General features: G+C 38.2%; 1 protein-coding gene and 1 pseudogene across 2 annotated transcripts; one reads left to right on the top strand and one right to left on the bottom strand.

Annotated features, from left to right (window-relative positions):
- Positions 1-71148: 71148 nt before the first annotated feature.
- Positions 71149-186794, top strand: Rfx7 (regulatory factor X7). 2 transcript variants are annotated; one of them, XM_063249268.1, is made up of 9 exons: positions 71149-71291; positions 117738-117771; positions 150169-150251; positions 151399-151521; positions 173581-173697; positions 174930-175014; positions 175793-176000; positions 179242-179537; positions 180764-186794. In XM_063249268.1, exons 1-9 carry the CDS (start codon positions 71149-71151, stop codon positions 184034-184036), a joined length of 4362 nt encoding a protein of 1453 aa, XP_063105338.1. In that variant the 3' UTR covers positions 184037-186794. The 2 variants fall into 2 exon arrangements, with proteins under 2 accessions (XP_063105338.1, XP_063105346.1); XM_063249276.1 differs by lacking the exons at positions 71149-71291; positions 117738-117771 and adding an exon at positions 125651-125670.
- Positions 162607-163307, bottom strand: LOC106028076 (synaptonemal complex protein 3-like; annotated as a pseudogene).
- Positions 186795-288358: the final 101564 nt, after the last annotated feature.

The raw sequence follows: 288358 nt of genomic DNA, 5'->3' as shown, positions 1-288358 counted from the left end.
TTGCTGCTTAGAATTGCCTTTGCGATTCTAGGTCTCTTCTGGTTCCAGATGAAATTTAGGAGTGATCTCTCTAGATCTATAAGGTATGTTGATGGTATTTCTATTGGGATTGCATTGAATCTGTATAACAGTTTTGGGAGAATGGCCATCTTCACAATGTTTGTTCTTCCTATCCATGAGCAAGGGATGTCTTTCCATTTTCTGAGATCATCTTCAATTTCTTTTTCAGGGTATTATAGTTTTCACTGTATAAGTCTTTCACTTCTTTCGTAAGAGTAATTCCTAAATATTTCATTTTTTTGCTTGCTAATGTGAATAGTCCAGTTTCTCTTATTTCCCTCTCTATGATTTTGTTGTTTGTGTATAGGAATGCTTTTGATTTCTGAGTATTGATTTTGTATCTAGCCACATTACTGAATTTATTTATTGTATCTAAGAGTCTTTCAATGGAGTTTAGGGGGTCTTCTATGTAGAGTATCATGTCATCTGCAAACAATGATAACTTAACTTCTTCTTTTCCTATCTTTACCCCTTTTATTTCTCTTTCTTGCATAATTGCTCTGGCTAGTACCTCCAGTAATATATTAAATAGGAGTGGTGATAAAGGACGTCCTTGTCTTGTGCCCGATTTTAAAGTAAAGGCTTTCAATTTTTGGCCATTTAGTATGATGCTGGCTGTTGGTTTGTCATAAATGGCCTTTATTATATTGAGGTAAAGACCATCTATTCCAATTTTCTGTAAAGTTTTTATCATGAACAAATGTTGGACCTTATCAAAGGCTTTTTCTGCATCTATAGAAATGGTCATGTGATTCTTATTTTTGGCTTTATTGATATGGTGGATTACATTTATTGATTTGCATGTGTTGAACCATCCTTGCATTCCTGGGATGAATCCAACTTGGTCATGGTGTATAATTTTCTTGATGATTGGCTGGATCCTATTTGCCAATATTTTATTGAGGATTTTTGCATCTGTGTTCACTAGGGAGATCGGTCTATAGTTCTCTTTTTTAGTTGGGTCTTTCTCAGGTTTTGGTACTAGAGTAATATTTGCTTCCAGGAATGACTTAGGAAGGATTGCTTCCCTTTCAATTTCATTGAATAGTTTGAGGAGTGTCGGCATCAGGTCTTCTTTGTATTTCTTGTAGAATTCTGCAGTGAATCCATCTGGGCCTGGGCTCTTCTTGGTGGGTAAGGACTTAAGTACATTTTCAATTTCAGTAACAGAGATTGGGTTATTCAACAGTTTTACATCCTCTTGATCTAGCTTTGGCACTTCATATGCTTCTAAGAATCTGTCTATTTCTTCTGTGTTATCAAACTTTTGAGAGTAGAGGTTTTCGAAATAGGTGTTGACGATCTTCTGTATTTCTATTGGGTCTGTAGTGATTTCTCCTTTTTCATTTCTTATTGCATGAATTTGAGCTTTTTCTTTCCTTTTTAAAATAAGGTTGGCTAGGGGCTTATCGATTTTATTTATTCTTTCAAAGAACCAACTCTTTGATTCGTTGATTCTTTGGATTATTTTCTTAGTCTCTATTGCATTGATTTCTGCTCTGATTTTTATAATTTCCTCTCTTCTTTTGGCTTTGGGCTTGACTTGCTCTTCTTTTTCTAGCTGTTTGAGGTGTAGAATCAAGTTATTTATTTGTATTCGTTCTGTTTTCCTGATGTGGGAACTCAGTGCAATAAATTTTCCTCTGAGGACGGCTTTCATTGCATCCCACAAATTCCAGTACGTTGAATCTGCATTTTCATTTTCTTTTAGGTATTGTTTAATTTCTTCTTTAATTTCTTCTGTGACCCACTGATTACTCAAGAGTGTGTTATTCAGTTTCCATGTGTTTGTGGGATTTTTGCAGTATCTTTTATCATTAATTTCTAATTTCAGAGCGCTAATATCCGATAACATGCAAGGGATGATTTCAACTCTTTTGCACTTGTTTAAATATGTTCTGTGAGCTAATATATGGTCTATTTTAGAGAATGATCCATGTACTGCTGAGAAGAATGTGTATTCTGTTGTTGGGTGGAACATTCTGTATATGTCTATCAAACCCATTTGTTCGCAGGTTTGATTCAGTTCTGTTATTTCTTTGCTCATTTTCTGTCTGGTTGATCTGTCCCTTGGTGTCAATGGCATATTAAGGTCTCCTGTTACAATTGTGTTACTGATAATTTGAGTTTTCATTTCTGTTAATAGTTGTTTTATATAACTGGGTGCTCTGGAGTTTGGTGCATATATATTTAAAATAGTTAGCTCTTCCTCTTGGAGTTTTCCCCTTACGAGTATGTAGTGACCTTCTTTGTCCTTTATGGTCATTGTTGGTTTAAAGTTCACGTTGTCTGCAAACAGAATGGCTACTCCTGCCTTTTTTTTGGATTCCTGCTGCATGAAGTATTGTTTTCCATCCTTTGAGTTTCAGTCTGTGAGTATCCTTCTGGGTTTCCTGTAAACACCATATGGTTGGATTTTGTTTCTTGATCCATTCTGCTAGTCTGTTTCTTTTGATTGGTGCATTGAGACCATTTACATTAATGGTTATTACTGTTAACTGCTGGTTTATTGTTGACATGTTATCTCTCTGCTGTTGCATCTTTATGTTTCTTTTCTGTTTAATTATCTGCTTTGCTTAGTGGTTTTTTCCTTTGTGTATCTAAACTGTCTTTCAGTAGTTTTTGCAGGGTTGGTTTGGTGTTCATGAAGTTCTTCAGCTGTTCTTTGTCATGGAAATATCGTATTTCACCATCAATTTTGAATGATAGTTTTTCAGGATACATCAGCCTAGGTTGGAAATCATTTTGCTTTAGGATCTGGAATACTTCACACCATGCTCTTCTTGACTTTATTGTTTGTGCTGAGAAGTCTGCTGTGATTCTGATAGGTTTTCCTTTATAGGTGATCTGTCTTTTCTCTCTGACAGTTTTTAATAGTCTATTCTTGTGTTGGATTTCTGGGATGTGATTATTATATTTCTGGGTATAGTTTTATTTTGGTTATGACTATTTGGAGTTCTAAATACTTCACTGATCCTGATGTCGGTTTCTGATCTCATGTTTGGGAAATTTTCAACTATTACTTCTCTAAATATCCTCTTGACATCCTTTATGTTGTCTCCTTCTTTTTCATTAATCCCTATCATTCTTATGTTATTCTTCTTTGCATTGTCTTGCAGTTGTTGAATTGTTGTTTCCTGATTCCTTGTTATTTTTAAAAGATCTTTCCTTTCCTGTTCACTAGCTGCAATCCTGTCTTCAAGGTCTGAAATTCTATCTTCACTTTCATTGAGGCAGTTTTTACAACTTTCAGTGGATTTTTTTATTTCCTGTAAATCTCTGTGCATCTACATTATGTATTTTGTTTGTTTCTTATATTGCTCGTCTAGGGATTCTATCTTTTTGTTTAGTTCCTCCAATTTTTTAACTGTGTTTTCTTTATATATATTCAGAATCCCTTTCATTTCTTTTATCATTTCTTCTTTTACCTGGGAGATTATTTCGAGTTTGAATTTCTTTAAAGCTTCCTGGAGTTGATTGTTAATTTCAGTAGCTATCTTGTCTGATATATGAGGTGAATGGCATATATTTTCTTCTATATACATTGCTCTTAGGGTTTCTTGAGATGGCTTGGAGGTTTGAGGTTGTAATTTGGTCTTTTGTTTTGTCATTTTCCTATATTTCTGTGTTTCAAGTGTTATTTGAAAGCTTTCTCAAGGTCTGTTGGAAATCCCCTCTATGTTTGCAGCTCCTGAGACTCTGGCACCCCGTTACCCCAAGCCACTGGGCCTGCAGAAACAATGGCCCTCTTCTGCCTGTTTAGAACTCCATAGTTCCTGATAAGCTTGGCTTCAGGGACACTGTGCGCCCACCTGCTTGTTGGAAGCTCCACAGCTCTCCAAGCGCAGCCAGGATGGGGAGGCGGATTTAGACGCCTCAAACTCACCTGTCTACTTCACTGCACTCGGAAGCCTGGAGGGACCCGAGCAGTCTGGGCTTTAAGCAGAGTGCACTGAGCACTCACCACAGGCTGCGGGGCCTGTGGAACCTGCGATGCTCCCCTGCCCGCTGAGACATCCCCAGTCCTCCAGACACACGGGGAGATGGATGCAGGCACCCCAGATCCGCCCAGCCCCTCCTCTGCACATCGATGGCAAGGTGCGGGAGTCCCAAACAGGCTGTGCTCCGAGGATAGCGTGCGCCCGCCCACCTGTTGGAAGCTCCACAGTTATCCAAGTGCAGCCGGGATGGGGAGGCGGATGTAGAGACCTCAAATCCACTTCTCCACTTCACTGCACCTACTCTCATGGTTCTTATTACCTTTTTGAAGAGAATAAAAACAAATGTGACTAAGCAAAACAGAGTCAGTTAGAACAGAATGGTGGGCATAGCACATGATGCAAAAATAGAATACCAGGTGATCAAAAGTGGTTATCATTGTGCCTCTTGCTATTTTTAAATTGAGTTGTCTATATCATCAGGTATAATAGAGTTGATCAAAACAGTATAGAATAAAACCTACACTGAGGACCTTACAGGACTTCAAAAAAAGGTTAATAGTCAATACATATTGTGCATCATAGTATATCTTATTGCCTTCAAAGTAATTGCCTATACCCTCAAACTTGATACTATCAAACAAAATAGAATATAGAATAATCAGACAGAACAAGATGGGGAGAACAATACTGGGGTTCAAGTCCAGTTAATAGGACAACAAAAAAAGTTACTATAATATGTTACTATATAAAAGTTTCTATAAAAAAGTTACTATAATATGTCCCGTTATTTTTAATTTAGTTTTCCCTTAATTAAAAAATGAGAGAAAATATATTAATTTTTAAAAACGGGGGAGATTGAGAAAGGAGAGGACATTGTAATAGAACAACGCAGGGCAGAACCGAGTAATTCAAGCATCATTATGTTTCACCATCAGATAATCTAACATAATAGTAGTAGCCATAGTGCCTCTTTCCTTAAATTATTTGAGTGTAACTTCGCATGGTATAATATCAAGCATATCTAGACAATGTGAAGCCTTTCAAGAGAATGCAAGAATTACAGGGTATTTAGAACCTGCTAATAGAAAATGAACAATGGTTTCTATATTATCTCTTTGCCTATAAAGAATTTTGTTTATACTATAGCATATAGTGAAATATAGTAAGATACAACATGTTAAAACCAGTGGAAACAGATGTACTACAGCTTGATGGGACTTCAAAACAAGACGATATTGAATCAGCACTAGCATTTATATTGTGTTGCTTTCTTCAAAATAGCTATTCGTGCTATCATAGATACTAAAATCAAAAACCATCCCTGCATGCCTGGGATGAATAGCACTTGGTCATGGTGTATAATCTTCTTGATGATTTGCTGCATCCTATTTGCCAATATTTTATTGAGAATATTTGCATCTGTGTTCATTATGGAGATTGGTCTGTAGTTCTCTTTTTTAATTGGGTCTTTCTCAGGTTTTGGTACTAGAGTAATATTTGCATCCAGGAATGACTTAGGAAGCATTGCTTCCTTTTCAATTTCATTGAAGAGTTTGAGGAGTGTCAGCATTAAGTCTTCTTTGTATTTCTTGTAAAATTCTGCAGTAAATTCATCTGGGCCTGAGCTCTTCTTTGTAGGTAAGAATTTAATTGCATTTTCAATTTCATCAATAGAAATTGAGTTATTCGGCAGTTTTATATCTTCTTGACCTAGCTTTGGTATTTCATATGTTTCTAGGAATCTATTTCTTCTATGTTATGAAACCTATGAGAGTAGAGATTTTCAAAATAGGTGTTGATGATTTGCTCTGTTTCTATAGAGTCTGTGGTGATTTCACCTTTTTCATTCCTTATTGCATGAATTTGAGCTTTTTCTTCCCTTTTTTAATAGGGTTGGTTAGGGACTTATCAATTTTATTTATTCTTTCAAAGAACCAACTTTTTGATCCATTAATTCTGTGGATTGTTTTCTTAGTCTTTATTGCATTAAATTCTACTCTGATTTTTATAATTTTCTCCCTTCTTTTGGCTTTGGGCCTGACTTGCTCTTCTTTTTCTAGAGGTTTGAGGTGTAGCATCAAGTTATTTATTTGTATTTGTTCTGTTTTCCTGATGTGGGAACTCAATGCAATAAATTTTCCTCTGAGGACGGCTTTCATTGCATCCCACAAATTCTGGTAAGTTGTATTTGTATTTTCATTTGATTGTAGATATTGTTTAATTTCTTCTTCAATTTCCCATGTGACAAACTGATTACTCAAGTGTGTTATTCAGTTTACGTGTGTTTGTGAGACTTTTGCAGTATCCTTTATCATTAATTTCTAATTTCATGGCACTATGATCTGATAACATGCAAGGGATCATTTCAACTCTTTTGCATTTATTTAAATATGTTTTGTGAGCTAATATGTGGTCTATTTTAGAGAATGACTCATGTACTTCTCAGAAGAATGTGTATTCTGATGTTATTGGATGGGACACTCTGTAGATGTCTATCAAGCCCACTGGTTCACAATTGTAATTCAGTTCTGTTATTTCTTTCCCAATTTTCTCTCTGGTTGATCTGCCCCTTGGTGTCAATCGTGTGTTAAGGTCTCCTGTTATAATTGTGTTACTGCTAATTTGGTTTTTAATTTCTGTTAATACTTGTTTTATATAACTGGGTGCTCTGGAATTTGGTGCATATATATTTAAGATTGTTATTTCTTCCTCTTGAAGTTTTCCCCTAACCAGTATGTAATGACTTTCTTTATCTCTTCTGATCATAATTGGTTTGAAGTTCACATTGTCTGCAAACAGAATAGCTATTCCTGCTTTTTTTGGGTTCTTGTTGCATGAAGTATTGTTTTCCATCCTTTGACTTTCAGTCTGTGAGTATCCTTTTGGGTTAGATGGGTTTCTTGTAAACAGCATATGGTTGGATGCTGTTTCTTGATCCATTCTGCCAGTCTGTTTCTTTTAATTGATGCATTGAGACCATTTACATTAATGGTTATAACTGTTATATGTTGGTTTATTGTTGACATGTTATCTTTCTGCTATTGAATTTTTATCTTTCTGTTCTGTTTAATTGTCTGCTTTGATTAGTGGGATTTTCCTACATGTATCTAAACTGTCTTTCAGTATTCTTTGCAGGGTGGGCTTGGTGATCATGAAGTTCTTCAGCTGTCCTTTGTCATAGAAGTATCATCCATTTTGAAGTTCAGTTTTGCAGTGTACATCAGTCTAGGTTGGAAATCATTTTCCTTTAGGATCTGAAATACTTCACTCCATGCTCTTCTTGACTTTATTGTTTGTACTGAGAAGTCTGCTGTTATTCTGATAGGGTTTCCTTTATAGGTAATCTGTCTTTTCTCTCTGACAGCTTTTAATATTCTATTCTTTTGTTGGATTTCTGGGATGGTGATTATTATATGTCTGGGTGTAGTTTTATTTTGGTTATGACTACTAGGAGTTTTATATGCTTCACTGATCCTGATATCAATTTCCAATCTCGTGTTTTGGAAATTTTCAACCATTCTTTAAATATCCTTTTGACATCCTTTATGTTGTCCCCTTCTTTTTCATTTATCCCTATCAATCTTATGTTGTTTTTCTTTGCATCATCTTGCAGCTGTTATTTCCTGATTTCTTGTTATTTTTAAAAGATCTTTCCTGTTCACTAGCTGCAATCTTGTCTTCGAGGTCTGAAATTCTATCTTCACTTTCATTGAGGCAGTTTTTACAACTTCAATGGAATTTCTGATATCCTGTATATGTCTTTGCATCTGCTTTATGTATTCCGTTTGTTTCTTGTATTGCTCATTCAGAAGTTCTACCTTTTTATTTAGTTCCTCCAGTGTTTTAACTGTGTCTTCTTTAGATATGTTCAGCATCTCTTTCATTTCTTTTATCACTTCTTCTTTTACCTGGGAGATTATTTTTTGTTTGAATTTCTTTAAAGCTTCCTGGAGTTGCTTCTTTATTTAAGTTGCTATTTTTCCATTATTTAAGTTGCTAAGTCTGATATTTCAGGTGTACAGCATATATTTTCTTCTATTTACATAGCTCCTAAGGTTTCGTGGGATGGGCTTGAGGTTAGATATTGTATTTTGGTCTTTGATTTTGTCATTTTCCTATATTTCTGTGTTTCAAGTGTTATTCTAAGGCTTCTCCAGGGCCTGTTGGAAATCCTCTTCTATGCCCTCAGCTCCTGGGACTTGGCTGCCCAGTTCCCTTGATTGAGAGAGGGTCACTAAGGGTGGGGCAAGCTGGCTCAAGACCCACCGAGCTGGTCCAGTGCAACAGGAAGCCATGAAGTTCCCTGTCAAGGGCTGAGCAAGGATTCCAAACCAGCTGGGCTTGAGGGATGGTGCGGGAGCCCTCACCTCAGGTCACCCAGCCTCTGGAACTGATGGCTCTGGCAGGCCCAGAACTCCAGAGTCTGCCAAGCCTGGCTGGGAGCAGCAAGACCTGTGCTGTTTGGTTCAAGACCCACCCACCCAGCTAGTCCAGTGCAACAGGAAGCCGTGAAGCTCCCTGTCTGGGGCAGAGAGAGGATCCAAACTAGCAGGGCTCGGGTGATGATGCGGGGCACTCACCCCAGGTTTCCCAGCCTCTGGAACCAATGGCACCTGCAGGCCCAGAATTCCAGAGTCTGCCAAGCCTGACAAGGAGCGGCAAGACCTGTGCAGGCCAGTTCAAGACCCACTGAGCTGGTCCAGTGCAACAGGAAGCTGCGAAATTCCTGTCCATGACCAAGTGAGGGTCCCAAACTAGCTGGGCTCGGGGGGTGGTGCAGGGACACAGACCCCAGGCTGCCCAGCCTCTGGAACTGATGGTGCTGGCAGGCCCAGAACTCCAGAGTCTGCCAAGCCTGGCAAGGCACCATTTGTCATTTTATAAAATCCAATAGTAATATGACAGTGATATGTGCACCTTCTGTGGTTGAAACCACATCAGTGAAGTTTAGGACTTACATGAATGGGGCCATGTGTCTTAGTTGCAGTCAAGTCTTTGCTTTTCCTTTCTTTGGACAATATGTGGAAGATAAGAATTTAGAGAATATAAAATGAGAACACATTCATAGTGATTATGGTCTGGCAAATTCAAGGGAAGATATGGACAGAAAATACGAAAGTTTTATTTACAATATAAAACAAAGTAGCTAAATTGACACATCCAAGAAAGAAATTCTTCTCATATTTTCTTCAGTATCTCATCTGGAAATAGTAGCCAGAGCAATTATAAAAGAGAGAGAAATAAGAAGAATAAGTTAGGGAAGGAAGTATTAAATTATCATTATTTTCAGATGATATACATATGAATTTCAGATGAAATACATGTGTATTTTATATACATATGAAATACATCATATTTTCAGATGATATACTACATAGAATACTTCAAAAACTTCATCAAACGACTACAAGTTAATAAGCAAATTCTGCATTGGAGCTAGATGAAAAGTGAACCCTCAAAAATCAATGGCACTCTTGTACACAAACAACAAAATTACTGAGAGAAAAACTATGGAAGTAACACCTATCCTAATAGCATCGAGAATAAATGAACTACTTAGGAATCAGTCTAACAAAGGATGCAAAAGACCTATATATTGAAAACTATAGTACTCAAAGAAAGGATACTGAACAGGATGTCAGAAAATGGAAAGATATCTCTTGCTCTTGGTTAAGAAGAACCATCATTGTAAAAATGACCATATTCCCAAAACTGTTATACAGATTTAATGAAATTCTGCTCAAAATACAATTACCATACCTTACAGATCTACAGACAATGTTCCTAAAATTCATTTGGAAACACAAGAGACCTAGAATAGAAAAGTCAAGGCAGGAGGCATCTCAATTCCTGACTTGAAATTATATTACAAATCTACTGTGATAAAATCAGCATGGTACTGGCAAAAAAAAGACCAGAGGATAAATGGTCAGATTAGAAGATGTAAACACAACTGTAAAGACACTCAGCCACTTTGTCTTTGACAAAGGTGCTAAAAATGATCACTGGAAGAAAAGCCTCTTTAATAAACAGTGCTGGAAAAACTAGCTTTCCACATGCTGAAGACTGAAACTAGATCCATGCATATCACCATGCACTAAACTAAAGTCAAAATGGGCCAAAGATCTAAACATTAAAATAGAAATATGCTAGAAGACAACATAGGTGGAAATCTTGAAGACATATGGGGTAGTCAAAGAGTTCATGAGCAAAATGCAAACTACAAAAGAAGTACTTCAAAGACTCAACAACTGGGATCTCATTTTATTCAAAAGTTTTTGAACTTCAAAAGAAATCACCAACAGAGTGAAGAGCAAACCCATAGAATGTGAAAGAATTTTAGCTAGCTGTCCTTGAGACAAATGACTTATATCTAGAACATATAAAGAATTGAAAATCATCAGGCCTCCCAAATTCAAAGACTCAATCCATAAATGGGCATCTGAGATGAACACACATGTCTCACATAAAGAAATGCAAATGGCAAATAAATACATGGAGACAAGTTCAACATCACTGTTCATTCAGGAAATGTGAATTGAGATTCTATCTCACTCCAGAAAGAATAGCTGCTATCAAGAAATCAATCAATAACAAATTTTGGTAGGGCCATAGGGGAAAAGGAACACTTTTCCACTACTGGTGGGAACGTAGACTGGTGCAGCCACTGTGTGAATCAGTGTGGAGATTCTTCAAAAAATTAAGATTGGAAGTTTCATTCAATCTAGCTATTCCCCTTCTGGATATTTTTCCAGAACAATTGAACATGTCATACCACAGTGATGTATGCACACCCATGTTTACAACAGCACAATTTGTAATAGCTAGCTCTTGGAAACAACCTGAATGCCCATCAACCACAGAATGGATTAAAAATGTGGTATTTTTGTTTGAAGCAATATTACTCAGCTGTAAAGAAGGATAATCTTGAGGCTTTTATACATAAATGGAGTCAATTTGAGACCATACTTATAAGTGAAATAAACTCTCATTTGTAAATATTGTATTGTGTCCTTAGTATGAATAATAACAATAAAAATAAACTGAAAGAGTAATAAGATTCAAACAGTACTTTAGATGCTGTAAAAATGAAAAGGAAAGAAAATGCCCAAAAAGAAAGAACAACTGGGATGGGCAAATGAGAAAAGGAAGAAGGGAAAAGATTATATGTTTCTATGTGTACACATAAAACTGTGTATCTATATGTATGCAAGACAGATAACTATACTACTAATCTCTTAGTTCATCAAAAAGAACAATTTGTGCTGTCATTGATTATTTGATCATTTTTATGCTTACACATTGTTTCCTGAACAACTACTTCAAAGATAAAAATATATATTACGTAGTGTTGATTTCTTACTTTTTAAAAATTCTGTATTGCTTCTATCTTTTTTTCTGTTTTGCTTTTTAAAAGAAAAAAAATCTAACAAAACAGCTTGAGAGTCTCACTGGAAGTGATGAAACATGGGCATGGTGATAAACAATGCCAAATCAGGAAGAATGAAGAGGATAGTAGTGAGCAGCAGCAGAAGCCTCTTCTCAACAAAAGCAGACTGCAGAGAATAGGAGACAATTCCTGGACCAGGGAGAGAGACGCCTGGGCACTATGAAGCACTTTCATGGGCTCTGACTAAGAATAAACACATGCTCTCTCCTACTGTTCACCACTCTAAATCCCAGCAGTAAAGCATCTAATGTAAACTAAGCCTCAGGAACATCCTGGCTCCACTGTACCCCACTTTCCTTGCACCCCATCCACCAACCACAGGGAACCCATTCACTCACTCACTGCCCCCTCCACAGCCTCCCAGAGCACAGAGCACAGAGCACAGAGCCAGAAAGACAAAAACGTAAAAAAATAAAAGAGCAGAGGACCTGAGAGAAGCAAAGAGAGAGACAGAGTCAAAGAGAGAGATGTCAAAAAAGTCAAAGGGCCCCTGAGAAAAGCACAAAGAGGGAGCAGGTAGAGATTAAAAGGGAAAGGACAGAGGGGATAAAAACCGGAGGGATCAGAGAGAGGTGAAGGGACTGAAGCAGGTTTCTGTAGGACAGACATGGAAATCTGAGCAGCCAGATTGAGGCAGAGGTGCACATGCAGAATCGCTGAGCTGAGCTGAGCTGAGCTGAGCAGAGCTGAGCTGCTGAGTGTGTTAGGTGAGGCTCATGGGTGAGGATCAGGCCATAGGTGAGTGTGTGTGTGTGTGTGTGTGTGTGTGTGTGTGTGAGTGTGTGTGTGTGTGTGTGTGTGTGTGTGTGTGTGTGTTGTTAGGGTGTGAGAAAAATCAGGGAAGGAGACGGGTGGAAAGAGACACAGGCGGGGCCACACAACCAGCTGAGACCCATCCCCAAAAAAGGCCAGGAGCAAGAAAAAAAGCAGAGAGAGACTGAAAAGCAGCCCAGGGAATGGAGAAAAGTCGAGGGATTGCAAAAAGCCTACAGGGGGGCCTGAAAATAAAAGCAGAGAGAAGCAAAAATAGGCAAAGGTCCCGAGTAAAGCACAGACACAGAGAGAGAGAGAGAGAGAGAGAGAGAGAGAGAGAGAGAGAGAGAGAGAGAGAGAGAGCAAGCAATACGAGTCAAATGGAATGGACAAAGGCAAAGAGAGAGTGGAAACAGGCAAGGGGTCAAGGAAACAAAAGCAGAGAGAACCAATAATAGCCAAAGGGCCAGAGGAAAGCAGAGACAGACAGAGACTCAGACACAGACACAGACACAGACAGAGAGACAGACAGAGACAGAAACAGAAAGACAAGAAGAGAGATGAAAAAATAGTCAAAGGGACCTGAGAAAAGGACAGAAAGGGGAGAGAGAGAGAGAGAGAGAGAGAGAGAGAGAGAGAGAGAGAGAGACAGAGAGAGACAGAGAGACAGACAGAGACAGAGACAGAGACAGAGGACAGAGAGAGCAAAAAGAGGCAAACAGAACTCAACTGAGCTCATGAATGATCTAGGAGTCAGTCCAAAGTGGGGGGGGGGTAGATAGATAGATACATTTGGAGCCTAGTGAGCTGAGCAGAGCAGAGCAGTGCAGTGCAGCGCTGAACCAAGCTGAGCTGATCTGAGCTGCATGTGTCAGGTTTATAGGTGATGATCAGGGCATCTGTGTGTGTTGTTAGAGTTGGGGTGGGTGCTGATGGATGGGGGGACACGTCTGTGTTGTGAACCTTCACTGATAGGTGTCCAGTGAGAGTCCAAGAGGCTAGGAGCCGGGGAGCCAAGCCTGAACATTTTTCTGTATTTTTTCACAGAGCTCTGGACCCGAGAACCACCAAATCAGACAGACAGGTATCCCACTGGAAATGAGATTCGGCTACAGTCCGACATCGATTTTCACACAGCATCAGACATACTGAAGGACAACTGTCTCCTCCTGACGCTTCCATTGGTGAAGCAAGAGGGCTGATTTTTCTCTCCTGTGGAGTGAGGGGTGGGGACATGGCTCAGCCCTACCCATCATTGGCTGGTTCTGCTTCTCTCATGGGACTCCTACCATGAATGAGTGAGCCATGAGCTACTTTTAGAACAGAGAAAAGCAACAAAAGTTTCCATGGGGAACAATTCAACTAGAGTCTCCAGTTGTATTTTGGTCAAACACAGCACCTTCCTCCCAGGGTGGTGGTGGTGAGGCGTGTCTAATCTCGGCTCCTAGAGGTCAGTCCTTGGGGTGAGTGAGGAAGGGTGTAAGGGTTGAAGGTTCTCTGAGCCACTGGCTGGCTAACACCAGGGGTCGCTACCCCTCACCCTATGCTAGACCTAAGCCTAACCCTGTGGTCCACTCCCCTGTCGTCATCCAGCACTCCTCTAACTCTCACAACAACACCTTGCCTGGCTCCAAAGGTCCCTTCCTGCTGGAAATAACTTAGCTGTCATCTGACATTGACTGGTCATGTGCTCATTGGAACTAGGGGTCTGTAGACCCCACTGTGGGAGGGAGGGTGGCTGCAAATGGGTCACACTAGGCTGTGCTCCAGAGGGAGGGTCAATGCCTCTGGTCAGTACTAACACTGCTTCCTCCTGAACCTCATGGGAGGGTCTGATATCAGGCTGCTCAGTGACCCCAACCTTGGCCCTGGAGAGTAGGTAGCGGGCACAATACAGACTCTTGTTTGAGCCTGAAGGGTATACACAGAGTCTCAGGCTGGAGGTAAGGATGGTGGGGGGAAACCCCCAACAGTGGAGAACCCATGTAGGGATGGAAAATCACTGACAGCAGGGTTTCCAGTGGCTGTGCCTCCTCTTCAGAGGGACTGAGGCCATTTCCAGGAGATACTGGAGGCTGACCCAGCCCTATACACACACAACCCTGAGTTCATCTACAGCCCAAAGAGAGCGACATCAGAAATCACTTTACAACACCTCTCTCGTGTCCACCATCAAGGGTGCCCTGGCACCTTTGGCAGCAAGTATCAGGGTGTCTCCCTCCTGGCCAGACAGACAGACAGACAGACGAGGACAGGCCTGTAAGTTCCTAGAAGAGATAGGCCCCAGAAAATTTGCCCTTCTGTGTGTCAGTACACTTCTTTCTTCACTTATAAACAAACAGGTGAATGTGTCCGTGTAACCCTCTGTCCATCTCTGTGCCACCATCTAGTGCTCACAGGTGGCCTCTTTCCTTGGTCTTGGCCTTCCTTACAGATCTGACCCCTTGGCCCATCCAGGAAGGAGGGCCCGCTGGGACAAGACATCCCCCTCACACATACATGTGCACCCTAGAAACAGACAGGATACATAGATATAGATATGTATATATATAGCCACCTGAGGGTTCTGGCACCACCTCAGAGGGTACTGGTGTCCAGCAGCCACCAGAGTTTGAATCTGAGCCTAGTGGCCTCCAGACTCCTGAACAACAATATAGGAATCCAAGCAGCCACACTCATAAATTTGGAATTTAATTATCTGAGTTCAGGAACACTCACTCATATTCAGACCCCACCCTCACCCCTGGATCAGGCTTCCAAACAAGTGGCCCCAAACTGGAAAGTGACAGTTTTTAAAAGAGAGAATCACAAAAGACATCCTATTGGATACAACTGAGCTCAGATCTTTCACTCATTTTCTGTGTATCCTGCTTCCTTTGTTGAGAAAGTTTTCACTTTCCTCATTCTGTAGGTACTACAGCTCATTCTGCTTTGCTCATGGGCCTTATACCATGAGTAATTTCCCATTTTCTTTTTTTTTAATTTTATTTAAGGAGAAAAAAGAAAAAAACAGAAAAAGGGTACAAGTTATACAGAATTTCAGAAAAAATAAACAGTAGGAAATCACTAGTTAATTACATATTGTCATCTTAGAAATAGTTGTTGAAGTTACAAAATTAAAGCATAGAGAGGGGACTTTCAAACAGTGAGAATGCAAACAGTTTTGTTCCATAATCCAACAAAACTCAGTAATATGGTTATCTATCTTATACACTTAAATATATATGCAGTTATATCTTTTAGAGAACTTTCTTTTCCTTTCTTTTGTACAATGACAATTACACATTTTGGGTTTTATTACTCCCACAGTTCTTATTACTTTTTTTTTTGAAGAAAGTAAAACCAAATGTGACATACCAGGACAGAGTCAGTCAAATCAAAAGGATGGACATAATACATAATGTATAAAAAAAAACAGGGTGATCAACAATGGTTACCATAATGCCTCTTGTTATCTTAAAAAGAATTGCCTATATCATCAGTTATAATAAAATTGAACAAAACAGTAAAGAATAAGACCAATAAAACCAAAACATTGGAGACATTAGAGGACTTCAAAAGAAGATAATAGTCAACCAGAATGGGCGTCACAATGGATCTTATTGTCTTCATAGTTGTTGCCTAGACTTTCAAACTTGGTACTATATAGCATAACAGAATAGAGGAAAATCAGTCAAAACAAGATGGTGAGAGCAATACAGAGTTTCAAATCAAGTTAATAGGAAATCAAAGTGGGTTACTATAATATATCCTGCTATTTTTTATTTATTTTTCCCTTAATTAAAAGGATAAAAATGAAAAAGTAGATAATAAAAAGGAGATTGAGATAAAAAAAAGAGGGCATAACAACAAAACAGTGCAGATCAAAACATAGCCATTTAAGCAAAATAGTGTTTCACCACAAGATAATCTCGACATAGTAGTAGTTACCATAGTGTCTCTTCCCTTAAAATCTTTGGGTATAACTTTGTATACTATAGCATCAAACATATCAAGACAATGTAAAACCATTCAAGAGAATGACAGTATTACAGAGTATTTAGAATCAACTAACATAAAATGAACAATGGTTTCTGTATAATCTCCTTGTCTATAAATTTTTTGTTTACATTATCACATATAATAAAATCCAATAAGATACAACAGGTTAAAACCGATGGAGACAGAAGAACAAAAGCTTGATGGGACTTCAAAACAAGATGATATTAAATCAGCACTACCTATCAGGATGTCTTGTTTTCTCCAAAATGGCTGTTCCTACCATCCAACCTTCTCTGCCTCATTTCTGTTGAGCTCTTTTTCTGTCATTAGTTGTCAGTTTGTCCTCTTCATTTCGCTTTCTGCTCCATTCATTGTGGTTGCTCTGCCACTGTTTCTGGAATCTTGGTATTTTTCATTTTTAGAATACCCTGCAGTATTCTCTGTAGAGTTGAATTGGTGGTTGCAAATTCCCCTAGTTCCTCTTTATCCTGGAAGCACCTTGTTTTTCCATCAATTTCTAGGGACAATTGTGCAGGATATATCAATCTTGGCTGGAGGCTATTTTCTTTCAAAGCTTGAATTATTTCCCCCCACGCTCTTTGTGATTTGATGGTTTGTGCCAAGAAGTCTGCTGTAATTCTGATGGGTGTTCCCTTGTAAGTGATCTGTTTCTTGTCTCTGATGGCTTTTAATATTCTGTTCTTATATTGGATTTCTGGAATTTTGATTATTATATGCCTGGGTGTAGCTCTGTTTGGGTTGTAGGTGGCTGGGGTCCTGTATGCCTCGTACATCTGAGTATCTTTACCTTTTGCTAAATTAGGGAAATTCTCCTGGATTATTTCTGTGAATAGCTTTTGTAGTTCATTTGAGTCCCTACTTCTTCTTTTATGTTCTTAATTCTTAAGTTATAGATCCTCTTGTCATCTTCTAGTCTTTGTATTATTACTGTTTGTTTTCTTGTTATTTTTAAGAAATTTTTCATTTCATGCTCCCACCTTACAAGTCTGTCTTCCAGTTCTGATAATCTATCCTTAGTTTCTTTCAAGCTGTTATGCCAGCTTTCAATAGAGTTTTTAGTTTCCTGGTAATCTCTTTGAACCTGCTTCACGTATTCTATGTTTTCTCTATTTTCTCCATCAAACAATTCTACCCTTTTTTTCTGTTCTTCCATTCCACCATCTGTTTTTTCTTGGGTGGTGCTTAGCATTTCTCTAACTATTCTACTTATTTCTTGCTTTATGAACTCGTCTATGAGGCTCCGGAGATACCGTTTTATATCTATTGGTGTCATGTCTGATATTGCATGTTTTCTGTCTTCATTCTCTTTTGCTTTTAATCCTGGATCAGTGTTCTCAGGATTGGGGACTGAGGAGCCTTTCTTGTTGCTCCCTTTTCCCATACTTTTGGTTCCTTCCATACAAGCGTATGTAAGAGGCTCAGCTTTTTTTTTTCTCTTTGTCTGTTACAGTTTGTTTGAATCCACCGGCTAGGTGTTTCCACCCACTGCAGTGTACTAGGGAGACACAGACCTGGGCAGCCTCTGCTGGGCCTGCCCCTCCAGGTCAACCTACTGAATGTTTCACTGCTAGGGTGCACCGCCAGGCACAGGGACCTGATTTGGGCTAGCCTACAGGATCTTAGTCCATGGCGTCACCAGGCCAAGCGCTCCCCACAAATCCCGCTTGAGAGAGGAATATGCGACTAAAGTCACTGCAGGGCTGTGTTCCGGCTAATCTGCCCATTCCCAGAATGTCCTCTGTTGGAGCCTCCTAGTCTATGAAAGGGTCCCCATTTCTCTCACTCACTGCAGGTCGAGCCAGTCCCGCTCTCAACGCCGTTTCTCAATTCCTGCTCTCAGAGCTTTTGCGTGTCTCCCTCCCTGCCATGCAGAAATAGGACGCAGTATCAGCAGCAGGAAATTCAAATCATGGCTTCCAATGGCATGGGATCCAGCTTCTGCACTGAGATTTTATCTGTTCCTGTTATAGCATCAGGATTGCATTTCCAGTTGGTTTCTCTCAGCTTACTTTGTTCCTGGGTTGGCAAGGTACATCTCCCCTCACATAAGACTCCTCACACGGCACCGCTCCTGGATTCTAAGCTGGTAATCTCAGAGAGCCTCCGCGGCTGCTGTTATTTGTCTGCCATGTTCTCCCAGAAGTCCTAATTTCCCATTTTCTTTCATGAAAGACAGGGCACTAGTGATATGAAATGCAGGGCTCAAGATAGATGGAACATGTTATGCCAAGATACAACATGGACCAGACAGTGAAAAGAGGCAAAGGGCCTGGAGTAGGTTTGTGAAGGACAGACAGACAGGGGAATCTGAGCAGCCAGATGGATGCATTCACAAACCAGTGAGCTGAGCTGAGCTGAGATGGGTGACCACCACTCAAGTGGACCCCTTGTTTCAGAGTCTCACAGAGTGGTTTGCCCCAAACCAGGAGAAGAAAAAAATCACAAAGATTTTGAACAGACAGCGAACCACAAAAAGGAAAGCTATCCCACTGGGAAAGTTGTAGCTAGAGTCTCACACTGAGTTTTGGTTTGGCAGATAGACAGACACCCACCCACTCATTTGTCTCCTGCTTTCTTGGTGGAGCGAGTGAGTTGAATTTCTTTCCTGTGTGTGGTTAAGGCTCATTCTGCTTCTTTTGTTGGACTTAGACCCTCCCTCACTGAATGTGGATCTTCCATGTTTCACAAAGCTTTTGAACCCAGAACCACCAAAAAAAGACAGACAGGCAGGCATCAGGAAGCATGGAGAGACAATCCTACATGGTTTTTTGGGTGACATGTGTTTGATAGGGTGAGGAACAGGGTGTGTGTGTGTGTGTGTGTGTGTGTGTGTGTGTGTATTAGGGTGAGGTTGAGTTACAGGGTATGTGTATGTTTTTAGAGTGAGGGTGAGAAACAGGGCTTTTGTATGTTTTTAGGGTGAGTGTGGGAGACATGGCATGTGTGTGTGTTGTTAGGGTGACAGTGAGGATCATGGGAACACAGACCCTCTTTCCCTGAGTGATTGTCAATGTTTCACAAAGCTTTGGAATACATAACCACCAAACACACACACACACACACACACACACACACACACACACACACACATTCCATCGGGAAGGATGTGGCTAGCTAGAATCTGACATTGCTTTTTGGTAGGCAGATGCATACACCCGTCAGTCTCCCACTTCTTTGGTCAAGCGAACAAGTGACTTTTTGTCCGGTGTAGGTGTTTGTGGCTGGGTACTGTTTTTCCTGCTTTTCCAATGGCAGGGGGGTTCATTCCCTAAGTAGTTTTTTTCTCTCCCAATCAGATATGGAACAGACACTAGTCATATATAGGGGGGCTAGCTCGAGATGGCATCCATTGGTGATGTCAAGCTAAGACAGGCAGAGAGACACAGACCCATTTCAGAGTCCGGCTGAGTCAGTGAGTGGCCCTGAACTGCAAACTCACACAGCAAGCTTTTAAACAGAGAAAACCACAGAAAAATAAGAAACACAGACATCCTGTCAGAAATGAGATTTAGTTAGCATGTGATGTTGAATTTGGGTCGACGGTCAAACGTGCCAGCAGTTTCCCCTTGCTTCTTTGGTTGAGTGGAGGGAGGGTGAGAGTTGATTTTTCTCTCTCCCAGGGGGTATAGCGGGCCATCCTGCTTGTTCTGATTTTCTCATAGGATTCACTCAGACTCGGAGCGATTCTCCATTTTTCCCTCATCCCAGGTGGGGGTCCAGATACGGGACAAGTGGTTGTTCTGTTTGGGGCTCAAGAGAGATGGTGTTGGGAGCTGCTGAGCCACAGTGATGGGGACCAGAGCCGAGAGAAGGGCAAAGTGGCAGAAGGCCTTGTCCCAGTGGGTGGAAAAGAGGGAAAATGGAAGAAGCAGTCTCCTGCTCAGGTCAGCAGAGGTGAGCAGAGGTGAGGTGAGCAGTGGGAGGCCAGTGACTCCAGGCCCTAGCTGGGGCTCCCTGCCTCCCTGAGGCCCTCCCAGACTAAGCAGCACCTATTCAGAGTGTGGCCCTCGACCCATCTGTCCTCTCCACACCCCCAACTCTCACTTGGAGCCCTAAAACATGACACCGAACCCTAAAACCCTAAACCCTTGGCCCTAACCCTAATGCTAACCCTAACCCGACCACTTCAGCATCCATTTCCACAGCCCAACTGGTGGCTACTGTTGGGAGCAGCACACACCACCTTAACCCTACCTGCATCAATTGATGCTTCATCGGGGTCAAGGTCCCGGCTTTAGCACCCCAGAACATGCAGGGTCCAGTCCAACACTTGAGATGTGCTTAGGGAGCATTGGGGTCCTAGGTGGGGGGATGATCACTTAAGGCTCAAGGAAGTATCAACCCAACTTGGGACACCTGCTCTGGCACCCTTGGCAGCAGGTATAAGGGTGGCTCTCACCTTGCCAGGCAGACAGACAGACAAATGGGGACAGGGATGTAGGTTCCTTGAAGACATGGGCCCAGGACAACTTGCCTGTCTGTGTGTAGGCAGTTTTCTTTTCTGCACTTGCCACAGATGAACGAGTCCACTTGTGGGCCACCTGTGCGGGTGCCATCTGGTGCTCCCGGATGGCATCCTTGGTCATGGCCTTACAGATCTCCTTGAGGTCATCACTTGCCACCTCCTGGAGTGAGGGACAAAGTACTTAGCCTGCACCTCCACAGAAGCAGCCCCCAGGGCTTCCTGTGGGGCTCACCTCTGATGTGATGTCATCACCCACCGCAATCTGATCTGATCTGATCTGTTCTGCTGGGTGGTTATGGCACCACACATTTCATTTCTCTGAAGTTCTTGGCATCCTTCAGGATGGAGATGCAGCTCGCTCCTCATGCACACGGTTCTTGTGCTTCATGTCTGCGTTTCTCATATCCCAGAAAATGTGTGCAGGTGTTTAAGGACCCACTTGAAGCCAGGCAGGGAGCAGCATCCACCCTGCAGAGGCCATCTATGTAAGAAATACTCTGCCTAGCTATACACATGTGGTCCCCTCACCCACTGCTGGTTGAGGGAGACCCAGACCTCACCCATCAGCAGGCAAAAGTGAACCCTTGGCCCATCCAAGGAGGAGGCCCTGATGGGGCAAGACATCACCCTCTCACACACACATGCACACCCTAGGAACAGGCAGGATATATATAGCCAAGAAAAGGCACTGGCACCTCAGAGTTGTGTCCAGCAGCAGCCACCAGAAGGAAGCCAGACTAGTGGCCTCCAGACGCCAACTGAAGCCTCAGCCCCACAGAGGAAACCCTGCACAAAGGATGTACTACTGGATCTGAGCGACAGATGCCCAGAGTCCACACGGACTGAATGCCACCACACGTGGTCTTCTGCAAGGTAGAGAGAGAGCCCTCACTACCATGCCATTGTATTCCCTGACTGTCACTCTTCTACCCAGACAAGACATTGCCCTCTGGTGGCTAAAGGGGATACACACATCTCCAGAGGCACTGCCAGAATCCAGGTGCTCTGACAGCCCCAAAGACCTCATCCCTGTTCACTCTCAGGAGCAGGACAATAGCTAGGGAAGGAGGCCCCTGCAGTGGAGGGAGGGCTGTGCTGTATTGTACTGTGCTCTACTGTACAGAAGGGCATGTCAGTCCAGGGCTGCCAGTCACTTACTGCTCACTCCTGTTTGCAGGTCAGTGGTTAGCATCTCACGGCACACGTTGTTGTGTATGGCATCACAAGTCATGGGCACTGGAGGAAACGTGGTGTGCATTCTGGTAAGCTAGCTCCACCCTCTTATGGCTGCAAAGAGAGACAGGGAACAAACACTGGGCTCAGATGCAAGGCCACAGGTACCTCAGGAAGATGCCAGTCCCCAGAAAAACAGATGTCAGACCACCTTCCCTATCTTCCCTAACAGCCAACTTGCTCCACCCCGATGGAGCCCAGCATAGCTAATGACCAACCTTGCTCATCTTCATTCAAGCCCAGTGTGCCGATGAGGTCTGCCTAGCCTAGCTAGCCAGAGAGGAATGTGGGCTATGAGGCAGTTCCCCAGTAGGGTTTGGGCTCATCCCCAAAATGAAAACCCTTCATGACTGTGTGGACATTAGCAGATGCAGACGGCTTCCCAGAGGTGCATTAAGTGATCCATGCAGTGTTCAGATGAGTTCACGCTGCATATCCACACCAGGAATCTAGAGCTCAACCTTTGTTGGCCTGGGTCCAGCCACTGCTACCCAGATTGCTCCAGAGCAAAGTGGCCTTTCCACTACAGCCTGTGTGTGTTGTTCAGTTTAGGTTGCAGATTGGTGTGTGTCTGTGTGTGTGTGTGTGTGTGTGTGTGTGTGTGTGTGTGTGTATTGGGGCTGTGTGTATTGCATAGGAATGCTATTGATTTTTGAGTATTGATTTTGTATACAGCTACATTGCTGAATTAATTTACTAGATCTAGGACTCTTTCAATGGAGTTTTGGGGGTCTTCTATGTAGAGTATCATTCATCTGCAAATAATGATAATTTAACTTCTTCTTTTCCTATCTTTATCCCTTTTATTTCTCTCTCTTGTCTAATTGCTCTGTCTTAATATTTCCAGTACTGTATTAAATAGGAGTGGTGATAAGGGACATCCTTGTCTTGTGCCTGATTTTAAGGTAAAGGCCTTCAACTTTTGACCATTTAGTATGATACCGGCTGTTGGTTTGGCATAGATGGCCTTTATTATATTGAGGTAAAGACCATCTATTCCAATTTTCCATAAGGTTCTTATCATAAATGAATGTTGGACCTTATCAAAAGCTTTTTCTGCATCTATAGAAATGATCATGTGATTCTTACTTTTGGTTTTATTGATATGGTGGATTATATATATTGATTTATGTATGTTGAACCATCCCTGCATGAATCCCACTTGGTCATAGTGTATAATCTTCTTGATGATTTGCTTCATCCTATTTGCCAATATTTTACTGAGGATTTTTGCATCTGTGTTCATTAGGGAGATTGGCCTGTAGTTCTCTTTTTTAGTTGGATCTTTCTCAGATTTTGGTACTAGAGTAATATTTGCTTCCAGGAATGAATTAGGAAGGATTGCTTCTCTTTCAATTTCATTGAAAAGTTTGAGGAGTATCAGCATTAAGTCTTCTTTGTACTTGTAGAATTGTGCAGTGAATTCGCCTGGGCCTAGACTCTTCTTTGTAGGGAAGGACATAACTACATTTTCAGTTTCATTAACAGAAATTGGGTTATTCAGCAGTTTTACATCTTTTTGACCAACTTTGGTACTGCTTGGGTTTCTAGGAATCTATTTCTTCTGTATTATCAAACCTATGAGAGTAGGGGTTTTCAAAATAGGTGTTGATGATCTGCTGTATTTCTACAGAGTCTGAAGTGATTTCACCTTTTTCATTCCTTATTGCATGAATTTGAGCTTTTTCTTCCCTTTTTTAATAAGATTGGATGCAGGCTTATCAATTTTATTTATTCTTTCAAAGAATCAAGTCTTTGATTCATTGATTCTTTGTATTATTTTCTCAGCCTAAACAGAACTGAAGATCGACGGAATAGATTACAAGATACAACCACAACTACAAACACACTGAACCACCTTATATTTGATAAAGGGGCCAAAAATGTTCACTGGAAGAAAGACAGTCTCTTTAATAAATGGTGTTGGAAAAACTGGCTCTCCATATGCCAAAAACTAAAACTAGACCCATGCCTATCACCATGTACTAAATTAAAATCTAAATGGATCAAAAATCTGAATATTAAAATAGAAACACTAAATCTATTTGATGACAAATTGGGTAAAAACCTTGACGACACAGGTGTAGGTAAAGAATTCATGAACAGGACTCAAACCTCACGGGAAACACTTCCCAGAATCAATAAGGGATCACTTCTTATTAAAAAGTTTCTGCATGTCAAAAGAAATCTGCAGCATAGTGAAAAGAAAACCCACAAGCTGAGAAAAAATCGTAGTGAACTGTCCCTCATACAAAGGACTTCTGTGTAAAACATATAAAGAATTAAAAAAAAAATCAGACCCCCAAAATTCAAAGGTCCTATCCAAAAATGGGCATCTGAGATGAATACACACTTCTCAGATGAAGAAATACAAATGGCAAATAAATACATGAAAAAAATGCATCTTCATTACTCATTAGAGAAATGCAAATTAAAACCACACTGAGATACCATCTCACTCCTGAAAGAATGGCCAGGATCAAGAAAACCAACAACAACAAATGCTGGAGAGGCTGTAGGGAAAAAGGAACTCTCCTGCACTGTTCGTGGGAGTGTAGACTGGTGCACCATTTGGAGGTCAGTCTAGAGATTTCTCAAAAAACTGTGATTGGAAGTCCTATTTGTTCCAGCTATTCTACTTCTAGGTATATTCCCAGAAGAACTGAAAGCATCATACCACAGTGATATATGTGCACCCATGTTTATAGCAGCACAATTTATCATAGCCAGATCTTGGAAACAACATAAGTGTGGTCAACTGAGGAATGGATAAAAAAAGTTGTAGTATTTTTTTATACAATGGAGTACTACTCAGCTATAAAAAAATGATCACAATCAGATATTTATAAATAAATGGGTGCAGCTTGAGACCATAATCATAAGTGAAATAAATCAAACTCATATGTATAAATACCAAATAGTTTCCCTAGTGTAAAAAATGATAAGAATACATAAAAGTATGCAGTAATCATGATTCTCCATTATATTGCTTTGAAGCCTTATGTTTTCATTCATTAATTGGAAGCATTTTATTCTGGGTTCTTTGATTTTATTGTCTGTGATGGTATGAACAGCTATTTTGAAGAAAACAAGACATCATAATAGCTAGTGCTGATTTAATATCATCTTGTTTTAAAGTCCCACCAAGCTTTTGTTCTTCTGTCTCCATTGGTCTTATGTTGTATCTAATTGGATTTTATTATAGGTGATAGTACAAACAAAATCTTTCATACACAAGGAGACAATATAGAAACCATTGTTCGTGTTCTGTTATTTGGTTCTAAATACCCTGTAATACTTTCATTCTCTTGAATGGTTTTACACTATCTTGATATGTTTGATGCTATAGTATATGAAGTTATACTCAAATATTTCAAGGAAAGAGACACTATGGTAACTACTGTTATGTTAGGTTATCTCGTGGTGAAACACTATGTTGCTTAAATTGTTCTGTTCTGACCTGTGATGTTGTGTTGTTATGTTCTCATTTATCTCAATCTCCTTTTTTATTTTTTTATTTTTTAACTAAAGTAAAAAAATAAATTTAAAAAAGCAGGATATATTATAGTAATTATTTTGATTTCCTATTAACTTGATTTGAAGCCCTGTATTGCTCTCACCATCTTGTTTTGACTGATTTTACTCTATTATGTTTTGTTTGATAATATCAAGTTTGAGAGGATAGGCAACTACTTTGAAGACAATAAGATTTACCATGATGCCCATTCTGGTTTGACTATTATTTTCTTTGGAAGTCCTCTAATGTCTCCAGCTTTTGGTTTTATTGGTTTTGTTCTTTAACTGTTTTGTTCAATTTGATTATAGCTGATGATACAGGCAATTCTTTTTAAGATAGGAAGAGACATTTTGGTAACCATTGTTGATCACCTTGTATTCTGTTTTTACATCATGCACTATGTCCATCCTTTTGTTTTGACTGACTCTGTTTTGTTTTGTCACATTTGGTTTTATTCTCTTCAAAAAAAAGTAATAAGAACTGTAGGAATAATAAAACCCAAAATGTGTAATTGTTATTGTAAAAAATAGAGGAAAAGAAAGTGCTCTAAAGGATATAACTGCATGTATATTTCAGTGTGTAAAATAGATGACCATATTACTAAGTTTTTATTGGATCATTGAACAGAACTGTTTGCAGTCTCACTGTTTAACTGTCCACTTTGTATACTTTAATTTTGTAACATGAACAACTATTTCTAAGATGACAATATGTAATCTACTAACTAGTGATTTCTTACTATTTATTTTTTTGAAATTCTATATCACTTGTACTGTTTCTTGTTTTGTTTTGTTTTTTTCTCTTTAAATAAAATTTTAAAAAGTTTTTTTAAAAAAGCAGAGAGAGAGAGCAAAAAGAGGCAAAGGGAATCCAAAAAGCAGAGAGAGTGAAAAGAGGCAAGGGGTCCTGGAAACAAAAGCATAAAGAGAATCAAAAACAGGCAAAAGTCCTGAGAAAAGCAGACAGAGAGAGAGAGAGAGAGAGAGAGAGAGAGAGAGAGAGAGAGAAAGAGAGAGAGAGAGAGAGAAGAGGCAAACAGGACTGAAGTGTATTTGTGAATGATCTAGGAGTCAGTCCAAGTGGCAGCCAAATAAATGGGTACATTCGGACTCTAGTGAGCTGAGCTGAGCTGGGCAACTGACTGCCACTCATGTGGACACCTTGTTTCAGAGTCTCATGGGCTGGCCCTGATCTGGAAAATCACAAACATTTCAGACAGAGAACCATCACAGAAAAGAAAGACTTCCTTCCCCCAGAAACAATTTAGGTAGAATCTGACATTCATTGATTGTTTGTTTGACAGACAGACAAAAATAACAGACATCCAAAAGCAGAGAGAGAGAGAGAGAGAGAGAGAGAGAGAGAGAGGCAAAGGACATGAAAATAAACAGAGCCTGAGGTAGGGGGGTTCATGAACAACAATATGGGAATCCAAGCAGCCACACTGATAAATTTGGAATTTAATTAACTGAGCACAGGAACACTCACTAATATACAGACCCCCTCCCCCTGGTTCAGGGTTCCAAACAAGTGGCTCCAAACTGCAAAGTGACAGAGTTTTTAAAAGAGAGACTCACAAAGACATCTGGTTGGAAACACTTTTGCTCAAATCTTTCATTCATTTTCAGTTGACTGACACCTGTATCCTGCTTTTTTTTGTTGAGCAGGTTTTCATTTTTCTCCTTTAGATACTACAGCTCATTCTGCTTTGCCAGTGGGACTTATACCCTGAGTAGTTTTTCATTTTCCTGGGTCAAATACAGGGCACTGGTGAAATTAATTGCCAGGCTCAAAGTAGATGGCATCAGTCATGCCAAGCTACAACAAGGGCCAGAGAGGGAAAAGAGGCAAAAGGCCTGGAGTGGGTTCATGAATGACAGACAGCCAGAGGAATCCAAACACCCAGATGGATGCATTCGCAGGCCAGTGAGCTGAGCTGAGCTGAGATGAGATGAGCTGAGCTGAGCTGAGCTGAGCCAGACAAACCCCACTCACAAGGATCCCTCATTTCAGAGTCTCACAGACTGGCTCTGAACTGGAAATTTGCATGGATTTCAGCCAGAGAAGCACTGAAAAATCGGAATTCCCCTTATAAATGATTTAGGTAGCATCTGACATTGATTTTTGGTGAGACAATCAGATACCCACCCATCTGTCTCCCACTTCTTTGGTGGAGGAAGTGGGTTGTTTTTCTCTGCTGTGTGTATGTGGGTACAGCTCATTTGGTTTCTTCTCATGGAACTTACTTAAACCCTCTCTCCCGGAGTGACCAGGATCAGGGCATATGTGTGTGTATTGTTAGGGTTAGGGTGAGCATCAGGGCATGTGTCTGTGTTGCTAGGGTGAGCATGAGGATCAGGGCACGTGTGTGTGTGTGTGTGTGTGTGTGTGTGTTGTTAGGCTGAGATTGAAGATGGGAACATGTGTGTGCATTGTTAGGGTGAGGCTGAGGATCATGGGACTTAGACTCTCTCTCCCTGCATGATTTTGCATGTTTCACAAAGCTTTGAAACATAGAACTGCCAAAAACATGCAGACAGACAAACATCCCATCATGAACAATGCAGCTAGCTAGAATCTGATTTTGCTTTTTGGTCCATCTCCCACTTCTTTGGGTGAGAGAACAAACCAGCAAATGAGCAGGTTATTTTTTCTTCCATGTGTGTGTGGGTACAGTTATTTGTGCTTTTCTCTTGGCAGGGGGGCTGTACTCTACTCTGATGAGTAGTTTTCTGTTCTTCTGAGTCAGATACGGAACAGACACTACTTACAGACATGTGGGACTCACTCTCTGGAGTCAGATATGGGACAGACACTAGTTACATATATGCATTGTTTGCTCAAGATGGAATCCATCGGTGATGCCAAACTAAGACAGACAGAAACACAAACAGACCCATTTCAGAGTCTGTCCAAAGTGAGTGAGTGATAGTCTCTGAATCAAAAACTCACAGAGTTAGCATTTCAACAGGGAAAACTTTCAGAAAAGCAAGTAACATAGACAACCCATCAGAAACAATGTTTACTTAGGATTTGACACTGACTTTGGGTCGAAAGATAGCACACCTGAAGCCCCTGCTTCTTTGATCCAGTGGAGGGAGGGTTAGAGTTGATTTTTCCCTCTACCAGGGTCAGGAACATTGGGTCAACCCGCTCATAATGGTTTTCTCATGGGACTCACTCACTCAGACCCAGAGGGATTTTCCATTTTTCCCTCCTGCTGCGTGAGGTACATATATGAGACACTTATTTGTTCAATGTGGGGTTCAAGAGAGCTGGCATTGGTGAGGCCTTGCCACAGCGGCACAAACCAGAGCTGAGGGAAAGGTGAAGTAACAGAGTGCTTGGTCCCGGGGAGTGGAAGAGAGTAGAGATGGAAGGAAGGAGGCACCCACTCATCCGGGTCCTTGTATGTGAGCTGAGGGGAGGTGAGGTGAGGTGAGGGAGGCAAATGAATGGAGGCCCAAAGGCCTAGCTCCCTCCCTCCATAAGACTCCATTTGGAGCACAATCCTCAGTCAAATTATAATCTTGGCCAACATGACCCTGGCTCATAGCCCTAAAATATGACCCTGAACCCTAAAACCCTAATCCTAGCCCTAATCCTAAACCTAAGCCTAACCCTAACTCTAACCCCTAACCTAAACCCTAACCCTAACCCTAAGCACTGGATAAGGAAGCCAGGTTAAGCTATGAGAAGACTCTGGGTTCAGAGCCTTCAGAGATCTAAAATCTGTCTCTCCTCCTCCATCAGCTCGTAGGATTACAAACTTTTTCTAAAGTGTCACATGATCCCTAGGCTCTCCTAGTCTTGGGCACCCCGACCTAGAGTTGCATGTTATGTGGAGTGAATGCTATAATCAAATCTGATCTGAGTTTCTTCTTTGAGTTTAACTAAAATCTTTCTCCCTAGTCCCTTTTTTCTCCTTTGGCATTGGTCTCATCCAGGAAAGAAGGCAGTTGAAGTAACCAAAACTGGAACAGGCTAGTCTCCATCTTCCCCATCCTCGGTTACTTATCTTTTCTCCCTCTCTTTCCCCAGGAGTGTCTAAGGCTCATAAACTTCTGCAGTCATGCTGTAACTTCTGCTCTGCAGAGTACACAAACACATCAATTGAGCACTGTGTGTAAAGAAGTATCAACGTAGGTATGCGTTTCTCCATAAGGACACCAGGGTACACAAGTGCCAAGTTTATTATAATATCTGGCTCTGCCACCTACATGAACCTGGGAGGTACTGGGAAGCCAGGGACATTGGGGTTAGGAATAACCTTATAGGTGGTGTCCCTAAGCCTCCCTATGATATTAGGCCAGGGTTTGTGGTTTGGGACCAACTTTACTTAATTTTCAGGCACAATTGTTTGCAAAAAGTCAAGTGATCACTGGATAACAATAGAACTCTTCGCTCAAATGAAACTATAACTGTCAAAACTGACAAAATAGATAATCAGTTGAAATATGGAGGGACTCCTATGATCAAATGACAGCTCTCACCTCAGTCCTTTGGCTACCATAGGTTTTATATGAACCCAGTTAGAAATGCATTCATTCAGGAAATTTGTATCCTTTGGGTTCAGACACAAACTCACACATTCCTTTTATTAAATTCCTGTTTACATTTCCCCCTTTCAAACAGGAAAATTTCCCCAAAATTTCAGAAGTCATGTGCCCAAGACACTTCAGAGAGAAAATATCTGCTCATCAAGGTAAAATAGAGGGCAGGATCTACAGTGAAAATGAAAGAGAAAAAGAGATTATATTGGATGAAGTTCTAGGTCAGATATATTCTTTTTGTTTAACATTGAAAGTTTGTAAGGTTCCAATTGTGTCTTTTGGAATCATAGGAGGGTACATCTATTTGTCCTTGATTAGGCTGGAGACCTGGGGGGACACGAGGCTCTGATAATGAGATGTCACCGAGCTATCCATAAAAGGCTGATGAATGGGTAGAACCAGTAGGTCTCTGGAGGCCATGCTAGCCCTGCCTGCTGGAAATTACCTTCCTGAACGCTATTGGGTGGATGTCATAAGGCTTTCTTGTTCTAGAAACTTAGCTCCACAATTTTTAGGAAATTAGGGCATGTTTTTCTTCAATTTTCACTAAACTTCTGGTAGGAGACACCCTGCTTATACAATCCCTGGTACCGATAAAAATGAAAAAGAGAAAAAAAAAGGGATATAACAGAAATCCTGTTGAGAAAGGTGATAAAATAGAAGCTTAGCTCTCAGTTCATGTCCCAAGGGGTGCATTGGGACTGATTTATAGATTTTCTGTCATTGCCCTCTCCACCTTTTGTACATAATGATGAGTCCTCAGATACCTACTGCAATGCCCAGTTGGCAGCAGCATTGTCTCCTGAAGGATATGAGAATTATCTGGAGGACTCATATTCAATAGTGGATCTTAACTGATCAGATCTGAGATTCCATTTCACAGGGAATCCCTTTCCCCACCATTCACAGTTGACATCTTGTGAAACCAGATTCTAAGTGGCTGAGTAGAGGCTTTCAAGAAAGAACTCCCTTGGGGTATTCATAAGAGGAAGTGAAGTGGTAAGCATGGCTTTAAATCTAGTGGGGCAGATTCTGGAGGGACTGGAACAGGCAGGAGCTTCTCAAACATGCTGTCTGAGACACTGCTCTGTTCCACTGTGGAGGCATGGCAGGGTACCTGGACACTCCTCAAGAGCCCAAGGGTGGGACAGTGCTGCTGGCCTGTAAGATAAAAGCAGCTGACAAGAGGAACTGACTTATCTTTGAAGGCTCTGGGAAAGTCATTGACTCTCCTTAACCTCAGATTCCTCTCCCAGAGAAAGGAAATAAATGCTTTGTTCAGACAGCACAGTGTGACAATGAGTTCCAGGGAGAAAAGAAAATTGTAGTGCTAACTCCTGGATCTTCTTCAGAAGGGTGATTATAAAATCAATGATAGGGGCGCCTGCATCCACCTCCCCACGTGTCAGGAGGACTGTGGATATCTCAGCAAGCAGGGGAGGATCGCAGGTTCCAGAGGCCCTGTGGCCTGTGGTGAGTGCTCAGCACACTCTGCCCAAAGCCCAGACTGTTCAGGACCCTCCAGGCTTCTGGGTGCACTGAAGTGGAGAAGTGGGTTTGAGGCCTCTACATCCGCCTCCCCATCCCAGCTGCACTTGGAGAACTGTGGAGCTTCCAGCGGGTGGGCAGGCGCACACTATCCCCCGAGCCCAGCCTGTTTGGGACTCCCGCATATCACCATCGGTGTGCAGAGGAGGGGCTGGGCGGATCTGGGGTGCTTGCATCTGCCTCCCCATGTGTCTGCAGGACTGTGGAAGTCTCAGGGGGCAGAGGAGCATCGCAGGTTCCAGAGGCCCTGCGGCCTGTGGTGAGTGCTCAGCGCACTCTGCCCAAAGCCCAGACTGTTCAGGACCCTCCAGGCTTCCAGGTGCAGTGGAGTGGAGAAGTGGGTTTGAGGCCTCTACGTCCGCCTCCCAATCACGGCTGCACTTGGAGAGCTGTGGAGCGTCCAATGGCAGGTGGGCGCACAGTGTCCCTGAGGCCCAGCTTATCTGGAACTGCAGAGTTCTGAACAGGCAGAGGAGGGCCATTGGTTCTGCAGCCCCAGTGGCTTGGGGTAACGGGGTGCCAGAGTCTTAGGAGCTGCAAAACATAGAAGGGGATTTCCAACAGACCCTGAGGAAGCTTTCAAATAACACTTGAAACACAGAAATATAGGAAAATGACAAAACGAAAGACCAAATTACAACCTCAAACCTCCAGCCCATCTCAAGAAACCCTAGGAGTGATGTATATCAAAGAAAACATGCCATTCACCTCAAATATCAGACATAATAGCTACTGAAATTAGCAAGCAACTCCAGGAAGCTTTAAAGAAATTCAAACTCGAAATAATCTCCCAAGTAAAAGAAGAAATGATAAAAAAAATGAAAGAGATTCTGAATATATCTAAAGAAAACACAGATAAAAAATTGGAGGAACTAAACAAAAAGATAGAATCCCTAGATGAGCAATATAAGAAACAAACAGAATACATAATGCAGATGCACAGAGATATACAGGAAATAAAAAAAAAACTCCACTGAAAGTTGTAAAAACTGCCTTAATGAAAGTGAAGATAGAATTTCAGACCTTGAAGACAGGATTGCAGCTAGTGAACAGGAAAGGAAAGATCTTTTGAAAATAACAAGGAACCAGGAAACAACAATTCAACAACTGCAAGACGATGCAAAGAAGAATAACATAAGAATGATAGGGATTAATGAAAAAGGAGACAACATAAAGGATGTCAAGAGGGTATTTAGAGAAGTAATAGCTGAAAATTTCCCAAGCATGAGATCAGAAACCGACATCAGGATCAGTGAAGCATATAGAACTCCAAATAGTCATAACCAAAATAAAACTACCCCCAGACACATAATAATCACCATCCCAGAAATCCAACACAAGAATAGATTATTAAAAGCTGTCAGAGAGAAAAGACAGATCACTTATAAAGGAAAACCTATCAAAATCACAGCAGCCTTCTCAGCACAAACAATAAAGTCAAGAAGAACATGGAGTGGAAGTATTCCAGATCCTAAAGCAAAATGATTTCCAACCTAGGCTGATGTATCCTGAAAAACTATCATTCAAAATTGATGGTGAAATACAATATTTCCATGACAAAGAACAGCTGAAGAACTTCATGAACACCAAACCAACCCTGCAAAAAATATTGAAGGACAGTTGAGATACACAAAGAAAAAAACCACCAAGCAAAGCAGATAATTAAACAGAACAGAAAGATAAAGATGCAACAGCAAAGAGATAACATGTCAACAATAAACCAGCATTTAACAGTAATAACCATTAAAGTAAATGATCTCAATGCACCAATCAAAAGAAACAGACTAGCAGAAGGGATTAAGAAACAAAATCCAACTATATGCTGTTTACAGGAAACCCATCTAACCCAGAAGGATACTCACAGACTGAAAGTTAAAGGATGGAAAACAATTCTTCATGCAGCAGGAATCCAAAAAAAAGCAGGAGTGGCCATTCTGTTTGCAGACAACATGAACTTTAAACCAACAATGACCATAAAGGACAAAGAAGGTCACTACATACTCGTAAGGGGAAAACTCCAAGAGGAAGAGATAACTATCTTAAATATATATGCACCAAACTCCAGAGCACCCAGTTATATAAAACAACTATTAACAGAAATGAAAACTCAAATTACCAGTAACACAATTGTAACAGGAGACCTTAATACGCCATTGACACCAAGGGACAGATCAACCAGACAGAAAATGAGCAAAGAAATAACAGAACTGAATCACACCTGCGAACAAATGGATTTGATAGACATATACAGAATGTTCCACCCGGCAACATCAGAATGTACATTCTTCTCAGCAGTACATGGATCATTCTCTAAAATAGACCATATATTAGCCCACAGAACATATTTAAACAAATGCAAAGGAGTTGAAATCATCCCTTGCATGTTATCTGATCATAGCGCTCTGAAATTAGAAATTAATGATAAAAGATACTGCAAAAATCCCGCAAACACATGGAAACTGAATAACACACTCTTGAGTAATCAGTGGGTCACAGAAGAAATTAAACAATACCTAAAAGAAAATGAAAATGCAGATACAACTTACCGGAATCTGTGGGATGCAATGAAAGCCATCCTCAGAGGAAAATTTATTGCACTGAGTTCCCACGTCAGGAAAACAGAACAAATACAAATAAATAACTTGATGCTACACCTCAAACAGCTAGAAAAAGAAGAGCAAGTCAAGCCCAAAGCCAAAATAATAGAGGAAATTATAAAAATCAGAGCAGAAATCAATGCAATAGAGACTAAGAAAACAATCCAAAGAATCGACAAATCAAAGAATTGGTTCTTTGAAAGAATAAATAAAATCGATAAGCCCCTAGCCAACCTTATTTAAAAAGGGGAAGAAAAAGCTCAAATTCATGCAATAAGAAATGAAAAAGGTGAAATCACTAGACCCAATAGAAATACAGAAGATCATCAACACCTATTTCAAAAACCTCTACTCTCAAAAGTTTGATAACACAGAAGAAATAGACAGATTCTTAGAAACATATGAAGTACCAAAGCTAGATCAAGAGGATGTAAAACTGTTGAATAACCCAATCTCTGTTAATGAAATTGAAAATGTAATTAAGTCCTTACGTACAAAGAAGAGCCCAGGCCCAGATGGATTCACTGCAGAATTCTACAAGAAATACAAAGAAGACCTAATGCCGACACTCCTCAAACAATTCAATGAAACTGAAAGGGAAGCAATCCTTCCTAAGTCATTCCTGGAAGCAAATATTACTCTAGTACCAAAACCTGAGAAAGACTCAACTAAAAAAGAGAACTATAGACAGAACTATAGACAGTGTAGACTGGTGCAGCCTTTGTGGACGTCAGTCTGGAGATTTCTCAAAAAGCTGGGATTGGAAGTCCCATTTATTCCAGCTATTCCACTTCTAGGCATATTCCCAGAAGAACTGAAAGCATCATACCACAGTGATATATGTGCACCTATGTTTATAGCAGCACAATTTGTAATCGCCAGATCTTGGAAACAACCCAAGTGTCCATCAACTGAGGAATGGATAAAAAAGTTGTGGTATTTCTATACAATGGAGTATCATTCAGCTATAAAGAAGGATCACATTGAGATATTTATCAATAAATGGGCGCAGCTTGAGACCATACTCATAAGTGAAATAATTCAATCTCGCATGTGTGAATACCGAATAGTTTCCCTAATGTAAGTAATGATTCAAATATATAAAAATATGTGGTAATCATGATTCTCCATTATGTGGCCTTGAAGCCTTATAAAGTTTTCACTTATTAATTGGAAAGGCTTTATTCTGGGCTTCTTGATATGGAAATATTTGAAGCTATAGTATATGAAGTTTTACTCAAATATTTCAAGGACAGACACTATGGTAACTACTACTAAGTTGGGTTATTTGGTGGTGAAGCACCAGGTTGCTGAAACAGTCATGCTTTGACCTGTATTGTTATATTGTTATGTCCTGTTTTATCTCAATCTCTCCCTTATTCATTAAAAAAAATATTTAGTTATTTTTATGGTTTTTTTTTAATTAAGGGGAAAATTTAAAAAATTAGCAGGATACATAATAGTAACTTTTTTTGATTTCCTATTAACTTGTTTTGAAGTCCTGTAATACTCCCACGATCTTGTTTTGACTGATTAGACTCTGTTCCATTCTGTATGATAGTATCAAGTTTGAGGGTATAGGCAACTACTTTGAACGCAATAAGATTCACTAAGATGCCCATTCTGGTTTGACTATTGTCTTCTTTGGAAGTCCTGTAATGTTTACAATGCTTAAGTTTTATTGGTCTTGTTCTCTACTGTTTTGTTCAACTTTATAATATATAATGAAATAGACAATTCTTTTTAAGGAAATAAGAGACATTGTTGATAACCATTGTTGATAACCTTGTATTCTGTTTTACATCATGTGCTATGTCTATCCTTGGTTTTGACTGACAGCTTTGTTTTGTCGTATTTGACTTTATTCCCCCCCCCCAAAAAGTAATAAGAACTAAGGAGTAATAAAACCCAAACTGTGTAAATTTTGTTGTAAAAAAGAGAGGGAAAAAAAGTGCTCTAAAGGATACAACAGCAAGTGTGTTTAGGGCTGCTAAATAGCTGACCATATTAATGTTTTTGGTTGGATCATTGAACACAACTGTTTGCAGTCTCACTGTTTGAATGTCCACTTTGTATGCTTTGATCCTGTGATTTGAGCAACTATCTCTAAGATGATAATGTATAATCTATTAACTGGTGATTTCTTACTGGATTTTTTTTTTGTAGTTCTGTATTACTTGTATCCTTACACCGCTTTGTTTTGTTTTGTTTTTTCTCTTTTTCCTTTTAAATAAAATTTAAAAAAATAAAATAAAATAAATGATAATTATATAAAATTGAGTGTTTAAGAATGTCTGTGAGGTAGGTGTAAGTTAAGATGAGGAAGCAGATTCAGGATTGCCATGCCACATGCCTTGGGTGACTTACAAAGGGCACATGGCAGCTGGGTTTAAATTTATATGCACAATCAGGTGATAATAGAAATGTCCTGGCTGACAATAGCCAGATCTGCAGGGTCTAAGCTTGGGGACAGTGCTATAACTGGGCAAGGGAAGAAAAGCCTCAATAAACTTGTCTGACACTGGCATATGGGGCTCTCCAATAAGGCCAACATGGATAGCCCTGATGAGGCAGAAGTAGAAGAAAGTTAGTATTCTGTAGTAAGAAGGGTTCCAGACGTCAAAGTTAAGGAGATCCTTCCTTCTTTCCAGCTGGATATCTCCAAACCAAGAAAACAGGGCACCTTTGTCCCTCAGCTTTTCTCTCCTTTCACTACCTTGCTGAAGATGTCTCCATTAGAGAGGCCAGAGCAAGACTGTGAAAGAATTACACTCATAGCAGATATTGGGTAGAGATGGAAATGGGCACCCTATCATGTGATACAGGTTATTTACTATCTTTGAAACCGTATCTGTAATCCCAGCACTCAGGGAGGCTGAGGCAGAAAAATCACAAGTTAAATCCCAGTTTGGGCAACTTAGTGACTTGACAAGTCCATGTCCCAAAATTACAAATTTTAAAAACAGTTAGAATTTAGCTCAGTGGGAAGGTCTTGCTTTCAATCCCCAATACCAAAATAAAAGTTGGCATGGAAGTAAGGAAGAGTGTTTGATGTCATAGGAAGCCAGCCAGGAAGACTCGAGTGAGAGAATTAGGTGGAGGTAATTTAGTGACCCAGTGGCTCCAAGTAGGACCTCTGGAAAAAGGACAAGGAGACAGGTTTGTGAAATTTCAGGGGTCCTTACAGACCATGAATGGGTATTAGGTTTAATGGACCACATGTGGTGTATCTCTCATTCCCTGTTCTATACTTTTTTGTACAAGTTTAGCATTCTTGTGAGACAGACATCATCCTCTCTTTTCAGTGTTTTCTTAGGCTTGATGTTTCATCACCACAGATTAGTTAAATCCTCAAAGAATTTAGCCCAAATTTCCATTGCTACAAGATATTACCTGGGGAAAAGTATAAATAGTATTAGCTAAATCAAATACTTCAAAACTCTTTCAAAATTGGAGAGATGAAGATACTTCCAAATTTGTTTTATAACACATACTTCACCCTGGTGCCTAACCTAGACAACAGCACTATAAGAAAATTATAAGCCAATATTCCTTACAAATACATGTACAAAAATTCTTACAAACAAAATGACCAAAATATTATATAAACAAAATATTAACAACTAAATCTGGCACTATATTAGCAGAATAATTTATCTGACAGTGTAGTTTATTTCTATGATGCCATGATTGTTTAAATATATTAAAATATATTAAAATCATCTGTAATTGTGATGAACCAAATTAAAATAACAGACTAGACACCACTTGATCATCTCAAGAGATGCATAAGGAATACATGATACAATTAAGCACCCTTTTATGATAAATACTCTTAAAAATTTGGTATAAAAATATATAACTCAACACAACAAAAATTATCACAAGTCCACAGCTGCCATCATACTCAATGGTGAAGAGCTGAAAGCCTTTGTGTTAAGGTCAGAAACAAGACATAGGCACCCACTCTCACCACTACTATCTGAAAAATTACTAAAAACCCTGGGTCAAAGCAGTGAAGCAAAAGAAAAAGCCAAAGCTCATCCATACTGAAAAATTAAGAATGTAAATTGTCACTGTTTTCAGACATGATCAAAAGCTGTTAGAACCTGCCATTACCAGCATGGTTTTTAGGGTTCCTAGGTGAAGGACTGTGACAGGATGAGAAAAATAAGAGACAAAAGTTGGGGTCAAGTGAAGCCTTCTCTCTCCTGATGGGAGGAAAGGAACTGTCCCCTCACTGTAGGGGCATTTATTTATACACTTAGCAACTCAATGTCAAATGACACCCCATTGCCTAGTAGTCTACATGTGTGGCAAACCAAGGGCCCGATTTTTGAGTCCTAGAGTCACTATTTCTGTGGTTTTCCCTGGGTGGTTTTTGTGTTCATCATTGTGCTCAGACTGGCTGTCTGGCTCCTGCAGGTGGGGTCAATTTCCAGCTTCAGAAGCTTTCTTCAAGAACCAATAAACAAATTCAATGCTGGTACAGTACACAAACCAACATACAAAAGTTAGTATTTCCTCACATATACAATGAAAAAAATCAAGACAATTTCATTTATGAGCTACAAAAATAAAATTAAAATATAGGCATATATTAACCAAGTAAGTGAAATACCTGTATGTGGAAAATTATAAAATATTGATAAAAGAAGTTGAAACCACATAAGTAGAAAGTTATTTCATGTTCATGGATTAAAAGATTTAATTTAAATAATTTTAAATTTTACATAATTTTAATTTTATTAAAGTGTTCATAATAATGTGATCCAGAGCTTCATTATACTACCTATCAAAATTCCAAAACATTTTTATAGAAATATAAAAATATCATAAATTTCATGTGGCATGACAAAAGACTAAATAGCCAACACAATAATAAACAAAAATAACAAAGCTAGAGTCAGAACACTGACTTCTAAAAACCTACTAAAAATCTATAGTCCTCAAAACTATATGACATTGCACAAAATCAGACACCAGCACCAATGAGATGAGACAGGATTCCAAAAGTGACTCATGAATACACACTTGATTGATTTTTCACAGATATGCAGTGAGGAAAGGACACTTCAAAAAATTGTGTTGAAAAAAACCATATTCCTCCATACAGAATGATGACATTGGAACCCTTCTCACACACTATACAGAGATGAATCCAAAATGAATTCAAAACTTAAAACAGAAGAAGAGCATGATCAGTGCTATCAAGAAGAGGGTACTGGATGTGGTAGGAAGATGGCATAACAGTAACCAGCAAAGTAAAAAGCTGCTCTGAGAGAAACAGTCCAGATGCTGGAACATTGCATTCTGGAGAAGGAAAAACAGGAAAGACATAGGTCCCCTTCACCAAGGAAGAAACTAAAGTGAGAAATGAAGCCCACAGAAAGAATTTTAAAAAAGAAAACCTTGAACAGAAGAAGGCAGTCGCTGGTGGCGCTCTCACCAGAGCCAGTCCTACTGTGCCAGAAGCACTGTTGGAACCTGGAGATGCACAGGCACAGTGAAGCTGGTGGCTTGTAAGCCTGAGGGCTTTGGTGAGGAGATGTAAGGGCAGAAGAGAGCAGCAAACCAGAGAACTGCACTGGCGGGCATGTCTGAACTTGCGCTGTTGTGACTTGGCAAACTTCTCGGGTTCCTGCCGCTTCAACTCACTGGAGCCCTGGTTGCACTGGGGTGCAGGCTCACTGAGGTTGGGGGGTCTGCAAGACCAAAGGAGAGTGGAACTGGTTAGAGGACCTACATTGACCTGCAGTGAGTGTTGGGAATAAAACCTTTCCACAGGAAAGGGGATGACATCTTGGAACCGGGAAGGACTGGCAAAGACAAGGTACTGCAGAGACTTCAGTCAGCTATTCTGTTCCCAGATGGGATCAATGAGAAGTGCTTGGCCTCGGTCATGGATGGTAACCAGTAGGTTGATCCAGACCAATTCCCTACGTGCTGTTTATACCAATGCAGTGAAGGCCTCAGTGGGCTAGCTGACCTGGAGGGGCAGGGCCAGCATATGCCTTCCCTATTTGCACCTCAATAGTACACTGTAGTAGGCAGGGTCACCTAGCCAGTGTGCTTAAGAAGAACCAGAATGAGAAGAAAAAAAAAAGACAAAAAGGTACTAGGGCCCACTTTATACACCTGTATAGAAGAAACAAAAAATATGAGAAGAGGAAGCAATAAAAAAAAGCCACCAGCCCCCAATCCTGAGAACATTGATCCAAGAAAGGTAAATACAAGAGATTGAGGATAGCAAACATGCAATATAAGACACGGATCAGTGGACATAAAGAAATATCTTCGGGATCTCATAGACGAGTTCAAAACTGAAGTATTTAACCAAATAAAGCAAGATACAGATTAATAAAAGAAATGCTAAGCACCTCTCAAGAAGACACAGATGGAAGAATTGAGGAACACAAAGGAGAGAACCATTTGATGAAGAATACAAAGAACATATAGAATATGAAGCAGATTCAAAGAGATTCTCCATTAAAAGCTGGCAAAACTGCTTGAAAGAAACTCAGGATAGATTATCCAAACTGGAGGACAGATTTGCAATGTGGGATTATGAAAGGAAAAATTTTTTTAAAAAATAACAAGGAAACAAGCAGTAACAATACAAAGGCTAGAAGATGACAAAGAGGATCTATAACTTGAGAATAAGGAATGTGAATGAAGAAGCAGGGTACAAACAAAGGAATTGAAAGAGTTTTGGCCCAGACAGGACACTGTAGCCAGTAAAGCCTCAGGCAGAACCAAGGAGCTCCAACTTCCCCACCCCTAGGAATTTACCTGTGATCGTATCTTCCCCATCCCTAAGAATTTACCTCTGGTGCCAAATGAGTGCCAATGGGTTACCTGTACATCACTAATGCCCCTTAGGTTCCACCCCAAACCTAGGCTATTTATATGCCCCCACGCCACATGTCCACCAGAGAGAAAGCCAGACTCCAGTGGTTGGGGTTTTTTTTGTTGTTGTTTTCTCTCTCCACGTTCTCAGAATAAAGGCCTCTCTTGTCTTATAATTCTCATCTTTTGGGTGCACTATAATCTTATCAGGAACTAGAAAGGCTATTCACAGAAATAATTAAGGAAAACTTCCTAAACATAAGAAAAGGAAATAATATTCAGATGTATGAGACATACAGAACTCCAGCCACCTACAACCAAAACAGAGCCACATCAGGCATATAATAATCAAGATCCCAGAAATTCAATATAAGAACAATATTAAAAGCTGTTAGAGACAAGAAACAGATCACCTATAAAGGAAGGCCCATCAGAATTATGGCAGACTTCTCGACACAAACCATCAACTCAAGAAAAGCCTGGAGTGAAATATTCCAAGCCCTGAAAGAAAATAACCTCCAACCCAGATTGATATACCTTGCTAAACTGTCTCTAGAAATTAATGGAGAAACAAGATGCTTCCAAGACAAAGAGGAACTGAGAAAATTTGCAACCACCAATCCAGCTCTACAGAGAATATTGCAGGGCATTCTAGAGAGAGGGAAGTGTACCAGGATCCCAGGAACAATGGCAGAGAGGCCTCAATGAATGGAGCAGAAAGTAGAATGAAGAAGACAAGCAGACAATAATGGCAAAAAAAGAGCATAATGGAAATGAGGCAGAGAAGGTTGGTTATAATCTCTAATATAGATACACTAAATTTAAAAAAAGAATCACAGGTAGAGTAGATCAGGAGGTAGGTTCCACTGAGATGCTCTTTATAGGAAATATAATTAATCTGAAAACAGTTATATGGACTGAAAATCAAATATGAGAAAACAATGCTCTATGTGACAGGGAACCAGAGAGTAATGGGAGTAACTATACCAGTATTTGTGGATAGGTTGGAAAGACAGGCTTTAATAGGTAAAAAAATATATAATTAGAGATCAAGTCCAGGAAGGAGAAGGTTTGGAACCACTTAGGTAAATAGCAGGTTGCCTCCCCCAATTTAAAACCGAGGGTCTAGCTGAGACTCAAAACTGCACAGTGCACCCTGGGGAAGTGAAAGGGGAGGAATGGTCTTAAAAAGATCACAGAAGATATTGTTAATAGTGTATCAAGAATTAAAATCCATATTACTCACACCACTCTGCTTAGATAGATTTTATTCTGTCCCAGTTTGTTTACTTGCATTAGATTTGAAGGCACAGACATCTGCCCCCAAAACACCAGGATATAGCATAGTAATCATCTTTAATTTTCCATTAGCTTAATTTGAAGCCCTGTATGACTTATACTGTTTTATCATGACTAATCTTAGTTAAATCTGGTTGTTTGATTGTTGTTTGGTATCGACAGATTTTATTCAAAACTGATATGATTAATAGTATCAAGTCTGAGAGTACAGGCAACTACACTGAAGATGACAAGACTATCTGTCATTACTATCTGTTTTTGAAGTTTTATACTATATACAAAGTTGTGTTTTTATTAATACTGTTATCTACTGATATATTCAATTATACTATGTCTGATGATATAGGCAATTCTATTGAAGATAACAAGAGACAACACAGTAACCATGATAGAACCACTTGTACAGTGGTCTTATATGTCTTTTTCATTTCATGTTTAAAGTAATGTTTTATTTTGTCTTGCTTTGTTTTCTTCCTCCATCTAATATATAGAGGATAGAAATACATGTTAAGACTCATGCATGTGTAGAATCTATAAACAGTTTATGAGAACTGATCTTATGACACATGATGAAATGAACAGATACTTTGAAGAAAAAGAGACACTATAATACCCAGTGCTGATCCCAGAGTGTCATAATGTGAAACCCAGCAATGCTATTATTCTTTGCTCAGAATGATTTTAGCCTGTGTGGGTTTGTTCAATCTCAACATAAATGAAGATATGGATAACTACATGTATGTTTAAGTGTATAGAATTGATAACCATATTACTAAGTTTTTGTAGGGTAGTTGAACAGAACTGGTTGCAATCTCACTGTTTGAATGCCCACTTTATATGCTCCACTTTTGTATCTTGAATAACTATTTGTAAGAGGACAATATGTAAATATCAACTAGCGATTTCTTATTGTTTATTCTTTCTTTAAAAGTATGTATTATTTCTACCCATTTTCTGTTTTGTTTAGTCTTTCTTTAAACAAAATTTTAAAAAAGAAAAAACTTAAAACATGAGACTTTGATTTATAAAACTACTAAATAAAATATAGGGGAAAATCTACATTATTCTGAGTCATTATTACTTTTAAATTTGATCTCAAAAGCAGAGGTAACTAAGATAAAAATTCACAACTACAATTCATAAGCTAAAAGCTTATATAGAATTAATAATAACATAAAACAGAAGAGAATATTGGCAAATCATGTATCCATTAAAAATATGCATCAAAAAGATATAGAGTGCCTGTGGCACCATGGAACTCTTCCAGCAGGAAGACCATCATCATATGCAGCCCCTCAACCATGATACTCCATGACTATAAGCCACAAAAGACTATCTTCTTTATAATTTTCTCAGCCTGTGATATTGTATCATTAGCAACAAAGGAACATGAACAGTTTTACTTCCTTGAGAACTCACTTCAAATAGCAAGTTTCAGGACAGGACCTTAGCAATGCCAACATTATAAAGGGAACAAGGGATTACAATCAGGGAGAAACTATACCAGCTCATATCCTTACATGTCTCTAAATTATTCCACAATATTTTTGCCTTACTTGCAATGTTTGCACACATGTAGACTTCCTGGGTGAATTGAATCTGAACTCATAATTTAAATAGACTTTGGCTCTTTTCTCAGTGTACATCTTTGAGATAGGCTCTCATTAACATCTCAAAAATGTGTACCTGGCTGAAATGGAGATTTATTTTTCCCTTGCCAAAATGTGTATGATTATCAACAACCAATGTGAAAAACTAAGTTCACAATTTAAATACGAAGTCAGGCATCAAAAAACCATCACAGAAATTTAAATCCCAATGATCCTGAAATTATGCATGTACTTGTACTACAAGCACTTAAAACAACTCTTGCCAAGATTAAACAATTATTTAGAGCAGCTGAATAGCCCCCGAAATACTATCTTTATATAGCATGTGAGAAGTGTTCCAATGTCATTATTCTGTATATTTGATCAAAAACACTGCTATAATTAGAAGAAATATCTCCAGGCCAAAATTCAAACTAAATAATTTGTAGTTAAAGCACGCCATTCTGAGAAATGTGACAGATTTTATAGTTTTATGTGTCAGTCTAAACAATCAGAGAGTCTTCAAAAAATAATGATATTTATTTGGAGTGACACAACATTGCAGTAGTACTACATGCACAGGCCAGGTGTGGTGGTACACACCTATAATCTCAGCACTCAAGAGGCTGAGGCAAGAGTATTGCCATTAGTTTGCCATCTTGGGTTGCATAGTGAGTTCAAGGCCGGCCTAAACTACACAGCAAGACTTTGTTTCAACATCCCTCCCCAAAAGAACCTCACATACAATAATAAACCAAGGATTCATTCCAGGAAGTGGAGGCAAGGCAAAATTTTATTTTTTTTAATTTTATCTAAAGAAAGACTAAACAAAATGGAAAATAGGTAGAAATAATACATACTTTCAGAAAAAAAATAAACAGTAAGAATCACTAGTTGATGTTTACATATTGTTGTTTTACAAATAGTTATTCAAGATACAAAATGGAACATGTAAAGTGGGAATTCAAACAGTGACACTGCAAACAGTCCTGTTCAACTGTCCAACAAAAGCTTAGAAACATTGTTGTCAATCCTATACACTTAAACATACATGCAGTTATCCATATCTTTATTTATGTTTAGATTAAACAAACTAAAGCAGGTTAAAAATTATTTTAAACAGGGCCAGGGATTTAGCTCAGTGGTTTAAGCACCTGCCTGGCAAGTGTGAGGTTGTGAGTTCGATCCCTGGTACAAAAAAAAAATCATTCTGAACAAAGAATAGAGGTATTGCTGGATTTCACATCATGACACTCCATGATCAGCACTGAGTACTGTAGTGTCTTTTTTTAATTTAATTTAAAGAAAGACCAAACAAAACAAAAAATGGGTAGAAATAATAATTTCAAAGAAAAAATAAACAGTAAGAAATCACTAGTTGATGATTACAGATTGTCTTCTTACAAATAGTTATTCAAGATACTAAAGTAGAGCATATAAAGTGGGGATTCAAACAGTGAGACTGCAACCAGTTCTGTTCAACTCTCCAACAAAAACTTAGAAATATGGTTATCAATCCTATACACTTAAACATACATGCAGTTATCCATATCTTCAATTATGTTGAGATTGAAAAAACCCAAGCAGACTAATATCACTCTGAACAAAGAATAATAGTATTGCTATTATGACACTCCAGAATCAACACTGGGTATTTTAGTGTCTCTTTTTCTTCAAAGTATCTGTTCATTTCATCATGTGTCATAAGATCAGTTCTCATAAACTGTTTATAAGTTCTACACATGCATGAGTCTTAACATGTATTTCTATCCTTTCTATATTAGAGAGAGAGAAACAAAGCAAGACAAAACAAAACATATTCATATAAACACATGGAATGAAAAAAACATAAGACCATTGTAAAAAGAGTTCTGCCATTGTTCCTGTGTTGTCTCTTGTTATCTCCAGTAGAATTGGCTATATCATCAGACATAGTATAGTTGAATATATCAGTACATAGCAGTATTAATAAAAATATAACGTTGTATATAGTATAGAACTTCAAAAAACCAGCACTTATCAAACCAGAATATGTATTGTAGAGGCTTGTTATCTTCAGTGTAGTTGCCTATACTCTCAGACTTGATACTATCAATCATATCAGTTTTGAATAAAATCTTCTCTGCCTCATTTCTGTTAAGCTCTTTTTATGCCATCAGTTGTCTGCTTATCTTCTTCATTCTGTTTTCTGCCCCATTCATTGAGGCCTTTCTGTCACTTTTCCTGGAATCCTAGTACTTTTCTCTCTCTCTCTAGAACGCCCTGCAGTATTCTCTGTATAGTTAGATTGGTGGTCGCAAATTTCCCAAGTTCCTCTTTGTCTTGGAAGTATCTTGTTTCTCCATTAATTTCTGAGACAGTTTAGCAGGGTATATCAATCCGGGATGGAGGTTATTTTCTTTCAGGGCTTGGAATATTTTGCTCCAGGCTCTTCTTGACTTGATGGTTTGTGTCGAGAAGTTTGCCATTATTCTGATGTTCCTTCCTTTATAGGTGATCTGTTTCTTGTCTCTAAAAGCTTTTATTATTCTGTTCTTATATTGAATTTCTGAATCTTGATTATTATATGCCTGGATGTAGCTCTGTTTTGGTTGTAGGTGGCTGGATTATATACTGGCCCATAAAACATGCTTAAGTAAATGTAAAGGAATTGAAATTATCCCATGCATACTATCAGACTACAGTGCAATGAAATTGCAAATCCATGCTAAAGGAAATCACAAGAACTTCATCAAAACATGGAAATTAAATAGCACTCTATTGAACAATCTATGAGTCACAGATGAAATTAATGAAGAAATTAAACAGTTTTTACATTTTAATGATAATGACAATATAACACACCAGAACTTGTGGAACACAATGAAAGTAGTCTTAGGAGGGAAATTTATAGCTGTAGATAACCCATATCAGGAAAACAAAGCAAGCACATATAAACAACTTAATATAGAACCTTAAACTTCTAGAAAAAGAAGAGAAGGCTAAACCAAGATCTCATACAAGAGAGGAAATTATAAGGATCAAAGCAGAAATTATCATAGAGGAAACTGAAAAAAATACAAAGAATCAATGAATTGAAGAGCTGGCTGTTTAAAGATTAAATAAAATTGACAAATGCTTATCCAACTTTATCAAAAAAAGAAAGACTCAAATCTATGCAATCAAGAATTAAAAGGGTGGGGCTAGAGATTTAGCTCAGCGGCATAAGCACCTGCCTTGCAAGCAGGTGGTCGTGAGTTCGATCCCTGGTACTGATTTTAAAAAAAAAGAATTAAAAGGGTTAAATTACAACAGACCCTGTAGAAATCTAGAAAATTATCTATACTTACTTTGGAAACTTGTATTCTAATAAGATGGAAAATACAGAAGAAATGGACAGATTTCTAGATACATATAAATTACCAAAGCTGAATCTAGAAGATATAAAAATCCTACATAACCCAATATTAATAAATGTCATTAAAGATGTGATTACAAACCTATCAACAAAGAAAAGCCCATGCCCTGAGGAATTTACTGCTGAATTCTACAAAAAATTTAGTGAGGACCTGACACTACTACTTCTCAAACTCTTCAATGAAATTGAAAGGGAAGCAATATTTCCAAACTCATTCCTAGAAGCAAGCATTACTTTGATTCCAAAACTAGAGAAGGATCCAAGAAAATTATAGGCAAATCTCCCTCATGAACACTGATGCAAAAGTCCTCCATAAAAACTGGTAAACATTGCAGCAAATTGTCAAGACTGTACACTATGATCAAGTGGGATACAAGGATGGTTCAATGTACATAAATACATAAATGCAATACATCATGTGAATAGGGCCAAGGACAAAAATAACATGATCACCTCAATAGATGCAGAAAAAACTTTTGACAAAGTCCAGCACTGATTCATGATTAAAAACCCTACAGAAAACTTAGAATAAATGGTCTCTATCTCAATCTGATAAAAGTCATCTAAAACAAACCAACAACCAACATCATACTAAATGGACAAAAACTGAACATTTTCACTCTAAAATCATGAACAAGACAAGGATGTTCACTGTCTCTACTCCAAATTCAATGTAGTCCTGGAAGATTTATCCAGAGTGATTGGACAAGAGAAAGAAATAAAGGGAATAAAGACAGAAAAGGAAGAAGTTAAATTATCATTATTTGCAGATGACATGATACTCTACTTAGAAGACCCCAAAGACTCCACCAAAAGACTTCTAAATTTAATAAGTGAATTTAGTAATGTAGCTGGTTTTAAAGTCAACAGTCAAAAATCAATAGCCTTCTTGTATAATAACAAACTCACTGAGAGAGAAATCAGGGAAACTATAACATTTAAATTAGCATCCAAAAAATGAAATACCTAGGCATCAATCTAACAAAAAAACTTCTACATTGAAAATATAGTAGTCTGAAAAGGAGATTGATAAGGATATTAGAAAAAGCTGTTGGGTAGGAAGAACCAATATACTGAAAATGGCCATACATCCAAAACTGTTATACAGATTCAATGCAATCCAAATAACATATCTTACAGTATTAGAGAAAAAATCCTCAAATTCATCTGGAATCAAAAGAGATCTAGAATAGCAAAGGCTATCCTGGGCAACGAAGACAAGACAGGGGACATAACAATCACTGACTTGAAATTATACTATAAAGCTTCTGTGATAAAACAATGTGGTACTGGAAAAAAATGGAGCTCAAGATCAGTGGAATAGATTAGAAGATGCAGAAATAATTGCAGACACACTAAGCTACCTTACCTTTGACAAAAGTGTCAAACATTCATTAGAAGACAGTCTGTTTAATAAATGATGTTGGAAAAACTGGCTTTCCACATGCCAAAGATTAAAACCTGACCCAATTTTTCACCATATACTATTCTAAAATAAAAATGTATTAAAGATCTTAATACAAAATATTAAATCTGTTAGAAGACAAAGTAGGTAAAACTCTTGAAGACGCTGGTATAGGAAAAGACTTTATGAATAAAATCCAGAGCACACAGAACTTATTGCAAAGAATCAACAAATGGGTTCTCATCCTACCAAAAGCTTTTTCACAGGAAGAGAAACTACTAACAGAATGAAGAGACAACACATTATGTTGCATAAAATGTTTGTCAGTTGTTCCTCAGATAAAAGATTGTTATTGAGAACATATATAGAACTCAATAAAGTCAATCCTCCCAGATTTAAAGACGTAATCCAAAAATGGGCATCTGAGATAAACACATACCTTTCAGATGAAGACGTACATACAGAAAATAAATACATGAAAAAATGTCCAACAGCACTGGCCATTCGAGAGATGCAAATTAAAGCAGCACTGAGATTTCACGTCACTCCAGAAAGAATGGCTATTATCAAGAAATCAACCAACACCAAACACTGATGGGGCAGTAGAGAGAAACTCTCCTTCTTTATTGGTGGGTGTATTCACTGGTACAACCACTGTGGAAAATCAGCATGGCAATTCCTTAGTTGATTGGAGGTTCCATTCAACCCAGCTATTCTTCTTTTGGGTATCTTCCCAAAAGAATTAAAAGCATACCACAGCGATATATGTTCACTCATGTTTATAGCAGCAGAGTTTATAATAGCCAGATCTTGGAAACAACCTAAATTTCCACCGACTGAGGAATGGATAAAGAAGATGTAGTATTGACATATAATGGAATACTATTCAGCCACAAAGAATGATAAACTGGACATTTTATAGGTAGATGGGTGCACCTTGGAAATATAATTATTAGTGAAATAAATATGTCATGTATGCATAATCATCACATTGTTTCATTAGTATGATAAGGAAAAAATATGTATTTTGTCCCAGAGAGGATTACTTCAGCCAAGGAATTACCTAGGCCACACCTACCTTTAGTTTACTAACCCACTGTGAGCGATTTTGAGTTCACTTTTGGGTGTTTTAAGAAATTTTTGATGTACAACAAGATTTGGGTTTTTGCATGTGGATTTCCAGTTGTTTCAGTGTATTTATTGAAGATATAATCCTCTCTCCACTTAACTGCTCTTGCATCTTTACCAGAAATCAAATGTCTGTCATCTGGGTATCTATTTTGGGGCTTCATATTGGTACTTGGTGATTTGTCTATATTGATATCAATGCCATTTTGTCATGATTGGTGTAAATCTTTGATCAGTTGTGCAACTGGGGAGGGTTGGAGCTCTAATTTTGCTCCTTTGTCACTGTTGTTTAGACTATTCTGAGTCTTTTATTTTTACAAAAATGTAAGAATCAATGCTAATCTATATGAAAAACTATATTGATAGTTTGATTGTGTTTTTGGATCTTTATTTTCTTCTATTCATTTTTTTGTTTCATTCTGTCTTTTATTTTTAATTAAAAATAAAATTATTTTTTGCTAACTATCAAAGTCAGTTAAGTCTCCTTAGGATTTACCTTGGAACCATCTATATCACCTCTCAGTTCTCCTGTCAGTTCTCAGTGTCTGCTATCTGGATGAGTCACTGTTATTGTGTGAACTGAATCACACTCAGTTCTCCAGTGTCCGATATCTGGATGAGTCACTGTTATTGTGTGACCGAGTTGCTTTGTGTGAATGCTGGGGAGATTTTTCTCTCCTGGTGACTCCCCTTAGGCACACTATACATTGTTGATCAGTTTGGTCTGTGGTCCCACAATCTCCTTAGTCAGGAGTTTGTATAACTCACTAGAGTTGTAGGATATTGCTAAAAGGTTCTCTCATGTCTTGTGTTCTTATTGATCTTGGAAGGCTGGAACCAAAATATTGGCTGTCCTCCTAACACAACTATCTTTCTAGTTTTTGGTCTCCAAACCTCAATTGTTGAACATCCAAAAGAGAAGGAGAATGATGTTACATTATATTTGGAGCAGTGAACTTAACTATTATAATTTTATTTGACTATAAAGCACCTTGAAATTGAAAATAGAGCCATTAGCGCCTATCAGTTAAGGATGTTTAGTAGTTGAATTCCTGTAGAATGTTAACAGACAACAGTTGTATAGTTTTTCACAGAAAACTTGAAATCAAAAGCTATACATAATATTGTAACATGACAATTATGATGACATTTTTGTAACACACATAAATTTCCATTTTAACATAAAATAGTCTTTTTTGTCAATCATCTTTATCTAGTACACAAGAAGCTTTTACATAACCTGTTTATCCTTTTTGTCCCCCTGAGTACAAGGAATTGAACTCAGGACTTCGTGCTTTCTAGGCAGGTGCTATTCTGCTAAGCTATATCCCCAGTCCCTAACTTGTTGACATTTAATGGATGTCATTGAAAAAATTGGGGGCATCATCTGAAATGTATAATGTCTAACATCTCTAAATATATAGGTACATAAATAGTATATTCATCACATAAGCTTTTGTTAAAGGTAGAGATCTGAATCTGAAATAAAAGTCTATCACCTTAAACAATCCCTGTTCTACATTTTGGAAGGCTTATACATCTGAAGGCATGAATACATTTAATACACTATGAGATTAATAATAATCATTATAGCAATAAGAAATCCTTTATACCAGAGTATTTTAAAGTAAAAGCCTATTGTCTGGAAAACTTAATCTTTTAACAATGACCAATGTAAACATATCACAATAATATATTTTTAATAACATTTATTGGGGTGTTTCCCATAAGGGTATGAAGATCATTGGTACTTCCTACTAATGATCAATAACTGGACAAATACCTAGAGGCATATACTTCTTTATTTTTCAGAGGGACCCTTGAGCAACAATTCCTCAAGCCATTCAGTTACCGTAACAAATTTCTGATAACCTCTGAGAAAACCAATTTTGATATCACGTTGACTAGCCAGCAACCCAGGTGGAAGCATGCTGTTTAAATCTATAACCCAAATTAAATTTTAAACAAATGATCTAAAACTGTGAAAGAGAAAAAGAAAAGAAAAAAATTGTTGTGTTCAAATAAAAAAATAAATAGTTATACACAGATATGCCAAAGAAACAAAAATATAGACAATCTGCTTACAATATGAGTATGCCCAAATATATTTTGCTAAATTGCATCATAATAACTTTTACAGTTTTGGAAGTTTGCAATTATAAATAACCTAGTCAGATTTTCTTCGGTCAGTTAGCAGAGAGTACAAGAAGAATTTGAAAGGAACAAAATCTTTTATTGACAATTAATATATTTTCTGTATTTTGTTTTGTCTTAAAAATACGGGTAACTTTCATATCCATTTCTTTCATATAGTTTTCAGCTCAGTTTTCTCTATACACTCTTATCACCTACTCAGACCTCTGATTCCCATTTTTAGTTGCCATCTCCTGGGCATTCCAGGTCAATCTCTTTAATTATCCTCAGGTTGGGTTTAGACCCATCCCCTTGCCTATCAGTTGTGATGTAGTCTCTGAGGCATCACTGCCCCAGAAAAATCAACTTCTTGAAAGGTGGAATCAACTCCTTTTCCAGGTCTGGGTCCACTATACAGCCAGACAGCATGCTCCAGTACCCAGATAGGCTGTTCAGTGTCCTCTGGAAAGACACGAGCAATCCCTTAACTTCAAATTAGCACAGAGCTGGATCCTTCCATTGTCCAGTATGAAGATCTTTCCAAAGGGTACTTCCTAGCTTTTTTTCCTTTACCTAATTCCATTCCTAGTAGGATTTAAAAAGTTAACTGTATATACTATCAAGAATGTCTATTATGAGATGTGAATTTTTTATAGAGGATTCCCCTGCTTTTTTTGTAGTTGAACTTTTAGCATGTAGTGAACACATTCAACAATTCCTTGACCTTGAGGATTATAAGGAATTCCTATGGTAAGGGAAATATGAAATATTTTACAAAATGTTTGGGAGGCAGCACTTCTATAAGCTGGGCCACTGTCAATCTTAAGTGCCCTCAGCAGTCAAGGGCACTAATGGCATCGAGGCAGTGAGCTATTTTATGTTTAGTTGCTTCACCAGTGTGGGCAGAAGCAAAAATAAATCCTGAGGAAGTTATCTACTGAACCCGGTGTAAATAGCCAAACTCAGGAATGTGGACCCAGTGTAAATAGCCAAACTCAGGAATGTGAATTACATTCACTTGCCGGAGATGATTAGGGTGTAACCATTGGAGATTAACTCCCATAGGTAGTGTTAAACAATTTGTTAAGACTGTTCCTAGGTTAAAAGGAAATGTCTGTGCGAGGTAGAAGCATTCTGATGGAAGGTGGCATGGGAGGCAGAAGCCTGTTGAATGGTATCTGAGGGAGCAACAGTGACAGTAGCCAGCAATCTCTCTATTGTAGCATTTTCCTGGAAATTGGTAATGAGAACATAAATGACCAATGAAACAGGGGGCATGGCATGACTGAATTGCAAATTGGAAAATGTGAAATAAAAGAAAAAGAGCTTTTAGGCCAGTATGTGTTGTGGCAATTTTATTTTATTTTTTACTTTATGTCAAAGATAATAAAACCCAACAAACAAAACAGAATAAATCCAGTCAAAACCAAGAAGTGAAATTGGCACAGAACTTCAAATCAGGACAATAGGAAAACAACAATTGCTACCATAGTACATCTTGTTATCTTCACAATAGTTGTCCATTCCATCAGATATAGCAAAATCAAGCCAAAACAAAACAGTATAAAACCAATCAAAACAGAATATTGAATAAAGCAAAACAATCAGAACAAAACAGTGAGAACAATATTGGATTTCAAAAACAAAATATAAGGAAATCTCCCATATTTTCTATACTGCACACTGTTATCCTCCCTATAAATGCTTAGACCCCCGGCCCCAAGCTTGCAAAGTCAACCAAACAATACAAGCTCTCAGCTACTCCTTGTACTTCAGTTGCCACCAATTCAGTTTGTCCTCCAAACCGCATTGTTGCTTATGAGGGTGGGGGATGGGATTGTGATTCTCAGCCCATGTGCCCGTAGGCTCACCAAAGGTGATGACTTTTCTCCTTCTGGGCCCCACATGGCTTGCACAGCTTACTAAAAAGGCTGGTTATTTGGCTTGTGGTTGGCTCCTCTCAGTCCCAGCCTGTAGTGGCAACTTTGACATGGCGCATCACACCAAAAACATAAGATCCATCTGAAAAGAGGTTAATTGGAATGGATAAAAAATCTTGCAAGGCCCATATAACAGCCTATAATCCAGCTTTTGGGGAAGAAGAAAAAACCTTGTATTCTGTATTTGGGTGCTCAGGGCTCCTGCCTGCTGCTTCTAACTCTGTAGCTCCCACCCTGCTGCCTCAGGTCTGCAGATGAGCTCCCATGGTAGCAACAGATGTAATGGCTTATCATCCTGAGGGTATGATTGCTGTCCCTAAGCCTCACAGTTTGGCACCAATGCTTTGGTGTTGATGGCCAGGAGGGCATTAGTGCCTGCCTCACTGTCAGGATGGGCTCCACCCCCGGCTGGCTTTGCTCATGCCCCACTTCCCAGAGGACACTACAGTCATTGCCTCTGCAGTCATGGCTGCCTTTTTTTTTTTTTTTTTTATGGTGCCGGGATCAAACTCACAACCTCACGTTTGCAAGGCAAGCACTTATGCCGCTGAGCTAAATGCTCAGCTATGGCTGCCTTTAAAAAACAAAAAAAACAAAAAAAAAACAAAAAACTTTTTTCTCCTCCAATTTGGGCTGGTGTGGCTCCTGGGGTCTAAACTGAGTGGGCACACAAAGGACCATAGATCCTGAATAAGTCTGCCTAGGGCCAGAGCACACAGCCCCCTCTCAGCTTGGCCCAAGCCCCTTCATGGTATTGTGCTGCACTGAGCTGGCTGCATAAGTACCCTGATCTGTATGCAAATCAACAAAATTTCCTTCCACAATAAATAATCCCCCAAACTCAAATATGCTTTAGCTATTTCCTTCCAATCATTTGGGGTCATAACCTGTAGTCATAGGAGCTCTATTAAACCCAAAGTAAAGGGGCCCATGGGGCCATAGATAATGGTATCTTATTTTAACTCTTTTAAGGTCTTAAAGGGCACAGCTTCATGAAGATGTATAATTTGGGGACTTGGAGTTCAGTAGCAGAGTAGATATGCTGAAAGCCCTCTATGGGCTCCCTTTTACACTGGGCTACTTTAGCACTAGTTGCAAGGGAGGAAGATGAAAATTTCAACCTATGATGCAGCAAAATTTCTCTGAACTGAAAAGACAGAAGTAGATGCTTGTAGTTCAGTTAAGATTATCAATTTTACCTTGGGTGGCTATAAAACCAAAGCCTCAGTGAAACACTCTAATGGGAAAGGTCTTTCTTGTCCCCCACAGCTCCTTTCCTATCTGATTGAGTAAAGCAAGAGGGTTTAAGCTCTATTGTGGTGGGGGTAGGGCTGTTGCTCCACAATCTTTTTTCTGCTCAGGACTTAGTTTTATTTTATTTTTTTTTAATTTAAAGAGAAAAAAAAGAAAGGAAATAAAATTTTAAAAAACAAAGCAGTAAAAGGATACAAATAATACAGAATTTCAAGGGAAAAAATACAGTAAGATATTACTAGTTAATAGGTTACATATTGTCATCTTTGAAATAGTTGTCCAAATTATAAAATTAAAGCATGTAAAGTGAACATTCATACAATGAGATTGCAGACAGTGCCGATCAATGATCCAACAAAAGTTTAGTAATATGGATTTCCATCCTACACACTCAAACATACATGCAGTTATATGCCTTAGACCTCCTTCCTTTCCTCTCTTTTTAATAATAATTACACTTTTTGGGTTTTTTTACTCCCACAATTATTATTATTTTTTTGGAGAGAATAAAACCTAACGTGGCTAAACAAAACAGAGTCGGTTAGAACAAAAGGACGGGCATAGTACATGATGTAAAAATAGAGTATCAGGTGATCTAAAATGGTTACCATTGTGCCTCTTGCTATTTCTTTAAAAAGTTGCCTATATCATCAGGTATAATAGAATTGATCAAAACAGTACAGAACAAGACCAATAAAACCTACACTGGAGACCTTACAGGATTTCAAAAGAAGATAATAGTCAAATCATAATGGGCATCTTAGTGAATCTTATTGCCTTCAAAGTGGTTGCCTATATCCTCAAACTTAATACTATCAAACAAAATAGAATATAGTAAAATCTGACAGAACAAGATAGGGAGAGCAATACTGGGGATCATATCAGGGTAATAGGAAAACAAAAAAGTTACTATAATATATCCTGCTATTTTTTAATTTAGTTTTCCCTTAATTGAAAAAAAGTAAGAAAAAAATAGATTAATTTTTAAAAAGGATGGGATTGAGGTAAAAGAGGACATTGTATTAGAACAACACAGGTCAGAACTGAACAATTTAAGCATCATTGTGTTTCACCTCCAGATAATCTAACATAATAGTAGTCACCATAGTGCCTCCTTCCTTGAATTATTTGAGTATAACTTCATATACTATAGCATCAAGCATATCAAGTCAGTCTGAAGCTATTCAAGAGAATGAAGAAATTACAGGGTATTTAGGACCAGTTAACAGAAAATGAACAATGGTTTTTATATTATCTCTTTGCCTACAAAAAATTTTGTTTATACTATCGCATATAGTAAAATATAGTAAGATACCACATGTTAAAACCAGTGGAAACAGGTGTATAACAGCTTGATGGGACTTCAAAACAAGATGATATTAACTCAGCACTAGCTTTTATGAGGTGTGTTCTTCAGAATAGCTATTCGTACTATCACTGATACTAAAATCGAACAACCCAGGTTAAAACCATTGCAATTAATGACTGATAACATTATATGGATACAAATGAATATGATTGGGAATCATGATTACCACATACTTTTATGTATTCTTATCATTTCTTACACTAGGGAAACTATTCAGTATTTATATATGTGAGTTTGATTTATTTCACTTATGAGTATGGTCTCAAGCTGTGTCCATTTATTTATAAATATCTCAATGTGATCATTCTTTAGAGCTGAGTAGTACTCCATTGTATAAAAATACCACAACTTTTTTATCCATTCCTCAGTTGATGGACACTTAGCTTGTTTCCAAGATCTGGCTATTACAAACTGTGCTGCTATAAACATGGGTGCACATATATCACTGTGGTATGATGCTTTCAGTTCTTCTGGGAATATGCCTAGAAGTGGAATAGCTGGGTCAAATGGGGCTTCCAGTCCCAACTTCTTGACAAATCTCCAGACTGACCTCCACAATGGTTGCACTAGTCTACACTCCCACCAGCAGTGCAGGAGAGTTCCTTTTTCCCCACAGCCTCTCCAGCATTTGTTGTTCTTGGTTTTCTTGATCTTGGCCATTCTTTCAGGAGTGAGATGAAATCTCAATGTGGTTTTGATTTGCATTTCTCTAATGACCAATGACGATGAACATTTTTTCATGTATTTGCCATTTGTATTTCTTCATCTGAAAATCGTTTATTCATCTCAGATGCCCATTTTTGGATTGGGTCTTTGAATTTTGGGGGTCTGATTTTTTTTAATTCTTTATACGTTTTAGCCAGAAGTCCTTTGTCTGAGGGGCAGTTCACTAAGATTTTTTCCCAGTTTGTGGGTTTTCTTTTCACTATGCTGGAAATTTCTTTTGACGTGCAGAAACTTTTTAATAAGAGGTGATACCAGTTATTGACTCTGGGAAGTATTTCCTGTGTGGTTTGAGTCCTGTTCATGAATTCTTTACCTACTCCTATGTCTTCAAGGTTTTTACCCAATTTGTCTTCCAATAGATTTAGTGTTTCTGTTTTAATATTAAGATCTTTGATCCATTTAGATTTTATTTTAGTACATGGTGATAGGCATGGGTCTAGTTTTAGTTTTCGGCATATGGAGAGCCAGTTTTTCCAACACCATTTATTAGACTGTCATTCTTCCAGTGAACATGTCTGGCCCCTTTATCAAAGATAAGGTGGTTGAGTGTGTTTGTAGTTGTGGTTGTATCTTCTAATCTATTCCACTGATCTTCGGATCTATTTTGGTTCCAGTACCATGTTGATTTTACTACAGTTGCCTTGTAGTATAACTTCAAGTCAGGGATTGTGATGCCTCCTGCCTTGCCTTTGCTGCTTAGAACTGTCCTTGCTATTCTAGGTCTCTTCTCACTACAGATGAATTTTAGGAGTGATTTCTTGAGTTCTATGAGGTATGTTGATTGTATTTTTATCGGGATTGCATTGAATCTGTATAAAAGTTTTGGGAGAATGCCATCTTCACAATATTTATTCTTCCTATCCATGAGCAAGGGATGTCTTTCCATTTTCGGAGATCATCTTTAATTCCTTTTTTCAATGTATTATAATTTTCCCCGTATAGGTCTTTCACTTCTGTCGTGAGAGTAATTCCTAAATATTTCATTTTTGGGGTTGCTAGTGTGAAGGGTGTTTCCTCTCTTATTTCTCTCTCTGTGACTTTGCTGTTAGTGTATAGGAATGCTATTGATTTTTGAGTTGATTCTATATCCAGCTACATTACTGAATTTATTATATCTAGGAGTCTTTCAATGGAGTTTTGGGGATCTTCTATATAGAGTAGAAATAATAATTTAACTTCTTCTTTTCCTATCTGTATGCCTTTTATTTCTCTCTCTTGTCTAATTGCTCTGGCCAGTATTTCCAGTACTATATTAAATAGCAGTGGTGATAAGGGACATCCTTGTCTTGTGCCTGATTTTAAAGTAAAGGCCTTCAATTTTTGGCCATTTAGTATGATATTGGCTGTTGGTTTGTCATAGATGGTCTTAATTATATTGAGGTAAAGGCCATCTATTCCAATTTTCTGCAAGGTTCTTATCATGAATGAATGTTGGACCTTATCAAAGGCTTTTTATGAATCTATAGAAATGATCCTGTGATTCTTACTTTTGGTTTTATTGATATGGTGGATTACATTTATTGATTTACGTATGTTGAACCATCCCTGCATGCCTGGGATGAATCCCACTTGATCGGGGTGTATGATCTTCTTGATGATTTGCTGCATCCTATTTGCCAATATTTTATTGAGGGTTTTTGCATCTGTGTTCATTAGGTAGATTGGTCTGTAGTTCTCTTTTTCCGTTGGGTCTTTCTCTGGTTTTGGTACTAGAGTAATATTTGCTTCTAGGAACAATTTAGGAAGGATTGCTTCCCTTTCAGTTTCATTGAAGAGTTTGAGGGGTGTTGGCATTAGGTCATCTTTGTATTTCTTGTAGAATTCTGCCGTGAATCCATCTGGGCGTGGGCTCTTCTTTGTAGGTAAAGATTTAATTCTGTTTTCAATTTCATTAATAGAAATTGGGTTATTTAGTAGTTTTACATCTTCATGACCTAGCTTTGGCACTTCGTATGCTTCTAGGAATCTGTCTATTTCCTCTGTGTTATCAAACCTTTGAGAGTAGAGGTTTTCGAAATAGGTGTTGATGATCTTCTGTATTTCTATTGGGTCTGTAGTAATTTTGCCTCTTTCACTCCTTGTTGCATGAATTTGAGCTTTTTCTTCCCTTTTTTAAATAAGGTTGGCTAGGGGCTTGTCGATTTTATTTATTCTTTCAAAGAACCAGCTCTTTGATTCGTGGATGTTTTTTGGATTTTTTTTTTTTTTTTTTGTCTCTATTGCATTGATTTCTGCTCTGATTTTTATAATTTCTTCTCTTCTTTTGGCTTTGGGCTTGACTTGCTCATCTTTTTCTAGATGTTTGAGGTGTAACATCAGGTTATTTATTTGTATTCGTTCTGTTTTCCTAATGTGGGATCTCGGTGCAATAAATTTTCCTCTGAGGACAGCTTTCATTGCATCCCACAGATTCCGGTAAGTTGTATTTGTGTTTTCATTTGTTTGTAGGTATTGTTTAATTTCTTCTTTAATTTCCTCTGTGACCCACATTATTCAAGAGTGTGTTATTCAGTTTCCATGTGTTTGTGGGATTTTTGCAGTATCTTTTATCATTAATTTCTAATTTCATAGCGCTATGGTCTGAGGAGCATGCAAGGGATAATTTTGACCCTTTTGCATTTACTTAAATATGTTCTGTGAATTAATATATGGTCTATTTTAGAGAATGACCCATGTACTGCTGAGAAGAATGTGTATTCTGTTGTTGTTGGGTGGAATACTCTGTATATGTCTATTAAGTCCATTTTTTCACAGGTGCGATTCAGTTTTTTTTATTTCTTTGTTGATTTTCTGTCTGGTTGATCTGTCCATTGGTGTCAATGGTGTGTTAAGATTTCCTGTTAGAATTGTGTTACTGCTAATTTGCTTTTTCATTTCTGTTAGTACTTGTTTTATATAACAGGGTGCTCTGGAGTTTGGTGTGTATATATTTAAGATAGTTATCTCTTCCTCTTCAAGTTTTCCCCTAATCAGTATGTAGTGTCCTTCTTTATCCCTTCTGATCATTATTAGTTTGAAATTCAGATTATCTGCAAACAGAATAGCTACCCCCGCTTTTTGGGGGCGTGTTCCTGTTGCATGAAGTATTGTTTTCCATCCTTTGACTTTTAGTCTGTGAGTATCCTTTTGGGTTAGATGGGTTTCTTGTAGACAGCATATGGTTGGATTCTGTTTCTTGATCCATTCTGCCAGTCTGTTTCTTTTAATTGGTGCATTGAGACAATTTACATTAATGGTGAGAATTGTTATATATTGGGTTGTTGTTGACGTGTTATCTTTATCTTTCCGCTCTGTGTGTCTGCTTTGTTTAGGGTTTTTTTCTGAAATGTATCTAGGCTATCTTTCAGTATTCTTTGCAGGGTTGGCTTGGTGATCATGAAGTTTTTCAGCTGTTCTTTGTCATGGGAGTATCTTATTTCTCCATCAATTTTGAAGGACAGTTTTGCAAGGTACATCAGCCTAGGTTGGAAATCATTTTCCTTTAGGATCTGAAATACTTCACTCCATGCTCTTCTTGACTTTATTGTTTGTGCTGAGAGAAGTCTGCTATGATTCTGATAGATTTTCCTTTATAGGTGATCTGTCTTTTCTCTCTGACAGCTTTTAATTTTCTATTCTTTTGTTCAATTTCTGGGATGTTCATTTTTATATGTCTGGGTGTAGATTTATTTTGGTTATGGCTATTTGATCTTGATATCAGTTTCTAATCTTGTGTTTGGGAAATTTTCAGCTATTACTTCTCTAAATATCCTCTTGACATTCTTTATGTTGTTCCCTTCTTTTTCATTTATCCCTATCAACCTTACGTTGTTCCACTTTGCATCGTCTTGCAGGTGTTGAATTGTTGTTTCCTGATTTCTTGTTATTTTTAAAAGATCTTTCCTTTCCTGTTCGCTAGCTGCAATCTTGTCTTTGAGGTCTGAGCTTCTATCTTCACATTTATTGAGGCGGTTTTTACAACTCTCAATGGAGTTTTTGATTTCCTGTATATCTCTTTGCATGTGTTTTATGTATTCTGTTTGTTTCTTATATTGTTCATCCAGGGATTCTATCTTTTGTTTATTTCCTCAAATTTTTTAACTGTGTCTTCTTTACATATGTTCAGCATCTCCTTCATTTCTTTTATCATTTCTTCTTTTACCTGAAAGATTATTTCTAGTTTGAATTCCTTTAAGGTTTCCTGGAGTTGCTTCTTTACTCAGTAATTATTATTTCAGGTATTTCAGGTATGTGGAATGTGTTTTCTTCTGTGCATGTGGTTCCAAGGCTTTCTTGGGATGGGCTGGATGGTTGATGTTGCATTTTGGCCTTTCATTTTATCATTTTCCTATATTTTCAAGCTTCAAGTGTTGTTCCAAGTGAGGGAGAGAGTTCCACCAGACCGTGTCTAGGCCCGACTGGCTGGGCCCACAGGGAACTGCAGCCTGGCCCCTCAGGCGAGGAAGAGTGTTCCCCGAGACTGGGACGGGATTCTGTGCCTAGGCCCCACTCGATGGTCCTGGCAGGAAACCACATGCTGGTCCCCAGGCAACAAAGAGAGTTCCCCAGGACTTAGTTTTAAAATAGTGCTCTGAGCCAAATCCTCGATGGTCATCTCCATGAGTGTATGGCCATTAAGACACTCCTAATCCAAGTCCACAGAAAAAAGTGAATACAGAAATAACAGTACAACAAGCCTTTCTAATTTACAACAGTTTCCCTAGTGAGAGCAACTGTTTCATCCCATATTTTACGCCTGATGAAATCAGTATCAATATACCTCTCTCCTCTAGGCTCTCTTGAGCCTGTTTTTGTTCATACACCCTCTTTCAGGGGTGTTCCATTACCTGCTATTTCTTCATACCCAAAGTCCATGTTCAGACACCAATATGCCATATTCAGTGCAGCTCTCAAAATTCTTGGAGTGAAGGGTGGTAGAGGATTAAGAAATAAAGACATGAATCAGGAAACAGAAAGCTGACATCAGGTGGAGCCTGCTCTCTGGATGAGTGAAAGGAACTGCTTATGACTGCAGCACATTTATTTATACATTCAGCAGGTTGATGTCAGGGGCATCCCTCTGCCTAGCAACCTGTTTGTTTAGATTGCTTCCAGTTCTCTGTGTTCTTGGAGCTGGAACAGTTTCTCTTATTGCTTACTTTGGGTGTTCCACACATGTGAATGATCTCTAGGTTTAGCTGTTCTCCACAATAACCTTATAACAACATGGTCACTTCTTCATAGGGAATTGTTTCTCATTATAAGAGATATGCTAAAGTACTTTGGGTTCATCCAAGATTCAGAGACTTCATTAAGCACCAGGAGGTTTCCCAATATTGTCTTAGGATCTAGGAGCCTTTGAAAAGTTAACTTGAAAAAGTTTCTCTTATTGTATGGTCTTGCAATAATATGCTACTTCTTAAGCTTTCTTTTTAAAAATTGTTTTCCTTTCAATTGACATATAATATGTATAGGGCACAATGTGATGTTTCAATCTATACATTGTAAGCAGTTCAATAAAAACAATTAATGTAGAGCTGGGGATTATCTCAGCAGTTTAAGCACCTGCCTGGCAAGTGCAAGTTTGATCACCAGTACCCAAAAAAAAAAAAATTTAACATATCCATCATCTCACTTACTTTGTGTGAGTGTGAGTATGTATTTCTAGTGACAAACTTAAAAATCTATTCTTTTAGAACTTTGGAAACACACATTATTATTTACAACAGTCAGTATTTGGTGCAATAGATAAAAGCTGAGACTTTCTAGCTTTTGATTAGCATCTTCCCTTCCTCCATCTTTCCCTTGCAAACCCCATCCCTTAGTAATCATCTTTCTACTCTGTTCTCCTAATGAGATTTAACTATTTCAAATTCTATGTATAAATGAAATCATACAGTATTGTCTTTCTGTGTCTGGCTTATTTCACTTAGATGATGTATTCTTTAGCCAACAATCTGTAATCCCATCATTCCACTGAATAAGTTTTCCTATTTATGTAGCTGTATAGTTAAGAACACTCTATTGCATTTCACTAGTTTGTCTGTTCTTGCACCAATCCAATTTTACATTAATTATGAAAACCACGTATGTTTAGATATGAACTGGGACAAGTCAGTTGTTATTGAAAATAAGCAATTCTTGATCATTTATTATTTTATATAAATTTTACACTGAACCCACAAATTCCATGAAATATTTTACTAGACTATAGTTCATCTATAGGTTTTCTGAAAAGATAATCTAAGAAAATACTGAGTATTTCTTCACCTTGCACTAAACTAAAATTGAAATGGATCAAAGATCTAAATATTAAAACAGAAACATTGTATCTGCTGGATGATAGAATAGATAGAACCCTTGAAGACACTGGTGTAGGCAAACACTTTGTGAATAAAACTGTGATCACACAGAAAATATTAGAAAGAATTAACAACTGGGATCTCATCTCATTATAAAGCTTTGCACAGCAAAAGAAACCACCAACAGAGTGAAAAGACAACCCACAGAGTGAGAAACATTTTTCCAGTTGTTCCTCAGACAAGGACTAATATCTAGAATATAGAAAGAACTAAAAAAATCAGCTTCCTCCAAATCTAAAGACCCAATTTAAAAAATGGGCATCTGCAATAAATGGACATGTCTCAGTTGAATATGAAACAATATTCAACATAACTCTTTATTCGAGAGATGCAAATTAAAACAATGCTGATTCCATTTCACTCCAGAAAGAATGGTTATTATCAAGAAATCAACCAACACCAAATGCTGGTAGGGCAGTGGAGAGAAACTCTTCTCCTCTGTTGGTGAGAGTATTGACTGGTGCAACCACGTGGATATTCCTCAAAATTCCTAAAATCAGAGGTTTCATTTGACCTAGCTCTTTCTCTTCTTGGTATCTTCCCAAAAGAATTAAAAACATCATACCACAGTAATAAATGCACACCCATGTTTATAGCAGGAGGTATGTAATAACTAAGTCTTGAAAATAGCCCAAATGCCCATCAATAGATGAATGGATACAGGTGATGTCTATTTTTTTAATACAATGGAGTACTACTCTGCCATAAACAAAGATAAACTTGAGACATTTCTGGATAAATGGATGCACCTTGAGACCATACTATTTAGTGAAATAAATTAGACACACATGCTTAAATATTGAATTGTTATATATTTTGATCCTTAAAGGGTAAATAAGGACCAAAATATATAACAAATACTGGGAAATAGGAAGAAAAATGTTCAGCTGGGAAGGTAAATAGGGGAGGGGGGGGAAATCAAAGAGAAAAATGGAAACAAAGCTTTTGTAAATAAGGAGAGGAAGAGGGACTGATGGGAGAGGAGGGCGTGGGGGAAAAAGAATCAAGATATATTGGTCCAGGGGATATAGCTTATCTCTCTACTTTCATTAATAGATGTATAATTTTTCAAATGGCAAAACTTTACCATACCCTTTTAAAATATTTAATAACTCATTTTTTGTGAAACTTATATGAAATGTGTATGAATATGCACTTCTTTTCTCTTTATTTTGTCCTAAAATCTCCTTTTCAGGATTTTTTCTTTCTTTTTATCTCACTCCTAGTTTAGGATATTTAGTATACAGTTAAACCAAAAAGGTGGTAACAACCATCCTTTCTTTATAATTGTCAAAGAAATCCTTCTCATACATTACTAATAAGTCATAGCTTTGTGAGGGCCATTTATATAGTAATAGTCTTCTGTTGCTGAAACTGCTCTTTACAAATTGTATAAAGTGTTAAAATTTAACCAATGATTTTTTCAGTTTCTATTGCCAGGTATATATTCATTCTCTGCTATAATGCAGAAAGTATTTAGTTCATAGCTTTTGCAATATTCAATCATTTTAGCAATTAAGATGTAAGTTGCATTTTGTCACTTGCCATTTTGAAGTATTTTGTTATTTTGCCAGATAGGTTCATGAGTAAATTTGGCCTGAAATTTTCTTTCCTACTTGCTCTTGCTTGTTTTTGTTATCAAAGTTATTGCTCTTATGTTATGTGTTGGGCAGTGCAGTCCCTTTTTCTTTTCCCTAGAAGAGTTTTTATATGCTCATAATTACATTTTCCTTGGATTTTTAGTTGTTTGTGAAAATATTTACCTTATGCTTTCTTAATTTTGTTTTTGCATTTTTTGAGGAGGGAAAAGAAACTTTTAAAATGCACTCATTGTTTAAAATCATGAACATTTCAGTATTTCCCTGTTTCCCATGAATTTGTTTTTCTGCAAAATTGCTTATCTCTTCAAAGCTTTCAATTCATCAGCATATTTATCATTCATTTTTTCTAAAAACCGCACTATATATCAGCACATCCACTTTCTCACTTCTATTAATATCTTTTATGATTTTGTTCTATTGCCTTATATGCAATTTTTTTTACCAGATAAGTGTATGACTACTCAAACTAATTATTACTTACTATTTGCTTTGCATAATTTTTCTTACTTTTGTGTTTGGGCTGCATATATCCTTGTGACTTAAGGGAGACTTTTAGAATTATATTATTAAGTCCAATCTAGAATATTTTATTTTATATTTAATAAGACATATTTAATATTTAAATTTTATCTTGATAACCCACTCGATTGTGACTTAGAAACATGTTCTGCTCTTCTAATGGTTACCATTATAATTTTATATTCAGTATGTTTTATTTTGAATTATACACACTCACCATTTTCCACCAAATCTTGTGCTTATTGTTGGTCCCACTTTCAACTTTTGTTTGCTTAACTACATTATTTTAATTATGTTCTCCTTTAAAACCTGGGAGTTTCCTAATTTCAGAAGGATATTTCACTTGAATAAACAATAACATCATCAAATTTATTTAAAGTCAGACAATTGAGGCTTTAATTTAACCATTTTCCTGTTGATTTCAAAAGATCTGCTATTAGTTTACTTATTATTTGCTATTGGTTTTCTTTCCATATAAAGCATGACTGCCACTAATACAGTCTCTGTGCTTTGGCATTCTGATTTGTAAAGATGTTACTTGTCTTTTATTTACTCTGCTTTGAGTGTATGAAGCCTCACCCGAGGAGTTCATCTTTTAATTATTGAAGCAGGACTGCAGAATGGACTAGTTTTGACAAAAGATTGTACAGACTACAAAACCAGAATTACTGACTGCTGGCCTTTCACAGAAAAATTTGTCACCATCTAAACTATATTTATTTTACTTTTATATTGTTACTTTTACATATATGCCATATTTAGATAACTATGAGTTCATCACCTTCTCCACTGATTCTTGAGCATTACATGTTTATCCTGCTTGGAGTTAGAAGATAGCTTTAACAGGTTTTGTTTGGCTTTACTTTTTGTTTTATTTTTGGCAGTGCTAGAGATCCAACTCAGGAATTGTACATTACAGAAGCAGTCTACATTCCCAGCACTATCGTTTTTAATACTAAACAGGGGAAACCTTCAAATGGCTAGAAAGCACAGACTTTGGAACTCTCCCCACCACCTAGCCTTTTAAGTGCCTCAATAGAGCAGCTGAACTCATCCCCTATGGGGGATGTTAAGAATGGATAGGAGATTGAAATTCATATGTAGTCTTTGAGGCTTTCCAATTGATTATGAAACTTCCTCCTTCTCCCTTTTCAGTGCTGGGTGTGGTATTTGAGTTTATGGCCAGATACCTCAGCAATCTAGAACTCTCTGAGATGGCATCTGTTGAATCTCTCAATTTCCTCTGCTTTGTTTAGGCAAAGTTTTTCCGTCATGACATCCAGAGTTGCCTATCTCACTATCTATCTGCTATGCCCCAATTTCAGACCAAGGTTTGAAGGTCCTTCCGTTCTGATCAAGAACTCTCCTGTGGTAGATAGCTTGAGTGCTGTATGGCTTTTTAATATTTTCTGTATATAATACTATCATGTATTAGGCACGGTGAATACTGTATATGATAAATGTACATGCTATACAGTCTGGAAAGTATAAACAGCTTAGTTTCATGAAAAATATAGGGCTTAATGACATAAGAGAGCAAGACAGTATATTTTACTAGGTTAAAAAATGGATAGGTAGGGGATTTAGCTCAGTGGCATAAGTACCTGACTTGCAAGCATGCAGTCGTGAGTTCAATCCTCGGTACCAAAAAAAAAAAAAAAAAAAAAAAAAAAAAAAAAAAAAAACTCAAAAAACAAAAACCCAACCTCAAAAAATGAGTAGGTAACCATTGAATTAAAATACATGTATTAAGTTTCCAGGAGTCAGGAATGATGTCCTAGAAAAACCAGATTAAATGACATGGTGTCACCTTTGAGGTGCTCACAATCCACCCTGCAATTTCCCTTCTTCTGTGGCTTACATATCACCTTACATGTTGTTTCTTACAAAACCTGGTGGGGTTGGTCTTTATTTCTATTATTAGTACTATTGTTGTTTTTGAGACAAAGTCTTGCCACATAGTCCAGGCTGGCCTTGAACTTGCAGCAATCCTCCTGCCTCAGCCTCCCAAGTGCTGGCATTACAGATGTGCACCATCTGTGCAACATTATTTTCATTTTTATAGAGATGAAAATAGGTTTTTAATTCCCAAATCTTTTTTTTTTTTTTTTTTTTTTTGTCTTTTTCATTTTTATCGGTACCGGGGATCGAACTCACGACCGCCTGCTTGCAAGGCAGGTGCTTATGCCGCTGAGCTAAACCCCCAGCCCCCTAATTCCCAAATCTTTAAGGCTAGAGTTTTCCTTTCCAACTATATCAGTATTCCTCAAAAAATTTCCCCTCTTACTCTTGCATAGGACAAACACTCTTTAAATGTTGGAAGAAGCTTAAAATCTACGATTGAGAATTCATGTTTACTTCCTACTGAGTCAAACTGAAAGTGAAAAAACGAGTTATGTCCATTTGAAGTCTGTGAGGGCTCTTAACACCAGGACTCCTCATCAGAGGGGACAAACACATCACTGCACTCTGGCCTTTACTTAAGCACTCTGAGTTTGGTTTGAATTTTCAACTATAAATTTGGGTAACTTCCTTGTCCCCATCCCACCCTCCAGCTTCTTAGTGGCTTTTCACCCTATCGGATGGGAGATTGAACACAGGGCCTCATACATGCTAGGAAAGTGCTCCTCCAATTAGCTATACATCCCAGACCTTTTTATTTTGAGACAGGGTCTGACTAATCTGTTCAGGCTGGCCTAGAATTTGAAATCCTCTTGCCTCAGCCTGGCAGAGCACTGATACTATACTAAAGCACTCACTCTACTCACAACTGTTGAGTAGTAGGGGTTGACCTTTTCCTTCCTGAAAGGATGTTTTATTTTGGTGATACCATGTGGGAGCCCTTTTATTACAGATGGGACCCAAGAAGGCCCAACAGGATGCCTGGCAGAACCAATGCTAGAGGGCATCTCGGATTGCAGCTCCGCTGAGCCCTCTACTGGCTACTGGGGCAAGGTGGTTCTGTTTATTAAACAAGTGCAACAAAAGCTGCACTTGGGAAGCTAGCCTGTGTGACACCCAGTTGTAAACTTTTTGAAAGACATCTTGGTTCTCAGTGTCTTTTCCTTAAGGACTTTAGCAGATCTTAGTCACTCCTTCAGCGAGTTGTCTGCAGTCTAAGGGTATTCCTTTCCCTTGTTGGACAATGTAAAGGCACTGTTCTCTCTTGGCAAGACAAAACATTAGAGCCTGGGGGACTTTGTGACTTTTCCACCTCTTTACTTCCTTGTCTTCTCCATGGACACAGAGTTGACATACACATTCATGGCTTTCTATGTAATCCTAGTTGTACTGCAGGCTGTGGAATTAAACTTGCAGGATTCTGATCTTCCATCTCACATTTAGTAACACAGTAACTATTTGGCCACTCCAAATTTCATCTGTAAAACAGGAAGTGTAATATTACCTAAATTATACAATTTTATGAAAATATAACTGATAACGTATGGAAAGTGCTAGTCGAGAGAGTTCTGAAAGTGTTCTACAAGTACTAGCTATTTTGATTCTTCTTCAAAGCTAATGTCTACTGTATAGCATGTCTGTTGATTAGATCCAGAAAAATTAGTCTTTCCATAGGACACCAAGGCATATATATATTTTGAATTTTAGTACCAGCTGTAGTTTTATAAAGTGGCCAAGCTAATCTTGACCTTGGGTTATAAAAAAGGGAACTTATGACATCCGTGCAGTGGGGATCTTAAGTGCATGGAACAGAAAAGGCTTGGACCCTCACGAGGGAGCTGTGTTTGCACAGGATCGTTCTCCCTCACCTTCCACCTCCTAAAGTGCAAGCACACAGAGAGAGCCTGTGAACCAGGGCCCAGAGCACAGGGTCAATGGCAGGGAACTGTATGGAACACGAAAGTTCAGGCAGACTCACCGCTCATGAGGAATCTGAAAGGTGGCAGAACTTCACAGCTCAAAGCCCATGCACAGCAAGAAAGTGACCAGAAATGCAGACAGGTATAAGCCTGACCAAGACTGTCAAGAAAGCTAAAGCCGATTAGAGGGGTTGGGCAGCTGTTCACGGAGTGCAAGAAGCCTTGGTTGCCATCTTCTATGCCTGCAGACCAGCCTCACCTAGGAAGGCCAATTCTACTCCTAAAGGGAACAGAGTCGTTTGTGGCGGGTGGTCATACTCTCAAGAGGGGTATGAGTGTGTGTGTGTGTGTGTGTGTGTGTGTGTGTGTGTGTGACCATCAGTGTCCTGGTTCTAACTGGCACTTTGCTGGTTGTCTTGAGCTTCTTTGTTGCATTTCACCTTTCTTTCAGAAGTGGGCTAGCATGTGGCAAGAGGAACTGTACGCAGAGCCTGGTAGGAACTTTGCACGTAAGAGGGAAGCTACTGGAGGGGCCTGGCGGGGATAAAGAAGAGAGTGAATACCTGGAGCCCGGCAGATGAAGTTGTACATGGGTGAGGGTGAAGATTGAAGATAGTGGATGCACTCACGCAGAGGGTGAATGGAGAGGACACGAGTAGGGGGGATGGAGGAAGATGACCTCGCGTGGAACACGGTGGAGAGATGCATGTTTGGCGCCAGAGAAACGATGCGCTGGTGTGCATGGTGGCTGAAGGTGCACGGGTGGGGGATGAGAAAGATACACTCGCGTGAAGGTAGGTGGAGAGACGCATGGTCGGGTTACGGAGGATGCGCTCCCAAGGAGGGGAGCTGAAAGGTGCACCGGGTCCGGCAGGCACGCGCGTGGAGGGCGGTGCACAGGACGCGAGTGGGCGCAGAGGTGGATGCGCTTGTGCGCACGAAGCCGTATGGAGACCGCGCTGATTGGCGCCCGCGCTCTGGCAGGCGATGACGACGGCTGGGATTGGACAGCCTCGGTGGGGCCAGATCCGGAGGGCTCTAAGCGCTAGGCTGAGGGGATCCGACCCCGGGTTCCATTGCCGAGCCTCTACGGGTCAGCTGTGGCGTGGTCGGCCCCTGGGTGCTCCGCCCGGGGCGGTCCCGGCCCTCACCTGCCCGTCTGCTCGCCAGGCACAGGCGGAAATCACCCGCCCTGTGGGGGAAGGGCGACCTCGCTTCCTTTCGCTTCGCCGCCGTGGAGACACTAGAGCCGGTCCACGCCGCGTGCTGTTACCCCGGCGTCTCCTCCCCCTCACGCGAGCCCCGCCGCCGCCGTCCGCGCGCCCGCGCGCGCGTCCTCGCCGTTCGCCTCGCCGTCCCGGGCCGCACTGCGGCTGCGCACGGGCCGCGCGGGGCGGCGGCGGCGGCGCGGGCGCGGCGTGGAGCGGCCGGGCTGCGGCGGAGGGGACTTGGAGGAGAGCGCCGGCGAGGCAGACGGCCCGCCGGAGACCAGCAGCGCCCTCGCGGTCGGGAGCTACGTCCGGGCCCGGCGCGGCGAGGCGCCGCCATGCCGCGGCCGCGGTGAGCGCGGCCCGGTGATGCCCCCCCCGGCGGCGGGCGGCGCCGCGCTGAGCCCCGGGCCGTAGGCCGCGCCCGCGCCCGCGCCGCGCCCGGCAGCGATGGCTGAAGAGCCGCAGCCGCCGCAGCCCGACGCCCGCCCGCAGCCTGCCCCCGGCCCGGGCCCGGCCCTGCCCGCGCTCGTGCCCGGGCTGCCGGGGCCAGAGGCCAGCGCGCTGCAGCGCAAGATCCAGAGCTCCATCTGGTGAGGCCCGGAGGGGGCGGGGGCGGAGTGGGGCACGGGGAGGGCGCGGCGCTGCAGAGGGCCAGGCGCTGCGGGGCTCGGACGCCGCGCAGCCGACTAGGCGTCGAGCCGAAGGGTCGCGTGGGGGGGGGGCGTGTGTGCGAAGATCTGCAAGGGATTTCAGGGGGCGGGGTCCTCCGCTCGGGGAGGGCCGCGGGTGCATCCGCCTGGCCCCAGCCGCAGACGCTGCCGCCCCCTCTTCAATTAGGGTGCAGATAAACAAGGTATTGTTTTTCATTTAGTGTAAGACGAATGTGGGTCAAAATTAAGCCCTATTGCATGATGCGACCGCGAATTTGGAACTGGGAATATGAAGTGTGGTTGGTTACTCCTTGATGTGGTCGCAAGGAGAGAAGAGGTGTGGATTTCCTCCAAATGTACAGTATGATAAGATTGTAAATATGCAGCACAAAACCCAGTGTGTCTATTTCTTTCAGTTGTAATTAGCTACCAATAGTAAATTTTCCTACCAGAGAGCATTTTGCACGGGTTATGAAGAAAGTACTTCTTTAATTTACAATATATTTAAGGTGCTAGTTTACTGTAGAAAGTTATATTTTAATTAAAAATAAGGAATCACGTGTCTCGTCTCTTGTAATTTTTAAAAAGAAACAATAGATGAAACACCCTTTGTTATTCCTGTATTGTAGGAGAATTTCCAAAATTTCAGCATTAAATTGAACTCTTAAAGACTGGTGGCAGTGGCAGTCTTATAATTAAATATGCTAACACCATCATCTGTTAGAGCCATTGTAGTTATTCTTTATACATGAACTTACATTGCTTTGTAGGATTCTTCATTACCTGACATTTTTTAAAAGTGTAGCTCTGTTTTTAAAATAGACAGCAATATTTGGAATTTGGTCTGAGATTCTTTTTAATAGAAGCTTAAAAATAAAATTTAATTGTGACATTAAAAACAAAACCTTGTTTTGTAAAATCTTGCAGACCCATCATTGGACATAGCTACTTAAATACCGAAACTACTTTTATATTACAATTAAAAAAGAAACGTATCATAAACCAGACGTTACTGCATGTGCAGTATTTACACATTTAAAAATAGTGACAATTTTAAAATGTAATATTAAGACTGTTATATAGTAATTTCTGTTCCTTTCCTGGCATGCAACCACTTTATATGAAGTAGGTGAGTGTAGGCTTTACTATTTTCATACTACACAGTAGCTGACAGTTAAATATCTTGCTTTCAGTTTTAATTTTAAAATGAGACTATTTTGGCTTTGACGGTAGTCATGTGGGAATTTGACTAGATTAGATATATTCGAATGGTGTGTGAGAGAGAAAAAAGAAAGCAGGCTTTATTATTCATTGGATACCCTGAACCCTTTTTAAAGCTAAAATTTAGAGAGATGATTCCTTTTCTATTTACCATCTAGGTTTCCACAAAAACAAGATTTTTTTTTTTACCCCATATAGTGTAATAGTTTAGTGTCTCTGAAATCATAATTAAATTGAATGAAACATTTTGGTTTTTATATTCAGACAACATTCAGTTAAAAACTAAACTTTTTAATTAAGGCAAATTTTAGAATTTATATTGATAAATTGTATTTTAATTTATATGAGAACAATAAGGGAAAGGAATCCTAATACTTGTAAAGAGAATATGAATTGTGTGGGTACTGAGTAAAGTGTTTGAAAATGGTAATAGAGGATTTTTTAGTGAATCATAGTTTCTTTCATTGATAATATTTATACATCCATCACAACTTAACTATGTTAACTTTAAAATGAGAAAAACTTATTAAGTACAGTGTACTTCACTTTTTGGTACTTTCTCTGAAAAAGCAAAGGCCAACAGACAGCCTACTCTCAAAATGTGCCATTTAGTATCACTTAAAATTCAAGAACACACTTACTTGAAATTATATTTGCAAAAGTATTTCTTTATATTTAAAACTTCATAATAAACATTACTGGATAATAAACATAAGTGAATATATTCAACATATAGATTCAACACCCCTGTTCCATAAAATTGGATTTCTGTGATTCATGTGACAAAGACACTTAAAAAGGAAAGTTTCTTTAGTACCTTTTCCTCTAAGAGATAGTGTATGTTTGCTGAAATTCAGTTGTTTTAGATTGCAATTGTTGAGGATCTTTCCATTTATAAAGGCAGTAATGTCCTTTTAGCCAGTTTTCATTACTTGATAATGTTTTAGGGTTTTATTACTTCCTGTATCATCCTCTTGTGTCTTTACATTAAGAATTTAAAATTAGATTCAGAAAATGTGGCATTTAAAAATTACCAAATGGGTTCGCATTTAGGTTGATCATAGTTTCTAAACTAGTGGATTGGCAGATTGCAAACAAGTCTGTACTTGTCCTTCTACTCTACAAATATAAATATAGTATGTGATGTAGGCCATTAGCTGAATAACAAGGTATTATTTCATAATTCTGTTTATTAAATTTAAATGTTGTTTGATAAAAGTATTTTCATTATAATTCCAAGTATTAAGTGAGTCTTCAAAAAAATTACATTATATTCCAAGTTGAAATCATGGTACTGAATGAAGACTACTACTAAGAATTGGAAATGTTATATATTATTTAATTTATTCTAGAAAATACACAATATTCAGTACTACTAACTGAAAGGATTTTTTGCCCTGAATGGGAAGCTGCAGAGGTGGGAGGCTGGGAGACGGAACCAAGAGGCTCTATCTTGAGGTCATCTTCCCCTAAGCAATTTACCTGTAGCACGAATGATGAATTCCAGTGGGCTACCTGTGCATCAGTAATGCCCCTTAGGCTCCACCCCAAACCTAAGTTACATGTATGCCCCACACCACATGTGGGTCAGAGAGAATGCCAGACCCCGGAGGACATGGAGTCTCTCTCCACATTCTTAAAATAAAGGCCACTTTTATTTTATACTTTAGCTGCGCCGAAAATTCTATCACTAACTAGTTAGTGTTACCTTTGTGTAGTGATCTATGAGCACCTTCTACTGATGTCCAGATTAGCAAGCCTATATGTTTCTTTTCTTTTTTAGGGGGCAGGTGGTTTGAGACAGGATCTTACTATGTAGTTCAGCCTGGCCTTGAACTAACTCTGTAGCTCAGGCTGGCCTCAAACTCATGGCAGTCCTCCTGCTTCAGCTTCTCAAGGGTTGGGATTACAGATGTGTGCCACTACACCTGGCTAACCCTGTGTGTTTCTTGACCTCCCTCATTTCTATACCATAGACAAAAGGTTCACATTACTAACTATAGATTGATTTGTAAAGGTGTATTTTAATATTGAATATGCTATAGAGTTACTTGTACCATAGACAAAAGGTCCACATTACTAACTATAGATTGATTTGTAGAGGTGTATTTTAATATTGAATATGCTATAGAGTTACTTGTACCATAGACAAAAGGTCCACATTACTAACTATAGATTGATTTGTAGAGGTGTATTTTAATATTGAATATGCTATAGAGTTATTTGTATTTTCTAAACATAATTTTAAAACTTTTTCATAAAAACCACTGGTAAACCCATACCTTTTCTAAATAAAAATTTATACAAGCCAGGTATGGTGGTGCAAACCTGTAATCCCAGCATTTAGGAGACTGAGGTAGGAGGATCATTGTGAGTTCAAGACGAGTGTGGGCTACAAACTGAGCCCAAAGCCTGCCTGAACTGCATAATGAGACCCTGTCCCAAAAAGATAAAAAAAGATTTATACTGGCAATTTAAACCTAACTGTGAACTTCAATTTACATTGCACCCTTCTATAGTTACTTAAAAAAACAATAGGCAACCAAGTTTTCTCTTGTTACCTCCAATGCCTTCACAGTTAAAAATATGAGTTTATGAAAATTTGAATTTATGAGTTTATGAAATGTACTTAGCTTAAACAGCAGTTAACTTTGATAAGTCTTTTTCCTTTTTAAAGAAATTTTACATGAAACTTACAGAATTGGAATAATAGAACATAAACATTACATTTGAGATCTGTTCTACTTGTGATTCAATTATAGGAATAGATCATACAGTGTGGGTGGTAGAGACTAACACATCTTCAGTTAGGCTATAGTGTAGATATTCGGTTTAAGTCCTAATGCTTTGTTGTGGAAAATATTCTAGTCTATTGTGTAAGCAGACAAGTTCAGGAAAATGTAAAATAGTTATTGCTATTTTTATCCACATTAACTTTGCACATAAAACCTTATAAATCTGTTTGTTTTGAGACTGGGTCTTGCTGTGTAATCTAGGCTTTTGTTGAGCTTACCTTGAAACCTAGGCTGGCCTAGTACTTGTGGGTGGCATTCCTCCTACCTCACAGCCTCCTGAGTGCTGGAATTATAGACTTGTGCCTCCACACCCAGTTTTCTTAAAATAGTCCTATAAAATGAATATTCGTTCTACCCATCTTAAAGAACAATGAACTGATTTGTCAGGGAAGCTACAAAATTGTTGTATTTGTTATCAGAGCCTAGAAGCAGAGTTCCTTGTCTTTATTTAACGGTGAGAGGCAGTGGTGGTGAACTTAAGGCACGTGCCAAAGCAGGCTGCTTGTATCATTGACAACTCTAAAAGGTTTGCTGTCACCATAGGGGAAAGCATACAACCTTTCAAGTCTGGTATATTTCAGATTTAGGATTATGTAAGGATTTTGCATGTGGCCCATTTTGATGTTTTCTAAATTTGAATTCAGACCAAGTTGAGTAATTCTGTTTTACTTTCTCATTAATTGTGATGGCAGTAAACATGACATTAGGTGATTCATCTCATTTCTACCTTAGAACAGTGAGCAAAGTATGGTGATTATAAGATTTACATAAGAATACTGTATTGATTCTGATTTTTGTCTTCTGTCATAAGATTTAGTAGTTCAGTTTTGTCCTGGGATCATGCAGTTTGCTAACTTTGAGAAGCAGTTATTTCACCTACTGCAATGTGAAAATAGTTACTTTTAGGCAAATAACTTTGACTTTAACCATAAGTCCATGATCTTCCCCTTGTTGGTGCTTTTCGCTTCTCTGGATCATAGTTGTGATAGTTGTGTTCCTATGAGTGTTTCTGGTTTCAGAAGGCAATTCCTTGCTTTCCTGTATTTTGAAACTGATGAGATTGTCTTACTAATTAAAGTTTAATGTTATTTTTGCAGGACTAAGAGTTGAACTCAGGGCCTTCCCACAGAGCTACATGCCCAGCCCTATACACAAGCCTGCATTCTCAAAGCTTGGAATATCCAGTGACCTGCCTCAGCCTCCCTTATTACTGGGATTACAGGCCTGGCCAGTGAAGCAATTTCAAGCTTATCAGTTTTTTGGTTTTGTTTAGTTTAGGTAATTGTATGTATATGTATACATAATGGACCAGTATACTCCTTCCAGTGTTAAGTAATTTAGATAATGGAGTGCGCAGAACACCATGCTTTGGCTTCTGTCTCACCACTGGATTTAGTATTAATACTAAAGTGTTTGGTATTAAGGGAGAAAATGACCTTTACAGTGGCAGGAAGGACTGAAAAGAAAGATAAACTTTGAATTAAAATTATATCTTACTGCTTTTTTTTTTTTTTGGTCTTTTTGAGACAGAGTTTCACTATGCAGTTCAGGCTGGCGTTGAGCTCACTTTGTAGCTTTAGGCTGGTCTGGAATTTGCAACAGTCCTTCTGCCTCAGTCTCCTAAGTGCTGGGATTACATACCACACCTGGCTGTCATACTGCTTTTAATTAAAATTACACGAATAAAAATTATAATAAGCACTGTCCTACTCAAATAAGAAAGAACAGTATGTAAGTACTCACTGGAGGATCTGCTATATACAAAGTATACTACTGTGCTAAAGACAGGCATTTGAGGAATGTCACTGTAATGTTAAACTGTAAGATTAATGTAAGTGAAAATATCGTGTAAAACTTCTTTTTTATTTATTTTGGTACTGTGATCTTGCACTTAGCATGTAAGCACTTGAGCTGCTAAGCTAAATCCCTGGCCACTAAAACTTCTCTTTTAATAAGAGGACCAGGGCAAGAAATAATAAAATGAGAATACTGTAGTAAATGACCTTACAAGTTCCTTTCACTTAAATTTCTGTGACTGTTACTAAATTTATTTTGACAGTAATAGTAAAATATTCCATAAACACAATGAAGAACTAATAAAATTATCTCAAGAACAAGTGGACATATTATTACAAATAGTCAGCAGTTCCTTGGGTGTTAGCTCAGGACTATTTGAAGGTATTACTATTTTTGTTATGTTGTGCTAGAATTCTGTTAGGTGAGACTAAATGTGTAAATACTGAGCATGTGTTCGAAGAGCTGTTTATTATACAGAAACATGCTAGGTAGGCTCTGTGATGATCCTGGTTGTTAAGATCACTAGCTGACGATAGGGGATATTTGTGTGCTGTTTTTGCTTGACTTTTTAAAAAAGAAGTGCTTATAAACATAGGAGCTTTTTTCGATAGTGATGCAATAGGATTATGAGGCAGTGGTGAATGTCACATTGTAAATTAGACTACTTAATTAAGAAAGGTATGTGTATGTGTTTTCAGAATAATTCAGTGTGGTATTGAACCATACAACTATGTCTTTTCATCTAGGATAAACATTTTAATGAGTAATTATGACAGAGTATCTTTTAAGTTATAAAGAACAAGCTCGTGTGGTTTTACTTCCACATTGTTGGTCAGAGTGGACCACGTTTATCCAGTGCCTCCATTTCTGCCTCTCTGGTCTTTTGGTTGATTTCTCTCTGTTTTTTGAAGGGTTCTAAGAGTTTGAGTTAAAGACGAGCAGTATAGGGAGAATCTTTGTGTGTGACTGGAATAATAAAGGTCAATAAATTCTAAGACCATAATGCTCTTGATTGCTGACTATGAGATTAAGGTAGCACTCAGCATTAGCCCATATAAATAAAAACTTTAAAACTTGATTTTTCTTTTTTGAGATTGTGAATAGGCATTTACTTGTTTTGTTTCATGAACTTTAAATATCTCTTGTTTGTTAGAGGAAATAAAAACGTAAAGTTTTCAAATTATCGGGCATCTATTACAGTAGCTTCTATATATATTCAAAAAGTTGTGGGGGAGGTGAGGTTTTATATTTTCTCCTATCTCAGAACAAAGTGAAAACATATAGTTTATTCCTTGCTATTTGTATATCTATTTTGATTTTAGAGAGTGCGAGGCCATAGAGTGACAAATTGCAATATGTTACGCACCTTGGAATTTTGGCAAGTAAAGAGTTCATATTGTATAAAATATTGTGTATGCCTTCTCCAAATAGCCCTGCCACGAAAACAAAAAAATTATCTAAGTCCATTAGATGTCTCAGTGTGGATAGCAGGGATTCAGATAACAAACAATACCTTTATATTCATTCTAACATGGAATTAGCACATTGATTTGAATTTTCACTGATTAGTGATGCCTACCAATGACACAGGAATTTAAAAAATGGTAGTATTATACATACCTTATTGAATTACTCTGTCTTTCTTTCCTTTTCTTTTCTTTTGTAATGAGGATTAAACCCAGGAGTTATTGACTACACACCTACCATACTGGAGTGCTTGGCCTAAAGTTTTGAGAAGGGGTGTCACTGAAATACCCAGGCTAGTCTCAAACTTGTTGTCCTTCTGTTTCAAGTAGCTAGAGTTCTAGACATGTGTCACTGTACTCAGTGGATTTCTTATTTTGAGCATCTTGTATTGCCAGCTCATGAATCACTGCCTCATGAATCTTTCTCAGACTTCCAGAGAACACTGATCTGAGTTGTGTGTTATGTAGGTGCAGTGGGCGCACAGCAGTAACCCCAGCATTTGAGAAGACTAAGACAGAGAAAGAACATCATGAATTCAAGGCCATCCTAGACTGCTTAGTGTATTCAAGGCCAGCCTGGATTACATAGTTAACACCCTGCCTCAAAAAAAAAAAAAAGAATATAGCTTTCTGGCAGAGCACTTGTGTTTTCTGGGTTCCATCCCCAGCATTATGAGTTGCATAATTTTACTTTGGTTTGGTTAGTTTACACTGGCCTGTCTGCATGAGATGAGTCCACTTTCATTAGTTTTTGCTGAGCTTAAATGTTTAATATGTAAAACTCGTAGGCACTGAAAAACAATATATTGAAAAGAAAACAGTCATTGCAAAATTAGTAAGTCAAGGTATGACAGTAAAATAAGTTGATTGTATAAGGGAAAGCCAAGAACTTGTAATTACTTTTGCAGTGTATATGACATTTAAGATTTTAATTGAGTAAGAGTCACTTCAGCAGCATCTTGCTTAGAGTAAAGTTGGTATCTCTGGGAAATAAATTCAAACAAAATGCTTCAGGTAACATAAATTAATCACTTCCTCAACTTTATTGTAGTCATTAGCTATATTAATGACATTGTGTAAAAGCAGTCTAAGCATGTGTGTAAACAGTCTATGATAGAAAATTTAACAGTCAGATTATGAAATGCGTGATCCGTTTTCCTGAAGCAAGAGCTATTACCAAGCAACATTTGAGAAAGTTCTACACACAAAAGTTTGTAGGAAGAAGGCCAAGATTAATTTTGTATTCACGTAGAAGCAAGTGGTCAAAGAAAACTGAATTTGATACACATTTGTTTTGCTATCTTTTATGTGAAAGGCATAGTAGGATTTAAAAGGCTACATACAGTTCCTTAGTTTAAACCATTTACTCTCATGTAGTAGCTGTACAGTATATATCACCAACTGAATTTAACAAAAGTACCATTTCGTTAAATGTATTAATGGTATAATTGGGTATAAACAAATAGGGTTAGATGAGGGAGAGATTCATTGAGGAAATAATGTTTTTATTGGCAAAGTGCAGCATATTAACCTTAATAAAAACATCAAAGGATAAACTATAGATTCAAAGATACTTAACAGTATGCTTACAAAGACTTCTTTATTCTCGCTATGAGGAGTTAAATTCAGAGTTGATGACAATGAACCTTACCAGTATGAATAGAAGAAAATTTGCTTATGGTATACTAAGAATTATACTTTCCACTAGCCAATTACTGTATACAAAGATAACAGGAATTAATGTAAGGTAAGAAAAGAGGAGAAAAAGATGAGGTTGGTTGGGAAACTAGAGCAGAGGACCAGTGTATAAATAGACTCCACCATTACCTAAATTAGTCAGTTTTATAGTCACTTTGCTACTTTGCCTTGGTACTTGGCCATTTCATTTGCTTCATTTCCAGTTATTTTACTTCTTTTGATAGTTGATGTCACTATTCTTCTATCAGTGTGATAGTATTAGTTTCATCTTTGATTTTCTTTCTTGTCTACACCCAGTATTTTAACTAGTTGCCCCATTTGCAATGTAACTTAAATTTCTTTCTGTCTTATTTCCATTGCCAGAACCATAATTCAATGCCTCTTCATCCTATACCTGGATTATTACACCAGCACATAGCTGCTTTCTGTCCTTGTTTTTTCTCCCCCACAAAACTATACAACATTGTTCTCAAAGTAAGTTTTCTAAAACATCTTTTTATCTGGTCCCCTTCTAAAAGGCTTTGGTAATTTTTCTTGCCCACCATTTCCTGTTCATAAAGATTTCCATTAGATTTCAAAGCCCTGTGTAATCTAACAGTATTCAGTGAATCTAACACTATTTATTGTTGTTCACTAGCATTCGGCATCTCCTTCAGTACTTTACTATTTGTCTTACATCATATGGTCATACTTTTGTTTATGCTTTGTATTGTTCCTGAAATCTCCTGTTTTGTTTCTAAGTTGTGCTTAATCATGTTTTGGAAGTCATAGCTTAAGTCAGTGTGCTGTGAAACATTGGTTAGGTACTGTAGTCCATATTGGCCATTTTTCTTAACTTCACATTGTGTAGTAAATTCTGTAGGATTAAGCAGTTAGCCACTCTTTTTTCCTACTTTTGTATTAAAGTCCTTTGAAGCAAGGAACAGCACTTTCTGTACCTTTTTATCACCTATTAGTAGATAATCGTGAATATCTCTTTACATTTTAAAGGTACTTTTTTCTCCACATTAACAATTTATATTTAATACATTAAGATGATAATTTCTTTTCCAAGCAAGTTAACTTACAGAATAAATAAATTATAGCAGTTGATGTTGTTTAAAAGATTTGCATTGGCAAAAATTAAATCATTTAAGAGTTTTATTTCTGCTTGTCCTAGGTCTTTTATTGCAAACTGAGATTTAAAAAATAATAAATGTCCCACCTGTATCCTTGTTTTTAAAAATGCTAAGCAAATGACTTAGCATTTCAGTAACTTTGCATGGCTGTGTATACAACAAAACAGTATTTGGTAAGGTTTCTGTGGTCTGATTATATTCTGTGTCCTAGCTTAGTTCCCAAGACATAAACTTGAAACGTTGAAGACACTTCAGTATTGAATTAGAGATGGATTCCTTGACATTTGGTTCTGGTAGAGGGTATTGGCTAAGTTTTAACCAAAAAGACCCAAAGCTAAGGCAATTTGTGTAATCATAGTCAAAGCAAGAAGATAGCAAAGGAACCCTGTAAGCGAGAATAAATAATGAAGGCGGTACATTTATCTGGAAGTAAGGAGGGAATGACTAAAATGGGAGACTGACTTGGAGAGCCAAAACTATTTCAAGTTCATAAAACTTGGCCACTCAAGCTGCTGAACATTCCTACTTGCCTTGCTTTTTTGTTGTCTGATAACCTTGTTTTAGCAGACCCTTTCAGTTGTTTATTTTTTGCTTGATTTGTTTTGGTCCTGGGAGTTGAACTTAGGGCCACTGTCCTATACAATATTATACTTTCACTTTGTTAGAGCAGTGGTTCTCAAATTATGCTTATATAGGAGCATCACTTGATAACTTGTTATAATGTACATTTGGAGACCTCCCCCCTTACTTACTCTTAACAAAGTTGAGGATATGAGCGGCAGTTTTTATTTTGATTAGACCTCCAGGTTAATGTGATTGAACTACTGGATTAGAAGATTGATTTTTGTAGTTTTTTTTTTTTTGTTTTGTTTTGTTTTTTTGTCTTTTTCATTTTTATCGGTACCAGGGATCGAACTCACGACTGCCTGCTTGCAAGGCAGGCACTTATGCCGCTGAGCTAAATCCCCAGCCCCTGATTTTTGTAGTTTAAAAATATTAAGCCACAGTGCCATATGGCAGTTTCTATAGTCTTAGTTGCTCCTAAGTACCTCAGATAGAATTAATTCTTTCATTTTAATTTTCATGGTATTTGGATATAATTTAACTGTTGTCAGTAATACTGTTGTATACTTTTCCACTAAGCTGAATCTTCATCCTCAGTATTTTAAATGAATTGATGAATAAAAATTCATAATATAGTACACTCAGTTGTAGTCAACATTTGAAAGACAGACATACACACGTAAAATATCAATGATCCATGTGATACATGCACTAGAGTATAAGATGTCTAACAGAGAGGTCAGCAAATTTCTAATCCAAAGGGCCATATTTTTTTTTTTTTTTGAACTCTAGAGCGTAGGGTCTCTTTTGCAAATACTTTACCCTGCCATTATATCTGGGAAATTAACATTGGTGATATATAAATGAATGAGAATGGTTGAATTTGGCATTCAGTGGTTTGTGGATCCCCTATAACTCATTACCATGCTGGGAAGACAAAGAATATAGATAATAGTTATTAGTCTTCTTTCCTGGTATTAGCTTTGTAAAGTTACTAGAATAAATACCTGAGGCAACAAACTTTAAAGTGGAAAGGATTTTGTTCATTGTTGCTGTGCTTCTGCTTCTATCTAGATGACTTCTCCAAGGCTGATATACTCACAGATGGGGCTTTTGGGAAATGACTAGGTCAAGGTGTATGATACTGGATTAGTTCATTAATAGATTAGTTCACATTATACCTGGGTATGATGTTGGAAGATTAAATTCTGGTGGGAAGACATAAGTCACAGGATGTGGTCTGGAAGAGTGTGTGCTTAATTTCCTCTTGGCTTGGTGGTGCCCTGCTTCCAGCCTGACTTGCCCCTCTGCCATGCTGTCCAGCACATTACAGACTGAAATCTCTACAAACTGAGCCAAATAAAACTTTCTGCTTTAACTTGTGAGTGTTGAGTATTTATCCCAGCAATCAGAAAGTGACCAAGACAGTATCTGAGAGAGTGCAGTTGCTGCTGTGACTCTACATGGCCATATGGTTCAAAAGCCTTTGGAACTTTTTTGAGGGAGGAATTTGGAAAGGTCTGAGGATGCCAGCTGGAGAAGTAGTCTTAGAATCTTCTGAGCTAAGCTTGATGAGAGATTCGGGTCAGAGCTCAGAATACCAGACTTGACCGCAGTGGAGCTGGGGGGAAAAAAAACAGGCTCAAGCTGGGGAGAGCTGGAAACAAGGACTTGCAGTGGCACTTGGCTCCAGGCCACGTGTGTTATGCCTTGGCTGAAATTTTGCCAGTGTCCAAAGACATTGCAGGAGACTATGGGCAGTGGACTAATTAATGTGGCAGTCTAATGTTGAAGTGATGGCATGGCTACTGTCGGCATTTTTTAGCTAGCTGCACCTTGAGAATCTAGAGCAAATGGGCCCCAGAATGATTTTAAAAATTTTGAGTTTAACCGAAAGGGAAGCTCCAGTAAAGTTGCAGCCTGCAAATATGGAGCAAAGAACTTGGTTGATGAAAATATCAGCATTAAAACGCCAAGTGCTGTTGAATACAACCATTGAAAAGATGGCCTGAGGGCATCACAAGGATAGTGTGAGGGGGGGACCTCTCCCTTTTGGAGCCTTTGAAAGACTGCCTTGAGAAGAGAGCCTCCCAAGGCAACATATTGCAAAATGACTGTGACCTAAGGAATTTATTCCTTGGAAATAGGTTCATAGCACTCAGCAATCCAGGCACTCTACCGCTACAGCCAAGGCTACTGCTCCAGTGGTGGCAGACCTTGATGTGTCCACATGGTGCTAGTTTTAGGGTCATGCAGAGTGCAAGAGTTTTGAGGTCTGGAGACCAGGCAGTGTGCCTTTGTGAAAGTTAGTGTGTGGAGCTGTTAGTGCGAAGCCTAAGTTCAATGAAGACTCCCAAAGGTTGGAGACTCCAGGAATGTGGATCATCTAAGGAAAGCCATAAAGAGTGAGCAAAGTCACCCCATGAGAGAGGCCATCCACATTTCTGAAAGAGCAAGGCCACTAAAGCCCTTTGAAGTTCATATCTCACTGGAAATTACTCTCAGGTGCCAGACAGGGAACTATGGGACTTCAGTCTTGCTTTGGTTCCATTTCTGTCTATTTGTACCTTTGGGGATAGGAAGGTTTATCTCATGCACGCCATTGTATGTTGGAACTGTTTAGCTTTCTTTGTATTTTTATAGTGATTTGCTTTAAAATCTTAGAGGAGAGATTGGTCTTTAACTTTTCAGCAGTGCTGAAACTGTGGCCCTGTGGTAACTCCTAGAAATGGATTAAATGCATTTTACATAAAGGGATGTGCATGAGTCTATGGTGGGAAAGGGGTGGAATATTAAAATTATATCTAGATGTTCCCTCAGAGCCTTATACAGTCATAGGTGGGACTTTGAGGTGATGAGTAGGTCATAGGGTGTGATGTGGTTTATGGATTTGTGATATTAGATTAGTCTATTGATGGGTTTATGGCTGGGTATGATACTGAGGGTTCAGTTTGAAGAGGAGGATCCCTGTGCACATGGCCTGGAAGGGTGTATATATGTATCTGTCCTCCCTTCATGGCACATCGCCTGACTGCCATAAACTTTCTCCTCTGCCATGCCTTTCTGCCTTGGACCCAGTTGACTATAGGCTGAAACATCTACAAACTTCCAAAATACTACTTTTCCTGCTTTATCTTGTGGGTATTGAGTATTTTGTCACAGCAGCAAGAAAGTAACTAAGGTTACTTAGTTTTGGAGTTCAGTATCCAAGATCAGACAAGCTGTATAGGTTTTGCCTCTGGTAAGTGTGATAGATGATACCACATCATAGCAGGAACTGTATCAAGGCCAGTAGTCACTTCTTGAACAGGAGCAGAAATAAAGAAGATAGTGGCTTGAATTGGCTCCTTTTATATAAACAGTTTTCTCAGGAGAATTTAAGGGTCAAATGAGAACTGTCAATGGATAGCACAAAAAGTACAATCTCCCGTAAGGTAAGTCTACCTCCAAATATTCTGCAACTTCATAGCAGTGTCCTTGAAGGGACCAACTGTTAATTACAATGGACCATTTAGAGACATACCACATCCAAACTCCCACATCATAGTACTCCTTCCTCAATATGTAGAGGTCATAGACCTGCTCAGAATGAACTGTCCAGTAATTCTCTCGTGGCCAAGTCCTGGATTATCTGCATGTACAGTTCCATTTCAGGGATAGTGTTAACTCAGTTTCTCACAGTATTAGTAAAAAAGTATTGCTTCTGGATTTGGCCTGACACATCAGTAACTTAGAAGTATTCACTTCGGTCATCACAAACAAGAAAAAAATGTGGAACAGACTGAAAGTCAGCAACTCTTAGACACTTGCCAGGCAGGTGTGTATGCTGCTGGGCTAAATGTCCAGCCCTCATTGAAATCTCTTACAGCAGCCTTCCACAGCTTTTGATAGGGCAGAAACATTCGGCTCAGGCTCTCTAAATGAAAAACATGACACCTAATCATAGGACTGTACCATGTTTTCCCTTCCCTCATACTTTACTACCACATCACTCTAGGACTCCTGTATAATCACAGAGTATAGAACCTAAAAGAATCAGAAGCCTCACACTTTTTTCAGGAGTCTCAGCAGACACCTGAATACAATAGGGGAGACAAAAAACAAGGACACTAGGAAAAACAAAAAAACATAGCCTGTAATACCATAGCATAACAAATACTAAGTACAGACCAACTCCTAAATGGATAACATAAAACTTCACATGAAAGACCTATGTATCTCAGTTCCACATCATGCTTAGCGTTAAGTGAAAAGTTACAAGACATGCTAAAAGACCAAAGCAGCAGTCTGAAGATGCAGCTCAAACATAAGAATTGAACTCATGGGGCCACAGTGTAGCTTGGTGGCACAGTGCCTGCCTGGCAAGCACAAGGTCCTGGGTTCAATTTCTGGTATCCATCCCCTCCCCCCAAAAAAGAGTCAGACTCAGATATGACAAAGGTTGGCATTGCCAGACTGAATACTAAAAATACCGATGCTTAATATTCTAAAAGCTCTAAAATAGTCAACATGTAAGAATAGATGGATCAGCAATAAAAAATGGTAACTCAATTTAAAATAAGTATTAGAAATTTAAAAAGTAACAAATGAGGAGTGCCTTCAGTGGACTCATCAGTAGAGTGGACATAGGTGAGGGAAGACTAAATTAATGTGGAGATGTCAGGAGAAACTTAAAAACTCAAGTGTAAAGAAAAAATAGAACAGATACTTAAGTGGCAATTACAAAAGATCTGATGTCTGTATTTATTTTGGAAAATTCTCAAGTCATTGCTATTTCAAATATTTCTTCTGACTGGGGATTTGGCTCCGTGGCATAAGCACCTGCCAGGCAAACATGAGGTTAGGAGTTCGATCCTCATTTCCAATAAACAAATACATATTTTTTTCTGTTCCTTTCTTTCTCCTGTTTCTCATATTCAAAAATACATGACAGATATCAGGCCACATATGTAGAAAACTCAGAGGAAAAAATAGTGGAGGAGTAGAAAATTGACATCTATACATATTTTATTTGAATTGCAGAAAGTTAAACATAGAAAAATCTTGAAAGAAGCCAGAGGGAGGAAACTTCTTGGCTCATAGGGGAATAAGAGTGAGAGTTACATCAAAACTTTCTTCAGAAACCGTGCAAGAAAAGTGAAGTAAAATTTTTAGAGTTTCAGTGAAGACTCCACCACTTAAGTTCTGTGTTCAACAAGATAATCTCAACAGTGAAAGAGAAAATACGTTTTCAGACAAAAATTGATGGAATTTATACTAATGGACATATCTCGTAAGAAATTTGAAAAGTTCTTCAGAAAGAAGGAAAGTGATAACAGGTCAAACACTCAGATCAGTTTTAAGGAAGAGCAGGGAGAAAGAAGGTAAAATCTTGAGATTACTTGAGAGAAGTTAGGTCATTGTGCTCAGGATTGGGCCTTGAAAGGGATATTAGGACCTTGGCCTGTGATTTGCCTTCAGGTGAACAGTCTCTTCCACTATACTTTTCTGCTATGATATACTAAGCCATAAGAAAGCCAGGAGATTATGGACTTAAACTTCTGAAATTGTGAGTCAAAATAAACTTTTCCTTATTAAGTTGATTATCTCATTTTCATCGTTTAATGGAAAGCTTATAAATATGATCTGCTAAGATTGATCCCATCACTGCACAAACAAAAGAAAACACAAAAGCCAACATGGTTGATGTACCTCTAAGCAGCAGGTCTTAACACAGTGCTTAAGAATTTACAGAATTCTGTACCCATTATCATCTTCTATGTTTACTTCTACCTCACTGAAGCCTGGAGTTTCTTCCTCAGTTATTTTCATCACTTTTTAAAAACCCAGTTCTGAAGGGCCGGCATAGTCTTGGATTTTCTTTAAATAATGATCAATCAACGTCTGTCATCTAATTTTTCCCAGGGTATGTTGTATTGTATGTCACACTTCCCAAAACTGTTCTTTGCTTTTAATGCTGCTTTGAGTGACTTCCCTCTGGTTAACTCATGTACTCCATTGAAATTAATCACTAATTCCCACCTCACCTAGTTAGTAGTTTAGGTACTGACTAAATATTTGCACTGATCTGTTAGTGCATTTACTTCTTTAAAATGTACATTTTATAAATATAGTCCACCTTTCATCTGATCAAAAGTCATGAGATAGTTTCCAATAAATTGTGAAGGAAAATATTTCCTCAGACCCAGGATTAATATATGAGATATTTGTAATGGAAAACTCAAAAGTTCCTAGTTTATTTTCCTTTGTTTTAATGCTTTCTGAATTTCTTCTCCAGTCCCTCATTATCTTTCCTGTTCTTACCCTTTTCCCCTCCACTTTTACCTTTATTCTGTTTCTAACCTTCATTTCCCCATTATGAGAGAAAAAATGATTCATACAACTTAGAAAAATTTTGTGTTGCTTTTCTTAATGGTAAGAAGCTGAGAAGTCAATAGTGATTATATTTCTTAATTAGGTTACAAAAAGATAGTGAAGCTTTAATATAAAATAGATTGTACAAAGTCATGTAATAGTGAGGTAAAAAAGGTGTGAGTCTACAGGGTTAGTTTACAGATGCAGAGGGCTGTGCTAGCCTTTCTAGATTATAAGGTTTTCAATTCCATACTGTTGAAAGCACTTGTTGAAGGCAGAGAAAACTTAAGCTAGGACAGTTTGGGAATCTTGACTCCTAAAGTGAGATATGAAATGTAAAATCTGCATTTTCAGCCTACTAGATAAAAGTATGATTATGTCTCTCTCTAAATGATTGAATAAATTCTTGTAGTTGTTTAAAGTTACTTTTTTATTTTAAAGAAAATAAAACAACAAAGCCAATCAAAACAAACCAGTGTGACACAAAACTTCAAAACAGTAAGAAATCAGTAATGGTTACCATAATGCCTCCTGCTGTCTTCAGAATAGCTGTAGGTACCTTCAGATAAAAAATAAAACAACAGAACCAATAAAAACACAACAATGAGTGGTACAAAGGACTTCAAAACAAGATACTAGTAAATACAAAATGGCTATCATGATATATCTTGTTATCTTTGAAAGAGCTGCCCATGGGGCTAGGGATTTAGCTCAGTGGCATAAGCACCTGCCTTGCAAGCAGGCAGTTGTGAGTTTGATCCCTGGTCCCGATAAAAACGAAAAAGACCAAAAAAAAAAAAAAAAAGAAAGAAAGAAAGAAAGAGCTGCCCATGCCATCGTATACAATAAAATCAAAACCCAACCCAAGCAATGAAAATGATACAGGACTTTAAAATAAGACAGTAAGAAAAAACAATGGCCACCACCCTCAGGAGGAGATCCCCCATAGATGCTACATTGTGTATTGCCATCCTCTAAATAAATGATTAGACCACTAACTTTAGACCTGCAAAGTCAGTGAAACACTGAACTGTACAAGCATTAAATTATATTCCACCTCATTAGCCATCATTGCACCTGGTGGGGAGGGGCTCTTTGTCTCCCAGTGTGTGCACTGGAAGGGGCTGGCATCCTTTTTTTTCCCCTCCAGCTGCCTGTGCATGGCACCAATTTGCAGGGAGGGCTTACTTGTTGGTGACTTCTTGTCCTCTTCCCCTGCAGTCCACAAATAGCACTGAGTCATGGGAAAAAGCTGATGTCTGGCTCTCCTCCCATTTAAAATTACTTTTAAGCAACCTGGAATGTGTGTTTCACTGTTGGCATTGAACTGTGAACAATTTAGGCGACTCAGAGAACAATTTAGAGGTTAGTCAGGTACAGCCCTGGAAGGGGCATTATCTGAAACTCAAAAAGAAATCCCGTTTTATAGGAGACTGTCTTAGGACATAGGTAGTAAGTATGTCTGCTGCTTGAATACTTACCTGAGGTTACATGTGTTTAATCTTTGGAATAACCAAAAGAGATGAATGGGCTCAGGAATGATAGTGGCAGATTAAAGAATAGAATAGTTTCACCTTAGACCTAACTGCATGTTTTGAGTTGCAGTTGTTCAGCCCTTCAGTTCCAAATATAAAAACTTAAATTTGGAAACATTTTTTAAAAATTTTATTTAAGGAGAAAAGAAAAAAAAAAAAAGCAGAGAAAGGGTACAAGTTATACAGATTTACCGAAAAAAAAATGAACAGTAGGAAATCACTAGTTAATGGATTACATATTGTCATCTTAGAAATAATTGTTCAAGTCACAAAATTAAAGCTTGTAAAGTGGACATTCCATCAATGATACTGCAAACAGTTCTATTCAATGATCCAATAAAACTCTGATATCATTTTCTATCTTATACACTTAAATATACATGCAGTTATATAGTTTAGAGCACTTTCTTTTCCTCTCTTTTGTACAGTGACTATTACACATTTTGGGTTTCATTGCCCCCATGGTTCTTATTACTTTTTTGAAAGAGAGTAAAACCAAATGTGACATAACAGAACAGAATCGGTCAACATTGAATGATGAAGTTTTGGTTTTTTTCTTTGTGTTTCTGTTTGAAATACTGGAGATTGAACCCAAGCCCTTTATACTGAACTATGCTCAGGTCTTGCATAGCCCAGGCTGTGCTCAAAACTTGTGATCCTTCTGCCTCAGCTTCCTAGAGTGCTGAGATTATAGATATGCACCACCATGCCATTCCATGCCTTTTCCCCCAATAAGAATAACAGTGTTATATTTCAGTTGTAATACAAATAAACGTTAGAGGAAGTTTGGAAATTAGAGAATTATTTAAGAAATATTTATGCAGGTGGCTAACTCTTTGGAGGAAAAATAATAAATGTAGAGCCTCATCTCACGGCAACCAGTCTTCAGCAGAATTTTAGATGAATAATTAAATGAAAAAAGGAATGACTTAAAAATCAGAACAAAATAGAAATGAATTAAGGATTTTTCTCTTTTGAAAGTGGTAAAAGATACCTGAGGGCAAACAGAATACAGATTTTACTTTAAAAACCCATATTCTTTTTCTAAACTTGTAACCCAGATTAAAAATTTATCAGAATAGAATAAATTTTGAGAAGTTATGCAGCCATTTAAACGTTTAAGGAGGAAAGTGGCATTATATAAATAGATTGATAGACTATTAGTGAGGTTAAAAAATGGTCCTGAGTTTGATTACTGGCACCAAAAAATAATAATAAAATATAATTGCTTACAGAATCAAGTCCAAATACTTCAGAATTCTTTCCATCTTGATTTTCTAATTTAGCTTCTCATTCTTCCTTTCTTATACACAGCTTCCTTTACAGGGACTGGGACAGTTTGTTGTACAAAGTTTTTATTAAAGTGTTAGTAGGAAGTAGTTCAACGTGCTCCGCTTTGCCGAGAGGCCCAGTGCACCCTACCATTAGCGGCAACTGCATCACACCTGCCAGTTAGTTGGTGCCCCAGGAAGGTGGACTTGCCTTGCACCCTACAGCCTGTTAGCAAAATAACTTGAAGTGCCTCTTAAAGCTCTGTCCTCTTATATTTTCAGTCTTCTTCTTTGACTGTAACTCTTAACAATATTACTTTCTTCTCAGCATGAAAAGATGAAGTTGAAGATGATGATAAGGACGCTAGTTTATCCTTTTTAGTGATTTTCACTCTAGTATATTTTGTACTGCCAGGGCAGCAGTTACCATTTTGCATGTACTGTATTTTTAAACTTCGTGTATCTTTCTTTCATACTTGAATCTCAGATAAGTAACAACTATGTTTACTCATCTTTATATTTCCTTCCCATGGAGCTAGGTTAGCAAACATTGATTGATTTTAACTTGATTTAAATGATTCGTGATAGTTTAAGTCATTTGTCTGTATCTACTATATAATCTTAATTTTGAAGAAATATTTTATGTATTAGAATAAAACAGTGCTAGGGATACAGCTTACACGGCACAGTGCCTGCCTGGCAAGCACAAGGTCATGAGTTTGATCCCTGGCACCAAAAAATAAAATGAAATAAAATAAAAACATAAAAGATATAAATATAAAAATTTATTTCTACCATAGCATTTTGTTTCCTTTACTTCCTTTTTATACATTTTTGTTTGCTTTAGCTTATCCAAATGTTGTCCTTCCTTTATATTCATAAATAATCATTTATTCAACAAATATTAATTAAGCATTAACTATCAGAACAATCATCTTAGAACTCTGGGAATATTTCAAGGAACAAAATAGTCATAAATACCTGCTTTCATAACAGTTTTTATTATAGTGAAAGGAGATTATATGTGTGATCAAGATGTATGGCTAATATTTCATTTTAAAAATTGTAAGAGGCATTGCTATTAGTTTCCCTCAACATACTGCCCCTTGTCTTAAACACACTTAATCTCATTATTCTTACCACTTTTGGAAGCAGTTATGTAAGTTCTTTTTTCTGAGTATCTTCACTAGTTGTGATAAAAAATACAACAAGTGCTCTACTGACTGCTATCCAGTGGAAAAGCAGGCTCATGAAAACATGACAGTGTGTCTGTATCCACCTTAACAGATTGGGCACTGTGCAACTTTTGGCTATTCCAAACATCAAAATGATCATAAAAGGCAAATTTACAACATTAAGAGAGAATGACAGCAAAACTTAAAGATACTCAGGACAGAGGTCATGTTTTATGGAATAATGGGCTATAGATAGGGTGGTATATTTTCCAGAATAAGAAATAAAGCTGGATAGAACATGCAAGTTACCAGGTTCTATTTTGCATTCAATTGGTAAAGCATAGAGCTGTGATCCTTAGGAAAGGGAAACCTGAAAGATGAGCTCCTCTTCCCTTATCCCTACTGCAGTTCAGGGAAGCAAAGCCCAGAGGATAAAGTCTAGGAAAGTGGAAGAAGCAGTCATTAGGGTGCATGGCTGTTGAACCAGCTGGACATCATGAGTAAGTACTGGGAAGGAGGGAGCTGCTTTCAGAATCTGTTTCAGTAATCTTTATTGTGGTCCCTCAGTTCTTTACCTAAACATTGACTGAACTCCCTTATGTACAGGGCCTATCTCTTCAGAAAACAGCTCCTTCTGAGAGAGTTTTTTAGTATTTTTGGTTTGTGGTTTAGTTTGGATGGAAGCAGTTCTACCCTTCTTGTTATTCATTATACACCTATTAAAATTCTCACTTCATCTCCTAATGGAAAAATAATATTATTTTGCCATTCCTCCTCACCTCTAGACGCCCAGATGCTGTTTGTATATCTTGTTCACTGTTTTCTCCAAACTTTAGTTCATCAGCCTTCCATGATGTTGATACTGGCTAATTACTGGAGAACAAAGAAAAAGAAAAGATAAGCTATGATAAAAATTGGATTGATTGAGTAAAACAGTATTGATTACTATCATTTAAAGGAGCTATGTAGACTTCATGCCAGGATATTGCTACAAAATAATGGTGATAGATTTCTTTGAAATTGTATCACATAAACCTATAGTCTTACAAGCTATAAGGATCAAATATTTCAGCTGATACATACTCAGACATCTTCACTAGTGTTCAGATTATATGGATACTGACTCATAACATATTTAAGGAGCAGATTCCCAAATAACAGATAGATACAGATAGGGTATATAAAGCAGTTGCTTTAGAATAGCTTGTGAATTCTTTCATACCATCAAGAGAAAGCAGTAACCAGAATGTATGACATTATTATGGTATCTGTTCTAGGGTCTTTAAGGAGGATAGTATAATGAAAGAAAAAAGGTAGAAGGACTGTTTTAGGCCCTCCCTCTACAAGGGATATAAAACCTCTTTACAGTGCATGAGCCTAGATTTTAATCATTTTTATAATAAAGAGAATATTTCTGTACATTCATCAGCTTAAAATGTACCTATAAAAATCATGACAAAAATTTTAAAATACTGAGAATTAGATAATGAAAATGCCAGGACAAATAAGGACTATAGTATTTTTACTAATTTGCTTTTGGCATATGATTAAATAATAGAGTGAAAATAATTGAGCTGAGTAAAAGATCCATGCATACATGTTGGTAAAAAGTCATCACTGAACCTAGGATCACCTAGATTTTTGTCATGTGTTAACTTCTATAAAATGTTTTGAATTTTACATTGACTTCTGTAATATTTGTTTAGGGGATAAGGTCTCTCTTTAGCTACTTTTTTTGTTTATTTGTTTATATTTTTTTGGACATTAGAATGTCCATTGTTAGCACTATTTGTTGAAAACATTGTTCTCAGGCTGGGTGTGGTGGTGTAGACCTGTAACCCTAGCATTTGGGAAGCTGAGGCAGGAAGATCGTTGCAAGTTCAAAGACCACCTGGGCTACAAAGTGAACTCAAGACCAGCCTGAACTGCATAGCAAGACCTTGTCTCCAAAAGACCAAAAAAAGAAAAGAAAAGAAAAGAAAAGATTGTTCTTGACATTGTATTACTTTTGCTTTTGTTAGTGGCTCTTTTCAAAGACAGTGTAGAAAATTGATATAGTCTCTTTTTTACATGTTTGGAACAGTTCATCAGTGGACTCATCTTAGCCTGTTGCTTTCTGGTTTGGAAGGTCTTTTCAAATTTTGGCAGATTATGTTACTATGGGAATTTGTGCATGTATTAGTCACCTTCCCATCATTGGGGCAAAGTACCTGACACCTACAATTTAAAGGAGAGACTTATTTGACTCATAATTCTGGAGGGTTCAGACCATAATCTGATGTTTCTAGAACAGAAATGGCCCATCGAGTAAAACTGCTCAACCCAAGAAGCAGACTGAGCAGGTAGTGAGGGAGGGAGAAGCTGTGAATAAGAGTGCCCCATCCAGGTCATCCCCCAGTGACCCATCTGTTCCAACCACGCCTCCCTTAGCAGCACCTTCAACTTGAACTCATCCACTGATGACTATAACGCCCACACAATCCAGTCACTTCGAAAATCCACACTTCTGAAAACACGCAAACCATAATTTGTATCATGTGTGTTACCATATCATATCATGTATGGTTTGCAGTTATCTATAGAATTCTTTTACTCTCATTTTCATGGTTATGCAGTCTGTAGTGATGTCCCTGTTTGCTCTCTCTCACATATTAGTAATTTGTACCATCCTGTTTTCTAGTTTTGTAATATGGAAGCTCTGCAGGCAGTCTTCAGCACCTTAATCATTGCTATTCTAAATTTCTGCTCTGATATTTCCATTATCTTTGGTATATCAGAGTCTGGATCTGAGATTGCTCTGCTCTGGAACCAGAATCTGCCTTTTATCATCTTGTAATTTTTTTTTCTGACAGGAGGTATTGTATAAAAGGAAGTGGTGTAAATAGGGCGTTGGCAGTATGTTAAGGTGTGTGGGGTGCATTTTCTAATGCTATAAGTAAGGCTTAATCTTTTAGTAAGCCTGTGCCTCTAGCATAACACTTAATAAGTGCTTTTTATCCCTATCTCTCTCCCCTTGCATTGAAATAAGATGGCTAGAGGCTGCTAGAATTGGAAATTTCTCATCTCTCTAGTCACTTAGGCTCTGATAAATCACAGAATATAAGGTGGTAGTTAGTGAATTTCTCCCCGAGGGTAAAGCTTGACATATTTCAGAATGGTTCCTTTTCCTCTTCCGTATTCACTGAGAAAACATAGTTGAGCTGCTGCAGATACAGCTGGGAAGAATATGAGGACTTCCAGTTGTATTACTATGTCTCCCTGGAGTCTTTCTGTCAGAGACTTGTCCACATTGAGCCTCCAGCAATTCATCAGCTGTAGTTCATGGTTTTCTACTTCGATGCTGATGGGTTTTGCAAGGTGCAGTTGAGTTGTTGAATTTTCACTGTTCACCTGTTTTTCCTTGTTGTAGGAGTTACTGGCCACTTGTAGCCTCCTACATACTGGACCAAAAACCAGAAGTGTGGTCAGTGTTTGTCTAAGCAAGCCCCGCCCTCCCTGTCTACCTCTCTGTCTCTCTCTCTCTCCCTTTGTCCCACCCTACAAAATCTTTTGCAAACCAGAAGTTCAGATTGTTACTTCTTCTCTTTAGAGAACAGCTATTCAAAATGTGTTAAAAGAACTATTCAAAAATTGTCCTTTTTTTGTAAAAGTTTTGTAGTTCTGTTTAAAATTTTAAGTATAGGACTGGAGATACAGCTCAACGACTCAAGTACCTTCCTGGCAAGCCACAAGGTCCTGAATTCGATTCCCAGTACCAAAACAAAACAAAAAAAAACCCTTAAGTCTGGAGTCCATTTTGAGCTACTTTTTGTACATAAACTTGATGTTCTGTTTTAAATTTTTAAAAATCTATGGTAAAATAAATAACAATTTGCCATTGTAACTTTTTAAGAATATAGCTTTGTGGCATCAAGTACATTCTCATAGCTGTGCAGCCATCAGTGCTATTTATTCACAAAACTTTTCATCATGGAAAATGGATACCGTGTGTGTATTACAAAATAATATCCTTGCCCCGCTTTCTAGTCCTTGACATCCACAGTTCTATTCAAAGTACCTCATAAGTAGAATCTTATGTCTTTTATGTGACTTTATTTTACCATATCTTTCTGATGATGTTACATCTATCAGAGCCTCTCTAAGGCATATGTTCTCTTGTACGTACGTACTTTTTTTGTACAGTCACCCACTGGTACACAACTTAGGTTCCTTCCAATTTTTGCTTTTGTGAATAATGCTGCTATGAATTTAGATGTTCACATACTCAAGTTCTTTGATTATGTGTGTAGTCTACATGTGGAAGTGGTAAAACTAAATTTAGGGTTAAGTTTATTTTAATATTTTGAGGCCCCTTACACTGTTTCAAATAAGAGTCCCATCACTTTACTTCCTCAGCAGTAGTACACAGGATTGTTTTTCTACATTCTCACATTTTTTTTTAGTAACCATCCTAATGGGTTTAAGGTGGTAACTCTTGTTTTTATAACACATGAATATCCTATTGCTACAATACCATCTATTGAAAAAGCCATCATTTCTCCATTTGATTGTACTTGCACCTTTTTAAAAAATCATTTGAATATACTATGTGGGCTTATTTCCATTTTTGCTCTCCTGTTCTGCTGTTATAGCTCAGTTGCCTGTCAATGCTAGGATAATACTAGCTTTATAAAATGAACTTGGAAATTTTCTTTTGTCTTCTCCTTTCTGAGAAGGAGTATTTCAAATTGATGTTAGTTCTTAAACATTTGGTGGGAATCTTTGTGAAAACATTTGGACATTTATGTTTTTAAAGTTTTGGCATTCAGATGTGTCAAAGATTGAAGGGATTAAAAATTAGAAGAAAGAAAATGGAAAGAAAAGTAGTAACAGTATTTGACATAAGTGAAGATAACCTATATTTCATTATGAAGAACTAGCAAATAGAACTTGCAGCAAAAAGTATTATCTAGCATATTAGGAAATACGTTCCAAAACTACTGAAACTTAGACTTGTTATTTCTTAGGGAGAAACAAATTAAGACAACCTTTTCATATACATCAAAACTGACAAAAATTGAAGTTCAGCTGCTATTGCTATTTAAAACTATTTGTCCTGAAAACTACTGTTACTCTAAGTACAACTTCATTTTATGATGTCTCTCCTTTGATCACATAGAATATTTAATATAGACTAAGGATTTGGAGATCAGAGAATATTTGGGAGTATATATTGTATATTTTGAGACATCCTCTATTAAATAGAAAAGTCTCCCTTAGAAGAAAGAACTCTTTGTTTTCATCGTCTTAATTGGCCTTCTTGTATCTTAAAGATCCCTCTGAGTTCTAGACAATGTGTGAAATATTTGTGTATAAGATGATTACTCTGGTTTGCCGGTTATTTTTTTAAATCTTACGCTGTGTGGTCCACAGTAGTCTTAAGCATGCCTGGTTTCAACTGTTGCAGCTTTAGTACCAGATAAGCTTTTACTCCAGTTCCCATATCATTTCATAAAGTTCCTTTCTTTTTGGTTTGTAGGATCATAAGAAACTAAAACAAGATTATTTTTGGCAGGATCTTAATTAAATTCATCCTGTAACTCATAGATGCTGTTACCTCCATAAATATGAGATGACTCAGTATAGTTCTATTGACAGATAATTATCTTTTGTTCTTTAAGTAAAAAAGGTGTTCCTAATAGTTTAGATTTTAGAGTTTATATTCAAGTATTGCTGAGAACTTGATCTTGAAATTCTTCAGCCCAACAACAGAATACTCCTTTTCTTAGCGCTCCCAACCAATACTCTAGCATTGACTTGCCATGGGTGCTTTGAGTAGCCATGCCTGTACTTCTAGATCAACATTTCTCTATTTAGGAATTAACTTTTTTCTTTTCTGGTACCAGGAATTGAACTCAGGACATTGCGCTTGCCAGGCAAGAACTATTCCACTGAGCTGTATCCCCAGCCCAGGAATTGACATTTTTGATCCTCCATTTCTATATCTACATTATAAATGAAATACAGACTACAGTCAGTTTCATGTAACTTTTATTTTTGGTTTTTGAGAGTGCTGGGGATTGAACCAGGATCTTTACATTGAGCTGCTTCCCTTGTCCGTTCGTTCTTTCTTTCTTTCTTTCTTTTCATTTTGAGACACAGTCTCACTAAGTTGCCAGGCTGGGCTTGAACCTGCAGTCCTCCTGCCTCATCCTCTCAGAGGGCTGGGTTTACAGGCAAGTGCCATTGTCCTCCTTTATTTAGCATTTTTCAGGAACCTATTACATGTTATTGCAATATGACTGTTAACATAAATCTTTTTGTTTACTCTATTATAAAACATTGTGGAAGAGGTACAAAACTGCTGAGGAGAATACTAAAGTCATTGCAGATTTAGAATTATTCCTTTCAAGGGCCCTATTTTTTTTTCCTGTTATGTATACTATTGTATTTCTAACTAGGTAAATGTTATTTAAAAATTTTTATCTTAGGTTGTGTGTGTGTGTGTGTGTGTGTGTGTGTGTGTGTGTACTATATATATGAACAAGTTATTTCCTAGTATGTATTTGACTCCTATTGGATCCTGTTGACTCTGAACTCTTTATCAACCTAAAAATCTGTTGGCATTAAAAAAAATACAGAATTTGAGATTAAAGAGAGCAGCAAAATTTCTTTAGTATGCCTCTTAAAAAAGCAAATTTCTATAATATTTTTAGAGAAATTTAACTATCAATATGTCAATGACAGAATACAAGATTTAGGTCAGTCAGAAATCATATAATATATCTGTATTGAAGGGCTGCAAAAAAGTAAAAATAACTCATTAGAAGATAAAGTTGAATTGTAATAATATAAACTTTTAAATACTACTAATACACTCAGTATCCCTCCATTGGCTGCTTAAAATGTTAAATGTTAAATTGTAACAACTTAAAAGTAAATGTTGAGTAGCAATGGCCCAGTAGACACTGATTATAGTGCCAAGAATCTCAAGTCTTGGTTTTTTGTATTGATTTGTAAAGTTTGTTTTGTAGTTTAAATCAATATCAGAAGGTATTTAGGACTCATACTAGTCTTTCTAACTGTATGAGCCATATGGTTGTTCTTTTCCTTTTAAAAGTATCTGCTAAGCACATCGTCATTTTAAAACTTTGCATTGTAAAGAATTTTGAAGTGCATATATAGAAAAGAAGAGGAAAACACAGTGAACTCTCTTATCTATTATTCAACTTTATTAATTTTATAGGTAGCAGCCCTAGCCATAACCCCTATTGGCCTCTGATTTCATCTATAAATGTAACTACATGGTTAATACACTAAAAAAAAAAAAAAAATTTCTTAATATCCGGCATAGGTCAAGTTTTGGATTTCTGGTGGTTTTTGTTTTATTTTGCAGTTTACTTGAATTTGTGTTCTTAGTTTGCTCTTGGAAAATACTGTCTCTTAATCCAAAGGTCTTCTTTAATTTTTTTCTTAGTTTTTAATTTGTTGCCAGCATCTTTTATCTGAAGTTTCCCAGTAACTAAGTTTTGCTGGTTTAATCTGAATGGTGCCATTGAGCATCTTTTCTATTCTTCTTTAATTCTGTCAATTGTTCAACATTTTGGCAAGAGTATTTGGTCAGTGGTGGTGTGTATGTCTATCCAGAAGTTAAGCCTCTTTTACACTAATGAAATGTACTTAATTACTTAACTAGATGTAATACTGTTGGCAGAAGTTTATTTTGGTATTGCTTTTTGTCTGTTGTTTTGTTTTTGTTAAGGACTACCGAGGCAAGTCTTTCTATATGCCATTATTCTTTTTCTTTATTTTCTATTATCGCCCTCCCCTAGAACTTGAGGTTGGGAGTTATGGGGAAGAAAACATTACTCTCAGATGTATTTCAAGTATTTATGAATACAAAAGCTGCCAGGCATGATGGCACATGTGTGTAATCCCAAGATTCCTGAGTTATAGTGAGTTCAAATCAAAACAAAAAAACCCAATGACTATTTGACAAACACAGTCTATTTTTAAGCAGCTTTTCCCATCTCTTGAGGTCCATATCAGATTTCAGACCTTTTCCTTTCTGGTGGTGTTTCTCTGCTCCCATTGTCTTTTTCCATCTACTATTACAATTCAAACTTTGTCTTCCTTAACTTGTCAGAAAAACAAATTTCTGCCTCAGTTCTAAGTGATCATTGTCACATAGACTATTAAGTGCCCTCAGGCCAAAACCTTTTAAAAATTCTACCAGTCATAAATGACTGCCCTTCAGTTGCTAACTGGTTTGATCACTTTATAAAGCTTAGAGCATGAAGATAGATTTTGCCTATGAAATGGGATTAAAAAGGGGAGCAACACCAAACAAATTTCAGTGAAATTTGCTGTAGAGAAAGGTAAGTTATGAGCTCCAGAGCCCTCTGCCTGTGTTATACATGAATGTTGAGTTTGATTTGATAAGCTCTTACGGTATTAGGACTGTAAGTCAATAGACTAGTACAAAAGATGGTCTGGAACCCTAGCACTGTTAGAGACTGAGCAGAGGCAAAGGTGAAACTACTTCCATAACCCAGAGTATATAAGACCCCTTGAAAAATAATCCTTGCTGAAGATAAATTCCACATCACAGAAGAACATGTTGCCACCCCAGAATATATAACCTTAAAAAGCATAATTAACATAAGAAAATTATCTAAAAGGAGATTGATATAAAGTGCTCATCAGTAGTGGGCACTAGAAGACAACAAAAAGAGGATTTAACAAAATGAATCAGCATAAATATTTAAGGCAAAATGTCATGTCTAAGGATAAAGGACAGTCATGATAAAAGGAAGAAAACAGTCACATATAAATTAAACTGTAGTCTTGGGAGTAAGGCAAAAATTGACAGTTACAGGTCAATTAATAAATGACCTGTTATAGTACAATTAGCATATCTCAGAAACAGAAAAAAAAAAGCAGGCAACAGAAGATTTGAAGTATGTGATTAATACGCTTGATTAACTAGATATGTATATAGAAAGACCTTGCAAGCAAATAGAGAATGTGGTTGCATTCAAAATGTACATGTAGTAATATTTCTCTCTTTTTATGTGAAATCTGTTACATTTTATTTGTTAAAAAGGAACAGCTTCAGGAGAGAGCTAAATGTAACTTTTCCAAAAAACTATAAAATACAGGGTAAAGCACCTCATTAAATACAAACTTTCACTTTGTGATGCACTACATCAATGTTTTGTGTATACCTTGATGCAAAGAAAATTTTAAGTTGCATCCTGTTTAAGAAAAAAAAGTTAAGTGAACAAGGATGCCTACAATGACATTCTAAGAAAGGAAGTATCCCCCAACAGAGCTATTGTTTTTATATACAACATGTTAGCACTCAAAGAGTTTTAATTTAGTTGTACCAAAGCCAAAATTTATGTTAAAAGAAAATTAAATTACAAACACATGAATTGCAAAAGTTTAATATACCAGATTCTGGGAAGATGGTGGAACAATAGGCAGCAAAGTAAAAAGCCTCTAAGAGAAACAGCCCAGATGCTGGACTATAGCATTCTGGAGAAGACCAGAAGGAAAGAAATGGATCCTCTCTAACCAGGAAGAAACTAAAGTGAAAAAAGAAAGAAAAGAAAATCTTAAATAGAAGGCAGTAGCCAGATGCTCTCTAATCAGAGCCGATCCCACTGTGTGCGAAGTGCCACTGGAATCCAGAGATGCACAGTCACAGTGAAGTTAGTGGTTGGTAAGCCCAAAGGCCTTGGCAGAAAGACACAGTAGCAGGGGAGCAGCGGATCAGAGGACTGCACCAGCTCATAGTGAGTGTGGGGGACTCAGTCCCCCCACGGGAGTGGGCAAGTGGCCGGGTGCCATTTTGGAGTCAAGCAGGATAAGCCTGGAACCAGAACTGCAGCCAGTTTCATTCAGCCACTCCTAGTGCAGAGCAGATTGGTGAAAATTGCTTGGACTGAGTCCTGCCATTGTACATGATCCAATAGCCAAGGCTATGTTTCCCTAAAACCATCCTTAACCAACCCTGACTGCGTGGCTCACACTAACGTGGTGACGACTCCCAGTGATTAACCAGCTCAGAAGGGAGGGACCAGCTTGCCCTGCCACTGCTTATACTCCAGTAGTCACTAGCAGATTTGGAAAAGCAGCAATCCCTAGCCAGCGTTCTTCAGAATAATTACAGGAAGGGCCGGGGACCCCACTACCCACTTGTCTGGAAGAAACCAGGAACATGACAAGAGAAAAAAACAAAAGGCAGTCTCCAGCCTCCAACTCAAGCAGTACTGGCCCAGGAAAGGCAAACACGGAAGAGATGAGGAGTTGCACACCTGCAGTTTCTCAAGCAACAGCATCTGACATACAGAAACAACTTTGTGAAATTATAAAAGAACTTAAAACAAATATTAATACAAGTAAAGGAAGATATAAAAACAATAATAGAAATGCTAAAACCTCTCAAGACACAATTGGAAGAATAGAGAAGCATAGAAAAAGGAGGATTGAAGAATATAAAAATAACTTAGAACACATAGATTCAAAGAGAGTATGAGGAAATTAAAAACTCCATTGAAAGCTGGCAAAACTACTTGAAAGAAACTAAATATACACCATCAAACCTTGAAGACAGGTTTGCAACTTGTGATCACAAAAGGAAAAATCTCTTAAAAATAACAAGGAACCAGAAGTAACAATACAAAGGCCAGAAGATGACAAGAAGATCTATAACTTAAGAATAAAAAATGTGATGAAGAAGCAGGGTTAAACACAAGTGAAATACTAAGGCTATTTACAGAAATAATTAAAGAAAACTTACCAAGCATAGGAAAAAGAAATGATATTCAGATATGTGAGGCATACAGAACCCCAGCCAGCTATAACCAAAATAGATCTACACCTAGACATATAATCAAGATCCCAGCAATTCAACACAAGAACAAAATATTAAAGGCTGTCAGAGAAAAGAAACACCTATAACGGAAGATCACCTATAACAGAAAACCCATCAGAATCATGACAGACTTCTCAACACAAACCATCAAATCAAGAAGAGCTTGGAGTAAAGTATTCCAAGCTCTGAAAGAAAATAACCTCCAACCTAGATTGATGTACCCTGAAAAACTATCTCTCAAAATTAATGGAGAAACAAAATGTTTCCAAGACAGAGAGGAACTAGAGGAGTTCATGACTACCAATCCAGCCCTATAAAAAATACTGAAGGATATTTTAGAGAGAGAGATAAGACCATGGTTTCAGGAACAGTGGCAGAGGAGCTTGCCAAACAGGGCAGACAGTGAAATGAAGGGGAAAAGTAGACAACGGCAGAAAAATAGCACTGCAGAGATGAGGCAGAGATGATCGGCCATAATCATTAACACAGATAACCTCAGTACACTAATAAAAAGAAACACAGGCAGAGTGGATCAGGAAATAGGATCCATCAAGATGCTCATGAAATATAATTAACCTGAAAGAGGGTTTATGGACTGAATGTCAAAGATGGGAAAATAATGCTCTATGTGATAGGGAACCAGAAAAAAGTGGAGGTAGCTCACCCATCAGCTGCAGGTTGGTTGGAAAGACATAACACTTTTATACAATGGAGAACTACTCAGGTATAAGGAAGGAAAACCTTGAGACTCTCACAGGTAAATGGATGAGATCATGCTCAGGGGTAAAAAGGTTCAGAATCACTTAGGTAAATAGCGGGTTGTCTCCCTAATCTAAAAACTAAAGGAGTTAATGGGATAAAAAATCAGTGCACCCTGTGAAAGTGAAAGGGGAGGAATTGACTAAAGGAGAAGGCAGTGGACTTTGTTAATCTCGTACCACGATTTGTCGCATATTGTTTTCATCGCTCTGTTTAGTTTGGTTATATTCTGTTCCAGTTTGTCTACTTGTACTAGATTTGATGGCATGGACAGCTATTCCAAAGATAGCAATTTTTGATTTCCTACTAATTTGAAGCCTTGTATTGCTTTCACTGTCTTGTCTTGACTGATTTTATTCAAATCCGTTTTGTTTGATCACTGTCTTGTTTTGACTCATTTTATTTGAATCTGTTTTGTTTAATAGTATCAAATCTGAGGATATAGACAATGACTTTGAAGACAGTAAGATTCACTATGATACCCATTCTGGTTTGACTGTTATCTTCTTTTGAGGTCCTATAATGTCTCCAATGTTTTGTTTTTATTGACTTTGTTCTATACTGTTATGTTCAATTTTATTATGCCTGATGATATGGGCAATTCTATTGAAGATAACATGAGACAATATGGTAATGATTGATCACCTTGTATTTTGGTTTTAAGTCATGTACTATGTCTATCCTTTTGTTTTGACTGACCCCATTTTGTTTTCTCTCATTTGGTTTTATTCTCTTCAAAAAAAGGTGTAATATATCAAAGCCACTGTTATTTGATATGCTTTTTTATTTTAAAGAGCATAAAAAAAGAGAACAGAATAAAGCAAATCAGAACAGAACAATGCAAGCAACACAAGACTTCACAACAAGACAACCGAATATCAACAGTAGCTAGCATAATGTCTCTTTTCTTTGAAATAGTTAAGCGTACCTTCACACACAATAATATCAAACATAACAAAGTAGTATAAAACCATTTAAGAGAACGAAAGTATTATAGGACTTCAAAACCAAATAACGGAAAATGAACAGTGGCTACTATAATATCTCATTTTCCTTAAAAATGTTGTTTAATACTATCACACATATTAAAATCCAGTAAGACACAACATGATAGAACCAATGGAAACAGAAGAACAAAAGCATGGTAGGACATCAAAGCAAGATGATATTAAATCAGCAATGGCTGCCATAATATCTTGTTTTCTTCAAAGTAGCTGTTCATACCATTAGACATAATAAAGATAAAACAGAACAAAACCATTCCAACCAATGAATGAAAACATTATGACTTCAAAGCAATATGATGGGGAACCATGATTACCATAAAATCTTAGGTATTCTTGTTATTTCTTACACTAGGTAGACTATATGGTATTTGTACATGTGAGTTTGATTTATTTCACTAATGAGTATGGTCTCAAGTTGCATCCATTTATTTGTAAATATCTCAATGTGATCATTCTTTATAGCTGAGTAGTACTCCAGTGTATAAAAATACCATATCTTTTTTACCCATTCCTCAGTTGATGGACACTTAGGTTATTGCCAAGATTTAGCTAGTACAAATTGTGCTGCTATAAACATGGGTGCACATATATCACTGTGGTATGATGTTTTCAGTTCTTTTGGGAATACGCCCAGAAGTGCAATAGCTGAGTCAAATGGGATTCCAATCCCAGCTTTTTGAGTAATCTCCAGACTGACCTCCACAGTGGTTGCACCAGTCTACACTCCCACCAACAGTGCAGAAGAGTTCCTTTTTCCCCACAGCCTCTCCAGCATTTTTTGTTGTTGGTTTTCTTGATCCTGGCCATTCTTTCAGGAGTGAGATGGAATCTCAGTGCTGTTTTAATTTGCATTTTTCTGATGACTAGTGATGCTGAATATTTTTTCATGTATTTATTTGCCATTTGTATTTCTTCATCTGAGAAGTGTATATTCATCTCAAATGCCCATTTTTGGATTGGGTCTTTGAATTTTGGGGGTCTGATTTTTTAAAATTCTTTATGTGTTCTAGCCAGAAGTCCTTTGAGGGACAGCTCACTAAGATTTTTTCCCAATTTTTAGGTTTTCTTTTGACATGCAGAAACTCTTTAATAAGATGTGATCCTAGTTATTGATTCTGGGAAGTATTTCCTGTGCAGTTTGATTCTTCATCATGAATTCTCTACCTACTCCTATGTCTTCAAGATTTTTGCCTAGTTTGTCTTCCAACATATTGTTTCTGTTTTAATATTTAGATCTTTGATCCATTAAGACTTTTAATATTTAGATCTTGGATCCATTAAGGTGATAGGCATGGGTCTAGTTTTAGTTTTCAGAATATGGAGAGCCAATTTTTCCAGCACGATTTATTAAAAAAAAATTATCTTCCAGTGAATATGTTTTGCCCCTTTATCAAAGAAAGATAAAGTGGCTGAATGTGTTTGGAGTTGTTGTGTCTTCTAATCTATTCCATTGATCTTCAGGTCTGTTTTTATTCCAGTACCATGTGGATTTTATTATAGTAGCTTTGTAGTAAAACTTCAAGTCAGGGATTGTGATGCCTCCTGCCTTGCTTTTGTTTAGAATTGCCTTTGCTATCCTAGGTCTCTTCTGATTCCAGATGAATTTTAGGAGTGATTTGTCTAGATCTGTGAGGTATGTTAGTGGTATTTAGATTGGGATTGCATTAAATCTGTATAACAATTTTGGGAGAATGGCCACTTTCACAATATTTATTCTTCCTATCCATGAACAAGGGATGTCTTTACATTTTCTGAGGTCCTTTTTGATTTCTCTTTCAGGATATTATAATTTCCCTGAATAGATCTTTTACTTCTTTCATAAGATTAATTCCTAAGAGTTTCTTTTTTTAGATCCTATTGTGAATGTGGCTTCTCTTATTTTTCTCTCACTGATTTTGTTGTTAGTATATAGAAATGCTACTGATTTTTGAGTGTTGACTTTGTATACAGCTACATTACTGAATTTATTTATTATATCTAGGACTCTTTCAATGGAGTTTTGGGGGTCTTCTATGTAGAGTATCATGTCTTCTGCAAATAATGATAATTTAACTTCCTTTTTCTATCCTTACTCCTTTTATTTCTCTCTCTTGTCTAATTGCTCTGGCTAGTATTTCCAGCACTATGTTGAATAGGAGTGGCGATAATAGACATTCTTGTCTTGTGCTTGATTTTAGAGTAAAAGCTTTCAGTTTTTGGCCATTGAATATGATGCTGATTGTTGGTTTTTCATAGATGGCCTTTATCATATTGAGGTAAAGACCATCTATTCCAAATCTCTGTAAGGTTTTTTCCATGAATAAGTGTTGGACCTTATCAAAAGCTTCTTCTGCAGCTATAGAAGTGATCATGTGATTCTTATTTTTGGCTCTATTGACATGGTAGATTACATTTATTGATTTACATATATTGAACCATCTCTGCATTCCTGGGATGAATCCCACTTGGTCATGTTGTATAATCCTCTTGATGATTTGCTGCGTTCTGTTTGCTGATATTTTATTGAGAATTTTTGCATTTATGTTCATTAGTGAGATTGGCCTTTAGTTCTCTTTTTTGTAGCTAGGTCTTTCTCAGGTTTGGGTACTAGAGTAGTATTTGCTTCCAGGAATGAGTTAGGAAGATTTGCTTTCCTTTCAATTTCATTGAAGAGTTTGAGGAGTGTTGGCATTAAATCTTTGAATTTCTTGTAGAATTTCGCAGTGAATCCATCTGAGCCTTGGCTCTTCTTTGTTAGTAAGGATTTAATTACTTTTTCAATTTCATTAATCGAAATTGGGTTATTCAGCAGTTTTGCATCTTCTTGACCCAGCTTTAGTATTTCAAATGTTTCTAGGAATGTGTCCATTTCTTCTGTGTTATCGAACCCATTAAAGTACAGATTTTCAAAATAGGTGTTAGTGATCTTCTGTATTTCCACACAGTCTGTAGGATTTCACTCTTTTATTTCTTATTGCATGAATTTGAGCTTTTTCTTAACTTTTTAAAATAAAGTTGGCTAGGGGCATATCAATTTTATTTATTCTTTCAAAGAATCAAGTCTCTGATTCATTGATTCTTTGTATTGTTTTCTCAGTCTCTATTGCATTGATTTCTGTTCTGATCTTTATAATTTCCTCCCTTCTTTTGGCTTTGGGCTTGACTTGCTCTTTTTTTCTAGATGTTTGAGGTGTAGCATAAGGTTGTTTGTGTTTTTTCTGGTATCCTATTGTGGGAATTCACTGCAGTAAGTTTTCCTTGGAGGACTGCTTTCATTGCATCCCACAGATTACGCTCAGTTTTTGTATTTTCATTTGCTTGTAGGTATTGTTTCATTTCTTCTTTAATTTCCTCTGTGATCCACTGATTGCTCAAGTGTATTATTCAATTTCCATTTTTGTGGGGGTTTTGCAGCTTTTTTATCATTAAATTGTAGTTTCATGGTGCTATGATATGATAACATGCATGGGATAATTTCAGTTCTTTTGCATTTATTTAAGTATGTTATGTGGGCTTTTATATGGTCTGTTTTAGAAAATGCCCCATGTACTGCTGAGAATAATGTATATTCTGATGATGTTGGGTGGAGCATTCTGTATACATCTATCAAATCCATTTGTTCACAGGTGTGATTCAGTTCTGTTACTTCTTTGCTGATTTTCTGTCTGGTTGATCTGTTCCTTTGTGTCAATGGTGTGTTAAGGTCTCCTTTTATAGTTGTGTTATTGCTTTTTTGATTTTTTTATTTCTGTTAATACTTGTTTTGTATAGCTGGGTGCTCCTGTATTTGATGTATATATATTTAAGATTGTTATCTCTTCCTCTTGAAGTTTTCCTCTAACTAGTAGGTAGGATCTTTTTTATCTCTTTGGATCATTAGTGTTTGAAATTCACATTGTCTGCAAACAGAATGCTGCCCCTGCTTTTTTGGGGGGTTCCTGTTGCATGAAGTATTGTTTTCCATCGTTTAACTTTGAGTCTGTGAGTACCCTTTGGGTTAGATGGGTTTCTTATAGACAGCATATGGTTGGATGTTATTTCTTGATCCATTCTGCCAGTCTGTTTCTTTTAATTGATGAGTTGAGGTCATTTACATTAATGTTTATAACTGTTATATATTGGTTTATTATTGACATGTTATCTTTTTGCTGTTGCTTCTTTACCTTTCCATTCTTGTTTAATTGTCTACCTTGCTTAGTGGCTTTTTCCTATGTCTATTTAGCATGTCTTTCAGTATTCTTTGCAGGTTTGGTTTGGTGATCATGAAGTTCTTCAGCTGTTCTTTGTCGTGAAAGTATCTTATTCCTGCATCTATTTTGAAGGACAGTTTTATAGGATATATCAGTTTGGTTTGAAAGTCATTTTCCTTTAGTATCTGAAATACTTCACTACATGCTCTTCTTGACTTCATTGTTTGTATTAAGAAGTATCCTGTGATTCTAATAGGTTTTTCTTTATAGGTGATCTGTCTTTTGTCTCTAACAGCTTTTAATATTCTGTTCTTATGTTGGATTTCTGGGATGTTGACTATTATATGTCTGGATGTAGTTTTATTTTGGTTATGGCTATTTGTAGTTCTGTATGCTTCACTGACCCATATCTTAGTTTCTATTCTCATGTTTGGGAAATTTTCAGCTGTTACTTATGTAAATAGCCTCTTGATATCATTTGTGTTGTACCCTTTTTTCATTTATCCCAATCATTCTTATGTTGTGTTTCTTTGCATCATCTTGCAGCTGTGGAACTGTTATTTCCTGATTCCTTGTTAGTTTTAAAAGATCTTTCCTTTCCTGTTCACTAGCTGCAATCTTGTCTTCGAGGTCTGAAGTTCTATCTTCACTTTCATTGGGGTGGTTTTGCCAACTTTCAATGGAACTTTTGATTTCCTGTTTATCTCTTTGAATCTGCTTCATGCATTCTTTTTGTTTTTTATATTGTTCATTCAGGGTTTCCATCTTTTTGCATTGTTCCTCTAATTTTTTAACTATGACTTCTTTAGATGTGTTCATCATTTCTTTCATTACATTTATCATTTCTTCTTTTACCTGAGAGATTATTTCTAATTTGAGTTCTTTTATAACTTCCCAGAGTTGTTTCTTTCTCTCAGTTGTTATCATTTCAGGCATTTTAGATGTATGGCTTATATTTTCTTCTAAGTACATGGCACCTTGGCTTGCTTGGGATAGGCTGGAGGTTTGAGATTGCATTTTGGTCTTTTGTTTTGTCATTTTCCTATATTTCCGGCTTTCAAGCAATGTTCCAAAGCTTCCCCTGGACAGGCTGGAAATCACCTCATGCTCCTTCAGCTCCCGGGACTGACTGGAGGTCATTGGGCAGGGTCTTAACCTCTAGGAGCAATGATCCAAAGCTCTTCCCGAGCACAAGCACACTGGAAATCACCTTGCGCACCATCAGGCCTATGGGACCTCCAGTGGTTCAGCTATTGTGTTTGCTTAATGTCAACATTTGTGGCAACTTCTAAGGTATTCCAAAAAATGACATTAAGAACTCTTCTGTATGATAATACTTAAAATAATGAAATTAAGAACCTTTTTACATGACATTTTCAAAAACTGTTCTAAAAACAGCAAACTTATTCTTAGTTGTTTTTCCTTTGCTTTAAAATAAGCTATCATAAAATAAAATAAGCTACCAGTAGTTTCATCCAGTCTAAAATATATTGTTCTTGGATCAAATATTAAGTATTCATATTTGCAGAAATGTTTTGCAGTAAGTCCTTGGCAGGATCTTTGAAAAGATTCAAATTGCTAAGAAGAGCTAGAGTTTATTTTCAAATTTTGTGACTGGATTCCAGTAATCCTTTATCAACTAAAGTACTGCAAAATATTAGATATTAAGGGTCAGATTGCTTTGGTATAAGCATGAAACTGTTACTGATAGCTTCCCCCGGCTGGCATAAAAAGTAAATAACCTAAGGAACAGTAATAGACAATGAAGTCTACTATACAGTGTAACGTAGGTGGGAGTGATAATATGTTGTTTTACAGGAAAAGTCAACACTACTGTATGCCAGAGAAACAACACCTATTTAGAGGTTCAAACATTATAGTAAGCCAAAAAGTTAAGCTTCAAAGTGGCCAAGCTTGTTAATTTTCATCTAGAATATTTTGTTGTATTTTGGCATTTTTCTGTAATTTGTAGTGCACAATTTCTGAAGACTCTCAGCACTATCTTGGCACTAATGGCTTCCCACTTCTCCATAGTACAGGAAAAGTACTTTCCCCCCCTAGACTTCGCCTTGAACTTTATGTCATACACAGCATCTGGAAGGTATACAACAAAGGTTATGATGTAACTGTATTATAATTTTACACATTTTTTTCTTTGTGACATTTTTTTTTCTGGAGCTATAAATTAATTTAGTAGGCTTATAAATTTGAATTATCTGAATAAGAAGAAAGCGTAGGGGCTGGGGATTTAGCTCAGCGGCATAAGCGCCTGCCTTGCAAGCAGGCAGTCGTGAGTTCAATCCCCGGTACCGATAAAAAGGAAAAAGACAAAAAAAGAAGAAGAAGAAAGCGTAGGATTGTGAGGCTATTAATTTTATTATCAAAATATCTAAGGGACTCAATGTATTTTTAAAACTAAAATTCTAAGTATCAGTTGAAGAATCTGCAGACACTGAACTCAAGACTGCATTAAAGCCAGTGTGTCTGTGACCTGAGTTTTGAAGTTTTTCACCTAAGTTGTTAGTCCTTCAGCTTGCTTCTCCTTTGCATTCTTTCATTACCAAATACCAGCTGTCAGCTTTTTACACTGAACCTTCTAAAGTGTCCTATCAGATAACTCTGTAAGCATGCATTTGTACCCTTCAGATGCCAACATTTTAAGCCAAGAATCACATTTCTTGTTAAAAGTTCAGCAATAAAGATTTGTAACTCCAGGGCTCTAATGTTTAGCAGTTGTTCTGTGTTCAACTGGGCCTGAACCTTCAGGCCTCTTTGGAAAAGAAAAGTTCCCTGATGAGTATCTTTTTGATGGCTTAATTTATTTCCACATGTGGTAAAATTAGCTGGAATGTTATTTTCTCTGTTTTACTCGTTAGGTCTTTTGAGAACTGCAGCTGGTTTTCTTTGCACATCATTTGTCATAGAAAGTTTGCTTTCCTTTTTAACACTGGAAAATACTGTTTTATATTCTTGTCACTTCGAGGTGGACAATTCATAGGATTAACTCCTTTTTAAATTCCAGTTGTTTTTCTAGCTGCAAGGCCAGTGATAACTCTGTAAGGACATCTCTTCCTAGGCATTTTCCTCTTTAGCTCAAACTAGTTTTACCAAAACCAGAATTCTGCTGGATTCCCCACTGTACTCATCCTGAATTGCCGACCACTACTTTGCTGAAGTCTATTTAATCTGGGAAAATTTTGCTTCTTTCTTTCCTTTCAGTTCAATTTGATAATATCATCAATAAGTACTGATTTTGTCAAGATTTTCATTGCTGTGGGCTTTCTGAGCAGTGATGGGGTTGCCATGGCCTCCACCAACTGAGCACCAAACTGGTTCATAGCACCGAGAGGTAGCACTGCATGGTCAGCTAATAAGGCTGGAGTCACAGGCCCCGCCATCTCACACTCACACATGCAGGCTCTAATTTTTAAAAAATAAAATAAAATAATGACCATGACATAGATCCAAAGGAAATTTACATCACAAAAAAGTTCCCTGGCTGAAGTGAAAAAATAGTTGGTGAGTAATAGAGTAGATGGTTTAAAAGTAGGAAGTGCACAACCAGGCACAGTGTGCCCACTTGCCATCCCAGCACTGATGGAACCAGAGGGAGGATTGCAAATCTGAGCCCACTGGAAAACTTAGACCCTACCTCAGTATACAAAACAAAAAGAACTAAAGTATGTAGTGTTCGGTGGCAGTATTCCTAGGCTCAATCCCCAGCACTGCTCCCCAAAGGAAACATATACACAAATCAACACTAACTTGGCCTAATATATACTTAGACAACAGAATATTGCATAGTAAAATTGTTGGATACAGTTAATAGAAGGAAAATGTTCAGCAATATAAAAAAAACTGTGGGTTAGAGAATGTAGTTGAATGGTAGAGCACTTTACTGATATGCTGAACTCAGTTCTGAACTCAGTTCCTACCTCCACAAAACAAAGCTTTAGTTCTTGAGTAATCTTTTTAAAGATAGAGAAGAATGAGAAATACCTGTTTTATATACATTTAACGTAGTATAAATGCAAATAACATACAATTAAAACCTATAAGATACAAAAGAGAATCAAATGAACAAACCTGAAAAGGTGTCTAAACAGAATTCTTTGCCTCCTGCTATTCTGAATGCTAGAAATACAGTAATAAAGAGATCATATCAACTTATTACTCTGTAATATAAAGGTTGCACTCTGTTGAGGGAGTCATACATTGGAAATAATTACTGTAAGGATAATTGTTAACATAAAGGAGATAGAGAATGACAAAAAGTGGGTTTTTGATTTTTAGATATAGCCAGAGAAAGTCTCTGAGTAGGTAACTCATGAGGCACAAACATGAAGTACTAACTTGTAGTTAAAGAGCAAACCCAGGCAGAATCGCTTATGAAGGGGGTTCTGGTAGAGAACAAAAGAACAAAAGCTCTGACTGAAAGGTCAAAGTAGGACAGATATCTTAAAATAACAATGAACATTTACCAAAAAGTCACGAGCATCCTTTTTTATTGGACAAGTTTAGAAGTAAACCCTTTACTCTGGATGTAAAACAAGGGTGTGAGTATCTGCTGCTACTCTTCACCATTGTACTGGGGAATGTAGCCAAAGTAATTAAAAAGGAAAGGGGAGGAAAAAAAGATTGAAAAGGAAGAAAAATTTTATCTTTAATTATAAATGAAATAGTCATCTGCAAGAGAATCTGTTAGCTATTCGAACTAATAAGAGTACCGGAAAGTTGATGGGAATGAAAAGCAACTTAGAAAACCAGTAGTTTGCCATATGTCAGCAGAAATGATTAGCAATCATAAGAGGAGAAAAGAAATGCAATTCATAATACCATCTGTAAGCTACCCTGGTCAAGGACTCAAATAAAAGTGAAAAGGTTTATAGAGAAAATTATAATACATTTTAAAGACAAAAATACATCCACATTGTGAGTCTGCCCACCAATTCAATCTGTATATACATATACCATCTTGGGAGTCAAATATAAATCTTGGGAGAACTTTTGTGGAATTAGGAAAATTGGTTGAAAAATTCACACAGAAAAGGTTTAACAATTACTGTACTACTTTTGAAGATGGACCATGAGCTAATCAAATAACAAGACCTAATGAGTCAGAATACAGTATTGCTCAGGAATGGTTAGGTAGATTACTGATAAAGCAGAAAAAAGGCCAAAAACAAATTGAAGCATATTTTGAAACTTGGCATAATAAAATAGAGAATAGTGGTTTGCTAGAGAGAAGGAAAAAAATATCTGTGTGATACCATTCCATATGCAACAACAAATCTCAAAGATCAAAACTGAAAACACTTAACTTTTAGAATAAAATAGAAAATACCATTATAAACTTAGCTAGGCAAGATTTCTTAAAGATAAAAATAGCATAAAAGAAAAATAAATTTGACTACATAAAAATTTATACTTCGATAAATAATACCATTAGCAAATTTTAATATAGGTAATGAGTTAATATCTAGGATATATAAAGAATTGTAATCGTGTAATAGTCAACTCCAAAAATGGGCAAAAGACATGAACCAACAGTTTATGGAGGAAAAAACTTACATGTTTAAATAAGCAGGTGAAAAAGTACACAGTATCACTAGTAATTGGGAGAATGATATATATATATATATTTTAAAATACTATTTCATATCCACAAAATGACAAGTTTTTAATATATATATATAATTTTAGTGGTCTCTGTGTGTAAGATAATAGGAACTATCATGAAGTCAAGTAAAAATATAAATGGATATAAGTGCTTGGAAAAGGTATTTAGTTACATAATAAAGTTGAAAGAATACACTTAAAAGCCTCAGAAAATCATCTTACAGACTTACGATAGGAATTTTTGCATGTACAAAGACATTTATTTCAGTATTGTTTATAGAGTAACTGGAAATTGCATAGTTGGCCCTCAGTAGATGAATGGATGAATTAATTGAACAATGATGAATGTGACAGTTAACAAACTTCATCTAAATGTATCAGAGTGGATGGTTGTCAGAAATTTTAGTGAAATATTTATATGAACATTTCAAAGCTTCAGAACATTTAAAAGCTTCAAGAATATATGCTACTTCTAGTTGTTCATATATTTAATACAGATACTAAAACAGCCACAAAGGTTACATATCACCTTCCTGAAGGTTGCCTTTGGGAAGGTAACAAGTAGTGTAACACTGGACAGAAAAACAAAAGAGAACTTCTCTATCATTCTGTTGTTCTGTTTGGGTTAAAGTATATAGTAGAATAATCAAAGGACTAGATGAGTGATTGGAAAGATTCCTGTCTGGCTCAGAATTGCTTTCATTTTCCTTTATAGATACATTCTGTATTTAGATAATAACCTAGGATTGTTACCTATAGGATTGTCGTTTACATACACATTTTGAGATTTATCAGGTCATTTGTAACAAGTGGTTCTAAACATCCCCTTTGAGAATCTTGTTACTGGCAAATGGCAGTGTGGTGAGGTGTATTGGTTTATAAATCAATCACATTTTCAAATTTTGTGTTAGTTTATTTAAAAATTCATTCTTTAAGCAATTCCTATCTTTCCAAAAAAGTTTTCTTCATATGGGAGACTGAATATTTTTTGTCATTTACTTATTTAAGTTTTATTGAATATCTGTCATGTGCCAGATGATAAACAAAGTAGTGAACAAAACAGACATCCTACTGCATGAAGTTTAAATTCTAGTTAAGGAAGACAGCTTGAATCCAGTTATTAAAAGTATAATGATTGGTGGAATATGCAGTATTTAAAAAAAAGCAGAGTGAGAGTGTTAAGTGGAATTGTTTTATATAGTGAAGTCCTGGATGAAGTGTCCTGTAGAAAGTACCAAAGTCATGAAGGAAGTGGCCAGATAGTTATAGGGACGAAGAGCCTTGAAGACTGACAGAAAAAGGCAGTGTCAGGCTTTGCTCTGACTTGGCAGTGGGGAGGCCAAATTGGCTTGATCTAAACAAATGAGAAAGGACTAGTAGGAGATGAGCTTAAAAAAAGAGCAGAGGACTGGATAATCCAAGGCTGCTTTGGTCATGATGAACTTTGGATCAAATAATTACCAAGAAGATGGCTTGAACAAAAGAATCACGCTAAGGCTTTGTGAGAGCTCACAGGGCATGGTAGTTGTGACCCGGTAAAGACACAAGCAAAGAAACAGGTCAGAAGGTTATTATCACATTGTAGGCCACAGTATTAATAGAGATGGTTAGATCCTGGACATAATGCTTTTTAGCAGCAATTCATTATAGATTACTCTGATCTCAAGAGATACTGTGGGAATTACTAAGGAAAGAAAAATAGCACATGTTAGCTGCCAGTGAATGATAAGCTATACCAGTGATCCCAAAGGGGTATTTTTAAGCCTCTAAAGATTTTCTGGGATTGTGGGAAGGGAATTTCATTCACACTTACCTAGAGATTTTGCTTTTCTTGCTCCTTTCAGTCATTCCCAGCTTTGCAGTTAACTCCATCACACTTTGTTGTTTAAAAAAATTGAACTTGAATTCTGGATATGGGTATAAAATTTTGATGTTGGCTTCATTAAATGAAATGAGTTTTACACACTGACTTTAATTTTATAACAGCTATGTGGCTATATACCAAGGCAAATAACCAGTTTTCATTTGTATTTATTTGGCTCTAGACCTTTTATGGAAGATAACTTGGTTTATAACATCTCTTAAAGGTTGTATATAAATTATTTCTGAAAGCTTTGCATGATTTACTTGTATTTGTACTTTAGTCAGATTAGTATCGTCACAAAATCCAAATGATATATTATTTAATGCAATTATTTCAATGTGTTACAGAAGTAATTCACATATGTTCTGTAGCTCAATTAAATATTGGTTTTATTTGTATTATTTCTAAATGTATTTGTCTGCCATCATAATTTATTACCATATTAGTTCATTTTTATTGTTACTTTTAAGTCTGGGAGTCCTGTTACTGGGGTAGGATGGGATGGGATAGGATAGAGAAGAAATGAATTCATTTTATACCAAGTCTTAAGAGCTACAGATTATGTCATTATCATCTTTTTGTTATTGTTTTTGTTTTAGTTTTTGTTTGGGGGAGTGTTTTTGGTACTGGGGATTGAACTCATCACTTTGTACCTGCAACATAGGCACTTGTGCTACTTGAGCTAAAGCCCCAGCCTCCATTATCCTCTTTTTAAGCAAATCATTGTCTAGAGTAGAAGACAGTAAAATCATAGTTTTTTAAACTTCATGCCCTTTTTCTCACTGTAGTAATTCATCTACACTCATGTACTCTTGAAAACTTCATTATCTGATCAGAATTCCTATTATAGTATAACAGTCGGTTGACCATAACAGCAAACTCAGAGACTATTTTAATCTCACTTAAAAATGAAATTTAGAACAACGAATGGAAAAGAGATTGTTTTGCTTTATAAGAAACATCAGTTTTAGGAAACTGCCTAATCTTAATAAAGAGCTTTACTTTTTTTTTATAATGGAGGAATAATTACCATGTCTATTTGAGAATATTTAAAATATTTAGTAAACTTTATTTTTACTAACCTGACTTTTTTTTTTTTTTTTTTTTTTTTAGCAAAACTGTACAATCTAAAGTGGACTGCATTTTGGTAAGTGAAATATGTAACTTGAAAGTTCTTTTGTAAGAAGCCTGTTACAGCTATATAAAATGTCCAGTTTTTAAGTAAATACTGGTTTTAAACATTCCCAATTTAGTGAATAAATTTGACATTTAATCACAATCTTGTGGGTAAACTGTAAGATACTGAAATTTTTTTCCTGTATCTTATCATATTGTGTTGAAATCACAATATGAAATAACAGCATTTTTTTCTCATTAGCCTTTACTGATTGTGTAAAAAAAATTGGTATTTTTCTAGTCTAATAACACTGTAAGAAAATTTAAGATATTTGATGCGCTAGTTTTATTATGATAGCATATTTTATATGTTTCAGTTGCTAACCTTTAGGAATTAAACTGCAATGATAGTTTAAATTTAGGTTGTATTTATATTGTATTGTATTACATTGTATTAAATTGGTTTTTTAAGGGCTTTTAACATACCTGTAATTTTTGTTCTTTGTATTATACTTTCCATTTTGGGGTTGCAACTTACAGATTTTAGCCCACAATAGAGTTTAAATTCAGATTATTTATTTTAGTTTCCTAGCTCTTAAGTGTTTAAGGAAAGAAACTGAAACACCTAGAATAATGATGAGTTTGTTACAAAATCTCCATCCATAGGCTACAGCAAAGGCTCTGGAACATTTAGTGGATCTGCACTGTTGGGTTACCAGAAGAGTCAGTATAATTTATCTTCTTTCTTGTGATTTCAAAACTGTCCTTTACCTAAGTTTGAGTCTTCAAATAAGCTGATTTGACTGTTGTCTTTTTAGTGTCTAGTGTGCTAGGTAATGTATATATAGGAATAGTTCATGGAAGAATTTGGTCAAAACTTCTATACTTTTTAACCTAATAGCTGAAAGGACTTTGTGAGGGATATTTTTCCCATTTCCTATCACCTTTTTTCTTTTCCTTCCCTTCCTTTCTTTTTTTGTCTTTAAATCCAGCTCCACAGTAATCCTGTGAAGGAGGTGACCGTGTTACCTACCTTTTACAAATAAAGTAACTTGTACTGCTGCATTTCAAATATCTCAGATGTGCCATTACATACACAAGAGATACAAACTTTGGAGAATTACTCATTTTTTTCTCATCATTGAGAATTATACTATTTTGTTTTGTATGAATTCGTTGTGTGTGAAGATATAGACAACTATTTAGAAGAAAACGAGATGTTATGGTAGCCATTATAGATCTGTTGTCTTGCTTTGAAATATGTGTCACTTACATTGTTTTCTTCTGATCTGCTTTGTTCTGTTTTGTTGTGTTTAGTTTTACCCTTTTAAAATAAAAAACCCTTGGAATAGTTTTAAACTACTTATATTTTATATGTAATTTTTGTCTATAATTTTTAATACTATCTTAGGACCTGGACACCTCAGTGATAAAATAAAACACTTGTCCTCATGATCCTTATATTTTATTGGACAGGTGCAGATTAAACAAGTGAAAAAATAAGTGCGTGCTAGAACTTCAGGTAATTATGTGTCATAACAGAACTTGAAAAAGGCAGAGGGTGGCAGTGATGATGGCTAGAGTAAACTCAAAGTCAGTGAGCAGGGAAAGCGTCATTGAAGAGTGTTGTTCTAGTCAGGATTTTGTTGTTGTTGTTGTTGTTGTTGTTGTTGTTGTCTTTTTTGAGACGGCATCTATGCAGTTCAGGCTGGCCTTGCGCTCACTTTGTAGCCCAGGCTGGTCTCAAACTTACAACAATCCTCCCACCTCAGCCTCCCAAGTGCTGGGATTACAGGCGTGAGCCACCATGCCCGACTTCTAGTCAGGATTTACAAGAAAAACAATTTACTGCAGGACACATAATTTATAGGATTATTTTATAGTAACCCAGAGAGTCAAATATAAAAAACTGCAGGAAATCTGTCCACACACTGAAGACCCAAAGAATCCAGCTGAGGGCCTAGATCCCTTGGCAGTGTGCTTCATGAGTCCAGCTGAAGACATAAAACCCTTGACAATGCCCTGCATGAGTCAACTGAAGGCCTAGTGCCCATGACAGTGTCTCCTACAAGTCTTTCACAAATTTGCACTGCAGAGGCCCAAAGGTCAGCAGTGGAAGCTAGAAAATCTGTGTTGGCAAGATGGAGGATCTGTGCCAGCAGGCTGAGAGATCTGCACTGGAGCCAGGAAGCAACACTCAAAGTAAGGATCTTCAGGGCTCTCTTGAAAAGTACCACAGCCATGCTCAGTGACAATAAGGTCCTGAGTTCTTCCAACACTGAGTACATCTGAGTTCGTATCAGGAAACCAGCATGACAAGATTCTCTTGGAGAGTGAACAGCATACCATCTTCCTCTCCAGAGCCAGGAAGCAATGCTCAAAGAAAGGGCCAGAGCTCCCCCAAAGTGAACCACAGCCATTCTCTGCCACAGTGAGGTCCCCAACTCCTCTGTTGATGAGAAAAGCCAAATTCACATCAAGAAAGAAGCTCGACAAGCTCCCCCAAGAGAACCAGTGACATCAAGAGAACCAAAAACAACCACAAGAAGCAACACCACCACTTCCTCTCCAGTTGTCCTTTGTATGTTGTTGGCAGCAACCCCCAGGTGGGCCATCCACACTCAGAACCATGCTGATTCAGTTTAGTTGGTGTTACAAGTTGGACCACCTGTTGTCATCCACCACAAAGGAAAAACATTTAAGTAGAGAGACCTGAATGAGAAACCAGTCTCACAAGAAGCCAGATCACCTACCAGTTTGTCCTGTAGTAGGCAGAAAGAATAATACAAATATTATTCAGGAAGAATGAATTTGAGATGTTTGAGGACAATAAGAATTGCAGTGTGCTAAAATTTAGAGATGGTTAAGGAAAGAATGATAGCAAAAGTTAAATGCAGAATAGTATATGTACAACATATTATCCATGATAAGTAGCATGAATTTCATCCTAAGTGCATGGAAAACCAATTAGAATGTTTTAAGTGAGAGAATGGTAGAATGATCTAGTTTTTTAAAAAACAGTTTTGGAAAGTGAGCTGTAAGCATACACAGAAACCTAATGGAGAATTCAAGGCACTTGATTAGGTGAAGGCATTGAAAGATGTAATATTGTTTTTTAAAAAGTAGGTGGATTCCAGGCATATTTTGAGTATAAAGCTAGCAGGCCTTACTGATAGATTGAACCTGAAGGAAGTACAGAAAAGAAATCAAAGCTAACATCTTTAGTCTGAAGTATTTCTTATACATTGACTTATAATGAATTCTCTCATTATGTACTTATGAGAGTTTATTTTGCTTTCAGTTTTGAAAGATAGTTTTACTGGGTATAAAATTCCTGCTTGACAGTTCTGTATCTTATTGCTTTGAATACATTATTCAATTGCCTTTCAGACTTCACTGTTGCTAAAACACTATTGCAAAAGGCATATAAAAAGTTTTGTTACATATTATGTTGCACTTAATGGTGTCATTGTTTTCCTGTACAAGAATTGTTTTTCTTAGACTGTTATGAATTATTCTAAATTAATTTATCACTCGCATTCACTTGCTTGCTTCTTCTGACTTTCAGCAGTTTATTATGTGTGAGGATGTTGAGCACTTTATTGTACTTGAGATTTATTGAACTCACATCTATAAATCATATTTGGGGAGTTATCAGCCATTATCTCATCAAACACTTTTTCTGTCCCTTGAATTCTTTCCTCTCCTAAAACTCTGATTATACATATTTAGAAATAACTGATGTTATTCTAGTCTGAAGCTTTATTTATTTTCCTCTAGTTTCCTTTCTCTGTGTTCAGATATTAGAGTATCTGACTTGTCCTCTGGGTTAACTTTGTGCATTCAAACCCAGATTTTGTGTGTGTGTGTGTGTGTGTGTGTGTGTGTGTGTGTGTGTGTGTGTGAGAGAGAGAAAGAGAGAGAGAGAGAGAGAGAGAGAGAGAGAGAGAGATTTTGTAGTTGTTTGGGGGTATTTGCTGGTGTCATTTTGGTTTTTCTATGTATTTCAAGTTTCTTGTGAAATTTTTCACAAGACTTCACATTGCCTTGTCTACTGAAGCATTATAGAAAGTCTTTATCAGGTGATGATATAAATGGTTCAAATTGTTTTTAGCATTTTCATGCAGGTTTTAGAATTACTGTATCACTGTCTATTAAAAAAATTCTATTAGGGTTTTGATTGGAATTACTATGAATTTATAGATCAATTTGGGTGCATTTGACATCTTGATCTATGATATCTCCACATCAATTGGTTTTCTATAGTTTATCACAGTAGCATTTTATATTTTCTGCATACATGTTTTATACATATGTTCATAAAGTTATTCCTAAACATTTAACATTGTACAAATTTAGGAATCTATTGCAAGAGGCATATAAAAAGTTTTTTATGTATTGTCTTATTGCCCATATTTTTAGTGATTTTGTGGCCTGCAAACTTGCAGAGATCATATTATTAAATCTAGTGGCCTGTGTAGAACCCTTAGGCTCTTATACCTACTCAGTCATTATCTATGAATAAAAATATTTTTAATTCTTTTTCAATTTGTGTATATACTGACTTGTTTTCCTCACTTTATTGTACTGCTAAAATCTCTGGGACAGCTGGATAGAAATGGTGAGAGTAGATTTTCTTGTAGTGCTTTCAAATATAGGGAAATACTTATTTGTATCCATATAACACAATATTAATCTTAACATTTTTATGGATGCCCTTTATACATTGAACATGTTCTCTTCTGTTCCTATTTTACAAAGTCTTTTTGGTTGTTTGTTTTAATTGTAATTACATGTTGAGAAGACCTTTAATATTCAATAAAATATGTCAGCCCCCTTATACACCCTTCTTCTAGTGAATTATTTTCCACTGTTGCCATTAAAGCTATTTCAGACTTTGGCTCAAGCTGAGCTCCCCTTTCTCTCACTGTCAAACGATCTCGCTTTCTACTTTTCTGAGGAAATTAGAAGTTGTGGTGTAGCTAAGTCCCCAACCAGTGGCCAGTTCTTGTCCTTCTTCCCTTTTCTCCCAAGAGGAACTCCGTGTCTGAAAGCTGATCTCTCTCTTGCCTAGGCCTTGCTATCTTAGAACTCACTTCACAATTTACTTTTTTTCTCCTTTTCTACTTAACTATAAATTTTCCCATTAATAGTTAAATGCTTTATTCCTTCCCATCTTTAAAAAAATTATTCCTGAAACCCATAACACTTTTGACCTATCACCTATCTTCATTTTGAAAGAGAGAAGTCAAACTTTAATCAAAGTACTGATTAAAGTCAACTTATATGTCACCTTCTGTTTTTCAATGTTAGTACCAAATAACTTCTAATATCACCCCTCTGAAACTTGTATTTATAAAAGATATCGTGACCTCTTATTTCTAAATGAAATGGATAATTTCAACCCCAACTGACAACCGTTTTTTATTTGATTCTGTTGAAAATTCCTTTACACAAACCATCTTGTTCCCCTAATTTGGTAGTGTTTTAAATTGTTTGGACAGCATATTGTCCTGGTTTTCTTGTTAATATTTTGGCATATCTATTTTACTTTCTTTTAAGGGCCTCTGTTCTATGTGTCTTTGTCCAGAAAAAGTTTATTTACTCTGATGGTTTTGATTAATCTTGATAATACTGATGACTTTCAGTTCATATTCCCCATTTAAGATACAGACCCATATATCAAACCAATATTATATCTTAGCTGATCAATTTCACCTGGGTGCCCATAGCCAATTCACACTCAGCTTTTCTAGAGCAAACTCAGTTTGTCATACCACAAATTCTGTACCTATGTATGTTAAGTTTCTGTTACTGCTTTAATAGATTACTCTTTTAATTGATGGCTTCATACATATTTGTGATTTGAAAGTTCTGTACTTCAACTATTTGACATGGGTCTCAGTGACTTAAGGCATTGGTATGAGAGCATCCTGGGAGAAAATGTATTTCTCTGCTTTTCTAGCTTCTAGTAGCTGCAGCTGACTGAGTCTTTCTTATTCTGCATCACTAACACTTCGTCATAGTCAAATTTCCCTCAGTCATACCCTTATCATCCTGAGTTACATTGGACCACTCAGATAACCTAGGATACTCTTCCCATCTCAAGGTTGTTAATTTTATCACAGCAGGAAAGTCTTGCTGTGTATATCAGCAGATTCACAGGCTTCAGGAATTAGAGGATTCAGACATGAACACTTTGAGAGACTGTTACTCTGCCATACTGTCTTGGTAAATTGTATTCATGTGTCCAACCTTGAAACCTGGAAACCAGCCTTGACTCTTTTCACCCCACCTTACAATGAGTCAGTTACGAAGTCCTGTCACATCTCAGTTGCTGTGTGTGTCTATTCTTACTACAGCTGGATTAATCTAGATATCACACTTACTTAGATACTACAGCTGTTATTCTGCTTCTAGTTTCTCCACATTCGTGCCATTCTCCATACAGCCATCAAAGACATATTTATGACTTTTTTCGCACTGTCACTTAACACTTTCATGGGCTCTCCATTGCATTATCCTAATGGTATAAGCATACTCTTCATACTGAGTCTAATCTCATTGTCTTGGTTATTTTTTGTTGCTGGGACAAAATAATGTACCTAACACCCTCAGTTTAAAGGAAAAGAGGTGTATTTGGCTATTTTCAGTCCATGGTCAGCTGGTTCCAAGACAGGGCCTGTTGTGAAGGGAAGCTGCTTATATAGTGGTAGACATAGAGCAGAGGGAGGAGTCAATGAGGAAAGTACACCCTTCCTGGTCATGTGACTCAGCTTTTCCCACTGAACCCTACCTCCTAACACCAAGCCAGCTGTAGTGTGCCCATGACCCAGTATCTTCCCAAAAGCCTTGCCTTTGAGCATGTGAGAGTTTGGAGAGGGTCATTCCTAAACACTCATCTCCCTATCATCCCTTATCAGGGTATTAGTAAGCAGTAATGAAGTAGGAAAAGAGAATGTTTGTTCTGTCTATAACAGCGTTGTCTGTTAGACCTTTCTGAGGCCATAGCAGTGTTCTGTACAATACATGCACTGTTCAGTGTGGTTAGCCACATCTGACAATATCTAGAATACTTCTTGATTTGTACTTTGGAAGAAGGCTACCAGTATGGCATTGAGGTTGGGGATGCTGTTTATATATCCTGCAAAACAAGAGAAAGCCCCTCAATAGACTTAACAATCCCAGGAGGTCTGAGTGAAGTGGGTTGAGTGGGCAGGAATAAATTTAGCTGGCAAGCAGTGGAGCAGAGTAGCTCTGTAATGGAATTGACCTCAGTTTGAATCCTTTCTTTGCCATTATTGTCTAACCTTGTATGATTTTAACCCAACTTACCCCTATAAAAAAGGTAGTAATCATAGTATCTACTATCATGCCATTACTACTATCACTGAATTGTTGTGAACATGAATTAGTGTAAAGTACCTGTCACATGGTAAGCACCTGGAAGCTTTAGTTTCAGCATTGTATGTATAAGTTGATAATGTGGCTCGAATTAACTCCATAAATACACATTTCTGAAAGTCTGAACTTAGTCAAGAGTAAAATTTTCTGTTTATCATCAAAGAACCTATTGTAAAAGGGTAAATACTTACCACATAGAACCACTGAGATCAGTGTTGAATTTCTAAAGCGTGGGCAGTGGGACATGGAGAGGGTGGGAGTCACCTGGTTAAAGCCACCCAGGAATCCAGAAGGTATACCCTGTGGAACAGGTACCAGCCTGGACCCCAGGCTTCCTTCCTTGTCAGGCCTTGGTAGATAACCCACTTCTGCCAGCTGTACCTTTCTTGTGTTTTTTTCTTTTGGATGAGGATACTCCTTCTTTTGGACTCAGATCAGAAGTTAATTTTTTTTCACATTATTTATTTTCTAGGAATGTGTTCAGTAGCAGTCAACAGAAAATCCAAGCTATTGGTGACTTCAAGAAGTAAGCATTTATGCCAGCAAATAAGACATCAAAGTTAGGTATTTCAGAGTAGTGTAGTGACTCTAACACTACCAGTTCTGGCCTCTTTATTTGCTGTGCCTTTTTTCTTGTTACATCCCTTTCATCCAGTTGCTAAAGCATGAAGAGAAGAGGGGGAAAGCTTTCTTTAGGAAAGCTGTCTTAATTCAAGACGTCTACTTCCATTCACTGAGAGCTCTAAAAGATTCACAGTGAAGTAGACTATTCTCATGTAATATGTGTACATATATCTGGTCTCTTAACTATCGCATCCCATGTTATGGGCCCTCCTTTCATATACTCTGTGTATACACCCACCAAAGCACTTACCATATACATACTAATTGACAGTTTCACTTTTTGATTCTCCAAAAATTAGCTTTTGGAAGTACAGACTGTACTTCAACTTTGTATCTACATTGCTTAGCAATACCTAGTACTTAGAAACAATATATATTTGCTAGATGATTTTCAAAAACAGTACTTATCCAAATGACATAATAATATATTCAATTTGTTTTGTTATCATTGTTTATTGAGTACTGACCATCTGCCATATAAAAGGTTTATGATCAGTCCCTATACTTTGTATATGAGGTTAATATGTTTAATATCCTCATTTTAAGTTAAAGAAACAGACTCATGCAAGAAAGGTGACTTACCAAAAGTCTTAAAAGTTAGCTTGTTGGGAGAATTAGGCTTCTAATCCAATGTTCAGACTCCAGAGTCCAAGGTTTTAAAAGCTGTGATGTGTTACATCATTTAAAATTTTTTTCTCAAATATTGAGTATATATATGAAAATTTTGAAATTATTCTTATAATTTAAAAAAAATTCCTGAAAATAATCTCCCCAACCTCTCCTAAAAAGTAAATCTCAAGTTAAAAAAATAAAAGCTGGCCTCATTTTCTTAATGAATTTTAAAATAATGACCTCAGTGTAATCTGTTTCAGGCAAGCAGGTTATTTGAATGCTAATTTTAACTTTTAATGCTGTAGCCAAGGCTGGCCTTGAACTTGTGTTTATCCTCGTGTCTCAGCCTCCCAAGTGCTAAGATTACAAGCATGCAACACCATACCTGTCATCTCTGCTGATTTTAAGGGCTTTTGTTTTTGGTCTTTTTTTTTTTTTTTTTTTTTTTTTTTAACTATTTTCTTTTTTGGTACCAGGAAGCCAGCACAGGTTCTCATACTTGCCAGGCAAGTGCTGCACCACTAAGCTATATCTCCAGCCTTTCTGTGCTGTTTTTAAAGCCTGGAATAAAGGACTTAACTGTCAGTTTATCAGTAAAGGGAGCATATTGTGAATAATTTTTTCTTAATGTTTTGTATTTGCAGTAAAAAAAAAAAAAATGCAATTGGGGCTGAGAATTTAGCTCAGCAGCATAAGCACCTGCCTTGCAAGCATGGGGTCGAGAGTTCGATCCCTGATACCGATAAAAAAAAAAATGTAATTGATACTTTCTTTGATGGTAACCTAAACTAAATTTTTCATTTGAGTTGTAACATTTTTATATCTATTATACTCATTGTTCTTCTATAAATTTGACCAAATTATATTTGACTCGATAAAAATCTTAGCCATTATATCTAATGCCCCAACATTAGACCCAGCAGAGTTTGAAAGTTTTCCCGTCCATATTACTTAGTTCCTTATCTTCATATAGTTAAATTAGGCCTCTTCCTGTGAAGGGACCTAAAATGTAAGGGAAACCGTCTTTAGTTTTTTTATTACAAAAGGTCTCACCTACTGAGAGTCAACCAGAGGAAGCTAACAAATAATACTATTTTATTTCCCAAAATAAAATCCTCATTCCAAGGGATGTTAATGTGTCACACAGAAAAAGTTTTATAACCATCTGTTTCATGAACTTTGGAAATGGTGTCTCAAAAGCTATTTCAGGCCAGGGATTTAGCTCAGCGGCATAAGTGCCTGCCTGACAATCACAAGGTTGCGAGTTCAATGCCTGGTACAAAAAAAAGAAAGCTATTTCAGTTGCTATATATTGTGACTCTTTAGGTGTTCAGGTTGTTTTAAATGTTGTCTCTCAATTCTTCTCACCCCTTTTTCCCCATGAAGGTAGTGTTTTGGGATACATTGTTTGGGGAAAGGTTGGTAAAGTCTGTAGGGCATGTTTCTAGAATAAAAAGAATCTCATGTATTTTGTCTTTCAAAACTAAAAGGATGTTGAGAACTTTCTTCTAGGTGTATATACCACCAGGAAGAATCTTCCCACTAGTTGTAATGTTTAGATTGCCTACATTGACTAGAATAAATAAAGGTTAAAAGGTTATATTCATTTTCCTTTAACAAAGACTAATGGGGATATTAAAACATAATATTCAACTTTCAAGAGAAAAAAGTATCTGTTTCATGGATTAGATAATTCAACAGAAATCCCAGGAAGTTTATAGATACAACAGTAGATAACTTTATTTTTATTTTTCACATTGACTGGCAAGATAAAAGTCTCAAAACCAGAAATAGGGAGACGATGTACTTTAAAACTATTTAAGGCTTTGTTTTATGTTTCCTGTGAAGAGTATACTACACTGTTTTCTATTTTTGGACTTCTAATTGATCAGTATTCTAAAATAGAACTCTTAGAACACTGTATTGTATTTTCTTGTATCATTTTATATTGTATCATTTCGTATTATAATATACCATAGTATATCATATCATACTGTGTCCTAGAACATGTATTACATAGCCACTATTTCTAGATTTCAAAAATATGGCATTAGCATTGTTCATGTTTGGTTTAGTGTAGCCTAAGATACCTACCTTCTTTACAGGGCATGCTTGGTACAGGCCAGGTACAGTCTCCCAATCTGACACTAAGTATATCCAAAGATTTGTTGCCTTAAATGAGTCTTCAGGCTCACTGACTTGTGAGCTTTCCTGAAGTATATGGGTTGTTCATGAGAACTGACTAAAGGAGGATTTTCCTAAGACTGTAATTGGGAGAAATGAATAATGATGTGGGGTTGACAGTATCCCTGTTCCTTCTAGGGGGATAGGGACAGAGACTTCATTCAGATAATTAGATAATGAGGCAGGTTCTTTCCAGGAAAAAATTCTTAGTGGGTACCTCTTGTAAAGCAATACTAAACATTTTAATCTATTATATCTCAGATTCGGAATACTGATTATTCCTTTTAGATAGTGTTTGTCTTCTCTAGGGAAATGAACAAAATTAATAGCTTAAGCCATGATCTGTAAAATCTGGAATCTCTAAAAATCTGTCTGAAGACTTGCATTAAAGATTTTTACTAGATAAACTTGAAGAACCAACTCTGTGGTCACATGTGAGTCATCAACTACAAAACTTAAAACCTAGAAAGAATCACAGTAGAGATCCTAACTAGTCTGTGTTAAAAATCCAATTGGGTATAGAATAAGTTATTTAAAAACAGGCAGGGAGGGCAGGGATATATATAGTTCAGTGGCACAGCACCTGCCTGGCACGGGCAAGATTGTGAGTTCAATTCCAGGCAACAGCAAAAAAAAAAAAAGCAGGGAAATATAGTCTGAGCCTTCCCTTGCCACCTGTCAGAAGTACATTCATTTGTTATGGTTATCTGTGTGAAAGTAGTTCTTGATTCTCACCCAGGGTGATCTGTAAGACTAAATTGGAGGTACACAGGCTGGGATCTTTTCCACAGGAGTGTTTTGTTTAGCTCACACTAATCTATCTCAAAATTGGGAGAGTTCACAGAAAAAAATTGTCTAGTTTCTCTTGAAAATTTAGTTTACTGAGCTCTTATACATGATAATAGCTGGGTATATGTCACAGTTACTCATTTCAAACTTGACATGCACTCTCCATTCTTCTCAGTCCCACGATGTTTTATACTTCAACCAAATGTTTTTAACTATGGCCTGCTGCACTCATTTGTATTGCCTACCTGACATTCAAAGTGAGTAGGCTCTTCCTGGGCAAAGTTCTTCCAAGAGCCATTCTTTACAATTTAGAAGAACGATAGTAATCCTTACTGCTTGGCTGACCATTACAACAGCCAGTCAATAGAAAGCCAAAGTATGACATTCCAAAAAGTGACGGTAATTTTTGAGTCTGCTCTGCTGTAGGTCAGCAGCTATGCAAAAAGGTAGCACCTGGAGCTACAGAACACTCTGCTGAGTGAAGGAATAATGTCATTTAAGTTTTGAACTTTACAAGTGATTAGCATTTTAAATCAAAAGCTAGTTCTATTCCTCTGCTCACTGCTAAAGTGATTGAATAGAAACTAAAAACTGGGACATCAGAATATAGGAAAAAGTGCTTCCAGAGATCTATACTAACACTAGAATGAAGATTTCTAAGAGAGATGACTTACTGCTAGTAATAAATTTGAATAGTTCACTCAAGTTGTAATACCTTTTGTTGTTGTTTTGTTTTTGTTTTGTTTGTTTTGTCTTTTTTGAGACAGGGTGTCACTATGCAGTTCAGGCTGGACTTGAGCTTACTTTGAGCCCAGACTGGTCTCGAACTCACAAGGATCCTCCTGCCTCAACCTCCTGAGATTACAGGCATGCGCCACCACCCCTGCCTTCAAATTATAATTCTTTAAAAGAGGCACACCTCCTCTGCTATTGCTACTTCTCTGTGCTACCTCACTGAGGGCTATGTGTAAGACATCTGGGATTTCAGGATGCTCTTATTCCTTTCCTTATTTACAGGTGAAAGCATGCTGTCTCATCTCAGATCCTTGCCATAATGAATGCTGAATGTGACCAAGGTCAATTTACAGAAACTTGAATGAAAGAAAACATTTTCTTTTGGAGTAGTTAATTAAAATACATCATGGCTTTAAAAAGGCTTATGTTGAAAGATAAGATTTTATCTTGTGATATGGTGCTGGGGTTACTGTTAGTAAAGACAGTAAATTGGGAAATAAGAAATAGATAACTTTCAAACCATGAGCACAATTGTATTGAATTTACTTGGGTGGGAGAAATTTAGCAAACAAGTGAGATTTAAGTAGCAAGTTTTATTTTAAGTATTACAGAAAAGAAATACGCTGTATGAGGTCCATGCCAGTTAATCTTAAATGCCAATTAATTGTCAGTTCGCTCATATGCTGTTAGGCGATAAAGAGGTGGTCACTGGTGCCTTTGGAGAGAGTGTGTGTCTTGCTAGTGTTCTTCTGCTTTGGGACCACTGTAACCTGAGCAACTTTGTTCTGCCAGGCCTTTCACCCATGATGTTCCTGCATAGACTGAGCCTCTTGAAACCATGTGCCAAATTAAACCTCATTTAAGTTGTATGTGTTACATATTTTGCCTCAGAAACAAGAAAGATAGCACCAGGCTATATTGTTTGGACTTGTAGGATTTTGAATTTTTTTATTAATTTGTTTTTGCTGTTTTTTTGAGGTACAAGATCTTGGTATTTCCCAGGCTCACTTCAAACTCACGATTTTCCCATCTCAGGCTCTCTCTCCTTCCTTTCCATTAAACACTTCAGTTATTTCATCCTTTGTTAGCATGTGAAGAAAATATCTATTACTGCTTTTGTTTTTCGTCTCTGGTTAGGACTCAAGTGGCCTAAGTTGCCATTAAGGCCCAGGTCATGAGTTGTGCTAACTTTTCTCTTTCATAATTACAAAAGAGTTTCTAACCATTGTCAGTTAGTTTCCAAATTCATTTTATTGTCTTAAATGGGAAAAAAAGAATTGATGGTAATCTGTTACCATTATCTAGAAGAAATTCAACTTTTTAAAAAAAATTTTATTTAAATAAAGACTAAACAAAACAAAATGGGTAGAAATAATACATACGTTCAAAGAAAAAATAAACAAAGAAATCACTAGTGGATGTTTACATACTGTCCTTTTATAAATAGTTGTGCAAGATACAAAAGTGGAATATATAAAGTGGGAATTCAAACAGCAAGATTGCGAACGGTTCTGTTCAACTATCCAACAAAAACGTAGTAATATGGTTGTCAATCCTATACACATAAACATACATGCAATTATCCATATCTTCATTTATGTTGAGATTAAACAAACTAAAGTAGGCTAAAATCATTCTGAACAAAGAATAATAGTGTTGCTGGGTTTCACATCATGACACTCCGGGATCAGCACTGGGTACTGTAGTGTCTTTTTCTTCTTCTTTTTTTAATTTTATGTAAAGAAAGACTAAACAAAACAGAAAATGGGTAGAAATAATACATACTTTGAAAGAAAAAATAAACAGTAAGAAATCATTAGTTGATGATTGTAGATTGTTCTCTTACAAATAGTTATTCAAGATACAAAGTGGAGCATATAAAGTGGCCATTCAAACACTGAGACTGCAACCAGTTCTATTCAACTATCCAACAAAAACTTAGAAATATGGTTATCAATCCTATACACTTAAACATACATGCATTTATCCATATCTTCAATTATGTTGAGATTGAACAAACCCAAGCAGGTTAATATCCCTCTGAACAAAGAATAATACTATTGCTGGGTTTCACATTATGACACTCCAGGATCAGCATTGGGTACTCTCTTTTTTCTTCAAAGTATTTGTTCATGTCATCTGTGTCATAAGATCAAGTTCTCATAAACTGTTTATAGAATCTCACACATACATGAGTCTTAACATGTATTTCTAGCCTTTCTATATTAGAGGGAGGAAGAAAACAAAGCAAGACAAAACAAAACATATTCCTATAAACACATGAAGTGAAAAAGACATATAAGACTGTTGTATAAGGAGTTCTACCATAGTTCCTGTGTTGTCTCTTGTTACCATCGATAGAATTGACTGTATCATCAGACATAGTATAATTGAATATATCAGTATATAACAGTATTAATAAAAACACAACTTTGTATATAGTATAAAACTTCAAAAACAGGCGTTATGAAACCAGAATGTGTATTGTAGACTCTTACTTTCTTCAGTGTATTTGCCTATGCTCTCAGACATGATACTATCAGTCATATCAGTTTTGAATAAAATCTGATACCAAACAGCAGTCAGACAAACCAGTTTAGCCAAGATCAGTCATGATAAAACAGTGTAAGTCATACAGGGCTCCAGATTAAGTTAATAGAAAATTAAAGATGATTACTGTGTTATATCGGGATAGCTGCCTATGCCCTTGAATCTAATGCAAGTAGACAAACAGGGACAGAATAAAATTCCATGTAAGCCGAGTGATGTGAGTAATGAAGGTTAAATCCTAATACACTATTAACAATATCTTCTGCAATCTTTTTTAAGACTCTCCTCCCCTTTCTTTTTTTTTTTTTAATTTTTATTTAAGGAGAAAAGAAAAGAAAGAAAAAAAACAGTGAAGGGGTACAAGTTATACAGATTTACAGAATAAAAAAATGCGCAGTAGGAAATCACTAGTTAATGGATTACATATTGCCATCTTAGAAATAATTGTTCAAGTCACAAAATTAAAGCTTGTAGAGTGGACATTCCAACAATGATACTGCAGACAGTTCTGTTCAATGATCCAATAAAACTCTGTGATATCATTTTCTATCTTATACACTTAAATATACATGCAGTTATATAGTTTAGAGCACTTTCTTTTCCTCTCTTTTGTACAGTGACTATTACACATTTTGGGTTTCATTGCTCCCATGGTTCTTGTTGCTTTTTTGGAAGAGAGTAAAACCAAATGTGACATAACAGAACAGAATCGGTCAAGTCAAAAGGGTGGACAAAATAGATAATATAAAAACATAATACAAGGTGATCAACAATGGTTACCATAATGCCTCCCGCTATTTCTAATAGAATTGCCTATATCATTAGTTGTAATACAATTGAACAAAACCGTAAAGAATAAAACCGACAAAACCAAAACATTGGAGATATTGTAGGTCTTCAAAAGTAGATAAAAGTCAACGAGAATGGGCGTTATAATGAATCTCATTATCTTCTCAGCTGATGCCTAAACTTTCGAACCTGATACTATCCAGCAAAACAGAATAGAGGAACCTCAGTCAAAAACAAGATGGTGAGAGTAACACAGGGCTTCAAATCGAGATAATAGAAAGTCAAAGTGGGTTATTATATTATATCCTGCTATATTTTTCCCTTTAATTAAATGGATAAAAATAAAAAAGTAAATAATGGAGTGGAGATTGAGAAAAAAGAGGGCATAACAGCGAAACAGGGCAGATCAAAACATAACCATTTAAGCAGAATAGTGTTTCACCACCAGATAATCCTGACCCAAAAATAGTTACCATATTGACTCCCTCCCTGAAGTCCTTGAGTACAACTTCATATACTGTAGCATTAAGTATATCAAAACAATGTAAATCCATTTAAGAGAATGACAGCATTATAGAGTATTTAGAATCGACTAACAGAAAATGAACAATGGTCTCTGTATAATCTCCTTGTCTTTAAAAGGTTTTTTCTTATACTATCGTACTTAACAAAATCCAATAAGATACAACCTGTTTAGACCATTGGAGACAGAAGAACAAAAGCTAGATGAGACTTCAAAACAAGATGGTACTAAATCAGCATTACCTATTAAGATGTCATTTTCTCCAAAAAAAGCTGTTCCTATCATCCAATCTTCTCTGTCTCATTTCTGTTGAGCTCTTTTTCTGTCAGTAGCTGTCAGTTTGTCTTCTTCATTTTGTTCTCTGCTCCATTCGTTGTGGCCTCCCCGCCCCTATTTCTGGGTTCTTTGTATTTTTCTTTTTTTAGAATATCCTGCAATACTTTCTGTAGGGTTGAATTGGTGGTTGCAAATTCCCCCAGTTCCTCTTTATCCTGGAAGCACCTCGTTTTTCCATCAATTTCCAGGGACAGTTGTGCAGGATATCTCAATCTTGGCTGTAGATTATTATCTTTCAAAGCTTGAATTATTTCTCCCCATGCTCTTCGTGATTTGATGGTTTGTGAAGAGAAATCTGCTGTAATTCTGATGGGTCTTCCCTTGTAAGTGATCTGTTTCTTGTCTCTTACAGCTTTTAATATTCTGTTCTTGTATTGAATTTCTGGAATTTTTATTATTATATGCCTGGGTGTTTCTCTGTTAGGGTTGTAGGTAGCTGGGGTCCTGTATGCCTCATACATTTGAGTATCTTTACCTTTTGCTAAATTAGGAAAATTCTCCTGGATTATTTCTGTGAGTAGCTTTTGTAGTTCACTTGTTTGTGTCCCTACTTCTTCTTTTATGTTCTTAATCCTTAAGTTATGGCTCCTCTTATCATCTTCTTGTCTTTGTATTATTGCTGTGTGTTTCTTTGTTATTTTTAAGAAGTTTTTCATTTCATTCTCCCATGTTTCAAGTCTGCCCTCCAATTCAGATAGTCTGTCCTTAGTTTCTTTCAAGCTGTTATGCCAGTCTTGGATTGACTTCTTAATTTCTTGATAGTCCCTTTGCACCTGCTTCACATACTCAATGCTTTCTCTGTTTTCTCCATCAAGCAATTCTCCCCTCTTTTTCTGTTCTTCCATTCCACCATCTGCTTTTTCCTGGGTGGTGCTTAGCATTTCTCTAACTATTCTGCATACTTCTAGCTTCAGGTCATTGATAACTTCATTCCTGAATTGGTCTATGAGGCTCTCTAAATGGCGCTTAATGTATATTGGTGCAGTGTCCACTGCCTGATTCTCAGGATTGGGGGTCGAGGAGCCTTTTTTGTTGCTTCCCTTCCCCATATTTTCTGTTCCTTATAAAATGTAATCTTACACAGGAGGCCCGGCTTCCCTGCCTGTCAGCCACAGCTTGATCAAATTGCGCTGGCTAGTTGTTCCCGCTCACCGCTGCGCCCCAGGGAGTTGCGGAGGAGGCAGCCTACGCGGGAGTCGGTCGCTCCTCCGGGCCACCGTCAGGCTCTGGGATCTGGGTTAGGCCAGCCTAGGGAGTCCGCCAGTAGCGTCCCTCAGGTCAGGCACCTTTCACCAATCCCGTCCGAGAGGGAAACGTGGGGCTGCAGTTGCCACCGCGCCCTGCTCTTACAGGACTGCCCGCGCCCAGAAAAACCTCCGCTGGAGTCAACCTGCGGTAGGGAGTCAGTTCCTCGCTCACCTCGCCACCAGTCAGCCTTCCTCCCTGTCCGTCACGTTTCCGACTCCGTTCGCAGACTCCCGTTCCCAAGCCTCTGCATGTCTCTCCTGGCCGAGCCGCTATGGAGGTAGCCGGGCGCCTGGCGGCGGGAAATCCAAACCGCGGTTTCCGATGGCGTGGGGACTCCATTCGGAGACTCCCGTTCCCAGAGCTCGGCGGTCGCGTCTCTCCTTGCCGAGCCGCTATGGAGGCAGCCGGCCGCTGCGGCGGGAAATCCAAACCGCGGTTTCCAATGGCGCGGAGTCGAGCCTCCACACCGAGATTTTTCTGTTCCTATTTTAGCGCCAGGACTGTATTCCAAGTTGGATTCTCTCAGCCCAGTTCGTTCCTGAGTCAGCAGAGCATATCTCTACTGGTTCGTATCTCCTTAGTCCGCATCATTCCTGGCCTCTGAGCCGAGCCTTTAGAGAGCGTTCAGTAGTTGCTGTTGTCTGTCCGCCATGTTCTCCCCCTCTCCTCCCCTTTCAATTCCCCAGAGTACACTATGCATTTTTGGGTCTGACCAAGATCCTTGGTTTTAAATTATGTGGCGGGGGGGGAGGCAACTTGCTGTTTACCTAAGTGGTTCCAAACCTGCTCTTTCGTGGACTTGATAACTAATTGTATTGCTTTACCTATTAAAGCCTGTCTTTTCAACCTACCCACAAATACTGGTCTAGTTGCCGCTATTACTGTCTGGTTCTCTGTCACATAGAGGATTGTTTTCTCATATTTGATTTTCATGTTAATTATATTTCCTATAAATAGCATCTCGGTGGACCCTGCCTCCTGATCTAATCCACATGTGGTTCCTTTTGTTTGTTTGTTTAATTTAGTGTATCCAGGCCATCTATATTAGAGATTATAACCAACTTTCTCTGCCTCATCTCTGTTATGCTCTTTTTTTGCCATCAGTTGTCTGCTTTTCTTCATTCTGTTTTCTGCTGCATTCATTGAGGCCTCCCTCCCACTATTCCTGGAATCCTAGTACTTTTCTCTCTCTCCAGAATGCCCTGCAGTATTCTCTGTAGAGTTGGATTGGTGGTTGTGAATTTCCCAAGTTCCTCTTTGTCTTGGAAGCATCTTGTTTCTCCATTAATTTCTAGAGACAGTTTATCACAGTATATCAATCTGGGTTGGAGGTTATTTTCTTTCAGGGCTTAGAATATTTCACTCCAGGCTCTTCTGGACTTGATGGCTTGTGTCGAGAAGTCTGCCATGATTCTGATGGGCCTTTTTTTATAGGTTATCTATTTCTTGTAACAGCTTTTAATATTGTTCTTATATTGAATTTCTGGGATCTTGATTATTATATGCCTGGGTGTAGCTCTGTTTTGGTTGTAGGTGACTGGAGTTCTGTGTGCCTCATATATCAGAATATCATTTCCTTTTCCTATGTTTTTGAACTTTTCCCTAGTTATTTCTGTGAATAGCCATTGTAGTTCCTTTGTTTGTACCCCTGCTTCTTCATTCACATTCTTTATTCTCAAGTTGTAGATCCTCTTGTTGTCTTCTAGCCTTTGTATTGTTACTGCTTGTTTCCTTGTTATTTTTAAAAAGTTTTTCCTTTCATAATCCCATATGGCAAAACTGTCCTCCAGTTTGGATAATCTATCCTTAGTTTCTTTCAAGCAGATTTGCCATCTTTCCATAGAGTTTTTAATTTCCTGGTGATCTCTTTGAATCTGCTTTGCATATTCTACATTTTCTTTATATTCTTCATTAAATGGTTCTCTCCTTTGTTTGAGTTCCTCCCTTCTTCCATCTGTGTCTTCTTAAGGGGTGCTTAGCATCTTTTTTATTAATCTTCTTATATCTTGCTTTACTTGGCTAAATATTTCACTTTTGAACTCATCTATGAGGTCCCGAAGATCTCTCTTTTATGTCCACTGGTGTCGTGTCTGATAGTGCATGTTTGCTGTTCTCATTCTCCTTTGTATTTACCTGTCCTGGGTCAGTGTCTCAGGTTTGGGACCTGGGAACTTTGTGTTGTTGCTTCCTCTTCCCATCTTTTTTGTTTCTTCCAGGAGGCCCCAGTTTCTTTCTTTGTTGGTTACAATTCTTCTGAAGCATGATGGCTAGGTGACCTTCCCACTGCAGTGTGCTAGTGAGTTGCAATCAGGGGCAGCGTATGCTGGCCCTCCTCTCTGGATCAGTCAAGCTGCAGAGGCCTGCACTCTATTACTGTGCACTGCCTCCCCTCTAGGTCATTCAAACTTCTGAGGTCTTCACTATGTTAGTGTGCACCACTGCCATAGGGAATTGATTTCGGATAACCTATTGGGTCTCAGCCAGGTCACGTGACCCCAAGCCAAGTTCACTCCACCAATCCTGTTCAGGAAGGGAACAACTGACTGAAGTCACTGCGGCCCCTTATACTTGCCAGTTTTGCCCGGTCCCAGAATGTAGTCCACCAGAGCCCCTGTTTCTGTTGAGGGGCTCCACTCCCGTCACGCAGCACAGGCCCATACAGGCTCCCTGCCTGCTCACTCTCTGTTTTGGTTGGCCGACCACCGACCTCAGTGTGCCTGCGCCTCCAGTAAGTCGAAGTGGCGGGTCCTTGGACAGCTCGGCAAGTTGCCTGCTCTGGTAGGAGCACTGAACTTTTAGCTGTTCCAATAATAGCACTAGGACTGTATGTTTGATTGGTTTTTCTTATGTTGGTTTCTTCTTGGGACGAGAGAATTCTTCTCCCTCAGTTTGGGACTCCCCACACTGTGTTATGTTGAATTCTAAGTTGACTATCTCAGGGAGCCTCTGTAGCCAGCTGTTATCTATCTGCCATCTTTGCTCGAATCCCTATTTTCACTTCTTAACTGATCTCTATTTGTATTCCTTGTCTCCCAGGTAGGCTGTAACAATCATGACTTTCTCAAAAATTTCCCAAGGAAAGATACTTACTGGAAATAATATAAAAGTTCAAAATAACTTTCCTTCCAGCATGAAATTCTGAACTGAAGTGATCATGACCAGCAGCCCTCATTCTCTTCTTGCCATATTTGTATCACACACTGAAACTTTTTTACTTTTATAACATTCTTCCTGCCTCAGACCCTACCACCTGCCATTTGCTCTCTGGCAGGACATAAACACCCCCAAGAAATTCAGCTTTTATTAATACCTTTATATTCAAAGGTAGTCTGATAGAAAGTAAATGAATTCTTGTAGTATGTTAATTCTTCTGTATTTGTACTTTAAGTCATTTTAAACTTAGAGGAGAGTTAGGGGAGAAACGGAAATATCACCAGGAGCAGAGAGACAGGGATTAAAGAACTGATGTTTCCTACATCTGTGTTAAGGGTGTAGTTTTGTAGTCTAGAAGAACCAAGTGGAAATCCAGATTTTTGGAAGGCAACTAGTTCTTCTTTCCATGCTGGAAAGGTTAAAAACACAGCAACTAGGAAGATGTAAACCGTATCATTTTTGCTGATGATGTCCTATCCCTATTGCCACTATTAGAAGAACCTTGGGGTCTTTCTTTGTAGCATACAGAAACACCACTGTTATCCTTTGCCTCACCTGATAGCTCCAGATAAATGTTACATGGTGATCAGTTTTATAGAATGTAAGTATAAGAAGAAATGTCATCCTTAGAAGTGACTCTTACTGTAGTCATGTTTCAGCAGCAGCATTATTCCTACAGCCTTGTGAGGTAAGGCCTCTCTGATTGGCTCTGCTTTGTGCTTATGGCTTTCTTCTGCAGGTAATCCCACACTCTTGACATCCTCAGTTTGCTGGGGTCCCCACTGAAGCTTTGGTTTCATTCTCACAGTTTTATGTATTACCTTCAAGCTATGTGTAGGGACTCTGCTTCTGTCATTCTGATTCTGTCACATTGCTTCTAGGCATTCCTTTGAAATCTTGGTGGAAACCTCCATAACCTATCACTGTTGCATTCTGCTTGCCTGCAAACCAGCATCACATGGGCAACACTTGGTCAGTAGTTAAGCATGGCTGTAGCAGCCTCTGCTGCCTTGAAATTTCCTCTACAAGGTAGCTCAACATGTGAAATGCAAAAACTTTAAACCTTCAAAAAGAATAATATCTTTATGATATCAAATAGATAATGATTTCAAGAATGAGACACAAGAATGTCTGGTTATGAATGAAGGGAAAAGTCTTATATTTGACTGTCTAAAAACAAGCCTCCATGTGTAATAAGATTCCAAAAACAAAATGAATAGATAAGCTGCAAGAGAAAATACTAACAGCACATAGAACAATTAGAAAATAAGTATACAGGCTACCTGACAAGTACACTCAGTTTTAAGTATTCAAAATGTACTTGGACTAATGGTTCATAAGATGTGAGCTTTCTGACTCTTGAGTAGTGGCACCACTGGGAACTAGGTGGTGTCCAGGTTCCAAGTCCTCAGTCAGATTTGCAACTCAGCTTTGCAGGTTGGGTTCTGCAGTCTGTTTTATCCAATTATCCATGTGATTCTTATACATGCCAAAATTTGAGAACCACTCTGCTGAAACTCAGATGATGAGTAATACAAAAATACTCAGTCTTATCATCAATCAGAACCATAAAACACTAATTTTTTCACAACTATAAGATGCAGTAAAATTGTAGCATTGTCACTGGAAGCACAACTTGATATAATAGCTTGGGAACATTTTTGAAAATGACGATATAAGTTATACAAGGGGTGACACATAATTTTTATGCTAAATAAAAGTAAGCCTACTTTTAGACATATATTTGACTAAAAACTCACAGGACACAGATTTTCATTGCAACAGTGTATAAAACTAAAATTTTGTGGTAATCGTCCATCAGTAAAAAAATGAATGGAACTTCTTATTTCATACAGTATTCATACAATATATGCTGTTAAGAGATAAAGGTGAAAAATTTATCAGCTTCAAAACCATCTTTGAAATGAGAGGGATATATTGCTACTGTCTTCACTTGAAGTACTTTGTAGTATTATATTTTTTAAAAAGTTAAATAGGGTATTCAAATACAATATTAAAGGGTTCTGGAGTATCTATTTTGGTCCTTCAGGATCTTACCTCACAGAGGGATGAAATTGGGGTAAAATAGGATCTTTCAGTCTAGTTGAGAGTGAGAGTATTCCTAGGTGCTAGAAAACATTAAAGAATCAGTAAATGCAAATTAACTGAGTATAAATCAAACACTTTTCTGAGTAAATGCTGTACCCTATACCCATAAAACTATTAATCATCATACTCCTTTCCTTTGGCAACCACTAATCTGTTTTCTGTGTCTGTGGCAGTGGTGGTAAACCTATAGCGTGCATCCTGCAATGGGCTGTTGAAAGTTCTGAAAGGTTTGCAATAACTGCTGCTCTGTGAATTTACAACTGAGTCATGTAGAATGTGACCTCTTAGCATAACATTTTCAAGGTTCATATTGTAACATGTATTAGTACTTTATTCCTTTTATACCTAAATTTAAAACATACATTTTAAAAAGCCTTATGAAGTTGGTCTTTTCTCTAGTGCTGTACAGATAGAGCACCATCAGCTTTCATTTCATAAATCCAGCCAAAGATGTTTGCATTTTGACGATCTATGAGTCTCAGCATGAAACAGAAAGCTTTCATTCTTGGCATTTAAGTTTTCGTAAAACATACCAAAAAATGTTGGACACCCTTGCCACACGACACATTTGCCTTAATAATCAAGCAAGGTTAGGGCCTTTACTTGACCAGTGAGCAGTGTTTTGAGTAATTAGCCGTGAATAATCCAAATACAGTACATCCAAATTGCCATTAAAATTGTGTTAAATCATCAGATGCTTTCATTGCATATAAGAAGTTAACAACATGACTGGCAATTTTAATCCAGTACATCTAAAACCAGTAATCTTTGTGGTAACTCAGCCTTGTTGGACTCAAATGACATCAGTATACATTTGGGACATTTTGTTTTCATTTGCTCCATAGAGTTCTATACTATCAGTTTTAGTGCTACTCTTTTGTGTGTTGAATTTGAAGTAGCAAACACAATAGTAGAACATGTAGAAGGGTTTTTTTTTTGTTTGTTTGAAATAAAATATAACAAGACTTTGAGTTTAATCTTTTCTAAACTGACTTTTTAAATCCTCCTTAAAATCATTTCTGATTCTTTATCCTAATTTAGATTCTCTGGAAATTTTTTATTCTCCTTCAGCATATGTAAAATTTGAAAATTATATAGAATCCCACATATCACTGACAGTATATTTTTATTCTTTGTTATCAGGAATCATATTTGTTATGTTTTCTCAGACTTTGTCATAATAATGTCTTATTATTGAAAACATAACCTTCCTGGATTAAGTGGTAATTGTTAATAGCATTTGACAAAAGCCATTGTAGAAACCACATTTAAAACGCATTAAAGGAGGGCTGTGGATTTCACTCAGTGGCATAAGCACCTGCCTGACAAATTTGAGGTCGTGAGTTTGATCCCCAGTATCAAAAAAAAAAAAAATCACATTAAAGGAAAGGAAATCATTAGACATTTTAATAATGTAAGTATCAATGTAAGTCCTTAAGGACAAAGACTATGTTGTATTGTTTGGTGATATGTTCAGTCTTTCTCTGATTCATAATGTACAGTGTAGCTTCATAGTTACTTTAGGTAATTTGTGACTATGGCAGAAAATAAAATAAGCCAATGAGAAAGTAAATTCTCTGTTATTAAAGGAAAGACAGCTAAAAACCTAGATTAATAAAGAGACTGAGAAAATGTGAGGCAAAAAGAAATCTAAAAATAGAATTATGTAGAGTGTACTGAAAGAACAGAATTAAACATACTCCAAAACAAGACTCTGGAAAAAAGAGAAAAGAAGGTGATAAGAAGTAACAATCATAAAGGGGATATCTTTGGTGTCCTTTCTAGAGAGTAAACATGTGAATCTGTAATCAGAGATGACACATAGATAATGGGATTTTCTAAAAAAGCAGTTTTAGGAGTTATTTGCAAATCACTGGCAGTTTAAATCATTCTGTAAATGAATAATAAGATTTAACTTTTGGGGGTGAATTTTAGTAATAATAGGTTCAATTAAAAGCTTTTTCAAAAACTGAATCTGTATAAGCTGTGCTTTATTAACACTGACCTAGAAATGCCAGTAGTGTCTCTAAATTGCAGTGGTTTTACTTCAAATTGGCTACCAAATTTTACTATGATATTTCTATTGTAACAGAATTTGTTCCACTTTGAAACTGTTATGTGGCAAACTCACCTGAGAAGGAAAATTCTATAAAAAGGAATGCAGAAATTATTTTAAATGGTATATTTATAGACAAAATGATGAAGTAATAAAACAATAGCAGTGGAGAATCTGCTGTACCAAGACAGAGAATAGCGGCATCTGCATAGTCCAGAAAGGGTCATCAGTTGTATTTCAGTGTGTTTAACCTGTTTTATCCGCAGGTAACAGCAGCCACACCCATCACATGTTCTAGATATTTTAGAGTTAGAAAGGACCCTAGAAATGTCATCTATTTTACAGTTACAAGACGAATTCACCAGAGCCATAGCTACTTCAGTTAATGCTTATGTAGAAGATGTTTCTTTTAACTCCTTGTATAGCAGTTTGTCGATGTCCGCTCCCGGCCGGCAGGAAGGACACACGACAAAGTCTGGCAGTGGACAACCTTTTCTTTTATTTTTCTTCTCCGTACAGCCTGCCCTGGGATCGCTCCCAGCCGAAGCCTCCTTTGGTCCGCTCCCCGCGGCTCCTTCTGGGCTTCTACTTCCGGGCTTCTTCTTCCCCCCCAGGGGTGGCACCAGTATATATACGGATACAGTGTCCAATCATGTTAAAGTGAGCAAGGCAAGCTGATTGGCTAACATCATCAGTTGCCAGGCAGACTATATTGTTGAGCGGGTTGCTTACGCAGTAAGCAGGAAACTAACGTGCTCGATGGGAGGGGTAATCTACCTCAGGCTTTACTCTTTACTACAGGCCTCACGTCCGCCAAGTGAGGCGACTGGGCTCGGGGCTGCGGCTCCCAACATCTCCCCCTTTTTTATTTTTTTTTATGAATGTGCGCATCGTAGCCCTTTCTGGACTGGGTGCAGAGGCTTATGCCCTATGCGTAGGCCCACCGTAGGTCCTTGGCTTAGACCCTGGTCGGCCATCCCATGGTCTGCCAAGGCCCTGAGGCCCTCGTCCTTTTTCTAGGGCCAGGCACAAACTGGACGGAACCTGGATGCACACAAGCTTGCACTCATTTCCTCTCCGTAAAGAAATCCCCTCGGAGAGAAATTTAGACCTGGGCAGCATCTAACAGTCCAGCGGCTTACGTGCAGGATGGGGTAGGGCCTGGCTTAGGTTGAGTCGCACCGGGGGAGTACGCTCTTACCCGTCATTGACTCTCCTACCCAGCTATGTCATAATTTTTTAGAGGAGGAGTGTGGGAAGCTCACCACCCCTAGACTCGGTCGTAGGCTAGGCGAGCGAGCCATGCATATACCTGAGGATCTTCTTGTCCATTTCGGGCTACCGCTATTTTTATTCATCTTGTTGGTTGGTCTGTGATGGATCTCCAGTAGGGCAGGTCTGATCTTCAGTCGAGGGCTTTGTCGCCCGTGTCAGTCTCTCCGGTACCCACAGTGGTTCTCGTCCCGATTCCTGTGGGAAAACACAAACCGCGCCTCGGTTCCAGCTGACCACTGGATCCGGGCCCATCCATTGTCCTGTCAGGACATCTTTCCACTTCACCCACCCTTTATGGTTGGGGGAAGGGTTGCAGTGCTCCACGGCTGGGGAGCAATTATCATTATTTAAATTTAAAAAATTGTGTGTGAATAGTGCCATGGATAATCGTGCCTTTGGGGCCAGGCCTTGGCCTACTCCCCCTTTTTGTTTTTGTAAAATTTCTTTGAGGCTTCTATGAGCCCTCTCAATGATTCCTTGACCTTGGGGATTGTATGGGATACCATGTTTTAATTGAACCTCCATCATTTTGCAGAACTCATTAAAGGCTTTGCCTATATAGGCTGGTCCATTATCAGTTTTTAATATTTTTGGTTTGCCCCATGCGGCCCAAGCCGCCAGGCAATGATTGATCACATTAGACACTTTTTCACCTGTTTCTGCTGTTGCAAATATGACGTGAGAACAGGTGTCTGTGGAAACATGAACATATTTAAGAGTCCCAAACTCCTGTATATGTGTGATGTCCATCTGCCAAACATCACCAGGGATCAAACCTCGAGGGTTTACTCCCATCGGTATGGCAGGTTTGTATGTGGCACAGGAGTCACATAGTCGCACGATATCTCGTGCATCTGCTCTGGAAACATGGAAATGGTTTGCTAGTGTCCTGGCATTGACATGAAACTTATCATGGAAGGCACGGGCTCGCTCGATTGGTGTTAGTAAGGTAAAAATCCATAACGGGCGAGTGGCAGTATCAGCAGCCGCATTCCCCTGTGCCATAGGCCCTGGCAGGGATGTATGTGCTCTTATGTGGGTGGTGAAGACCTTATGGTGTCTGTTCTGAAGCAATGTCTGGATAGACAGGAACAGCCCAGCCACTGTGGAAGTGGATCTAATTAAACCGGCAGTCTCAAGCACTTGCATAGCATTGACCACATACCTAGAATCGGAGACAATGTTAATGGCTTCTGAGAACCGTTCAAGAATCATTTTAACGATCTGCAGTTCCACCACCTGAGGCTGATCAGGTTCAAATTGTATGGTAACCGGGGGCTTGCCTAGGATCACATAGGCGCCTATCCCCGTCTTGGAGCCATCTGTGTATATTGTAGTTGCTGGGACTAATGGCTCAGAGGCAGTAACCTTTGGAAAAATTATAGGGTGCTGAGTGACAAATGACAAGATAGGGTCTTTAGGGTATTGATTGTTTATATCCCCATGGAAAACACATCTCAGAATGGCCCACGTATCTATGCAGGCAGCCAGGGTCTTGATCTGGCTGGCAGTATAGGGTACTCGGATGGCTTGTGGTCCTGAGCCAAAATGTTGGACAGCTCTATCATGCACTTCAAGGGCCAATGAAGCGACTGCCTCCGGGTAATGCTCTATGACTTTTGCAGGTGAGACCTTAGGGTGTATCCACAGTAATGGTCCTTTCTGCCAAATCACCGCTGTGGGCTGTAGACTAGTCTGTAGCAAACAGACATCAAAGGGTCGCCCTGGTTCAATTCTGTGTAAGGTAGCCCCACCTAAGGCTTTTTCCACTCTCTGTAAGGCAGCTCTTGCCTCAGGAGTGAGCCTCCTGTGGGAGGCTATATCTGGGTCTCCCTTCAGAAGGTCGAACAGGGGTTTGAGATCTGAATTTGGTATATGTAAATATGGCCTAATCCAATTAATGTCTCCCAATAGCTTTTGCATGTCATTTAGGGTCCTAACGCCATCCGTCCTAATGGTGACCTTCTGTGGAGAGACTAGCATAGGGGAGATTTTTGCGCCTAAGTAGGTCACCATTTCTCCTCCCTGAATCTTGTCGGGGGCAACATGCAGATTAGCTTGTCTCAGGGCCTCGACCAACTGGCCGAGCATATTATTTAGCATGTCTGGGTCCCTGCCGCTGAGCAAAAGGTCGTCCATGTAATGCACACATCTTATCTTGGGAAAGGATTTCCGTAGGGGGGCCAGTAGGGAATCAAGGTAAATCTGACACATAGTGGGACTGTTGGCCATACCTTGGGGCAGCGTTATCCACTCGTATCTGAGATCAGGGCTTTCTTGGTTAATGGTGGGTAAAGTAAAGGCGAACCTATGAGTGTCCTCTGGATGCAGGGGGATTGAGAAGAAACAGTCTCTAAGATCTATAACATAAACTGGCCAGGACTGAGGGATGGCTGAGAGAGCTGGCAGCCCCCTCTGGACCGCCCCCAGGGACTGCATCTGCGCGTTGACCGCCCTTAGATCATGGAGCAGCCTCCACTTGCCAGACTTTTTCTTAATTATAAAAATGGGGGTGTTCCATGGGGAGGTTGACGGCTTAATGTGTCCTAATCTAAGTTGTGTACTGACTATTTCTGACAAGGCTAATAGCTTCTCCTTAGGCAGGGGCCACTGAGGTACCCAAACCGGATCATTTGACCTCCAGGTGATTTTGATCGAAGTGGGTAGGAGAGCTTCTTCAGCGGCCCCTAAGAAAAACCCAGCCCTTGCCTACCTTTTTTGTTCTCTACTGGTATTGGGGATGTCCGACCCTGTAGGGCATTGCCCAAGCCTTTGCCGGGGGTATATCCCTGGTTCCTGAGTATATCCTTAGCCTGGGGGGAGCAGTTTGACGTAAGCGTGACATCCATCTGAGTGAGGATGTCCCTTCCCCATAGAGACACTGGCAACTGCAACACAAATGGTTGGAAATGGCCCTGATGACCCTCCTCATCGCACCAGAGCAGGGTTGAAGCACTAACCTGAGGAGCTGACACCATCCCCAGGCCCTGCAGCGTGTTATCTGCAGTGTTGGTGGGCCAGTTGGAGGGCCAATCCTTTCTAGAGATAATGGAACGGTCAGCTCCTGTGTCTAGGAGCCCTGTTATACTCTTGCCGTTGACCTTAAGTGAGAGCATGGGCCTTTTATCAAGTATTATATGGAGTCCCTCGAAGACTTCCCCTGAGGAACCGAAACCTTGACTTTCTCTAATTTTCTGCTTTGAGGGAAATCTCCTGTGGAGACTGGGGAGCAGCAAGAGCTGCGCTATCTTGTCTCCTTTATTGATTACCATAGTACCCACAAGAGATTGAACCATAATTTTAATGTGTCCTGTGTAGTCTGAGTCTATGACCCCCGGGACTACTATGAGACCCCGAAGGGCCGTGGAGGATCTCCCGATCACCAGACCCACGGAATTTTCGGGTAACGGTCCCTTAAAGGTGGTTTCAACCACTTGAACACCCATATCAGGCACTAATATAAGTCCGGAGGCGACACTGAGGTCCACACCTGCTGACCCAGGGGTGGCCCTTGTTGAAGGCTGCCATCCTGAGCTGTCCTGTCTCTGGGGCGGGGGCCCGCCTGTGAAGGGGGCCCCCTCTGGCCGTTTTTTGGCCCTCTAACATCTCGTCCACAAATACGGTTGCCCTGAGCATCAAAGACCGACCTACACTCCTCAGCTTTGTGTGATCCCCTCTTGCATCGCCCACAAACATATGGTTCTTCATTCCTAGGGCGAGGCCTAGCATCTGCATTGTTTGGGCAATGACGTTTAATGTGTCCTGGCTCCCCGCAGGCAAAACACCCTTTAGCCTTACATTCCCCTTCTAACCCGCGAGGTCCCCTCTGCTGTACAGCCGCGGCCAGGAGAGCAGCCACTCCCGAGTTGGAGAGCGGCCCCCCTATCTCTCTGCATATCCTAATCCAGGCGTTGAGGTCCTTGTTCTTATGAGGAGCTATCGCTGCCTTGCACTCCTTTGTACATTGCTCAAAAATCAGCTGCCTTACCAGCGGTCGAGCCACTCCCGGATCAGAAAATATCTTATCGGCAGCATCTTGCATTCGGGCCACAAAGTCAACAAATGGCTCTGTGGTACCCTGAATTATTTTTGAAAGACACAAGGAGGCTGTTCCGGCACCACTTACTTGCTTCCAGGCGCGGAGCCCTATGGCATTGATTTGTTCATAGACAGCGCCGGGGAACTGAGTCTGATCATCAGCGTGCCGACCTTCTCCCATAAGCATTTCTTTGTTCCACCCCCGGTTTCCCCGATTGGCGTTTCTCTCAGCCTGCTCTGCAGAGAACTCTGCGTACCAGGCTCGCCAATCCAGGTAACTGCCCGAGGGCAGTCACGCCTTTGCCAGCTGAATCCAGTCCGCGGGGGTGAGGGGCCCAGAAGACAGATTCTCCAGCATGGCAATGGTGTAAGGCGCAGTCGGCCCAAAGGTTGTAACTGCATTTTTAAGTTCTCTAATCTGCTTTATCTCAAAAGGCTCCCATACATTGCGTCCCTGGCCCATAGCTACTTGTACAGGAAATATCCCGTAGGGGCCACTATCTATCCCAGGTGGATGTACCTCATGAGACAAGCGTCCCCCCTGCCAAAGCCGCCTGTAAAAATACCGACCCGCCGGCGGCGGAGCATAAGACGGCGGCCGTGATTGGGCGGAAAATGGGGGCCCGTGCATCACTTCCTGTTCTGGCGAAAGGGGAGGGAGCTCCCAGGCGGCCGCCTCGTGGCGAGGGATCGCCTCCCTCTCGCGCCGGGGAGCGCTCAGGAGCTCTCTACTCCTCCGCAGACCAGGTTGAGCAGAGCGCAATTCGCGGCGCAACGCTGGAAAAGAACCCTGTGACTCCTTATCGAGCGACTTAGGCTCCTGACAGCTGGTCTCTTTGGCCTCCTTGCCATTCAACTTTCCCTCGTCCTCGGAGTCAGACGACTCCGAGGCTAGAGCCCCGTCCTTCTCCTTAGCATCTTTGTTCCCCTTGACGGGCCCCTCTCGGGAGCTCCCTGACTGGGCCTGCTCAAATACCCTGCGTACTTTTGTAAGCTCTTGAGAGCTTTCTCCACAACCACCCTCGCTCTTAGTGTTGCTACCTAGCATGTTTCCCATTTTTTAATATGTTACTCACCGCGTGAGGCCCAAGGAATCCGCCACTTACGCGTGAGCCTGAGGGGAGTCTAAAAGCCCTGTAGGTGCGCGCCACCCAGAGCCCAGGCTTATCCCCAACTCACCTGTCTCGCAGCTCTGTACTGGAGCGTTGTCCGCTGTCACGTCTCGGGGGTGATCAGTCCCCGGGCGGGCCTCCAAATGTCGATGTCCGCTCCCGGCCGGCAGGAAGGACACACGACAAAGTCTGGCAGTGGACAACCTTTTCTTTTATTTTTCTTCTCCGTACAGCCTGCCCTGGGATCGCTCCCAGCCGAAGCCTCCTTTGGTCCGCTCCCCGCGGCTCCTTCTGGGCTTCTACTTCCGGGCTTCTTCTTCCCCCCCAGGGGTGGCACCAGTATATATACGGATACAGTGTCCAATCATGTTAAAGTGAGCAAGGCAAGCTGATTGGCTAACATCATCAGTTGCCAGGCAGACTATATTGTTGAGCGGGTTGCTTACGCAGTAAGCAGGAAACTAACGTGCTCGATGGGAGGGGTAATCTACCTCAGGCTTTACTCTTTACTACAGGCCTCACGTCCGCCAAGTGAGGCGACCGGGCTCGGGGCTGCGGCTCCCAACAGCAGTTGTCCTCCTTTAAAGTGAGATTAAAATGAGGATATTTTCTCTAGCATTGATCTTTGATTTTATTTATAACTGTAAGAATTGGAAAATACCATATTCTGTTAACTTGTTATATGCAATACAAGCATTTCACAATCTAATTGTATTATTTTAATGGCAAGAAAAAAGTCCAGATTTGTTTTACTTGGCAGGTGATTAGTTGCTTCTGTTTTAAATTTAAATTTAAAATCAGGGAGAGATTAGTACATTAGAGATTATTACATGTTGGGAGGAAAATAGATGTTATTTAAAATGATTCTTCTTTTTAATTCTTTGTAACCAGCAAGAAGTTGAGAAGTTTACAGACCTAGAGAAACTCTACCTCTACCTTCAGCTGCCTTCTGGTCTCAGCAATGGAGAGAAAAGGTATACCTATTTTTGTCTTCGCTATAATTACATTGTTCATAGGACATCCTTGGGATATATGAGTGTTACACATACTGTAGTTTTAAAATTATAAAAATGTCCTAAAATCATAAAACAGAATGGTAAAATAATAGATCATTTGAGTCTGATGATATTTAGTTAAGTATATATCTTCATGTTTTGCTAGTTAATTTATGCAACTCAATATTTACTATAAAAATTGATTTGAGTTAAGTGTTACATGTAGATTGTTATATTAATGCATTATGAAGAACTACAAAGGTTGGACAGAAAATGAAAGAATGAATGGATAAATATTGCAAGAAATAAGGTGCAGGAATTTTTTAAGGCACCATTAGATAAGCACATCACATAACAAAAGAAAAAAGATTACTAGAGTGAAACATGAATTCATGATAAATATGTTTTTAAGAACTTGGGTATCTTAAAGTACAAAGAAGGTGTTACTCAGTATCTTCTTTAAAATTAAATAAATAAATTATACTTAATGATAGCTGAGGTGAATCAGCTCTAAGACAGCTTTCATCTTGCTGTCACTGGTGCTCAATTCATGGGATGAATTTATAAAGGATTCTGTCACGTAATAAAACCTGAGGATGTTTCGTGGACATGTTAGCCTGGGTAAAGGCATAGTTGCAGGAAAGACTATAGATCCTTTTAGAATCTGTGATGTAAATTCCATTCTGGGCATAGAGTGGTATTGTAAGATTTCAAGGTAGTTATTTCCATACAGTATTCTTTGAGTAGACTGAGGAAATAGAAAAAGTTTCCATAATACTTGTTATAAAAGTCTCTGATTTCTGAATATAGGCAAATAAACAAATAAGTGAGCAGATAGCCATCAACTGTAATTTTAATCAAAACCAGTACCTTACATTGTCATTTTACCGCCTCCTATGATTCTTTAGAAGCCGCATAAGAATGAAAGAGTGTAGTAACTTCAGTCTAAACCTTACTCTAAAATATGGCTCACAGCCATGGGTGGGAAATTTGTATATACATTAGGGTTTGGTCAATTTTGATATGTTTGCACATAGTTCTTAAATAGAATATTTAGATCTGACTCAAAAATTACTAATAAATTGCTTTCTAGTTTAGCTAAAATCTGTTTTTGTTTTATGATTAGTGATCAGAATGCCATGTCATCTAGTCGGGCACAGCAAATGCATGCCTTTTCTTGGATTCGGAATACTCTAGAGGAACATCCTGAGACTTCACTGCCCAAACAGGAAGTCTATGATGAATATAAGTAAGTATAATATGTATAAAACATGCCGTGATAGAGGAGTTATGTGCTATACTTGTCCACAATGATTTATCATTGGTGAATATCAGATTCATTTTTGGGAACTGTACTAAGAAGTCTCTTAAGATTTTTCCCAACTCTGTGATAGTATATAATCCAGGGCAGGATCCTGAATAAAGGGTTTTTTTTTGTTTGTTTGTTTTTTGGTGGTTTTTTTTTTTTTTTTTTTTTTTTAGAGTTTTTCAGGATGGCTATAGGCAGAGGATAATAGCATAGGATTTTTGAATAAAAGGATTCTTGTAGTGTTCTTAAGGCTCACAGGAAGCATGTATCTGGGCTTCCTGGGACAGTGGAAGACAATAAACAGATCAGTAAGAAAAAACACTTTTTACTTGGACCTTTTAAAAACAGTTTTCATTAAACTGAAATTCTTTTAATCATCTGTGCCTACTTAAAAAAGATGTGGGTAGTTATTCCAGGATAAGAGAGTTCAGTGACTTGAACATATTGAACACAAACAAATTAGGTTATAAAGGTAATTTATTTAAATACCAAAACAAAAATATGTAGATGGAAAGATAATTCTAGATATAAAAAAGTTAAAAGGTGCTAAATCCAGACTCAGTTAAATTTTTATAATTTGTTTGAAAGGGAGAATTTATTTTGACAGAGTAAACAATAAGTGGCAGCACACATCTGTAAACTCAGCACTTGGGATATTGAGGCAAGAGGATCACTGTGAGTTTTAGGCCAGAGTAGGCTACAAAGTGAGCTCGAAACCAACCTGAACTGCATAGTGAAGCCCTGTCTCAAAAAGACCAAAAAAAAAAGGCTAACCTTCAATGTGTAGTAACTATCTAATTTGGAAGAAAATTTTAAGTAAATGCTGTTGTTAATCAAAGGTGTGAGACAGTGCAAAGGAACTATATTATTGAGATTATTGGTTTGTAGAAAGAATTCATTCTAAATTCTTACTAGCTTCCTAAAAGAAACAAACTGGAAAACCAGGCTGGAGAATGATATCTGAAATAATCAAGAACGTGGAGTTAAACTGGAAAAGTTCCACATTTCTTTATCTTTAGAAAGGTTAAAACTGAGTGTTCATGTGATCTGAGTCATTCATTCTCTCAATTTACAACAGTCTATGAAATACGCACTGTGTGCCAAACCTGCTAAATTCTGCGTCTATGGGTGAGAGGGGCACAGCCTCTGTTCTCATCAGGAACATAAGTTAATTAAAATAGAAATGACCTTCTGCAACTTCAGAAAACCAAATATAATCCAGTAAAAGACAATAAATACCCAGCAGGTTTGTGAGATACGGTGAAGAAACCCTAGATTGAAGATAAAAGAGAGTGGCTTTGGTCAATAAATATACACGACCTATACAAGCTTCTTAATTGTTCGTTTTACCAGTTGGCTCATTTGTAAAAATAAAGCAATTGAAGATGAATGAGATTTCTTTTAGCTTTAAAATCCTAAAAGTTGCCTGCGGTGTGAAATGCTGAGGAACTAATTGTGCTAAGATGTCTTGCTAGTTTCCTCCAATAATACAAATTGCACAAATGAATATATGCTTTTTTATAATGGACTAACAAGGGAACCCAGGATATTCTTTTTTTTTCCCTTTGTACCAGAAATCAAACTCAGGATCTTATATTTGCCAGGCAGGCATTCCCCAACTGTGGGGAACAGTTCCTCCTCGCCAACAAATCTTCCAGCATTTGTTGTTGGTTGACTTCTTGATCTTGGCCATTCTTTGTGGGATGAGATGGAATCTCAGTGTTGTTTTAATTTGCATTTCCCAAATGACCATTGATGTTGAACATTTTTTCATTGTATATTCATCTCACATGCCCATTTTTGGATTGGGTCCTTGAATTTTGGGGACTTGATTTTTTTTTTTAATTATTTGTAAGTTCTAGATAGAAGTCCTTTATCTGAGGATCAGTTGGCTAAGGTATTTTCCCAATTCATGGGTTTTCATTTCACTTTGTTGGAGATTCCTTTTGATATACAAAATCTTTCTAATAGCCGAGATCCCACTTGTTGATTTTGGCAAATATTTCCCATGCAGTTTGATTTTTGTTAATGAATTCTCTGCCTACCAATATGTCTTCAAGGTTTCTACTTACTTTGTCTTCCAGCAGATTTAGTATTTCTGTTTTAATATTTAAATCTTTGATCCATTTTGACTTTAATGCATGGTGATAGATGTGTGTAGTTTTGGTCTTTGGCCTATGAAAAGCCAGTATTTCCCACACCACTTACTAAAGAGTCTTTCTTCCAGTAAACACATTTGGCCCTTTGTCAAAGATAAGGTGGCTGAGTGTGTTTGGAGTTGTGGCTGTACTGTCTAATCTATTCCATTGATCTTTAGGTCTGTTTTTATTCCAATACCATGCTGATTTTGTCACAGAGCTTTGTAGTATAATTTCAAGTCAGGGATTGTGTTGCCTCCTGTCTTGCCTTTGTTGCCCAGAATTGCTTTTGCTATTCTAGGTCTCTTCTGGTTCCATATTAATTTTAGGGACAGTTCTCTAGATCTATGAGATATGCTAATGGTATTTTGATTGAAATTGTATTAAATATGTATAACAATTTTGGGAAAGTGGCCGTTTTCACAAAAATGTTTGTTCTACCCATGAACAAGGAATGTCTTTCCTTGTCAAATCTTTATATTTTTTGTAGAATACTATAATTATCACTGTCTAGATCTTTTATTATTTCCTTTGTTAGATTGATTCCTAAGTGTTTTGTTTTTTTGGATGCTATTGTGAAGGGTGTGGTTTCCCTTATTTCTCTCTCAGTGGACTTGTTGTTCGTGTACAGGAGTGCTATTGATTTTTGAGTGTTGACTTTGAATCCAGCTACATTACTAAATTTGGTTATCTAGAAGTCTTTCAATGCAGTTTTGGGAATCTATATAGAATATCATATCATTGCAAATAATGATAATTTAACTTCTTCCTTTCCTATCCTTATTGCTTTTATTTCTCTTGTCTGATTGCTGGCTGATGTTTCCAGAACTATCCTGAATAGGAATTATGATAGTGGACAACCTTGTCATGTTCCTGATTTTAGAGTGAAAGCTTTAAGTTTTTGACCATTTAGTATAATGCTCTCTATACGTTTGTTGTAAATGGCTTTTATCAGATTGAGGTAAAGATCATCTATTCCTTTGGGTTTTTATCATGAATGATTGTTGGACTTTATCAATAGCTTTTTCTGCACCTATTGAAATGGTCATGTGATTGTTATCTTTGATTCTGTTGGTGTGTGGTGTATTAAGTTTATTGATTTGCTTATGTTAAACCATTCCTCCATTCCTGGAATGAATCTCAATTAGTCACGGTGTATAATGTGACTGATGACTTGTGGCATTCTGTTTATCAGTATTTTGTTGAGAATTTTTGTGTCTGTGTTCATTAGGAATATTGTGTGTAATTCTCTCTTTTTGGTTGGGTCATTCTCTGGTTTTGGTATTAGGGTAGTATTTGCTTCCAGGAATGAGTTAAGGAGAATTGCTTCCCTTTCAGTTTCATTGAAGAGTTTGAGGAGTGTTGGCATTAAGTCTTCACTAAATGTCTTGTAGAACTCTGTGGTGTATTCATTAAGATCTGGGCTTTTCTTTGTTAGTAGGGTTCTAATTAAATTTTCAGTTTCATTAACTGAAATTGGGTTATTCAGCAGTTTTACGTATTCTTGATCTAGCTTTGGTAATTCATATGTTTCTAGGCATCTGTCCATTTCTTCTGTGTTATTGAACCTATGAAAGTAAAGATTTTAAAAGTAGGTATTGATGATCTGTATTTCCACAGGGTCTATAGTGATTTCTCCATTTTCATTCCTTAGTGCATAAATTTGAGTTTTTTCTTTCCTTTTTTAAAATAAGGTTAGATAGAGGCTTATCAATTTTATTTGTTCTTATCAATTTTATTTATTCTTTCAAAAAACTCAATTCATTCTGTGTATTTTCTTAGTCTCAATTTTGTGAATTTCTGCTCTGATCTTTATAATTTCCTCCTTTCTTTTGGCTTTGGGCTTGACTTGCCCTTCTTTTTTTAGATGTTTGAACTGTAGCATCAGGTTATTTATTTGTGTTCATTCTGTTTTCCTGATGTGGGAATTCACTGCAATAAATTTCCCTCTGAGGACTGCTTTCATTGCATCCCACAGGTTCCAGTGAGTTGTATTTGCATTTTTGTTTGCTTGTAGATAAGCTTTAATTCCCTCTGTGACCCATTGATTGTTCAGGAGTATATTGTTTAATATCCATGTGTTTATGGAGTTTCTACAGTTTCTTTTTTCATTAATTTCTAGTTTCATGGCACTATGGTCAGATAACATGCATGGGATAATATTGATTCTTTTGCACTTACTAAGCAGATTCTATGGGCTAGCATATGGTGTATTTTAGAGAATATTGCATGTGTAGCTGAGAAGAATTTGTATTTGATGTTGGGTGGAACACTCTGTACATGTCTACTCAGTCCATTTGTTCACAAGTTTGACTGAGTTCTATTACTTCTTTGTTGACTTTTTTGTTTAGTTGATCTGTCTGTTTGCATCAATGGAGTGTTGTCTCCCATTATAATTGTGCTAATGCTTCTTTGATTTTTCATGTCTATTAATATTTGTTTTATATAGCTGGGTGCTCCCATATTTAAGAGTGTTATCTCTTCCTCTTGAAGTTTTCCCCTAACCAGTATAGTGACCTTATTTATCTCTTGGTTATTCTTGGTTTGAAGTTCATGTTGTCTACAAACAGAATAGCTATCCCTGCTTTTTTGGGGGGTTCTTGTTGGTATTGTTTTCCATCGTTTACTTTCAATCTATGAACTTCCTTTTGGGTTAGATGGCTTTTATGTATACAGCATATGTTTGGATGTTGTTTCCTGATCCATTCTACCCATCTGTTTCTTTCAGTTGGTGAATTGAGGCCATTTACATTGATGGTTATAACTGATATAAATTGGCTTATTTTTTCTCATGTTATCTTTCTGCTGTTCGTTTTTTACCTCTCCCCACTGTTTAATTGTTTTCCCTGCTTGGTAGGTTTGGTTTTTTTGGTTTGTTTTTTTTTTTTTTTTTTTTTGGTCTATCTAGAATATCTTTCAGTATTTTTTGTAAGGTTAGTTTGTTGGTCGTGAAGTTCTTCAGTTCTTTGTCTTGGAAGTCTCTTACTTATCCATCAATTTTGAAAGATATTTTTGCAGAGTACATCAATCTGGCCTGGAAGTCATTTTAAGATTTGAAATACTTCACTCCATGTTCTTCTGGACTTGATTGTGTTGAGAAGTCTGCTGTGATTCTGACTGGCTTTCCTTTATAGGTGATTTGTTTCTTTTTTTCTGTTCTTATGTTGGATTTCTGGGATGTTGATTATTTTATGTCTGGGTGTAGATTGATTTTGATTTTGGCTAATTGGAGTTCTCTGTGTTCACTTACCTGTATGTCAGTTTCTTTTCCCATGTTTGGGAAATTTTCTGTTATTACTTCTATAAATAATCTTTTTATATTATTTATATTATCACATTTTTCGTTTACACCTTTCAACTTACATCATTATTCTTTGCATTGTCTTGGAACTGTTGAATTATTTCCTGATTCCTTGTTATTTTTGAAAGATCTTTCCTTTCCTGGTCACTTGCTATAATCTTGTCTTCAAGATCTGAAAAGTCTGTCTTCACATTTGTTTAGGTGGTTTTGCTGCCTTTCAATGGAAGTTTTGATTTCCTGGATATGTCTTTGAATCTGTTTCATGCATTTTGATTCTTTCTTATGTTGTGCATTAAAGGTCTCCATCGTTTTCTAGTGCTCCTCTGTTTTTTTAGCTATGTTTTCTGTAGATGTGTTCAGCATTTCTTTCATTACATTTACCACTTACTGTTTTACGCAAGAGATTATTTCTGATCAATTTCCTTTGCAGCTTCATGAAGTTGTTTCTTTAGTTGGTATCATTTCAGAAATTTCAGATACGTGAATTACACTTTCTATGTCCATGTCTCCTACTCTTATTTGGGGTGGGCTGGAGGTTTAAGATTGCATTTTGCTCTTTCATTTTGTCATTTTTCCAGTATTCCCCTGGGCATCCAAATGTAGAGTCTCAGTTGCTTCATGGGTTGAGAACAGCTATCTGTACTGAGTTGGCGGTGGAGGAGGGATGCCCAGTTGAGTGGAGTTCTTTAGGCAGGCCTTACTAGGTCCTGAGTTGGCTTTTGGAGGCTCCCCAATGGGTGGAATACGCTATGCAAACCTCCAGCAGGTCCCACGTGGCACACTGATGCTCTCCAGCTACTTGGGGTCAGTGGATGGGTCCTTGACAGGTCCAGAGTGGTACACTGAAGCTGCCCAGTTAGGTAGAGTACGCTGGGCAGGCCTTCAGCAGGTGTACCAATGCTCCCTGGCTACTTTTAAATTTTTATTTTTAACAGTTTAGAAATGTTCAGTTTACGTCTTTCTATCATGCCCATCAGTAAATTTTAACTTATTTTTCTCATTATGTTTATTCCTTGGTGTCTTAGTTACTTTTTACTCGTTGCTGAGATAAAATACCTGAAGCCCAAAGTCCAGAAAGGAAAGGTTTATTTCTTACAGTTTTTGGAGGTTTCAGTCCACACTTAGTTGGCTCCAAGGCAGGCGGGCATGGCTGGGCCGCAGTTCATGGCAGCTGCAAACAGCAAGCAGGAACCAGCAAAGAGGAAGACACACCTTCTTCCTGCTATTATCACATCCTGGCTCCACCCCTATGTGGGTGGAGCACTGACACCATCAATCCAAGCACTAGACAATGAAGCATCACTAATGCACAATACAAACTTATGAGGCCTGGGGGCCACAGATATAAACCATGACACTTGATAATTTTTGTTTACTTATATAAATACATTTTTCCATTGTTTTATTGCTTGTTTTAGGCAGTTTAAATGTTGTACACTTTATACTTAGTGAATTTTGTTTAGTCCTTATTTAATTTTTACTTCTGACTTTTATCATTAGCTTATCGTGTGTGCTTTGTCCATTGTCTGTGTATTGTTACTGCACATTAGCTTTGTTACCTCCCAACTTTAAAGTACACAGTGGTACCTTAGATCATGACCTGAATTCTCTCTACTATTCTGGTCATGAACAGAATCAAATTTCCCTGTAAAGTCAACCTGAATCTAACCATTGAAATTGATTTTGGTTCTTGTCCAAAATTGGTTCGTGACTAGAATTGTGGAAAGAATCAAGAACCACGGTACCACTGCAGTGGTAAACATCATTTCTTGTTACAGTAAGTTTTCTAATATAAAGAACATATCATTTGTACTTGACCAATGTTTTATTTTTGTAAGAAATAGACGTTAAAAAATTGATCACATTTTTGGCATCTGTTGAAATTATTTTGCACTGGTTTTTTTGTTTTGTTTTTCTGTTTTTGATACCAGAGATCAAACTCATGGCCTCGTGCTTGCCAAACAGCCCCTGAGCTAAACCCCTGGCACTTAGTGCCAGGGGTTTTTTTTGACTTAGTGAGTGCTGTATTTTATAAAGATATTATCTAATATACGTATAAGGTTTTCATTCATAAAGTGAGCATTCTATCAAGATCGTATGTTTGTGTTCTGTTTTCAGGTATATTATTTAGTATCTTTGTATTCATAAGTGAATTTGGTCTATAAATTTATTTTATGCTCTATCATGTTTTTATTTGAGGATAGGCCAGCTTTGTAAAATGAATTTGGAACTCTCCCTAATTTTTTGTGTTCTGGAACAGTTTCATAGTTTGGAAATTACTCATCCTTAAAAAACTTTTAGAAAATTTGAAAACCATCTAGGCTGGATCCCTTTTTGGGAAATTTTTTGAAATACTTTTGTGTTTCATTTTGGTTAGGTTTTAACTTCACTTGTCAATTTTGATAATTTTTCATATTTTCATAAATATTAGCAAAGTAATATATTTTTTCATTTAGTATATTCTATATCTTATTTGTCTTTTGATATCTATAGTTTGAGACTTTTATACTCTTCCTTCAAGTTTTCCTAGACCATAGTTTAGTTTAATATAATTTCTTTTGTCAAGTAAAAAAGTTTTTTGTTTTCATTTTAAGTACCTTCATTTTTGTTCCTCGGGATTTCTTGGATGTTTTTCTCTTAGTCTTTAAGTATATCAGTAATTTATTTTATGTCTAACATGAAAATTTTTATCTGTGAATCTGCATTCATTTTGACTCCGATCCATTGGTATGGATCTGAGTTGTCAGAAGTCCCATTGTCTTTTATGTGTAAAACTACAGTTAAATTTTGCATGTCTTTCAAATTCTGTACCCAAAACCATTACTCCTTTTTGTCTGATCAGTTGAAGGTAAGCAGTGTGTTAATCTCTCACAAATAAAGGTGTTCGTCACACTTTCTTACTTTTAGGAACTAAGAGTATAGTTGATCTGCATTTTCTTTCCTCTTTTCTACTTGAATTATCACAGATTTCTCATTTTTTCCTCATTTGCCCCTCTGAACTTTTTCAATGAGACACCAAATTTTCTCATTTAATATCAGCGTCCTCTGAAACTTTGAGTTATCAATGTAGTACTTGCTCTGCCTTTTTTTCGCCTGCCCTCAAAATAATATGTAACAGTCAGTAGCTACTCAGTACTTTTTATTTTAATTAAAACAACTAAGAATTCAATATTATTGCTTCTGCAGACAAAGAGATATGGCACAAATTGGTAGTGTTTTGGATATTGATTAATAAATCAGTCGTTAGGTTATCAGACATTAGTATTGTACAGCCCCTGTTCTGAAATAGGAAAAGGAAAAGAAAAATCTAAAGAAAGAGTTAAAACCACTGCAATTTGGTGAAGGCAGACGAGGTGACGTCTATGAAATCATTAAAATGGAGTAGAATTTTCCAGGCAGGCTAGGGATTCAGATAGGCATCTCGATGAGTGCAATACTAGATAATATCCACAGGCTTGTTACACAGTTAAGGGGGAAAGTTCACTAGATTAGACTTTGTCCCCTGTGAAGGCCATAAAGTGTCATTGAAAATCAAGCAGTAAACAACAGCTCAGAAAGTGATAAATAATAGAGAACTAGTATTTAGAGATAGGCAGAGTAACACAAAATGAAAAATTTAAATGAAAAACCAAAAAAGCATGATACAGTCTAAGAAAGGAGTTCATACCAGTCTCGTGCCTATTAGAACTCAAGTAAAGAAAAAAAAATGTCTATTTGTCAGTCAGTAGGGCACTTAGGATCTGCTGCAGGACATCTTCTGTTCTATTTTGAGAATGAACCCTAAATGCAGTGTCCTGGAAGGTATTAGGTGGTACATAATGACTTAGAGTGGAGACTAAGCAACTTCTGAAGTGGTGGAAAAAGAAAAAGTAGAAATATGAGAGTGCTGTTACAAAAGATTTTTTAAAAATCCTTACCTAGTAACAATTAAGTTCATGTGAATATAACAATTTCCGTTGAACAGTGATTTCAGCAAGAGAGTTTAATTGTTCTTTTTGAAAGTTCTGTAATATCAGAGACCCTCACTCCTTTTAAATCCCTTACTGACCCGGTTTTACTTGTTGATTTCCAAAATGAACTACTGTAGCTGAACATGACTGTTAGAATTCAAATGCAATAAGGGAAGGCAGGAAAAGTAAAAAAAAAAAAAAAAATCACTGATGTACGTTATGCATTTGAAGTTAACTATACTGACTTCTGTTTTTCTAAAGCACCTTTTAAATATTCATTATTTCCTCTTCCCAAATATATATATTTTTAACCTTGCATTTGGTGTTGCTTATTTAAAAAGTCATAGTAATATTTAATAATTTTAATACATAAAATACTGTATTTCTTTGGTACTGGGAATAGAACTCAGGACCTTGCACTTGGAAAGCAGGCACTGTGCGCTGAGTTGCAGCCCTGGCCCAATACATAAAATATCTTAATCCTTTTTTAAACAAACGGTTCAGTGACACTAGGTACATTCTCATTGTTTTGCTATCATTGCTATTCACATGTCCCTTTTCACTTGTCAAAACTAAAACTCAGTATTCATAAAACAACTCGATTACTTCCCCCTCCCAGCTCCTAGCAGCCAACATACTACTTTCAGTTTCTCCGCATTTGACTATCTAGTAAGTTACCTCATCTAAGTGACTCATACAGTTTTTATTGTTTAGTGATGGGTTTATTTCACTCAGCGTGTTTTCACAGTTCATTCATATTTTAGTATATGTTAGAATTTTTTCCCTTTGAAGACTATCTTAATACATCAATTTATTTATGTACCACAGTTTGCTCATCCATTCTTCCATTGATACATACTACGTTGCTTCCACCTTTTGACTGTTGTGAATAATTTGCTTTGTGGGTTTGTACACATCTGTCTGAGTCCCTCCTCTGACTTCTTTTCAGTGTATATCCAGGTGTGGAATTGCTGGCTCATACAGCGTTTCTATTTTGAAGTTTTTTTTGGGCAGATGCTTCTCTTAAATGACAGGAGAAATTTCTGTCATAAGAGATAGAAGGGGTATGTGGTTGCTTGAGTTACTCAGTTTTATAAGTAGTAAGCTTTAGTTTTTCCAAGTGAGAAGAGATGGTGGGATGGCAGTTGATAGTAGCAAAACAGCATGAATGTACTTAATGCCATTGAACCATATATTAAAACTTGTTTGAGGGTTAGGGTTAAATTTTATGTATTTTATCACCATTTTACATTGCTGCCATCAGTGTACAAGAATTCTGATTCCATTTTTTTTTAATTTGAATATTCTTTATTGACAAAAACTAATAGTACTAGAAAAATTCACTATTATAGCTGAAGAGCTGGAAGCTTGTCACATATCATTTAAGAATAACTGCTCCTCGTGTAACTTTGGATTTTATTTGGAAGTGAGTAGAAGGGGAGATCTTTCACTTAAACATGGTAATGATTAAAGATGTTATAACTTAAACTAGAACGTTTATGACTAAAGATGTTAAATTTAACTAGGATTTATAAACTACTCTAAAGACTTCTGTATCTCTTAGCTAAAGATACAATTGTGTCACTTAGGTTAGGTTATTTAGGGTCAGATCCTGTCTCCAAAGAGTCATCAAGAGTTACATGGACCAAAGAGACTTGTGAACACTTGCCATCTCTCTTGCTGCTGAGTTTCCATCGTAATCTTTTTTTTTTTTTTTTTTTGCAACATAGCCATTTCTTTTTTTAAGTTTATATCTGTTTGAGTCCCTCTAAGAAGATTATCATGATTCTTCTCCAGTCCTCCAGACTCTTCTATGAACTCCATATATAACTGTCTGTTTTCAGTCTCTAAGTTTGAACAATTCTAGACTGTTGAAAAGCCTTTTGTTATTGTCACATTATACTCACCAGTTTCTCTTCTTGTTCCTCCGCTTTCTTCAAATCTGTATGCCACTGCTGAAACATGGTCAGGAACTGCTCAGAATACTCTTGGTTAAGTGTCGGCCTTTGTTCTTGTTATGTTTCCCACACATGTTCAATTTTCTGGCTACTGGATTTGAAAGAAGCCTTGGTATACACTTCTAGTGTTTTTCTCTTGGCAAGAGCCTTGCCAAGAAGAGCCTTGTTAATGTCAGCTCCAAATTTTTCCAGCATAATCTGTACTTCACCCCCCATATCTTCAAGTATTTCTGCAGAAGACCTTTTTTCCCACTTACCAATTCCTGGAACCTTTCTTGCAGGTGCTGCCTGGTCCCCATCCTACAGCTTCTTGAGGGTGTAGGTGCTCCTGGGCTGCCTTGCTTACCTTGCCGGGCTGCTTCCTCCCGCTGGGCACCATCACTAACCACCAACGCCTTTTCTCATTGCATTTTTAACAGTAATTTTTTTTGGGGGGAGGGGGGATATTGCCATCCTTTCGGGTAAGAGGTAGTATCTTAACTTTACTGTGTTTTGATGTATATTTCCAGAAAGATTAATGGTATTGAATATATTTTCATATGTTCACTGAAGTTGGTATGTCTTATTTGGAGAACTGCGTATTTATTTCTTTTGCTCATTTTCAAAACTGGATTATGTTGTTGCGTGTTCTTTATATATTCTAAATGTTGACCTCTTATCACATATGATTTGAAGACTTTCCTCATTGTGTGGAATAAAAAACCTAAAAGTTTTTTTCACTCTGTTAATTCAATTAGATGCACAAAAGTTTTTAATTTTGGTGTAGTCCAGTTAATCTATTTTCATTGCTGTTTTGACCTTTGTAAAATAATGATGGATATTTGCTTACATAAATGCCAACATATTCTACAACTTTAACACATTAATTATGACCTATTCTAGTTATGCTGTTTCTTGTTTTCCTTACATTGTTTATTTTGGGCAACAGTCTTCACATACTGTTTAAATATTTGACAGCATTCAGCACTCATTTAAGCAGTATTTCTTAAACTCCTGTTCATAAGGTATCTGAAGCATTTCTAGTCCCAAGCATTTCAGGTAGGGCATACTCAGTCAGTATGAGTGAGTGTTTATCCCTACCTTAGTTGAACTGTTTGGTTCATCCAGTTTTTGGTTATTATGAGTATTACTATTAACATTGTCTGTTGTGGCTGTACATTTTCAGTTCCCTTGGGCATATAACAAGAAGTGGAATTGCTGCCTTGTCAGGAAATTCTGTTTAAATTCTTGAAGAATTGCCAAATTGTTTTTTAAAATGACTGCAGCATTCATATTTCTACCAGTGAACTTCTGAGAGTGGTGCACTGTTTGTGCATCTTCTGTGATCCTTGTCTCTGGACTTATTATAGCTATTCTAATGCAAGTGAAGTATTGCATGGTTTTGATTTAGATTTCTCTGACTTATGATGCCAGACATCTTTTCTGGCATGTATTGGCCATGTGTATGTTTTCTTTGAAGAAAAAAAATCTTTCCTACTTATATTTTCTTTTATTGTTTAGTTATTTGTTCTTTATATATTCAGGATATTAAATCCCTACTAGATACATTATGATTTGTAAATATTTTCTGGCATTCTATTGGCTGTCTTCACATTATGTTGGCTGTCTTCACTTGCTCATGTCTTCTGATAAACAAGTTTTAATTTTGATGAAATTTTCTTTGTTTTCATTTACTTTGGGGTGTCATCTAAGAGACTGTTGGCTGATGCAGATTGACCCTATCTTACTTTCATGGGTTTTAATAGGTTTAGCTCATACTTGTGGATCTTTGTATTATGAATTGATTTTGGTATGAAGTATGAGACAAATGCCCAGATTCATTCCTTTACACTCAGATATCCCCTTATTCCAGTACCATTTGTTGAAAAGACTACTTCCATATTCAATGGTCTAAGCACATTTGAAGGACCTCTGTTGACCATAGATAGATAGAGTTACTTATGGATGTAAGTTTCTGTTTCATTGCCCTATATATCTTTCTGGCAGCATTATATTCTAGCTTTGTGGTACAATTTAAAGTTGAAGAATTCCAGTTTCATTCTTCAAGGTTATTTTAAGTCTTCTGGGTTGCAGTTTAAAATTGAGTCTTCCAATTTCATTCATCAAGATTATTTTAAGTCTTCTGAGTTGCATAAATTTATGCATGAATTTTAGCACCAGCATGTCAGTTTCTGTAAGGCAGGTAGTAAAAATTTTTATAAAGATTACATTGAGTCTTAGATCAGTTTGGGATTATTGTTATCATTACAATATTGTGTTTCAAGTCATGAACATGGATGATACATGTTTTTATGTCTTTAATGTCTTTAATATCATCCAGTGTTTTGTAATTTTCATGTACACATCTTACATTGTTTCTTACTAGACTTACTACTAAATATTTTACTCTTTTTGATAAGTGGAGGGTTTTTTGTTTGTTTGTTTGTTTGTTTTTGTTACCAGGAATCAAAATCACAACCTCACACTTGCCAGGCAGGAGCTTATGCCACTGAGCTAAATCCCCAGCCCTGATAAGTGGAATTTTAATTGTTTTGAATTGTTTATTGCTAGTGTATAGAAGGCTGATTTTGGAATGCTGAACCCATATCCTGCAGTCTTGCTGAACTAGCTTATTAGCACTAGGTTTTTAGTTCATTTCTTAGGATTTTCTATAAAGAAAATCTTACCTGAAAATAGAATTAATTTTATGTCTTTCTTTCTAATCCAAATATCATATCATTTTGTGCCTCCTTGCCTTTAGTAGACTCTCTTAGTACAGTGTTGAGTAGAAATAGTGACAATGGACAAACCCTATCTTTTGCCTGATCTGGAGGAAAAATCTTTCAGTGTGATGTTAGTTGTACATTTATCAGGTTAAGAAAATTTTCATTCTGTTACAAGTTTGTTGGATGCTTGTTCTGCCTCAGAGACAATCATACTGAATTTATTTTCTTTATGCAGTTAAAATGAATAATGTATTTACATTTTGAGAATGAGTCTCACCTTGTAGTTCATGTTGGCCCTGAACTCACTATGTAGCCCAGGCTGGTCTGGAGCTCACACTGATCCTCTCTCTACCTCAGCCTCCTGAGTGCTGAGATTATAGGCATGTGCCACCACACCTGGTAGTATTGTATTATTCATTGTTTTTTGTACGTTGTAGTTACTCATTTCTGAGATGAATCACACTGAGTCATTGTTTATAATTCATTATGTACTTGCTAGATTCTAGTTGTCAGTGTTTTGCCAAGGATTTTAATGTCAGTATTCGTAAAAGATATTGCTCTGTTGTCTTCTTGTCATGTCTCTGTCACATTTTGGTATCAGGGTATTGCCAGCCTTGTAATAGTGTTTTATGAAAGTTTATGAGCTATTTTTAGTTGCTTGAATTTATCAGTGAAGCCATATGAACTAGAGTTTCTTTGTAGGTATTTCTAATTTACTAATTCAGTCATTCCATTCTAGGTCAGATTGTCTTATTTCTGTTTTAATCCATGTGGTAACTTCTTTTTGAAATTTTGTCTGTTTCACATAGATTATCTTAATTTGATAATGTACAGTTTTTCATATTACTTCACAGTGCTTTTATAGTAACTTCAATAGTAATGTTCCTTTTTTAAGTTCCTGATCTTTATTTCTTCCTGCCCTCTTCAGTTTTGTTGACCATTTCAAAGAACCAACTTTTGAGCTGATTTGTTTCTAGTATTTTTCCTTTTTCCCTATTCTACTATGCTCATATCATTTTCTTCTGTTTTGAGTTTAGCTTTCTCTCAATTTTTTTGAAATGGAGGATTAGGTTATTAATTTGAAGTTCTTTCTCATTGAAATATGTAACTGTAAGTGTTCTACTAATAATTGCTTTCCCAAAATCCTTCAAGATTTATAGTATAATGTCTTTTCACTTTACCTTTTAATTTTTTGATTTCTCTTGTGATTTCTTCATTGGTGCATTGATCAACTAGAATATATCATTTTTGGTGTCCACATATTTGTGCATTTCCACTTGAGTTGGTGATTTTTAATTTCATTCACTTATGGTCGGAGAAAATACTTTGTACAATTTTTCTTTTTAATTTACTGAGACTGTTTCTGTAGCTTAAAATATTCTGGAAAATATCCTGTATGCACTTATGTACTCTGCTGTGCATATTCTATTAGGAAGTAGAGTGTTCTCTAGGTGTGTGTTAGGTCTAGTTAGTTTATAGCATGATTCATGTCCTCTGGGTCTTTACTGATATCTTGTATCATTCTACCCATAGTTAAAGATGAAACAGTAAGTCTCCCAACTATTATTGTCTTATTTCTCCCTGTGTCAATTTTTGTTTTATGTATTTTGGGGCTATATTGTTTGGTGCATAAAAGGCTACAGTTATAGTGGTACCTCAGTTTAGGCCCACTTTTGTTTGCAAACAGTTTGGTTCATAAACAGAAGTGTTTGACAGAATTTTTGTTTGCAAACTGCAGTAGTTGACAAACACAAATGTGACTATCTTTTCTAAAAATAGAACAAATTAAATTCTTGAACTGAGGTATTACTGTATTTCAGCCTTTGATGATTTGACCACATCGTGAAATAACGTATTTGTCTTTATTAACAATCTGTGTTAAAAGTTTTGTTTTCATTATTAGTGTAGCTACTCCAGATTTTTAGTTACTATCTGCATATTGTTTTTATTTTTCTATTTTTAAAATTTATTTATCTAAGAGGAAAAAACAGACAAAAGAAAAGCAAAAAGCAAAAGAGACAAACCACCAACAAACTCAAAATAACAACAGTGTAGGTTTTCAAAGTCTTTTTCAATTCTTTTACTTCAACCTACTTAGTTTGAATTCAAAATTAATATATTATGTATATAATAGTTTGCTCACATTTACAGTAAATCTGTCCTACCAATACCTAGCTTTAATTAAAGAATTTAATGCATTACATTTAATTACTGAAGAGGTACCAGTTGTAACCACCGTTTTGCTATTTTTCTATGTATCTTATGTCTTTTTTGAGACTGTTCTTTCTATGATTGCCTTCTTTTGTATTAGATAGATATTTTTTACTGAATTTTTGTCATGCTTTTTCATTTACTATATATACACACACGCATTTTAATCATTTTGATGGTTGTGTCCTATGTGTTACAATTATCATAATTTATTTTTTAAAAACTAGTATTGATTAATTGCAGATTTCGTAAGTATACAAAAACTTACACACATTGTTATTATGGTGTATTGATCTATATAGTTTTTATTCTGCTTTCGTTCACTTTGTTTGTTTGTTTTGGTATCTTTTTGAAGCAGGGTCTTGCTGGCCTTGAGCTTTTTAGAGTCCAGGCTGGCCTCCATGCTACTGCCTCTGCCTCCCAAGTGTTGGAATTAAGGTGTGCACCCCTATGCCCTCCTGCATAGATTTTTAGTTGTTGTATATGATTGTCTCTCAGTTTTGATAGGAGACTATCAGTTACAAAACAACCCCAAAGAAAACACTCTGTTTTATCTTTACCTATGAGGTTTACCTTTATCAGTAAATTTTGAATTCCTGAGTAGTGGTCCTTCTTCATTTAGGCCTGAATGGCTGCCTTTGTTATTTCTTTAATGACTGAATCGTATTACCTTTATAAAATGTTATTAAACAAAATTTATGTATACCATTTTATGTAAATCTACATTATATAACATTTTATCTATTCTTCTGTTCATGGACACCTAGGCTGATTCTGTATCTTAGCCAGTGCTAACAGCTAAATCATGTGGAAGATACATTTTTTAATTTTTTAGAAACCACCATGCTATTCTTCACTATGTCTATTAATTTACATTCCCACCAAGAATGTATGAGCTGCTTTTTCTCTACATCCTTGACAACCTTCATTTTATTTTATTTTATTTTATTTTATTTTATTTTATTTTATTTTTGCTTTTGTAAAACAGATCTGCTAGTGTTGAACTTTCTGATTACTGGTCTTTCTGGGAATGTCTCGAACCTACTTTTGAAGGACAGTTTATTTTGCCGTGTACAAAATTTATTCTTGACAGTCTATGCATTATTTGTCATCTCACTGCCTTTTAGCCTTGATGTTTTCCCACAAGAAATAAGCTGTTTGTGTATCATGAGTCTCTTCTCTTTGAGGCTATTCTCTTTTTCTTTGGTGTTCAGCTGTTTGATAATGATTGTGTGTCTGTTTGAGTTTTATTGTTTGCATGTTATGCATTTTGGATTTATAATTTAATGTTTGTATTATATGTAGGACATTTTTGTCTCTTGTTTCTTTGATATTCCTCCTGCTGACCTCTGTCTCTATTCTCATTATGTATATTTTGATATTTGATTGTATCTTACTGATCTCTGAGGCTGTTTGTTTTTATTTTTTGTTTATGTTCATCAGATGGGGTTAATCTCTATTGACCCTATGTTCAGATTTGCTGATTTTTTTGTCAGATTTGCTGTTGAAACCCTCTGTTGAATTTTTTTCCAGTTTCTGTACTTTTCAACTCAAGAATCATATATTCATTTTTATATAAAATCGTTATTCATGTGCATTTCTCTTCGTTGACATTTTCTGTTTAGTAAGACACGATTTCCTTTAGCTCTTCAAACATATTTAAAATAGCTTGTTTAAAGTATGTAGCAAGTCTAACATTTAGGCTTCAAGCACAGCTCACTAATGATTATTTTATTTCCTGTGTAAAATCCAAGATACATGGCTTGTTTATTTGCATATCAAAAATTCTTTGTTGCAGAGTGGACATTAAAATTAGGTAATGAGGTACTCTAGAAATCCAATTCCCTGCTGAGGGTTTATGGTTATTGCTATTTGTTGTAGCAATTGTCCCTTTTCTGAGTTACAAGGTTTGTGTTCGTTGTTTTGTGTGCCTGCAGAAGTCTCTACTCAGTTTACTCTGGTCAGCTAATCATTAGGTACAGATTTCCTTAAGTATTTGGAACCAGTAAATCTCCCAGTCTTTGCCTAAAGTGTGTATTGGGATACAGTATTAACCCTCAGTCTTAACAGTTCAGTACTGCTTTCACTTCCTGCTTTCAAGAAGCCTCAAGTTTAGCTAAAGGTGAGAACATAGGGACTTCTCAGGAGCATGTCCACAGCCGTTTGCATCTGTGTGGCTTTCTGGGACCCCAGGAATATGCTAAGCTTGTCGAAACCATCTCCAGACATCTTGTTTTCCCAGCAAACTAATTGCTTCCCAATTAGTTTCTTTTCCTTGACTGTTATCCGTAGTCTTCAGCAGCCACAAATTTAATACACTCACCTAAAATGGTCTTTGACAACTTTATCCCCACTTTATCTCCCTAAGGACAAGACTTTTCACAGTGGATTTTTTCTTGTGGAGGAAGTCTTTACTGTGGAATTCACTGGGTCAAGGCCTCCTTCTTGTTAATTCTTAATTTACAGGTGGTTAATATCTTTACTCACATAATCTGAACACTGCATATGTTGTTAATTTTAAAAAGAACTGAGACAGTCTAGAAATGAAAGCAAAGTGTTATAAATAAGCTTGTGTTACATGCATGTGATCAACATTTTTATCACATTAATATCTGTGTGTATATCTCTAACTTTGCTTAAAAAACAAGCCAAACTTACCGAAGAATAGTCATTAAACAGTTCTTCTATTGGCAACAGTGAGTAAATAAGTCTTTCTTTTATACTTTACTTTTTAATTGGATTAAGTAAAGACACAAATTGCACTTTTAATATATTGAGGATTTATCAGATGACTATCCCTGAAGTTTATATTAGTAATTTATCAATTTTAGGATAAGGTCCATATCCTTCAGAAAAAGATCCTTGACAATGGATAAATGTTTTCATAGGATCACTCAATTAAATGATGGGACAGAATGGCAAATTGAAAGGAAAGACCTGTGTATGAAGAAATAGGTGCAGCACTTGCCTACTATGTATGCATGATTAACTCTGCTTTAAATTAGTTTTGTTGATTTTAAACAGACTTTGAACTGTATCATTCATTGTATGATTATCACAAAAATGAGTATTACAGTAGGTGGTTTATGCTTGTGGTATTTGATCTTAGTTTAAGCTTGGTTTAATAGTGCTGACAGCTGTAAATTTCTCATTTAGGTTCTAAACTAGAATAAGTAACCAGCAGAGTTACGCCTCTCTCTTTTGTTCTGTTTTTGTGGATCAAACCCATGGCCTTTTCAGTGAACTACATCCGCAGCCCTTCTTATTTTTTACTTGGAAACAGGGTCTAAGTCACTGAGTTGCCCAGGCTGTCCTCATATTTACAGTACTTGTGCTTCATCTTCCTGGAATGCTGAAATTACAGACATGCACCACTACACCCAGTTTAGACCCAGCATAGTCTTTTTCTAGCCAGGCTGCCCCTGGGATACCAAGCCATCACTTGTGTGCTGTCCTCAGGTGTCCCTGCCAAATGCTAGCACTGTGTACTCAGAACGAGAACAATATGAAAAAGACAAATTTTCATGGTTAAGGTCCAGCACTTTCAAAGAATTGTCTTTCCAATGTCTCAGAATCTAGTAACACCTTAAAAGAGTAAAAAGATTTGTGTTGCTGGCCATTGTTCTTTTATTGCTTTTGTCTTCCAGATTATCTAGCAAATGTTTTAGTTGATTTGTACTTTAAAGGGAATGTAATTCTACTACATATTCAGGACTTTCCTAAAGTCCTTATTTATTGACATACATGAATGCTGAGCCTTACTAAAATAATTGTGCAGGTATAGGTAAGTAGAGGGTTTTTAATAGTTTTAGAATTTTTGCTACTGGGGATTGAGCCAAAGCCTTTCTCACTGAACTATATTCCTAGACTTTTGTTTTTGAGTCAGAGTCTCTAAATTACCCACACTGGAGTTGAACTTACGATTCTTCTGTCTCAGCTTCCCAGTGTACTGGGATGATAGGCAAGGGCCATCATTTCCAGCTGAAAAATGATAGTTTTTAATGAACTCTTCTCTTAATAAATATTAGGAAAAAATTTATTATGTAATTTTGGTTATATTCCAGTTATCAGCATTCTTTAAGTATCTCGTGCATGAGAAATTAATTAGATCAAACAACATCTTTTCCTGATATACTTCTATATGTAAGTTTGTCAGCTACAAAATAAGTTTAATAAAAATACCTGCCTCAAGTTGTTGGGGAGACATGAGGTAACACTTAAAAATACTCAGAAATGTCAGCTGTGGTTCAGTATCATATAGCTGTATTTTATCTTTTCTGTTTTGTTTTTATTTTGTACCATTAAATATTTACCTTAAATTTATATATTTAATTTTATAAATATTATGAAAAAGAACTAAAGATAGCATTGCTACCATGGATTTTGAGTGCTTTTTAATAGTTGTATTGAAAATTTGGCTTATTTTCAATCTTAAAACTATAATTTTAAATAAAGAGCAAGAAGAAAAATTCACTTTAAGAATGACAGTGGTGTTAATGTCCCAGTGTTGAGTGTTGCATAAATGTAATCTACACTGAGTTGCGTGTGAGTGGATACTATTATCTTGTTTGATAACTGCGGTTAATGCTATAAATAAGGGAAATGAGGTGTAAACTAACCAGGAACTCCAGATGGCCTGGAATAATGACCTATGGCTTGTGGTGAAGCACCGGTTTGAAAGTTATATAAAGACTTATCCCTTGAAAACTTGTAAGTTGCATATAAAACAGAATCATGTGGTAGCTCAACCTTCCTAGTGAGAAAAAGGCTCTCATAATAGAATTCTTTACCTTAAGAGCAAGCATTCCTGCAGTTTGGGTGGGCTCCTTTACAACATAGAGCTGCATTCACATTGAGGTTAACAATCCATGACCTCAGAGTAGGACCCTCTCTATATTTAGCAAGTAATTGAAGTGTATAACTTCTGGATTCATTTCTAGCCCTAAACTTTCACAAAATTAAAGGTATGTTAGGAGGAGGGGAAAACAGTAGACTTCTAGAACCTCTTTCTTTGTGTCCTTGTTTTTAACCTTATCAGTAAAGTAGTACTGGTGCAGATGATCTCTAAGATCCCTTTTAGTTCTAACATCATGTTTCTAAATTTATAACCAGCTGGGTGTGGTGGCACATGTGTGTAATCCCAGCACTCCAAGAGGCTGAGTCAGGAGGATCATTGTGGGTGAAAGTGAGCTCAAGGCCAGCCTGAACTGTATAGTGAGACCCTATCACAAAAAAAGAAAAAACAAAAAAATTGGGCCAGGGATATAGCTCAGCGGTATAGCACCTGCCTGGCAAGCACATGGTTGTGAGTTTGATCCCTGGTACCAAATTAATTAATTAATGACATTCCATCAATAATGTTCAACATGTATAATGTTTGTATTGGAAATTATCCTGGTTTGTGGCCTGATAACATATGTGGAAATTTTAATATCCCTATTGCAGATACTCATTTTAAAGCAAGGTTTAAAATCTTTGTACCAACATGATCTTATTATTGCAGATTTCTTGAATGCTATTGAAAGCAGTACCATATACCTTGACAGTGGTGAAATCAGCTAACCAGATCTGACTTAACACGTCTCTAAAGAGTGATGATCCTGTCATTTGTGATGAGTGACATGAAAGTCCATTGCTTCACTTCATCAAAGGATTCAAATTGTATTGAAAGTAGCACAATCCCAGGTAAGGCCGAATTCTATCACATTTCTAAATTGGCCCCATCTTCTTTTGCAGGAGCTATTGTGACAATCTTGGTTACCATCCATTAAGTGCTGCCGACTTTGGAAAGATCATGAAAAATGTCTTCCCAAACATGAAGGCACGTCGTTTGGGCACTAGAGGCAAATCTAAATATCCTTTACTGGAATGTTACTATTAATCTCTTCATGTTCCTACTTCGTATAGAACATTTGCTATTGTATTTCAGCTGGCAACTATATTTAGAAATAAATTTAATCAACAGATATAAATAGTACTAGGTAGACTAATTGGAAATCTTACTTTTCTAGCTATTAGCAAACTGAAAAAGAGACAGCAAAGAGCAGTTCCTGTATTTATTAGGATTGTGATAGACTATCTGTCTCTGTCACTGTAAAATGTTATTAATGGTCTGATCTACTTTGCTATAATAAGAATTAGATACTCCATGTATTCAGCAGTTGTAAACTATATCAATAAAAGGAGAGAATGATGTTAGCGTCTTCCCTTCTAATTTAGAAACAGATCTCTTTGATTAAAAAACTACTACTAATAATACAATATTCAAAAAATTTCTTGTGAAATTTGTACTGAAAAACTAGGGTGCACTTTTATTTTTCAGCCAACTTCTTGAAGCCTATTTTAGAATTAAAGCAAAGGCATAAAAGAGGTCTCTTTTGTGATAGAGCAATACTTGGGGACAAACAGAAGTAAGGAAATAAAAATAAAGATTTATTAAGATTGTTTCTACTCATAAAAGAAGATTGTAAAGTAGAGGGTCTCTCAGAAGTATGTTCATTTTCTCTCTGCTTAGCTGTTGGCCTTTTCAAAAGCGTGAAAATTACCTACCGTGTGGAATATTTGAGAGGAAGAAGGCTACTTTTCTCAGCTATTTCTAGGTGTTCATAAGCCACTTGGATAACCTGTCATTGTTTCATAAATATAAACAAAAGTGTCTTGATGTGTCTTTGGCATGTTATAGGTGATAATCCTGTGTGTTTCATGGAAAAAGAAATGAAAAGGTTAAAGCCCTTGTGACACTGTTAGGAGTTGTTTTTGTCCCAGTGCCCTGAACTCAAGTTTCCCTTCCTCATGCCAAGTTTCCACCTGGCTATTCCTTTCCTTCTGACCTTACTGGTGGCCGGCCCTGCATACTAGGAACATTTATTCATAAAAGTTATAACAGATGAGAATTATTTCATTTAAGACAGATATTCCAAGTTTCTAATACTAAGGTTTTTGGACTGAAGAATTTAGAAAGTGTATGTTATCTCATGCTAATTTTATTCTCCTTTCATATATGGTTTTCATATATACTTTTCAAGTCCCTATTTGTGAAGGCAGTCCATTAATTTAGAGTGCTTTAGACCTTAACTATTTATTACGTATTGCTACAGTGGACTAAGAAAAAAGGCTTTTGTTCACATGCCTACACTGCCCAATCTTGATTTTCATAAAACTGGAGATGGGGTAAGCATTCTGCCATTTCTTTTCAATATGTACAATTGTACCTTTCTATTAACATTCAAATGTATCCTGTAAAATCATTTGGATAAAACCAGGAAGCAAGAGCTGTGCCTTTTACAAAGTAAACAAACAAAAAAGTTATACATTGCCTTAAAGATGTTCATATAAGTGAGCTACATCATCATGAAATTTGGGAGAACAGAGACCTAAAGCTACGTATTTGTAGATACGTAATTTGTATAAAAAATTTAATCAGAATTGCATTACATCTATATTATAATTTTTGATATTACAGCCATTATGACAATATATGTTCTGCTTATCCAAGAACAGGGGCTGGCTTTCAGTTTTCTAGGAGTGAAGGAGTAAGAATGACCAAGATACAATGTGTATGTGCCAGTTCCCCAAGATGGGTATAATTATTATGTATCACAAACATAGACTAATAAAAAATCTTAATTTCTCTTAAAAAATGTATTCAGAAGAAAAAATATAGTTATTAATATATATTAATATAGTTTGTTGTATTGATGTTAGAAAAGCTTTTAAAGTTAACTTTTCCAGATGAGAAAAGAAGGAAAAAATGGAAACAAAGCTGTTGTAAATGGCGGGGTGAGGAGGAGTTGAAAAGGGAAGATAGGGGAATGGGGGCGAAGCAAAAACAAGTTATATACAGGTACAGATTCTCTAGGATGAATGTGGTCATTATGTATACCTAAAATGTACTAGTAAAACCTGATTGGAAAAGAAAAAGTTAACTTTCCCCTTTTCTTTTGCTTAGTTGGAAGGAGTTGAACCTTCCGGGCAGCTTCAAAATATTGATGAGGAAGTTATCTCTTCTGCTTGTCGTCTTGTGTGTGAGTGGGCCCAGAAGGTGTTAAGCCAGCCATTTGACACAGTCTTGGAATTAGCCCGCTTCCTTGTAAAAAGTCACTATATAGGCACGAAATCAGTAGCAGCTCTAACTGTAATGGCAGCAGCATCAGCAGGTACGAAGTCCCTGTTAAGCTTCCTTATAGCCTCTATCAAGGTGTAACAAAATAGGAATTCAGCCAGAGACTCCATTTTATAGTACTTGTGTATTCTTATTCTACCTTACACTAAATTTAGATTGGTTTTTTATGCCAACAAAATAACAGTAATAACCCTTTCATTATAGAGCTTAGTGCTATATTTTTGTACTGCTATACCAGAATCTTAAAACTATTTGGATTCCATTGTCAATGTTTTATTAATTTTTCCATTGCTGTTTTTAAGTCTTAAAAATATATCTATATGTATTAAGTATATGTACCGATGTTAATGAAACACTAGAAGTAAAGTAAGATTGAATTTTAAAATTACATTAATAAATTCCTGTCTCAGAAACTAAGTTTATGAGTAAAATGACCTTTGGACACCCAGACTAGTTTACTTGTCTTACAAAAAATAAACTGCTTGAAACATGACTATAAAATACCATGAAGGATTTTTTAAAACATTATCCGAACAAGAGAATGTTAATTCAAAGATGAATTTTGGAACTGACAGTTTCAGGGATTACCAGCATTGTTGTAATAAATGGCTTCTTCCTAAATTAGTCAGTATATGAAGTTCAAATGGAAATTTATAATGTTTTGTTTCACCTAAAGAATGGTGAATAAAGTGTATTGCCTAGAAAATTATTTCTCTGAAAGGTATATTACCATAAAGCATATTTTTAAATGATTCGTACAAGCGTGAAACCTAAATATTTTTAAATTTACCATAGATCTATGGCCAGAATTACCATATGTGGGGGATCTGTTTTGTGTAGTCTGTCCTCTTGTATTGTGGTTAAGGATCAGTTTCAGCAAAATAATCTCTTAAAGAGCCAGTATGAATTTTTTGTCTGCATGTAAACTGTGTTTGACCTAAATCTGTCGTTGAGTTACAAGCAAGAGAAAGCTCAGTCAGCTTGAATGTAGCTAGGCAGCTCACATATGTTCATTACTTTATTTAATTCTCCTGGCAATCTTGCAGTTAGGTGATATTTTGTCTGTTTTCAGGTCAGGAATTAAACTGAAAGTTAAGTAGTTTGTCCATGGGTAGGTAAGGAGAGGACCAGGATCTGATTCCTCTCTACCTCCGAAGCCCAGATTCACTCAGTTGTGTCATACTGCATTCTTGTGTTCTGGATGATTAAGGTTGTAAGAGGTATAGATCCCACACCTTACTTTATTTTCTTTCTCCTGCTCCTACTGATACCAAGAAGGGTACTTCAGCAGATTGAGGATTTGGGAAGCAGGGGGAAAAAAATGTGTTCATCTCTCTTACTTCCCACATCATTCACAAATCAGACTCAGATGTTGAATGAATTTTTAAGGTGTAAGTATAAATTTTTTTGATCAAAAGTACTAAATTATATAAACAGGTGTTTTCTCTTTTTGAAAACAATTACCAGACAGACTCATCATATTACCAATTGTATTACTACTCAAAACATTTTTTAAACCTCTCTTGAAATTTTGTTCTCAACCCTTACTATGTTTTTTAAAAATACACTTGATTGCAAATTAATTTTCATTCTTTGAAGGCAAATTTGGTGGGTTTTTGTGTTTTGATTTGGTGTTTTAAAATAAGTCTAGTCTCCACATTGAGAACAGGTTGTGTTACAAATGTCCTTTTTGTAAGTCAGCTGCCTGGAACTCACTGCTGCCAGAAACCCTGGCAGGAGGAATCAGACATCCAGGCTGTGAGCCAGGGTTCTCTGGGGTGCAAGTGGTGAGAAGCAAAAGCTTCCTGGAGCCAGGAGGAGACAGTGCAGCTGGATGTAAAATGAAAAAAAGTACTGAAGTAATTTTTAAAAAGAGAACCACATGCCTGTTATCCTAGCACTCAGAAGCTGAAACAGGAGCATTCCTAATTGCGGCCCGGCTTGGCCACCTTAGTTACTTAGCAAAGGCCCTGGGTTCATTCCCCAGTAACAGGCAAAACAGAAAAGAAGGCAAAAGACTGTGGATCCTGCCCAGTGAGTACATGGGAGAGATTTACAGTTTTTCTTTCTCTTTTTCCTAGTCCTCCTTCCCCAACTTCCACCAGGTCATTGCCACTATCTAGAATGATGAGAAGCACAAGTGGAGCTGGGGACAGAAGGCAGATGTACTTGCAGGCTGGTGTTATCCTCCCCTGTGGTCACGGCCACAACTGACTTTCTATTTAATGCCCCTGCTGTTGTAGCTTGGCATAACTGACGCCATCTTTTGGCATAACTGAGCCCTACATTTAACTAGTGCCCTGTATTTGACCCAAAAGAATGGAAAATTACTCAGGGTATATTATCTATGCCTACAAGAGAAAAATTAACCTGCTTAGCAAAGCAGGATACAGGTGTCAACCAAAAATTAATGTAAGAGTCTAGCTAAATTGTTTCCAACAGGATGTCTTTTTATGGTTCTGTGTTTTAAAAACTCTGTAACTTTCCAGTTTAGGGCGACTCGGTGAGACTCAGAAATGGGTCCATATGAGTGGTTGCTCAGCTCAGCTAATTTAATTCCAAATTTATCAGTTTGGCTGCTTGGATTCCTATATTGTTAACAAACCCACTTCACTCCCTAAGTGAGCTTTTTAAAAAATCAATTTGATTACATAATTATTGCTAAAATTTATATATTACTGGATTTTATTCCTTTTCTGTGTATATTACTAGTCTTTTTTTAAAAAAAATTAACTTCATGACAATTTTCAGACTATCTTAACATTATTCTGAGAAATTATATTTAATTTCTTCAGGTCACACTGAAATAATCATTCAGTAGCAGTTTAAATACCTATGGTTTTCTGGTAGGAATGAAAAAAATTGTTTTCCCCACACAGATTTTTTCTAAGATACGGAGTGGTTTCAGCAGATACCAAGTGTTCCTTCTGGGCTGAATATTAAAGTCATGAAAATGCATGAATCTTTACTTAGAGATGAGGATAGGAAAATTTACTGACAGCTGATCAAATGGAATGATGATTTTTTTTCTGCGTATTTATGACATAGATACTTTATTGATTTAACTAAAACTGAGCTAGGCCATATTTTAACATGTCAAAATCATATTGACAAATGTTTATAAATTGGAAGTCTAATGAGGCTTTATAAAGACATTGAGTTAAAAATTATTTTGGTTGCTTTGTCCAGTAGATGGTTTAATATTTAAAGAAAGCAAGTTATGTCACTTTCTCTAAAGAAGAGTGTTTATATTTTCCTTTTCTGTTCATTTTCAGGAATTACAGGAATTACCCAGCCTTCTGCTTTTATACCTACAGCTGAAAGTAATTCCTTTCAGCCTCAAGTGAAGACTTTGCCATCTCCTATTGATGCTAAACAGCAGTTGCAACGGAAAATCCAAAAAAAGCAGCAGGAACAGAAACTACAGTCTCCTTTGCCAGGAGAGTCCTCAGCAAAAAAATCAGAAGGCACTACAGCCAATGGAGTAACTAATCTTTCTAATGGAAACCCTGCAATCCTTTCTCCTCAGCCCATTGGTATTGTCGTAGCAGCTGTCCCTAGTCCCATTCCGGTAATTATATTAAATAGTATTTGGTTTTACTGGGGAAATCAATAATTTAAAAGTGCCAGTTGAACTGGGGATATAGTTCAGTGGCACAACACCTGTCTGGCAGGTGTGAGGTCCTGAGTTTGGGTTCTGGTACCTACAAAAAATAAGATAAAAAATGCCAGTTGAGAAGGAGGAAGGTAGACATGTAGGTACCATCATAAACTGGCTTGGTGACCACAGATTTCCAAGCCATCTTTTACTCTTGATTACGAAAAAAGCTATAAAACAATCAGTAAAGGTCTAAATATCCAGGATATATATATGTAAAGTACACTTATCACTAGTCAGAGCTTTATATAAGGATAACTTTTTCTGTATTGTGTCCTGCCTTGCTGAAATAAGAAAATATAATGTACGTTTTGTTTAAATGTTAACATTTAGATGGAAAAATTATAATATACAGTATATAGATGATACGGTAAATCTATCTTTGTGGCTTGCTGCATGTAGGAGGAGGACATTAGGCAAGTCCCTCGCCATTCTGTTTGTGTTATCTTGCCTGTCTCACACAGTGGAGGTTATAGTGAATGAGCTTTTAAAATGAGAATACACCCTGCTAAAGTAAGCTGATACTTTATGTTATTATTACAACATATTTAAGGGGACATTTTATCTTACTTTTCTTGTTCTTATTAGCATCGTAATTAGGTATTAGCATCATATTAAAATGTGAAATACCTAGTGAGCATAGGCAGCAGCTTTGTCTGGGATCTTAGCCACCATGGTTCAGTAACTCAGGTCCAGTTAAATAAATAAATAAATAAAACTCGTTAAATCTAATGTAGTCCCATCTACAAGACTGACTCCCCTTCAGTGAGTTCTCTTCTTACCACAGACTGCTTGATAGATACTTTATATCTTAAAATTTTATCTTTTCTTATAAATTCTTTAAATCATTATTTCACCAAGTATTCATCACAAATGTAAAGTTTTTAGTATGTTAACTGAAAAGTATCTTAGTGTTCTTAGATATTACTATATTTTTGTAATTATGTTGCTTGTTTACATTTCTTGTATTTGTGTATCTGATAGCATAGGATCTGTTCTAAAAAAATTCTCTGCCAGCATACAATCTTTCTTTTTAATATTGGCATTTAATAAATGTTTTAATACTTGAAAGGTATACAGGTTAACACGTGTATCATAAACTCATTAAATCTAATGTTTTATTTTTTGCATTTTCATAGGTCCAGCGGACAAGACAGTTGGTAACTTCACCAAGTCCAATGAGTTCTTCTGATGGCAAAGTTCTTCCTCTCAATGTGCAGGTGGTCACACAGCACATGCAGTCTGTGAAGCAGGCACCAAAGACACCTCAGAACATCCCAGCCAGTCCTGGTGGAGACCGCTCTGCTCGACATCGCTACCCTCAGATCTTACCCAAGCCTGCCAACACCAGTGCCCTCACCATCCGCTCCCCCACTACCGTCCTCTTTACCAGCAGTCCCATCAAGACTGCCGTGGTGCCCGCCTCACACATGAGCTCTCTAAATGTGGTGAAAATGACAACCATCTCCCTCACTCCCAGCAACAGCAGTGCCCCTCTTAAACACTCTGCTTCGGTCAGCAGTGCTCCAGGGACAGCAGAAGAGTCAAGGAGTGTTCCACAGATCAAGAATGGTTCTGTTGTTTCTCTTCAGTCTCCTGGACCCAAGACCAGTAGCACTAGGGGGACATCCGCAGTAGAAGTTAAAATGGAACCCGAAGCATCGTCTGATGAGCATCCTGTACAGTGCCAAGAAAACCCTGATGGAGCTAAAGCTCCCCAAACAACATCTGGTACCCTTTTGGGGCAGAAAAGTAACACAGATGAAGGAGTGCAAAAACCTTCATATGAAAGTGTTACTGAAGTAAAAGCAACTAAGGTCTGTGACCAGAGGACAAAATGTAAAAGTCGCTGTAGTGAAGTTCTGCCAGGTACATCAGCAGGCAGCAATCAGAGCACTATTATGCCCTCAGTTGATACTCAGAACTTAACTTTCACCAGCACCAATTCGCCAACTCATGGTGACTCAATAAATAAAGACCCTAAATTATGCACTAGAAGTCCAAGAAAACGACTGTCTTCAACATTACAAGAGTCCCAGGTGCCTCCTGTGAAGAAACCAATTGTGGAACAGCTTTCTGCAGTTACTATAGAAGGTCAGAAACCAGGCAGTGTTAAGAAGGACCAGAAGGTTCCACATTCAGGGAAAACAGAACGATCAGCAGCAGGTGCTCCGGTTCCTAACAAAGTATCAGTTAGTGTCAGTTCACACATGGTGGAAAATCAACCCTTGAATTCTACTCTTACTAGCAGTGATTCAGCTCTGGAACAGCAGACACCATCATCATCTCCTGATACAAAAGTAAAACTTGAAGGGAGTGTCTTTCTCATGGAGAATGATTCAAAATCAGACATCAGCTTTCATCCAAATGAATGGCCACAAGTCACTAAGGATTCTGAGTTTATATCTGCCGGCTGTGAACAACAGCAGGATATCAGTGTTATGGCAATTCCAGAGCACCCTGATATCAATGATTTAGAGAAGTCAGTTTGGGAATTAGAAGGAATGCCACAAGACACGTATAACCAACAGCTCCATGGCCAGATACAAGAACCTTCTCTGAATCAAATACAAGCACAGTCTTCAGATCAGTTACCTCTGCAGTCTGAACTGAAGGAGTTCGAGCCTTCTGTTTCCCAGACAAATGAAAGCTACTTTCCTTTTGATGATGAACTCACACAAGACAGTATTGTGGAAGAGCTGGTGCTTATGGAACAGCAAATGTCCATGAACAATTCCCATTCTTATGGTAACTGTTTGGGAATGGCTCTTCAGAGTCAGTCAGTGACTCCAGGAGCTGCAATGTCTTCTCATGCCTCCAGCACTCACTTCTATCATCCAATCCATAGCAATGGCACTCCAATCCATACACCCACACCCACTCCCACTCCTACCCCAACACCAACACCAACTCCAACCCCAACATCTGAAATGATTGCTGGTTCTCAGAGTCTGTCACGGGAGAGTCCTTGCTCCAGGCTAGCCCAGACCACACCTGTGGATAGTGCTTTAGGAAGTAGCCGACACACACCCATTGGTACTCCACATTCAAACTGCAGCAGTAGTGTCCCTCCCAGCCCTGTTGAGTGCAGGAATCCATTTGCATTCACCCCAATAAGCTCCAGTATGGCATATCATGATGCCAGCATTGTCTCAAGCAGTCCTGTGAAACCAATGCAAAGACCTATGGCCACACACCCTGATAAAACCAAGCTTGAATGGATGAATAATGGGTATAGTGGAGTTGGCAATTCGTCAGTTTCTGGCCACGGCATTCTCCCAAGCTACCAAGAACTGGTGGAAGACCGTTTCAGGAAACCTCATGCTTTTGCTGTGCCTGGACAGTCTTACCAGTCTCAATCCAGACATCATGACACACATTTTGGTCGTTTGACTCCTGTCTCTCCGGTGCAGCATCAAGGTGCCACTGTAAATAACACCAACAAACAGGAAGGGTTTGCAGTTCCTGCCCCTCTTGACAATAAAGGAACTAATTCATCTGCCAGCAGCAACTTCAGGTGCCGGAGTGTGAGCCCTGCGGTCCATCGCCAACGTAATCTTAGTGGAAGCACTCTCTATCCAGTATCTAATATCCCACGATCTAATGTGACCCCCTTTGGAAGTCCAGTAACCCCAGAAGTCCATGTTTTCACAAATGTTCACACAGATACGTGTGCCAACAACATTGCTCAAAGAAGTCAGTCGGTTCCATTGACAGTCATGATGCAGACAGCCTTCCCAAATGCTCTTCAAAAGCAAACAAATAGTAAAAAAATAACCAATGTTTTGTTGAGTAAACTTGATTCTGACAACGATGATGCAGTAAGAGGTTTGGGAATGAACAACCTGCCTTCTAATTACACAGCCCGGATGAATCTCACACAGATTTTGGAAACTTCCACTGTTTTTCCTAGTGCCAACTCACAGAATATGATTGATTCCAGCACTTCTGTTTATGAATTTCAAACACCATCTTACCTCACCAAAAGTAATAGCACCGATCAGATCAGTTTTTCTCCTGGAGATAATCAAGCACAATCTGAAATTGGAGAGCAACAATTAGATTTCAGTAACACTGTTAAAGACCTGTTGAGTGGGGACAATTTGCAAACCAGCCAACAGCTGGTAGGTCAGGTAGCATCTGATCTCACCAATACTGCATCTGATTTCTCTAGTGATATCAGGTTGTCATCTGACCTCTCAGGCAGTATCAATGATTTGAACACCTTAGACCCAAATCTACTGTTTGATCCAGGGCGTCAGCAGGGACAAGATGATGAAGCTACACTGGAAGAATTAAAGAATGACCCATTATTTCAACAAATTTGCAGTGAATCCATGAACTCTATGACTTCATCAGGTTTTGAATGGATAGAAAGCAAGGACCATCCTACTGTTGAAATGTTGGGTTAAATTGTGTTTTATAATATGTAGCACACTGTATCTAAAGACATATGTATTGTATTTGTCTTAATGGAAGTGCCTCCCGCAGCAGAAACACTTAATATTAATTGTGACATTTGAAAAGCGTTTGCTGCAGAAGTGGTTTCTTCAGTAGGAAATGGTTAGACTTGCCTCAGTTCTTAACAAGTTTCTGAAGACAGTAGGCTGTAGAAGTATTAGGTTTTAAATTTTGTAACCTTCCCCATTTAATCACATTGTTTGCTAGTACAGAATCCACCGTCCATCTTTTACAAAGGCAGTCTAGATCTTTATTTTGTATAAGTTTATTTCAATTTTGATCGCAGAATTTAGAAGAAACCGTCAGTTTTAGGGTGGGGGCTATTTTGTTGTTACCGTTGGCATTATGTTTAAATATGAAATCATAGCTAAGGTGAACTGTAGGCAAGAGGGTCTTCCTTAAAACAGATAATATTCAGGTTATTATAAATATTTAGGCTTGAAGCATAGAGCTACTGTAGGATGAAAAATCTCTAGAACTTTCTGGGGTTTTAGTACCATTTACCCCCACAATGAAGGGCTTAAATAGGAGAGAATAATGGAAAATTAAGTATTAAGGAAAGTAAAAGCTGCACTAAAATTTCTAAGAAGAATAAGTAGCCATTTATATTTGTGACTTTGCATTAGTGTGATTTTAAAATGTTAATTTAAATGTGGAGCTAACGCATACATAGACATACACATAACTCCACATATCGTAATTTAATAGAATTAAATACATTTTAGAAAACTGATGTATTATTCGTTAGTTGATGGGGCATTAGAAGGAAAATAAGAACATTTTCTTAGTTTCACCACAACAGCTGCATTTTTGTATTAAATAGAATTCTATGTAAGATTTATTTTGAATTTTTTTCACTATAATATACATATATTTTTTTTTCCTCCTCAATTTAGTGGCTGACTTTTGTTCCTCCTGAATATAGTCGTGCAATTTGATCATGGGATCTTTATGAAAAACAGGCAGGCAGGAGGTAACATTAAAACCTGAGCAGAAAACATTTTACCACCTAAGGTCTGAAGCCACAAATCTTTTTATCTCTGTTAAAACAAAGGGGATAATAATAGTACTTGAAGAAGAGGAACGTTTTATTACATGCTTAATAATTTATTTATTGTGATAAAAATTGTAAAGTACTCAGGATTTGTTTTAAAATGTTTCTCTATGGCTCCCATTTTGTTTTATGAATATTTATGAATTTCATGTTGACATACATCTACTCAGTAGTTGACAGCTCCATTTAAATGAGTTTCAAGATTAGTTTCAAAGAGTTTTTAAAACATTAAACTTTTAAAGCTAACATTAAACTATTTCCTGTGCTACTTTAGACCAGCTGAGCTTTACTTTAATTCATAAACTATTCAGAAAACTATGATCAATGAATATTTAGCATATGTAATGAAGGGTTTAATTTAATAAGGTTTCATTGCTCAATAAATTTGAAAGTTAGGGTATTTAACATTTTGATAAATAAATGGTGCTAGGGTTGATCAGAGATTTATATTTTAATATGTGCTAGTTCATTGGCATTTGTGTTTGTTTTCTTGATTTAATGATCTGTTAAGGACTTTTTTTCCTTGATGTTATTTCTCACTGTACATCTGAGACAGCACTACTGCACACCAAAGTATGCAATACCCAAAGGAAACTGTGTGATTTCTTTTAACAAATGATGGGAGCCTTTCTATATGAGATACTCTGAAAAGATTTTGAGGCCATTCTAATCCCTTGTTTACACTATTAGCTTCCTACTAACATAAAAATAATGGAAATCTTTTTTGATAAAAACACAAAGACTGGAGGATTTTTAATCCCTTGTACAGTATTGCAGCAAACTCTTTCAATTTGATTGAATTCGTCCAACAAACTTTCTGGGGTTCATATATTGCACTAAATTTGTTGAACCTGTGGTAGGCACATCTCTTAGGATAAATGCAACCAATACAGTCCACAGATTAAACTTTTTAAATGTGTTTCATTATGAAAAGACAAAATGTCATCAAAGTGACAGATACAATTGTCTTATGTAGCAATGTGCATTGATCTCAATGAGATATTTCTATTTCTTATTCTCTTACATGAGAATATTACAGCAGGAAGAATTTAGTTTGCTTCACCATGTTAATACATGATCACAAATGTGCATGAGTGTTACTGACTTATCTTGTACAGTACTAGGTATTCCTGTAACCACTTTTTTTTTTCTTGGCTGTATTGAAACTGGTCGTGTTAACCAGACAAGCATAGTTATTCACAAGTTATTTACTTTATGTTTACTAATTCTGCTTAGTTGTTGTCAAGTATGTTCTTTTCTCAGATTATTTTCATTGTTCTCATGTTTAAAACATTTTGCATACTGTTTATCATGATGAGACTTCATGAAGTAAATAATTTTGCATATAGTTGCAATAAGCACTGACTTTTGAACTGAAAAGAAGGAAAGTGTTTTTTGTGCAGTGCATCTGAGGTTCAAATAATAGTCTTGTTCTGCAATGTGCTTTACTACACCATAAATGACAAAAACAAGCCCTGTTTCATGTTTTCATTTAGTGCAGAAAGTCAAATTTCCCCCAGTGTTTTGTCTGTTGTACCTGCTGAAACTACAGTAGTTGAATATTGCAGTAGCATTTCAGTTCTCTTTTTTATTAAAAGTGTTCAAAGTTGTTTTTTAAATGTTTTCAAAAACAATTAAAAACATTTTATATTAAACTGGCTGGATTTTAAGGTGATTTATGAGTTGTGTTTTACATAGGCGATATACCATTTTTTAAATAGACCCAACACCATACCTGTTGATCTTGTGAAATGTGGAGTAGGTAAAGTCATCATGAAGGTAAAAGAGTGCTGCTAATCTCTGCTATTGTTCAAGAACACACAGGTTTTACTTTTTGGAACTTACCTGTTCATTTAGAATTAATTACGAGTGATACATACCATTGAGCTTTATGTTGTGCCAAAAAAATTGCCTTTTGTAAATATTTGATTTTAAAAGCCTGGGAGTCAGCCTAGGTGTGTCAGTCTGCAGCATTGAATAGAAGAATAATAGAAAATCTAAAAGTTCAGCATTGTTCCAGTGTAATATAGGCATTTCTGTAAACCAGAAGCAAAATGAAAAATACACTGAACTTTTAAACTAAAAGTGGGGTTATTAATCGAGATGGTTTTGGAAAACACAAAAATTTCATCTTCTGCAAAATAGTGAAACTAGGATCTGAGATAAAAATTTACTTCCTTTTGAAATTATAATCAGTACCCAGGGAATAAGACATTTTGAGTCAGACACCCTAGTCAGTTGTAAAAGATCTTTGTGGGTCTGTGGTACCCCACTGTTCACACAGAACTAGAAGCCTGAGTTGGATAGGGTTCATCTTTCTCTTTCTCTTTCTCTCCCCCACCCCCACAGGACCATGTACTTGCTAGGCACTGAGCTATTGTGAAGCCCTAAGTTGGTAAGAGGTGGAAGCAACCATAAAAGGAAGAGTTTTACAACACTTAAAAAGTTAATCATAAGACAAATCTCAAAAAGAAAGTGACTCTGTTGGTGTGGCTTTAAGTATATTAGAATCGTCAATGATACGGGAATGAGAATAGCAGCTAGAGTCCTACACGAGACCAGGCACACATAGGACAGTTGATCAGTAAGTGTAGTGTATACCTGAGATATAGTCACTTGTAAAAGCCTAACACTGGTTTTAACCATAAGAATAATTCAGCCTGATAGGAATTTTGGAAACAGGCACTTTGGCACATGGTTGCAGTACCAGCTACTTGAAAGGTTGAAGCAGGAGCATCACTTGAGCCCAGGTGTTTTAAAGACCAGCTAGGAGAACATAGCAAGACCCTGTCTCAAAGTTTTTGGAGATAAGAAATTCAAGTGGTCCCATTGAGTGACTTGTTCACAAGGACCAGATTCTGTTTTTCTGTGTTTCAATCATCTTCAGCTTTGCTTTTCTGGTTATTTCATGGTCATGGGTGTGGCTTCTGTAGCTTGGACTGCCCTTACATGCCATTAGTAACAAGCAGTTGTCATCTTTTGTCAGGGGGAAAAAACCTTTGCCACAAGCTCCCACTAAGCATGCCACACACCCTCCTAACCTCATTGTACAAAACAGTGTCTTGCCCTAAAGCCATTTATTTATGATGGACTTAATTTTCAAGGAGGAAGAAAGTCCTATTTCCACTCATGAGGTCATCTATAAGTTTCATAACCTGAGAGATTCAGTAGTATGGACTTGCTGTTTGAGAGATGAACAGTAGAGGTCACTGCAAACATGGACAAGATTTTAAATCCTTTTAAGGAGACCATGGTCTTTGCTAAGTGCCCATGGTGTACATAATTGCTATGTAGAAGTAAAGAAGTGAGTATTTGCTCTGAGGTGCTAAGAGCAAGTAAAAAGGTTCTTAGCAAATACTACATTTAGAAATCTTGTTTACTTTTAAGAACTGGGCTCGTATTACGCCTTTTATATGACCTGAAAATTCAAGAATTAGTGAAAATTGGCTCAAATCTTTTTGCCATAATAGAAAACCAATTTTTAAATTTTAAATCAGTGAAATAAATTGATCTTAACATTTCTATAAATTCTTAAATTATAAATTTGTGGAAAGGATTATTACATGAAATTTTAAAAATATATGCCAGCCCTACAGCTATAATCAGCTTACATGGAAAGAGGACAAAATAAAAGGCTTAGTTTGTTTGATTTATTTATTTTTATTAGTACCAGGGATCAAACACAACCCTGTGCTTGCCAGGCAGGTGCTTACACTACTGAGCCAAATCCCTGGCCCAAAAAAGCTGTTTTTAAGATAATTTATTTCTAAATACTTTTTCTTGAAGAGGAAACTTTTTAAATAAAATACTATTTGCTATCACAGTGGTATCATTGCCATGTGTAAAGTATTTTTCTGCTAAGAAACTGTTAAATACTTTGCATATATTCTCATTTCCTGATTTTTAGAAGTCTTAAAAGAACTTTGTTCTTTTAGGGGGAAAATCTCAGTTCAAAGATTAACTGGTACCAGAAATAGTGCTAATAACAAGGAGAGCCAGGATTATCCTAATTCCAAGGCCCAGATCTTAACCATCAGGCTCTAAGATAATGTTCACAACTACTATGTCTACTGCAGTAATATCATCGAATCATTTTTTATTCTTGGATTTGGATTTGAATTTTATGAGGGATTCTTTTTCTCATCTTCCAATCCTTTTGTCTGAAAATTTGTTTTTAACCTTAAAAATTTTATTGATAAACGCAGTACATGATTACATTCATTTTGGACCTTGGTACATGTACGTAACTCATCTTTCTACTTCCCATATCTTGCTCCCCTTCACATTTGCAAAAGAGCTCACATACTCCTATTACCTATCTTTTGTACTTCCTTTTATATCTCATACTAGAGAAACCATAAGATATTTTAAGTTTATCAAATTTATTATACTTAACATTATTGTTTCGAGGTGCATCTATTTCCCACAAATGACTCATTGTCTTTCAGGGGAGAGTACTCCGTTGTGTATAGTTGCCATACACTGTATTTTTTATTTATCTGTGGATTGGCATATAGGCTACTTCCAAGATTTAGCTAATGTGAGTTGTGCTGCTATAAACATAGATACGCATTTGTGATTGTACTGGACTGTCTGACTGAGGAAAATACCTAGACAAGAAGTGTAGCTGAATTCCTAGCTTTACTTTTTGGATGAATCTTCCTGCCAAATTCTGTAATGGTGGAAATCTGCATTCCCACAAACAATGTGGAAGTATTTTTTTTCCCATCAGCTTTGCCAGCATTTCTTATTTCATTTCTGAATGACAGCCATTCTTCCTAGAGGAAGGTGGATTCTCAGTTTTGTTTTAACTTGTGTTGCTTTAATGGCCAATAATGTTGAAAATTTTTCATATACAAGCCATTTGTATTTGTTTGAGAGATGTCTGTTCACTTCAGTTGTCTCCATTTTTGTGTATTGCTTGGGCCTTTTATTGGGGGGGGTCTTCTTTTAGCTCTTTGTATATTCTAGATATTAGTCCTCTGAAGAACATCTGGCTAAAAAATTTTTTGCCATTCTATAGGCTCAGTTGTTTCACTCACTGTGCAGAGACTTTTCAATTTGATACAGTTGGATTTGTTGATTCTTGATTTTATAGTGCTTTTTTGTATTACTGGGGTTCTGTGCAGAAATTCCTTACATGCGACTGTCTTTTACCTATTGTGCCTTCCAGCACAAATCTTTAATCCATTTTTAGTTTAGTACTTGAGAAGTATTGTTTTAGGTTCAGTGTTCTACGTGTAACTAATAGACACTTTTCCCAGCACCACTTGGTAAAAAGGCTATCTTTCCTCCAGGATGTTACCAGCTCCTTTGTCAAAGTCCAGGTTGCTAAATATGCTTGGGGTTGTTTCTGCATCATTTACTCTGTTCCACTGCTGCTTAGGTCTGTTTGTGAGCCAGATTTGTACTATAATCAGGGTCTGGAGGCGTGGTGTCTTCTATTGTGCTCTTGTTGCCATGATTGATCTTGCTATTCTGGGTCTTTTGGGGCATCTTTGAATTTTAAGATTCTTTTCTCTAGTTCCATGAGGAATGGTGCTGGTGTTTTCAATGGGATTGCATTTATATCAGTCTTGGAAGTATGGCCATTTTGACTGTTTTGATTTTGCCTGTCTAGGAACCCAGGATAGCTTTCCATTCTCTGATGGCTTCTATTTCCTTTTTAAGAGTTCTGTAGTTTTTATTATTCTCTTTTTGTTGGATTAAATTTTTTTACTGCATATTGGCCTTTTTTATTTAAAGAAAGACTAAACAAAACAAAATAGGTGAAATAATACATACTTTCAGAGAAAAAACAGTAAGAAATCACTAGTTGATGTTTACATATTGTCATTTTACAAATAGTTATTCAAGATACAAAAATGGAACATGTAAAGTGGGAATTCAAACAGCAAGACTGCAAACAGTACTGTTCAACTGTCCAACAAAAGCTTAATAACATGGTTGTCAATCCTATACACTTAAACATACATGGAGTTATCCATATCTTTATTTATGTTTAAATTAAACAAACAAAAGCAGGTTAAAATCATTCTGAACAAAGAACTGGACTTCACATCATGACACTCCAGGATCAGCACTAGGTACTGTAGTGTCTTTTTTTTTTTAATTTAAAGAAAGACTAAACAAAACAGAAAACGGGTAGAAACAATACATAATTTCAAAGAAAAAGACAGTGATTACAGATTGTCTTCCTACAAATAGTTATTCAAGATACTAAAGTGGAGCATATGAAGTGGGGATTCAGACAGTGAGATTGCAACCAGTTGTTTTCAACTATCCAACAAAAACTTAGAAATATGGTTATCAATCCTACACACTTAAACATACGTGCAGTTATCCATATCTTCAATTATGTTGAGATTGAACAAACCCAAGCAGTCCAATATCACTCTGAACAAAGAATAATACTATTGCTGGGTTTCACATTATGACACTCCAGGATCAGCACTGGGTATTTTAGTGTTTTCTTCAAAGTATCTGTTCATTTCATCATGTGTCATAAGATCAGTTCTCATAAACTGTTTATAGATTCTACACATGCATGAGTCTTAACATGTATTTCTATCCTTTCTATATTATAGGGAGAAACAAAACAAGGCAAGACATGGGCTGGGGATTTAGCTCAGCAGCATAAGCACCTACCTGACAAGCATGAGATCATGAGTTCGATCCCCGGTACCAAAAATAAAAAACAAAACAAAAAAAGACAAAACAAAGCATTCCTATAAACACATGAAATGAAAAAGACATATAAGACTGTTGTACAAAGAATTCTACCATGGTTCCTGTGTTGTCTCTTGTTATGATCAATAGAATTGGCTATATCATCAGACATAGAATAATTGAATATATCAATACATAACAGTATTAATAAAAACTCATTTGTATATAGTATAAAACTTCAAAAGCAGGCAGTTATCAAACCAGAATGTGTATCATAGTCTTGTCATTTTCAGTGTAGTTGCCTATACTCTCAGACTTGATACTATCAATCATATCAGTTTTGAATAAAATCTTCTTTGCCTTATTCCTGTTATGCTCTGTTTTTCCATCAGTTGTCTGCTTATGTTCTCTGCTCCATTCATTGAGGCCTCTCTGCCACTTTTCCTAGAATCCTAGTACTTTTTTCTCTCTCTAGAATGCCCTGCAGTATTCTCTATAGAGTTGGATTCGTGGTTGCAAATTTCCAAAGTTCCTCTTTGTCTTGGAAGCATCTTTTTTCTCCAATAATTCCTGAGACATGTTAGCAGTGTATATCAATCTAAGAAGGAGGTTATTTTCTTTCAGGGCTTGGAATATTTCGCTCCAGGCTCTTCTTGACTTGATGGTTTGTGTCGAGAAGTCTGCCGTGAATCTGATGGTCCTTCCTTTATGGGTGATCTGTTTCTTGTCTCTAACAGCTTTTAATATTCTGTTCTATTGAATTTCTGGGATCTTGATTATTATATGCCTGGATGCAGCTCTGTTTTGGTTGTAGGTGGCTGGAGTTCTGTATGCCTCATATATTAGAATATCATTTCCTTTTCCTATGTTTGGGAAGTTTTCCTTAACTATTTCTGTGAATAGCCTTTGTAGTTCCTTTGTACCCCAACTTCTTCATTCACATCCTTTATTCTCAAGTTATAGATCCTCTTGTCCTCTTCTAGCCTTTGTATTGTTACTGCTTGTTTCCTTGTTATTTTAAAAAAGTTTTCCCTTTCATACTCACACATTGCAAAATTGTCCTCCAGTTTGTATAATCTATACTTAGTTTCTTTCAAGCTGATTTGCCATCTTTTCACGGAGTTTTTAATTTCCTGGTGATCTCTTTGAATCTGCTTCATGTATTCTATATTTTCTTTATATTCTTCATCAAATGGTTCTCTCCTTTGAGTTCCTCCCTTCCATCTGTGTCTGTTTAGGGGTGCTTAGTATCTCTTTTATTAATCTTCTTATATCTTGCTTTACTTGGCTAAATATTTCACTTTTGAACTTTCCAATGAGGTCCCAAAGATATCTCTTTATGTCCACTGGTGCCATGTCTTGATATTGCATGTTTGCTGTTCTCATTCTCTTTTGTATTTACCTGTCCTGGGTCAGTGTTCTCAGGGTTGGGACCTGGGAACTTTTTGTTGTCACTTCTTTTTCCTATCTTTTTTTTTTTTTTTTGCTTCTTTCAGGAGGCCCCAGTTTCTTTCTTTGATGGTTACAATTCTTCTGAAGCATGCTGCCTAGATGACCCTTCCTATTGCCATGTGCTAGTGAATTGCAGACAGGGACAGAGTATGCTGGCCCCTCCCCTCCAGATCAGTCAAACTGCTGTAGCCTGCACTGTTTTACTTTGTGCCACCTCCCCTCTGGGTCAATCAAGCTGCTGAGGCCTGCACTGTATTTTTTTGTGCCACCTCCCTCTGGATCAGTCAAACTTCTGAGGCTTCACTGGGTTAGTATGGTTAGTGTTCGCCACCACTGTAGGGACTTGATTTCAGATAACCTATTGAGTCTCAGCCAGGTCACTTGACCAGGCCTAGCTCACTCCACCAATCCCATTCGGGAAGGGAACAATTCACTGAAGTCACTGCTGCCCCTTGTACTTGCCAGTCCTGCCCAGTCCCAGAATGTTGTCTGCCGGAGCTGCCCTATTTATGGAATGGCTCCACTCCTATCACCTCAGGCCGATGTAGGCACCCTGCCAACTCAGCTCTGCGTTTGGCTCACCGACCCCCAAACTCAATGTAACCGCCTCCAGTGAGTCGAAGCGGCAGGACCTCAGATGGCTCAGCAAGTCGCCTGCTGTGGCAGGAATACTAAACCTTGAGCTGTTCCAATAATAACACTGTGACTATATATTTGGTTGGTTCTTCTCACCTTAATTTCTTCTTGGGATGAGAGAATTCATCTCCCTCTGTTTGGGGCTCCCCGCTCTGTATTATGTTGAATTCTAAGTTGACTATCTCAGGGAGCTGCTGTAGCCAGTTATCTATCCACCATCTTTGCTCTTCCTCTATGTATCTGTTGGATTAAATTTTAAATACTTATTTTTTCTGCCTGTTAGAATGGTATTTCCTTTCTTAATTTCCTTCTTGGCTGGTTCATTATTGATGTATAGAATACTGTTGATTTTTGTGTGTTGATTTTCTGCTACTACTGAGTTTGGTTATTCTAGGAGTCTTTTCATGGAATTTTTGTGGCCTTCTATGCAAAGGTCATATCATTTGATAATTAGGGTAATTTGATCTCTTCCTTTCCAATGTGCAACTCTTTTCTTTCTCTTCCTTGATTTTTGTGGCTAACATTCAGAATATTAAACATGAGTGGTGGTAGCAGAGACTTCAAGAAGATAGCAGAGTGGTAAGAAGCAGCACATCACCTCCTAAGATTGAGAATCCAGACACTGGGCAATAATACCTTGGAGAATAAAAGGAGGTAGTGATAGATCCCTGGGGCTCAGGAAAGATATGATGGGAAAATTGGAACTTACAGAGAATTGAAGGGAATGAACACCACACAGAAAAAGGAAGGTCATCTGCACTTTCTTCCAAGCCCCTGGCTTGTGGCTCATGAGAAAAGAAGATCAAATCTACATATAGTGAAAACTGGTGACTCCAGATTATTAGTGACTACTTTGAAAAACTATTCTCTAATAAATTGGAGAATCCAGGAGAAAAGGATAAAAATCAGTGGAACAAACCATAAGATACTATGCATGCACTCACTGCAGTAGCCAGTGAGTGACTCCAGCTCAAATTTCTATCACATTCTCTGGAGAGTGTGCTTTGTTGGATGACATTCTAGGGAGGGGCCAAGTGAACCTGCTACTGAATAGCAACCAGTAGGCTTCATCTTAGAGCTCCGTGTTATACTTCCACAGTAAACTGGATGAGGGACAGCCACAGGAGGCATCTGTGGTCAGGGAGACATGGTCAGGCAGGCAAGAGACACCCACTGTGTTACAAGCTGCAGTGTGTTACCAGCTAAATGATCCAGGCCTTACCTCTACAACCACAGGACAGGTTACACCTGAATATCCATGGATTTGAAAGGACTGATACCCTCCCATAACCCTACTGACTGCTTGCCAGTAATTATCTACCAGAGTTCTGAGCTCTGATTGCCTCCTTTGCCTACTACTGAGAACACACGCATGTCTTGAATTGGACTCTGCTACAAAACTGTAGACCGAAACTGGGAAACTCAGCTGGTGGCTGGGGTAAGTCCGCACAGCATTACAAGCCCTGGTGAGACTATAAGATCATCTCTTCTGGAGCTCAAGGACCTGCCCGAAGCCCAGTCACACTAGGCTGCACTTGGCAGTTTTCAGGCCTGCTCAGGACATGCCCAGTGACCTTCTCCCAAACCAGGAAAGTCAGTCAGGGGACGGGGTAAATTTGTGCACCACCCCGAGCCCCAGGAGACTTTAAGATCATCTCTTCTGGAGCTCAAGGACCCATCCAGAGCCCAGGCACACTAGACTAGCCTTGGGAGGTTTTGTGGACCTACTATATTATGCCCAGTGACCTTCTTCAATTACGGGATTTGAGAGTAGGTGAAATGAGTTCCAGGGCATTGGTCTTCACCTGGGAAGAGCTTTAACCCATCATCCACAGTGGTTAGGTGCCTGCCCAGCTACCTGGAACACTGAAGGTGGTACGGGAGGGCCTGAGGGCTTAACTGGACCAGGGTCAGCAACTTCCATTCAGTCCCAGGAGCCTAGCTCACAGGAGACAATTTCCAACATATCCAGGGAAAGCCTTGGAAGAACACTTGAAGCACAGAAATACAGAAAAATGACAAAGTGAAAGACCAAAATGCAATCTCAAACCTCCAGCCCATCCCAAGAAACCTTAGGAGTTATGTACAGAGAAAAAAATATATGCCATACACATGAAATACCTGAAATAATAGCAACTGAAATAAAGAAGCAACTCTGGGAAGCTTTAAAGGAATTCAAACTACAAATAATCACCCAGTTAAAGAAGAAATGATAAAAGAAATGAGAGAGATGCTGAACATATCTAAAGAAGACACAGTTAAAAAATTGGAGGAACTAAACAAAAAGGTAGAATCCCTGGATGAACAATATAAGAAACAAAGAGAATACATAAAGCAGATGCAAAGAGATATACAGGAAATCAAAAATTCCACTGAAAGTTGTAAAAACTGCCTCAGTGAAAGTGAAGATAGAATTTCAGACCTCTAAGACAGGATTGCAGCTAGTGAACAGGAAAGGCAAGATCTTTTAAAAATAACAAGGAATCAGGAAATAACAATGCAACAGCTGCAAGATGATGTAAAGAAAAACTACATACTATTGATAGGGATAAGTGAAAAAGAAGGGGACAACATAAAGGATGTCAAGAGGATATTTAGAGAAGTAATAGCTGAAAATTTCCCAAACATGAGAAAGGAAACTGACATCAGGATCAGTGAAGCATATAGAACTCCAAATAGTCATAACAAAATAAAACTACACCCAGACATATAATAATCACCATCCCAGAAATCCAGCAAAAGAATAGAATATTAAAAGCTGTCAGAGAGAAAAGACAGATGACCTATAAAGGAAAACCTATTAGAATCACAGCAGACTTCTCAGCACAAACACTAAAGTCAAGAAGACCATGGAGTAAAGTATTTCAGATTCTAAAGGAAAATGATTTCCAACTTAGACTGCTGCAGTGACATTAGCTGCATATTCCCCTCACAAGCAGGACTGGTGGGGAGTACCTGGTCTGTGTGATGCCGCTAAGAGCCAGTAGGCTAGGCCAAACCAGTCCCAGTGCCTGGAGATGCACCCTAGCGGTGAAGCCTTCAGTAGGTTGACCTGGAGGGGCGGGCCCAGCAGAGGCTGCCTAGATCTGTGTCTCCCTAGTACACTGCAGTGGGTGGGAACACCTAGCTGGTGCAATTCAAACAAACTGTAACCGATAAAGAGAAAACAATTGGGCCTCCTACATTTGCTTGTATGGAAGGAATAAGAAGTATGGGAAGAGGAAGCAACAAGAAAGGATCCTTAGTCTCCAATCCTGGGAACACTGATCCAGGAAAGGGAAATGCAAAGGAAGACAGAAAACATGCAATATCAGACACGGCACCAATAGACATAAAGTGATATCTCCAGAGCCTCATAAACGAGTTTTAAAATGAAGTATTTAATGAAATAAAGTAAGATATCAGTAGAATAGTTAGAGAAATGCTAAGCACCACCCAAGAAAAAACAGATAGTGGAATGGAAGAACAGAAAAAAAAGGGAGAATTGTTTGATGAAGAAAATAGAGAAAACATAGAATACGTGAAGCAGGTTCAAAAAGATTACCAGGAAACTAAAAACTCTATCGAAGGCTGGCATAACATCCTGAAAGAAACTAAGGATAGATTATCTGAATTGGAGGGCAGATTTGTAATATGGGAGCATCAAATGAAACTTCTTAAAAATAACAAGAAAACAAACAGCAATAATACAAAGCATAGAAGATGATAAGAGGATCTATAACTTAAGAATTAAGAACATAAAAGAAGAAATAGGGACACAAACAAATGGACTACAAAAGCTATTCACAGAAATAATCCAAGAAAATTTCCCTAATTTAGCAAAAGGTAAAGATACTCAGATGTATGAGGCATACAGGACCCCAGCCACCTACAACCCAAACAGAGCTACACCCAGGCATATAATAATCAAAATTCCAGAAATCCAATATAAGAACAGAATACTAAAAGCCATCAGAGACAAGAAACAGATCACTTACAAGGGAACACCCATCAGAATTACAGCAGACTTTTTGGCACAAATCATCAAATCACAAAGAGCGTGGGGGGAAATAATTCAAGCTTTGAAAGATAATAACCTCTAGCCAAGACTGATATATCCTGCACAACTGTCCCTGGGACTTGATGGAAAAACAAGGTGCTTCCAGGATAAAGAGGAACTAGGAGAATTTGCAACCACCAATTCAACTCTACAGAGAATACTGCAGGGTATTCTAAAAAAGGAAAATACCAAGACTTCAGAAACAGTGGCAGAGGGGCCACAATGAATGGAGCAGAAAGCAAAATGAAGAAGACAAACTGACAACTAATGACAGAAAAAGAGCTCAACAGAAATGAGGCAGAGAAGATCGGATGGTGGGAACAGCTATTTTGGAGAAAACAAGACATCATAATAGGTAGTGCTGATTTAGTATCATCTTGCTTTGAAGTCCCATCAAGTTTTTATTCTTCTGTCTCCATTGGTCTTAACAGGTTGTATCTTATTGGATTTTATTATATGTGATAATATAAGCAAAAACTTTTATAGACAAGGAGATTATACAGAAACCATTGTTCATTTTCTGATAGTTGGTTCTTGTTGGGAGCCGTGGCACTGTCAAGTCATCAGACGCGGTGATTGCGAGGCCTGTGGGAAAGTACAAAAGCCTGGGCTAGATTACCCCTCTTATCGAGCCCGCCTGTGTGGCACCTGTTTCTTATCACCCCACTAAGTTCCCGCCTCACAGGGTAGTCTGCCTAGCTATTAATCCTATATATAGCCAGTGCCTCCACCCCCGAGAGAGAGAGAGAGAGAGAGAGAGAGAGAGAGAGAGAGAGACTGAAGCACAAAAGGAGCCGCGGAGAGCGGACCGGTAGAGGCTTCGGGGCAGACTGTATAAGGAGAGAATAAAGAAAAGCCTGACCACCGCCAGACCTTGTCGTGTGTCTTTCCTGCCGGCCGGGAGCGGACATCGACATTTGGAGGCCCGCACGGGGATTGATCAACCCCGAGACGCGGCGGTGGACTGCATTCTCCTACACAGTGCTGCAGCTGCAGGACAGGTGAGTAGAGGATAAGCCTGGGCCCTGGGTGGCGCGCACCTACAGGGTTTGTAGACTCCTCTCAACCTCACGCGTAAGTGGCGGGTTTCTTGGGCCTCACGCGGTGAGTATGAAACATAACACCAGAACTTAAGGTAATAAAAGAGTGTAAAACATAAACATAGAAGTAAAAATAACAGAAGATATATTAAAAATGGGAAACATGCCAAGTAAAGATACACAGCCTTGGTGTTGGTCCTTCGGAGACTCCTAAAGTCCAAGGACCTCAAGGTGGGGCGTAAGACTTTAGAAAATTTCCTTGCAGAGATTGACAGCTTTGCTCCCTGGTTTCTGCCTACAGGGCATGTAAACCTGCCCTCCTGGGAAAAGTTGGGCAGAGACCTTTCCCTAGCAGAGCGGGAGGGTAGAGCTTCAGTCTCTGCTCGTCCATTGTGGGAAATGATACACGCGTGCCTAAAGAGTGAGGGTAGTTACGGGGGGAGCTCTCAAGAACTTGTAGAAGTACGCGAGGTGTTTGAACAGGCACAGTCAGGAAGCTCCCGACCAAGAAGGGTCCGTCAAGGAGGGCAGAGATACAAAAGAGGAAGCCGAGGCGCGGTTTGTGTCTTTCCGCAGGAATCGGGACGAGAACCAATGTGGGTCCCAGAGAGGTTGACGCGACAAGTCCCTCGACTGAAGATCAGGCCTGTTCCACCAGAGGCCAACCGCAGACCCAACAACAAGATGAGCCCTAAAAGAACTGCAGGACAATCCCTTTTTGGGGGCCTGGAACGGCTTGCTCCCCTATGTGCTACCCTTGTATACGCATGGCTCGCTCGCATGGCCTACGACCGCGTTTAAAAGTGACAGGCTTCCCACATTCTCCTCCCTAGACAACAACATGTAGCAGGGTGGGTGAGTGCCTCTTACCCAATGACGGGTAAGAGCGTGCCTCCCCAGCACGACTCAACCTAAGCCAGGCCCTACCCGTTCCGCTCGAAAGCCGCTGGATTGTTAGATAAATTTCTCTCCGAGGGGATTCGTGGAGAGAAATGAGTGCATGCCTATGTGCAACCAGGTTCCGTCCGGTTCATTCCTGGCCCTAGAAAAAAGGACGAGGGCCTCAAGGCCTTGTTGGACCCTGGGACGGCCGACCAGGGTCTACGCTAAGGGCCTACGGTGGGCCTCAGTTCGGGGCATAGGCCTCTGCACTCTATCCAGGACGGGCTGCGATGCGCGTAGCCATCATTTAAAATAAAATAGGGGGAGATGTTGGGAGCCGTGGCACTGTCAAGTCATCAGACGCGGTGATTGCGAGGCCTGTGGGAAAGTACAAAAGCCTGGGCTAGATTACCCCTCTTATCGAGCCCGCCTGTGTGGCACCTGTTTCTTATCACCCCACTAAGTTCCCGCCTCACAGGGTAGTCTGCCTAGCTATTAATCCTATATATAGCCAGTGCCTCCACCCCCGAGAGAGAGAGAGAGAGAGAGAGAGAGAGAGAGAGAGACTGAAGCACAAAAGGAGCCGCGGAGAGCGGACCGGTAGAGGCTTCGGGGCAGACTGTATAAGGAGAGAATAAAGAAAAGCCTGACCACCGCCAGACCTTGTCGTGTGTCTTTCCTGCCGGCCGGGAGCGGACATCGACAGGTTCTAAATACCCTGTAATACTGTCATTCTCTTGAATGGTTTTACATTGTCTTGATAAGTTTGTTGATACAGTATACAAAGTTATACTCAAAGATTTCAAGGAAAGAGACATTATGGTAACTACTTTTATGTCAGGATGTCTTGTGGTAAAACACTATTTTGCTTAAATGGTTATGCTTTGACCTGTGCTGGTTTGTTGTTATGCCCTCTTTTATCTCAATCTCCTTTTTTTAATTATTTACTTTTTTATTTTTAATCTTTTTAATTAAGGGAAAAATATTTAAAAAGCAGGATACATTATAGTAACCCACTTTGATTTCCTGTTACCTTGATTTAAAACCCTGTAAAGCCCTCATCATCTTGCTTTGACTGATTTTCCTCTATTCTGTTTTGCTTGATAGTACCAAGTTCGAAAGTATAGGCAAAACTGTGAAGACAATATGATTCATTATGACACCAATCCCAGTTGACTATTATCTTCTTTTAAAGTCCTGTAATGGATCGGTGTGCGGAGGAGGGGCTGGGCGGATCTGGGGAGCCTGCATCGGCCTCTCTGTGTGTCTCGAGGACTGTGGATGTCTCGGCGGGCAGTGGAGCATCGTGGGTTCCCGGGGCCCTGTGGCCTATGGTGAGTGCTCAGCACACTCTGCCCAGAGCCCAGACTGTTTGGGTCCCTCCAGGCTTCCAGGTGCAGTGGAGTGGAGAGGTGGGTTTGAGGCGTCTACCTCTGCCTCCACATCCCAGCTGCGATTGGAGAGCTGTGGAGCTTCCAAGGGGCAGGTGGGCGCACAGTGTCCCTGAGGCCCAGCTTGTCTGGAACTGCGGAGTTCTGAGCATGCAGAGGAGGGCCATTGGTTCTGTGGGCCCAGTGGCTTGGAGTAGCGTGGTGCCAGAGTCTCAGTACCTGCAAACATAGAAGGGGATTTCCAACAGATCCTGAGGAAGCTTTCAAATAACACTTGAAACACAGAAATATAGGAAAATGACAAAACGAAAGACCAAATTACAACCTCAAACCTCCAGTCCATCTCAAGAAACCCTAGGAGCAATGTATATAGAAGAAAATATATGTCATTCAGCTCAAATATCGGACACAATAGCTACTGAAATTAACAAGCAACTCCAGGAAGCTTTAAAGAAATTCAAACTCGAAATAATCTCCCAGATAAAAGAAGAAATGATAAAAGAAATGAAAGAGATTCTGAATATATCTAAAGAAAACACAGATAAAAAATTGGAGGAACTAAACAAAAAGATAGAATCCCTAGACGAGCAATATAAGAAACAAACAGAATACATAATGCGGATGCACAGAGATATACAGGAAATAAAAAACTCCACTGAAAGTTGAAAAAACTGCCTTAATGAAAGTGAAGATAGAATTTCAGACCTTGAAGACAGGATTGCAGCTAGTGAACAGGAAAGGAAAGATCTTTTAAAAATAACAAGGAATCAGGAAACAACAATTCAACAACTGCAAGACGATGCAAAAAAGAATAACATAAGAATGACAGGGATTAATGAAAAAGAAGGAGACAACATAAAGGATGTCAAGAGGATATTTAGAGAAGTAATAGCTGAAAATTTCCCAAGCATGAGATCAGAAACCGACATCCGGATCAGTGAAGCATATAGAATTCCAAAAGAAAAACTACATCCAAAATAAAACTACATCCAAACATATAATAATCACCATCCCAGAAATCCAACACAAGAATAGATTATTAAAAGCTGTCAGAGAGAAAAGACAGATCACTTATAAATGAAAACCTATCAGAATCACAGCAGACTTCTCAGCACAAACGATAAAGTCAAGAAGAGCATGGAGTGAAGTATTCCAGATCCTAAAGCAAAATGATTTCCTAGACTGATATATCCTGCAAAACTATCATTCAAAATTGATGGTGAAATACGATACTTCCATGACAAAGAACAGCTGAAGAACTTCATGAACACCAAATCAAACCTGCAAAAAATATTGAAAGACAGTTTAGATACACAAAGGAAAAAACCACTAAGCAAAGCAAATAATTAAACAGAACAGAAAGATAAAGATGCAACAGCAGAGAGATAATATTCCAACAATAAACCAGCATTTAACAGTAATAACCATTAATGTAAATGGTCTCAATGCACCAATCAAAAGAAACAGACTAGCAGAATGGATCAAGAAACAAAATCCAACTATATGCTGTTTACAGGAAACCCATCCAACCCAGAAGGATACTCACAGACTGAAACTCAAAGGATGGAAAACAATACTTCATGCAGCAGGAATCCAAAAAAAAAAGGCAGGAGTAGCCATTCTGTTTGCAGACAACGTGAACTTTAAACCAACAATGACCATAAAGGACAAAGAAGGTCACTACATACTCGTAAGGGGAAAACTCCAAGAGGAAGAGATAACTCTCTTAAATATATACACACCAAACTCCAGAGCACCCAGTCATATAAAACAACTATTAACAGAAATGAAAACTCAAACTATCAGTAACACAATTGTAACAGGAGACCTTAATACACCATTGACACCAAGGGACAGATCAACCAGACAGAAAATGAGCAAAGAAATAACAGAACTGAATCACACCTGCGAACAAATGGGTTTGATAGACATATACAGAATGTTCCACTCAACAACATCAGAATACACATTCTTCTCAGCAGTACATGGATCATTCTCTAAAATTGACCAAATATTAGCTCACAGACATATTTAAACAAATGCAAAAGAGTTGAAATCGTCCCTTGCATGTTATTGGATCATAGCGCTCAGAAATTAGAAATCAATGATACAAGATACTGCAAAAATCTCGCAAATACATGGAAAGTGAATAACAGACTCTTGAGTAATCAGTGGGTCACAGAAGAAATTAAAGAAGAAATTAAACAATACCTCAAAGAAAATGAAAATGTAGATACAACTTACCAGAATTTGTGGGATGCAATGAAAGCTGTCCTGACAGGAAAAGTTATTGCACTGAGTTCCCACATCAGGAAAACAGAACGAATACAAATAAATAACTTGATGCTACACCTCAAACAACTAGAAAAAGAAGAGCAAGTCAAGCCCAAAGCCAAAAGAAGAGAGGAAATTATAAAAATCAGAGCAGAAATCAATGCAATAGAGACTAAGAAAACAATCCAAAGAATCAACGAATCAAAGAGTTGGTTCTTTGAAAGAATAAATAAAATCGATGAGCCCCTAGCCAACCTTATTTTTAAAAAGGGAAGAAAAAGCTCAAATTCATGCAATAAGAAATGAAAAAGGTGAAATCACTACAGACCCAATAGAAATACAGAAAATCATCAAAAATAGACAGATTCTTAGAAACCTATGAAGTACCAAAGCTAGATCGAGAGGATGTAAAACTGTTAAATAACCCAATCTCTGTTAATGAAATTGCAAATGTAATTAAGTCCTTACCCACCAAGAAGAGCCCAGGCCCAGATGGATTCACTGCAGAATTCTACAAGAAATAGAAAGAAGACCTAATGCCGACACTCCTCAAACTATTCAATGAAATTGAAAGGGAAGAAATCCTTCCTAAGTCATTCCTGGAAGCAAATATTACTCTAGTATCAAAACCTGAGAAAGACCCAACTAAAAAAGAGAACTATAGCACGATCTCCCTAATGAACACAGATGCAAAAATCCTCAATAAAATATTGGCAAATAGGATGCAGCAAATCATCAAGATTATACACCATGACCAAGTGGGATTCATCCCAGGAATGCAAGGATGGTTCAACATATGCAAATCAATAAATGTAATCCACCATATCAATAAAGCCAAAAATAAGAATCACATGATCATTTCTATAGATGCAGAAAAAGCCTTCGATAAGTTCCAACATTTATTCATGATAAGAACTTTACAGAAAATTGGAATAGATGGTCTTTACCTCAATATAATAAAGGCCATTTATGACAAACCAACAGCCAGCATCATACTAAATGGCCAAAAATTGAAAGCCTTTACTTTAAAATCAGGCATAAGACAAGGATGTCCTTTATCACCACTCCTATTTAATATAGTGCTGGAAGTACTAGCCATAGCAATTAGGCAAGAGAGAGAAATAAAAGGGGTAAAGATAGGAAAAGAAGAAGTTAAATTATCATTGTTTGCAGATGACATGATACTCTACATAGAAGACCCCCTAAACTGCATTGAAAGACTCTTAGATACAATAAATAAATTCAGTAATGTGGCTGGATACAAAATCAATACTCAGAAATCAATAGCATTCCTATACACGAACAGCAAAATCACAGAAAGGGAAATAAGAGAAACTGCACTCTTCACATTAGCAAGCAAAAAAATGAAATATTTAGGAATTACTCTTACGAAAGAAGTGAAAGACTTATACAGTGAAAATTATAATACCCTGAAAAAAGGAAATTGAGGATGATCTCAGAAAATGGAAAGACACCTTTTGCTCATGGATAGGAAGAACAAACATTGTGAAGATGGCCATTCTCCCAAAACTGTTATACAGATTCAATGCAATCCCAATAGAAATACCATCAACATACCTTATAGATCTAGAGAAATCACTCCTAAATTTCATCTGGACCAGAAGAGACCTAGAATAGCAAAGGCAATTCTAAGCAGCAAAGACAAAGCAGGAGGCATCACAATCCCTGACTTGAAGTTATACAACAAAGCAACAGTAGTAAAATCAACATGGTATTGGAATCAAAACAGAGCCGAAGATCAATGGAATAGATTAGAAGATACAACCACAACTACAAACACACTCAACCACCTTATCTTTGATAAAGGAGCCAAGCAGGTTCACTGGAAGAACGTCTCTTTAATAAATGGTGCCGGAAAAACTGGCTCTCCATTTGCCAAAAACTAAAGCTAGACCCATGTCTATCAGCATGTACTAAATTAAAATCTAAATGGGTCAAAGATCTGAATATTAAAACAGAAACACTAAATCTATTGGAAGACAAATTGGGCAGAAACCTTGAAGACATAGGAGTAGGTAGAGAATTCATGAACAGGACTCAAACCACACACGAAATACTTCCCAGAATCAATAACTGGGACCACTTCTTATTAAAAAGTTTCTGCATGTCAAAAGAAATCTCCAGCATAGTGAAAAGAAGACCCACAAACTGGGAAAAGATTTTAGTGATCTCTCTCTCAGACAAGGGACTCTTGTCTAAAACATATAAAGAATTAAAAAAACTCAGACCCCCAAAATTCAAAGATCCAATCCAAAAATGGGCTTCTGAGATGAATACGCACTTCTCAGATAAAGAAATGCAAATGGCAAATAAATACATGAAAAAATGTTCATCATCATTAGTCATTAGAGAAATGCAAATTAAAACCACACTGAGATATGATCTCACTCCTGAAAGAATGGCCAGGATCAAGAAATGCTGGAGAGGCTGTGGGGAAAAAGGAACTCTCCTGCACTGTTCTTGGGAGTGTAGACTGGTGCAGCCTTTGTGGAGGTCAGTCTGGAGATTTCTCAAAAAGTTGGGATTGGAAGTCCCATTTATTCCAGCTCTTCCACTTCTAGGCATATTCCCAGAAGAACTGAAAGCATCATACCACAGTGATAAAAGTGCACCTATGTTTATAGCAGCACAATTTGTAATCACCAGATCTTGGGAACAACCCAAGTGTCCATCAACTAAGGAATGGATTAAAAAGTTGTGGTATTTCTATACAATGGAGTATTATTTGGCTATAAAGAAGGATCACATTGAGATATTTATCAATAAATGGGCGCAACTTAGACCATACTCATAAGTGAAATAAATCAATCTCACATGTGTGAATACCGAATAGTTTCCCTAATGTAAGTAATGATTCAAATATATAAAAATATGTGGTAATCATGATTCCCCATTATGTGGCCTTGAAGCCTTATAAAGTTTTCACTTATTAATTGGAAAGGCTTTATTCTGGGCTTCTTGATATGGAAATATTTGAAGCTATAGTATATGAAGTTTTATCCAAATATTTCAAGGAAAAAGACAGACACTATGGTAACTACTATTAAGTCGTGTTATATGGTGGTGAAGTACTAGGTTGCTGAAACAGTCATGCTTTGACCTCTATTGTTATATTGTTATGTCCTGTTTTATCTCAATCTATCCCTTATTCTTTAAAAAAATTATTTAGTTATTTCTTATGTTTGTTTTAATTAAGGGGGAAAATTTTTAAAAATTAGCAGGATATATAATAGTAACTTTTTTTAAATTTCCTATTAACTTGTTTTGAAGTCCTGTAATACTCCCACGATCTTGTTTTGACTGATTAGACTCTGTTCCATTCTGTATGATAGTATCAAGTTTGAGGGTATAGGCAACTACTTTGAAGGCAATAAGATTCACTAAGATGCCCATTCTGGTTTGACTATTGTCTCCTTTGGAAGTCCTGTAATGTTTACAATGCTTAAGTTTTATTGGTCTTGTTCTCTACTGTTTTGTTCAACTTTATAATATATAATGAGATAGACAATTCTTTTTAAGGAAACAAGAGACATCATTGATAACCATTGTTGATAACCTTGTACTCTGTTTTACATCATGTGCTATGTCTATCCTTGGTTTTGACTGACAGCTTTGTTTTGCCATATTTGACTTTATTCTCTCCCCCCCCAAAAAAAGTAATAAGAACTAAGGAGTAATAAAACCCAAAATGTGTAAATTTTGTTGTAAAAAAGAGAGGGAAAAAAAGAGCTCTAAAGGATACAACAGCAAATGTGTTTAGGGATGTTAAATAGCTGACCATATTAATGTTTTTGGTTGGATCATTGAACACAACTGTTTGCAGTCTCACTGTTTGAATGTCCACTTTGTATTCTTTGATACTGTGATCTGAGCAACTATCTCTAAGATGATAATATGTAATCTATTAACTGGTGATTTCTTACTGTTTTTTTTCTTAGTTCTGTATTACTTGTACCCTTACACTGCTTTGTTTTGTTTTGTGTTTTTCTCTTTCTCCTTTTAAATAAAATTTAAAAAAGAAAAAAAAATAAAGTCCTGTAATGTCTCCAATGTTTTGGTTGTATTCTTTACTGTTTTGTTCAATTTTATTATAACTGATAATATACGCAATTCTTTTTAAGATAGCAAGAGGCAGTATGGTAACCATTGTTGATCACCTAGTATTTTGTTTTTACATTATCTGTTATGTCCATCCTTTTGATTTGACTGACTCTGTTCTGTTATGGCACATTTGGTTTTACTGTCTTCAAAAAAAAGTAATAAGAACTGTGGGAGTAATAAAACCCAAAATGTGCAATTGTCATTGTACAAAAAGTAGGAAAAGAAAGTGCTCTAAAGAATGTAACTGCATATATATTTAAGTGTATAAGATAGATAACCATATTACTGAGTTTTGTTGGATCATTGAACAAAACTGTTTCCAGTCTCACTGTTTGAAAGTCCACTTTATGTGCTTTAATTTTGTAACTTGAAAAACTATTTCTAAGATAACAATATGTAATCTGTTAACTAGTAATTTCCTACTGTTTATGTTTTCTGAAATTCTGTATAACTTGTACACTTTTTCTATTTTTTTTTCTTTTTCTCCTTAAATAAAAAAAATTTTTTATAGACAAGGAGATAATATAGAAACCATTGTTCACTTTCTGTTAGTTGGTTCTAAATAGTCTGAAATACTTTCATTCTCTTGAATGGTTTTACACTGTCATGTTGTGTTTGATGCTATAATACATGATGTTATACTCAAATATTTCAAGGAAAGAGACACTATGGTAGCTACTGTTATATTGGGTTATGTTGTGATAAAAAACTATGTTGCTTAAATTGTTCTGTTCTGACCTGTGTTATTATGTTGTTATGTCCTCTTTTATCTTAATCTCCTTCTTCCTTTTAATTTTTTTAATAAAAAAAATTGTAGACCCCAGAAGATAACCACAGATTTGAAATCATGGAAAAAATTTTTTCTTTTGGTGTTTTTTTTTTCCATTTCATTGACTTTTTAAAAAATTGTTACTTTTTTCGTTCAGAGCACTGAATTCCCACATCAGAAAAGCCTAACAAACTCAAATGACCTAATGATGTACTTCAAAGTCACAGAAAAATAAGAGTAATCTAAATCCAAAGCTAATGCAAGGACGCAAATTATAAAAATCAGCACAGAAATTAATGAAATTGAGACTTTAAAATATTGATACATTGAAGAATTGATTCTTTGAAACATTAAACAAAATAGACACACCCTTACCCAATCTTAACAAAATAAGGAAAGCAAAGACTCAAGTCCATTCAATTAGAAATCAAAAAGGTGATACCAAAATGGATTCTGCCAAAAATTAGATTACCTTAAGAATAGAATTCTAGTGAAATGGAAGATTCAGAGAAAATGGATAAATTCCTAGATGTATATGAACTACTAGACAAGCCAAGAAGGTATAAAAATTATATATAAGCCAATATCAGTCAGTGAAATTGAAGAAAATAAACTACCAACTAAGAAAAGTCCAGATCCAGAGTCACTGCTGAATTCCACAAGAACGTTACAGAAGATCTAATGCCAGTAACGTCTCAAACTCTTTAATGAAATAGAAAGGGCAGCAGTACTCCCAAAGTCATTCCTGGAAGCAAGCATTACCCTGATTCCAAACCAGAAAACAACCCAACAAAAAGGCCAACTACAAGCCAATCTTTTTTTTTTTTTTTTTGTCTTTTTCCTTTTTTATCGGTACCAAGGATCGAACTTACGACTGCCTACTTGAAGGAAGGCACTTATGCCGCTGAGCTAAATCCCCATCCCCTACAAGCCAATCTTTCATGACTGTCGAAGCAAAATCCTCAATAAGATACTGGCAAATACAACACAGCAAATCATCAAAAAGATCATATCATGACTTAAAATAGGATTTATTACAGGAATGCATGAATGATTCAACAGAAACAAATTTTAAAAATTACACCACATAGAATCAAGGACAAAAAACATGATCATCTCAACAAACACAGAAAAAATATTTGACAATATCCTACATATATTCACAATAAAAAAGGAATAAAAGGTCTTTATTTCAATTGAAAAAAGCCATCTATGAGAGACCAATGACCAACATACTAAATGAAGAGATGTTGAAAGCTTTCCTTCTAAAGTCAGAAAGACAGAGATGTCTGATTTGACCCTTCTATTCAATACAGTTCTCAACATATTAACTAGTGTGATCAGACAAGAGAAAGAAATAAAGGGATACGAATAAAAAAGACAGAAGTAAATTATCATTATTTGCTGATTATATGATGCTCTACATAGATGATTCCAAAAAGTGCACAAAAAGCTCCTAGAAGTAAAAGTTAAATTCAGTAGCATAGCAGAATATGTTGTATCAATACTCAAACATCCTGTACACCAATAACTCACTGAAAAGGAAGTTCGGGAAATAGTACCTTTGATGATAACATCAAGAAAAACAAAGTACTTAGGAATTAACCAACCAAATAAGTAAAATACCTCTATAATGAAAATTACAATTCTCTGACAAAAAAGATTGAAGAAGATATCAGAAAATAGAAAAATAGCTCCTGTTCCTATATAGGCAGAAACAGTAGTCACAATGGCTGTATTTCCAAAACTGTCACAGTGGTACCTCAATTCACAAATGCTTTTGTTTGAAAACAGTGTGGTTCACAAACAGAATTGTATGGCAAAACTTTGTTTTTGTTTGTGAACTCAGCGTCAGCTGATGAACATGATCACAGCTACCTTTCCCACACAAACATGAACATAACTGTCTTTTCCAGAATCATGGAACAAATAAAGTACATGAACTGAAGTACCACTGTATATAGATTTAACACAATCCCAATAAAAATAGTAACAACATTCTTTACAGAAATGAAGAACACAATCCTAAAATTCATATGAAACCAGAGTTACTTCATTAGGGTAATAACAAAATCAGATGGGATAGTAGCAAGAGCAAGGCAAGAGTCATCACAATCCTGGACTTCAAGTTATATTGCAAAGCTACAGTGATAGAAACAGCATGGCATTAACAAAAAAGCAAACAAAAACTAGACTCATGGATCAATGGAACAGAAAGAAGATACAGAAAAAACTCCAGGCATGGGGTTAGGGGTTTAGCTCAGCAGCATAAGTGCCTGCTTGGCAAACAAGAGGTGATGAGTTCAATCCCTGGTAAAAACAAAAAACAAAAACAAAAAACCTCCAGGTATACTTACCTATGTTATCTTTGACAAAAGGGCCAAATCCTTCCACTGGAGGAAAGACAGCCTCTTCAACAAATGGTGCTGGGAAAACTAGACATCCACAAGCTAAAGGCTGAGTCTAGACCCATATATCTCACCATTCATTAAGTTAAAATCAAAACAGATGAAATATTTCAGCATTAGAACAGAAACACAAACTGCTGGAAGACAAAGCAGGTAAAACTGTTGAAGACATAGGTGTAGGCAAACATTTTCTGAACAAAACCCCAGTTGCACAAAAATAACACCAAGAACCAACAAATGGGATTACATCAAATTAAATACCTTCTACTCAGCAAAGGAAACTACCAAGAGTGAAGAGACAAACTACAGAATAGGAGAAAAAAAGTTTTTTTGTCTTTTTCCTTTTTATCAGTAACCAGGGATCGAACTCACAACTGCCTGCTTGCAAGGCAGGCACTTATGCCGCTGAGCTAAATCCCCAGCCCCATAGGAGAAAATTTTCAACAACTACTCAAAGGACTACTATCTGGAATATATAAAGAACTAAAAAGTTAGACCTCCAATTTAAAGACCCAATATAAATAGACATCTGAAATGAATAGACACTTCTCAGAGGAAGAAACACAAATGACAGGTAAGTACATAAAAAAAAAAAGGTTCAACATCACTGGCTGTTTGAGAAATGCAAATTAAAACAGCACTGAGATTCCATCTCACTCCAGAAAGAATAGCTACTATCATCAAAAAAAAAAAAAAAATCAACCAATAACAGATGCTGGTGAGGCTGTGAGGAGAAAGGAACCTGTTAGATCCCCCATCTTGAAGGACAGCGCAATCATCATGGCAACAGTTCAAAACTGTGCCCTGAGAACGCACACCTCCTTTTTCCCAGAAGCCCTTATAGCTTCTCCCCCCCAAAAGTCTGCCAAAGCTCAGGCATGTAAAGGTTTACCCAGTCCCCCGAACTCTCACAAAATAAATCAGCTCACATCAGTCCCCAGAGCCCTCCCCCCATCAGGGCCTATATCAGGCAGAACCTGCCCTTTGTCTGCAGGCGAGCTGCCGCAGCCTTCTTTGTGATGACTCCCTCCATGCCCTTCCTCATTAAACTCTTTTCTTATCTAGTTGCCGCCTCTCTTTTAATATTCTGCGCTGCTCTAGATTGAGTATGAATCACTCAATCACAACCCTTTTCTAATTGTTGGTGAGACTTTAAAATGATAAACCACCAGAGAAATCAGTATGATTTTATTCCTCTAAAAATTAAAACTGATGGTTCCAGTTGACTAGCTATTCCCCTTCCAGGTATCTTCCCAAAAGATTTAAAGACATCATACCACAGTGACGTATGCATAACCATGTCTTTGCAGGGCTTAAATTTTAGAAACAGCTTATACATTTGTCAACACATGAATGAAGAAAACATGATATTTACACACAAGGGAGTACAACTTTTATATAACAAAAGATAAACTTGAGTCGTTTGTAGGAAAAATGGATGCACCTTGAGTTAAGTAGTTCAGACACATACACTTAAATATTACATGGTTTCCCTTACATGAAAAGCTATATAATAAAAGATAAAATAGGAAAAAAGGGGGAGTTATTGTAATCTAGCACAAGCAATGTATCTAAAAGTGTATCTTGACTTAATACAATTGTCATACATGTTTTATATGTTCTTTGGCCTATTAGTCTGGTTTGCAATCTGTGTATGTAGTAATTATATGGTCTTATAAGATAAATAAATGAGTCTAATGCAGGAAAAAATAAAAAAGGGTGGTGAGAAAAGGAAGATTACATATACTAATACACTGTAGTGGATGTAATCATTATGTACTATCAACATACACTAATAAAAGTTTCAAAAAAAGAGTAGTGGTAAACTTCCTTGTTTTGTTTCTGATTTTAGAGGAAAAGCTTTCAGTTTTTCCCCTATTTAATATATTGGCAGTAGATTTGTCATCAATGACTTTAATTAGATTGAGATAGGTTTTTCTATACCTATTTTCAACAGTTTAAGTCATGAATTGATATTGGATTTTCTTGAAATCTTTTTCTGCATCTATCAAGACAACCATGTAATTGTTCTTGGCTCTGTTCATGTGATATATTACATCTACTGATTTGCATATGTTGAACTATACTTACATCCCTGGGATGAAACTTGTTTGGTCATGATGTCTGATCTTTTTAATGATTTGTTGCATTGTTTGCCAATATCTTGAAGATTTTTTGCATCTATGTTCATTAAAGAGATTGGTGTAGAATTTTCTTTTTCATTTGAATTCTTACCTTGTTTTGGAATCAGACTAATGCCAGCTTCAGTAGATGAGTTTGACAGTACTTCTTCCCTTTCAATTTGATAAGAGTCTGAGGAGTACTGGCAGTAAATCTTCCTTGACATTCTTATAGAAATTAATGATAAATCAGTTGGGACATAGGTATTTTTAGTTGGTAGGTTTTTTTTATTATTGTTTTGATTTCTTTGCCCATTTTATATTTCCTTAGTTCAGCTTTGGAGGTTCATATGTGTGTAGAAATCTATCCTTTTCTCCTGGATTCTCCAATTTATTGGAGACTAGTTTTTCAAAGTAGTCACTAATAATCTGGATATTGGTAGTGCCCACTATGAGTTTGCATTTTTTCACTTTTAACTCAATTCCTGTGGGTTTTTTCTTTCTTTCTTTGTTAAGATTGCCTGTTCTGTTTATTCTCATGTATAACCAGTTCTTTGATTCTTTGTATAGTTTTTAAGATTCAATTACCTTAATTTCTACTCTGATTTCTGTAATATTCTTCTTTATATAAGCTTTGGACTTGGTTCTTATTCTTCTAGGACTTTGAAATACACTATTAGGTTATTTATTTGGGATCAATGTTTTTCTGATATAGACATTCAATTATAAGCTTCCTTTTTAGGACTGCTTTCATTGTTTCCCATAGGTTGTGGTATGCTATACTGGTATCATTTGATTCTGTGAACTAATTTTGTTTTTGATTTCTTCTTTGACCAAAGGGTTATTCAAAATGATATTGTTTAATTTCCATGTGCTTACTAATTTTTGTGGTTTCTTTTGTCACTGAGTTTTAGTTTCAATGCTCAGTGATCTGATAATATGCAAGGGATAATTTTGATCCTTTTGTATTGATTACAGGATGCTTTAAGGGCCAGTATATAGTCCATTTTTCTCCCAAAGGGCTTCCATTAAGACTGCATTGGTTAAGGCCCCAAGGCTGGACTAGCCCAGCAGGGGACTCCCAGTAACCCACCAAGGCAACGGTGGCAGGGGTGAGCACATGCATTCTGGACCAGCACAGGTGGGGAACTCCGGTGAACCAACAAGTCTCCAGTGGAGGCACATAAATCAGCAGTTTGGCTCAAGGAGAACTCCAGAAACAGAACACCAGCCCCAGTCTCCACAGCCAGAGGCCAAGATCAATGCTATACACATCACAGATCTCATTACAAACTTGGCTGGAGTACAAACACATTTCTGAAATCTGACTTGTCATACCACAGAATTATGAACACCAGAGGAATTATACTATGTTTATTTTTTTGTTTGGTTTTTTTCCTTTTTCTGTCTGATTGGGGGTCTTTTACTATTAGTTTAGTTTGATCTTGTTTTACTTTAATAGCTATTTTTGTTTTCTATTTTTCATCTTTTCTCTTTTTTTCGTTTTCTTTCATTATTTAGATTTATTATCTTTTTATTTCATCTTCTCATCTTCTTACTCTCTTTTGCCAACTATCTTGCTTGATTTGATGATACTTTCATGTGAATAAACATTGTCAATACTGTTTCATTTTCTCTTCCATTCTTTCCCTCCTGTGTGCTCCAGTTTCCCCAAACTTGGGTGATGATTCGTTGCCCTCCAGCCTTGCTGCTACCGTGCTATACTGCATCATCTCTCTATCTTGCTCTCTGTCCTTCGTAATCTCCCCCACTCTGAACAGGGTAAATTCACTCCATTAAATGGGAAATCATTGCACACAAGTTACTGGTATTTGTTGTACTTTGTTATGTAACTGTACAGTTTGCACCTAGGGTTAAAACTATTAGGCTGAGTTACCACAGTTTGTCAGTAGCCAGGCCATGCTCAAGACTATTGTTACTGTTAACTGTACTACTTTAGCGAGGCTATCTTACCTGCTATAATCAGTTTTTCTTTCCTGTATGACAACACTGTGATTGTATGAGATCACTATAGTCACCATAATCCAGTACCAAAAGATTGGGTGCTGAATCAAATACATAATTTCTCATCATCAACACATTGGTAAGACATGTCCTTCAGACAGACCCAAAGATCAAGAACCACTTACAACTAGAGAATATCCCTCAAGAATGGATATTTTTTATGGAAGCTTCAATATTAGGAATAAAGCTAATAGTTAGCCATACTTAAAGTACAACTCTGAAAAGCAACCAAAGAGACTTCTATAGTGGTAACAGAATCCTTATGATTATAAGCTTTCACAACCCTCAGTACAAAATGAACACATTCATACAAGACATATGAGAAGAAAAAGCAACAAAATGTCTCCCAAAACTTCCAACTGCCCCAAGGAGTACCAGAGGGCATAATAGCTGTCGTAGTTACTTTTTACTCATTTTTTTAAAAATTTTATTGAAGAGGAAAAAGAGAAAAACACAAAACAAAACAAAGTGGTGTAAGGTTACACATAATACAGAACTACAAAGAAAAAAAACATAACAGTAAGAAATCACCTGTTAATAGATTACATATTATCATCTTGGAAATAGTTGCTCAAATCACAGTATCAAAGAATACAAAGTGGACATTCAAACAGAGACTGCAAACAGCAGTGTTCAATGATCCAAAAACATTAATATAGTCAGCTATTTAACACCCCTAAACACACTTGCTGTTATATCCATTAGAGCTCTTTTTTTTCCCCCTCTCTTTTTTACAACAAAATTTACACATTTTGGATTTTATTGCTCCTTAGTTCTTATTACTTTTTTGGGGGGGGGAGAGAATAAAGTCAAATATGGCAAAACAAAGCTGTCAGTCAAAACCAAGGATAGACATAGCACATGATGTAGAACAGAGTACAAGGTTATCAACAATGGTTATCAACGTTGTCTCTTGTTTCCTTAAAAAGAATTGTCTATCTCATTAGATATTATAAAGTTGGACAAAGCAGTAGAGAACAAGACCAATAAAACTTAGGCATTGTAAACATTACAGGACTTCCAAAGGAGACAATAGTCAAACCAGAATGGGCATCTTAGTGAATCTTATTGCCTTCAAAGTAGTTGCCTATAGCCTCAAACTTGATACTATCGCACAGAATGGAACAGAGTCTAATCAGTCAAAACAAGATTGTGGGAGTATTACAGGACTTCAAAACAAGTTAATAGGGGATCAAAAAGAGTTACTATTATATATCCTAATTTTTTAAATTTTTCCCCTTAATTAAAACAAACATAAGAAATAACTAAATAATTTTTTTAAAGAATAAGGGATAGATTGAGATAAAACAGGACATAACAATATAACAATAGAGGTCAAAGCATGACTGTTTCAGCAACCTCGTGCTTCACCACCAAATAACCCGACTTAATAGTAGTTACCTTAGTGTCTGTCTTTTTCCTTGAAATATTTGTATAAAACTTCATATACTATAGCTTCAAATATTTCCATATCAAGAAGCCCAGAATAAAGCCTTTCTAATTAATGAGTGAAAACTTTATAAGGCTTCAAGGCCACATAATGGGGAATCATGATTACCACATATTTTTATATATTTGAATCATTACTTACATTAGGGAAACTATTTGGTATTCACACATGTGAGATTGATTTATTTCACTTATGAGTATGGTCTCAAGCTGCGCCCATTTATTGATAAATATCTCAACGTGATCCTTCTTTATAGCTGAATAATACTCCATTGTATAGAAATACCACAACTTTTTTATCCATTCCTCAGTTGATGGACACTTGGGTTGTTTCCAAGATCTGGCGATTACAAATTGTGCTGCTATAAACATAGATGCACATATATCACTGTGGTATGATGCTTTCAGTTCTTCTGGGAATATGCCTAGAAGTGGAATAGCTGGAATAAATGGTATTTCCAATCCCAACTTTTTGAGAAATCTCCACACAGACCTCCACAAAGGCTGTACCAGTCTACACTCCCACCAACAGTGCAGGAGAGTTCCTTTTTCCCCACAGCCTCTCCAGCATTTGTTGTTGGTTTTCTTGATCCTGGCCATTCTTTCAGGAGTGAGATGGTATCTCAGTGTGGTTTTAATTTGCATTTCTCTAATGACCAATAATGATGAGCATTTTTTCATATATTTATTTGCCATACTTTTTACTCATTACTGAGGCAAAATACCTGATGCTCAAAGTTGGGAAAGGAAAGGTTGTTTCTTACAGTTTTAGGAGATTTCAGTCCATACACAGTTGGCTTCAAGGCAGGGTGACATGGTGGGGCCGCAGTTCATGGCAGCGGCAAACAGCAAGGTGGAAACCAGCAAGAGAGAGACACACCTTCTTCCTGCCATTACATTGTATGCTGGCTCCACCCCTAGGTGGGTGTAGCGCTGACACCATCAATCCAAGCACAAGACAACGAACCAATCACAAATGCACAATGCAAATGCATGAGGTCTGTGGGCTACAGACATAAAGCATGACAATAGCATAGGCCATCCACCTGAGCTAATTGAAAGGATAGGAAAGGAGGTTATAAAGCAACTCAAAGAAGCATTCAGTGGGAGTAGAGAAGATATAACAAAACAAGATAATGGAAATAATAGCAAAAAATATGCAAGAACTTTCAGAAGACATTAATAAAAAAACTAGTAAACTAAACAAAATAATCCAAAACATGATTTAGAGTTTACATGTTTAACAAAGAATTAGAATCCATTTAAAGACTGCAATAAGAAATCCAGGAGATTAAAAAATCAGATTGAAATTTCAAGCAGTAGAACCAACTAATGTGAGGACAGAATCTCAGCTATAGAAGACAATGATGCCTTCAAAGTCTAAGTACTCAAAGACATCTTTAAAAACAAGACAATATGAAAAATGGACCCCAAAATTGCCAGATTGTGCAAAGAAAATAGACCCTATATAGCCATGACAAAAAGAGAACATCTCCATGGAATAAGTTCATTACAGGAGAAAGAAGTTTAAAGTCTTCCTGAGAAAGGCAATGAATCACATATAAAGATAAACCCATTAGAACCACAGAAACCTTAAAGACCAAGAGGGCATGGAGTGAAGTATTTCAACACCTAAAAGATGAAAATTTTGAACCCCAAATTATGTATCCTGAAGATTTTTCCTTTAAAATTGATAGAGTAGTAAGGTATTTCTATGTCAAGGAGAACCTTATTAAATTCATGACCCCTAAATCTACATCACAAGAAATTTTCAGGAATATCTTAGAATGACACAATAAAGCCAATAATGCCTATATATAAAAAAAGAATATACCTTATGAGATGAGCAACTAACTAAAAAGTGGGCAATGAGTAAATCAGCAAGAGAAAAATAACACAAGGAAAGGAAATTACCAGTACGTTTTGGTAATAATTCTCAATGTGGTCTCAATTCTCAAATCAAATGACACAGATTGGCAGAATAGATAAAGAAGCAAAATTCAGCAATATCTGTCAAACACCATTTCATGTAATTATTGGAGAAAAATCATTTCATAATTATGTTGAGATTAGGGCTCCTCTGAGCCTTGCCGTGTGGGCTGGCTATTGTATGTGGGAACATAATTCTGTGTCTTTGGTCACAGCTGAGGCCTCTTGGGCAGGGCAGGACTGTATCAGCTGGAGACATCCTGGTTCCCTGAGGACCCAGTAATAATGAAAATAGAGTACACTGAAACTAGAAATTAATGATCAAAGACACCACAGAAACTATACAAACACATGGAAATTAAATAATATCCTCTTGAATAATCAATGAGTAACAGGTGAAATTTAAGGAATTAGTTTCTACAATCAAAGAATCATGCTAGTATGGCATACAGGAATCTATGGAACACAGCAAAAACAATTTTTTTTTGTCTTTTTCCTTTTTAATCAGTACCAGGGATCAAACTCATGGCTGCCTGCTTGCAAGGCAGGCGCTTATGCCACTGAGCTAAATCCCCAGCCCCAGCAAAAACAATTTTAAGAGAGAAATTTATAGTAGTGAAGGCCTACATTAAAAAAAAAAAAAACAGAACAAACTCAAATATATAACTAATCATGCACCTCAAGGATCTAAAACAAGAATAATATAAACCCAAAGCTAGTGTAAGAAAGGAAATTACAAAGTTCAAGGCAGAAATTAAAGAAACTAAGACTAAAAAATACACAAGTAATAAATGAATCAAAGAATTGGTTCTTTGAAAGACTAAACAAAATAGACAAACTCTTAACCATTCTTACCAAAGAAAAGACTCAAATTCATGTAATTAGAATATTTAATTCTATGAAAAGCCAGATTGTTGGTAATTACTTTGAGGATTTGAACCCTAATAAAACAGAAAATTTAGAAGAGCTAAATAAATTTCTAGAGACACATGAACTACCAAACTTTAGCTTAGGAAATGTCAAAAATTGTGCATAAGCCAATATCAGCCAGCGAAATTGAAAATATAATTTAAAAAAACTACCAATTAAGAAAAACCTACATCCTGACAGATTTGCTGCTAAATTCTACAGAACTTTAGAGAAGATCTAATGCCAGTAACCCTCAAACTCTTTAATGAAACAGAAAAGGGAAGCAGTACTTCCAAAATCATTCCTGCAAACAAGCATACTTTAAGAAGAGAAGCTGAAAGCTTTCTCTCTAAAATCGGGACCAAGTATATCCATTATCAATACTCCTGCTTTGTATATCATTCAATAACTTATCCAGACCAATCAGGCAAGAAAAAATAAAAGGGATATGGATAGTCAAGAAAAAATTTAAAGTGTCATTATTTGCAGAAAACATGACCCTCTACATAGAACTAAAAAATTTCACCACAGGCCTCCTAGAATTACTAACCAGTAGTTTAGCAGGATACAAAATCAAAACAAAATGAATAACATTCCTGTACACCAATAATTAAACCACTGAGAAGGAAATTAGGAAAGCAATACATTCATAATAACTTCAAGAAAAACTTAGTAGTTAATACTTAACCTAATAAAATAAAATAACTCTGTAACAAAAACCATAGACATTTTTAAAAGGAGATCAAAATGGTCATCAGAAAATGGAAACATATCCCAGATTCCTAGTCAGGCAGAAATTTCCAGGAAGATGGCAGAGCAGTAATCTGCAGAGAAAACAGCCTTTCTGAGAGTCACCACCCAGACGCTAGAATATCACATTGTGAGGAAGACAAGAAGGAAGTACACCCAGGAGAGTGTGAAGTGCAAATTGAAGCCCACAGAGAGAGTAAAAAGAAAAACTTCAAGGAAGAAAATAATAGTTGGCGGTCCCTTCTCCTGGAGCTGTATTCTGCATTGAGAGGAGCTGTTTGAGCCTGCGAACACACAGCCACAGTGATGGTGATGGCTGGCAACCCTGGGGGCCTCTGCAGAGAAATGTAGCAGTGGACAGGAGCAGTGGATGTGGAGCACTGCACTGGCTGGTGGGGAATGCAGAGGAGTTAGTCCTCCTGCAGGAGACAGCGATCAGCTAGGAGCATTTTGGGGATGGGCTGGCTAAGCTCAGAACCCAGAACTGCTGCCAGCTTTAGCTAGCAGCTCCCAGCTGAGCACAGACCCATGAAAATTGCTTGGACTGTGGCAAGATCAATGGGTCAGATCTTGGGACAGGCCTGTTGAGATTATCCACTACCTGCCATAAAGCAACTTCTGGCTTCAGCATGATTTGGGACTTTGTCTCCACAGGTTTGTTTACTAGTGAACCCAGAGAGAACTTGGAAGTGGAATGAATATATATATATATATATATATATATATATATATATATGTATATGTATATGTATATATATATGTAATGTGAAAGTGGTTCCTAACCTCTTTTTTCGTGTGGTTCTGTTCTGTTTCCTTTTCTCTCTTCCATCTCTCTTTTCATTCAGTCTTCTGCACCAATTTCCCCAAGTTGGCATGATCTCCCTTTGTCCTCAAACCTTACTTTTAATCTATTTCTCTTCTTCTACTTTTAAATTTTTAAAATTTTAATCCCTGAGGGCAAAACTGACACATTATAAACATATTTGCATAACACTATCTGGGGTTTTTTTCAACATTTTATTATATAATCACAAAATTAGTTCATATGGTTAGAAGTTGCAAATTAAGGGTTAGCTCAGTTTGCTGTTTTCTAGGCTGTGTTTGATACTATTGGTACCACTATAGCCAAAATTGACATAATTGTTCTAAACAGCTGTTGATCCTGGTATTCCATGACTGAGATTGACTAAGGGTCACAGAAAATATGATGACACAGTACAGAACCAGGGACTAGGCCAAACAACTCCTCTTCTCAAACTGAAGAGGTAAGATCTTCCAGTGGACTCAAAGCCCAAAAATCAGCTACACCTTGAAGATACTTCAGAGAAGTAGTCATCACCTAAGGGTCCTAAATATTAGTAATACAGGAACCCACCTTAGGTAACTTACAAACATCACCCCAGATATTAAACTTAAAAAAGAGAGAAAAGAAAATGAGAAGACACTTAGCAAAATGCAACCCCAGACAATCAGTTCACCAAAGTCAAATCTACAGGGCAATGAGGTAGGACAATCCAAGAGCCTCCTCCAGACTTCTCTTAAGTGGTAACAACAAAGCAATTGAGCCAGGCATTGGGGCTCACACCTATAATCCCAGTACTTGGGAGGCCGAGGTAGGAGGATCATTGCAAGTTTGAGACCAGCCTGGGCTCAAGTGAGCTCAATCCAGTCTGAACTGCATAGTAAAACCCTGTCTCAAACACACACACACACACACACACACAAACACACAAACACACACACAATTGAACAAGGCTCTGGAAAAATAAAATCAGAAATAATCTGTCAGAAAACTATAGAGATTACCAAAATACACATTAGAACAGACACAGACAAAAAAATAGATGAGCTTAAGAAAATTATGGAAGCTCAGCATAGGAAATAAATGGAGTCCATAAAGCAGATATTCAAGCAAGTATTCAGTAGAATAAAAACCCCATTGAAAGTATTCAAAGCACATTAAGGCAATGTGAGGATAAGATCTCAGATATTGAAAACAGGCTTGCAGTTAGCAATCAAGAAAAGAAAGATTTCTCAAAAATAGCAAAGGACCATGAGAAATCAACCCAGCAGCTGCTAGATGAGACAATGAAGAATAACTTAAGATTAATTGGAGTCAATGAACAAACAGAAGATGCCACAAATGATATTAAAAAATGTTCAATGTTCACAGACATGATAGAAAATTTTCCTGGTACAGAAAAAGAATTTGACATACAAATAAGTGAGGCATATAGAACTCCAATTAGCAATGATCAAAAAAATATACATTCAGGCATATCATAGTCAACATTCCAGAAATTCAACACAACAATAGAGTCCTACAAACTGTTAGAGAAAGAAATAAATCACCTATAAAGGAAAGTCCATCAGAATTACAGCTGACTTCTCAGGACAAACTCTCAAGTTAAGAAGTGCCTGGAGTGAAATAATCCAAGTTCTAGAGGAAAACAACTTTCAACTTTGTTGCAGGTACTTTGATGTACCCTACAAAACTATTTTTCAAAACTGATGGAGAAATAAGATACTTCCAAGTCAAAGAATATCTGAGGAAATTTATGACTACCGAACTAGCACTCCAAAATGTTCTGAAGGACATTCTAGAAAGAGATAATAAGGACTATAGCTCCATGAACCCCGACAGAAGGAATCTACCAGGGAAGGCAAATAATTAAAGAGGAGGGATAAAAGGGGGAGCCAATAACAGGAAAATAACATAACAAGGATAAGTCAATACATATCAGTTATAACTGTCAATGTTAATGGTCTCAATTCACCAGTCAAAAGACACAGACTGGCAGGATGGATCAAGAAGCAAGATCCAACAATAGGCTGCATACACGAAGCACATTTAATTAAAAAAGAAATTCACAGACTGAAATTCAAGGGGTGGAAAACAATACTCCATGTGACAAAAACCAAAAAAGAGTAGGGGTAGCTATACTATTTGCAGACAAAGTGAATTTCAAGCCAAGACTGATTAAGAGACATGAAGGTCACTACATCCTCGTAAAGGAAACAATCCAAGTTGAAGAGATAACAATCATAAATATATATGCAATAAATACCAGTGCACCCAACTATATAAAACAATTACTAACAAATAGGAGAAATCAAATAAGTCCTAATACAATTGTATTGGGAGACCCTCACTGTTACAACAAGACAGGTCCACTAGACAAAAAATTGATCATGAAATAGAACTAAATCAGTTCACCTGGTACCACCAAAAAAAAAAAAAAGAAATAGAACTAAATCAAACTTTTGTACAAATGGACCTAGTAGATGTCTATACAGTGTTCCATCCCAGAACATCAGACTATACATTCTTCTCAACTGCACATGGTACAGTCTCCAAAACAGACCATATACTGACTCATAGAACATGCTTAATAGATGCAAAGGAGTTAAAATTATCCCATGCATACTGCCAGACCACAGTGCAATGAAGTTGGAAATCCATGCCAAAGGAAACCACAAGAACATCAACACATGAAAATTAAATAGCACCCTACTGAACAACCAGTGGGTCACAGATGAAATTAAAAAAGAAATTAGACAGTTGTTACAATTGCATGATAATGACAATACAACTTACTGGAACTTATGGGACACAATGAAAGCAGTCTTAAGCAGGAAAATTTATAGTAAATACCTATTTCAGGAAATAGAGCAAGCACATATAAACAACTTAATGTTGAACCTCAAACTTTTAGAGGAAGAAGAGCATGCTAAGCCAAAAGCTAATACAAGGGAGGAAATTACAAAGATCAGAGCAGAAACTAACACACTGGAGACTAAAAAAAATACAAAAATCAATGAATTGAAGAGTTGGTTGTTTGAAAGATTAAATAAAAAATACAAATGGCAAATAAGTACATGAAAAGTACTAAACATCACTGGTCATTTGAGAAATGAAAATTAAAACAACAATGAGATTTATTTCACCCCAGAAAGAATGGCTAGTATTAAGGAATCAACCAATAATAAGTGTTGGAGAGACTGTGGTGATAACAAAAACCCTTCTCCACTGTTGGTTGGCATACAGACTAATACAACCACTGTGGAAATCAGTGTGGAGATTCCTCAAAAAACTAGGATGAGAGGTCCCATTCAACCCAGCTAGTCACTATCTACGTATCTTCCCAAAAGAATTAAAAACATTATACCACAGTTATATATGTGCACCAATGTTTATAGCAGCATAATTTGTAATAGCCAGATCTTGGAAACAACCTAAATGCCCACCGACTGAGGAATGAATAAAAAAGACATGATATTTTAATATAATGGAGTACTACTCAGCCATAAAGAAGGATAAACTTGAGACTTTTATAGGTAAATGGATGCAAGTTGAGATCATACTCATTAGTGAAATAAGACACATATGTGTAAACATCATATTGACTTATTAGTGTGAGAGGCTGAAACAACATAAATAATATATGCATATATATTAAAAATAGTTAAGATGGTTATACTAATTTCTCTGAGTTCACTGAAGAGAAAAATTTGTGCTGATATTGTTTGGACAATTGAATGCAGATGTCTTGTGCTCTGGGTGAATGATTTGGAGATGACAATGTACAATGTATGTACCATTGTTGCCCCTTGATTGACGTGTTTTGAAATGTTAGTTTAGTTTTTTTCTTTTTCTCCTTGAAATAAAAAGAATTTGAAAAAAATTAAATGGCCATACTTCCAAAACTGAGATAGATTTAACACAATCCCAACCAAATCACCAAAAGCATCCCTCAAAAAACTAACAAAAACAATTTTAAAATTCAATAGGCTTAGAAGAGACTCAGAATGGAAAATGCTATCATGGGTAACAAAATCAAAGCAGCATCACAATTTCGGATTTTAAGTCATATTACAAAGCTACACAGATTAAAACAGCAAGGCATTGGCACAGAAAACAGACACATAGATCAATAGTACAGAATAAAAAGAGCAGAAACAATGCCACACACATTAGGCTATTTGATCCTTCACAAAAACATACACTGCAAGAAAGGTAGCCTCTTTGATAAATGGTGCTGGGGAAATTGGCTGTGCACATGTAGAAGATTCGATCTAGACTCATATTTCTTATGACATACTCAACTGAAATTGAGTAGATTAAAGATCTAATGTTAAAACAGAAACAATCTGATGGAAGATAAAGCAGGTAAAACTCTTGTAGACATAGGCATAGGCAAAGACTTTCTAAATAGAACCTCAATGGCAAAAGTAATACTAACTATAACCAACAAATAGGACTTTACCAAATTAAGAACTTTTGCATAGCAAAGGTAACAACCAACAGAGTGAAGAGAAAAACCTATAGAATCGGAAATTTTTTTCCAGTTATTCCTCAAGGGAGTAATATCTAGAATATATTAAAAACTGGAAAAAAGATAACCAATCCTAAAATGAGAAACTAAAATGAATGAACACTTCTCACAAGAAAGAAAAGTGGTCAATAAACATATGAAAAAGTGTTCAACCTCTCTGATCATTAGAGAAATGCAAATTAAAACTACACTGTTATACTCTAGAAAGCATGGCTATCATCAAGAAGTCACATAATAACAAATGCTGATGAGCCTGCAGGTAAGAGCCTTTTTATATTGTTGGTGGGAGTGTAAACTAACACAACCACTGTGGAATCCTGTTCACATAGGGAGTCATCAAGAAACTAAAGGTGGGCCATGGATATAGCTCAGAGGTCCAAGCGCCTTCCCTGCAAGCATGAGGTCATGAGTTCCATTCTGGTACCAAAAAAAGAAAAAGAAAAAGAAAGAAAGAAACAAAGAAAGAAAGAAAGAAACAAAGAAAGAAAGAAACAAAGAAAGAAAGAAAGAAAGCTAGAAATTTTGACCCAGTTATTCCCCTTATATGTATCTTACCAAAGGGTTAAAGACATCATATTACAATGATACATGCATAATCATTTTTATAGCAACAAAACTTGTAATAACTAAATCATAAAGGTAGCCTAAATGTCCATTAGAGAAAAGGATAAAGAAAATGTGGTATTTATATACAATAGGTTACTACTGTGCCATAAAAGATAAACTTGAGTCATTTGTAGAAAAATAGATGCCCCCCAGAAACCATAATCTTACGTGAAATAAATCAGACATACAGGTTTAAATATGGCATGGTTTCTTTTTTATGAATTAGCAAAAATATAACTAAAGAGCAAAGTAAACATTAGATCCTAGTATGCAAGTAGCTAGATAGCTAAATATTCCCAGGAGGATGGTGAGAGAATAGGAAAATTTTTAAAAGAGAGACAAAACTTGAGGTCAGGTGGAGCCCTCCTGATGACAGAGAAGGAACTGGACAACCACTGTGGCACATATATTTATAGACGCAGAAGGACAATGTCAATTTCAACTCCATTTGCCTAGCAACTGGTTTGTCTGGTTTGCCTGGACCCCTTGCCTTCTCAGAGCTGGAACAGCTTGTTTATGTGGCTCATTTAGGCTCTTCAAGTTCTCAGGGCTGGCTTTACTTTAGTCCCACATGCAGATCAATCTCCAGCTTCAGCTACTACTCACAGACACATCATGTTCTAATGGGAAGGAATTCAATATATATATGGGAGAGAAGGGATAGGAGGAAAAGAGGATTAAAGGGAATTGAGATATATTGTGTATATTTACCAACTCCCCACAAAGAATGTGATCAGTATTTAATGCAAACATGTACTAATAAAACACAATAACTGAAAAAGAGAAAGGAAAAGTAACATAATTAAATAAAAGTAACAGAAAAAAACAAAGAAGAAAAAAGAACAAAGGAAAGGAAAGAGAAAATGCCTTCAACCCTCCTACCTTCCCTTCTATCCAAGAAAAGAAAGAAAAAAAGAAATGTGTCCAAAAATTCCTCCACATATTTGAATGAGTGGTTTTCTCCAGAGTCTGGAGTATTGGCATCCACCAGATGTGAAGGATGGATAGTGAGTCCCTGCTAAGTACTACTCTGTTTAACACATACTTTTTTTTGAGTACTGTCCCGCCTTTCCTGGTGGGAATGATTATTCAAGGGTGTTTAGGGAAGTAGCCACTCCAGGCACTCCAAGGTTTTGTGTCCCTCTGTGTACCCCAGATCACTGCTCTTCTCCTAACTTTATAGCCTGTGGATTTGTGATGTGGCCCCATTTCAGCGGCTCCTCTGTCTGTATACTCCAGGCTGTGGCAATCGTCCAAGCTAAGATATCCCCACCCACGTTGGAAGACAGAGAAATCAAACAGAATGCTGAGTTCTGTGCTGGATGTAGGCAGCAGGGAAGGGTCAAGCAATCCACTGGACCCCATCCCCTTCAAAAGCCACATAGAGCTAGAGGTTTAGCTCAGCAATTCAAGCACTTGCCTGGTGAGCATGAAGTCATGAGTTTTGTCCTGACTCGCATGAGCTGAAACTTTTCAGGAGGTTTGTGACCTTCCCATACCTACTCACTATCTCTTGTGGCCATCTCCCACCCACTCACTGAGTGACCTCTGAAAACTTGAAGTGTAGTTGCCCTGTGGGTTCTGGTTCCTGTGTAACTCAGTCTTAAACAATTAACCCCTTCCCAATATATCTCCTGGTTAATCACTCAAATATGGCAGGCACTGTACTGGATTTCTGTTCAGTTCTAGTCTGCCATGTGGAAGGAATAACTTTCAGAGTAAAACTCCACACTATTTTTGCAGTTTACAATAACTATGAGTGTTTCTTGAGTTTAGTGCTGCTGGCCTGGTCCATTGCTGCTTCTTGAGGCTGCTGATCCTGTTGGGGCTTACCTTGTGTTAGCAAAGATGGTCCTGCTCCCTGGAATACAGTGCTGTGGACTCCTTCGTTCTTTTCTGTGTTCTTGTGAGTTGGTAATTCCCAGTTTTCCTATAAGCTTGCTCTTGATTCCTGAGGAGCTACTTCTTTTTTTCTTCACTAAGTCATTGTCTTCTGGGTATCTCTCAATTCCAGGTCCCAGAGAGGCTGTAGTTTGTGCCCATGCTTTATTATCCCATTTTTAATCTTTCTTTTGTTTGCCTTTAGATTTTTCATTTTATAACATTCCTTTTTTAAAATTCCCTTTCCCTGTCCTCCCTTTGTGGAAAATGCACCGTAACTTATCAGGAGAAAATAAAATTTAAATACAAAGTGTTGTTTTACACACAGCTTTTCAAGCACAATTCTTAGAGATATAAAGTCATATTATTTTTAAACCACTTTTTTTTTTTTTTTTTTGGTCTTTTTCATTTTTTAATCAGTACCAGGGATCGAACTCACGACTGCCTGCTTGCAAGGCAGGCGCTTATGCCACTGAGCTAAATCCCCAGCCCTTTATTTTTAAACCACTTTTAAAATCTCACCAGAAAATGAAAACTAGGGCTGGGGATTTAGCTCAGCGGCATAAGCGCCTGCCTTGCAAGCAGGCAGTCGTGAGTTCGATCCCTGGTACCGATAAAAATGAAAAAGACAAAAAAAAAAAAAAAGAAAGAAAATGAAAACTAGATTTTTGTTGAATAATAAAATGCCTAAAATATGTCATTCTCTATACTAGGTGCTAGAAAAGGCAGCTGCCATTTTGAAATTCTACAATAAAACCAAGATAATATGAAGAGGATTGCAGAATGTAACTGAGGTTGCTGTATCAACAGACTTGCTGTTTACCACTAGTATGCATTTCCCCCTTCTTCATTACCTTGAAAGGCTTCATTTTTAGCTGGGAACACAGTCATCTGAATGACAGGTTGAACTCGTAGTTCAGTGAAGTCTCTTGCCAAGTATTCAACCAAAAGAACGTAATCAAGAGATTTGTATGTGGCCATTCGAGGACTGTGTGGGGAGAAAACAAGAAGTCAACAAGAATCAGACCCTCCTTGTGAATCAGCACCATGCATGGGCTGCTGAGGGGAGAGTCACATGCCAGCCCCTTCCAGTCCATGGGCTGGGGAACAAGAAAAGCTACACCCCACCCACTCACTGTAAGCAACTGGCCGATCTAGAGAAACACAGGCTGCAGTGATAGCTATTGAGGTAAATTAAAATTTAATGCTTTGAGTGTTTGGTGTTTTATTTTTGCAGGTCTAAAGCCAGTAGTCTGATCATCTATTCAGAGGATAACAATATGCAATGTAGCATCTATGGGGGGATCTCCTTCTGAAGGTCGTAGCCACTGTTAATTCTCTATTATCTTGTTTTGAAGCCCTGTATCATTTTCATTGTTTTGTTGGGTTGGGTTTTTATTGTTTTGTCATTTGGTTTGATTTTATCTGATGGCATGAGCAGCTATTTCAAACGTAACAAGATATATTATGGCAGCCATTTTGGATTTACTATTATCTTGTTTTGAAGTCCTGTATTGCATTCATTGTTTTGTTTTTATTGACTCTATTCTGTTCTGTTTTGTTTGACTTTTACTATATCTGAAAGTATGGGCAGCTATTTTGAAGACAAGAGGCCTCATGGTAACCATTGTTGATTTCCTTTTATCTTGTTTTGAAGGCCTGTGCCATGTACACTGGTTTGTTTTGATTGGCTTTATTCTGTTTTATTTTGCTTGGTTTTTTATCTTTAAAATAAAAATTTAAAAAAGATTTGTGTGTTACATCTGTAAGTCTTCCTGTCCCCTCCCACTATTGGAATGCAGGTATGCTGGTTATAATGCAAGTAGTTCCCTTAGACATTGAGGGACTCCATACTGAGTATGATGAAGCTACTAAATAGGAGACTGAGGCCCTGGAATTGGTGAGGGGAACTGTCTCTGACTCTCATCTCTGGATGTTTTACACAAGAGAAATGTATTTCTTTAGGATTCAAATCAAATTTATGTATCTTCTATCATTCAACAGAAATCCTAATTGTAACCAATGTCGTCACCAGAAGGTGTTAAGAGTGGGAAAATGTTAGCTTAGTATAGGGATCACTGGTCTACTGTGGGCTCCAGGAATGGAAAACTGCATCTCTTTCTCACTGGGACTGGTAAATCAGGAGATGACCTTGGAATGTCTTGATTTGAGCATAACATTTGAACATAACAATGAAGTGGGACATTTAAAAAAAGATTAAGTAGATTCTAAGCTCCTTAAACAAAGAGAATTAATGGAGCAAATTGAAAGGCGATATAACATTTTGGTTATTGGTGTCTGACATAGATTTAAATCTCTACTCTGCCAATTATAACCATGACCCCAGACAAGCTTTTTCCATTTAAGCACATAGTTCTGGCCTGACCATTATTTTCTGCCAGCATCTTTAATTAAAACACAAAAAAATAGACTTCCGGGAGAACATGGCGGACAGATAGCAGTAGCTACAGAGGCTCTCTGAAAAACCCAGCTTAGAATTCAGGAATGGTGCGGAGTAAGGAATCATAAGCAAGTGGAGATATGCCCTGCTGACCCAAGAACAAACTGGACTGAGAGAAACCAACTGGGAATACAATCCTGGTGCTATAACAGGAACAGAAGAGCCTCAGTGTGGAAGCTGGAGCCCGCACTATTGAAAGCCGCGATTTGGGTTTCCTGCCACCGCTGCAGCGTCTACATCCGCTCGGCAGGGAGAGAGACGCACGAAAGCTCTGAGAACGGGAATCGGTGAACAGAGTTGAAAGCAGGATGGGCGGGGAGCTGTGCATTGACCTGCGGTGAGTGAGAGAAACTAGGACTCTTCCACGGTCTAGGAGACTCCAACAGAGGACATTCTGGAACTGGGCAGACTTGCAAGAACAGGGCGCTGTAGTGACATCAGTCTCGTATCCCCCTCTCAAGTGGGATTGGTGAGCAGTGCCTAGCCTACGTGATGCTGCTGGCTGAGACCCAGTTGGCTAGCACAGCCCAGGTCCCAGCACTTGAAGGTAGATTGACCTGGAGGGGTGGGCCCCGCATAGGCTACCTGGACTGCAAATTCCTGGTGCGCTGCAGTGGGCGGGAACACCTAGCTGGCGCAATTCAATCAGACTGTGGCTGACAGGGAAGGAAGCTGGGCCTCCTATATACGCTTGCATATATAAGGAACAAAGAATGTGGGAAGAGGCACCAACAAGATAGGGTCTTCAGCCCCCAATCCTGAGAAAGAGGCAATAGCAGACACAGCACCAATAGATATAAAGCGCTATCTCCAGAGCCTCATAGACAAGTTCAGGAATGAAGTTATTAATGACCTGAAGCAAAACATAAGCAGAATAGTTAGAGAAATGCTAAGCACCACCCAAGAAAAAACAGATGGTGGAATGGAAGAACAAAAAAAGAGGGGGGAATTGTTTGATGGAGAAAATAGAGAAAGCATAGAATATGCGAAGCAGGTTCAAAGAGATTACCAGGAAACTAAAAATTCTATCAAAAACTGGCATAACAGCTTAAAAGAAACTAAGGACAGATTATCTGAGCTGGAGGGCAGATTTGTAATATGGGAGCATGAAATGAAAAACTTCTTAAAAATAACAAACAAACAAACAGCAATAATACAAAGACTAGAAGATGATAAGAGGATCTATAACTTAAGAATTAAGAACATAATAGAAGAAGTAGGGACACAAACAAATGAACTACAAAAGCTACTCACAGAAATAATCCAGGAGAATTTTCCTAATTTAGCAAAAGGTAAAGATACTCAGTTGTATGAAGCATACAGGACCCTAGCCACCTACAACCCAAACAGAGCAACACCCAGGCATATAATAATTAAAATTCCAGAAATCCAATATAAACAGAATATTAAAACCATCAGAGACAAGAAACAGATCACTTACAAGGGAACACCCATCAGAATTACAGCAGACTTCTCGGCACAAACCATCAAATCACAAAGAGCGTGGGGGGAAATGATTCAAGCTTTGAAAGATAATAATCTCCAGCCAAGATTGATATATCCTGCACAACTATCCCTGGAAATTGATGGAAAAACAAGGTGCTTCCAGGATAAAGAGGAACTAGGGGAATTTGCAATCACCAATTCAACTCTACAGAGAATACTGCAGGATATTCTAAAAAAGAAAAATATGAAGAATCCAGAAATAGTGGCAGAGAAGCCACAATGAATGGAGCAGAAAACAAAATGAAGAAGACAAACTGACAACTAATGACAGAAAAAGAGCTCAACAGAAATGAGGCAGAGAAGATTGGATGATAGGAACAGCTATTTTGGAGAAAATGACATCTTAAGAGGTAATACTGATTTAGTATCATCTTGTTTTGAAGTCTCATCAAGCTTTTGTTCTTCTGTCTCCATTGGTCTAAACAGGTTGTATCTTTTTGGATTTTATTATGTATGATAGTATAAGCAAAAACTTTTATAGACAAGGAGATTATACAGAAACCATTGTTCATTTTCTGTTAGTTGATTCTAAATACCCTGTAATACTGTCATTCTCTTAAATGGTTTTACATTGTTTTGATATATTTGATGCTACAGTATATGAAGTTATACTCAAAGATTTCAAGGAAAGAGACAATATGGTAACTACTTTTATGTCAGGATTATCTTGTAGTGAAACACTAATTTGCTTAAATGGCTATGTCTTGTTCTGTGATGTTTTGCTGTTATGCCCTCTTTTATCTCAATCTCCATTTTATTATTTACTTTTTTATTTTTATCCTTTTAATTAAGGGAAACATAAATTTAAAAATAGCAGGATATATTATAGTAACCCACTTTGACTTTCCATTATCTTGATTTAAAGCCCTGTATTGTTCTCACCATCTTGTTTTGACTGATGTTCCTCTATTCTGTTTTGCTTCATAGTACCAGGCTCGAAAGTTTAGGCAACAGCTGTGAAGATAGTGGGATTCATTATGACGCCCATTCTAGTTGATTATTATCTTCTTTTGAAGACCTGCAATGTCTCCAATGTTTTGGTTTTATTGGTTTTGTTCTTTATTGTTTTGTTCAATTTTATTATAACTGATGATATAGGCAATTCTATTAGAGATAGTGGGAGGCATTATGGTAACCATTGTTGATCACCTTGTATTATGCTTTTACATTATCTATTATGTCCACCCTTTTGATTTGACTGACTCTGTTCTGTTATGTCACATTTGGTTCTACTCTCTTCCAAAAAAGTAATAAGAACTGTGGGAGCAACAAAACCCAAAATGTGTAATTGTAATTATACAAAAGAGAGGAAAAGAAAGTGCTCTAAATGATAAAACTGCATGTATATTTAAGTGTATAAGATAAATAATGATATTACTGAGTTTTGTTGGATCATTGAACAGAACTGTTTGCAGTCTCACTATTGGAATGTTCACTTTATAAGCTTTAATTTTGTAACTTGAACAATTATTTCTAAGATGACAATGTGTAATCCATTAACTAATGATTTCCTACTGTTTATTTTTTCTGTAAATCTGTATAACTTATACCCTTTCTCTGCTTTTTTTTTCTTTTTCTCCTTAAATAAAATTTTTTAAAAACAAAAAAAATTTGGTAGGGTAAACTTTGTGGACTGACCTGCTCAGCTTCTATTCTACCTTCTTTCTGGAAAGCAAAATACTATGTATTCTAGACTTTCTCACAGTTTGGTTTCAATATTATGTTCCATCTATTAGATTTATTCTTGAGGATTTGAGATGTGGGAATGAAGCAGAAACCATACATATCCTTTCAACTGATCTTTACTTGCAAGCAAACTCATGGAGAGAAACTCTTTCAGTCACAGGGCTCTAGAATTCCGTCTTGTGATTTTAGGAAACAAAGGCTAGATTCCAGCATCAAGTCTCAAGTTTTTTGACTACAAAAAGTGATGTGGAAGTGTTATGGATTAAGAACTGGTGGTCAACTTAACGCCAGCTGGATTACATCAGCATGGCACTGAGTAAAGATGCTCCACCTGAGGAAAGCTGCCAGCATAAATAGGTGGAGAAGGAGGAAGGTGTTGAGTCGTTGAGGCTTTGAGGCTTTGAGGCGTTGAGGCGTTGAGGCGTTGAGGCATTGAGGCATTGAGGCATTGAGGCATTGAGGCATTGAGGCATTGAGGCATTGAGGCATTGAGGCATTGTGGGTTCTCCTACGTGTTGCTGTTTGAGCCATTGGTTTTCCTTGAGAAGTTCTGGTCCTCACATGGAGCATTGCTTCCTCGCTCCGGAGGGGAAGATGTGTGCCGCTTGGTCTCCAGGATGAACTCGTCACACTGGCTTCCTGGCATGTACATGACTGTGCTTCTCATCAGAGGAGCTCAGAACCTCTGTGTTGCTGAGGATGGTTGTGGTGCCTTTCAGGATAGCCAGCGTTGGTCTTTGTTGTGAGTGTGACTTCTCGGCTCCAGCATAGAACCCTCACCCCACCAGCACAACTCCTTCACCCCACTAGCATGGACTTTCTGGTTTCCACTGCTGACCTTTGGGCCTTCCCGGCAAAGATCTGTAAAAGAGATGAATGTTAGTCCTTCTTGTGGGCTCTGGACCTCCAGTTGGACTCGTGGGCGGCATTGTCATGAGTTCTGGGTTTTCATCTGGATTCGTGTGGGACATTGCTGTGGGATTTAGGCCCTTGACTAAATATTCTATGTCTTTGGTGTTGCAGATAGATTTCCTACATTTTCTTGTGTTAACTCCATGTGTCCATTATAAAAATATTATAAACTCCATGTCCTGATTCTAATTGTTCTCTGTGTACAACCTCTAGCCAATATGGGAAGGTAGTGATGGAATCACAGTGCCAACAACTTTGGTCTGCCTTGTTGATGGCAGGAGTAACTCCAGTCATGAGCCCAGAGATGATTCTCCCTTAGTCAGATCTACTGTGCCTGGAAGTCACTTCTAGAGGTAGAGTCTAAAATCTGTTCTTCCACTTATTTAGAAGCACCTAATTCCCTATATTAAATCTTTTCTGTCTAAAAATACCTACAATAAACTTTCCCACACTTATGCCTGTGGACTAGGGGTCAAGAATGTCTAAGAGCTAGACATGGTTCTATCATTTTTCTACCCTTTGAGAAATAACAATTTCTGCCCTCGTGACTTTTGGTCCCTCCTTGTCCTAGAATCTTCTGTGAGAAATTCTAACACTTTGTGAACATTAAGCTACTATCAATTGTTACAAATGCCTATGTAAGAGGACTCATATGATCGCATTTATGTAAGTGGGAAATTTCTTGGTTTTTTTAGCATCAAATATTAAATTTTACTTGAAAATGTACACACACCTGTCAGAGAGTAAAGTAAGAGTGTATATTCAGGCAAAGAGTTGAACACTGAGTTAACTGCTGTGAAGAAGAGCTGTTAAAATTTAAATTAAATCAAACTGTTTACGTTAGCATGTTTGTTTAACTGATATCAACATAGATTATTTCACTCCTGAGACCTCATGTACTTTGGACTTGACTTATTTGAAATACACGCAGTCTAAATAGCCTAACACAAACTCACCCTAATCAATCTGATCTCTTTAATCCTTCACAACTTTACTGTATCTTCTAAATCATTTTGGAATTGCTGCTTCATAGTTACTGGAGACTTCATAATTGGCAAACCATTTCTTGTTTTTTAAGTTTTTATGTATTCTGATTCATTTCTTACCTCTCAGGTCATGTTCTTTTTCAGGGACCAGATGCCTCTGCTTATTGTTTATTCTTTAACATTCAGTTATCAGAATTTCTCATCTTATTCTACTTTCTCTAGTCATTTCAAGACCTACATTTCATCATCAAACGTATGACTTCAAACTTGAAAATTTCAGATTTAACCTGACTGTAACTTCTCATCTCAAAATCTAAATGCTCAAAATTTAAATTCATTCTTTTCCACCTCACTTCTCCTCTTCTTATTTTCTGTTAATATCATCATTTCAGGCACTAGTCAAAAGGTTGCACAGCCTTTTCTTTATTCTCTCCTCCACATCAAGTTAGCTGTTCCAAGTCCTAGACCTTTCAGCTGCATGTCTATCAATCGCTCCTTTCCCTTCGGACTCTGCATGCTTCACAGGTTCATCTCTTATTTGAAATCCTGAATGATTTATTACTTCTCTAATAACACAGTAATCCTTAACTCAAAAGACTTTGACACTTAAAAAACCCAATAGCTTTCATATATGGTACACACGTACATATATGCACAGTCTTCATATATATTCATATGCACACATTAAGCATACATGTATGAAATTATTAAAGATATACTGCAGAAGGCCCTTTTGCTAATAACAAGAGATAAAAATTTTAGACATGGCCTTAATAAATATGCAAAATTTATGGAAGGAAAACATTAAAAATACTTTTACTAAAAGCCTTGAAGTAGAGGTAATAAACCTCATAAGACTATCAATTCTCCCAAGTTCACTGATGAAATTAACATGATTCCAAGATGGATATACATTTAAAATGAGAACATACACATAACCAAAAATCTAAAGAATAAAGCATTGTTTGAGGGACTAGTCTGACAAGGTATTAAACACTGTAGACTCACATGCCAAAAATCCCCTATGAGTGATGTCAAATAACAAACTAGAAAGAAATATTGTAACCCATATCACATAAAAAAAGTCATAACTATAATATGACAAATGTCTCCACATGGTGAAAGGGAGAAGGCCAAAGTTCTAATTTAAAGAATGAGCTAAAGTTAAACAGACAGCTCATGGAAGAAGGAATGGTCCTTCAATATTAAAAAAAAAAAACACTACTCAATCTAAGTCATAAGAAAAGAAATACAAGGCTCTTTCATGGGAATTGGGAAGAGACTCAGCAAGACAAGCCACACCTTCAGGCAAACCATCCATAATGTAGGCTGGGAAACCAAAGAGGATCCCCATCCCCGTCCCCCAGCCCGTACCCACTGTAAGCAACTGACTGATTCAGAGGACTCAGAGTGAGATGATAGCAACTAAGGTGAAAGGAATAGCTTGATGCTTTTATTGTTTGAATGACTCTGCAGGCCTGGGGCTGGTGCTTTGGGCATCTGGAGAATGGCATCAAACATTGTGGCAACTGTAGGGAGTTTCCTTCTGTCTTGTTTTTGAAATCCAATAATTTGTTTCATTTTACTGTTTTGTTTTATTCCTGTATCTGGTAACCTGATCAACTGTTTTGAAGATAACCATATGCAGTATAACAACCACTGTTAAATTCCTATCATATTTTTTTGAAAACGTAATAAAATATACAAATTAAGACTACATCAAGATACCACTTCTCAACTTATCAGGTTGATAAAAATCTAAATTTGACAAACACTGCTGGAACATTGTGGAATGTATTCAGTCTTGTTTCCTTGCATGTACTAGAAATCCAAATGATTAGAGAGGAGTCAACCTAAGGACTCGCAGTATAAACCAAGACTAACTGAGGCTTTGAAAGGAGACAATACACTATGATTTGGATAGATGCTCTGAAAATGCAGGCGAAAAAACTATAGAAAATGGAGAAGCCATATGGAAACAGTCTTTTGATTTTGTCAGTCATATTGGTACTGGTAGAAAGGGTGATTTTGTTGAGAGTGCTGTGTATGTGGCACAAGACAGCGCAAACTTATCATGAGATGTTCTAGTCTTGTCATTCTCAGATCCATGAAAACATGTGTTCTCAGAAGAAAGCTGCTACCAAAATAAAACAGATGATGTTGAGTTGATGGAAACCACTACAAAACAGCTCTGAGCAGGATTTTAAATTAACCAATTGGCTTTCTGTGTTTCCTTGTGGTCTGCCCAGGCCTAGGCACCTTGTCTGAGTTCATAGTAATTGAATCTCTATGAGTCACTCATCCCAGCTGAGGCCTGTAGTGGCCTGTGATGCCAATGCTATCAGGCCTCAAAGAACAAGACCACAGCTGAGGATGCCTAGCTCTCACCCCAATTACTAGAGATTTAGCTGCAGATGTCTCACCTTTGTGCTAAATGTCAGAGATAAGATAATTACCCTAATTAGCAGAATTTACTACTAGAATAAGTCTTTGTATTGAATCCCAAGGTTCTGAGCTTTCCTCAATATTCCCTTCCTTTGTTTCAAAAACTAATAAATATAGTTGTCCAGAGGAGTCCTTTGTCTCAGCTCCCAGAGAATCCAACTTGTGTTAGAGGTTTTTGATCCTTTTGGAGTCATAAAATCACAACACTTGTCTCTTTTATTTAAACCCTCACTGTCTAATCCTTTGGGAGGTTACAGGCCTGATCCATCTGCAATACTGAGTAGAACCCTACAGTCCTGACTTTAAGTGAAGCATCAGTGGGAATTCATGATAGCAAGGAAGCTTTGAAAGGTCAAAAGGACTGAAGAGCCAATTTGGAAAAAGCATATTTGCACCAACACCACATTATTATAGACTTATAAGTCTAGAGATCAAATACTGTGTCTCCCAAGTTTGTTCTTCTCCAATATCGTGTTAGCTATTCTCAGTTTTTGCTTCTGTATATAAGTTTTAGAATCAGATTGTGATTATCCACAAAATATTTTGCTGGGATTATTATTGGAATAGCACTGAATCTATAGATGAAGGTGGAACTAACATTTTGACAATACTGAGTCTTCAAATCTATGAAACATGGACTGTCATTTATTTAGCTCTTGGATTTCTTTTAGCCAAGTTTTGTAGTTTTCCTCATATACATATTCTACATATTTTGCTACATTTGTATCTAAATACTTCCTTTTGGAGAGTAATATTCTAAATTATATTGTAGTTTTAACTTTAAAAGTCATTTGTTCATTCTCAATATATAGGAAAGCAACTGACTTGTACACATTAACATTATATCCTGACACCTTGGTATAATTGCTTGTCATTTCCAGGAGTTTCTTGATGTTGCTATAGATTCTTTGAGATTATACTATGGGAACCATCATCTCATCTGTGAGCAAAAAGTTCATTTCTTCCTTCCTATCTGTATTCCTTTTTTCCTTATTTCCGTCTTACTGTGTTAGATAGAACTTCTAAGTATGATGCTAAAAAATAGTGGTGAGGGAACCATCAACTCATTACTCATCATAGTGGGAAAGTTTGCATTTCTCACCATTAACACAGTATTAATGTGGGCATTAATAGCTATTCTTTCTCAAATTAAGGAAGTGGTCTTCTAGTCTTAGTTTGGGATTTTTAAAATCATAAATGGGTGTTGAGTTTTGTTAAATACTTTATTGCAACAATTGACAATTTTCTTTAACCTGTTAATATGGTATACAAAATTAACTGATTTTCAAATATTGAATTAGCTGTTCATATAAGGAATAAATCACATTTGTTGGATTCAAAGGGCTACGGAGGTGGCTCAGTGGTAGAGTGCTTGTCTTGTATGCACAAGGCCCTGGGTTCAATCCCTGGCACCATGGGAAAAAAACCCAGCTTAGACCCAGCTTAGAATGCAGGGTCTTGCTAAGTTGCTAAGGTCAGGCTCAAATTTGGAATCTTTCTGCCTCAGCCTCCCAGAGTTCTGGAATTATGTGTGTGCACAAATTTTCTTTAACTTTGATGTCCTATAGTTTGAAAGTGATATACCTAGATGTAGAGCTTTGTTTTTTCTTTTCGGCATCTATCTGTTTGCTATTTTTCTGAGCTTCCTGAATCTGTGCTTTAAATTCTGATAGTCATTTGGAGAAAGTTTCAGTCACTTTTGTTTCAAATATTTTTTCTGTTCCTTTCTCTCTCCCCTACCCAATATTCTCATTATTCTAATTTCCACCTTTGAAGCTGTTCCACATTCCTTAGACAATCTAGTTTTTTTTTTTTCTCATTCATTGTTATATTTGCTTTTAAATTTTGGAGATTTCTGTTGAAAGAATATGGCCAGTCTGCGGGTGAACACACTACAGATATTCATTGCTTTGGTCCCAGTAGGATGCTGTCTCTTCCCACCCCATTTCCTTCTCCTACTTATATTTCTCACTGGGTCTTGCCTGTGTGTATTTTGTCCGTCAGAGTCTGGGCTTCACAAATGAGATGGGTCAAGGATCTAAATATTAAAATAGAAACACTAAATCTACTGGAAAAGAAAAGAGGTAGAAATCTCAAAGATATAGGTATAGGGGGGCAGGGGTTTAGCTCAGTGGCATAAGTGCCTGTCTGGCAAATGTGAGGTCATGAGTTCGCTACCCGTACCAAAAGAAAAAAAGATATAGGTGTAGGTAGAGACTTTAGACTGCAAGAAAAATACTATAAAAAGTCAACAAATGGGATCTCACGTTATTAAAAAGCTTTTGCACAACAAAAGAAATGACCACAGGGTGAAAAGACAACACACAGAGTGGGAAAAAATTATAGCCAGTTATCCCTCAGACAAAAAAAAAAAACCTAGAACATATAAAGAAAAAAATCAGACTCCCCAAATTCAAAGACCCAATCCAAAATGGGCAGCTGAGATAAATACATACTTCTCATGTGATGAAATACGTACATAAAAAACATGTTCAGACTTCTGGGAGAACATGGCGGACAGATAGCAGCAGCTACGCAGGCTCTCTACGAGACCCAGCTTAGAATGCAGGAATGGTGTGGAGTGAGGAATCCTAAACAAGAGGAGATATACCCTGCTGACTCAAGAATGAACTGGGCTGAGAGAAACCAACTGGGAATGCAACCCTGGTGCTATAACAGGAACAGATAAAGCCTCAGCATGGAAGCTGGACCCCGTGCCATTGGAAGCCGCGATTTGGGTTTCCTGCCACCGCTGCTGCAGGGAGAGAGACGTCCAAAAGCTCTGAGAACGGGAATCGGTGAACAGAGTTGAGAGCTGGACAAGCGGGGAGCCATGCATCGACCTGCGGTGAGTGAGGGAAACTGGGACTCTTTCACAGTCTAGGAGGCTCCAACAGAGGACATTCTGGGATCTGGCAGACTTGCTGTAGGGTGCTGTAGTGACTTCAGTCACACATCCCCCTCTCAAGCGGGACTGGTAGGGAGTGCCTGGCCTACGTGATGCTGCTGGCTGAGACCCAGTAGGCTAGCACAACCCAGGTCCCAGCACCTAGAGGTGCACCCTAGCGGTAAAGCCTTAGGTAGGTTGACCTGGAGGGGCGGGCCCCACATAAGCTGCCTGGTCCATAACTCCCTGGTGCGCTGCGGTGGGCGGGAACACCTAGCCAGCGCAATTCAATCAGACTGTGGCTGACAGGGAAGGAAGCTAGGCGACCTATATATGCTTGCATATATAAGGAACAAAGAATATGGAAAGAAAGAGCAACAAGAAAGTCTCCTCGGCCCCCAATCCTGAGAAACAGGTAATAGCAGACATGGCACCAATAGACATAAAGCACTATCTCCAGAGCCTCATAAACGAGTTCAGGAATGAAGTTATTAATGACCTGAAGCAAGACATAAGCAGAATAGTTAGAGAAATGCTAAGCACCACCCAAGAAAAAGCAGATGGTGGAATGGAAGAACAGAAAAAGAGGGGGGAATTGTTTGATGGAGAAAATAGAGAAAACATAGAATACGTGAAGCAGGTTCAAAGACATTACCAGGAAACTAAAAACTATCAAAAACTGCCATAACAGCTTGAAAGAAACTAAGGATAGATTATCTGAACTGGAGGGCAGATTTGTAATATGGGAGCATGAAATGAAAAACTTCTTAAAAATAACAAAGAAACAAACAGCAATAATACAAAGACTAGAAGATGATAAGAGGATTTATAACTTAAGAATTAAGAACATAAAAGAAGAAGTAGGGACACAAACAAATGAACTACAAAAGCTACTCACAGAAATAATCTAGGAGAATTTTCCTAATTTAGCAAAACATAAAGATATTCAGATGTATGAGGCATACAGGACCCCAGCCACCTACAACCCAAACAGAGCTGCACTCAGGCATATAATAATCAAAATTCCAGAAATCAAATATAAGAACAGAATATTAAAAGCCGTCAGAGACAAGAAACAGATCACTGACAAGGGAACACCCATCAGAATTACAGCAGACTTTTTGGCACAAACCATCAAATCACAAAGAGCGTGGGGGGAAATAATTCAAGCTTTGAAAGACAATAACCTCCATCCAAGATTGATATATCCTGCACAACTATCCCTGGAAACTGATGGAAAAACAAGGTGCTTTCAGGATAAAGAGGAACTAGGGGAATTTGCAACCACCAATTCAACTCTACAGAGAATACTGCAGGATATTCTTAAAAAGAAAAATACGAAGAATCCAGAAATAGTGGCAGAGAGGCCACAATGAATGGAGCAGAAAACAAAATGAAGAAGACAAACTGTCAATTAATGACAGAAAAAGAGCTCAACAGAAATGAGACAGAGAAGATTGGATGATAGGAACAGCTATTTTGGAGAAAACGACGTCATAATTGGTAATGCTGATTTAGTATCATCTTGTTTTGAAGTCTCATCAAGCTTTTCTTCTTCTGTCTCCATAGGTCTTAACATGTTGCATCTTATTGGATTTTATTACATGTGATAGTATAAACAAAAACTTTTATAGATAAGGAGATTATACAGAAACCATTGTTCATTTTCTGATAGTTGATTCTAAATACCCTGTAATACTGTCATTCTCTTGAATGGTTTTACATTATTTTGATATATTTGATGCTACAGTATGCGAAGTTATACTCAAAGATTTCAAGGAAAGAGACAATATGGTAACTACTTTTATGTCAGGATTATCTTGTGGTAAAACACTATTTTGCTTAAATGGTTATGTTTTTTCTGCGCTGTTTTGTTGTTATGCCCTCTTTTATTTCAATCTCCATTTTATTATTTACTTTTTTATTTTTATCCTTTTAATTAAGGGAAAAATAAATTTTAAAAATAGCAGGATATATTATATTAACCCACTTTGATTTTCTATTAACTTGATTTGAAGCCCTGTATTGTTCTCACCATCTTGTTTTGACTAATGTTCCTCTATTCTGTTTCACTTGATAGTTCCAGGTTTGAAAATTTAGGCAACAGCTGTGAAGATAGTGGTATTCATTATAACGCCCATTCTGGTTGATTATTATCTACTTTTGAAGACCTGTAATGTCTCCAATGTTTTGGTTTTGTTGGTTTCATTCTGTACTGTTTTGTTCAATTTTATTATAACTGATGATATAGGCAATTCTATTTGAAATAGCAAGAGGCATTATGGTAACCATTGTTGATCACCTTGTATTATGTTTTTACATTATCTATTATGTCCACCCTTTTGATTTAACCAAATGTCACATTTGGTTTTACTCTTTTCCAAAAAAAGTAGTAAGAACTATGGGAGCAATAAAACCCAAAATGTGTAATAGTCATTGTACAAAAGAGAGGAAAAGAAAGTGCTCTAAATGATATAACTGCATGTATATTTAAGTGTATAAGATGGACAATGATATTACTGAGTTTTGTTGGATCATTGAACAGAACTATTTGCAGTGTCACTGTTTGAATGTCCACTTTATATGCTTTAATTTTGTAACTTGAACAAATATTTCTAAGATGACAATATGTAATCCATTAACTAATGATTTCCTACTGTTTATTTTTTTCTGAAATTCTGTATAACTTGTATCCTTTTTCTGCTTTTTTTTTCTTTTTCTCCTTAAATAAAATTTAAAAAAAAACATGTTCAACATCTTTGGTCATTTAAGAGATGAAAATAAAAACAATACTGCAATTCCATCTCATGCCAGAAAGAATGCAATCATTAAGAAATTAACTGATAACCAATGCTGTAGGAGCTGTGGGGAAAAAAGGAACACTTCTCCACTGTTGGTGCAAATGTAGACTAGTGTAACCACTATGGAAATCAGTGTGGAGATTCCTCAAGAAACTAGGATTGGCTGTCCCATTCAGCCCAGCTATTCGCCTTCTGGATATCTTCCCAGAAGAATTAAAAACATCATATCCACAGTAGTGTATGTACACCCATAGTTATAGCAGCACAATTTATAGTACTAAATCTTGGGGAAAAACCAAATGCCCATCAACTGTGGAATGAATAAAAAGATGTGTTTTTTTTTAATATAATGGAATACTATCAGCCATAAAGAAGGATAAACTTGAGACTTTTATAGGATGCAACTCGAGAACATACTCATAAGTGAAATACATCAGACCAATATGTGTCTCACTAGTGTGAGAATCTGAATGAGTAAATAAGCTCCAAAATGTATAACAGATATTGTGAATTGGGAAGAAACTGTTAAAAAAAAGAAACTATGATGGGGAAAAAGAGCAAGGAAGAAAGGGATAAAGAAAAAACATATACACAAGATAGTTAAGACAATTATATAGTTACTTTCTCTTATTTCATTGAAAAGAAAGATTTGTGCTATTATTGTTTAGACAAGATGTCATGCCTATATCTTGTACTCAATAACTACTATGAAGACAACAATACACAATGTATCAATTATTGTAACTCTGTTAACCTCTTTTGAAACTGTATTTTGCTTTTTTTTCGCTTTAAAAAAAAAAGTTCATATGGGCTGTACCATGTAGATTCCCTGGGCATCCTACTTTAGCTTGCAGTGTGTAAGTAGTCTTACAGGAATTCCCATTGATTAACCAGTGGTAGACAAGGGGGAAAAGGCAAGGTTGTCAGATGTACGAGGGATAGACAGTTGTGTGGATCTGGCATCTCAGAAGGAGACAGGATGGGAATACAATGAGAGACAGGGTTAAAGTCAGGACAAGGCAATAGCTATCATGGGGGTTTTTATGAAGAGTCTACAACTGCAAGAGATGAGAAATGAATAGATGAGAGGGATGTGATGGGCATAGGAGGCCCTGCAAAATATGGAGGGATACAAGGTGAGTGGTGCATGACCAGTAATTTTTAGAGCTTTTATAAGCATTAAGCCTGCAGTGGCAGCCACTTGTTGGCAGAGGAGCCAACACAAGAGAACAGCATCAAGTTGTTTGGACAGGAAAGCAACTGGGCATGGACTTGGAACAGCTACTGCACAACCATCATGTTTTATGGCAGTTCTATAGGGCTTAAGAAGAAAGAGTGAGGAAAGTCTTTATAATCTAAAAGCTCAGCTGAGTCTCCTTTTGTAAGCGTGCACAAGGTTTACTGAGTATAGCAAAGCCAGGAATGGAAGTATCCTGCCACCCCAAGAAAGGGGAGTTGTTGTTTAATGTGGGACTGGACTCTGAGAGATTATTAGGACATGAATTTGAGAAAGGGCTCAGGAGTGTTTGTATAGAATAATACCCAGAAAAGTGACAGGAGAGGAGAGTTGAGATTGGGATGGAGACACATGGCAGCCCTTTGCATCTAAGTATAAGAGTAAAGAGTATCCTACCTGGAAGATTTGTAAGAGGGGCACAGAGGAGGATATTGTCTACATATTGTATGAGGTGGGAAATGCACAGGTGGAAGTAAAGCAAATCATGTGCAAAGGCCTGGTTGAAATAGTGAGGGCTGTCTCAGAAGCCCTGGAGCAAGGTGGTCTGGTTAATGTTGGGACTGATGAGTGTCAGGGTCCATCAAGGTAAAAAAGAAGACATATTGTGAGAAGCAACGTTAACAATGAGGGTATCCTTTAAATCTAAGACTGAATAATGAGTAGTGGAGGGAGAGGTGGAAGACAGAAGTATGTATGGTTTGGGCACTACAGGATGTACAAGGAGGACGACCTGGTTGATAACAAGAAGATCTTGCACTAATCTGTAAGTGCCCTTTGCTTTTTGGGTAGGAATAATTTTGGTTATAGGAGGAGTTGGTAAAAATCAAACAACAATGTTGGAGCAGGTGAGAAATAATCATTTTTAGTTCTGTCAGGGCTTAATCAGAGACGGAATATTGGCTCTGAGAGGGATAGGGGTGATCTGGCTTTATAATGGGGATGGTGAGAGATATTTGACTGAGGGCCAGGGAAAGCTAGGATGTATCCTAGGCCCTAAAATTTAGATTTGGGGCAGTAATGGGGGCTTTGGCCCAGAGCAGAGAAGGAAAGGAGAGAGGAGAGAGAGAAGTGGGACAAATACCAGGAATGGTGAGAGTGGCAGACAGTCTGGTTAGAATCTGTTGTCCAAGGAGGGGAATAGGCATGTCAGGATGATCATGAAATAGTAGGAGAAAAACTGCTGGCTTAACTGATACCAAACTGGAGAAGTGTAAAGACCTTCATCATTAATTGTCACGAGAGTAATTTGGGCCAATGAGATTGGTCTTTGGAAGGAAGGTAAGTGGAGTGGCAGGCCTCAGTGTCTATTAGGAATGGAATGGGCATGCCAGCCACTGTAAGGGTTACCTAGAGTTTGGCATCTGAGACGTTTCATTGGACCTCTACGGCCTCCAGGAAGAGTTAGTCTTCAGTTGTGAGGAGGAGCCAGATGAGGGTCCCTGGGGACCTCCAGCATAAATTATTATTAATTATAACTAACAGTCATATTTAAGGAAAGAAGCATTGGTAGCAAGACCAATAATCAAGAGATCTATATCACTATTTTTTTTTAATTTTTGAGAGACAATGAGAAAATGTGATCTAAAATTTCTCTGTCTCTGAAGCTCACAGGTCAAATTTATATTTGTTACCTAGAAACTACAATTCACAAGTCAGTAAAGGCACATCTATCAGGTTTTACATGCACATGAAAGACAAGAAAGGCTGAACTAACACAGGGGGTGCTGTGAGCTGTTTAGGTAATACTAATCTAGTGGAAAGTAGGTCATGTAATAAGTAGGCATGGAAAGACCAAGAACTTTTCTGGTAGGTGAGATCTGGGTATCTTGGTTGCCTGGTGTCTACCTAGACTTTATTGGGCTATGCATTGTCATTTTTCTCATCCCTTGGGATGTATGGTCCTTTCGTTGTTATCTTAAGGCCTGACCTTTAAATGATGTGTCGCAGACCACAGGTGTGGTGCGTGTGTGTGTGTGTGTGTGTGTGTGTGTGTGTGTGTGTGTATTCCGTGCATTTCTGGAGAGCCCAGTCCTATATGACTATATATAATATTTGTATTTAATTTAGCTATCTATATTTCACCCTCCAAAGAGATTTTTCAACTGCTGTGAGGAGGAAGAGGGAAGTGATGATTCTTGTTTCTTCAAGCTGAAGTGGGTTTCTAGCTATAATTGGCAGTTAGAGATACTCTTCAGATGGGCTAAGGTCCTTGATAGAGGTCAGGTGTTTTTGTCTTGGGTCGGCACATAGCTTTAAGTCTGGATGAGACAGGGCCAAAGAAACAGTTAAGTAAGTATGGGCCAAACAGTAAGATCAACGAGACTATCAAGAATATAATCAGCAGATGTTTTAACTAAGAAGACCCAGGCATAGCCTTCCACAAAGAGGAGGAGAAGAAGGCCTAGGGAATTTCAGAATCTGATATGGCTCTAACGTGTCATCTAATATCCTGAATAGCCACAGGGGTATTAGTTGAAAGATCAGGGATGTACACAAGTCCCCCTTGTATTGCTGTTAGAATGTCTAATGCCATCTGATTTTGGAGGATAGGACAGCTTGCTTTATTAAGTTTACTTCTATTTAGGAGAGGAGAGACTAGTTGAGATATCCTCTACCGTGAATAATCAGTACTTTACAGGGCATGAAGACAAATGATAAAAATTTATCTTTTTTGATTTTAAGACCAAGTTAAAATGAGGCCTGTGTCAATCAACATTGACCTCTCTCTGTAAGCCTCTTTAGAACCATGTGCAGAGCCTCTCAGCTCCTCTGTCAGTGTCAGCTGCCAAGATGGGATAGTCTTGCTTGACCATGTTGCTTTCTGTGAAAGCATGGGAGACTTTTATTTTCTCTTGGTGACCCTCTTTAGGCACACTGTACATTTGTCAATATCTGTCCTCTGAGGTTTAGCAATCCCTCCTCAAAGACTAACTCATCAAAGTTGCAAGATCCTGTAGAAAATTTCTCTCATGTCCTGGGGCTCTGCTGACCTTGAAGAACTAGGGTCAAAATGTTGGCTGCTTTTTTAGCCCAGTTATCTCTCTAGTTCTGGTCTCTAAACTTTAGTTATTGAGCACCCAAAAGGGAAGATCAGTTATATCAGTCTTAATTAGCATATGTAAAGCACAAAAATGTTTTTTGATAGCTGTTATCCCCCTGTTGTAAAACAGTTATAAGCTTTGTTAATTTGTCTTCCTGGAGGGAAAAGTAGCCTTTAGTCAACAGGTTAAAAGTTAACTTTTGACAAGTTGGAGAAAAACTGGGGTTTCTAACTTATTAATTAGGAGTTCAGGTGGAAATAATAGGTAAGTGGCAATCTTCTACTGATTACTGACTCAGGGCTATCAGGAGCTAGCTTCTACTGAAGGACCTTTGGGGATCTGCTGGATGTTTGCCCCAGCCATGACCCCTCAGTTGTCCTTTCAGATTTCACTAATTCTGTGCAATCTGTCTCCAGAAAGGAATCCAGTTGTCTGTCTGGTCAGCATTCCAGTGGTCATTGTTTTCAGTGGGAATGGGGATTCACCAGGGGATTCACTGGAGAAATCTATCCTCTGCTTTGAGCGTGGCAGCTGCCCTAAATGAGACTGCTAGCTGGCAAAGTAATCACTGTTTGGTTTTAGCATTGTGTAAAGGACAGAGCAGAGCCTGAGCTGAATATAGATGAGACTTTATTTTTAAAAAAAGACCCACTTCATAGAATTTTATATCAAAATCCACTAACATTACTTCTTAGTGCTGTTGAAGATAAGATTAAAAACCACAGCAGTCACCAATCAAATAGGTCAAGCAAATCTAAAACAACATATTTAAAACAGGAATATAAGACCTTTTCAGCAAAAGTAAAACATCCCTTTAAAGAATAATCATAGTCATTTTAAGAAAATAACATAGACTAAAGGCACAAAGTGATTTACAAAAGTTATGAACTGTGGCAAACAAAGACAACAATTATGATTGCCTAATATAATGCAGCAATCAAGAAATAAAAATGAACTTTTATCTCCTGCTAATTGTCTCTTATCTCACAAAATGGAAAAATCAAAAGTATCATGCTCTGGTCACCAAGAGCCATTGTCCAGTAACTGGCCTGACCATGGTGTATTACAGCAAAAGATCAGCCATTTGGGCTTCGGATTGGAAGAAAGGTAGAGAGATTTGAGATTTTGCAGGAGACAGGTTAGAGGAACCTTAGAGGGAAGGAAGATGGACCGTTCTCTACTGGCATACAGAAAGAGGTGTGGGAGAGTAGCTGAATCTCTTGGAGGGCATCTTCGATTGGGACCCAAAACATGAAATGTGAGTGAATATGCAAGGCAAATGTCTTTGTGGTTGGTAATATGCAGCCAACAAAGTAAAGAACCTACAAAATGGGGAAACATTTTGTCAGGTATTTCATATACTTTCCTGGGAATGCTTTTTGAGACCAGCCTTGGAGTTTAAAAAGCCCCAAAATCATGGTGAGCCTCTCTCTAACTTCAAGGAAGAAAACAAAGACAGGCAAGAGGAAAAAAGAACACAAGAGATTGGAAGGCTTACCCAATCTGAAACACCTGGTGAGATCTGGCTTGGTAGAAGTGGCAGGAGCTATAGGCACCAAGGTCTGAAGAACATCATGGATCAGAAATGAATGATAACAGACACTGTCAACACTTATCATAAAAGTCGTCCTGGCCACTCAAAGGAATCTTGGTGGTTATGTGGAAGACAGGAGACTGGAGACTCTAGGCAGATAGGCCACAGATCCTAAACAGATAATTTAAGTAGACCAAAGGCAGGGCCTAAGTGAATTAGCCTACCAGAATAGAATATTGGGATCTAACGAAATGCAAGAGACAAGAGAACAGGTCTTTAACCAATTGGGAGACCTTGGAGGAAGTAAAATACAAATAAAGCAGCTTGCTTTCCAGACATTAAAGGCCTACCTGAAACCAGGAGTTTCCCTACTTTTTATTACTATAGACAGTTAAACTAGTCAGAAACATTATAAGCAGGCAGTTAGGGCTGTGCCCTCGAGGGAGCCAGGACAAAGGTAAAACACACCTCAACTATCTTGTATACTTCCTCAAAGGACAAGCACCAGGCTTAATAAAGCCTAGACAGACATCAGCCACTGCAGTATATGACCAATACCTCCAGAATCATCATTTCCTAGAAAGAACATTTCCTTTGTCCTTTCCATGTACCTTGTTACTGATTTGTTCCCCCACTAGTTCACTATTACCTAGGCATCTATACTTGCATCCTTATTGGTTAATCATAGATGTAACCCACATTGTATCCACATGGAATGGGTATTGCTCTATAAAATTTTCCCATAAAGGCCAACCAGCCAGCCTGTCTGGCAAGCCGTACAAGCCACGTGGCTTCCAGGAAGAGAAAAGTCAGCCTCTGTGAGACTCCTGGCACACTGGCTAAGAATCAACCCCTTACCTCATAAGCAACCCGCTGGCTCCAAGGACAGATTGAGTTGATAGCAACTAAGATACATAAAGCATAAGTGCTGATTTTTCAGGCTTGGGGACGGCGGTATGAGCATCTCTTGGAAGGATGACAGTACACAATATAACAAATATGGGGGATTTTCTTCTATCTTGTCTTTGAAACACAATATTATTCTGTTTTGCTTTGTTCTGATTGCTTTACTTTATTCAATATTTTGTTTTGATTGGCTTTATTCTGTTTTGATTTTGCTATATCTGATAGAATGGACAACAATTGTGAAGATAACAAGGTCTACTATGGTAGCTATTGTTGTTTGCCTAGTATCCTGCTTTGAACTTCTATACCAATTTTGCTGCTTTGTTCTGATTGGCTTTGTTCTGTTTTGTTGGATTTTACTATATTTAAAATAACAATGAATTCACTGGAAAAAAACTTTTCTGATAAATAGAGGGCTGAGAGAACCCATTCAGGCCCCTTCCTGTTCCTCTGAAAGGAGCTTTCTATCTCTCAATAAAGATTTCCTACTCTTAACCTCCATTGTTCCTAGAACACAAACAGCATGTAAGACCTCAATTTGGGAGATACAATATTTCTCTTATATCATATCTGGAAGTTCTGATATCACTCTTGTAACACTGTCACATGCACTGGTCTCAAAACCTCTATAAAAACCCAGTAGACCTAAACACCTACAGTGCCTACCTTACAGAACACCCTCCTGCCTATTGAAGAGCTTCTCTTCTTTTTTTTTTTTTTTGAATAAATACACACTTGGCCATTCCTCACTACTTGCTGGTTTGTTGGCTTCAAACAAGGACATGAGTTACAGTTTAATCTTTTATCATCTACTGAAACTTCTTAGTGTTTTGATCACAAATGCTACAGGAAAGATTTATGTCTTTTGGGAAAGTAATAGTAAATTCTCCAAAGTCAGTTAGGGATAGAGCAATTGGTAGCATTAACAAGGAATTTTTTTCTTATTTTGTTATCGTTTCCAATTCTACAGCCCAAGTTTTAGGGAAGACCAGAGTTGCATGCAGTTTTTCAATTTACCGCTAGATGGAGATGTATCTTCTCACCAAGGAGAGTGCCAAATGATCTAATATGAGGTGCAAATAAGGCTATAAATGCCTTGTAGTCTAGTAAGGATAAGACAGTAACTCAGACATTTCAAATCAGTACAACAGTATGTAGATTTTTTAAATAGCGTCTCACTAGGTTGCCTGGGCTAGTCCTGAACTCTTAGGCTCAAGCAATCCTTCTGCCTCAGCTTCCTGATTTTAGCTAGAACTACAATATGTGCCATCACACCCAGCATCAAAATTGAGTGTAAGTGTCACATATGCATAAGACACATGGAAATTAAACAGAAAAAAATAACTCAAAAAGTTAGCAGATTTTTATATTTTGGGGGGTTTTTGAAGCTCAAGAAGATTTTTAATTGGCCAAGGTGAAAGGAGGTGCTGCACAGAAAAGGCAGAACACATGACACAGTTTTCTTGGTGGAAGTAAGATTTGAGAAGGAGTTTAGAATGAATTGCTTTAAATCTGGAGGTCAGAGATTACAATTAATTTAGTCAGTGTCTCTGGAGATTTCTTCGCATCGTGATTAATGAACCACCTAGACTCCTGCTCCCTCAGCTGCAGCCCGCCTTCCAAACAGAAGAGAATGGGAGTTCCTTGGGGCAGAGATTTTATTTGAGTGCGTAGCATCATATTAGATACCTATTAGCAGCTCCAAGATAAGATGCACCTAGGTTTCGGACCCACGTAAACAGGAAGTTGCTGGAACAGCTTAGAGAGGGAAACAAGCCGTAACTATGAAGCAGGACACAGCACTGAGAATGTTATGACCGGGCATGCATCGGACAGTCAAAGCGAGAAAGGGAAAAATTATTTTTTCATTATTTTTCTCTGATTATAAAACATATCCATTTTGGATACTTAAAAAATAAAACTGGCTTACATTAAAGAATATATATTTCATACAAATCAAAATATTCCAAAGAATATACATCTAAAACATCAGTCTCAAATTTTATTGAGTGAGGAAGAGTTACTTTAGCACACACTGTGTTTTGTTCCAGTGTAAAATGTCTAGTTAGGCAGACATTAGAAAGTGGTGATTTGGGGTTCTCTGTAGCTGCAGACATGTGTTGTTGAATTTTCACTGTTTTAAATTTTTAGGGGCCTAGCATGGTAGCGTACCTCTGTAATCTCAGAACTCAGGAGGTTGAGGAAGGAGACTCACCATGAGTTTGTCCTCAGCCTTAGCTACATAGTGAGTTCAAGGTCAGCCCAAACTGCCTTATTGAGATCCTATCTCAAAAAATTTTTTAAATTAAATTATATTACTTTACAGGTAATGAGGTTGTTATGTGAAATGTACATTTCTGGCTTCTCTTTTAAAACTTAGGAAAATGTCACTTAGGATAATGGGCTCCTGTTCTCATGAGCAACCCAACCGGGGCCAGATAGAGACCTTCCAGGAAGTAAGACACCAGCCTTCTATTCTCCACAGCCTGAAGCTCCCCATTGTAACATACAGGGTCCACTTGCCTGGTTGTGCAACCTTCCTGGCCCATTGCATTTGCTTTGTGTGACTTCTGAGTTTACTGTGGGAAGCTCAATAATGTGATCATTACCAGTTGTCACACACAGACATCTATAGCTCTTTATAGCATCCATACTTTTGCCAGTGTGGAACATCTACTGCCATCACTTCCATGAGCACAGTGGGCTGTGAGACTTGCTATGGGAAAAGATACATATTCCAGTGTTGAGGTCTGCGCCTAAATCCCCAATCCCCCAAACGAGTGCACAGCGAAGGCCCAAAGGAAAAAGACAAGAGGCATGGTCTTTAGGGCTCCTCTGCAGAGTTTGTAACTCTGATCCTGGGCAACCTATTTTAATCAGAACAAGCATGAAGTTGAGTGGAAAATGCAGGAAACCCGAGCAGATCTAGGGCAAGGTTCAAGGACCCTCAAAGCAACAGATGATACTAATTAAGGAAAACTATCTAGAAAGTCTACAGGTGGCCTCAGCTGTGCCCCCGACCCCAGTGTTTCCTCATTTTCAGTTCAGCCATTCCAGGCCCATGCCGCAGCCCTACATGTATATTCAGCTTCAATGGCTCCAACATATCCCTCTTTTTTGTTTTGTTGTTACATGGATGGGTGGCCAGCTGAAGCTGGAGAAGCTATGTTAGGAGAACTCCCACAGTTTAAACTCTGTATAGTCCATCGATCCCTAAAAGTAGTTACCAGCATAGTCAGCAATTGTCAGAGGGTGTAAGTGACCCAGGCTTCCCCTATAGCCAACATTTTACATAGCATTACACCTCCAAAGGCTACACTTTACTGCAGGAAGCTCAAAACCAAGCTAAGATGAGGCCTACATTAAATATAATCAGTTTACTTTTTATAAGGTCAGTGAGATCTCAGGAGTTATCTTAGAAGCATGCATAGCATCTCATGGCTCTTCCGTTGGTGTCAGCTATATGGGCAAGTCAAAACCATTGCTTGACCAAGTTGCTTTCTTTGAAAGCTTGGGAGATTTTTTCTCCTGGTGACTCTCCTTATGTACACCAGACATCAAAGATCACTTTCCTCTGTGGTCTCATACTCTTCTTGATTAAAAGACGGACTCACTGAGTATCTTAGAATGATGCAAGCAGAGGTTCTTTTATGTCCTGGGTCCCCACTGACCTAAAAGGGCTGGAGCCAAAATATTGGCTCTCCTTTTAGACCATCCATCTCCCTAATTTTTGGTCTCTAAACCTTAGTTGTTGAACTTCCAGAAGGAAATACTGACAACAGTCCAGTATATCAGAGGCAGTAAGTTTAACATTACTATCTTATCTAAACATGAAGCACCTCAGAAACCTATTTTCTTTTAAATGAAACCTATTTTCTACCATCCATGGACATTTTAACATTTGAATACCTACAGTGTTAACAGTTACATATTTTACATAGTAAATCAGGAATCAAAGCCATACATATTACTGTATGACAATCATGACATTCTTACAATAATCCAAATTTCTGTGTTGACATAAGATATCCCTTTTAGTCACTCACCCTTATTTAATACACAGGAAGCTTCTGTACAACTTATGGACTTTTAGTGGAATGTGAATCTCAAGTCTTTGATACCAGCAGAGGTTTGAACACAAAACAAAAGTCTATTGCTGTAAATAATCTGCATTTTACAACGTGGGTGACCTATGCATCTAGAGCCATGAATAAATCCAATACATCATGAAGTTGATAACTCTCATAGCCATATGAAACCTTTGCACAGCATCTTCAAACTAAAAAACTTACTCTATTATTCCTTTTGATAATGACCAATGTGAACATATAACAGTAATACACTTTGTAACTTTAGTTGGGGTGTCTTCCATAAGGCTATGAAGATCATTGAGGTCTCCAATCAATAACAACAACTAGTTAAAAATGTTACCAGGCATCTGCTTCCTTATTTATCAGCCAGAGTCCTGTCCAACAATCCTAACCCTAAGGGACCTGTTTATTCATCTTAATAATATTATTTCTAAAGAATGAGACTCTCAAGTCCATGGTAAGTAACAACATATCATACTTACATATCCAGTCTTTGCATAATTTGGACCAGCTGTCAACCAAAGTGAAAGTATCCTTTTAAATTCACAACCCAACCAGATCTTTGATCAAATAATCCAAAAATGCAAAAGGAAAAGAGAAAAATCATTGAGCTCAAAATAAAAGGAACAGCTGTTCACAGAGGGGCAAATGGACAAACATAGACAGACGATCTGCACAGATTCAGCCAAACACAGAAACAAGCACATAGCCTGTTGGGATCCATGAGAACTCTCCAAATTCCCCAGGGGCTACTTATGTACCCGTACCAAACCCCTTTACTAAACTAGCTCACCTCCTACACCCTGTGCTCTCAGCGCTGGAACACCTGTTCCCCTCCTGCATCCATGCCCTCAGAGCATTTCTCAAGTGCTCTGTGTCCCTATGGCACCCCTGTATGGGCATTTTTGCTTTCTGCTTTACACATGTGAACAATCACTAGCCCAGCAACTCCCAGAGTAGACTGTGAAAACAGACAATAGATACATGGACAAACTGACAAACATCTTATAAAATCAGAGTGCATTCAAACACATTTTTTTTTGTCTTTTTCCTTTTTATCGGTACCAGGGATCGAACTCACAACTGCCTGCTTACAAGGTAGGCGCTTATGCCACTGAGCTAAATCCCCAGCCCCCTTCAAACACATTCTTAACCAAACTGAAATAACTTCCTGCAAATTTAGAATCTACAACTATAAACTGACCAGTTGGATGCATTATAGGCCAATTAGCAGAGATCTCATCCTAAAGGACCCAAGGTGGCCGGGCTTGATGCAAGGAGAGGCAAAATTGGGGAATTAGGTTGTGCAGCCTGTGGTGCCAACTCATTACACACAAGGTGAACTCAACAAGCAGGAATCCACAGAGCCTGCTGGGGATAACATGGAGGCATTTCCTCTTTCCTAGGTCAGTAGGGGCACCAGCTATCAGGTTCTGAGCTAGATTCCCAATCTCCCTAATGAGTGTACAGCAAAGGCATAAATAAAGTGAGACAAGTGGTATGATTTTAGGGCTCCAGGAGAGTCAAAACCTTTTATCTGGGTTCAATACTCTAGGGCTAGGGCAAAGACTTCTCTAGACACACCCATATTTATTAGGTCTAAAACAAAGGATGGGGAAACTGAGGAAAGCATGGGAAATGAGCAGGACCTTGGGAGTCACTTCAAAGACTTCTCCAACTTGTAAATTATGTCAATTTAGGAGAACTGTCTTATCTCCTACATTTATGGTAGGAATGCAACTGCAGAAGTAAGATTCCTTCAGCTGCAGTCTCTATTTACTTAATTAGTGTTGGAGCCAAGGTGTCTTCAGCTGTGGCCCTGTCTTGCCTTTTGAGGTATCTCTGGCTTCACAGCCCCTACAGGACCAGTGATTCATAGAGGTTCACTTACTATTTATCAGCTCCTCATTGCCAGGCAAGGGGCCGAGGCCTAGGACAGACTCACAGATAAATATAGAAAGCCAATTAGTTAATTTTTTTATTTAAAGAAAAAAAACACATAAAAAGGGTAGAAACAATACAGAATTTCAGAAAAATAAACAGTAAGAAATCACCAGTCGATAAGTTACATACCATCATCTTACAAATAGTTGCTCATTACAAAATTAAAGCATACAAGTGATTGTCAAACAATGACACTGCAAACAGTTCTGCTCAACGATCCAAAAAGAACTTAGTAATATGGTTATCAGTCCTACACACTTGTTTTTTATCTTAAAGAGGGTAAGATTAAACATAGAAAAACAGAACAAAACAGTTTATAAGGAAACAATTTAAAGAAACATACATTTCAAAGCAAATCATCTGGAGATCTTCACTGTCTTATTGTCTCTAGTTTTCTTCCAATAGTTTTCCCCATCTTCACACACATTGAATATACCCTGGACATTATCGAACTAATCAGATCATTACAGGATTATGAAGGCTTTTTAGGTCATCAAGATCTGATTTTGGGGAAATCAATAATGTCTACCATAATGTTTCTCAGTCTCTTCTTAATAGCTATCTCTATCTTTATGTATGTTGACATTGAAACTAGACTAATATCACTCTGAACAGTGAATGAGAGTATTGTTATATTTCATATCATAATGCTACAGAATTAGCACTGGGTTTCTTAGGGTCTCTTCTTCTTCAGAGCATCTGTTCATTATATCGTGTATAATATCTGTTCCTGTAAATAGTTTAGAAATTCTTCCCATGTGTGACTCTCTATATGTATATCTAACCTTTCTGTATTATAGGGAAAAGCAGATCAAAACAAGAGAACAAAATAAATTCCTAGAAAAATATGAAATGAAAAAGACATATAGGACCACAATATTAGGTGATCTACAGTAGTTACTATGCTTTGTCTTGTTATTTTCAATAGAATTGTTCACATCATCAGGCATAATATAATTGAATATAACATTACATAGCTATTTTATTAAAAACACAACTTTGAAGATATTGTAGGACTTGAAAGCAGTTAATAATCAAAACCAGAATGGATATCTTTTACATCTTGTCATCTTCAGAGTAGTTTTCTCCACTCCCAGACTTAATACTATCAAGGATACCATATTCGAATGAAATCAGTCAAGGCTAAACAGTAGTTTAATGAACCAGCTTCAAATAAAATCAGTCATATTAAGACAATGTAAGTAATACAGGGTTTCAGTTTAAGTTATTAGGAAATTAATGATGATTACCATGGTATAACCTGCTATTTTTGGGTTAGCTGTCTGTGCCCTCAAATCTAGTATAACTAGACAGACAAGAACAAAATGTAATCAAACTAAACAGAGCAATAAGACTACTTGACTTTTAAATCCTGATACACTATTAACAATGTCCTCTGCCTTCCTTTTTTAGACAATTCCTCTCTTTTCCCTTTCTCAGGGTGCTTTGTATATTTTGGGTCCCACTAACTCTTTTAGTTTTAGATTAGGGGTCAACCTGTTATCTATCTGAGTGTTGCTAAAGCTTTTTACCCCTGAGCTTGATCTTGAGCTGTACTCCTTTACTTACTAAAGTCACAAGGTTGTCCTTCCTTCTAGCCGTGTAGTTCTACACTGCCCAAAAGTGTCATAGCTTTCCAGTCTATCTGCGGCTGCTGGACAAGTCCCTATTTCTCTCTGGTTTCCTGTCACATATAGCATTGTTTTCTTATCTTTGACTCTCAGTATATTAATTCTCTTTCAGGTGGAGTATATTTCCTATTCAGAGCATCTCAGTGGATCCTGCCTCCTAGTTTACTCTGCCTGTTTTCCTTTTTTTGTTAGTGTATCAGGGCTATCTATATTAAAAATTATAGTTACCATCTCTGCCTCATTTCTGCTATTTTATTCTTCTGTCATTATTTGTCCTCTTTACTCCTTCATTCCACAGTCTGCCCTGTTCACTGAGGCCTCTCTGTCACTGTTGCAGGAATCCTGGTATTTTTTCCTCTCTCTATCTGGAATGTCCTTCAGTATTTTTTGTAGGGTTGGGTTGGTGGCCATGAACTCCCACAGTTCCTCCTTGTCTTGGAAATATCTTATTTCTCCATTAATTTTGAGAGAGAGTTTTTCTGGGCACATCAGTCTTGGTGGGAGGTTATTTTCTTTCAGGGCTTGGACTATTTCCCCCCAGGCTCTTCTTGATTTGAGAGTTTGTGTTGATAAGTCTGTCATTATTTGATAAATTTTCCACTGTAGGTAATCTGCTTCTTTTTTCTGCCTGCTTTTAATATTCTGTTCTTGTAGTGGATTTCTGGAATCTTGATTATTTTTTTCTCAAATTTTTAAAAATTTTATTTAAGGAGAAAAAAAAAACAGAAAAAGGGTACAAGTTATACAGAATTTCAAAAAATAAACAGTAGGAAATCACTAGTTAACAGATTACATATTGTCATCTTAGAAATAGTTGTTCAAGTTACAAAATTAAAGCATATAAAGTGGACATTCAAACAGTGAGACTGCAAACAGTTCTGTTCAATGATCCAACAAAAACTCAGTAATATGGTTATCTAGCTTATATGCTTAAATATACATGCAGTCATATCCTTTAGAGCACTTTCTTTTCCTGTCTTTTACAATGAAAATTACACATTTTGGGTTTTATTACTCCCACCATTCTTGTTACTTTTTTGAAGAGAATAAAACCAAATGTGACATAACAAAACAGAGTCAGTCAAATCAAAGGGATGGACATAGTATACAATGTAAAAACAGAATACAAGGTGATCAACAAAGGTTACCATAATGCCTCTTGCTATCTTAAAAAGAATTGCCTATATCATCAGTTATAATAAAAATTGAACAAAACAGTAAAGATCAAAACCAATAAAACCAAAACATTGGAGACATTACAGGACCTCAAAAGAGGATAATAGTCAAACCAGAATGGGCATCATAGTGAATCTTACTGTTTTCACAGTTGTTGCCTATACTCTCAAACTTGGTACTATCAAGCAAAACAGAATAGAGTAAAATCAGTCAAAACAAGATGGTAAGAGCAATACAGGGTTTCAAATCAAGTTAATAGGAAATCAAAGTGGGATACTATAATATATCCTGCTATTCTTTATTTATGTCCCTTAATTTAAAAAATAAATAATAATAAAAGGAGATTGAGATAAAAGAGGCAATAAAAACAAAACAGCACAGGTCAGAACATAACCATTTAAACAAAATAGTGTTTCACCACAAGATATCCTGACATAAAAGTAGTTATCATAGTGTCTCTTTCCTTGAAATCTTTGAGTATAACTTCATATACTGTAGCATCAAACATATCAAGACAATGTAAAACCACTCAAGAGAATGACAGTATTACAGGGTATTTAGAACCAACTAACAGAAAATGAACAATGGTTTATGTATTATCTCCTTATATTATCACATATAATAAAATCCAATAAGATGCAACATGTTAAGACCAATGGAGACAGAAGAACAAAAGCTTGATGGGACTTCAAAACAAGATGATATTAAACCAGCACTAGCTATTATGATATCATGTTTTCTCCAAAATAGCTGTTAATACCATCCAACCTTCTCTGCCTCATTTCTGTTGAGCTCTTTTTCTGTCATTACTTGTCCGTTTGTCTTCTTCATTTCGCTTTCTGTTCCATTCATTATGGCCTCTCTGCCACTGTTTCTAGAATCTTGGTATTTTTCTCTTTTAGAATGTCCTGAAGTATTCTCTGTAGAGTTGAATTGGTGGTTGCAAATTCCCCTAGTTCCTCTTTATCCTGGAAGCACCTTGTTTCTCCATTAATTTCTAGGGATGGTTGTGCAGGATATATCAGTCTTGGCTGGAGGTTATTGTCTTTCAAAGCTTGAATTATTTCACCCCATACTCTTTGTGATTTGATGGTTTGTGCCAAAAAGTCTGCTGTAATTCTGATGGGTGTTCCTTGTAAGTGATCTGTTTCTTGTCTCTGACAGCTTTTAATATTCTGTTCTTATATTGGATTTCTGGAATTTTGATTATTATATGCCTGGGTGTAGTTCTGTTTGGGTTGTAGGTAGCTGGGGTCCTGTATGCCTCATAGATCTGAGTATCTTTACCTTTCCCCATATTAGGAAAGTTCTCCTTGATTATTTCTGTGAATAGCCTTTGCAGTTCATTTGTTTGTATCCCTGCTTCTTCCTTTACACCCTTAATTCTTAAGTTATAGATCCTCTTATCATCTTCTAGCCTTTGTATTGTTACTGCTTATTTCCTTGTTATTCTGTTATGCCAGGTTTCAATAGAGTTTTTAGTTTCCTGGTAATCTCTTTAAACCTGCTTCATGTATTCTATGTTTTCTCTATTTTCTCCATCAAATAATTCTCCCCTTTTTTTCTGTTCTTCCATTCCACCATCTGTTTTTTCTTGGGAGGTGCTTAGCATTTCTTTAAGTATTCTACTTATATCTTGCTTTACTTGGTTAAATACTTTACTTTTGAACTCGTCTATGAGGTCCCGGAATAACGCTTTATGTCTATTGGTGTCATGCCTGATACTGCATGTTTTCTGTCCTCATTCTCCTTTGCATTTACCTTTCCTGGATCAGTGTTCTCAGGATTGGGGACTGAGGACCCTTTCTTGTTGCTCCCTCTTCCCATACTTTTGTTCCTTCCATACAAGCATATAGAGGAGGCCCAGTTTCTTTCTTTGTCAGTTACAGTTTGTTTGAATCACGCCAGCTAGATGTTCCTGCCCACTGCAGTGTACTAAGGAGACACAGACCTGGGCACCTATGCTGGGCCCACCCCTCCAGCTCAGTCAACCTGCTGAAGGCTTCACTGCACTAGGGTGCACTGCCAGATGCAGGGACCTGGTTTGGGATAGCCTACTGGGTCTTAGTCTTCAGCGTCACCCAGGTCAAGCACTCCCCACCAATCCCGCTTGAGAGGGGAATATGTGACTGAAGTCACTGCAGTGTTCTGTTCCGGCTAGTCTGCCTGGTCCCAAATGTCCTCTATTGGAGCCTTCTAGTCTATGGAAGGATCCCTGTTCCTCTCACTCACTGCAGGTCGATGCAGGGCTCCCCACCAGCTCTGCTCTCAATTTAGTTCGCCGATTCCCACTCTCAGAGCTTTCGCGTCTCTATCCCTGCTATTCAGATGCAGCAGCAGCGGCAGGAAATTCAAGCCATGGTTTCCAGAAGCACAGGTTCCAGCTTTGGCACTGAGACTTTAGCTGTTCCAGTCATAGCACCAGGATTGCATTTCCAGTTGGTTTCTCTCAGCTTAGTTCATTCCTGGATTGGCAGGGTATATCTCCCCCTGCTTAGGACTCCCCACACCACACCATTCCTGGAATCTAAACTGGCTATCTCAGAGAGCCTCCATAGCTGCTGTTATCTGTCTGCCATGTTCTCCCGGAAGTTCCAAGTCTTGATTATTATATGCCTGGGTGTAGATCTGTTTTGGTTGTAGGTGTCTGGAGTTCTGTATGCCTCTTTTATCTGAATATCATTTGTTTTTCCTCTGCTTGGGAAGTTTTCCTTAATTATATCTGTGAATATTCTTTGTAGTTCATTTGTAGTTACTCCTGCTTCTTTGCTCACATTTTTTATTCTTAGGTTATAAATCCTCTTGTCATCTTCTAGTCTTTGTATTGTTTCCTCCTGGTTCCTTGTTATTTTAAGAGATATTTTCTTTCGTGTTCACACACCATAAATCTCTCTTCAAGTTTCAAAAGGCTAACTTTAGTTTCTGTCAAGGCATTTTGCCAGCTTTCAATGGAGTTTTTAGGTTCCTGGTAGTCTCTTTGGATCTGTTTCATGTATTTGAGATTTTGTTAATATTCTTCATGAAAGGTTTCTCTTCCTTTTCTGAGTTCCTCTGTTCTTCCACTTGTGTTCTCTTAGGAGGGCTTTTCATTTCTTTAATTAATCTTTTTATATCTTGCCTCATTTGGATCAGAAGTACAGTTTTAAATTTGTCTATGAGGTCATGAAGATATTTCTTTATGTCTGCTGAGGCTGTATCTAATATTGCATGATTACTGCACTGTTTCTCTTCTGTATTTATCTCTCCTGGGCTTATTTTTCTGGAGTCAGTAGCTGGAGGGTTTTTTTTTCACTTCTATCTTTTGTCATGGTTTCTTCCAGACAGGTGTGTCCGGGGTGTCTCTGGCCCTCTCTGTATTGCTTAGGGTCTTTCTGAAGCATGCTGACTAGGGTTTTGCTGCCCTTTCTAAATTGCTGTTACCTGAGATATCTTAAACTCCCTCCCAGGGGCTTGGAATGGTGCAGAGACACTCACTCCAGGCCTCCCAGTCCAGAGTTCAGGGTGCAGGCAGGTAGGCCCAATTCCCCGAAGCTGGTTAATCATGGAAGGAAACCGGAAAGTTCTGGCTCTGTATTTTTGATTACTGTCTGAAGAGGTGTTTTCAGAAGCAGCTTCTCTGGGCTCCATTCATGGTGGTGGCTCTGTGGGACTCCAGTCACATGGGCCTGGAGGCATTGAAGACACACTCGCCCGCCCGGCGACCTTGGGGGTGCTCTGGCAGTGGGGGCCTGCTCAGCACTGGTGTCATGGGCTTCAGTCCTTGTGTGAGCCACGAGTGCAAAGGTGGGGATGTGTCCCAGCAGGTCCAGTTCCATGCCCATGATGCCACAACACGCCCTTCTCCTTGTGCCCTCTGGGACAGGGCCTAGATCTGGGGAGTTGGTGGATGTGACGGAGGTGGTGGTGGTGGTGACTGTGGCAGCCACAACTCCGTGGGGCTCCGGTTGCGCAGGCCTGGGGAAGGCGAAGACACACTTGCCTGCCTGGGGACCTCAGAAGGGCGCTCCAGTGGGGGGGGCACTCAGCACCAGTACCGTGGGCACTGGTACTCACACAAGCGGAGAGTGCAAAGGTGGCAATGCGTCCCAGCAATGCGGTCCCAAGCCCATAGGGCCACAATGCGCCCTTCTCCTCGCACCCTCCTGGACATGGCTGGATCTGGGGAGGAGGCGGTGGCAGGGGCGGGGGCAGCCAGTGGGCGCCCAGTTGTTTTACTCCCCCAGCCTCTGTCGGGCCCCTGGCGACAGAGTCAGAGGCGGTGGCTGGAGGCGGTAGCACAGGGATGGTCTGTCTCACCAGTGGCCCGGAGGCTAGGGCTGCATGGTGGCGCAGACAACCAGGAGTGTATGTTTGATTCGTTTTTCTCACCTTAGTTTCTTCTTGGGACAAGAGAACTCCTCTCCACCTGTTCCGGGCTCCCCATATTGTATTATGCTGAGGTCTAAGTTGACTATCTCAGGGAGCCTCTGTAGCTGGCTGTTATCTATCCACCATCTTAGCTCCACTGCCAATTAGTTAATTTTAAATCCTACTCAGAGCCTCTTCATAGTGGTTTCCAACAGTTGGCCCCTGCCAACCTGGATCTGGGGGCATTTTTTACAATACAAAAGGCTTTGGCAGATGTTTGTCCTGGCAAAAGTGTATTTGAACTGGGGATGAAGAGAGCCTTGTTGGAAAAGACAAGTGATTTAAAGTAAATAGCACTCATGGACAGAATAGAAGAAACCTGTGTATCCCCCCATCCCCCGCCACCCGCTTTTTTTTATTTACAATGTTGGTTTGCATTTTTGTATGCTAATTGCTTTAACAAGAAAGAAGTTGCAGCTCTATTGTCCACCTGGTATTCAATAGCTTTATTTAATATCTCTAAAAAGCAAGGAAAGATTCAGTAGCCTCCTGTTTAATAGTACTAAAGGAACCTTAAACATCCACTGCTTCAGGGATTCTTTTCCAAGCTTTTAGATCAATTTGAGTCATTTGAGGATAAGCTTGGGGGTGGCAATGAACTTGCTGGCAAATATCTGAAAACTCTCCCTCTCCCTGTAACTCAGTAACTCCTACAGGAATATTATGAACCTAAATTATCTGTAGCTTATGTGTCTGCAACATCATTATATTCTTGGAGCCACATCTGATATTGTGTTGGAGTGACAACAGTACCCACTAAGGCTTTCCAATAGAAAGGGGTCATTTCATAGTGTGACCAATACCCTCAATAATGCCAATTACCAATGTACTTTTTTTATTTTTCTAATTTTTTTATTTAAGGAGAAAAAGAAAAAACCAAAAAGGGTACAAGTAATACAAAATTTAAAAAATAAACACTAAGAAATCACTAGTTAATAGATTACATATTCTCATCTTAGAAATAATTGTTCAAGTTACAAAATTAAAGCATATATAGTGGACTTTCAAGCAGTGAGAGTGCAAACAGTATTGTTCAATGATCAAAAAAACCTCAGTAATATGGTTATCCATCCTACACACTCAAACATATATGCAGTTATAACTTTTAGAGCACCTTCTTTTCTTTTCTTTTGTACAATGACAATTACACATTTTGGATTTTATTACTCCCACAGTTCTTATTACTTTTTTTGAAGAGAGTAAAACCAAATGCAACATATTAGAACAGAGTCAGTCAAATCAAAAGAATGGACATAATAGATAATGTAAAAACAATATACAAGGTGATCAACAATGGTTACCATACTGCCTCTTGCTATCTTAAGAATTGCCTATATCATCAGTTATAATAAAATTGAACAAAACAGTAAAGAATACAACCAAAACATTGGAGACATTATAGGACTTTAAAAGAAGATAATAGTCAACCAGAATGGGCATCTTAATGAATCTTATTGTCTTCACAGTTGTTGCATACACTTTCGAACTTGGTTCTATCAAGGAAGGCAGAATAGGGGAAAATCAGTCAAAACAACATGGTGAGGGCAATACAGGATTTCATATCAAGTTAATAGGAAATCAAAGTAGGTTACTATAATGTATCCTGCTAATTTTATTTATTTTTCCCTTAATTAAAAAGGTAAAAATAAAAAAGCAACTAATTTTTTAAAAAGGGGGATTGACATAAAAGAGGGCATAACAACAGAACAGCGCAGGTCAAAACATAACTATTTAAGCAAAATAGTGTTTCACCTCAAGATATCCTGACATTAAAGTAGTTACCATAGTGAGTCTTTCCTTGAAATCTTTGAGTATAACTTCGTATACTGTAGCACCAAACATATCAAGACACTGTAAAACCATTCAAGAGAATGACATTATTACAAGGTATTTAGAACCAGCTAACAGAAAATGAACAATGGTTTCTGTATTATCTCCTTGTCTATAAAAGTTTTTGCTTATATTATCACATATAATAAAATCCAATAAGATATAACCTGTTAAGACTGGTGGAGACAGAAGAGTACAAGCTTGATAGGACTTCAAACCAAGATGATACTAAATCAGCACTAGCTATTATGATGTCTTGTTTTCTCCAAAATAGCTGTTCCTAGCATCCAATCTTCTCTGCCTCATTTCTGTTGAGATCTTTTTCTGTCGTTTGTTGTCAGTTTGTCTTCTTCATTTCATTTTCTGCTCCATTCATTGTGGCCTCTCTGCCATTATTTCTGGAATCTTGGTATTTTCCTTTTTTAGAATATCCTGAAGTATTCTCTATAAAGTTGAATTGGTGGTTGCAAATTCCCCTAGTTCCTCTTTATCCTGGAAGCACCTTGTTTTTCCATCAATTTCCAGGGACAGTTGTGCAGGATATATCAATCTTGGCTGGAGGTTATTGTCTTTCAAAGCTTGAATTATTTCCCCCTATGCTTCTCATGATTTGATGGTTTGTGCTGAGAAATCTGCTGTAATTCTGATGGGTGTTCCCCTGTAAGTGATCTGTTTCTTGTCTCTGACGGCTTTTAATATTCTGTTCTTATACTGGATTTCTGGAATTTTGATTATTATATGCCTGGGTGTAGCTCTGTTTGGGTTGTAGGTGGCTGGGGTCCTGTATGCCCCACACATCTGAGTATCTTTACCTTTTGCTAAATTAGGGAAATTTTCTTGGATTATTTCTGTGAATAGCTTTTGTAGTCCATTTGTTTGTGTCCCTACTTCTTCTTTTATGTTCTTAATTCTTAAATTATAGATCCTCTTATTATCTTCTATGCTTTGTATTATTGCTGTTTGTTTTCTTGTTATTTTTAAGAAGTTTTTCATTTGATGCTCCCATATTACAAATCTGCCCTCCAATTCAGATAATCTATCCTTAGTTTCTTTCAAGATGTTATGCCAGCTTTCGATAGAGTTTTTAGTTTCCTGGTAATCTTTTTGAACCTGCTTCACGTATTCTATGTTTTCTCTGTTTTCTCCATCAAACAATTCTCCCTTTTTTTTCTGTTCTTCCATTCCACCATCTGTTTTTTCTTGGGTGGTACTTAGCATTTCTCTAATTGTTCTACTTATATCTTGCTTTAGGTCATTAATAACTTCATTCCTAAACTCGTCTATGAGGCTCTGGAGATACCGCTTTTTGTCTATTGGTGCCTTGTCTGATATTGCATGTTTTGCAGGATTGGGAGCCGAGAACCCTTTCTTGTTGCTCCCTCTTCCCATATTTTTGGTTCTTGCCATATAAGCGTATATAGGAGGTCCAGTTTCTTTGTTGGTTACAGTTTGTTTGAATTGCACCGGCTAGGTGTTCCCGCCCACTGCAGTGTACTAGGGAGACACAGACCTGGGCAGCCTATGCTGGGCCCGCCCCTCCAGGTCAACCTACTGAAGGCTTCACTGCTAGGGTGCACCTCCAGGTGCTGGGACCTGGTTTGGGCTAGTCAACTGGATCTTAAGTCTGCGGCGTCACCCAAGCCAGGCATTCCCCACCAATCCCACTTGAGAGGGAAATATTCCACTAAGGACACTGCAGCGTCCTGTTCCGGCTAGTCTTCCTGGTCCCAATATGCCCTTTGCTGAAGCCTCCTACTCTGTGGAAGGGTCTCCGATCTGCTCACTCATTGCAGGTCAATGCAGGGCTCCCGGCCAGTCCCACTCTGAACTCCATTCACTGCTTCTCAGTCTCAGAGCTTTCATGCCTCTCTTCTTGCTGTGCCAATTGGGACGCAGGAGCGGCTGCCGGAAATTCAATTCACGGCTTCCAGTGGCGCAGGCTCCAGCTTCCGCGCTGAGACTTTATCTGTTCCTGTTATAACATCAGGATTGCATTTCCAGTTGGCTTCTCTTAGTTTAGTTCATTCCTGGGTCGGCAGGGCATAACTCCCCTTGCTTAGGACTTCTTGCCTGGCACCATTCCTGGATTTTAAGTGTGGTTTCTCAGAGAGCCTCCAAAGCTGCTGCTATCTATCCGCCATGTTCTTACCAAAGTACTTTTAAGTCCATATTTTTTTTTTTTGGTCTTTTTCGTTTTTATCGGTACCAGGGATCAAACTCACGACTGCCTGCTTGCAAGGCAGGTGCTTATGCCGCTGAGCTAAATCCCCAGCCCCCGAGTCCATATTTCTTGACAGTCTTTTTTTTCTAACTCATTAAACACAGAGTATTGCAAACTTTCAAAGTGGAGCTCTCGTCCTTGTTGGCCCAAGGACAAGCAATTAATTCCCCATGTTGCTTAGCTTCTTGGGCCAGCTTTTACATGAGAGTTAAAACTGGTGGGGAGTTTTTCAGAGGTTTTACAGGGCTTATGTCTGCAGTGGCAACAGAGTGGGGCTTAGGGGATAAGCAAATGGGGGAGGTGTCGAAGCAGCAGAAGCAGCGCACCCAGGAAGACCTGGAAGCCTACCATGCAATGTTTCATCTGCTTGCCTGCCACATGTTATCACAGAATTCTGGCAAAGAAACCAGGTGTGGCTGAGATACCATCTCACTCCTGAAAGAATGGCCAGGATCAAGAAAACCAACAACAACAAATGCTGGAGAGGCTGTGGGGAAAAAGGAACTCTCCTACACTGTTGGTGAGAGTGTAGACTGGTGCAGCCTTTGTGGAGGTCAGTCTGGAGATTTCTCAAAAAGCTGAGATTGGAAGTCTCATTTATTCCAGCTATTCCACTTCTAGGCATATTCCCAGAAGAACTGAAAGCATCATACCACAGTGATATATGTGCACCTATGTTTATAGCAGCACAATTTGTAATCGCCAGATCTTGGAAACAACCCAAGTGTCCTTCAACTGAGGAATGGATAAAAAAGTTGTGGTATTTCTATACAATGGAGTATTATTCAGCTATAAAGAAGGATCACGTTGAGATATTTATCAATAAATGGGCGCAGCTTGAGACCATACTCATAAGTGAAATAAATCAATCTCACATGTATGAATACCGAATAGTTTCCCTAATGTAAGTAATGATTCAAATATATAAAAATATGTGGTAATCATGATTCCCCATTATGTGGCCTTGAAGACTTATAAAGTTTTCACTTATTAATTGGAAAGGCTTTATTCTGGGCTTCTTGATATGGAAATACTTGAAGCTATAGTGTATGAGGTTTTATTCAAATATTTCAAGGAAAAAGACAGACACTATGGTAACTACTATTAAGTCGTGTTATTTGGTGGTGAACCACTAGGTTGCTGAAACAGTCATGCTTTGACCTGTATTGTTATATTGTTATGTCCTGTTTTATCTCAATCTCTGCCTTATTCATTAAAAAATTATTTAGTTATTTTTTATGTTTTTTTTAATTAAGGGGAAAAATTTTAAAAATTACCAGGGTATACAATAGTAACTTTTTTGATTTCCTATTAACTTGTTTTGAAGTCCTATAATACTCCCACTATCTTGTTTTGACTGATTAGACTCTGTTCCATTCTGTATGATAGTATCAAATTTGAGGGTATAGGCAACTACTTTGAAGGCAATAAGATTCACTAAGATGCCCATTCTGGTTTGACTATTGTCTCCTTTGGAAGTCCTGTAATGTTTACAATGCTTAAGTTTTATTGGTCTTGTTCTCTACTGTTTTGTTCAACTTTATAGTATATAATGAGATAGACAATTTTTTTTTAGGAAACAAGAGACATTGTTGATAACCATTGTTGATAACCTTGTACTCTGTTTTACATCATGTGCTATGTCTATCCTTGGTTTGACTGACAGCTTCGTTTTGCCATATTTGACTTTATTCCCCCCCCCTAAAAGTAATAAGAACTAAGGAGTAATAAAACCCAAAATGTGTAAATTTTGTTGTAAAAAAGAGAGGGAAAAAAAAGAGTTCTAAATGATACAACAGCAAGTGTGTTTAGGGGTGTTAAATAGCTGACCATATTAATGTTTTTGGTTGGATCATTGAACACAACTGTTTGCAGTCTCACTGTTTGAGTGTCCACTTTGTATGCTTTGATACTGTGATTTGAGCAACTATCTCTAAGATGATAATATGTAATCTATTAACTGGTGATTTCTTACTGTTTTTTTTTTTTTTGCAGTTCTATATTACTTGTACCCTTACACTGCTTTGTTTTGTTTTGTTTTTTCTCTTTTTCCTTTTAAATAAAAAAAAACAGGTGTGCAGGACAGAGATAGGAGCTCGAGACTCCTCATGTGGTAGTTTGTCTATCTTGTTCCAATCCTCCACAATGAGCATACCTCCCCCAGGATACCAAGGCCACCAATCACAAGCTTCCAACAAGAGTTGCACCAAATTACACTTGGGGGATAACATGGCCCACCTTTCTAAGAATGAAAAGCTTTATGTTTCTGTTATGCTTCAGACAGGGAATTCCCCATGACTTACCTGGTGAAGGGATTTTTCCAAAGAAAATTAGGTAAAATGAGGTAGACAAGTGTCAGGGGCTGTGCTCCATTCTAGGAACACAGCAAAGCTAAGTCACCCTCCCAAGCAGAGGTCTCCACTGTCAAGTCTCTGTTTGGGCACCAAGCTGTTGGGGTCTGTGCCTAGATCCTCAGTCCCCTAAATATGTGCATGGTGAAGGCCCAAAGGTCTGAGACAAGTGGTATGATTTTTAGGGCTCCAGGAGGACTAAAATCCTCTGCAGAGTTTGTTAACTCTGCTAGCCAGCTGACCAACTAACTCTGGGCAGTCCATGTTTAATAGAACAAGCAAGGAGTTGAGCGGAAAATGCAGGAAACCTGAGCAGGATCCTGGGGGAGTTCACTGGTTATTCAGAATCTAAAAAGAAACCTTCCAAACAGCATTGCACATTATGCCCTCCTGTGTGCTGCCATGTACCTGCCTCTAGCAGCACACCTGGCCTGTGCACCCTGTGCTTCTTCTCATCTGAGGTTGAGGGAGGAGCTCTGGATCTTGCCCAGGTCACTGGGGCCAGTGCTTCATGCTTGGACACTTCTAGATTAGAATACTAGTTCCTGTGTGGAATGGGAAGAATGCTTCATCCAGGAGACACTGTAAGAGCCCCACTGTGCTAGTAGATCTCATCACTGCTTGGTCATGTTGAGTTTGTTTCCTAGAAGACTAGCACACAAATAAAAGAGCTGTCATACTGACAGTGCTACGTTTGGCTCCGTGTCTCCCAGAGGCTGTATGGTAAGAGCTTGGTGCCCAGCATGGCACTGCTGGAGGGCTGTGGCATTTAGGTGGGAGACTGGGGGAATCTTGAGGTGGTGGGACATGGGCCCTTCAAGGGACTGGAACCCCTGCTTCTTCCTCCCCTTTCACTGCCTGCCTGTGAAGTCAGTGTATTTGCTCTGTCATCTCTTCACCATGGGCCCAAAACAGCAGTGCCAGTCCACAGCTCAAAGGAAAGCTTTTCTCTTGATAAGTTATCATGCTGAGCATTCCTCACAATGATGCAAAGCAGGTTGGGAGCTTGGAGGCTGGGAGATAGAGGATTGATACGAGTTGCCATGAGGAATGTGGGTAGTGGCATAGAGAGATAGAGAGGCATATTCAGGCTCAAAGGAGTCACAGGGCGCATCTCAGCACTGGCGTGTCCAATGATGGATAATTATGCATGGGCAGTGACAGCAGCCAGGCCAAAGCAGTTAATACAAGTAATGACTCACATCCCCCAGGGAGGAAAACCTGACTCACTCTAGGCAGCAACTCACTTTTGGGTGGTGATGCTCAAAACAGGTGTGCAGAAGAAAGGATAGGGGTTCACAGCCCAGCACCCAATTACTGCAGTGGATGCTGAAGTTACCCTACCAACCCTGCTGCCAGCCAGGAATGCTCCTACCTTCAAGGCTCATGATGGCTTAGATGGACTACAGGGCCTGAGAGTGTCAGATCCCTTGTACAACTTTGCTTAGTCCTCTGAGCAGCCGCAAGTGTGTGTGTGTATGTGTGTGTGTGTGTGTGTATGTGTGTGTGTGATAAGAATAGGTCGCTGTGGTTCTTCAGTTCATCCTCCACTTCTAGTCCTGGGCTCACAGCACCTGCAGGAATATACTCAACCCTCCACACACATAGAGCTAGGTGGTGAAGGCATTCACATCCTGAAGGTCCCCATCCAGCAAGGGGACACTAGCAGGTAATACCTGCCCTTTAAAGAACAGTTCTGAAGTACATTATTCCTGACTCTTCAGGTCGTTTATGAGACCAAGGCCAAAATCTGCACAGTAACATAGGCCACACCCAGCCCTTTAAGGCCATCACACTGATTCATTCTCTCTCTCTCTCTCTCTCTCTCTCTCTCTCTCTCTCTCTCTCCCTCTCTCTCTCTCTCTCTGTTTTTCTCTTTGCAGCCCTCATTCATGTCTCAAGGATGAGTTGTACACTGATAAATATTTATAACTGGACCTTCAGGAAAAATAATTGTTGATATTTGTAGCATTTACCCATTTCTGTAGTGTAGACACATAGACTAATTAATTTCAAATTGCCGAGATAACATCACCATCTGTGGCTGGACAGGACATGTGCACAGTTAGACTTTGGAAGTGAGGATGAACTGAGCCTAGTATACCTGCTGGGGATGTGGCTCAACATAAACCACCTGCATGCAGACAGCTGTCACAAGGTCATGGGGGAAGAGAGGAAAGACTGCCAGTCAGGGCCAGAACCCAGAATGTTGAGTGCACTGACATCAGCCATGGACACCAGGAAACGGGAGAGAAAACATAACTCTGAGTGGAAGGAAAAGAATTTCTACTGTGTAATAAATGGGTGGCAGGGAGAGTGGAAAGGGCAAGAAGGTGGAACTGAGAACACTCTATAGGCACCTTTTGCATTTGAACAAGTAATAAGGAATGGCATCTCCAGTTGGAGCACAGAAGATGAGGTGCCTTCATTTTAGACTAATTAAGTTTGAAGTTTCTTCACGTGCTTCAGGTTGAGAATATGAGTGAAAAATGCAGGTGAGAAGCACAGGGCAGACATAGATGGAAAGCTGTGCAAGGCATGACTCCGTGTTCCTGAGATGTTCTGCCCCTTTGCCTCCAATGCCAGGCAACCATTGATTCCTATGTTACTGCTTAGGAGCACAAATCAGTGATTTCAGTGCAGGCTTTAACTATCTGAGAATATAAAGTAGGTGGACTGAAAGGTTTGGGATCTTGGGTACCAACAGCCAGGGTAGCTCCCTGCTGGAATGCTCACTGCTAATATCAGCAGAGAGTCTAGAGTTGCCTAATGTGGGAGGATTAGAAGAAAATAAAATGTACCTGCTTTCTCTGCAACGCAACAGGTCACTTCTGCTGGTGTGGCTGCTGCAGTGTTGACAGGATGGTGTAGTTTCACAAAGTGCTGGAATCAGGCTCTCAGAGGAGTAGGGAAGAGCATCCAGGAGTTTATACAATCGCTAAAGTCAGATCCAACATGGCTCCGAGAGGGCCAGTGAGCTACTACAGCCCTCAGAGATGGGCACCCGGCCAAGAATGATGGTTAAACCAGCAACAGTTCTATCTCCAACAAAGGGCGAAAATAAGAAGCTGGATGCTGATCACAGCCATGGCACACTTAGATTTGAACTGTTTAAAAAAAAAAAACCTAGGCATGTGAAAAATTTAAGAGTTCAACTGAGTGAAGAATGGCTTATATATGGGGCTTACACCATCGTTTCAACTCACAAGAGATTCAGAGAGCTCCATCAGCATCTGGGCAGTGAGCTTTTATAGGCTGAATGCAGAAGAAAGTGCTTAACTGGCTACAGTGATGTGTCTACCGTACGTGGGCATGATCACGTGAACCTTCCTGGCTGGGGGTGAATTGGCCTAAGTTCCATTTCACTTCTTCACTGGACTTTGGTTTGCTTGCTAGGAAGCCAAGATGCTGGAGTTCAATGAGTTCTGGCCAAATTCTATTATCTTAACATTCTCATGAGAGAATGAAGAGAAAATAAATTCAAGTTAAAACCTGAAAAGACTATAAAGGGCTGCAAAATCTATATGATTATACTGAAAAGTCACCCACTATTAAGTACTATAGTATCAGGGTTCTTTAGAGGCACACAGCCAGTGGACAGGGAGTATGATAAGGACTGGCCGGAAGATGGAGGCTGTGTACAGCACCCTCAGTCTGCAAGCTCAAGGCCCTGTCCAGAGGCCACATAGCCAGGAGCTCTAATGTCAGAGAGAAGATGGTATCTCACCTTCGGAAGAGAGAAAATTCTCCATTCCTTCAGCTTTCCTTTGGGCCAAGCCTTCAGTGAGTTGGTAGTAACTGCCCAGCTAAGCAAGGGCTGATCTTCACCCTGTCTACTGATTCAGATGTAAATCTTTCCTGAAAACAGATACAAGCAGAACTAGTGTTTTAGCAGGTGTGTGAGCTTCCCAAGTTCAAGTAGACAAGCACACAGAGTGTCTTTAATGTCCATGATAACTGACTTGGAATTCTGCACGGAATGTCTCCTCTGTTCATTTACATGATCACTTATTTTATCGATATGGACTTATGTGACCGGCGCAGCTCCAATGAAAGAGAAGACAGGAGACGCTTTTGTGGACGACAGTTAACTGCTAGTTTATTTACGCGGGCTCTGGTTTATATATTTGGCCGTGACCAATCACAGGCTGCCACAAGGAAGCAGGGCGGGAATGGGATGTAGGCTCCGGCTACTATATCCAGCTGTGGCCAATCAGGAGTTGCCACAGAGTATGGAGTGAGCACGAAGTGCACACGGGTTGGCTAATTTAAAGAGGGACGTAGTGCATTGTGGAAGCTGGCGTGGTCCTTAGTCCCGGGTGGGGTATGGTATGTTGAGCGCCTGCGCCCAACATCTCCCCCTTTCTTTATAACTGACGCAGGGTCTCCAGAGGTCGGTGCCCCTCGTGAGGTGTCACGCTGCAGTCATGACAGTGCCTCACTACTCGTTGGTGCTCTTTTGGAGGGGGCGGGAGTATTGTTTTATGAGCCCAACCCACATGCTCACCGACATGGGGACCGGGGTGTCTCCTGGCCAAGGACGACACCCCCTGCGATGCTTTGCTCCACACCTGCGTCACAGCATGGTGAGCCATGCTGCCGGGCTTTGACCAGATTCCATGATCAGCAATGCTTGTTTGATACTTTGTCCCTATTCCTTTGTCTGCGAATCCGACAGAGCAGAAGTAGACTGCCGAATGCGGCAAGTGTGGTCATGGTAGCCAGAGCCCCTGTTCCTGCCCATTCCTTTATGAAAGCCAATTGGAGAGTTGGCCCGAGCTGGATCACAGGAAACTCGTCTGAGTCCGCCATAACTGGAATCGGTACGAACTGGAGTACCTGCATAACAACAGCTGAAAGTGTACTGTTATCCCAACATTATAACATATAGCAGGTTGCAGTGGAGCAATTTAGAAAAGTCATTGGCTGCAAGGACCGTACGAGATGCAAGAAGGAAGGGAAAAGGAGGCTACTAACCAGGGGAGTTGGCCAAGGTGCCATAGTTAATGGGAGTTGTGGGTATACTTGCTAGGTCTGGCTTGTGAGGCTCCTGTTGGTTCCCCTGTTCTGTGGTTGACATTTCCTCTGGGCTGGGGTCTGGTGGTTTGCAGGGACGTATCAGGCGTTCCGGGACCCAGACAGGTTCGCTGCCTTCTTCCTGTGGGAAGATACAAACCGCCCCTCTCGCCCAACTAAGTACTGGGCTGGGGCCTCTCCACACCCCATGCAGGAGGTCTTTCCAGCGTACCCAACCATGTTTGGGTGCGACAGGGTTGGCATGTAGCTGTGCTGGCGTGGATCCTTGTGGGTTGATGTTTACAAAATTGTAAGTGAAGAGGGCAAGATTTAGTCTGGCCCTAGGTGTCATGCCCTGGGCAATACCCTCCTTTTGTTTAAACAGAATAGACTTGAGGGTTTGATGAGCACGCTCAACTATGCCTTGGCCCTGAGGATTATAGGGGATTCCATGTCTGAGGGACACCTGCATTTTTTGGCAGAAGTCAGAAAATGACTTGCTGGTGTAAGCAGGGCTGTTGTCTGTTTTTAAATGCTTGGGTTGTCCCCAGGCGGCCCATGCAGCCAGGCAATGTTGAATGACATGTCGGGCCTGTTCACCTGTCTCAAGGGAGGCAAACATCACTTGTGAGCAGGTGTCGACGGAGACATGCACATACTTGAGATTTCCAAATTCTGGGATGTGAGTAACATCCATTTGCCAAATGTGTCCTGGGAGGAGACCACGCAGACAAACGCCACAAGAGGGCACCACATGACTAGTGACACACGTGGGACAGTCTCGCACTATCTGTCTAGCCTGCTCCCGAGTGAGCCGAAACCTATTCTGCAGAGTGCGAGCATTTACATGAAACCATGTGTGGAACTCTGAGGCCTGCTCTATGGCTGACAGAAGGATGTTAAGAGGGCGAGTAGCTGCGTCGACCATGGCATTCCCGAGAGCTAATGGTCCGGGAAGGGAAGTGTGCGCGCAAATGTGGGCAGCGAAGAATGGTGCAGTCCTGTTCAGAATAAGTGTGCGGAGCTCTAGGAAAAGAGCATGGGCTTTAGAGGATTCCCTAATTGGGCCCGAAACTTCCAACACTTGTAAGGCGTTGACAACATAATGTGAGTCAGAGAGCAGATTGAAAGGTTGTGGGTACTGTTTAAACACTTCTATGATGATTTTTAGCTCTGTTAGTTGAGGTTGATCAGGCACAAATTGGACAGCTACTGGTTGGTGACCTTGCACAAGGTAGGCACCAACGCCTGTTTTTGACCCATCAGTGAATATAGTAAGTGCATGAGGAATGGGTTTTGATGATGTGAACTTCGGGAAGATTACTGGGTGTTCTTTCACAAAATGCAAGATGGGGTTATTGGGGTATTGGTTATCTATAGATCCTTCATAGGTGCACCTGAGGATAGTCCAGGAGTTTACACAGGACACCAGTATTTCGATCTGTTGTCGGGTATAGGGAACCTTAATGAAGTGAGGTGGGTGACCGAAGTGTTGCATACATAGTTTAACACCTAGTAGCGCTAGATCCGCCACCATTTCTGGATAATAGCTGATGCTTTTGGCTGGTGACATTCTTGGGTGGATCCACAATAATGGTTGCTGTTGCATAAGTAAAGCAGTGGGTTGAGAAGCAGATTGCAAAATGCACAGCAAAATTTGGACTCCTGGGGCAGCCCTCTGAAGGGTAGCCTTCTGAAGTGCTCGCTCCACTGAGCCAATGGATTCTCGAGCCTCAGGGGTCAGAAGTCTGGGTGACAACAGATTATTATCCCCTTTCAGCAGATCATACAAGGCTCGCAGTTCACTATTGGGTATGTTCAGAAAGGATCTGAGCCAATTGATATCTCCCACGAATTTTTGCAAATCATTAAGTGTTTTTATCTGATCAGTTCTAAGATGTATTTTTGGGGGGGATATATGGTCCGGACGGATAACTGTGCCCAAAAAGGATTGAATTGTACCCTTTTGAATCTTTTCTGGGGCCATGACTAATCCGTGCCACCTTAGGGCTTGTGTCATGGTGATGAATGCTGCATCTAATTCAGCTTGTGACCTATGGGTAAGGAGGATGTCGTCCATATAATGAATACATTTGACATGCGGGTGTTTTTTCTTAATGGGGTCTAAAGCCTTATTCACAAATAACTGACACATGGTGGGACTATTTTTCATTCCTTGGGGTAGAGCTGTCCACTCATATCTCATATCTATGCCCTCTTGGTTTACTGTGGGCAGGGTAAACGCGAATCTGTGGGTGTCCTCTGGATGTAGTGGGATGGAGAAAAAGCAATCTTTAATATCAATGACAATAGTAGGCCAGTCTTGTGGTAGGGCTGTCAATAATGGTAAGCCCCGTTGTACTGGGCCCATTATCTGCATTTGAGCGTTTATGGCTCTTAAATCATGTAGGAGCCGCCATTGGCCTGACCTTTTCTTTATTACAAAAATGGGAGTATTCCAGGGTGACGTTGAGGGTTGGATATGGCCTAACTTTAATTGCTCTTGAATAAGTTTGGATGCAGCTTCTGCTTTGTCTTGTGGTAGGGGCCACTGATTTATCCAAATGGGGTCATTAGAGACCCATGTCAATTTGAGAGGGGCAGAAGCCAAGTCAGTGACCCCCACTAAAAACCCAAACCTTGCCTCTGAGCACGTGGTTGTGCCTGGATGGGGAAAGGCCTTCCTTGCAGGTCTTTGCCTAATCCTTTGCCTGGTTCATACCCTTGATTTTTAAGAATTTTCCTGGCTGTGTGAGAATATTCATTGCACAAGGTCAAGTCTAGGGCAGAGAGCACTTCTCTCCCCCATAGGGTAACTGGAAGCTGGAGAACATAGGGTATGAATTCTCCTGAGTGTCCCTCATTGTCTTCCCATTTAATTATCTGACTACTAATTTTAGGTGCATGAACTGATCCCAAGCCTTGCAGTGTTTGTTGTGCCGTCTGGGTAGGCCAGGTTAGTGGCCAGTCCTTTTCAGCTATAATAGAGCGGTCTGCTCCTGTGTCTAGCAGTCCGGATATTTTTCGCCCATTGAGTGACAACGTTAGCATGGGGCGCTCATCCAATCTAAGAACGAGGGCGGCAAAGGCTGGGTCTGATGATCCAAATCCTCTGTCTCCTCTAATACCAGACAATGATGGATAATCCCCATGACGGCTGGATAACACTAGCATCTGAGCGATGCGGTCTCCTGCCCCTATGGCTACTGGGCCTTTAGGAGCCTGCATCATCACCTTTATTTTTCCTGTGTAATCAGAATCTATAACACCCGGTAAGACCTGTATTCCTTTCATGGAGAGGGATGATCGACCAATTATCAACCCTACTGTGCCTTCTGGCAAGGGGCCGGACATATCTGTCTCTATGGACTGTATCCCCATTTTCGGGGTTAATAGGAGTCCAGTGGTGGCACAGAGGTCAAGTCCCCCTGAACCCGGAGAGGCTCTCCTCGGTTCTGACCTGCCCATGTTGGCGTCATTGGCAGTGTCTGGTCTACCATATACTCTCTGGCTGGGTAGAATCGGGGGCCCACCCCCCGGGGGGGCCCCCCAATCCCGTTTTTTGGCCTCTCTGTGTTACGGCCCTTACCCGTGAGGGGCAGCCCATTTACATCAAAGGTGGAGCGGCACTCCGCGGCGGAGTGATTTCCCTTTTTACATCTGGGGCACCTTCGGTCTTCAGGAGGGGGGGGTTGTTCTCTTCTGAGTCCCCAAGATGGACAGTCTCTTTTTATGTGTCCCTGTCTGCTGCATTTGAAGCAGCCTTCTTTTGGGCGGGCGCCATTCTGTGGCGCCACTCTGCCTTCCTGACCTTCTTTAGTTAGCTTCATTAGCATGGCTGCCAAACCTGAGTTGGTTAATGGCCCCCCGATCTCCCGACAGTGTTTCATCCATTCCTCAAGAGGCCTATTTTTGTATGGACTAATGGCAGAGCGACATTCTTTAGTACATTGCTCAAAAATGAGCTGCTTGATGAGCGGCATGGCTGTCTCAGCATCCCCAAAAATTCTCCCCGCTGCCTCCATCATGCGGGCCACAAAATCTGAAAAAGGCTCGCTCGGGCCCTGCAAAATTTTTGTCAAGTGGCCTGAGACTTCTCCCCTAGCCGAGACCCGTTTCCATGCTTGTATGGCTATTCTATTTATCTGTGCATACACCTCTTGTGGAAATATCAGCTGGTTATTGAGATACTGCTCTTGTCCTAATAACATATCTGCGTTCCAGGCGGCCTGATTGTTCTGGGCATTAGCTTGGGCCTGTTCTGTGGCAAGCTCAACATTCCAAGCTTTCCAATCAAGATATTGGCCTGGGCTGAGCACTGCCTTGCACAAACTGGCCCAATCAGCAGGTGTCATGGCATTTCCTGCCAGGGCTTCTACTAGGGACAGGGTATATGCTCCATTAACACCGTACATGGTGCTGGCCTCCTTAAGATGCTTTATCGCCTTCATATCTATAGGCAGGTGGGCTCTGTTTCCCTGAGCATCTACAGCAACTGGAAAAGCCTGGAGAAAACGGCCCAGGCCTCCTGGGTCCTCTCTTTTGACTTGATGCCAAAGGTCTTCCTGGAATGTCCCAGGGGACGTCTGGACCCATTGTGGACAGCTACATAGCTGATGGCAGGGTCTCCGGTGAGCATGATAATCTGGCGGGTCGGGAGGTAGAGCTGTAGGTCTTATACAGGGCGGCCCTGGGATCCCGTACTCACTTTCATTGACCCATTTACTCTGAGAAATCCTGCGTTGCAGCTCATTTATGGCCTCAGAGTAAGGCCCTCTCGACTGCGTGTGTGTGACTTCCCCTCTTTTGGTGGTGTCTGCATCCACCATTTTGTATACTTCTTCCTCCCCCTCATTATCTGACGAGTCCTTTGTTTCTGAGTTGGGTGGGGTCACCTCGCCTGCGGCACTGGACTCACAAGATTGCTCGCGGGAGGATTCTGCCTGATGGTAATCAAGCGCCATGGCGCCAGCCCTTATATGGTCACGACAAGAGGTGTCTGCAAGGCAGCTTCTCACCACTGCCCAAAGGGGTCTGACTCCTGGCTCCAGGAGGCCATTTTCTGCTGCAAAGTCAAGATCTCTCCCTAATTTATCCCAGCTGGGGATGGTAATGGACCCCGTGGGACCAAACCAAGGTGCTACCTTATCGACCTGACCGAGGAAGTTTTGAATTTGTTCTTGTTTCATTTGTAATCCCTTTTCTCTCAGTAAGTCGCTTAAGGCGACTGACAGTGGCTGAGTAGCCGTGTTACCCATGTTAACCGGAATTTCAAGAGTTTCTTTTTATTTTTATTTTATTTTTTTTTCTTTTGCCTTTTTTTTTTTTTTAACAGGGACAGCTTAGTCCCCACACCCCTTTACGGCGCCCCCAAAACCTGCCTCTTTACGGCACCGGGAACTCTCTTTACGAGTTCCTGACCCTTGCGACGCGTCCGCCCAAGGTTGCCCGATAGCCCCCGCTATCCGGCCCGCAGCCCCCGCTGCCTGTTGCATAGCCCCTGCTACCAACGTTGAGCAGTTTAACCTGTCAGCCCCCGCCCGCCAAGTAGCCCCCGCTATTGGCGCTTGACGGTTTTACCTGTTAACGCTCTGTTCCATCGGAGAGAGGGTCTCAGCTCTCCTCGTACTGTCGGAGAGAGGGTCTCAGCGCTCCGGGCTCCCCGTACGGGCCACCAGTTGACCGGCGCAGCTCCAATGAAACAGGAGACAGGAGACGCTTTTGTGGACGACAGTTAACTGCTAGTTTATTTACGCGGGCTCTGGTTTATATATTTGGCCGTGACCAATCACAGGCTGCCACAAGGAAGCAGGGCGGGAATGGGATGTAGGCTCTGGCTACTATATCCAGCTGTGGCCAATCAGGAGTTGCCACAGAGTATGGAGTGAGCATGAAGTGCACACGGGTTGGCTAATTTAAAGAGGGACGTAGTGCATTGCGGAAGCTGGCGTGGTCCTTAGTCCCGGGTGGGGTATGGTATGTTGAGCGCCTGCGCCCAACACTTATGCATACTATATGACTTGGTACTTTGGGTTGTAGCCCAACACTGCATTTTGCTGGACATTCCCACCATCACAATGGTCTCGACTTCCCCTCCTGTTCCTATTCTTGCCTGCTGATGCAAAGACTGCCCAGGTTCATCTTGTACCTCCCTGCTTTTTAGCTCTAGAACCTGCCCCACTTCTCAGAGCTCTGGTTCCTTTTCATGGAGTCATTCACTTTTAAGCAGCATAATTTCACTTCTTGTTTTGTCAGAATTTGAAATGATCTCAAACTTGCAGAGAAATGTGAAATTCTAATTGAAAAAACTTATTTTCTTGTTGCATTTGGAGTATACTTTACCAACTTGCTGTCCCACTACCCCTAACCCATTCAGTGTGCATTTTCTAAAAACAAGGTCACTCATCTCTGTAACTACAATATAATGACCAGAGTCTGGCAGTGAACATTCATGCATCGCATCCATATTCCAGCAAATACCCAAGCAATATTCTGTATAGCAACAGGGCTCAGATGCATGGGTTCCTTTGTCATGTCTCTATGATTCTTGTGTCAACTTGGAGTATGTTTTTGGATGAGATTAACTGTTGAATTGGTGAACTTGGAGTAAGCAGACAATCAGTTAAAGGTCTGAATGGGGAGCAATGATGATGGGCTTTATCTGTATCCTGAGCTCTCCTGGGTGCCTGCCAGATCCATAATCAGTGAGCCTGTTCCTTATAACCTACCTGTCTGTCTCTCTCTCTCCCTGTCTGTCTGTGTGTCTGTCTGCATGTCTGCCTGTCTGTCTGTCTCTCTCTCTCTCTCTCTCTCTCTCTCTCTCTCTCTGTCTCTCTCTCTCTCTCTCTCTCACACACACACACACACACACACACACACACACACACACACTCACTGGTTAGGGTGTTTGTGTGAATCCTCTTGGTTCTGATTCTCTGGTGACACTGTCCACTGAAATTTTCATCTTGCCAGTCTCCTCAGTTTCTTGTGTCCTTGGTACTTAGGTATGAGGCTCAAGATCCAGATAGCCACGGTTCTCCTTCTGTGACATCTGTCTGCCACTCTATAGGTGAGTTCAGATGGAACCCAAGTGAGGCATGAGCAGTGAAATAACCTTCTCATTTTTTCTGCTAGAGGCAAGATTTTCATCTGTGTGACTGGGGTACACTTTGGTCGCTTGATTAAGGTGAGCTCTTTAGCCTTGTCCTCTTGGATAATGAACTGTTTTGTAGAAAGATCCATCAGTAGAGATAAAGATGGCAGATCAGTAAGCAGCAAAATACGGAGCCTCCCTGAGAGAAACAACTCAGATGCCAGAATAAAACATCCTGGAGAGGACCAGATAGAGGGAGAGGGGTCCTCTTGATCCAGGAAGAAACAAAAGGGAAAAGAGCTGGTCAAACGCAGGGTCCCGGAGCTACCATCAGAGCAGCTAAGATTAACAGCCGTGGCATTCTTGCTGGAGCCACCCGAACTCGCACCACTGCAACCTCTTGCAGCCATGGTTGTGCTAAAGACAGGGTTCTGCAAGCTCAACAGAGAACAGAGCCAGTGTAGAGCCCTGCACTAACCTGCGGTGAGTGCTTGGAATAAGACCCTCTCACGGGAAAGGGGCAACCAACTGGACAACATGTTGGAACCAAGCAGGACAGCCATGAACAACGAATGGCAGTGACTTCAGTTGGTTGCTTCCTACCCAGAGCAGATTGGTGGGATCTGCTTAGCCTCGGTCATGTCCCTGACCAGGACCCAATAAGTTGTCCCTGATTCCGTATGCGCAGCACACACTAATGTTGTGACGCTCCCCCCAGGTTGACTGGCTTGGAGGGGAGGGGCCAGCATACACCGCCCTGCTTGCACCTCAGTGACCAAAAGCAAACTAGAGAGGGCAGCAATCCCTAGCCAGCAGGCTTCAGAAGAACCATAACCAATAAGGAAAGGAGCTGGGACCTCCACTATATACCTGTATGGAAGAAACCAAAACCTGACAAGAGAAAGAAATTTAAAAAAAGCTCCCAGCCACCAACCCTGAGAATATTGATCCAGGAGAGGTAAATACAGAAGAGACTGAGGGAAGCAAACATGCAATATCAGACATGGCACCAGCAAACATAAAGAGATAGCTTCATGACATCATAGATGAGCTCAAAACTGAAATATTAATTCAAGTAAAGCAAGATATAAGAAGAGTAATAAAAGAAATGCTAAGCACCTATCAAGAAGACACAGATGGAAGAATGGAGGAACACAGAAAAAGGAGAGAAACGTTTGATGAAGAATATAAAGAAAACTAGAATACATGAAACAGATTCAAAGAGATTACCAGGAAATTAAACACTCCATTGAAACCTGGAAAAATTACCTGACAGAAACTAGAGATAGATTAACAAAACTTGAAGATAGATTTGCAATGTCTGGTTGCGAAAGGAAAGATCTCTTAAAAATAACAAGAAGTGCCTTCCTCCTGCTTGAGCCAGGAGGAGAACCAGTCAGTGGACCCTGAAATCCAGCCATGGCCACAGTGGAACCCAGGAGGCTGCACAAACAATTTGCTTGCCCTCTTGGTAATCTCCTTCCTCCACCATGAGCCAGGAGGAGACCCAGTCAGCATCTCCTGTGAGCCTACTGGTGTGAGGGCCAGGAATCAACCACACCCCTATTAGCAACTGGGGACAGAGGTCTGAGCATCTTTTGGGAGGATGACTGTATGCGATATAGCACATTTGAGGGATCTCCTTCTACCTTCTGTTTGAAAGCAAATTTTTTTTCACTGTTTTGTTTCATTATGATTGTTTTACTCTATTCAATATTTTTTTTCAATTGCTTTTATAATGTTCTGTCTTTGCTTTGATTTTGCTATACCTAATTGGCTAGACAACTATTGTGAAGATAATGAGATATACTATGGCACCTATTACTGTTATCCTGGCAACCTGCTCTGAAATTCTGTACCAATTTCACCATATAGTCTCGATTGGCTTTGTTCTGTCTCGTTCTGTTGTATTTCTACCACCTTCAAAATAAAAAAAAATGTTAAAAAAATAACAAGGAAACAGGCAATAACAATACAAAGGCTAGAAGATGACAAGGGGATCTATAACTTAAGAATAAAAAAATGTGAGTGAAGAAGCAGGCGTAAACACAAACAAAATACAAAGGCTATTCACAGAAATAATTAAGGAAAACTTCCCAAGCATAGGAAAAGGAAATGATATTTAGATGTATGAGGCATACAGAACTCCAGCCACCTACAATCAAAACAGAGCTACCCTCAGACATATAATAATTAAGATTCCAGAAATTCATCACAAGAAAAGAATATTAAAAGCCATCAGAGAAAAGAAACAGATCACCTATAAAGGAAAACCCATCAAAATCATGGCAGAATTCTCAATACAAACCACCAATCAAGAAGAGTTTGGAGTGAAGTACTCCAAGCCCAGAAATAACCTCCAACCCTGAAAAACTGTCTCTCAAAATTAATGGAGAACCAAGATGCTTCTACGACAAAGAGGAACTGGGGGGAGTTCATAACCACCAATCCAACACTACAAAAAAATACTGAAGGACATTCTAGAGAGAGAGAGAAAAATACTAGGATTTCAGGAACAGTGGCAGAGAGGCCTCAATGAACAGGGTAGGCAGCAGAATAAAGGAGAAAAAGCAGACAAACAATGGCAGAAAATAGCATAGCAGAAATGAGGCAGAGAAGGTTGGCTATAATCTCTAACATAGATGGCCTTGACACACTAAAAAAAAAACACACAGACAGAGTAGATCAGGAGATAGATTCCATCAAGTTTATCTGTATAGGAAATATAATTAATCTGAAAGAGGGTTTATGGACCAAAAATCAATATGAGAGAACAATGCTCTATGTGATAGGGAACCAGAGAGAAATAGGGGCAACTCAACCAGCACCTGCAGATAGGTTAGAAAGACATGATACTTTTGTGCAGTAGAGAACTACTCAGCTATAATAAAGGAAAACCTTGAGGCTTTTGGAGGTAAAGGAATACAACTTGAGATCAAGTCTAGGAGTGAGAAGGTTCAGAACCAGTTAGGTAAATAGCAGGTTGCCCCCCGCCAAAATCTAAAAACTAAGGGAGGTGGTGGGAACCAAAATGTGCAGTGTACCTTGTGGGAGTGAAAGGGCAGGAATAATCTAAGAAAAGAAGATGGAGGATATTGTTAATAGTGTATCAGGATTTAAACCACATTACTCTCACCACTCTGTTTAGATGGGTTATATTCTGTTCCAGTTTGTCTTCTTGTACTAGATTTGAGGGCACAGGCAGCCATCCTGAAAATAGCAGGGTATAGTACAATAATCATCCTTAATTTCCCATTAACTTAATTTGGAGCCCTGTATAACTTACGCTGTCTTATCATGACTGATTTTATTTGACTCTGTTATGATTGATAATATCAAGTCTGAGAGTATAGACAACTGCACTGAAGATGACGAGATTCACTAGGATACCCACTCTTGTTTGGTTATTATCTGCTTTTGAAGTCTTATAATGTCTACAAAGTTTCATTTTTATTAATATTGTTATGTACTGCTATATTCAATTATACTATGCCTGATGATATAGAAAATTCTATTGAAGATAATAAGAGACATCATAGTAACCATTGTAGATCACCTTGTATTGTGGTTTTATATGACTTTTTCATTTCATGTTTTCTAGGAATTTGTTTTGTTTTGGTTTGGTTTTTTGTACCAGGGATCAAACTCATGAACTCACACTTGCCGGGCAGGCACTTATGCCACTGAGCTAAATCCCCAGCTTTGTTTTATTTTGTCTTGCTTTGTTTTGTTTTTTCCTCTAATACAGAAAGGATAGATATACATGTAGAGACTCATGCATGCGTAGAACTTATAAACAGTTGATGAGAACTGATTATATAATGCATGATGAAATGAACTGCTACTCTGAAGAAAAAGAGACACTGCAGTACTTAGTGCTGACTCCATAGCATCATGATGTGAAATCCAGCAATACTATTATTCTTTCTTTTTTTTCTTTTCTTTTATTTTTTATCAGTACCGGAGATCAAACTCACGATCCTGTGCTTGCAAGGCAGGCGCTTATGCCGCTGATCTAAATCCCCAGCCCCAATACTATTATTCTTTGTTCAGAGTGATTTTAGTGTGTTTTGTTTTGTTTCGTTTCAACATACATGAAGGTATGGACAACTATTTTGAAGAGAATGAAAGACACTATGACAGCCATTGTTGACTGCCCTATTGTCTGGTTTTGAAGACCTAAAATGCCTTCATCATCCTGTTCAAATCAGTTTTATACGATGATGTTTTGTATGAATTCACTGTATGTGAAGATATGGGCAACTATTTGGAAGAAAACAAGAGACGATATGATAGTGAAGATCTCTGGTTATCTTGCTTTGAAATTTATGTCTCTTACATTGCTTTATTATGTTCTGTTTTGTTGTGTTTAATTTTACCATCTTTAAAATAAAAAAGAAAGATCCATCAAACTCTGAAAAAAATTTCACATATTGAAACATGTTGGATTTACCTATTTTTATAATTTACATCTGTATAGATTCATGGTACCAAATTTATTCACTGAATTTTAACTGTTGCTACCATAGTTTATTTTGGTGCTCAAGTTAGTCCATATTTGGCCAGTGGGAACCTCTTTAAGTTATCTCCTTTGTGCCTTTAACATATCTCTAGCATTACTTTCATCTTTCTCTGACAAGAAAATGTTTCTGGGTTCATCTATTTATTTCCTTGTCCCAGTCCTGGAATTGGCCATCTTTCCAAAGAGCCATGGCTCATTTTGGTAAAGAAGGAAAGATCTGCGTTTAAGGTGTGAAGGTAGAATGGAACAAATAAAAAAGACATGAAGACAATTGTAATTTAAGAATTTTATTCACAAGAAAAACTACAGCTTCAGGACACAATCGGTACTCAGGTCTTTTCCCTGCCTGGGTTTCCTAAGGCTGTGAAAGAATCAGCCTGGACCCAGGACTCTAGGCCAAGCCTTCTAGCCCTCCTTAGGATCCCCATCCTTGAGAAAGCCCACCATTCAGCATGCAGCAGATCCCAGGTTAAAACACAGCTGGAAAATAGCCTGGTAGCCAATGGGAACACATGTTATAGACTGGGAAGCCCCCAAGGTCACATAAGCACACCCCAATCAGCCCCTGGTTGTGTGCCTTTAGAACTCTGCTGAATTAACCTCCATCTCTTAATGATACATCTGTAATGAATGTCAGTGACTGCAACCTCCCTCATGGCAGGATGAGTCTTCACTTAGGGGACCTTCTCGGATTCTATTTGATGACAGTACTCCAAGATTTTGGGTGTTGCTGCTGTCAGTCTCTCACTACACATGAGCAGGGAGGCTCCATTGTGTGCCTATGTGAATGTGCACTATGTATGGACACCTACATTGATTTCTATATCTATCAATAAAGAAAGGGTGATCAAAAAATATAGTAAGTATTCAAACTAAAAACATTACTTTAAAGGCACATTGCCAAGGATAGTGAGATAAATGTGTTTGAACAGTAGGAGATATGGAGTATTTTGCTGAGAATTATAGTAATTTTTCTTCCTTTCCATTCTTACAATTCCCTTCTTTAGCAGTAGAAAATACGCAGTTCTCTTTGGCCTTCACCCATCTACCCATCTGATCCATCCCCAGAGGGCACCCTTCTCTGTGGCCATTATTGCTCTCCACCACACAGCCCTTCCTATCACCTGGGTCCTGGTATCCTGGTGACCTGTGTCCAGCTGTTCCCCTTCCTGCTGTCCCTGCCCCTGGAGCCCCTCACTTGCCCACACACCACAACCCACTCTGTGCTACATGACAGCCAACAGTTGCCTCAACAAGGCAGGACTGATATCCAGAATGCATCACAACAGTGAGGATTAGTAGAGGATGAACAACTCAACATAGAAAAATGAGCAAATGACGTGGATATGTGCTTTCTGAAGAGAAAACCTGAATACCAAGGTAAAATAAGAAGCAGCAGTCTTTGTTTGGCAGTCAATGGGGGAAAACTTTTAGAATTTCTTTTCACTGAGAAAAGTATAAAAGAATGAAAGCATGAATCTTCAACAGCAACTAGCATTTGAAAAATGCACCTTTGGACAAAGCTCAGTAATGTGCTTCAGTTATTTCAACTTACACAAGTTTTGAATCATTAAATTTCATTATCATTGTAATTTATCTAAACAAAATGCTGCAAACATTTGAAAGAACTAAATCACATAAAAGTTTTATAAATGAAAACCAAAAATCAAAACAGAAATAATGCTCAGCAAAAGAGTTATGGTTTAGAGTTGTTCAGTGGAATTATTACACAGTAATGAAAAATTAGCCAATATAACCACAATAACATGAATTAAGTAAGTAATTTCACGATTCCATAAACTTCAAAGAAGCAAAAATGAACATTTAGGACTAATTCATGTGTGGTAA

The sequence above is a fragment of the Cavia porcellus genome, unplaced genomic scaffold (genome assembly GCF_034190915.1).
Source record: "Cavia porcellus strain 051 isolate PalLab524CR breed Dunkin Hartley unplaced genomic scaffold, mCavPor4.1 scaffold_1, whole genome shotgun sequence".
Taxonomy (NCBI): Eukaryota; Metazoa; Chordata; class Mammalia; order Rodentia; family Caviidae; genus Cavia; species Cavia porcellus.
The sequence above is the reverse complement of the archived record's forward strand: the minus strand, read 5'-3'. Positions and strand labels throughout refer to the sequence as shown.

What these genes read in the sequence shown, in the direction of transcription:
- Rfx7 (XM_063249268.1), top strand. Translation starts at nt 71,149, where the DNA reads ATGGCTGAAGAGCCGCAGCCGCCGCAGCCCGACGCCCGCCCGCAGCCT. An exon ending in AAGATCCAGAGCTCCATCTG is followed by an intron (nt 71,292 to 117,737) that starts GTGAGGCCCGGA and finishes TTTTTTTTTTAG; the next exon opens with CAAAACTGTACAATCTAAAG. An exon ending in CTAAAGTGGACTGCATTTTG is followed by an intron (nt 117,772 to 150,168) that starts GTAAGTGAAATA and finishes CTTTGTAACCAG; the next exon opens with CAAGAAGTTGAGAAGTTTAC.